The sequence below is a fragment of the Serinus canaria genome, chromosome 11, assembly GCF_022539315.1.
Source record: "Serinus canaria isolate serCan28SL12 chromosome 11, serCan2020, whole genome shotgun sequence".
Lineage (NCBI taxonomy): Eukaryota > Metazoa > Chordata > Aves > Passeriformes > Fringillidae > Serinus > Serinus canaria.
This window is the reverse complement of record NC_066325.1, coordinates 18839574-19117166: the sequence shown is the minus strand read 5'-3', so window position 1 is coordinate 19117166 and position 277593 is coordinate 18839574. Positions and strand designations below refer to the sequence as shown.

The window sequence follows — 277593 nt, the reverse complement described above, 5'->3', positions numbered from 1 at the left end:
TCTAATCCTGATTTTCCCTCTATTTCCTGCCACGGAAGCCCAAAGACACCAAAGCTGTCCCCAAAGCTGCCTGGGGATGTCAAATCCCATTTTAACGCTCCAGAAATGGGGAAAAGTCCTGGAATCCATAATTTACCCTTTGGCAGCAGCCAAAATGAACCATAAGTGAGATGTAAACCAAATCTGCCCCCAAATCAATGAAATTACGGGTCTGAACTCTCTTATCAATGAAAACACCTACAGGTAGATGTTGTCCTGCTTTCCTGCTTTTTCCTGGAGCTGGGACGGAACGGTGGGACAGGAATTGCTGCTGGAGCACCAGGTGGATCCAGAAGCTTGGAGCCACCCCCGTGTCCCTGCCCAGAGGTGACACCGTGGGAGGAGAGGCAGAAACTTCCCTCAAAAGATGTGGAGAGGCAGGAGAAGGGCAGGAAAGCTCCAGAGGGAACTCCCTGGTTGCCAGGAATGCCGAGGTGTGGAAAAGCTCCCTGATTGAGACAGATGGGAAGCGTGGAACCAGAGGTCTCTGGCTGCTGCTTCCCCAATAAACAAGCCCGGAGCCTGAGGGCAAAGGCAGATATTCCCGGGAGCTCTCCACAGCCAGGGATGCTCCACGAGCTCCTTCCTTAATTAGGGATTGTCGATGGATAATCAGGGAAAACACAACAATGCTGGAAGCAGGAATGGGATGCGGTGCTTGGGAAAAGCTCGTTAGTGCAGCTGCAATTAGCGCTGCTCTGGGGTGACTGGATGCCAGGACAGCCGGGAATTCTTCCCCCCTTCCCTCCTGGCACTCACACAATTCCTTCAATCTGCAGTGTGGGAACAGCCAGAACTCCTTCAGGGCTGCCCTTTTTCCTTTCTTTGGGAATATCCAAGCACGAGCTCCAGCTCTCCTGAGACCTGGGATGTCGGGAAGATGGGATGCCAGAATCCTAAAGGACTTGAGATTTTTTTCTTTTTTGGCTTTGTTTCCCAATCTTATCCCAACAATCCATGAAAAACATTATTATCCTGCACAAAAGGAAAAACCCGGATGGTTTTGGGAGCCTGCGTCCTGCCTGTGAACTCTGCTCACCCAGGGCATTTTGTGTCTGTGCTTCAGGACTGAAAACCTCCTGGATCTGTTTTTCCCATCGCTGTTTTCCACGGATGAGCCTCTGGAAGCTGCACAGCCAGGAACACCCGGAGCACTCAGACAAAGCGTTTGTGGAAGCGCTGGAAGAAGGAAGGAGCAGAGCTGGGGGCACGCCTGGATCCATGCTGGGCCCGAGCAAGGATCCTCTGGAAAAGGAGGGAAGTTATGAGAGGGAGGATTTCCCAACCCCTGTTTTGGGAACGAAGCCAAGGCGGCTCCTGGAGGGGAGCTCAGGTGCATCGGAGCGGGAGGATGGGGGATCTGGGATTGTTCAGAGGCCTTGGAATTGTGTTCAAAGGCCTTTCACCATGCATTAAAGGCAAAGAAGCAGGAGAACGGATTTGGACATTTATTATTCTGTCTAAATCTGTGTCTTAGCTGAGCTGGAATAGAGCACCGGGGTTTCTCTGGGATTGGTGGTGTTCTCCAAGGCAGAGCTGGCTCTGGGACAATCCAGGCTGGGATCATCCTGTCTGGATTCCCTGCTCGCTGCAGAGCACCTGGGTGAATCCCTGCATCCATCCCCACGCACAGAGCCGGCCTTCCCATGGATCAGAGGCTCCTGACAAAGCTCAGCTGGCTCCTACACACAGCAGAACCCAGGGACACAAGGATGTGGGACATGGGGACGGAGGGCAAGGGACACCACAGGGAATCTGGGATCATCAGCACACCTGGCACAACACAAGCAATCCAACTCTGATTTAAATCTGATTAACTCGGATTAGACTCTGGCCAATTTTAACTCTGCTTTTTCTGGCAGTCCAGCCACAACCACGAGGTTTTAACACACCGTGGAGCATTTAACTGGGGATTGCTGGAATGCTGGCACCGGGAATGACTGGGAGACAGGATGCACTGGGAGACAGATCAGAGATAAGAGATAAGGACCAGGATCCCGCCCAGCACTCGGCATCCCCGCACAATACAGAGTTTTATTCCGCTGCTCCCGGGACTGGTGAGCACTCATTTAACCCAATTAAGGTGCTATTGCAACAGATTGAATTAATGACTCCACCGAGGGCAAGGCAGATCTTATCCAGGGATTGGGAAACCTCCTTCGCTGCAGAAAAGGCACCAGGCTGGGAATAACCTGCAGAGGGAGTGGCAGAGTCAGGGAGAAGCTCTGGCTGTGTCCAGGTTTGAAGCCCTGCAGGCTCCAGGGGGATGGAGGCACAGCAGCACCAGCGTCACGCTGGGATTTCCACGGATTTTGCTCTCTTTGGGGGAAATCTCTCTTTATTCCAGCTCCAGGGGAAGATTTCCAGCTGGACAGAAGGCTGCAAGGTGTTTTCCCAATCCCCCTCTCCTGGGGAAGCTGCCCTGGTGTCTCCAGGCCCTCAGGAAATGTCACCCCACAGCTCCTGGCTCTGCCTGGGACCTTTTCCACCCACTGCAGTTCCCAGGCTGGAATGCTTCATGTTTCCCTGGGAATGTTCATCCTCAGTGACCTGCTCCAGGTGAAGGGGACCCTGCTCTTTGCAGGACCAGCTGAGCTTTACAGTTCCCATCCCAAACTTTCCATGATCCCATGACCTGATAGTGCTGAAAAGGCAGACAATTCTCTGGAATTCTTGGACACAACCATTGCCCAGCCCAACCCCGGAGAGTTTTGTCCCCTGCTGGCCACATCTGAGCCGTGCCAAGGCTGGGACTGAGGAATAAACCTTGGATTCCTCCAGGCTGCCAGCAGACGCTGGTGGGTGCAGCCCAGCAGCACCTCCTGCGTGCTCCTCAGCCATTCCAGCCCTGCAGGGTCAGGGGTGCCTCTCCTCAGCCCCATCCCAGCCTTTCCCATGGTCCTGGAGTCAGGTCCCAGAGTGGGAATCGCTGCAAAACCAACAAAGCCTTGGAGAGAGTGGAAAGATGCCAGAGAGAGAGAGAGAGATGGGGAAAACTCCCAATTCCGAGTGCCAGAGAGGACAATGAGACACAACAAGGCTTTGTTTGGGAGGGGGATTTCTTTAGGGAAGAGGGGAGAAGGCTGGACAAGCTGTGGGGGGAGCTCTGGTCCATCCCACATCCAATCCAGCACTCCAGTAATTCAGAGGAAGCCAAAAAGTTTTCATCTCCAACGACCACATTTTGGTGCAGGAAGCAGCCTGCCCAGACAAAGTCCTGGAGCAGCTCATTCCAAGTGCTGGGAGCCTCACTGGGATGGTGCTGGAGCAGCAAAACGTCCTGAGACAGGGAAACCTTCCTGCCTCATCCAGGGGGAGTTCCCTTGGGAATTTTAAGGAGGTCCCAGTGAAGTCCTGAGCCCCTGCAGGGACCCTGCTCTGAGTCCTGTCCCTCCCCTGGGGACCCAGAGGCTGCTCAGGCACATCCAGGAGAGCCTGGAATTTGCATCCTCTGGTGCCCCGTGTCCTGGGGGTCCTGGTGCTCCCCCAGGCCCCACAGCCACCTGCTTTAGGACATTCCAGGTGCCTTTCCATGGTTATTCTGGGATGATCAGCTCAGGTTTGGCATCTGCCTCAGCTGCCTGAGGTGAGGCAGGTGAATCCACGCTTCAGCTGCCAAGGAGCTTCCACTGGGAGCACAGAGAGGCTGAGCCAGAGAATTCCCCACTGTGACAGCAACAAAAAAACCCCTCTGGAGTGCACTGACCTCGCTGTGAACTTGACAGGGAGAAAAAACATTCCAGGAGATGGGAGCTGCTGCTCCCTCGGCCTCACCGGCGGGACCTGCGTGCTGGAGCTGACAGATCCCACCTGGCAGCAGCCACAGCCTGGCACAGGGACCCAGCCCTGCCCTGGCCTTGCCAGGATGGCTTTGGAGGGAGCAGCTCCCAGCCTGGAGTGCCCTGGGATGGGAGGGCACAGCCAAAGAGCAGCAGAATTCCGCAGGGAACGGCCACAGATGGTGCCTGGGGTGAGCAGAGCAGCAGGGCACGGGCACCCTGCATCCCAGCAGGATGTGCCAGCAGCAGGACACCCAACAGATTGTGCTGGCTCGTGGGATTCATGGAAAGGCCACGGGCAGGGACACCTCCCACTGTCCCAGGTGCTCCCAGCCCTGCCCAGCCTGGCCTTGGGCACTGCCAGGGATCCAGGGGCAGCCCCAGCTGCTCTGGGCACCCGTGCCAGGGCCTGCCCACCCTGCCAGGGAGCAATCCCTTCCCAAAACCCCATCACCAGTGGGAAGCCATTCCCTTTTATCCTGATCTCTCCCTGAAAAGTTTCCCTGCTCTGGAGAGCAGGATCTGAGCAGCTGCAAGAGCTGAACCCCATGGAAAAGGCAGCTCCAACATCTCCTTCCCCACCAGCACAGCCACCCTCCCTCCCTGCAGCTCCACTGCTGCCATCCCAGGACTGTTATTCCAGGATTGCCATCCCAGGATTGCCACTCCAGGATTTCTATTCCAGAATTGCCACTCCAGGGCTGCCATCCCAGGACTGTTATTCCAGGATTGCCATCCCAGGACTGCCATTCCAGGATTTCTATGCCAAGATTGCCACTCCAGGACTGCCATTCCAGATTTGTCATCCCAGGACTGTTATTCCAAGACTGCCATCCCAGGACTGTTATTCCAGGATTGCCATCCCAGGATTGCCACTCCAGGATTTCTATTCCAAGATTGCCACTCCAGGATTGCCATTCCAGATTTGCCATCCCAGGACTGTTATTCCAAGACTGTCATCCCAGGACTGTTATTCCAAGATTGCCATTCCAGATTTGCCATCCCAGGACTGTTATTCCAAGACTGCCATCCCAGGATTGTCATCCCTGTGGCTGCCAGGAGAGCAGGGATCTGTTTTCCAAGCACCTGAAGCAGCAGGAGTTTGCCCTTTCCTTCCCTCCCCTCCTCAGAGCCAGCAGGACGAGGCAGGGAGAGCCCAGGCACATTCCAGCAGGAGGAACTGGAGCCCAGCTGGAAAACACAGCTCAGAAACTCCAAAGGCTGAGCCCATCCAGAGCCAGCTCCCTGATTTTCAGCACAATCCAAAGCATTGTGTGGGAAAAGCTCTGGGCTGGGCTTTGGAGCTGCCCCTGGCACCTCCAGCCCCCCCAGCTGGAGCAGCTCTCCCTGAGCCATGGGACATCCCTGCTCCAGAACCTTGGGATGATCAGTCACCCCCAGAGGCTGCTCCATCCCCCAGGATCGAGGGCATTTCCCAAACCTCCTCCAGGCTCCCTGTTTGTCCCACTGAGCTTTGTGCTTCCCCCAGGGCAGGAGGAATTTCCTGTTCCTGAGGGACAGTGAATACTTAAATATCCCAAATATCCCACATTTGGGGAATGTGTGCCTGGATTCTGGAAGAGCAGCCCCCATCCCACCTCATCCCTGCTGGTTTTCCCTCTGTCCTCACCAAGGTGAATTTTAAATTCATTTTTGGCATCAAATTCCCAGCTTTTTTTTTTTGGCACCAGCAAATGCTGCTGTTTTGGAGAGAATTCCCAATCCAGCAGGAGAGAATTCCCAATCCAGCAGGATTTCATGGAGCTCAAGAACAAGTTCACTCTTCTTTCTTCGTATTATTTTTTATAACATAAATAGAAATCCTTCTCCCTGTTGCCTCTCTCCTTCTAATTCCTAATTGGACACGGCAGGCTCTTTCCTATTTCCAACAGGGCTGTGCAAAATGATGAGATCCATTAAATTTCCAAGGGATAAAAGAAAAGCCTCCGAGCCTTCTCTGCTGATTTCCAAACCCTCCCCAACCACACGTGCTCTGGGCAGGGTAATTTTGTTTGGGGTAATTCACTTGTGCTGATTTCCTGGGAGTCTTGCAGGATACATGGCTCCATTTTGGGGTGTTTTTCTACGTAAATCCAGGATTAATTTCCCTGAGAAATATTTAAGTGTAAAATATCTTGGTGGGATTTTTTTTGTTTTTTGTTTTGTTTTGGTTTTTTGTTTGTTTGTTTGTTTGGGTGTTTTTGGTTTTTTTTTTTATTTAATTGCAGGAGCAACGTGGCCTAGTGGAAGGTGGGATTGGAAGAAATAAATTTTAACCAAATTCCAACCCAAACCATTCCATGATGGAATCCCAGGCTCACGCATTGCTGTGTTTTGGAGCTAACAGGGAGCTGTTATCCCAAAAAAACACCTCAAGCAGCAGGCCAAACTTTCCCTGAAATCCTGAGCACCTGGAATTGTAATTCCAGTCCATCTGGGCCACTTTGTTCCAGTAAATTGCTCTGAGATGAAAATTTGGATTCCATCCATCACCCACGAGCTGTGAGAAGGCTGAAGGGTGAAAATCAGATATCCAGGATGGGTTCATTAGGGATATTTAGGATAAATGCTCCACATGGGGAATATCTGGGGGGGAGGCAGCTCTGGAGTGCCCAAGGAAGGATCAGGAAAATTCAGCCTTTCCCAGATTCCAAAGGGAATCTGTGCCCTGGGAAGGGAGAGCCCTAATTCCAATCAGGGGACATCCCAAATTCCAATCAGGAAAGATCCCAAATTCCAATCAGGAAAGATCCCTAATTCCAATCAAGGGAGATCCCAAATTCCAGCCAGAGGAGATCCCTAATTCCAATCAAGGGAGATCCCTAATTCCAGCCAGAGGAGATCCCTAATTCCAATCAAGGGAGATCCCTAATTCCAGCCAGAGGAGATCCCTAATTCCAATCAAGGGAGATCCCTAATTCCAGCCAGAGGAGATCCCTAATCCCAACCAGGGCAGATCCCTAATTCCAACCAGGGGAGATCCCTAATTCCAGCCAGAGGAGATCCCTAATCCCAACCAGGGGAGATCCCTAATTCCAATCAAGGGAGATCCCTAATTCCAGCCAGGGCAGATCCCTAATTCCAACCAGGGGAGATCCCTAATTCCAATCAAGGGAGATCCCTAATTCCAGTCCCCACAGCTGGACCCAAGGAGCTCCTGCAGAAGGAGCAGGGATTGGGATGGAGGCTGGAGAGCAGCAGAGCAGCTCCTCACACTTCCCCATCCCTCTGCTTTTCCACCACGGACTCTTTCCCTCAACACAGGGATCTCTCCCCTTTGGGATTTTTGGGATCAGCTGCTGCCCTACAAATCCCAGCTGGCCCCGAGCTCTGCTGGAATTTGCTTTCACCTCCAGGTGGAGCAGGGCTGCTGTGGCAGGGCTCGGTCCTGCTGTCCCTCCCTGAATCCAGCCTCCACCGGATCCCACACCGGGAAAATCCCACCCCTGGATCCCAAAAGTCACCTCTGGAGCCATCGTTTGTCGGGACAGACGGACAGGGGACATGAAGTCCTTGAACCTTGGCGCCCACCTCCATCCTGGGAGGGTCTGCAAGGGACTGGATTTTGGGATATCCCAATGCCATCGGGGGATGCAGCTTTGGAGCATCTTTCCCACGGGAGGAGGAAGTTTTGGGGCTTTCCAGGGGAAAGCCTCTCAGTCCAGGGTGGAATTTCACACTCGGAGAGGCAGAACTTGGAAGCTGCTCGCAAGCCAGGAAGGGAAAATTGCAATCCAGGGAGGAGGGGAGGAAAACCTGGATCCAGAGCCACCCTCCTCACTTACAGGAAGGCAACTGGGAGGACGCGGTGTGGAAATGAACTTCCCAAAATAACGGGAATTTAACGCTAAGCAAAACACCCGGCCGCAGACGGACTTAATCACTCCGAAGTGAGGGAAGGTCATTAAACAAACAGCACAATCCCAAGTGTTGATTTTGGGGATGTATCCAGCTATCAGCTCTTCAGGAGAGCAAATAAACCTCGGGAATGGCACGGCACAAAGGTCCCTGGAGCGCTGAGACAAAGGGAAAAACCCAAACCCGAGCCTCTGCTGACACACCAGCTCCCTCTTTCACAGGGATGGAGGCAGGGCTGGGGAGGGAATGGGGATTTCCAACTGCACTTTATGGGCATTTCTCTTCCCTGATTCCTCGTTTTTCTGCGCCATAGTCCCAACTCCACCATAAAAAATGTGGATTGTGTTGATGTGGATTGTGGTTGGTGGAACCGTCCCCGGCCAAGAGCAGCTCCTGGGCTGCTGCTTCCCTACAAATGTGATTCCTGGTGGCTCAGCCACTCCAGTGACCTCCTCAACCTTTTCCCTGTGGTAAAACCTGGGATATAATGTTTTATCCTCCTCCTCCTGTTTTCCTTCCTACCCAGCTCTGTTTTCAGAACAGATGATCCAGGGATCAGGGCTCACTACGGAGCTTCCCGTTCCTTTCGCCGGCACCAGGAAATCCGTGCAAGAAGGGCACAAAAAGTTCAGCTTCTCCATAAATCCAGTACCCTGGAAATCTCTAATTGGCATGGTGGGATCCTCACACTGGGCTTGATGGGAGTTCTGCCCAAGGAAATTGTCCCTGAAACTTGTGGGACCATAAAATGGGAATTCACCCAGTGCTTCCAACCTTGAATCCCTCCCCAGTCTCCTGGATGGGGAATTTCACTGGTTTTATAGGAATAAAGCTGGGTAAAACCTTTGGAATGATCTTTTCTGTCACACCTACGTTCTGCAAAGCAGGAGAGGGATTTTCCTGAACAGGCAAAGATCCTTTAGAGGGATTTAGGAGCGGGAGAGAAACAGAATGGCTGTGGAGCTTCTGGAGAGAGGATTTTCATGGAACAACCTGGAATAAATCACCCTCTTGGAATCACAGCTCCACACCACAGAGATGCCCAGATGCCAATGCACACACTCAGCAGAAGTAAAGAAATCAAAACCAGAGCTAAAAATCCCGGGAAAAATCCCCCCAAGAACCAAGAGGGATGTGAATCCGCCTCTGGAGCTGCTCTTGGAAGGAGTCCCCGGAGCTCCCCATGCCAGCAAAAGCTCTGCTGGGCCCTCCTGATTTTCCTGAGTCACCAGACGGTCAAGCAAACATCAGGCAGAGGATTCCTGCCCAGATCCCCATCAAGGCGTTTGTTCCGTGCAGGAATGGCCCGGCAGGGACAAGCGCCCCTCCCCAAACAGCCCCGATGATTAGCGCTGATTAATGAGGCTGTTCGAGGCTCATTCATCACCCCTAACTCACAACATCCTTTTCCACACCAGCTCCAACTCCCGAGGAGCTGGAAAGGGAAATGGCTCTTTCTCATGGCTGTTGCTGTTCCCAAACACATCAGCCCCGGGTTTGGGGTTTTTTAGAGTCGCCCAAAAGTCCTGCCCAGGTCCAAAACCTCTGCACAGCACAGGATTTTCCAGCAATCGCCATCTCCCTCCCATATTTCCTTAAAATCATGGAATCATTTAAACTGGATCAGCCCTCTAAGACTGAGTCCAGCCCATCATTCCCCCAGTGCTCCAAGGCCACCACTGACCGTGTCCCCAGGTGCCACATCCTGGTTCTCAAATCCCGTCAGGGATGGGGATTCTGCCACTGCCAGGGTTGGACAATCCTTTCCAGGCAGAGATTGTCCCTAAAATCCCACCTAAACCTCCCCTGGCACACCTTGAGGAGGAGCACCCCTTACTGGGAGGTCGCTCAACTTCCGAAATGATTTTGTTTCCACCCCAAGTTTAAATTTCCTGCAGGAAAGAACTGCCATAAAATCCTGGATTGGGAAACCAGGCAGTCTGGGATGCTGGGTTGGGAACGATTCAGCACAAGGGAAAATGAGATCGGGTTTTGGGCTGCAAACACATCCTTCCACCCCAAACCAGGGAGAGAGTCCCAGGCACGGGACCTGAGCTCTGCTCCCTCCAGGAGCACCCAGGAAAGCACGGAAACAGTCACACATCCACCCTCAATGGCCAAGATTCCACCTGAAATATTCCCTGCTTCCCAAATGTGGGATTTGAGTGTTGCATTCCTACAGAGGAACTGTTTGGGAAGGCGCAGGATAAATTGGGCTCACCCTATAAAAGGCACCACGTCCCAAGAGCACAGAACCCAACAGATCCACTGGGAAAGGATGGCTCAATCCCTGTGGATGCAGGAATCAGGGAGCAGCCAGGGGGGCTGGCAGCACCCCAAACCTCACAAGCAAAGCCCTCAACATGGAAAACCTTCTCCACTGTGTTATTTGATTTACCAATCCAGAAAAAGTAAGGAGGTGATTCCTTACCTTCCTCAGCTGGATCCACGCTCCAGTGGGGATCAGAGCTGTCCAGTGTTAATCCAGGCTCCTGCTCCAGTCCCAGCCCCTCATCTGCCCCTGGACACCTTTGGGATAAATAAAAAAAGAACATTAAGCCTTTTTTTTTTTTTAGCAAGCAGGAAGATGTGTGCTGCTGCTCCTCTGTTTTCCCACTTTTCTCTTTATCCAGGGATATCAGAAATGGGACAGCAAAAGGCAGAGGGAGTAAAAACTGCAAGGCAGAGCAAAAATCCCTTGTGACGGTGGGACTGATCCCTGTCCTCCAGGAATGGGGCTGGGAAGGCATTCCCAGGAAGTTACACGTCTGGGATGATGCTGTGGATGGAATCAGGGCTCCTCAGAGCCCCCAACATTCCAGCTCTTTCCCCAAACACTTCCCATCATTCCAGCTCCCAGCCAGGCCCATGGGAGGAGAGGCTCCTCCAGACTTGTGGGGGTGACCTAAGGGTGGAAACCCAAAAGGTCCCACTCCAAACCATCCTCCCTGTGCCACACGTGGGCATTTCCCAGAGATCAGGCAGCACTGACCCTCAGGAAAGGCAGGAATTCCCACCCATTCCTCCTCTCCCTCCGTCCCTCCCCAAACCCAAGTGGTGGAGGCCAAGTTTGAGGCAGGGGCTGGGTGTCCCCTGTCCCCAGGCTCCCCTGGAAGGTCTGTCCCTGTTCCCAGTGCAGCCAGCCATGGATCAGCTTTCCTGGGAGCCACAGGGAGCTGCCATCATTCCTCTGACAGCTCCGGGGCCGCTTCCAGCCCGCTGGACTCGCCCCCTCCTGTCACTGCAGATCGGGAAAAATCTCCAGTCATCCAAAAGTGGATTCCAGCAGCCCCTCCAGGTAATTCCTCAACCTCGAGACAGGCTTGGAGAGCCATCATTCCCTCCTTAATCCCCTCAGAAACATCCATGGGAATGGCAAGTTGGCTGTCTGGCCCTTGCCCTGGAGCTGGAAGGGCTGGAATCCCGGCTTCTCCAGGAGCTTAGTTCCAGGTCACCGAGCCCATGAAGAGTGACTGGATGGAAGGAATGGCACATGCCATTCCCATGATGGGATGTGGCCAGAAGGGCTCTCCCCAGCTGATGCTGTCCCTGGGCCACGTTATTCCCACAGCACCTGGATGCTGCCCCATCCCGGGAATGCAGCAGCTCATCCCAGCCCTGGGAGCCTCTGGATGAACCCAGCTGGGGGCTCTCCCCTCCTTTTCCCACCAATCCACATTTCTGTGCTAACAGAAACCTGGGATGGTGGAAACTGTCCCTTCCCATGGCAGGGGGTGGGATGGGATGAGATTGAAGGCCCCTTCCATCCCAAACCATTCCAGGATTCTCCAATAATTTATTTATAAATTTTATAAATACATTCTGTGGGTTTATATCTTTATAAATACATTCTGTGGGTTTATATCTGTATTTTACATGAGGCATCAGCCAGGGAGGGAGACGTGACCAAACCACCTAATGGATCAGGGAATTCTAATTCCTAGAGTTAGGAACGTCACAATGGAGAAATTTCTGCATACAGAGGCTGGAAACAGAACTGGGGGGGGGGGGTTTAAATTCCAGTTCACATAAATCATGGGAAGCAAGCACCTCCTAAAAAATGGATACAGCAGGGGGTTCGGGGATTATAGTGTTGAAAACAAGGATCACAGGGCACAAGGAAAGGGAAACTGGGCACCATTCCCCTCAGGAATCTCCTGAGCCCTGCAGAAGGGTCTCTGGAACAAGTGCAATTGCCCCTGGAATTGTCCCTTTTCCCATGAAAATTCACAGAGGAGGATCAAGGGTCAATGGATTCAGGTTTCTCCTCTCAAAGCTTTTTTGTTGGTCACCACCCGCTGGGTCCCCAACTCCAACTGTGCAGGATATTTCTCCTGCTTTTCCTCCATCCCTTCGGGATTTTCCTCCTTGTTCCCATTAACACCATGCCCGCTCCTCCAGGACTGGATCCTCCAGGCCTGGATCCACCCTTTGGCAGGACTAAACCAACACAAAGCCTCCTGCCCACTTTGCACCCAATCCCAAGGGAAAAAAGTAGGTCCCACAAAAAAGAAGGAGGAGAGCAAGCATGGCTCCAGCAGTTTCCATGGCATTGAGCCAGGCTGGAAACACTGATGGCAATAACTGCCTGGAGCCTCCCAAAAAGCACTGGCCATAGATTTTCCAAATCCTGAAAGAGCTGTATTTGTGAGCAACCACCAGAGCCCATCAGCTCCTCCTGACCAAACACTCCACAGTGACATCATTCCACACTGGCATCATCCTGAGAGAAAAACCACAGCATTCCTGGAGCCCCAGCAGAGACTCCACACATGGAATGCCTAATCCTACAGGGGACTTTATCCCTGCTTCCCTATGAGTCATTTTCCATCCCACTGTCTGCCCAAAAATGCTTTTTTGTTGTTTATTTATTAAAGGTTCTCTCAATGGCTTCATTGATGACCGAAGAAAGGCGGGAAGGAGGCCGGGATTGGGCATCCCAGGGATCTGCCACTGAGCCTGGCCTAACTAAACCCACCTGCTTGGGCCTGTCTGACACCAGATCTGCTGCCAACATCTGGGACAGCACTGGAGCAGCAGGATCAGACCAGGCTTTGTGCTCTAAACCAAAGTCATGTCACAAATAACAACAAAGAGAGAAGGGACATTCCTTGATTTTCCAGGAGCGACATGGGATGGAGGGATGGGGCCGTTCTGGTTGACTGTCAAAGCTCCATTTTCTGGCACCAAAGGAAAGGCTCCCAGGCCTGTCTGATGGGAACTGGAACAAAACCATAGACCAACCCAAAAAGTGAAACTGGCTGGTCCAAATCCATAATCCAAAGAAAATGCTGGATCCAGGCCTTGGCTGTGCAAGAGTCTGTGCAGAGCTCAGCATCAGGGTGCCAGGCAAAAGGAGGATAAAGCACCCAATTATTTAACAAATACCATTAATTGTGCAATTTGATCAATCTCCATCACCTCAGCAACTGGAGGACCCCTGGCAGATCCCAGTGGAGACCTTGCCATGAGGAGCACGGTCCTTCAGCATCCTTCCAACGCTGTCCTGGCACGGGCTGGGACTCACAGCTCCGCTGACACCAAAAATCACAAATTTAAAACTACAACATTCTCCACTCCCCTGCTGCAAAGAGAGGCTCTGCCTTCCCCAGCCCCGGCCAGGCACGAGGCAGGGACTCCAGGCTGTGCATTTCCACCCACACCTCCATAAATCCGTGCCAGGAGCAGGACAGCCAGGCCAGCCCCCACCTCTCGTGGCGCTGACAGGAGGCTCCCAGAGCAAACGTTCCGCGTTTGTCCTCGATTTGTTCCTCAACAAGAGGAGCAAAGGCCAAACCTGGGCTGCCCCAGGAGGGCCCATTTGTTGTCCAGATGGGATGAACGTGAAGGACTTTTCTGGGAATGGACAAACAGCTGCTCTGCAGCCCCAGCACCATTCCCACCTTCCTGCTGTTGGGAATGTGTCTGTTCCCTTGGGCTTGTGCACCAGGGATGGGGTTTGGGACTGGCAGGGCAGAGTGCAGGGAGAAGTTTTATTCATACAGCCCCTGGTCTGTCCTGAATCATGAAATCATGGAATGGTTTGGGCTGGAAAAAGATGTAAAAGGTCATCCCGTTCCTGGTCTGATCCATGGGCAGGGACACCTTCCACGAGCCCAGCCTGCTCCAAGCCCCATCCAGCCTGGCCTTGGGCACTTCCAGGGGTCCAGGGACAGCCACAGCTTCTCAGGGCAACCTATGCTCACCCTCCCAGGGAAGGATTTTCCTTCCCCGGAAATTTCCCAGGAATTTAGATGGGATATTTTCCCAGTGTTCCATCTAAAACTACTCTCGTTCAGTTTACAATCCCAAGGAAGCTCATCCTGGAGCCTGAGCACCCTCACAAGCCCTTGCTCCCTGGGAGAAGGGGCAAACCCCAGCTCCTGTGAAGACAAGGAGAGGCAGAACCCTCTGAGCCTCCCTCCTGCCCCCAGCCAGGTCCCACGGAGGGGAAGATGCCTGAGGCAGCTCCACCCAGACCACACAACCCCCCTGCAGCCAGCACTGGGCAGAATCCCAAACTGGGGAAAAACCCAGCAGGGCCATGGCCCAGAGTCAAGGAGAGCCTGATCCAATGGTCCTGGAAGCTGCAACAAGTCCCAGTGGCTCTGCTGTGTCTTCTGGGCTGATTGCTTTCAGGCTGTCAGAGCTGCACGTCCTCAGAGCCAAGCCTAAGCCTGCTCCAATCCTGACTTATCCCAGAGCAAAAAATCCCTTACTGTCACTCCAGCCAGGAATGCACCTGGCTCCACTGGGCTGAGCAGCGCGATCCACCTCGGTGCCCACCTGCCACCTCCTCCTGATCCCACACAGATCAAATTCCTTAAACCTGGTTTTATTTTTTTTTTTTTTTTTTTGAGGTTGAACAAAGATCTCTCCTCAGCTGGAGATTTTTTATCCGCTGAAATTATTGGGATGTGAAAATTATTGCCCCAACACAGGGAAAGTTAACTCCCCAGGACAGTCTGAGACAGGCAAATATAGCTGTGATCTTTGCCATTTGCAGCACAGTGGAAAGTTGCTAAGAAAAGTTCCCATTGTGTCGGGGATGCCACTCCAACCTCCTGGAATTTCTCTCTCCCTCCCTCCCTCCCTCCCTCCCTTCCCCCTGGCAGCTAAAAATGGCTCCAAACTGCCCAAAATGCTGGAGGTTGAACAGGGATGCTGGAGCTCCACGGGGAAAGGGCTGAAAGGGCTGTCCCAGTGCAGGGCTCAGGGCTCCCTCCCAGGCTCAGGGAGTGCAGTGCTCCCAATCCATGCTCCAAGACTGGTGAGTGCTCCAAGGGGGGAGATCCTGAAGTGCAGAATGCTGTAGGAATCCCCCCCCAGGTAATTCCATCCCAACACCTCAGCATGGAGCCATGGATAGAGACACCCCTCATCCCTGACATCTCCAACCACCAAGGAAGGTGGGAAAAGACATTTCCCAGTTCTCATGGCTTTGGAGGCACCTCCTTTGGACACTGCTCTCCCTCCTCCTCCCTCTAATGGATAAACACAAATGTGTTGATCCCAGCCCCAGGAATGGAAGCCCAGACACAAGAATGGAAATCTGGGATAACATTCCCATAGCTGCATGGCCAGAGTGGGACTCCTGGATCATCTTCTGGCACAGGAACAAGTGACCTGATTTCTTTACAGCCCACCAGAGCTCCCAGCAGTCTGCTCCTAAATGGGGTCATGACTCCTGGAATACCAAGGGAGAGATGGAAAACCCAACTGCAGGCTCCCTGCTTTGAGGGCTGTGAGTTTTCCTGAGACTTTCCTGCCTTAATCCCCTCTTCCCTCGGCTCCAGGAATGAAGCAGCAGGACAGGGGTCAGGCAGGAGACAAGAGGGAAGTGCAGCTCTCCTTGGCTGGGCACCTGTCTCTCCCTCTTTTTCCAAGCAGGAAGTGCAGCTCTCCTTGGATGAGCACCTGTCTCTCCCTCTTTTTCCAAGCACATTCCTCCTCCTGCCAACTCCTTGTGCCTCAGACCATCCCTGTTTTGCCTCAGCCCCTCCTCCAGCCCTTCCTCAGGAGGAAAGCTCAGGATCCAAGTGTGACACACACAAGATGCCAAACCCAACCTCGGATCTTGGTAGGGAAAAGGCCCATTCCAGGGAAAACTGGGGGAAAGTGGGAGATTTCAGGTGGAACCACTGGATTCAGTGTTTCCCAGAGGCAGCCAGAGGGTTTAATTTCTGAGCATTTGTTAATTATCTCATTATTTCCAGGATCATGTGCTCCCTATTCCGATAGCAAAGGGACACTGAGGTTGGTTAAACTGTTTGTAATGGGGCCATCTCCAGCTTTTTGGAATTTCCTGGTTGGCACCTGCCCAAATCAACACATTTCCAACGTAAAACCAGAGTCCCTCCAAGGAGCTGCTCTAAACAATTCCCTCACTCAGCAATTCCGAATGCACTGGCTTTGGGGACTTTACAAATTGCAGGGAAAAAAGTCCCAAAACTGGGAAACAACAACAAAACGTGGAACCTCTTTGACCCCTGCAGTTATCTGATGAGTGCAGGCAACAGAAACAGTCTGGAGACTGGGGAGATTTCCAGTGAAGAGGAATTTCTGGGTTTTCCCTTCAACTCGAGGCTGACAGAAGCCATGGAAGAAGCCCCATGGAGCAGCAGCATCCCTGGATGCTGGTTGAGGAAGCAGCAGTCTGAAATCTCTTATCACATCTGAGTGCAGGGAATTGTTGGGGCAATTCCCAGGTGTCTACTCAGATATCAGGGCTTCTTCCAGCCCTGGCAGCAGCTAAAAGCCATGGAAAAATTATCCTGGATCAGCCTGTCTCCATCCTTCCCAGGAAGCACCTCCAGCATCACGACCTGAGTCACAGAATCCCAGGATGGGCCAGTTTGGAAAGGACCACACTGGGTCATCTGGCCCAACCTCTGCTCCAGCTGGGTCACCCCAGAGCACTGGGCTGTGTCCAGATGGTTCTGGAATGTCTCCAGACAGGGAGACCCCACCACCAGCTGGGAGCACCACAAGCTGCAGCTCTGGATCCCTCTGGAAGAGCTGGGCACGGAGGTTCCCTGGCGTTTTGGACTTCCCAGAACGTGACACAACACGGAGCTGTTAGCAAAGCTCAGGGATCTGGGCTAGGGTTCCTGGCTGGAAGGGCTGGATGTGACTCTTCTCCTCAGAGCTGAGCTGGCAGATCAGCACTGCTGGGGAAAAGCTGGAGGGGAAGGGAAGGGATGGAAATCCCAGCATTTCCCAAGTCACCTGTTTTCCTTATGCCAGCACTGCCAGTTTCCTGCAGAAAACCCAGCCTGCAGATTGAACCGGTGCTAAATGGGATTCCTCTCCACTCCTCCCTTCATTCCCACTCCTCTGCAGCCCTGGAATTGCCATTCCTGAAAATTTCACACCTAATTATTCATTATCCCCTGCTCTGCCTGGAGATGGTTTGAATGGGCAGAGTTGTGCAATCTCTGGCACCAGCCCTGCTCCACCTCTACTCGAATCCCAAAAAATGAGCCTGGAGGACTTTCTCTGGTCTGTGCACTGGGCCAGGGCAGAGGGAGAGAGGGATTTGTCTGGGATAATGTTCCAGGCTGAGGTTTGATCAGCACGGTGGCCTCATTGACAGCAGGGCCCAGAGAACGGAATTCCTCTGGGCTGAACGGGCACAGCACAAACCAAGGAGAGATTTGGGAAGGAAAAGCCCAGCTCTGCTCCTACACGCTCTGCTGGTGCAGCTTCCCACCCTAAAGGTCCCAACAATCCTGCTGGCATGGAGCAACTGGAGATAACCAACAGCTCCCTGATTCCAGTGCACTGGTCCCCACTGGGACCCATCCAGTCCCTGGCAGCCACCTGGCAATCCATTCATCCAGCACCTGACTGAGGTGCTGGAAATCTGTCCCAGATTCTCCTTCAGGACTCAGACCCATCTTCCAGTTTGTTTTCCAGCTCCTCTCTCCCTGAGGAGCAGCAGTCTCCTTCCCAACTCCAGTGTACTTATTTTTCCACTTCTCCCAGAAGCCCAGCATTCCTCCTCCAAGGGTTTGCCTTGCAGGATTCCTTGTAGGGAATTTTTGGAAATGAAAATTCCCATTCCAAATGCTGGCTGTGCTTTGCAGCTCTGCCTGAAACAGGCAGGCAGTGCCTTGGATCTTCTGGGAAGCCAGGTCCCAACTTCCAGCAAGCTTCACCTCCTCCGGGACTCGGGGACCTCTGTCATCCCAAAGCCATTTAAAATGTCATCATTCCAGCAGAAGGCAGTGGGGGCCTGAGCCAGCAGCGGTGACGAGAGCTGGGATCAAAGCTGTGAACTCGGGGCAGTCTGGGGAGCTGAGGGAAGCCAGAGCAGGAGGTGACATCAGCCGGGAGAGCACAGGATTCTCCCGGAGCCGCTGCTGCCGAGGGATCCGGGAAGCCGGGATGCTCCAGGGCTGAGTCACCACGGCTGGAGGCTCTCCTGGGAGGCAGGAGCAAGACTCCCTCCCGAGAAGGAGCTTTTTGAGCTTTTTTCCACTGTAAATCTTCGGAGCACAGCGAGGAGGCTGAAAGGTCACTGGGGCTTGGCGCTGCTTCGGCAACTGGGAGCCAAATGGCTTTGGTGGGAATGAGGATGATGCTGCCTCCTCCCCAGGGGCTCTCTCCTCACAGGCTTCACCCACAGCCTGTCTGGGTCACTGTGGAGCAGCTTTCCTCATTGCCTGGCTGCTCCAAGGTCAAACAGGCTTTGGCAGGGCTGGAAATCCTGGTCCCACCGAAGGAAAGGGGAGTTTTGTCTTTGGCTTTCACCACGAGGGAAGGGTTTTGAGCTCAGACCCTAATTTGTGTCTTGAGAGGGATCTCTGGTGGGGAGTGAAGCTGATCTGCAGGTATTCCAAGGGCTGAAGTGGATCCAGAGCTTTGGAATTTTCAGGGAACTCAAATCCCACCAGAGCTTTGCCCCCACTCAGATCTGTGGGGTCCCTGATCCGGGTCAGCTCCTTCCACACAAAATTATTCACTGAGTTCCCTTTCCTTGGATTTGGGAGAGGATCAGCGACATGAAAGGGCACACAGACAGGAGACCCTTCCTCTGGAAACGTGGGGAAGATTCCCTGTGCTCCACAACGGAGCTGAGCCTGCTCTGGAATCAGGGGGAAAGAAATTCCACCCTCAGGAGCGCAAGGTGGGAGAGCAAAGCCACAAAAGCCAGCCAAGACTGACCTCTGGAGAAAGGCTGGAGCAACCACAGCCGGAGGAAAAGCCAGGGAGCAGCCGAGGAAAGGTGGGAAGAAAAGCAGGGCGAGGATGATGACAACAAAGCCCCCTCTGTGCAGCCATCCCTCAACACTTCCTCAGCATTAATTACACACAGCATCACCAAGGGTGATAATGACTTTCCAAGGTCCACCCAGCTCAGATTTTTGTCCCTGGAAGTGGCCAAAGGCAGATTTTCAGGAAGGGTTTAAGAATACCATAAACACACCGTGATTTTTTTTTCCTCCCCCAGCCTAAAGAAGTCAGCAGCTGAGGGATTTCCTGAGCTGAAGGAGGAGTTGTCTGTGCATTAAACAGGACTCGGGAGATTTTCCTCCCACAAACCTCTCCATTGTCCCTCAGTCCACAAGGAAAGAAGAGAAAGAAACGTTACAGCTTTTCCTGATGATGAGGTGTCAGCTGAAAATGCAGGGCAAGAAATTAAATTTCTTCACCTGCACCTGAAGTCGGTTCAGAGAAAGCCCCAATTCTCCCTCTGACAACAAAGTCTGGGCTCATTAACGAAAATTGTGCCATAAAATCTTTCCCCTGACTTAATGGGACAGCTCCAAGGTCCTTGGAAGGATTATTTCAACCCCACAGGCTCAATCAGTCGGTTCATTAAGCAGCAAAGTTTGGGAAAACCCACCAGGGATTCCTTCCTTCAAGGTTATTATTCCTGCTACAAAATGTCCTTCTTGATTTTTCAAGCAGCTGTGAGCCAGTTTTGGCTTTTAAAGCAAATGAGTGGGGACCCATCAGCACCCAAACACATCTGGGTGGAAGTGTTAAAGGGTCTTTTGGGGTGAACCCCAGCACAGGGGAATAAATGGAATTTAAATGGTATTTAATGGCGCTTAAATGCTATTTAAATGCTATTTAAATGGTATTTTAAGGCATTTGCATGCCTCTCCTCCTCACACATCTGGAAGGGGTTCCAGCTGCACATTTTACCCCTCCACAATCCCCAATCCCATTTTTCAAAGGAATTTGTCGTGCTGTTCCCACTGCCACAACCTGGGCAAACACAGAGGCTCTGCCCTCTGCACATCCCTCCTGGATGGCATCCCGGGAATGCTGCTGGAGCTTTCTGCTCCCTGCAGAAATCCTGAGTGTGCTCAGCAGGACAAGCCTGGGCAGAGGGCTGGGCCTGGAGGACCTGCCCCAGCCTAATTCCTGCACCAGGAATTCCTGCCTGGCACCTCCACATCCCACAATGACACCACTGGGCACAAAACTCATTTTCCTGCTGAAAAATGTGACCTGGCTGAGTTTCCACCCAAATCCTTTAAAACCCAGGGCTGCAGCACTGAGACCCTTGAGGACAACACGGAATAAGGGGAAGAGAATGTACCCAAAAAGGGAGGAGGGAAGGGGATTTTGGAAAAAAGGAGGAAAGCAGCACAAAACCAACACGGCAGCAGGGCAGGTGATGGGAAGGGAAGGCAGCTCTTCCTCACAGAAACCTTCCAAATTCCTCATTTCCATGGCAAATACCAGTTCATCTCCAGGCCTTGGCTTTGTGATCCTGGCCCTGGACACAGCACTGGCCCGGCTAATTGCCGTGTAATTCATTAGCAGGGCACAAAGGAGAGGCAGGAATTCCTGCCCCCTTGGGCTGCGGCACAGCCCCAGGCCCTGCTCCCTGCTAATGAGGGATTCCGGCACCTCCTCGGGATCCTGAGGGGTCCCTAATGAGGGGGAGGGTGGGAATTTGTGGGAATTGGTCCCTGATGAGTTCATGGCACAAGGGCTCCCTGCTGAGCCCGAGGTTTATGAGCTGGAGTTGATCCTGGAGAGCTGCAAACCTGGGCTGGCCACGCTCAGCTCATCCCACCCGGGAGGCACCCAGACCCGGGATGGAGATGGGGACAACACCCCCAGGTCTTCATTCTCTGCCCAAATCCCAAAACCTGGGTGACCTACAAACTGCTTGTGCTCCCGTTCTGCCCCAGGACTCTGCCTGATCTCCCTTGGTGTCACTTGAGGTGGGAGCAAACTCAATCCAGCCTGAGCTCACACCACCAACAACCAGCACCACACCCATTCCCGACCCCACATCCATTCCCAGTCCCAAATCCATTCCAAATCCCACAGAGACATTGCCAATCCCACACCCATTCCCAGTCCCAAATCCATTCCCAATCTCACAGACATTGCCAATCCCACACCCATTCCCAGTCCCAAATCTATTCCCAATCTACATCCATTCCTGATCCCGCATCTACTCTCAATCCCACATCCATCTTTGATCCCACACCCATTCCCATTTTACACCCATTCCAATCCCAGTCCCATTCCCAGTCCCACACCCATTCCCAGTCCCACACCCATTCCAGTCCCACACCCATTCCAGTCCCACACCCATTCCCAGTCCCATTCCCAGTCCCACACCCATTCCCAGTCCCACACCCGTTCCAGTCCCACACCCATTCCCAGTCCCACACCCATTCCCAGTCCCACACCCATTCCCAGTCCCACACCCGTTCCAGTCCCCCAGCCATTCCCAGTCCCACACCCATTCCCAGTCCCACACCCATTCCAGTCCCACACCCATTCCCAGTCCCACACCCATTCCAGTCCCACACCCGTTCCAGTCCCACACCCATTCCCAGTCCCACACCCATTCCAGTCCCACACCCATTCCCAGTCCCACACCCGTTCCAGTCCCCCAGCCATTCCAGTCCCACACCCATTCCCAGTCCCACACCCATTCCAGTCCCATTCCCAGTCCCACACCCATTCCAGTCCCACACCCATTCCCAGTCCCATTCCCAGTCCCACACCCATTCCAGTCCCCCAGCCATTCCAGTCCCATTCCCAGTCCCACACCCATTCCAGTCCCCCAGCCATTCCAGTCCCACACCCATTCCAGTCCCACACCCGTTCCAGTCCCCCAGCCATTCCAGTCCCATTCCCAGTCCCACACCCATTCCAGTCCCCCAGCCATTCCAGTCCCATTCCCAGTCCCACATCCCCACATTTGGCTGTCTCAGGGGAGGAGCTGGGTGTCACTGCTAACGGGAGAACAGTTGTGGTGGGACTCCAGGAACGCCTCGTATTAAACACAAAACGCCCCAGAAAATGAAAGCTTGGACTGAATCACATCTCAGACTTTTGGGACTGGAAATTCCCTTTGGGAATGCAGGACCCAGGCAAGAGCTACTATTTGTTGACAACCTCTTGAAATCATCCTCTCAAAAATGTTGAGTGAATGGAAATCATCGCCCTCCAAATTTTCAGCTCGTTAAAAAATGTTACAAATTCATCTTGGATTGCTACAAATGGCTCGCTTTGCTTTCAACCATTGGATTCTTCCACATGCATTTCTGAGCGGGATTTGGGAGAATTCCCAAGGAAGAAGCAGCTCTAACCACTGTAAGAATTCTCCCCTCCCAAACCCCGAAAACGTCAAACCCTAAAAAATGAGATATAAATAAAAAAAAGGCACAAACCCAGCGTGGTGTGAGGAGCTCCCTGCACTTCCGTGGCTCCTGCACGGGATCAAAAGAACATTTAACGCAATTCCCGCCGGAGCAGCTCGGCTCTGCCACGGACTGTGATCCCTGAAAACCCCGACTGAGGCACAGCCCCGCTTCCAGCGCCCTCCTCTCTGTTCCCCTCAGCAGGGAGAGTTGTTTGTTTGGTTTTGTGAGTCCCAGCTTAATGCAAAGCAGGAGCCAGCCGGGAGCAGGGCTTGCCAGAGGCAGAGCATCCCTTTCCTGCCTTTTCCCGTGGTTCCCGTCGCACTTTTGGATCCTGCCAATGTTTGGGTTGGGTTTAAATCATTCCTGACAGGCCCAACTGGCGGCTGTGACGCCAGCCCATGGAGGGAATTGTGGAATATGGTCTCAGGCTCAGGCTTAGCTAGGTTGGGATGGCATTCCCCCACAAATGGCGCCTCGTTCCCTATGGATTTTCCCTCCTCTGTCCCCAAAGGACACATTTTACAGGGGTGTCAGCAACCCCCCAAAATCCTCATGGTACAGAAAAAACCAACCCTAACCCAGCCCCCTTTCCCCCCTTTTCCCACAAAACCAGTTCTGGTCCCCAGGAGGCTCCAAAGGCTTCTCCCAGCAGGAATTCCCAGCACATCCCTCATCCCTGCCCAGCACCGTGCCTCTGCCAGGGGGGTTGTGCAACAGCTCGAGGACATCAAGTGGAAAAATCACTTCCAAGTGGGAGGTAATGAGATGCAATCCTGTCTGTACAGGACGATAAATCACCTCTTTGGGCTTTTCCAGCCCTAAAAAATGTGGAGCAGAGGGCAGGGATGTGGCTGGCGAGGGAAAGACCAGAAGGAAAAGATCACAGCTGAGGAAAGATGCAACAGCAAACTCCAGAGGGGAGGAATAAATCTGTTCCACATCCCTGTGCATCACCACCACAGTCTAAGCAAGGAATCAGCTCCATGGCAGCATCACATTCCTGAAAAGTCTCAGTGAATGCATGTTTGGGACAGCAACAAAGAAATCCAAGGAAAATGGGCTCATTTTCCCATTGTCCAGGGCCAGCACAGCTCCCAGCCCTCCTCAGCACCTCGGGGGCTTTATAGCTATGATTGGATTTATGGAATCACGGAATGGTTTGGGTTGGAAGGGCCTCAAAGATCATCCACTCCCAACCCTGACACCTTCCACCATCCCAGGTGCTCCCAGCCCTGTCCAGCCTGGCCTTGGGCACTGCCAGGGATGCAGGGGCAGCCCCAGCTGCTCTGGGCACCTGTGCCAGGGCCTGCCCACCCTCACAGGGAACAATTCCATCCATTTTACTCCTTAGATGGAGAAAATCTGGAATTTTTCACAGCCCAAACAATCCAACAGTGCAGACGAGGAGAAAACCCAAAATCCATTTGGGTGGAAATTCAGGAGGGTTTCAAGGAGGGAGAACTGAGCGAATCCAGGGGAATCCCTGCTGGTTCCAGGGAGCTGCCAAGGGACAGGGACATTGGGAATCACCAGTGGAGGCTGTGGATCAAGGGACAGCTCCTGGTCCATCCCTAGGAAGGATCCCACCTTCCTGGAACAAGGGGACCTCAAACTCAGTGAACCCCACACCAAAATCTTCAAGCAGGAGAGAGGCCTGAGACACATTTTGGGTACCACAGAACCAGGGAATCCCAGCAGGAGCTGCCAGGAGCTGAATTGGTCCAGAGGGACAAGAAGTTGACCTGGGATTTGGAACCCCACCTCCCTTAACTTACTAAGAGAGATTATTATTTTTTTTTTTTTCCTTTCCTGGGGACATCTCTGTCCTTAAAGTGGCAGCCTGAGAAAAGTAGCAGGAAGGCAATAAATAAATAAATAAATAAATAAATAAATAAATAAATAAATAAATAAATAAATAAATAAATAAATGTGAGGCTGAAGTGCCTGGATTAAGTATCCAGGGTCTGGATACTCGAGGAGTGAAGGATTTAGGACAAGTAGCTCTCGACACACTTGATCTTTTTATCCCCCCTCATTTCCATTCCTTTCTAATGGCTCCAAAGCAACTGGCCCGGGATGTTTCCCGTCCTTCATCCCAACTCGGAAGAGCAAAAGCATAAACATTCCAGGAATATCCACAGAGCCGTTTCACTAATTGGAAAATGAGGCCGATTCCCCTCCCGTGTCCTTTCCCCAGATGCTCCTGAGCACATCCAGCCCCCTCCTGGGATCCCTGGCAATCACAATCCTGCCCTCAGACAAAACAACAACCACCGAAATTTGAGGGAATTAATAACAATGTCTCCCACTAACGAGCTCTTATGCAAATTAACAACTCCCGCAAGTAAGGGGAATTTCGGATGATCCAAGAGGATCCTGGGCAGTCCTGGAGCAGAAGGAAGGAATTTGCACAGCACTGTCACCCCCACTTCCCCTCAGCAGGGAGGAGATTCCAAGCTCTCCATCAAAGGGAATTGTCCAAAAGGAGAGACCAGTGCCAGCCCTTCGTGCCAGGAGGGAATTCTACCTGCTTCCAAAGGAGAGCTTTAATTAACAGCTGAAGTTGGATCCATGAATGATCCAAGATGATGGTGACAGTCCCCATCCCAGCACGGATACAGGCAGTGCCTACAGAAAAAGTGGGAACAAGGAACGGGAAAAGCCTTGGACCACCTTGCTGAGACCCCAGGGGTTGGAAAACCAGGAATTGGAAAGGTTTCCAACAGGAACACGCCCCAGTGTTTACAGGGAGATGGGAATGGTGCAGGATCCTCAGGAAGGTGTCCCTGCTCATCCAAGGCACCTCTGAAGGTCCCTTCCAACCCAGACCATTCCAGGATTCCTGCCTGCTCTCAGGGATCCTGCCTCCTGCCAGGAGCACCCATGAGAAGGATCAATGTTATCCCATCCAGGATAATTCCACAAGGAGGCAAATCCACCTGGATCCCCTCACACATCTCCATGCACTTCAAAAGCCCAAATTTTTTGTGGGTATTCACGACCTCCAAATCCCACTTTTCCCCCCAAAATCCCAATCCAGCAAACCCATGAGGAGCACTGGAGGAGGAGATCCCTGAGGTGGCCCAGACCCCACACCTGCAGGTATCCCAGAGAAAACCCTGCTCTTCCCAGATTCCCTCCACCATCCCAAGGGATCCAAGCCCCACTGGGAGCTGCTCTTTGCCAGCCTGGAATCTCCTCCAGGAGGTCTGGGTCCATCCCACCACTGTTCTGCCCCCAAGCCAAAGATCACAAGGACGATTCTTCAATCTTTAGAGCCTGGTGGTACCCAGAAGCTCCAGAGTGGAGCTTCCACTTGGAAAACAGTGATTGCCCTGTTCTGGAATGCTGCAGGAGCCTCAGCAGAGCCTTCCCAGAGCTCTGCAATCCCAGAGTCCCGGCTATAAAATCCCTTCTGCAGGCAAACACTGGGACATGGATAAGGAGATCCAAGGAATTTCTCCATCTATAACCATCACAGCTCCATAAAGTTGTTTAAAAGAGGGAACTGAGCTTGTTTTCCTTGTGGAAATCCTATGTTTATTTTTAGTTCTGCCTCGGAGTATAAATAACTCCGGAATGAAGTGCACGGTGCTTAATTCCCTTCATTGTGCCCTTAATTGCTTCCTTGTTTGCTTTCCACTTTCCACTCTGCTCCAGCCCCTATTCCAGCACCAGCTCCTCCCTTCCACGTTTGTTTATTGTGTCTGCATTTCCAGAAACTGAAAGGTCAGGAGAAAATATGGATTTTTAATGGAATTTCCTAATGCCACCAAGGCTTTACCCTCCCCGCCCGCCCTTGGCATGGATTCCCTCCCATCCAGACGCCACCAGCCTGAATCCCAGAGCCATTCCAGCTTCCCTGAAACAGCCTCCCTGTCTCCTCTCCTGTTGGTGTTGGAGCCCTGAGCTCACCTCCCTCAGGACATTCCCCATTCCCTTGGATGCTGTCAAAGGAACTGGTGCCGTGCTCATCCTGGTTTTGTGGGGCCACCCTTGGATGAGGAAGGATCTGCCAGCTCTTCCAGCACCATCTCCTGACACTTCCCAGCAGGAACAGTGGGATTTGCTCCATGGAGTCCCCACAGAGACTCCCGGGGCAGGAGTGATGCTGGACCTGGAGCAGGGATGTGCTCCATGAGATCTGGAATGCTGGAGGTGTCCCACTAAATCTGCTTCCCAACTCCCAGCAGGGCATAATCCACATCCTGGAACGGCCCATCCCGACTCCATCTCATCCCAGCATCCTCTGAACCCCTCCCTTGAACACACCTTGAGAACTTTGCTTCCAAAAGGAGCAGGAGGAGGCTCCAGCCCAGCCCTGAGCCCCCACAGGCAGCTCCAGCCCCATGGGAAGGGTTTTTCCATGTGTCCCATGGGCCAAGCCCTGTGCTTGCTCCACAGCCGGGACATGGGGGGAAGAGCTGGGTCAGGAGCATTTTTCCAAGGGCAGTCCATGGGGGAAGGAGCTTGGAGTTCCTGACTGGAAGTGCAGGGAAGCACCCACTTCTCCCAGTAAACACCAGAGCAGGATGAGGTTTGTGCAGGGATCAGGGATCAACCTGCTGTCCAGCCTGGAGACTCCAGAGAGACCTTGGAGCCCCTTCCAGTGCCTCTCTCCAAGAGAGCTGGGGAGGGTGACAAGAACACGGAGTGCCAGGACACAGGGAATGGCTTCCCAGTGCCAGAGGGCAGGAGGAGGGGGGACACTGGGAGGGAATTGTTCCCTGGGAGGGAAGAGGAGAAGAAGTGGCTGTCCCATCCCTGGAAGTGTCCAAGGGCAGGTTGGAGCAGCCTGGGATGGTGGAAGGAGTCCCTGCCCATGGCCAGAACTGGATGATCCTTAAGGTCCCTTCCAAGCCAAACCATTCCATGACTACTGCCCTCAGTCCTGCTGCAGGGGTGGATCAAGCCATGTTTTCCAGGTGGATCCTGTCCAAGGTTTTCCTGCCCTGCCACCACTGCCAGCCCCCAACCAGCACTGGCTTTTATTTATTTTAATTCTGTAACTTCTCCCACCCTTAAAGCTGCCCAGAGTTTCCAATAAGCCTCTGCCTGTTGGGATTCCCACCCTCAGTCTGGTTCTTCCTGTGCTCCTCAAAAAAATCAGGGCTGAGTTTTTGGGAAGCTTAAAATTCCTCCCTCAACCTCAGGAGAGGTAAGGAGAAAAATATGCAGGGATGTGAAGCAAATTCCTGCCTAATTCCTCGGGAGACCCAATCAATGGGAGACTTCTCCTCTCTGTTTATTTTTTTCCCAGCAGAAGTCCCAGTCTGTTCTCTCCCTCTTCCAAAAATCCCCACCCAGGAGCTGTGACATCAGAGGGCATTTCAGGAAGGCAGCTTTGTGCCCAGCCCAGCTCTGGGGTGGTTCCCTTTCCCTCACACAACCCCACGAGCAGAGGCACCGCTGGCTCCCGGATGCCAAACCTGGAGGTGAAACGGGAAGGTAAAAAAGCAGGAATTGTCTTCTCCAGCCCTTTCCCTCCGAAGGAATAACATGCTTGGCTTGTCCTGGTGTTGACACAAGGGTGACTCACGGGCCCAACAATGTGGGACTGTTTGGAGGTTCAGGGCAGGCATCTGGAACGGCCCCGTGTCCCTTGGCAGGGGCTGAGCTCGGCTCAGAAATGCACTTTTCTCCCTGTAATGCACCCGGAATGCAGCCCTACCTACAGCTCCCATTCCCAGACTCCTTTCCAAGGCTATTCCTGCATCCATCGGCTCCTGGCTCCGGGTTTGGCTGGGAAATCACCTCTGCAAACCCCAGCAGTGCCCACCTTTCGTGTCTTTGAGGTGGATTGCACCCCAGGTTTGGCTCAATGTGTTTTCACTTCTCCCAGGTTTGCTCCAGCCCCAAAACCCCTGGATGGTCATGGATTCACTGCAAAGCCTGGAGCAGGCAGGAGCTGACAGCCCTCTGAACCCCCCTTTGACACCATCCCTTAGAACAGGTCTGGGAGCACATTCCCAAATATCTTCCCACCTCCACCTGGGGGCTGAACAAAGCTGCTCTCCCAAAAGGTCTTCAAGGAGATCTCCAAGGAAACCAACCAACAGTGAGTGGTATTCCTGCTGTGAGTGATCCCAAAGGGCTGATCCCGTGGGGACAGGGATCCCAAAGAGCTGATCCCAAAGAACTGATCCTCTGGGGAGAGGGATCCCAAAGAGCTGATCCCAAAGAACTGATCCTCTGGGGATAGGGATCCCAAAGAGCTGATCCCAAAGAATTGATCCTGGGAGGAGAGGGATCCCAAAGGGCTGATCCCAAAGGGCCCATCCCAAAGGGCTGAGCCTGTGAGGACACGGATCCTAAAGAGCTGATCCCAAAGGGCTGAGCCTGTGGGGAGAGGGATCCCAAAGGGCTGATCTCAAAGGGCTGATCCCAAAGAGCTGATCCCAAAGGGCTGATCCCATGGAGAAAGGGAGGATGAGGAGGAGCAGCTGCTCTGCCGGGTGTCCCACAGTGCTCTGCCAGAGGAACGTGCTCCAGATCCCTCATCCTCCTGCTCCTCCATTCTGGATCCCATCCACACTGCCCAGTCCTCGGCACAGACCTCCCACATCCACATGTGGCTTTCCCAGCCTTCCTGCTCCTCACCCAGCCCCAAATCCCAAATCAATTCCCACATCCCAGCTGTCCTGGAGCCCTGGGCGTGCTCCCCGCGTGTCACCCTGACATTGGAAGTCTCAGCTCCTCCTCAGAAACCTCAGCCTTGGCTTGTGGCACCCCCAGACAGGGAACAGCTGGAAAACGCTTCAGCCCAGACAGCGAGCCCTTTCCCGGGATTTTAAAAGGTCAGGAACTAAATCCATCTCATTGCAGAGCGCGTGGAATTCTGCCGCGCTCGGGGCCAGCCCTTCCCACCGCTGGCGCTTCCACAGCTTCAGAGCAGGATGCTGCTCCTGAGGGATGCTCCAGACCTTCTGGAGGACCTGAGGATCCCATCCCCACCGCTCCCCGAGTTCAGCTCAGAGTGTGGAAGGCTTTTCCCTTTCCCAGCTTGGCTCCGTTCCCTGCTGGCTGCGTGCCGGTAGCTGGCAGCTCCCGCATCCCAGCAGATCCATAAATAATTCAACAGCTCACTAAAAAACAGGGATCCATCATGTTTATGGTTCTGAAACATGCACAGAACCGGGGCAGAGACCTGGAGCACCAGGAATGAGGCAGGAAAAGTCAGGGAATATCACCAGGGAAAGCATTGGAGACTCCAGCTACAACAGGGCCGAAGGAAAGGGAAAAACCCTCAGACTTTGAGTTAATTCTTCAACAAAAGAAAAAACCCACAAGTTTCCTAATTCCAGACAGGGCCCCGAGCAGCTCTGTGAAGAATTCCAGCTCCAGTCAGAGCCGTTTTCCACACTTCCAGTAGCATATCCTTTAAAATTCACAGAGAGAGGAGCACGCTCGTCCTTGGCTGTCCCGGCCTCTCCATCCCCAGCTCCAGGAGCAGAGAATGCCACAGAGACAGATTCCATCCTGATTCCATCCTCCCTGCAGCTACTGCTGCTCTGCAAACCCAGCCCCCCCTGAGGCTCTGTGGGAGGTTTAGGAGCCCTCTTCCCACATTTCTGTTATTTCAGTAACGCCATCCAGACCCAAAATCAGAATTCCATGTCCTGAGCTCTGCAGATATCGATGGCAGATTGAAAGACCATTTTCCTCAGCAGAGATCTCCAAATCCTTCTGGTGGGGGGAGGGCTGACAACTGCCTGGACTGCTCTGTTCCTTGCACTTTTCCTTTCCTTGGCTCTTGGGCTCAATGCAGTGAAAAAAGACTTTTTCTTTTTCTTTTTCTTTTTCTTTTTCTTTTTCTTTTTCTTTTTCTTTTTCTTTTTCTTTTTCTTTTTCTTTTTCTTTTTTTTAACAAAAAAATCCGGGTCTTGCACTAGCAGGAGCAGCACATCAGAATTCCAGACCCAGTTCCAGGGATCTGGGGCATTGCAGACCCCACTCAAGGGGTCTGGAACATTCCATTCCAGGGCAGCTCCTCCTGGCAGCAGCAGGTGTGGAGAGCCAGTGCCAGGCAGCTCATCCCAAGGGGACGAGGGGCAAAAGGGAAAGAAGGGAGAAGTCACAGCCTGGGTGACTGATTTGAGGATGGGGGTGGAAAATCCTTCTCCTCATCTCTGCACATTCCCTGGGCCAGGCACAGCCCTCCAGGGCTTCCCTGAAAACCACGAGGGGCTCTGAGTCTCATGAGGAATCACAGCGGTGACAAGGAATGGTGACATTCCAAACAAAACCTCAGAGCACTTCCAAGGACCTGCCACGCTTACAGGGAGATGGAAGGGAGGGATTTCAGGCTGGGAGGGTGGGATAAAAGAAGGAGCAGGAATTAAGTGCTACCACACAGCAATTTCCTCCTTCCCACCTCCCCTCAGCTCCAGCTCCAGCTCCCACATCAGGATATGGACACAATTCCCACTCACCTGCTCAAGGAAAACACGGAGCTGAGGGTGCTCCACTAAAATCAAACGAACTAAAATAAAATAAACTGAAATGGGAGGTGGCTGCCTGATCCTGCCTGGAATACAAACGACTTGCCAGAGACCAGCAAGAGATTTGGATTTCCTAAAAACACTCCCAGCCATCCCAGGAAGGGTAATTCCCATTCGTCAACTTGAGTTTTTCCTGGCAGCACCTTCCAATCTCTTGGCACTGCTTCCAAGCTCCAGCAAACAGCTGTGGATGTTTGGGAATGGAGCTGCTGCACGCGAGTCAGGTGTGGGAGCGGATCAAAGCCCTGACAGATGTCAGGGCTCTCTTGGATGACAAATGAAGATGTAATTAATTCCTTTAAATGACCCCTTTTCCCAGAAGATATCAGCAATCTGGGAATGGATTTCTCTGTTGCATTTCACTATCTCCAGGAGAAAATCCAAGTTTTCCCTTGGGCACACTCCCTTTTCCTGCAGTTCCAGTCCCTTCCTTGTGCCATCACCAAACTGCTCTGGGAATTACGGGATCCTGCCAAACGTCACAGGAGCAGTAGCACCAAGCTGGAATTTTGTTCAAAACACCTCTTTTGCCTGAGCATTCCCACAAATGTTTCCCATTAGCCTCAGGACGAGGTGTTACCTCCAGAGCAAAGCTCGGGCTGTCTCAGTTCCCTGGGAGAACTTCCCGCTGCTCCCACCCCGCTGAACCCACCCACATCAGATGATGGGATGAGCAGGAAAAGCCTGGAGCAGGTGTCCAGACGTGAGTCCAGCCCTGGCAGAGCCCAGCACCAGCTGCTCTCCAGGATCAGTGGCTCCCTGAGCACCTCTCAGCCCAGCTGTGCTCCCAAATCCATCAGGATTTCGGGCTCTGAGTTTCCCTCCCAGCAGCGCTTTGGGTACAAACCACAGGATCCACATCAGGTGTGGATCACGGAATAATCTGGGCTGGAAAGGGAAACTTCCAGGCCCTGAAATAAGCAGGGATATCTTCACTCAGAGCCTGGTCCAAGTGTCTGCAGGGATGAGCATTCCAGGGATGTCTGGGGGTGCTACGTGGACTGGCCGGGATGCAGCGCTCCGGCACATCCTGCCCCAACACCACCCAGGATTAGGGACACGGGGTGGGACAAACCCTGCCCCTCACGGATTTCTCTCCCCTCCTCCTCTTCCCAAGCCAGCCCTGCTGCGGGAGGAGGGAGCTGTGCTAATCCCAGGGCCCTGGGGAAGCCTCTGGATTCCCTGGCAGCAGCCACAGCCTCCGGACAAGCGGCTCCGCACGCAAAGCTGCCGGGACAGCCCCGGCCGCCTTCAGCAGGATTCCCCTGCTCATGGAATCCTTAGGAACAAGAGGCCAAGTGGTAACACCCAGGAGCTCGGGGGCTCCACGAGCTCTCAGATATTCCAGGAGTACCAAACAGCTCCTGAGCAATGGGCAAAAATCCCCAAAAGGGACAGGCAGGGAGTTTGGGAGAGCAGGGTGGGAGCTGCTGGTTTCCCATCTCCTGGGTTTTCCTCCAGGAATGGAAGGAGGATCCTCTCATCCTCCTGCTCCAAGGATGCTTTGGAATGAGTGCCAGGGCAGCTGAGGAGCCCTGGGGCAGAGCTGTCCCCACCAGCTGCGGTGCCACACGGGTGACGCTGTCACAGCTGGTGGCACAGACTCTGGCTCAGTGACAACTCCAACAGGAGGGGCCTTCAATTTTCCACAGGTTTTTTTTTCCAGTGGGGACCACGCTTGGATCTGTGCTGTGGAAATGTTGTCCTGTTGGAAGAATGAGCTCAAAAATCTAATCCTGAGTGCAGGTCTGGGGTCCTGAGCACGAGAAGGACAAGGACCTGTTGGAGCAGGTCCAGAGGAGAGCACAAAGTTGCCCAGCATGGAGAAGGGACAGCTCCAGGGAGAGCTTGGAGCCCCTTCCAGAGCTTAAAGAGGAATTGGAAAAGAGAGGGAAAGTGACCTTTAGCACAGGCAGGTAGTGACAGACAGGAGGGAATGGCTTCCAAGGGCCATAAAGCAGGATTATTGGGAATGTTGGGATGAGACTCAGAGCATGTCATCACACAGAGCTCCGGAGAGGGCGGGGGGCCACGGGGCTTTGCTCCAAGTGGCTCTGCTGCTGGGATGGGAGGCAATCAGGAATCCCCCCAGATTTGCAGGAATGCTCGGACTGCTCCTCAGATTTCTCTCACACACGCAACAGAGATGCTGCAAACCAAACATTTGCCTCCAAATAAATTAGAGGGAGAACATTAATTATTAATTAAAGAATATTAATTATTAATTAACCGGATGATGCCACATTCTGCTTTTATTCCGGTCAAACTGAAATCCAGCAATTGATTTCCTTCTCTTTCCTTTATTCTTTGGAAGCACAAATAACACACCTGGGAAAGGACAAGTCCTGCTGTTCCCCCTTACTCCTGAGGGCCAGAAGCAGCTGAATTTTGGGATGTGCACCTGGATGTGTTCCTGGCCCATCCTCAGTGCTGCTGGCTGGGGCTCTCCAGCAGCACCTCCCTCTCCCAGCCCTCACTGCCTCATCCCACGTACTTCAAATTCCTTTAAAGGTCTTTAACCACGGAGCCAGTTTTCCAAGATGCTGGGAATCTCCATCAGCACCAAGGCAGGAAGAACCACAAGTGCATCATCACCCCCCAAAATCCCACACCAGACTTGCTCCAAGAGCATTCCTGCAGCGTGAGCACGGATTATCCTCGGAATCAACGGGACAGAGGGGGGTGAGAAATGCAGGGAAAGGACAAAACCCGACTGGCAGTGACCAGGGTCACCCCCTGGAGCCACAGCAGGCTCAGGGACACACCCTGTGTCCCTCTGCTGGGTGATTCCCTGTTTTCCCCCCAAGGTGAGGAGAGGGAGATGTGGAGCTGCAGCTGCGCCTGGCTCTGAGGGAGAGCTGCTGGGATTTGACTGATTTACAGGGTGATGGACACCACTCAAAATCACAGCACTCCGAGCTCTGGGGGTGGTTGATGACAGGTGAACATAAATCAACCCTCCCCCTGTTCCTGCATGCCACCTCCCCCTGTCCTTTGTCCCAAAAGCTTCCAGAGCTGGGGCTCTCCCACTCATAAACAGCTCCTGCCTGGAGCTGCTGCTGGGGCCCAGCCCCAAATCCATTCCCACATGGACAGCCCCATATTTGTAGGGAATTCAGCCCCCAGAGCAACCACAACACCAAGGCAAAGTCACTGAGACACCCAGTCCTTGTTTCTTTTCCCTAAGGACAGAGGTGGGCAGGCCCTGGCACAGATTCCCAGAGCAGCTGTGGCTGCCCCTGGATCCCTGGATGTGTCCAAGGCCAGGCTGGACAGGGCTTGGAGCCACCTGGGACAGTGGAACTGGATGATCTCAAAGATCCCTTCCCACCCAACCCATTCCATGATTCTGGGATCTCAGCTTTTGGCTCCAGGGGGGCAGGGTTCTGCTAAGGGGAAGGAAAATTCACTGCTGATGTCTCTTTATGCTTTACATCCACAATGGCTCCGTTTTTAATACCCTTGCCATCTCACCTATGTAAAATATGCACCCAAATTAAACCCCACAGATCTGGGGCCTGGTGCTGTAGGTTAAACAAACATCCCTGTGATTCAGTCCTATGGAAAATGCCCAAATTGTTCACATTATTCAGCCAGCCCATTTTATTAAAATAGAGAGAACATGCAGAACAGCACAATTCCTGCTCAGCAGCTGTGATTATGCCATGAATTTTCCTCACTCACAAGAGATGACACCAAAAATTCCAAGCCTCTCCCAACCAATCCACGCTGCAGCAATAGGAATGACTTGGACACAAGATCTAAGCCCTGCTGCAGGTGTTTCACCTGCAGAGGGTGTCTGGACACCTGCCAGCTCGTTCCCAAGGAATATAACCAACCCCAAGCCCCAAAAGAAGTTTGTTTGAGCCAGGAGAAAATTCAATGCTACAAAAATAATCCCACAGCTGCACTGGGATCTGAAGCAGGTGGAGATTTGTTCCGAGGGTGGGAAAACACTGGCACGGGGTGCCCAGAGAAGCTGTGGCTGCCCCACCCCTGCAAGGCTTCCAGGTTGGAGCAGCCTGGGATGGCAGAAATGTCCCCATGGCAGGGCAGGAATGAGATGACCTTGAAGGCTCCTTCCAACCCAAACCATTCCAGGATCCTACAATTTTAAGGATGTGCTGGAAGGCAGAGCTCTGCAATCCCATCCCCCCTGATGTTTTTCTTGGCTGCACAGGAAGAAGCAGCACCTGAGAGCTCCCTGTCCCACTGCCACAGGCACTCACCTGGGCTCAGCTGCCTCCCCAGCCCACACCAGCACTGCAGGGATGGTGATCCAGGGAGTGTGATGATCCAGGGATTGTGATGATCCAGGGATTGTGATGATCCAGGGATTGTGATGATCCAGGGATGGCATCAGGGCAGGGTTACAAGCAGGAGGTTGGGAGGATCAAACACCTTTTAGTGCAGTACACACACACAGAGAGGAGCCTTTCCAAGGGAAAACCTCTTCCAACTCCCTGCCCACAGCAGAGGGCACAGCCCCTCTGCTCCTGCCAGGCCTGACATGGATCCAGCTGCAGAAGGGAATTCTCTGTCCCTGCAGTGATGAAATCTGGGTGATTTAAACCCACAGTGACAGCACAAAAAGGAGCCCCCTCCATCATCTCCTTCCCAGAGCAGCAAGTCAGGTCTTGCTCCCAGAAATGTTACTGGATTCCATGGAAGTGCAGCCTTGCAGGCCTGGGCTGGGGCACAGGGGAGGCTCTGGCAGAGGGAGGGATGATTGATCTCCAGAGGAGGCAGGAATGTGATGCTTAAGAGGATCAGATCCATTTAGGGACGTTCTGCCCCTCAGCAGGGACCTTGGGGACACTGAGCCACTCAGGGGGACAGCAAACCCTGACCTGCCCTGCTCCCCCACCACGTGGCACAGGAACTGTGGCAATTACACCCCAAAAAGTGGAGAGAGGAGGAAAACCTCCCAGAGGAACACCTCCCAGAGGGTGGGAGCCCAGCCCAGGCCCTGGCTTTGTGCTGGGAACCATCAGTGAGCACACAGAGCCAGGCTTTCACACCTGCCTGCACATCCTCCGAGCTGCCACACAATTCCCTGCATCCTCAGAGCTCCCTGGGCACCACAGATGGCACCAAGAGGGCAGTGCCAAGCCGTGCCCATAGTGGGATCACCATTCCCACTATTCCCAGCGCTCCCAGCCCTGCATTGCTGCCTTTGTGCTGCTCTCAGCTCGCTGCTCCTTGGCCAGCTGTCCAGGACAGCCCAGATCCCTCCCCGAGGATGGAGCTGGGGAGGTTCCAGAGCTGAACACGACACCAGGACTCCCACACGTTCCCCAGGGCTGCTCCAGCCCTGCCCTTCCTGCGCTGCTTCCACGGCTCTCAGGTTTCCAGGAACTGGAACCAGGTGCTTGGAGCTCAGCATGCAGCTCCAGCAGCTCGAGAGGCCTTTGGCCTGCCAGGGCTGAGCAGGACAGCACAACCAGAGCTGGGGCATCTCACACGAGCCCACCAGCAGATCCCTTGTGGATGACCTTGGGAATGTGCTTTGTATGGCTTAATAAATTCTTTTGGAATTGGCCAAGCATCCACTGGTACACTGACCAGATGAGTGGAAAATGGTTTTTTTGGGTTGTGTTTGACAGAATTAGGGTATCTAAACTTGATACATTAACTGAACATACTTCCCACTCAAACTTCCCACTCCAGCTGAGCCTCGGGAGCTCAGCTGTGGGAGCAGGGCTGGGATTGACCCTTCCCTGCTCTGCAGGCAGGGGATGGCACACTCTGGAACTCTGCCAGGCTGGCCCCAAAAAACATGTAACCAGCCCAGAGGCCAAAAATAAACCTGGTTTAGCTGGTGGGAGGAGACAATCCCACAGAAATAATCCCACAGGAGGACTGGGATCCAGAGCAGGTGAAGGTTTCCAAGGAGGGTGGGGAGGCCCTGGCACAGAGGAGATGGGCTGTCCCTGGATCTCTGGAAGTGTTCCAGGCTGGACAGGGCTTGGAGTAACCTTGAGGAGTGGAACGTGTCCCTGCCCATGGCAGGGGCTGGATGAGAGGAGCTTTGAGTTTCCTTCCCACCCAAGCCATTCCATGATCCCACATGATTCTTCCAGTCCAAGACAAGGGACACACATCCACTTTTTTCCCCCCCAAAATTAATACATCTAAACTTCACCCAAACGAATCCCAGGAATCCCAGCACTCCAGGAACCATCCCTCTCTGAAAGGAAACCATGATTCCTCCTTTTCCCCACTGGCCCCAGCAGCAGGTTGCTGTTAACTTGTCCTGAGCCTAAAAATAGTTCTCCTCAAAGGAAATCCAAACCCTGCACTCTGCTCCTTCCCTCACTCCCTAATTAATGGTTTCCAGGTCAGCCCAGCTCTCTGGGAACATCTGTTTGTTTTCACTGCATCCGAGGAAAGGCAAAGCTGACCTGCAAGGGGGATTGGTGTCTGCAGAGCTCCCTGCCACAGCCATCTGGATATTGGGGCACTGGGGTGGAGAGGAGCATCCACAGAGGCACATCCCGACTGCAGGGCTGCAGTGTGGGTGTCCCTGACTCCCAGGGGGATCTCGGGCTCCACAGGAACAGGGGGGGGGTCACCCACAGCTGCTTTCAGGTGCATTTTTGCAGAAATACAGAAATAAATGCAATTAAATGAGTTGGATCCACACGGATCATCCAAATCCAGCTCCTGGCCCTGCAGAGACACCCCAACAACCCCACCCTGTGCATCCCTGAGAGCACTGACCAAACTCTCCTGGAGCTGTGACCATTCCCTGGGGATCCTGTTCCACCCTCTGAAGAACCTTTCCCCAAAATCCAACCTAACCCTCCCCTGCTGCAGCTTCCTGCCCTTAGAGCCACCTACAACTCTTTGGTGGCTCCGTCACATGAGGGAGCTGCCTCAGGAATAATTGGAACATTTATTTTCTGCACGTGGGGGGAGACTTGAGCAAACCCAGGAGTGGTTTTCTCTTTCAGTTTAAGTGAGGCTTGCACGTTTCCAATCCACCTGACAGCAGGACAGGGAATATTTATCTTGCTTTGCATGGATTTGAGAAGAGGCAGGAGGCCGGGAAACTCCAAGGCTGTCACACAGGAACCCCCTCAGCCACATTCCCCAGCTTCCCTTGGCTCCACAAAACACCAGGGAAAGTTGGGAGATGCAACCGCAGCAGGAATTTGGGAGATCCACAGAAAAATCAGCCCTGAGGATAAGGGATGTGTCATTAACATGGGGAACCATGGACAAACTGCTCCTGACAGCAACGCTGGAGAAGCAAGGAAGAGGAAACAGGAGGGATGAGCAGGAGGAAGATGGAAGAGAGACATCTCCCAAAAGGCAGCCTCCAAATGAAGAGAGATGGGCAATAAAACGAAAAGCAGCAGGGAAGGAGCTGGAAGATGGAGGAGATGGGAGTGTCCTGGTTTCCCACACATCCAGGAACAGAACCTGGCCCCAGGATCTCCCCCAGAATCTGTCAGCACCTCCAACAGAGCCATCACTCGTCAGCACAGCCCTGCTGGAGCTCCCAGGCTGTGACACCACCAGCTCAGCTCCAGCTCCAGCTCCAGCCCAGCCCAGCCAGGGATGAGATTCCTGTTCCAGGAGGCAGGGCTGCCTGGATGGGGAGGTGCTGACAGCAGTGAATCAATCCTTCCATTCCTGTCTCCTCAGAGCACTGATCCCCAGGAACACTGACTCTGTGGGTGACAGCAATTGCAGGGACCCTCGGGGGCTTCCTGAAGGCCACCAGCTGGGATTGGGGATTGCTGCTGGCCACGGCAGAGCTGAGTGTCCCAGGGTCCCACTGCACCCTGCACTGCACATTCCAGGCTTTGTCAGCCCTGGGATACAGCCAGCTCTGTGCTCCAGCCTGCTCCACACCAAACCAGCCCAGGAAGTGTTCTCGTGGAGCAGCCTGCTCCGTGGAAGGTGTCCCTGCCCAGGGAACAAGATGAGGTTTGAGATTCCTCTCAATCCAGCCCACCCCGTGATTTATTCCATAACCCTTCCAATTCCAGAGCAGCACAGAGCAGCTCCAGATCAGTATCACAGAGCAGGAACTCCCAACCCCTCTGCCCTAACCTGGCTGGGATCCTCTTCAACCCCCAGAACACCTGGCTGGGAAAGAGGTGAATTTTATGGACAGGTTCCCAGAGCTCAAAGTGCTGCCCTGAAGTGCAACACCCTGACCTTTAACTCAATTTAATTAATTACCCAAGTTAATTGAGGTCTGGATCTGCCCTCCTGGCACTCACAAGAATTGAACCTGGTTGGACTCAAGGACAAAGTGACCACGGACAAGGACAGGGATTTGTCTGGGAGCAGGGACAGGGAACGAGGATCCAGCAGTGCCCGAGATCAAAGCATTAATTAAACCCTAATTCATCCTCCTGATCAGAAAGCTGCAAAAGCACCCGGGATGTGGAGATTGGCTCTGCACTCCCCACCAGGCCAATCCCACACTGAGATTCCCTGGCTCGTTCCAAGGGTGAGGGAAGGTCATGTTTGCACTCGGAGTGAAAAGCTCCGGATTTATTTTTCTGCTCAGCAAAAGAAAACCCCAAATAATCCTCTCAGTTCAGGTCAACCCCAAAGCATGACCAATCCCTTCGTTTTGGTTTGGTGATCCTGATCGTTCCTGCCCTTTGCAGGAAGGTTTGGAGGCTATAAAATATTACTGGGAAATGGAAGAACTGGAATATCGAGCTCTGAAAATGTAGGAACAAAACTGAGCTGCTCTTTACCAAGAGATGAGCTCCCAGTGCCAGCTCAGAAAAGAGCTGCAGTCAACCCCAAAATTGCATTTCTCGGCAAATGAACTCCTCATCCTGGAAAAAGTTGCCCAAATCTCTGCAGATTCTGAAAACAAAACTTTGAGCTCAGCTCAAATCTCCATCACCACATCCAGGTTTGGATCCTCTCCGAACGCTCCCAAGCCATGGCGTGGAAACATTTTAAGAAGGACTTTGATTAAAGTGATTTAATGGTGTTTAGCTTTGTTCTTAAGGGGAAAACAGAGAAATAATGTGAGCTTTTTCCTTTATTCAGGAAAAGAAAAGGTGTAGGAGATGGGAATTTTGCCCTGCCGGGTGCTTAAGCTGGTTAAATGATCCATGAAGCATCCCTAAAAATGCATGGCCCCACTACCTGGCTGTTAATCTGCCTGCACTGCCCTCCCTTTGCCAGCACATTTTGTGGGTTTTCCCAGTGGAAAGAATTGGGGGATTTTTTCCAGTGGTGGCTTGACCCAAAAAGCCCCAAGAGATGCCAAAGGCAGACCCAGAGTCCCACTTGGGTTTGGTTTTTTTCTGGGTTTTTTTTCAAAGTGCTGACAGCAAAACCCTTTCATCTGCTGGGAAAGCAGCACATGGGCTCCCATAAAACAGCAAACCCATGACCCTGGGAATCAAAGTGCTCCAAATTCTGCTCCCTGAAGCCAAGGCTTGTCCTCTGTTCCCAGAACTGCTGCTGCTCCTGGAGAGTCACAGAAGAGGTGAAGCAGCACCCAAACTTTCCCTATCAAACAGCAAAATAAACACTGACACCACACCTGGCAAAGATCTGCATCTGTGGGAAGGGGGATCTCGGAAGGTTGCACATTCCATGAGGAATAATATCCAAAATTTAAATCCAGCACAACTCCTGCCACCCCAGGATGGGCTTGACCTGCCCACATCAAGTTTTTATCATGAAAATGTTGCCCAGAAGAAACACATCAAATAAAATACTTGCCCCAAACCCCTAAGATTTGAGAAACTAGTGATTAAACAGTTATAGAAAAAGGTTGTAGCTGAGGATTGGATCTTCTGAATGTCAAGGAAATGAAATATTCCCGTTCTGGGTGGGAAAACCTGCCCAGGGAAACTTAAATCACACCCACCCAGCTCAGGGCTGAGGCAGCAAGAACCACTTTCAGCTGGAACCACCACAGAAAGATTCCACTTAACCTGGGTCAGTCTGAGCATTTTGCACATCCCTGTGAGCAGAGGACTGAGATGGCAGAAGATTCCCCTTCAGCAGGATCTGAAGGGAAAATGTTCCCAGGAGTTTTATGCCGCTGTTTCCTTTATAAAATCCCCACGCACTGCTCTGCTCCATCCTTCCTTCTCCCTCAGGACTTCCTGACTCTTCACCAGCTTTCCCAAGGAGCTGAGAGGGCTGAGGCTGGAACAAAAGCAGCCCTGAATTGGCAGCACCTTCCCAGCAGCGTCCTGGGTGAGCAGGGTTGGTCCAGCCCAGCTCCCCTGGCAGCGAGCACGAGGTGGGAGCTCACTCCCTCCTCAAACCACCCAAACCCAAACCTCTGCCAGCTCTGATCCTGCTCACGCTCCCAGCTGGGCACAGGCTGGGGAAATCCAGCAGATTTCCATCAGCTGCTCAGTTCATGGAGAGCAGGGAGAGGGGCTGGGGTGCTCTGAGCGCTGGCTCAGCAGATCCTGCCCTGCTGAGCTGAGCTCAACGCCTTCTCCTGCAGCCTGTGGGTGGTTCAGAGACAGGGCTTGATTGGGCTCAGCTGGGAGAAGTTTGCATCTGGATCTCCACTTGCAAAGAGTTCAAATCCAGGGGGTTGGGGCAGATCCATGCCGAGGATTCGTTTTCTGGATATCAAAACCCACCCACGGGACTTGGAAAAGCCAGGCCAGGCCTGGCATAAATGGAGCAACAGCACTGCCCTGCCTGGAGTCTGATTGGCTCCAGAGAGATCCAAATCCATGCCAGGGCAGCAGGGAGCTGTGCTCTGTGCTCACTGCCACGGTTCCAGTGGACACAATCACAGCTGCTCGCTCCAGAGCAGGCACCATTCCTAATGTGCTTCCCATCCGTGGATGAGCAGTGCCAGAACTCCTCTGAATGCACTTGGAGCTACTATTTTTGTTTTGGGAAAAGAGCTGCACAACTCCTCTGCTTTCATATCCAAATGGGCTTTTTCATCCTCCTCCTCCTCCTGTTTTCCCTGGCAGCTGCTCCTGCTCCATCTGTGCCAGGAGTGGGAGCTGGGAATGGCAGGTGGGGCCTGGTACCTGCTGAGCTCTGGCTGCTGCTCCAGCCAGGTTTATCCACAGCTCCTCAGGATTCCCAGCATTTCACACTCCACAAAGGATTCTCCTTCCCAGGAGGGAGTTCCAAAAGCCTCAGGGTCAGGGGTGGAGAGTGAGGAAGGAAATGCAAGCTCAGGATGAACAGAACTGAGCACATCTCACCCAGACCGAAGGGCAGAAGAGCTGGGGGCAGCTTTCCAGCAAGGCCCAGGAGTATCCAAAGGCCAGGAAAGATGGGAAGGAGCACAGGAGCTTCCACCCAGCTCCCAAAGGGACCGAGAGCCCCAGTGCTGTGAACCTTTGCATTCAAAGGACAGGGAGTTACAGCAGGAAAAAGCCTGAGGCAGGGGGATTCCCAAGGATTATATAGGAATATATAAAATAGGAATATTGGGAGTTCCTAAGTGAAATACTGAAGAAAAAAATCCCTGGAGTTTGGAAGGGCTGTGCAGCCCCTCTTGCTCCAGAGTTTTTTTGGGAAGTGAAACTACCCAGAGCCAAGGCCAAGTCCACCAGCAGGGACCCCCAGGACACACCCTGGGCAGGATTTGGGATCTGCAGGTGCCAGATCCTCCAGCCCCCAGGTCCTGGAGGAGAAATTAGAGACAGGAATAGAGGGAGAAGCATCACCCAAGGGAAAAGAGCAGGACCAAATTCCATCCTCTCACCCCTCTCAGGAACAGAGCCTGGGCTGGCCAGGCACTGCCCACTCTGATCCCAATCTCCCTGGAAATCTGCCCCTCCTGGCCACACTCCTCCCATCCCTGCAGCCCTCCCAGCACAGCCCCAGGTAGGCAGAGTTCAGAGCACACATCTGGAGCCCAGCCCACATCTGGCTTTGCTCTGGGCTTTGTTCATGCCCGGGGCCAGGGAGCATCCACCTCTCCCCTGCCTTTATCTCCTCCCAGGATCCCCTGGCTTTCAGCTGCCGGGTTTTATTTGAGTTGCACAAAGGAGTTTTTTAATTAAGCAGCTTTTTTCTGGGGCTGTTTCTGATTGTATCAGGTTGAAAGCAGACCCCCAGGCCCAGCTCTCAGTCTCTGACACAAACCAGAGAGATCTCCCCACAACAGCTCCCCAAACCTTCATTACTTTTGTGTTATTGCTCTTCTGCCTCAGAGGCCAGAACGGGGTCTTGGGGCAGAGGGATTGAACTCTTGGAATTGTCCATGGAGCAGAAACAGAGGCCATCCCAGATTCCCGCCCTTGGGAAGGTTTGGGAAAACCACAGGGATTTCATTTCGAGCTCATCCCTGATTTTTGAGCAAGGTTAATGATGGGGCAGCTCAAATTCCCTCAAAACGTGGAGAAACCCTCAGATCCCAGGAAAACCCGCAATCCCAATCCTTGTTTTTACTGTTTGGTTTCCACCTCCCTGTGAATATTCCAGCCTGTGCAGTCCTTTTCCAGGCTGGACAGCAGGTGCAGAGTGATGGGAGATTTCACAGTCTGGATTTCTTTGGAAATCCTCGCTGGAAAAGGCATCAGGCTGGAGCGTGGTGCTGCTCCTGCCCCAAGGTGCTCCCAGCAGGGAGAGCCCAGGAAAACCTCAGGAGCAGAACAATTAAAGGGATGAGCTTGCAAAGGCTCCCTAATTGGCTGCAGGCACAGGGAAGCTGGAAGGGTCAGGAAGGGCTGGGGGAGTTCAGGAGGCTGCTGAGGAGGGGATTTTGTTCCTGGGAGTTCTCAGTCCCTTCCGCAGGGACTGGAGCTGCACGGAGCAGCCACGCGCTCTTCCAGCACTGGAACCACACACCCAAACCTTGGGATAAGGCCGGGAAAGGCGGATGCAAAGCCCCATTCAGCAGCACAGAACAATAAATCCTCCTCAGAGTTTCCAGGAACCTGGAGATTGCGGCCTGGAGCTTTTCTTTCCAGCACACATTGTCAACACGATGACATCAGCACATCCCCATACGTGCGGGCCTCATCCCGCTCAGAGCTTCACTCCACTCCCCTCAAACATCCCACTCCCACTCCTCTGGACTTCCAGGGTCATCAATCTCCCTCCTTGGGACACTTTCAGCCTGAACCTCCAGCGATGAAATCATGGATCTGGGATGTGACTCAGAGGGGCCGTGACTCACCCGCCTGAGCGCTGGCACAGCTCCATCCCCTCATCCCTGGGAGCAGCTCCATCCCCTCATCCCTGGGAGCAGCTCCATCCCCTCATCCCTGGAGCTCCAACCACTCATCCCCGGGAGCGACTCCATCCCCTCATCCCTGGGAGCAGCTCCATCCCCTCATCCCTGGGAGCACTCCATCCCCTCATCCCTGGGAGCAGCTCCATCCCATCATCCCTGGAGCTCCAACCACTCATCCCCGGGAGCGACTCCATCCTCTCATCCCTGGAGCTCCAACCACTCATCCCTGGGAGCGACTCCATCCCCTCATCCCTGGGAGCAACTCCATCCTCTCATCCCTGGAGCTCCATCCTCTCATCCCCGGGAGCGACTCCATCCTCTCATCCCTGGGAGCAACTCCATCCTCTCATCCCTGGAGCGACTCCATCCTCTCATCCCCGGGAGCAGCTCCATCCTCTCATCCCTGGAGCTCCAACCACTCATCCCTGGGAGCAGCTCCATCCCCTCATTCCTGGAGCTCCATCCCTCCATCCATTCAAGCAGCTCCATCCCCTCATCCCTGCATCCTCACAGGGTTTGTCTGAGATTTTGGCCACTGAGAAGTTCCAAAATTTGGCACGGATCCATTGGGAATGCTCAGCTTTGGATATTCCCAAAAAAGATTGGGAATATTTCCAATTCCACGTTGGTCGAACATCAAGGTGAACACAATCCCACACTCCCACTTCTCCCTGCCCCGGGATGAGCTGGGAAGGTACCAGTGCAGCCATTTGGGAACACCTGGATTCTGCTCCCATTCCTTTGCTTCTGTCCCAGATGGAGGCTAGACTGGGAGGAAAATCCAGGCCTGCTCCTTGGCAGAGCTACCCAGGAGCAGACACACAGTGAGGACAGTTTGCTTTGGCAACTTCCTCTAGGAATATATAAATATATATAAATATATACATTTTAATATCTTTGGCAAATAAAGGATCATAAAAAGAAAAGCTGGTTGGCCTTCCTGGCCGAGCCAAGAATGTACTTTAGGTTAAAAAATAGACACTGAAAAGGACGGAGCCAGAACAAAAAAAACTCCAAACCAAACATTTTCCCTGCTCTGAAGCTGCTTTAGGAATTGCTGATGCCACAAATCCCGGTCAGGCTTGGAGCACATTGCTTTTGTGGAAAGTTTTGGATCCACAAAACGCGGGCCACACCTTCAGGGAGCCATCCTAGAGACAAATATCTGTTCGAGCAGGTCCAGAATCCCATATTTATTAACCTGCTCTCATGCTCTGGAATGGATTCCAGGCTGTGTAAATCACTGGGCTGATAATGCACAAGGAGGCAAAAGAGCAGCCACACGTTCAGTGTGGAGCTGTTCTCCTTTCCTCTTTCCCCCTTTCCTTGCCTGATGTTAATCCCAGAAGCTGCAGACTCTCTCTCACCCCCAGCTTCTCCCTGACCTTAACTCCTTGACAATTAGTGGGGATTTCTCATAAGGAAAAGGGAATTTTTCACTTTGAGAGGGCTCCAAAGCTTGGCCAACACAAAGCAGCCCAAGAAGCAGGGCAGGGATAGGTGGGATACTGGGAGGGAATTCTTGGCTGGGAAGGTGGGGAGGGATGGGCTCAGGTGGCCAGAGGAGCTGTGGCTGCACCTGGAAGTGTCCAAGGCCAGGCTGGAATAACCTGGGATAATGGAAGGTGGCCCATGGCAGAGAGTGGGACTGGATGAGCTTTAAGGTCCTTCCCAATCCAAATAATTCTGGGATTCTGCATCATGGGAAGTTTGATAATTAAACAAGGAGACAATAGAGGACTTCAGGGTTAAAGGAAGCCATGGAAAAGCTCTGGGAAGTTTGCTTGGCACTGCCCCAGCCCTGGCTGCAGCCATCAGAGCAAGGAGGATGAAATGACTTCAAAGGTATTCATTGTGATTCTCCCTGAACTGGAGAGGCAAGAACTAAAAACAAAAAGGTGAAAAGTGAATAAAGAAAATCTCCAAAGAGGGAAGGACCTCTGAGAAAGGAGAGGATGATGACAGAAACACTGATGGAGAAGAGGCTGAGGGAGGAAAAGCAAAGAGATCAGGGATAGGAGGGGCTGGCCAAGGGAAGAGTCCCCAAAAAGAGCCCAAGGAGAGGAAGCCCAGGCAGCACCAGGGAGCTGAGAGGGTGAGAGACCCCCTGGAAACCCTGGGGGGCTCCCAGAGCATTTCCACCAAAATCCAATAACGTGTTCTGGGGAGAGAGCCAGGGACAGCCAGGAGACGAGGGGAGTCGAGTTTGTGTTTTATGAGTTTTCCCTTGGAAAAAGCTCGTGGAGAAAGGGCAGAGGGGCCAGAGCTGCTCCTCTGGGCAGGAGTCAGACCCTGCCAGCAGCAGAGGGGGGGCCACGCTCAAAGACACCCCCAAAACCACACAAGAAACACTCCAAGTGCTCCTTTCCCGGGAGGGGGAAACCAGGACCCTCCATATTCCAGCCCCACAACATCGAGGGGGATGGGAACAATGGATTTTCCTTCCTCTCATGCACAGCCAAGATGGAAAGGCAGGTGGAAAGTGGTTTAGGATTGCGAGTCAGGAGAGCTCTCCTCGTGCCAGCTCTCCAAATGACATCACTCCAGCAAACTGGCTGGAATTCAAGCCCAGGAATGCCCAGAGCAGGCATTAGAATATTTAGGAGTGTGTTCTGCTCTGGATGGATGGGAGGATCCAGCAGCAGACCCCACTCCCCCTCCACAAGGCACAGCAGGAACCCCCAGCAAATAAATTCCAGGAATGCAACAAATCCATGGCTTGGGAGAGAGCTCCCCCAGAGCCCAAAGCCCAGGTTCCAGCAGGAACTGGCACCAGCCCCTCTCCAATGAGAAGCTTTCCTTAAAAACCTGTGGGAATCACATCCACAAACTCCCAGGATTTCTGCTCTCCCTCACTGGCAGGGTGGGAGATTCTTGAACATCTTGAACCAGACAGGAACTTCCCCAATGTCCCCAGCACTGAGTCACAACTCCCTTTAATCTAATAAACACTTCCAGGCCTGCTGACTCCACGTCCCTGTAATTCCCAAAATCCCACAGATTTCTCACTCCTGTCCAATGGTTTTCTCTTTTCCCTCCCTGGGGAAGGCCACCAAGAAGAGCTGGATCATTCCAGGCCTGCTGCAGATCCAGCTCTCAGTGTCACCCACACAAAATCCCCCACGTTCCCATCTTTCTTCCTGTTCTCCTCATTTCTGGGACAACAAATCCAAAAGCCACCAAAAAGCTGGGAGCAGCCCTGGCTGGGGTTTTGCTGGCACATAATAAACAGCCCTTGCTCCTGGGCATTTATAACTAAAATAAAATTAAATAAAAGTGGAAAAAAAAAACCCCACCCTCTGCAAGTCCCAGGAACTCCAATCAATAATTCTGCTGGTTTTATTGCAAAGAAAAACATTTTTAAACTTAGACAGCCCTTTCCTTTCTGTAGGTCCAGAGATTAAATTTATATCCCTCTTGCAACTCTTAATCCAAAGCATTAAAGCAGCAGAGGCATCCAGGATCCTCTGGAAAGCTGGGAATATTTATGAGCAGGCACTGGGCCTCTCTATATCAGCATGGAGTGGTGGAGGGAAGGACTGGAGAATGCACTTGAGATTTACTTCCCTCCCGCTGGGAATTCAGTGTCTGGTGCAGCCACAAATCCTGCCATGACATAATATTCCATAAAAGAAAAATATGGCACCGATGTTTTATTTGTACATAAAAAGCCTCGTTTTAATTAAAAGGAAAAACACAAGAGGGGTCTTATCAGGGGGTTTGGCAAGAAATAAGTGATGCCTTCAGTGTTATACAACCAAAAACTACTGGAAGGATTTTTTTAAAACTTCATTTTTATCTAGCCTGAGACACATTTCCCCAGCAGAGTTATTGGGAGGGTTTTACTCTGGTTTTGTGTGAAGAATAGGAGGATATCGTGTTCCCGAAGGATATTTTTATTGTGGCACCCCAGAGCAGCCCCTCAAGGTCACTGTCCCCTGTCCCTCATGGAAAGGAGCTCCATCCCAGCAGGAATTCAGCCCAACCCCTTCCAACCTTGGCACCTTTTCCCACTTTTGGCATCGTCCCCGTGCCTCCATCCAGTTTGGTTTGCACCGACTGCGATTCCAGCTCGTTTCTGCTGGAGCCAAACTCAATGACTCAATCCCAGCCCAGTCCAAGATATCAACTCCTGCCTGCTCTTGGGTGGAAATCTGGGATATTTTCCTTTCCTTGGCGCAGTCCTCACCCCCAAGTGTGAAATGACCTGAGTGCCTTCAAAGCCCCAGCTGGGGCCGGCTCCCGCTCCCTTTGGGGGCAGCTTGGATCTGCTTTGGGTGAAATCCTTCCTGGAGCAGAACCACAACACCTCTGGAGAACCAGCCATGGTCCTGGAGGTGCCTCTGTGTTTCCATCAGCCATTGCTGCTCATGGAGAGCATGGGGAGAGGGAAAAGTGATTCCCTGCCCTTCCCATTCCCAGTTCAAGCCCCACTGGCCAATTCCACAATTCCCTGCAAAGCCATCCCACCTTGGTCACCCCAGTTTCCCTTTGGCCATTCCAGAGGCCACCATGGAAGGGTTTGGGTTGGAAAAGACCTCAAAGTTCATCCTGTTCCATGGGCAGGGACACTTTCCCTCTCCCAGCTTGCTCCAGACCCCAGCAGCTCCTGGGAAGGTGGGAATGCCACGCCTTGCCCAGGGCTGCACGAGGAGCAATTCCAGCTGGAAAACCCCAAAACTGGGACCACAAAGAGGCTGAGCAGTCCTCTGTGCTCCAAGCCAAAATTTGGATAACACCCCAATACTCCAGCCACAGAGCAATTCCAAGCATGGCAGAGTCACCTCCCAGCTATTTTTTCAGGATTTTCCGTGCCCTCCCTGCCCCTGGCACGGAGCTCAGCAGGATCTGCTGTCTGATCCCAGGGAGCAGGGCTGGAGCTGCAGAAGCCTGAGGATGACTCACGTCACACACACCAGTCTGGGCTTCTGGATTTTATTTTTACTCCAGTGAAACATCCAGCTTGCCCTGGAGCAATCCCATTAGTCACGCTGGCTCCTGGGAACGGGCAGAGTCTGAGCGGGATCAGGAGTCAGATGTGGTTTCCTCCTTTTTGATTTGATTATTATTTATCAGGAGTGAAATTCCTGCCTCGGGATGAGCCCTGTCCTGCAGCCCTTCCATGGAATATAGGTCACCTAATTTCACCCCCAGAGACACAAACAGCTGCTGAGAAAAATCCCTTTCAGATTTCCTGAGGAATTTTTGGGACAGGAGCAGCACTTGCTCTGCAGCCTCAAAGCCTCGCTCTGACTGACTTTAAATCCAGGATTTTTGAGTTAAAGCACCCTTGCAGAGGAGAAACACCCATGGAAAACAGAAAGGCTCATTAGCATGGAGGGAGAAAAGCCCCAGGCAGTGATTAAGGGCTCTAGGAGGACCCTGGGGACTTTGTGCATCCCTGAATTATTTGTTGTGTTTATTGCTCTAGGATCCCAGCAGGATGAATCCATCTGCTGAAACTTAAAGCTGTAACTCCAAACCATAACTCAGAGCTGGGATGGAGCTCCAGGCAAGCACAGGGAGTCCTTGGGATGCTCTGGATGACTCGGGACTGCAGCATCTCCTCAGGCAAAGGGTCTCCACATTTCGTCCCAAACCCAGACAAAATCCTCCTCTCCACACACAGAAAAAGGGATTTAAACACTGCACAGAGCAAAAAGGAACTGCTTTTCCAGCCTGTCAGGGTGGAGGACAGGGCTGGGGGTTCTGATTAAAAATCAAAGTTCAAAGATGATAAATCCAGCTCTGAGCAACTTCCAGCTGTGGGTGCTTGGAGGATCCTGCCTCAAAGGGGCTCATTCCACACTCTGGGATCACCTCTGGAGCCCCTTCCCTCCCATCCAGGTGAACCAGGAGCTCACCAGCACTACCTCCCCCTTTCCCAGCAGAGTCTGGAACTGCAAGGCTGGCACATTTCATCCCAACACCGAGAACCTGTTGAGGAATTTTCTGGTGGAGGATTTTCCCTTAAAGGAAAACCCCCGAGAGCAGCATTTTGTACAAACTCCTTCCCTGGATGCAGAGGAGGTGAGGAGCTGCCACAGTTTGAGCTGCAGCACGAGTACCTTGGCATGAGGGACAAAACCAGCACCTGAACCCGAGCCAGGCTTCTCCCAAGGAGAGAGAATCCCTCTCCAACCCCATCCAGATGTTATCAGACTTGCTGCTAATCCAGCAAACAACAGCGACCCAGGAGCAGGGAGACCCGACCAAAACTCCCTGGGGGAAAACAGAGCTGGGTGGAAAACCTGCAGCCACACCCTCCCTCAGGAGGATCCCTGGCATTTCCCACTTCCAATGGCCCTTCCTGCCAGAGGGGAGGGAAATGGGGCTGTGTCTGAGGGCCTGGGCTCCATCTGCTGCCCAGCATCCCCCTGCTCCCAACAGGAGCTTCCCATGGCTCCCACTGCAGCTCCCCAGCCCTTCCAGCCTGTCTGCTTTGCTTTGCAAGCCTGAAATTCCCAACTCCCCAGCTCCAGCCTGCAGCTCTGAGCTCACACCAGTTGTCTCCAGTTCAGAGGCCTCACACAGAATGGTTCGGGTTGGAAGGATCCCAAAATTCATCTCATCCCACCCTTGCCATGTCAGGGACACTTCCCTCTATCCCAGGGTGCTCCAAGCCCCGTCCAGCCTGGCCTGGGACAATTCCAGGGGCACTTCCAGGGATCCAGGGGCAGCCACAGCTGCTCTGGGAAGTCCATTCCAGGGTCTCCCCACTCTCACAGGGAAGGATTTCTCCAACTCACCCCTGGAATTTCAGCTCCTGCCCTGCCTCACAACACCCCACACTAAAACACTGCCCCAGAGTTCCAGCTTTTATTAAATTTTTCTCCATTAATTTGTTCTAAAGCCAAGACAGGCGCAATAATAAACCAGACAAAACCCAGCTCATGTTCCTTGTGCCATAATGAACCTTCAAGCTCAATAATGACACTGCACAATAATGACACTTCACCACCAATAATGACACTGCACACGACTTTACCTCTGCAAAGGTGAAAGACAGAGAGCCAGTGACAAAAGGGAAGTGAAAAATGTGAAATTAGTTACAACAACTGAAATAAAACTCCCCAAAGAACCAAGGGTTTGAGTTTAGTGCAACAGAACAGGAATCCTGTGGTGAAATTCATGCAGAATTCCAGGGATTTCACCTCTGAGAGGCATCCCAGGGCAGGATACTTGAGTTACAGTGTGGGACTCAGGAAGAAACAAAGGAGGAAAATGCTGTAATGAGTTCTGAGAGGAAAAGCCTGCTGGAATTGATGGGTTTTAAAGCACTTCCAGAAGTCAGCCTTGTTTGCAGGTTGGATAAGAACCACAAAGTGAATCAGAGCTCACTTTGTTAGAGCAGCACAGCCACAGAATTCCAAGGAAATAAAAGGGCTTTTATAAATACAAATATATAAATTTATAAAGCCCTCAAGCCTGCCTTGCACAGCACCCTCACATTTGCATTTCACAGCATCAAGGTCCTTTGATCCCCCAAAAACACCCCTGGAGCTCGGGGCAAGGCTCCAGCTGCAACCAGAGGAAAACCATTTGGAGCAAGCAAACAAACCAACCAAGCCCAACCCAACCAAGGCAGCAAAGTGCCAATCCCATCCCAGCTCCCCCTCGCTGCCTGCTCCCTTCAGGAATGGCCTCAGAGACCCCTGGATGGGAGGATGGAGGATGAGCCCTCCTTTCAGGAGGAACGGGTGGGATGGGGGAGCCCTGGACAGGGCAAACCCCACAGTGAACCACCCCAAGAGCCCAGGGCTCACTCCAAGGTTCCTCCTGAGGAACTCCAGCTCCACACGAGTGCCAGGGCTTGGAAACAAGCAGCAAACTGGGCAAGACCCTCACCTGGAAGGTCAGTGCCTCCAGAATCCCTCACAGCAATGGGATCCCATGGGAACCTCCTGGAGATCTCTCATGGCAGCGGCAGCTCTGCTCTGAGCCGTGGCTCCCACGCTGTGCCTGCCTCCATCCCTATTTATCCCAGGATCCTGCTCCTGCCTCCTGCTGATCCCACCCAGCATCCCCGTGACGTGAGCTCTGGCCCCGGGGATGGCTCCTCCTGCCCACTCATCCTCACCCGGAGCCGTGGGGATCTCCAGCCCCAGCTGCCGGAAGCCGCGGCGTTCCTGGGTGGTCCTGGAGGGAGCCCCACGCTCCTGACCACATCTCCACTCGCCCACCTCCCACCCCAGCTCCAGTGGACATCCTGAACTTTCAGCACGTCCATAAAATTACTGTTTGTCATCCTACAAACATCCCCTGGCTCTCCCGTCCTTCCCATTCCCAAAGGAACATTTCCAACGTGGAGAGCTGGAATCTCACATCCCCCTCCACTGCAGTGCCAGGAGGGATGAGGAGAAGGAAAGCCAAGGCTGGCACAGCTGGCTGCTCCTTCCCAGCCTTCCTGAGCCTCTGGGTGCTCAGTGCTCCAGGTGCTGCAATCCCTAAATGCCAAATCCCGACATGGATCAACAACAGACTCCAAGGGGAGCTGGGAGACCACTCATGTGTCAGGAGATGGATGCTCTGGGTGCAGTCTGGAAGCCTTCTCACCACCATCCTGCTTATCCTGCTCTTTCCCATCCTAAAACTCCTCAGCAGGTGCATTATCCTTGGAGGCAGCAGGCACAGGAGCACTGCCAGCCCTGGGAGCTGCACAGGGAAGGTTCATGGAGAGCAATTCCTCCCTTGGAATCATCTCCCAGTTCCTCCCCACCTGCCCACATCCCTTCCCCACACCTGGATGCTCACAGTTGGGAATTCCCCATCCCTGGAAGAGCTCATGGGACGGGGTTTGGAGCAACCTGGAACAACCTATGGCAGGGGTTGGAGCTGGAGGAGCTCTAAGGCCCCTTCCCACCCAATCCAGTCTGGGATTCCGTCCCTGGAGCTCACCTCCCATCCCAGCCCTGGAGTTTGGTGAAACCCAAGATGAACAGACCAAGTGACTCCACCTCCTAAACCTAAAAAACATGAAAACTTGGGGATTTTTTTTTCCCTCCCTTTTTAATTTCTGCACGGATCTGTAACCACAAAGCAAACAACCTCCATCTGCAGAGCCACGTTCTCCTGCAGGAAGGAGAGGGGGTGTGGAAAAGCTCTGGGGAGAGGGCTCAGCTGAAAACAAGGCAGGTGGGCTTTCCTTTCCTTTCCCCCCCTTTTTTTTTCTGCACACCCCAATATTTGTTACAGGGTCCAGCACAGCCCACCCTGCCACGGAATTCCCACCTGGGGCTCTCCCTGCTGCTCAGGGGGAACTTGTGGGGATGCACCCAAGTTGGCACCTGCATTTTAGAGAAAGCATTTTGGGAGTGGTGAACAACATGCCCAGGGTTGAACAGACTTTGGAGATCCGGATTCCCCCTTCTGGCTGTACCCAGGGGAGGATTTTTCCTCCTGGTGCAATTCCCCCTCCCCTGCTCCCAGAGGGAGGGTGAGGAAAACCCAGCCAGCACAGAGGAGGGATCCCAAGGTTTATCCCGACTCACTGCAGCTCATGGAGCCCACTGACAGCCCAGGAGACAGCAGGAAATGCCTCATTTTCACACGTGTGAGGGAAACTCCCAGAAAAGCTGCAATCCCAGCAGCTCCATCATCACCTTAACTCTGCCTTTTCCCTACCGACTCCAATTAGGCTGAATGTTCTCCGAGCAATAAAGAGCAGGAAATTGGAATTTCAGGAGGATTTTCAGACACTCGGAATGCCCAGGTCACAAAGTGACTCGCCCCTGGTGGGAGCTAAACGTTGAGAGCTCCACTGAAGGGATTTTTCCCGTTTCCCTTGAACTCCGAGCGCTGAAATCCCGCAGGAGGCGCGGGAGGAATTTCATTTCATTTCACTTCACAGAGAGGCATTAATGACATTCCCATCCCAAGGAGCCCCATCCAAACCTATATTCCAGCAGAGCCAGCTGTTTGCCTCGACAATGAGCTCACAGCAACTTCAACATTCATTTGCAGCAGCTGGAAATTTGGCAGGACGGGAGGGGAACGTCTGAGTGGTGTGGACACCGTATGGATGCGCTGGAGGAGAGTGGGATGAGGGCAAAAGTCACCTCCAGCCTCCCAGTTTGGGCAATTTGGTGTCACAGCACCCTGGTGATCCTGAAACCCTCTGCCACAGTATTTAAGGAAGGCCAGTCCTGGCAGGTCCATCTGTGTTCCCTCCCAGGGTCACCACCAGCCTTTGCTCTGGATCGCTCTGGAAAAGTTGAACCTCCACACGATTTGCAGATTCCAGCCAAATGTGAGGAGATCAAAGTCCAGGCTCTTTTTATGACCTCACCTCCACAGAACAGTGGAATGGTTTGGTTTGGAAGGGAACAAAGCTCAGCTCATTCCAACCCCCTGCCAGCAGCAGGGACACCTTCCACCATTCAATTCCTCACTTAAAGCACTACCACTTACTCAAAAAATATTGAGTTATCCTTAAAAAAACCCTCAAAAAACTCCTCATGCACAAAGATGTCTGGCACCTGGGAAAATGCGTTTTCCAAGTGAATCCAGAGGAAAAGGTCAAATTCAAAGCCAAGCTGAAAGGATCTGTGAAAGTGACAGGACCAAGATTTACACTGAACACTGATTTATGTTACTCAGAGATTGATAAATTAAATTATTTGGTACCCAGCACATTCCCATTATCCAGGATTCCTAATAATCCTCGATCTCAGAAATTCCCATTTTCCTTGCAAAGGTTCCCTCCAGATCCCAAAAGAGACAATTGGAGGCTTCATTCACCACACAATTAAATCAAAGCAGAGCACAGAATAGCTTCTCTCCCTAATTCCCCCTGTTCCACACTGAAAACCCTTCCCAGAAAATCCTTGGTAGGGATTCTGGCCGTACAGGAGGAGAGATCCTGGGCTATTTTTAAGCAGAATTTTGGGATATTTTGGGTATCACCACCACGAAGGCAACGAGACCATCACAGCCCTCACAGCTGGGCTTGCACTGCAAACCCTTTTCCAGCACATCTGGCCAGATGTGCTCCCTCCCTGCTCCAAGCAGCAGGCACAGATGGAATTCTGCACTGGATACAGATTTAGATTAAAAAAGAACTGAAAACTCAGAGTGGGCAATTCCTGCCAGGCTTGGAGCCCCACCACACCCAGCACCAACCTGGGCACTGCCCTGGATCTTTCTCCACAGAATTTGTGGGGAAAATCCCATTCCTGTGCCCAGAAATAGGTGTTGGAGATGCCGTGAAACCAGTTTGATTAAAACCACACAGATCAAAGAGCCATTTGTTCACGTGCTGGGCTCTTCCCCCTTTTCTGGGTTGTTACCCTTCAGAAATCTTTGGGAACTCAGCTGGAAGAAGAGAGCAGCAGCTCCTCTCCCTGCTTTGGTTCCTTGCAAAATGCTTTTTTTTCCAGCTCAAAACTCCACATTTTTCTTTGGCCACAGCTCCTAGGGATGAGCAGGGAGTTCAGGAGAGGGACCCACGCCCTGAAAATCTTTTATCGCCAACATTTCAACTCCAGGCATTTTTTGGAGGTGAGAAAACCCTGCTGAACTTGGGAGCTTGGAAACTTCTCCCCCTCTCTAGGAATCCAGAAAAAAGAGGTTTCCTGGGGAGCACCATCCAGGCTGGGATCCAACGAGGCTGCACAGGCTTGGGATGGAGGTGTCTGGAGTATCAGCAGTGATCCAGCCCGTGGCATTCCCAGGTTCATGGGAGCACAGCCAAGGCCTGGGGGCTGTGCTGAGACCTCAGGGGGACCCCAGAGTTTTGTGGGTGTGCTCCAGAGCTCTGGCTGTCCTGGAGGATGGCCCAGCTCCCTCTGAACCTGTCAGGCCTGATCCACGTGCTCCCAACCACAAAGGGCTGAGCAGCACAAAGAATTCCCAGGGAAAAGATGGAGCTGTGGCCGTGCCAAGGATTTGGGAAAAGCACAGAGGGAAGTGCAGCACAATTTATCCAGGAAAACAAAAACCAGCTCATGGGTCCTGTGGGCAAACCCTACCGTGACCACAAGTGGTGGAAATTGGAATTTTTGGGGAAAAGGTCCTGTTACAAACCATGGAGGTCTGACAGGAGCAGTTCCAGGAGCAGACATTTTATGGCCTTTCTGTGGCTCAGAATTCCAGGTGGGAAGAGAGCTCAGGAAAGTCTGGAAGAAAGAGAGATTCTGCTGCAGCCCATAAAGAGCCCTGCCCCAAAGCAGGAGCTGCTGGGGCTGGCACAGCTTCAGGGAAAGAAATCAGATCCAATCCAGGATCCAACCACTCCAATTCCTGGTGGGAATTTCCTCCAAAAGACAAAAGCTGAGCCTGCTCCAAATGTAGGCAGCTCAGGCAAAAACTTGGATTATTCATTCAGTGGTGATGGGCAGAAAACACACTCAAAATTCCCCACAAACAACACCCAGCTGCAGGTGAAGGGAAGACTGAAGGAATAATGGGAAGTTTTCCCAGAATTGATAACATTTTAACGGGAAGGTTTGGGGATGCCCTCAGGAGGAGCAAACAGTTTTAAATGGAGAATATTCCATTGAAAAATTGACTTTGCTCGTCAAAATTAATTAAAAGTTGATGGGAGGAATTCCACCACTCCCACTCTTCACAGAATTATACATAAAATAATTTAATAATTTACATTTCTGGCACAGAAACAAAACTTGCCCCTTTCCCAGTAATCTTTTGGATAGACACCACTCCACACCAGTTTCCTCAAGGGCACTGTTGGTTTCCTCCAGAGAGAATCATGGAATGCTTTGGGTTGGAAGGGACCTCCAGGATCATCCCATCTCATCCTACCCCTGGGACACCTCCCACTGCCCCAGGCTGCTCCAAGCCCCATCCAGCCTGGCCCTGGACACTTCAAGGATTGGGGCAGCCACAGCTGCTCTGTCCCTGTGGAGCCATTCCAGCTTTTTTTTTTTTTTTTAAATTTTATTTTTTTTTCCAAAGACACTGACAGTTTCCAAGGAAGAGAATTCCCTTTTCCATCTTCTTGTACCCCTCATCCCAGCCAGCAGCATGGAATATCTGGCTCCCAAGAACCCAGGATTCACCTGGGATCTTCCCACAAGGATTTGTTTTGTGCTCAGAGGATGCATTCAGGGTTATTAAAACCCTAAATAGGATTTGGAAAAGGTCCTGTTTCCAATCAAAGATAGAGAATGGAGAGGATGCAATTGGAAAAGGATGGAGCTGAAGCCAGAGGGAAATAAAAGCTGGACAAGTGACAGGGAGGCTCTTTCAGGACTTTCCAAGCTGGTTTCATCCTTTGTCCATTCTGGAAAAGGACAAGGATTCTGTGTACAGAGAAAAAGAAGTAAAGGCAAAGGAAAGGTTTGCTCCTGTCAAGTGGGATTAAACCCCTGCAGGGTGGGGTGATGTCACTCCACCTCCTGCTTTCCATCAGCTGGACACATGGAGTGTGGATCTGCAGCACCAGGGAAAACCCAGAGCATCCCCAGATGGGTTAAAGAACAGAAAAAAAGCCAATTTCCAAATCCAAAGTGTCCCTTTGATCTTCCCTGTGAGGATGGGGAGGCCCTGGGATGGATTTCCCAGAGCAGCTGGGGCTGCCCTGGATCCCTGGCAGTGCCCAAGGCCAGGCTGGACAGGGTTTGGAGCAGCCTGGGGCAGTGGGAGGTGCTGGGATTGGAACTGGATGGGCTTTAAGGTCCCTTCCCACCCAAACCATTCCATGGTCTTTGTGCTTTCAGGTACCCAACCCTTGTGGGGATGAATCAGCAGATCCATCTTTTCCAGGGAAGGAACTGAGCCAAGGAAGGGCTCAGATCCACAGGTAACAGCTAAACAAATCCTCTGGGCTGCCCGAGGGCTCCTCCCACAGGGGGACTTCTGGAGCTGGATCCATGCTCTGCATCTGACACTTCCTTAAGGAAACATTTACTCCTGCCCTTCCCTTTTCCCTGCCCACAGCTGCTCTGGATGGTTTGGAGGCTGGAATCAGGTGCTGAATCCTTGTGGGAATCCACCATGTGGAATTTGTTGGTTGTTTGATCCCCTGGGTCAGGAATCTCCATCCTCCAAATGATCTGCGGAGTCTGGAGCATTCAAGTGCCCTCTCCCAAGGCAGGGATCACCTCAGGGCAGGATCCCTGTGGAAGGTGACTCAGCAGAGCAGGAATTTGGGGTTTTCCCAGGCTTTGGGAGCTGGAAATGGCATCTGGAACCAAGAGTCCTACCCCAAGCCACATCAGTAAATCCATGGATGTTTGGCAGGTGCCCAGGCCAGGAGAGGGCCACCAACATTGGCATCCCTCCCCAGCCATTCCTGAGGGATCCCAGGAGCTGCAAGATCACCTGAGGGAATTTCTCCAGGAACCAGCTTGGAGGGGACACTTCCAGAAGGCCCCTCAGGCATCTGCCCCCTCCCCTCCCTGCCACGCTCCAAGAGAGCTCCACAGAACCACAGCTGGGGCTGGATGCAGCTGCTGAGCACATCTGGGAGCCCAAGCAGCAGGAAAACAGCTGCAAACAGCTGGGTTGGGATAAAAATGCCACCCTGGAGCACTCCACAGGGCTGGGTGTGCAGAATGCAAATAAAACCCCAAATCTTTGTTTGCTGCAATTCCCAGACAAAACACGGCTGATCCTGGCAAACCCAAGGCAGAGGCTGCTCCTTCCCAAGCAAACACAACCAGAGACAGTTCAGCTCCATGTTGGCTTTTCCCAATTAAATCTGGGTGGTTTTGCCCAGAGGAGCTGACAGAAATTCCAGCAAACCTCAGAGAACAGGAGAAATCTCCTGCATCTCCAAATATGCAGCAGCAGAGGGGCTGCAGAGATTCCAACTGGCAGAAGGCAGGGAGGGAACAGAATATTCCTAAGGAACCTCCTCATTTCCCCCATCCAAAGGAGCCAGGAGGAGGGGGGAGCTCAAACCCTTGCCCTAAATCAGGGTGAGAGGGAAAGAAAACTCTGGGATTCCAGAAGGAGAATTTTTACTGCGACCACACAGTAAAAGGAAAATAAAAATAGTAACAGGGAAAGCAAACTTGTGTTCCTTCACCTTTTCCTTATTTTAACCATTTGCTTGGGAATATCTGTACAAAATGCACCAAATTTGAAGTTGATATCACTTATGCCAGTCCCTAAGGAATGTGGTCCTCAGTGAATGCTCCCACTTGGCTCAGGTGGAAAAATCTTTTTGCACGAGGATTTTGGGGATCTGCAGCTGCTGAGGCCAAAAACAAGGAAGAAAAAGAAAGGATGAGGTGGCAAGGACAGCAGAGGTACCATAAAACCTTTAAATTCCAGCAAAACCTTGAGGAGAAAAGGAAACTGCAATGGATGCTCTGCTGTTATCACAGGAAGGAGAGAACAGGCACTAAGAGATACCAGAAATCCATAACACTTCAGGAAAACCAGTTATTTTTATCCTCCATGGAAAGAAAAAGCCACCCTGAGCCTCAGGATGCTTTAGGATAAAAGCCATGGCCCTCCCAGGATTGATGGAAAACTCATTTATAATTATTCTTTGCAGGGCTAAGGAGAATCAGCTGGAGCTGCAGCACCAGAGGGGGAAACTGAACTCCCAGAAGGTCCCAGATCCTGGAGAAAGGAATGAGGGAAGAAGTTCCACACCCCCAGCTGAAATCCTTGGGAGGACTCACCTGGAGGACACCAGGGAGAAGGGACAGGCAGATTTTTCCAAATTTTTGGGACAGATTCCCTGGGCACAAAAGGTGGAGGCAGCCAAAGCCAAAGCCAAGGCTGGTCCACAGGTTTGGATCCCAAAGAGCCTCGAGGTTTGGGGTTTGTCAGCACTCCCCATCCCTGCTCCTGTGCTGGGATTCAGCACTGGAAAGAGGTCCCAGACCTGTGGAAAGCTCCAGTTTTCCCCTCAGGAGAGCTGAATCCAGGGAATGCCTTCTGCAAAGTCCTGTTTTACACACACACATTGCCCCAAGCCCACAGCACGGTCAGGCAGCTCCAAACTCCCACTGGGGCAGCAGCTGCTCTGGGAATGAGCTGGAAACAGCCTCAGCTCCAGGGAAAAGAGTTCCACCACAGCAAGAGAGCTCCAGAGCTCTCCCAGGGAGCCTGGTCCTCACCCCAAGCTCACAGCCTGGGGTTTGCTGTGGAAAGGGGGAATTCACCCAAAAGCTCCAAGAGTCCTCCCTGTAGACACCCTCACAGACAGATTTCCATGGATAAATCCCCCTTGGCTTCATGACTTCCCTCGACCTGCAATCCCCCAGTCCATTTATTCCCAGCTGCAAACCCCTGATTCCCATCCCTCTCCAGCCATCCAAGCACAGCCACGAGGCTCTGATATTCCCCAAAAATCAAACATTTGCTGTCAGGAACACTGAGATTGGAATTGACAAACATCACACAGGAGCTGAGCCTTGCCACAAGGATGGGTCCTTCCTGCAGCTGCAGGAAAAAAAAAAAAAGTCCTGGAAAATCTTGGGGTTGGATACCCTGATCCCAAATCTGGGATTCTGCCTCCTCCTCTCCTTCACCTCATTTGCTCTTTCCTCTGGTTCTTGTTCTGCCTGGGCACCACACTGGGAGTGACAGATCCCAGCTCCAGCCTCCAGGCACTTCCTTGATAGCACTAAATGACTTTTAATAACACAGAGCTCATCCAAGAGCCTCCAGAGGGAGCTTCCCTCCCCCCTCCATCTCCCAAGGCCTTTCCCCTCCAGTACCCAACTGGTGCAGCCCCAGAGTTCCCTGGAAGCCTCACACCGAGATGCAGAGCTCAAGATAAAAGTTTCTTCCTAAGCTTCCAGCGTTCATATGAAAATCCCTTTTTAGCTAAAAAACCTTTGGGCTTGCTCTTAGCTCCTGAGGGAGTGAGATACATGGAAAAGCTGGAGGAAGCTGGACAAGGCTGCACCAGGAGCAGATGAAAACCAGAGCCAGCTCCCAAAGTCCTGGGAATTAAATGGACTTTCCAATCCCCCTGCACTCCACACATTTCCATTTTGTTTTGCTCCTCTCTTTAATTCTGTGGGCTCCCTTGGGCTGGAGTTCAACTCCTCTCTGACAAAATCAGGTACAACATCAGTTCTCTTCCCACTTTTTTAAAGCTTTTCCTGCCAGATTCCAATGGTTATTGGGGTAGTTCTGACCATGGCTGAATCCTGATTTCTGCACCTGTGAGAATGGGGAAATGCACAGGGAATTTTCCCTCTTTATTCTACACCTGCTCACGTGCCTCAGCACCTTTCCATCAGGAAAGCCTGGTGTTCCTGAAGAATCTCATGGATTTCACAGTGCAGAATCAGCTCCTGGGAATTCCTGGCTGCAGGGAGCTCAGCTGGACACAGGGACCTTGCTCTGACACGAGATCCTCTGCGAGCCCAGCGCTCCTGAGCAAGTCCATCTTCCCTCTCTGCTGTTCCTTGGAATATCTGGCTGCTTGCTCCACCTTTCCTGTCCCAGCAGCAGCGTTCCCTCACGCCACAGATCCCAGCACAGGACACCAGGAACAGCCTGCAAAGGTCAGCACCACCATTTGATGTTCTCAGAATGTCTGGATTCCTTCCGGATTTCCCTTGTTCCAACAAAAAAAGAATGGATGGAATGAAGGAAGGGGGACAGCCGGCCCCAACTCCAGGTGCAGCCTACCCCAAACCCTTCCCAGCCAGCTGAGCTCCCCTTTGGGCATCTGCTGAAATCCCAAAAAAGCTCAGGAGCCATCAGGTGGTCACGAGACGTGGAGCTGCTGTCAGGAAATTTCTCCACCGTGGTTTGAGGCTCTGCCTTCCAGCCTTATTTTCCTCAAGCTCCCTTTTCTTCCCTTGAAAATAATCCCTTCACTCAGATTCTTGTGGTGCAAAGCTTCCAGTAAGTTCCAGCCTGGAATCCAGGCAGGGGGATGGATTATCTGCCTGCAGTAGGACACCTCACTCCAAGCAGTCTAATAACATAAAAATGATATATTTGAAGTGCTGCTCCCTCAATAATACCTTTAAATGGACTCCATTTATTTGAGCATTATAAATAAAAGTGCTGGCACATGTGGAAGTTTCTCTTGGAAAAGGGGAACAATGAACTCTCCAGCTCCTTCAGCCTCTCCGAGCTCTGGTTGCCAACCTCGGAACTGCAATTCTCCAAGTGACTTTAATAAGCAAAATATTCCATTTTCCATGTATTGCTGCTCTTCAGAATGGATCCAGTTCTGGGGAGCAACGAGGAAAAGCTGCAGAGAAAAACCAAAACTCATCCAAAGCTCATCAGAGCCCATTCCAGGGGCTGTGACCATCACTGGGACATTGGCTTCATCCCTGTCCAGGAAAAGAGGACCAGCTCCATGCTCATCTCCAGCAGCTTCCAGGTGCCTCCTGCTGCTGGAGCTTTGGTCCCTCTTACACTGTGCAAGAAGCCAAAAGATTATTCCAAGCTCCAAGTCCCCAGAGTCTGGAAAACCAGAAATCCAGACCCAAACCTTGGTACTTCGAGCTCATCTTTTCATGGGAGAAGTTGGAGTTGCTCTGAAAAGATCCTTATCAGTGGCATTTTCCAGAGCTCCGTGAATGCTTTCTCTGCTTTTTTGGTTTTAATAATTCCAGCATCAATTGGAAGCTCTGGGGGATTTTTCCACATGTTCTGACACATTGCCTCCATCCCCTTGGATATTCCTGGAGGGATGGATCATATGGTGCTGACAGTTCTGAGCACCTCACTCTGCAGGAAAGAAGAGCTAAAAGCCTTCCCCCAGATAAAAAAACAGACGGGGAATCTGATGAGCTGGAGCAGCTCCGAGGGGGAAATGAGGCAACACCAGCAGCACCTGTGGGCACGGAGGGCTGGGAACACAAAAACCTGTTTAAACCACGATCCCAAAACTCCTGGAAGGAGGTTGGCCCTCTGGATAAGCGGTTGTACTGCTTCCAATGACTTCATCCCAAAGAAGGGTGGCCATTGGGCTTGGGGAACTGGATTCTCTCCAGTATTCCCTGGCTCAACCCCCTCCCCGAGCCCCATTATCTCCAGTCGTGCTCGGAGCTCATCCCAGCGCTCCGGAGATTCCCCAGGCACCGCCTTCCATCCGATGGGTTTTTCCTTTGCCAGAAAAACACTGCACAGCCTTGACCTCCCCGTTCTGGCATCGCCGCTTCCCATGGAACGCGCGGCTGCTTTCGCGTCCAGCTGGGATGGCTGAGGGTGTTTGTGCTGTAACTCCGGCCCAGCTGCGGGGCCCAGCAGCCAGGCATGGAGCAGCCCTGCAGCCATCGCTCCGGTGCTCCCCAGCATGGGGATGGGATGGCCAGCAGAGCAGCTGAAGGCTGGGTGTGGAGCTCCACCAAGGGCTCCCCACCCCATCCACTTCTCCTTTCCCCGAGGATCCCGCGCTGTTCCAGAAGGGTGTGGCGGCATTACGCCATGGAACCGGGAGGCCGTGAAACGCGGGAGAGCTCGGGGGCTGAGACCAGTGAGGGCCAGGGAAAGATGCCCTGGGATGGAGCTCCTCCGACGTGTGTCCTCCAATGTCATTCCAACACCCCTGTGCAGGTGGGTCTGCCTACACCACAGCTTTCTCCGGGCTCCCAAAGGCTCCTACAGCTCCTACATCCCAAGGTCCTGGATGCCGGGACCACATAGAGCACGCCCAGCACTAAAGGAATCATGGAATGGTTTGGGAATGGACGTTAAAGTTCATCCCATTCCAACCCTGGCATGGCAGAGACACCATCCACTATCCCAGGGTGCTTCAAATCCTGTCCAACCCAGCCCTGGACACTTCCAGGGATGGGCCAGCCATACTTTCTTTGGGAACCTCTACCAGAGCCTCCCCACCCTTACAAGAGTGGATTTCTCCCAAAAATCCCAAATGTTCCATTGCACTTCATACCCCAAACTATGTGCTTGCACTCATTAAGAGTTGAGTACACCCTTTTAATTAAAGCTGGAATTAATTTAGCACACCCCCGGAACATCCCAAATCCCTTCTGCAACACTTCATTCTGAAAATACATCTCAAGAAGTTTCTCCTCATTTTTAGGCCTTTCTTCCCTCACAGCCACACAGGGAGAGTAGCAGATTCCACTTCCCACTGAGGGCAAGCTACAGCTGCTCCATCTGAGCCAGCCCTCCCTGCAAATACATCCTGATCCTATCAATCCTCGCTCAACTTCTGGAATGGCTCTTGTTTATAAAGGCAAGACCTCCAGCAGGACACTCAAAATATTTCATATCAGGCTACGCTACAGTGCCTTCCTGACTGGCACGTTCAGAACGCCTTGGAATTGGTCCGGCCGGGATCAGAGCTTCCAAACCCTCGCCTGGTGATGGGAATTCATGTGTAAAGCCAGTGGTGATAAGAGAAGGAAGTCAGCATGGTGAAAAGATGAGACCCTCATGAAAGCCACTGGCATTGTCCAGACACAAGAAAACCTCCCAGTGGGAGCCACATCCTGTTTCAGACCCAGCTGGATTTAACACTTCCCTGGAATCCCCTTGCACAAGCCCTGAGTTTTCCAGCAGAACAACCATTAATGCCAAAGCTTAACCCAAAGTGGCCTGGAAAAAAACCCAAACATCACCAAACTCTGCTCTTCATTTTTACCCAAGGGCAGAACTGGATATACTTGGATCGAGCAAACATCTTTTCAGACAAAAACACAAGGAAATGGATTCATCCTCATCTTTGCGGGGATCCTGAGGAATTTTAAGAGCCAAACTTGTGCCAACCCTGTCAAACAGACAGTGTCAAAGTGACAGAGCACGTCTCGGATTATCCAAGCTCACCTCTGAGTTTTCCAGAGGATTTTCCAGCCGTTCTCATTTCCTTGGTGCCAAGAAGAAGGGAGGAACAGCTCCCACCCCAAGTGCAAGGGACATCCCAGCCAGAGCCCTCACCTCAGTCCACTGCTGCTCCTATAATTCAAACAACTCTTCCCTCCAAATTCTCCCAGAACTACAATTCCAGGTCAGGCTCAGAGGACAAAACATTGCTCAACTTCATAAAGCACAGTGTTAATCCTTGAGGCAAAACCCAGCCTTAGTTTAACTCGGCTCTGCATGAACCAAAACTTCAGCAGAAAAATCCTCAAGTAACAGAGATGTGGGACCAACTTCCACATGTTCCCATTTTTTCTTACTGGGAATCTTAGGTGCTGTGAAAGGCTCAAAGTTAAATGTGAGGGAACTGGAGAGAGTTCACTCAGCACATCTCCTTTGGAATGGGACCAGAGGGTGTCAGGAACTGGCCAGAGCGGGGAGCAAAAAGGTTTGCAGGAGATTCCTTCTTTTCTCTTCAGAGCAGGGAAGCACCTGAGGTCAGGGTTGGAAGATTCCTGGTGGGAGCCCTGGCTCCTGACGGAATCAGGGAAGGCAGAAACAAACTGGGCTAGAACTGGTGACAAAAGTGAAGGAAAATCACAAACTGGGCTACACCTGGTAACAAAAGCAAGGGGGGAAAGCACAAACTGGGCTAAAATTGATTACAAAAGTGAGGCAAAAATATCACAGACTGGGCTAAACCTGATGACAAAAGCGAGGTAAATAAAAAACAACTGAGGAACCATAATTTGACAGTGACGTTACGGGGAAACATTAAAAAATAATCCCAGTAGTGATGTCTGAGAGCCAAATTTGATGAATTTATGAACAATGCAACAGGTTGGAAGCTCTGCCTTCAGCAGGGACCAGCCCCAGGCTTTGAGGGGAGATGAAATCCCCCCCCAGAATTTGCCCCAGGTTGAGGAGCAGCACCCCAGGGACGTGTCCCTGGCTCGGCAGAGCAGCACGATAAGGAAAGCTGTGCTCACGTGCAGAGCTCTGAGCGACCTCAGACTTGGCTAAACCTCATCCCCTAAACACACTCCAGACCTGGATGGCTCAAAGGGACCCAGCCTCGCCTGAAAGCTCCAGACCTCCAGGAAATCAATGGAAAATTTTATAGCTCACATGCAAGCAGGGTCAAGGGCAGAGCGTGCACGGAGCCTGTCGAGATGTACGTTCAGGAAAACAAATGTGTGCATTCAGCTGGGAAGGGGCTGGCTCATCCCTGAGGGAATCATCTCCTCCACCCCATCCCACGGCAGGGAGGGAGTTGGGGGGATCGTTATCATCCACGTGTGGGCCAGGAAAACCCAAGTCATCCGTTTGCCCTTTCCAACACCTTTCCAGCCGTGCTGGAGGCGAAGCCATGCGTGAATCCATCCATCCCTCCTCGCAGGGAAGGGGAGAGGAGAGGCTGAATGACTCAGGAATGTGCAGCCTGCTCTGCCATCTGCTCCTGGCACGGGCCCGCTGCATCCCAGCCATCACACGGGGCTTGTGGAAAAGGCACAGCCCCGTGCCAATCCTCCCTGGTTGGAGGTTCTCAGGACTATATTTAGGATTTTTGGGAAGGAGCGGGGTGTTATTGGTTGTTACCAGGACAAAAACATGTGATTCAATCAGCAACAGCTCGGTTCCACCGGGCCACGGCATCATGTGAGTCCTGGTAACAGCCACATCTGCCAACTTCCCAAGACTTCTGGAGTATTATTTTTCCTATTTATTGCTCACTCCCCAACATGTTGAACAAAGACAGGGACTTGCTGCACGCTGCAATCTGGACCCACCGTGTCCCATCCAGATCAGAGCAAAACAGCTCGGGATTGGGAAATACACAGCGTGATTTAACCCATAAATCCAGATTTTCACTGGCACAGCTGCTCTTCTGGAACATCACGCCAGACATCAATGAGGAAAGGCTTTGCTGGCACTGCGAGAGCCCATCATGTGGCTCAGCTAATTAAAAACTGACCTCGGCCATCATCATTAAATGTTGTAATCACAAGCCTGCAAGTGATTAGATGGAGAAACAACACCCCCCCTTCCTCGTGTTCCCAGGGATCAGCAGCTGACTAAGCCCAACTCAAGGCCCTCAATCCTTTTTATAAACAGCAGAGCTCAGCTGTTGTCAGGGATGAGGACACCCAGGAATTTTGACCAGCCAGCATTTCCCTCTTGCTCCACAACCAGATTTTTGCCAGACATGGAACAGTCAGCGCTGACTCCAAGCCCTCTGCTTCCCCATCCCACCAGGAACGGGATGGCAGCCAGGGAGCTCAGCCCAACACATCTCAGGCACTGCTAGGAAGGTGATTTAGGTGGACACGATACCATCGGCTACCAGAGGATGAATTCCAGCCTTGGCACTCAGTCCTTGACAGGTACACGAAGACACAGAAATGGATTTTCAATTCTCTGAGAACTCTGCACTCCCTCTTGGGTTGATCTGGGGACACTGTACGCTCAGAATTGGAAAAGTTAATTAAGGGCAGATGAAAGATGATGGAAGCAGAGAATGGGTAAGAGGGGGTGGATAAGAGGCAGGATGTTCCTTGGAGGATGGAGAGGGGAGGTTGCATTGAGAGCCCACAGAGCTCTGCATCCCCAAAAGCCCCAAACCCCTGGATCACAGAAGGAATTACCAAGGTAATTCTCCTGAAATGACCTGGATATACCAGAGCTACCACCAGATCTCTTGGCCAGGATCCTCACCTGTGCACCACCAGCACCTCTGCCAGCACACGGAGAGGAAGGAACTGCCCCAAATTATGACAGCAAACAAAAAACCCAAACCATTTCTGCTCAGTTATAAATCCCTGTGTTCATCTTGTGTCACTGGAATCCTCAGTGTTGGAAAAGACCTCTCAGAACATCAAATCCAACCATGAACCCAGCAGCACTATGTCCACCACTAAAACATTCCCATTCCAATTACCTTGGGATTTCTACTCCTGGATGTTGTTTAGCTGGGATTTTTGTTGGGGATTTTTTGGCTGTTGTTGGGTGTTTTATTTTTGGAGTTTTTGAAGGGTTTTGTAACCTCATTCAGCTCTTATCTCAGTGTCAAGCTGTGGAACTCACGGTCCCAGCCTGATTCTGCCACACCCCCAACATCTGACAGCCCAGTGTGATGATTTTCCTGTTCAAGCACCTCTTTTGTTGTGTGTCCTCAGAAAGAACCCTCAAATCATTGCATCTCCTTCCTTTATACTCCTTCCAACCACTCTAAAAATCCGCTGTGGGCAAAACACCTCCAAAACACTCAACTGCTCCCCCTTTTCCTTGCTCCTGCCTCTGAATTTCTGATTTTTCTGCCTCCTTGGTGGGAGGAATTTACTCGAATGAGAGGCAGCACTTGAGGCACAGGCATTGAGCCTATTTATATAATACAAGATATTTTCCATGTGTTTTGTCGGGCTCTTCACACTTCTGTTTGCTTTTTTTCCACCACTGCTGTGTGTGGTGCCAAAGGCTACATTGAGCAACCACTGAGGGCTTTAAGCACTTCTTCTCCATTAATATAATAAACTCAGAACAGAAAAAAATTGGAGAAGCAGCTCCTTGGCATCTGGCAGGGAAGAATTCAGCTCCCAGCAGCTTCTCCCAGCTCCCAGTGCCATGTCCCTGGGGACAAGAAGCCAGCACCAAAACCAGGTGGCCAAAGGGCTACTGGATCTGCTGGTGGGTGAAGCAGGAGCGCGAGGGAAGTGCCATAAAATAGCCTGGAGTGTATTTATCCAGGAGTTTCTGGATGTAGGAAGGGTTTAAACACCACGGGAAGGGTGTGCACTGGGCTGGGCTCTGCACAGGCCCCACAGGGAGGCCCCAGGCCCCACAGGGGGACCCAAGGCCCCACCCAGGCCCCACAGGGAGGCCCCAGGCCCCAGCCAGGCCCCAAAATGTGACACTTTTCCAACCCTTCCAGCACCCAGAGGCCGAAAGGAAGCTGAACACAAAGCCAGCTCCAAAGACAAGCTTTCCTGAAGAATGTTTCCCCTGAGGTGCCCAGGCTGCAGCCCCCACGCTGCCCCACAGGGTCAGGCCCGCGCCTTGGCCTCGGAATGTGCTGAGCTCTGCTGCTGAACCCGGTCCTCTCGGACCCACCTTGGGTCACAAGCAGGAATTTGGGGATTTGGGATGAGCCAGGATCAGCCTCCCAGCTGTGCTGGGCTTTCCTCACCACCTCCCACCCACAAACTCCCTCACGAGCGGGGTCACACAGGAACCGCGTGGATGCATCCAGCAGGATTCCCTCAGGAGATCCAACACGCAAAACTGATTTTATTCAGCACTTTGGAAGCTCTGGAAGTGTTTTTCATTCCCACTTTATTTCCAGGTCACTGGATACTCTGAGTGGGAAGGGACCATCAAGTCCAGCCCTGCAGTGAGGCCCCTCCAGGCACTGAACCGCGGCCGCGGTGTCACCAGCACTGACCAACAGAGCTGATCTCACCAGAGAATTCCAATCTTATCCCTTGATTATTCCAAGATTCCCCAGTGTTCAGTGCTCCACATCACTTACAGAGAACACCACAGGCAACCCTGAGACCCAGCCCATCAAGATTTATCTGTCCTTTTCACACTCCCTCAGCCTCTAACACCACCAAATATCCTGGTTCAACAACATCCCACAAAGCTTTTCCCTCCAAAGCCAGAATTATTACAAACTCCACAGCAACAACCCAGCCCTTGCTCTCAGGGAAACTTCCAGAAGATCCTGGAGTGGTTTGGGTTGGAGAGGACCTTAAACCTCCCCTCATTCCAGCCCTGCTGAGGCTGAGCTTCCACAGACCAGGCTGGGCAAAACCACGGCAATAAATGGCATTGGAGCTGCTGATCCACACAGGAATCATTTATTCGGGGAAAATCCAACCAACAAATGGCCAGCCCTCCAACAACCAGGTTGTGAACAAAAATTTATAAATTTAACACAAATCCCTGTTAAACTTTGGACAAATTTGGGCCCTGGAGGCTCTTATTTATCAGCACTAAACCTTCCTCCTATTAAAGGGGGAAAATCCTCCATTCCAGGCTGTTTCCAGTTGTTCCTGGCACAAAGCAGCATTTCTTATTTTTAAGACCCCACCCCATGTTTGTGATATTTTATAAGTAAATTATGGCCCTACACAAGGTTAAAGGAAACATCCCAGAATCCACAGGGACCAAAAAGCAGGGAAGAGGCCTCCAGACTGGCATTTTCTCTGGATAAGCTGATCTCATGTTCTTCCAGCTCTGATACACAAAAACAGTGTGCAGAGAGACTTTTATCTCTGGAAAAAAAAAACTTTGCTTTCTGATAACATCAAAAAAACTCCCAGAATAGGAAAAAAATTGAGGAAAAAACCAAAATACTATAAAAACCTGGAAAATAATTAATAGATTTTTCTGTGCTTTCATAATAACATTCACTTGGGTAACCATAAAAAGCGATTATTATGGTAATAAAAGGATGAATAATTTATTATGAATCCCAGACAAACTGTTCCCTTCCAGAATTCTAAGAAGACTCCATGCATATGAAAATCATCTCTTCAATGTCTGTGCTCACTGTAGCCATGGGGCCAGAAAGGTCTTCTGTGGGTTTACAGGATTGATTTTCATTTCCAAAAGTGTTCTTAGGAGTTAAAATGGGAATATAAACCTGATCATGTTGGAACCTCAATGTGCAAGTTGTGACTCGTGTTGCCATTTACTCAGCTCAGGGATCAGTTTTGTCTGTTGCATTTCCAGACACAAATTTGGGAAAGGGGATCCATGTGCAATTCCCTCAAACTGGCATTTCCTCAACACACAGAACTCCATATCCAAAATTATGCTCATAACTTTTGTTTGCAGCAGCCTCCAGAACTGAAAGGGGTTTTTGTATGGCCTGACCCTCCCAGAGGCTGTGAGCTGGCAGAAACAGGGAAGACAACCAAATAAATCCAAATAATAAATCTGAAATCCAGGAGGGGAACTTTTCACCACCCAGAGCTGAATACACTGCGAACAGAGCTCAGTGTTAATGAAAAAATTCCCAACAAAGCACAAACCCACAGAACGCTGGGATTTCACCAGAGTAGGGTGAGATGGGATACTGGGAAGGAAAACTTCCCTGTGAGGGTGGGGAGAGGCTGGGATGGAATTCCCAGAGGAGCTGTGGCTGCTCCATCCCTGGCAGTGTCCCAGGCCAGGCTGGACAGGGCTTGGAGCAGCCTGGGACAGCAGAAGGGGGAACTGGATGAGCTTAAAGATCCCTCCCATCCCAAAGCATTCCACGATTCCGTGGATAACCCAGCAGTTCCCAGCTTAGGGAACCAAATCCATCCCCTCTCCACACCTGCCCCGGGCAGGAGGCTCCACAGAAGCCCTGAATTCCAACACCAAGGAGCAGAGAGCAGAACTGGAGCTCCTTCCAAAGCAAACAGCCATAATTGAGGATTTGAGACTTCCCAAAGCACCGATTGAAAAGAGCAGGAGCTCTTTCCTAATGAAGCCCAACTGCCTGGTCTGGGTTTCCCAGCTGCTCCAAGTGCACACAATCTGGAATTAAACTGAGCTAATCTAAACCATGAACATGAACCATCCCTTGGTTCGATCTGCAGCCCTCTGCTTCCAGCCCCAGCTCGGTTTTCCAGAGTTCAACAAGCGACAAATAAACCTCCAGAAAGAAAGAGGAATTGTGGCAGTGCCTCGTGCAGTCTGCTATTAAATAAGTCCTCACACAAACCATAATAAAATTCAATTTACTGGACTTTGTAAAACGTGATTCCCCACCTTGATAATTAAAAAGATACTGTAATAAAAGTCTTTAGTCCTCATGTGCTGCACATTTGTTCCCATCTGATTTTTATCCAGGCAGGGGCATTATAGGAACATGGAATTGCTGGTGCAGCCTTTGCGTGCAGGCACAATGTCAGGGAGATAATTCTGGTGTCACAAGAAATTCAGAGCTCTAAAGCCTCAGCAGCCCAGCATGGAGCACCACAGCCCCGTCCTGCACCCTGTGGCATCAGCTGGGCTTCCCTGAACAGAATATCCCAAATTTTGGCACCTCCCCTGGTTGGGACAGTGGGATTGGTGCTGCCTTTCCACTCTGGAGTCAGCACCAAGCTCAGAGCAAAGACTTTTGTGATCAATTAACAAGAGAGGCAGAGGGGCAGCACCAGCCCTTCCCAGCCAGGTTTGCCAATGGCCAGGATCCTCCTGTCTGCCTTCCAAGAGAAAAACGGGAAACGACTCAAACTGAGAAATGTGCACACCAAGTCACTCTCCCTGACTCGAGCAGGAACAGAAGGAAAACTCCCTCCCAGGTTAAATCCAACACTCTGCCTGAGCAGCCTCTTGTTCTCTTACCATCATCTTGGGGCACAGCACCAGCATTCCCAGGGATTTTTCCTGGTCTTTTTGCCCCTTCTGATCCAGATTCCCCAAGCCAGCCGGGGCTCCAGCCCCACTCACAGCCACTCTCTGGAAAAACCCAGATTCCCCAGAGCTGGTTTGGATCCAGCTCCTCTGCAAGGCCAGAACTTCCACAGGTTGGTTTGGGGGAGAGGGACCCAACCCTTGGAATGGGAATTCCCATTGTTCCACTAATCCTGGCAAAAACCCAAAAAGGTTTAGTTGTTTCCCCCACCACGCTGGGGCTGTGAGCAGAGGAGCCTCCACGAGGGTCACTCTGGAATCTCCATCCTCACAGCCAGGAGCTGACCAGGAATTGTGCTGGAAGCAAAACAGGACCAACCACAGGGAAAGGCCACCAAGGACAACCCAGATCCCACAGAAATTCGGGATAATTTGGGTTGGGAAGGACATTAAAGGTCATCTAGGCCAACCCTTCACAGCAAGATCCTAAAGATGTTGGACAGGGCCTGGCTCCAGGCTCACCCACACGGACACCATCTCTGGTTTATGCAATTCCAGCCCCCTCCTGACTTCCCCTGGCTGATCCAAACACGGGATCTCAGCCCTCGGAGTGAGCACGAGGGGAACCCGAGTGCAAAATAGAAATCCTCCATCCAAACACATCCCCTTCCCAAAAACCAGGCACACACACCCAACACGAGCAGGGCCCACACTGGCTGTTTATTTCACTTGCATTCTCCACCTCAGGACAGGCTCCATCCATCCTGCTGGAAACCCTCCCAAATCCCAGGGAGAATCAGGCAAAAATCACCCTCCTGAAGCAGGAGGAGGCATAAAGGGCTATATAAACTATATAACCCCTCTATAAAGGGCTAAGCAGCTTTATAGATCTCACTAAAAGTCTAAGTTTTACCAGAGGAATTATTTTTAAATCTGCTCAGAAAACACACTCCCAAATCAAGTTAATTCCCAGCACAGGTTCTGCTGCAATCCCAAAGAATATTAATTCGTAGGTCCATTTATTATGGGACCAGCCTAAAAGCACTGAAGCATTTTTATTTCACATATGGGCCTGGAATGAAGCTGATTTCTCCATATTTACCCAGACATAAAATAACATCTGTCCACGGAGCAGACAAAGCTCCAGGCTGGATAACTTCACCCGGATAAATCCCAAACTTAGATCATGCAAGGAGTAGCCAAGAGTAAAACATGAGAATAAAGGGAGAGAGCACCACGAGGAGCAGCACTGCCACAGGCTGCAGGGCTGGAATGGCTGATCTTGGAGCTCCTTTCCAGCCTCAGGGATTCCATGAGATCGGGAATGGGATTTATTATCCCCAGCCAGGGAGATGATGGAGCCCCTGGGCTGGACTGGGAGGCTGCGCCCACAGAGCAGCACAGGAGAGAGGGCACAGGTTTGGAATCTACAAAATCTCTGGCAAAACAAGGATTTGAACCTCACTGAGCACTTCAAGCTGTCCCATGGCAGAGACAAACAATGATGGGGAAAACCAAACCAAAACCACCCAGAAATGCAAATATTCACGTTGGGTTTTCTCTTTTGGGATCATTCTGAAATTGGGATCTACACCTTAAACCTGAGCTCAGCTGCTGCCAGACAGAGCAACCTCTGCCAGCTTCTACACCAAAATAAAACAAAATAGAGCTGTTAGAGAGGAAAAACCACAAATGACAACCTGTGCACACAGGTCAGGCTGAACTCCTCAGCAGCTCCAAAGCGCGGGGGGAGCGTGGGAGGGACGGCAGCTCGCAGCCCTGTCAGCACACCAGAGGGCACTCTTCTGTAGGCTCAGCTCAAAGCCAGCCCCTGCTCCTGCAAATCAACCCCTGGGCTCAGCCCGGGCTGCCTGAGCTGCTCTGCACCGTCCCACCTGCAGCCAGCAGCAGCATCCCCAGCTCCTTCCAGGAGATCCTCCCCTCCCTGCCCAGCAGCAGCAATATTTGGGCAGGGAATGATGATAATCAAGGCACTTTTCTTGCCCCAGTTACCAAGGAACTCATTTTTCAGGTATTATGAGACAGGAGCTGACTCAGGGCAAGGTTTTTGGTTTGTTTTGTTTTGCTGGGGGCATCAGTCAGGTGGGACAGATTCCACAGGGCCTAAATACCTTCAGGAGACTCCCAGGTCCAATCCAAGCAGGGAATATTATTCAAATTTAGCCCAATATTTAAGGTTTAAACAAATTGATCAATAAACTCAGCATTACAAGAGAGGAGCCCATTCAGGACAAGGTTTTTTTTGCTGGCCTTGGATAAATCAGGTGTGATGGAGATTTCACATGGCATAAAAACCTTCAGGAGATTCCCACATCCAACCCAGGAGGGAGAATTCATTCAGATTTAGCTCAGTATTTAATGTTTAAACAAATTAACCCAAAAACCTGGATTAAATCCACTGTGAAGTAACTGATTGGAAATTCAAGTGACACTCCAGGGCCTCCAATTGTGATTCCAAGAGGTGCCAACACCTCAGGATGCAGCAGGAGCAGATGAGACAGGAGAAGGGGTTTGGCCAAAAAAGCAAATTAACCAACAGGTGTAGGAGAGCCCCCAAGTCCCAGAGAGCTGAAGCTGCCCCAGACTAAACCCTGCTGAAATTTGTTCCTTTCAGTAATTCCACCACAGGCTCCCACACATGTCACCTGCACTTCTGCCACCTCCTCTGCCCTCTGAGCCCGCAACTCCTGGTGTTCCCCACGCCCTCCCTGCTCCTGCAGCAGCACATAAATCATACAGTTATTTCAGACACACTCAGCCCCTCCTGTCAAGGCACACTCTCAGCTCCTGTGCTTCTCCTGCAGCACGTGCTGACAGATGCCACATTCCTGCTGCTGCAGGGCTCCTGGGGAAGCACAGGCAGACAGGAACAGGAGGAAGGCAGGAAATTGCTCTGTTTGGGATCAAAAGAAACGTCTGCACGGCTCCTCTGAGGACAACAACGTTCCCACTGAGGCACAGGGAGCTGGGCCTCCAGATTCCATTTCCTGCCCCCCAGAGCAGCTGATTTCCCTCCCATTCCCATGAAAGCTTTTCAAATCTTGGAGCTAAGTGGCCAAGAAATTGATCGGTCCAGTCATCCTGGCGGCTTTTTGGAGGCTTTTTCTTCTTTCTGGACTGGATATTATTTGGAATTGGGCATCACCAGCCCACTGTGGCAGCCTGGCACTGCCATCCTGGGGGCCACCACCCTCTGCCACCCCAGTGGCCACAGCCAGCTCAGGGCAAACCCAGGAACTGCTCAGCCCCTTTTTGGTTTTCCAGAACATCCCCAAGAACCACTCAGCCACTTCTTGGCTTTTTCAGGACACCCTTAGGAATGACTTTGCCACTTTTTGTTTCTCAGAGCAGCTCCAGGAACCCTTCAGTTCTGAATTTCCAGAACTGGAACAAGGACCCTCCTGTGGCTCCAAGTCTCAGTCTCCTGTAAATCTCCAGGAACAACAGCCCCTTCCCCTGCAATACAAGAGGATTTTCAAGTGCATTTCTTCACAAAGCTGCGAGTCCTGAAGGGACCATGAACTCATCTGTGCTGACCTCCTGCACCACCCCAACAATCCCATTTCCTCACTCACCCCACTCCATAAAACCCCAAAATTACATAAAATCCTAAAATTGAGGTCCTGGCTGAGCAGCCTCCCGTGCAGGGCTGGTTTGAGGAGCAGCAGGGGACAGCAAATCCTCTGTGGCACTTCCATCACAGAGGCTGGGCTGTGGCCAAGGCAGAAAGTGCTGGGGTTTAGCTTCCAGCTCGGATTCTCACTCTATCTTATCCTTTTGTTTCCAAAGCTTTCTCTTTCAAAACGATCCCAGTGCATAAATACCAAGTCACTCCATTTATTTTAGTTTTTCCTTCGCAAATGCAGTACATTAAGAGCTTTTCAATCTCTTCCTCTCCTTTTTTTTTTAGCCCTTTTTTTTTTTTTTTTTATACTAACTTCTACTTTTTGACATCCTTTGGAAAAGAAAAGTAGGACCAATCCCCCTTTGGTTTGGTGAGGGACACGAGCTTCCCTTCACACCCATCCCAGCACCCCAGGGACCTTCTGGGAGTTCCCAAAGGCTTCACTTATTCCCTTGGCAGTGCCATGGGGAGCAGCACCCCCTGCCTCAACCCCAGCTCCAGCTGCATCCAAGCAGTTTCATTTCCACGGGCTGAGCTTTGCAAAGCTCCCAGAGCACAGCTCCTCCACCACCACCCTGCCCTCCCCAGCCAGGGCAGAGCTCCAGCAGCAGGAATTTTATCAGGACTCGGGGTCGCCGAGGAGGCGATGGAACAAGAGCGGGCCAAGCTCCCCGAGCCCAAGCACCAGCCTCCCTGATGAGGAGTATTTTTCTTTCAGATGTCTCAGCCAGTTTTGGATCCCTTTGGTGTGGCTTCAGCCCGTAAAACACTAATTGTTCTCCTCAGATACACGGCCAGCCCTCCGGAAAAACGCCCGGCTTTATTCCAGCTACCTTTGTCAAGCAAATCCTTCAAGGATGAGGCAACTTTTGCTTGACCTCCATTTAACAAGTGTCCACCAGAGCCCACATTTGTCTCCAGAACCACAACTGGAACAGTTTATTGGGGCTTTCTCCTCCCCTGCAGGAAAGCAGAGCCATCAAGGGATGCTTTGCTCGGCTGTGAAGTCCAATCCAAGCATTGAAGCCACAGCTGCTTTTCCCAGAGTTCTCCAAGGAAAACACAAAATTATCCATTAGTGCAGGGCATTGGGAGCAGAGAATTTGGGACCAGCCATCACTCAGGAGCAGCTCTCCAGGAGCACAGGCACTAAGTGGGAATGCTAAATAAAGTCCTCACGTTTCATTAACAAAGAGCCCTCAGCTCCTTCATCGGCAAGTCCGGCTCTTAGGCCGAGTCATAACAATCCATAAAACTGACTCAGGGCCTTCCAGCACCTCCTGCAGCTCTGAGGAACGGGCTGAGCAGGCAAACCCCAGTCACCACAGACAGAAACGTGTTACTCCAGCGAGAAATGAGCTACCACGAGTCAGGGCTACCAGTGCCACCCCATTACTCAAGCCAGGCCAGCTGCTTTCATTCCCACCCAGCCTCAGCCATCAAAGGCTCCGACAAATCCCGACTCTTCCCAACTTTCTTGCCCACCCAACAGCTATAAACATCCAGCGAGCCTCTCTGGTGAGTAATGGGAACAGAATCTGCCCCGTGGCCGCGCGAGCGCTCGCCGGGGGCTCTCTGGTGGATTTGGCCTGGCGCAAACGTGCAACGTGATGCAATTTCCCACAAATGTTCCTGCCAGCGGGGTTCTGCGCTCATCCCCAGCGGCTGGGGAATAAACAAAGGAGCAAAAAACACCAGCGAGGCTCAGCACCGGGTTTGGGATTGGAAAATATCCGCGGAGGATGAGCACGTGATGGGAGCGGGGCCGATGCACGGGATCGGCTTCCCCGTGTTGGGAAAGAGGGAGAATTGGCCTTGATTCCCTCTCTACTTCTGCAGCCTCGTTTAGAAGAGGAAACAGAGGTAACAATTCATAAACCAATAAAATCCCATCTGAAAACCATCCCAGAAATTGGTCAAGAGCTTCCCAGCTCGCCTCGGGCGCTGCGGTGCCGGCACAGGCCAGAACTGCGAGGTGATGAAACGGGCGGGGGGCTCGGGCTGACAGGAGCATGAAAGGATTTCAGACACTCGAGCCACGGGGATGGCTCGGGTCACACATGGGGCTGCTCCTCCTGACAGGCTCCATCTGGGATCAGGAACAGCTGGGAAGAGGATTCAGTTACACAGGCACGGGGAGAGCACACCCGGAGCGGCGGAGACGCCCAGGTGCTCATCCGGCCCCACCACGGGCTCCAGGATAAAGATCCCAGGTTTTCCAAGGCCTCCATGAACCTCCAGTCCCTCTGCACAACAAAACCTTCATTTCCAAGGGCCCTCACCATGAGCTCTGGGAACAACTGGAATAAAGATCCTGGATTTTCCAAGGCCTCCATGAACCCCTCAATTCACTCCATACAAGGATGTCCCTGTTTCCAAGGATCACCACTTTCAAGCTTCACCACGAGCCCTGGAAAGAACTGGAATAAAATTCCCAGGTTTTCCAAGGCCTCCATGAACTTGATTCTCCCTGCACAACAATATCTGTGTTTTCCAGGGCCCTCACCACACCACCCAGGAGCAACAGGGAGCAAAGATCTTGGGTTTTCCAAGGCCTTCAAGAATCTCAATTCACTCTGCACAATATCCCTGTTCCCAAGGTTCCATCACCTCTCCCTGCAATCAAAATCTGAGATGCCAGGGAGCAAAACACAGAGCCCAGACCTCCAGAAGTAAAATTCAAATGCAAGCACAGCACAAACATTCCAGCATTAAAACCTCTGGACGTGGCATTCAACAGGAAAACAGCAGAGAAATGCAATGAAAGAAATGCAGTACCTGGTGCAGGTGATCAGGAGGGAAATTCCCACAGCGTGGAGTCAATAATCCTGCCTGGAAAAAGAGAGAAGGAAAATTAGTGTTCTGTTAAAATGTAAAATAAAGACATTTTCTAATTGAACAAAATAAAGATAATTAATTCATTAAAGCTGCCCACACTTAGATTTACTGATTAAGTAGCAGAGACTTTGGGATTGTATTTCTCTTTACACCAGGATCTTCTGATAATAAGAATTGTAATTACTATTAATAGTTAATTATTATTAATTATTATTAATAATTATTAATAATTCTGCTCCCTTTTATTCTCCAAAAATAGTTCATTCTAACAAATATAAAGCTTGAAAGAAAAATGTGGAACAGTCTCAAAGGAATCTTTTCATATGGAAGTTACACAGGTTCCTCCAGCAGCTGATTCCTTCAGGCACCAAATCAGGGAATTTTTGGGGAGTATAAATATTAGGAGTAGCCACACACCCCATTTACTCCACAGAACTCTGGAAAAACCTTCAGGAAAGACCGTTTTGTTTTCATTTTCTCAGTTAAAAAAATAAAATTAACAGTTGAACACCTAAAACTTCAGAACATGCTTAGCCTCAATGATCTTAAATGTCTTTTCCAATCTAAATGATTCTGTAATTCCAGTGTTGTCATTCCCAGTGATCTCCATTGGCACTGCTGGCTTAACAGCCAACCAGGTCCATTAGAGCAGCAAGAACAAGGTCCAAAATCCAAATGCCACTAAAATCCCAATAAATCCTCATCCATTAGAGCCAGCGTTGGTGTTTCCTGCCTCTCAAGTGAGGAGACACATCCCTGGAAGTGTTCCAGGCAGGATGGAGAGGGCTTGGAGCACCCTGGGATGGTGGAGGTGTCCCTGCCATGGCAGGGCTGGGACTGGAGGAGATTTCAGGTCCCTTCCCACCCAGCCCATTCCATGATCTCACCCAGAACCACAGCTCTTGGGAAACGAGCCAGAATCCCCCTCCATTCCCTCATTTATTACAAATCCATGATTTTCTGGAACCAGCTCCTGATTTCTGAGTGTTCAGGGCTGGCAGAGCTGCAAATCCTTTGGACTCAGAGCATCCGTGGGGGAATCCCCAGCCGACCTTTGCTCCACACCCACTCAGGGAACACTGAGGGAAGGGCAGCTCCTACCAGGCTCACAAACACATCCAGAGGGGAGCGTGCCTCCCTGGCCCTGCTGACCCCCAGGGAATTCCCTGTCAGAGCATCCCCTGAAATCAGGGCCAGGGCTTGGAATGCTCCAAGGAATGCTCAGGATATAAATATTTATGGGGCTTGATGAACTGCAGCCCTGCACTAATGAAAGCAAGGCTGGAGGAATGGGCCTGGACTGTCCTCTGCCCAAAAGGAGGAGGTTGGGGTGTAAAGATTCCTGCTCCGTGGAATGGCACATCAACAGCAGGGAATCTTCCCCTGGAGCTGCAGAGGGAACTCAGCCAAGGCTGGGCCAGCAGTGCCCAGGTGTGCAGATGTCACCACAACACCTGGACTGGGCTGATCCCAAGCACAGCTGGGACTCCAACCCCATTTCCATCGGTTTGAACGTTGTCCAAGGCACAGACAGGGAGGAAAACCCTTCTGGGAAGGGGGGTGGCACCCAGGAGGAGAGCCCAGGGAATCCTCCTGCACTGGGTCAGCAGGGAAGGAGGGGATTCTTCCCTTCTGTCCTGCTCAGGTGAGACCCCACAGGAGCTCCAGCTCTGGGAACTCCAGCATCAGGACATGGAGCTGCTGGAGTGAGCCCAGAGGAGGCCAAGGAGATGCTCTGAGGGTTGGAGCCCCTCTGGAGCCAGGCTGGGAGAGCTCAGAGCCCTTGCAGGGCCTGGAGGGGCTCCCAGAGAGCTGGAGAGGGACTGGGGACAAGGGATGGAGGAACAGGACACAGGGAATGGCTCTCACTGACAGAGGGCAGGGCTGGGTGGGATACTGGGAGTTAGGAATTGTTCCCTGTGAGGGTGGGGACGTGCCCAGAGCAGCTGTGGCTGCCCCTGGATCCCTGGAAGTGTCCAAGGCCAGGTTGGACACTGGGGCTTGGAGCAGCCTGGGACAGTGGAAAGTTGGGAATCCTCATGGCAGGAGCTGGACTTGAGGACCTTCAGAGATCCCCTCCCACCCAACCCATTCCATGATTCAGCCGTTGGGGATCCCCTGATCAAGCCCATAATAATTCCCATGCCTGGTTTGCCATCCCAGTTCCAGGATGAGGAGGTGGCACCTTCTGGAAGCCAAGCTCCCCAAGGCTCTGGAAGCCCTGGGAGAGTCCTGAGTCCAAAATTCCAGCTGTGAGCAGCACCAGCCCTCAGCTCCTTCCCAGAGAGCCCCTGCTGCACTCTCCCACAGGCAACTCTTGCAGACACCCTGCCCTTCCCAGTGTTTTCCCAGGAATTCCATAAAAACATGGAATTTTTCTTTCCTTGGCATTCCATCCCCCCTCCAAAACAACCCCGATAAGAAATGTCTGCCTTGAACACACAGGAACAGGAAAAGCTGCACATGCCAGCAGATATTTGCTCCAGCTCTGCCTCCAGAGTCTCCCAGGTGTCTGATAAATCCATGGATTCTCCCAGCCATTCCCAGCTGGATGATAAACTCCTGAACTCCTCCAAATGGATCAGGGAGTGAGATCACAACAAACTCTAACCCAGCCATGTGGCAGCAGCTCTGGCCACGAGGGCTTTCCAAGGAAATCAAAGCTCCCCGCACGTTCCACTCGCTCTGGGAACAATCAAAGCCACATTTGGTGGCATTCAGTGGTGGCTCCACCTCAGCCACTCCAGCAGAATTTAGGTCAGTGGGATCATCCCAGGATGAGCCTCCCAAGGGATTCTGGCTCAAGGCAGCTGGCAGCCACCCCCTCCCACAGCTCCATCCTCTCCCACAGCCTCCACGAGCCAAGAGTTGCACTTGGAAAGGCTCTGAGCCCCTTGGAGGAACAGGGCTGTGCCCTCATGCAGAACCACAGCACCGTCCTTAGCACCTTCCCCATGGCACCCCGGGTCCTCTCCTGCCAGGTGGGGACATTCCAGCCCCTCCAGGTGCCACAGGTGGCTGCAGAGCCAGGAGCCACCAGCTGTGTTTCCTCCATCCCCATTTCAAGCAGGGAATCAGGCACAGGGAGTTTTCTGTGGCACTCGATTTAAGCAGGACCATCTTTGCTGGCTGGGAGTGAAGCTTTTCATCCCAGGGTTTTTTTGGGATTAGGGCTCGGGACATGGTTCCTCTTGGCTGCATGGAAGGAACTTGATGCTTTCTGTCCAAACAGTCCAGGGGGACTGGGATTAATTCTGACAATATTTGGTGGAACAGACTCCCGGGTCCAGCATGATCCCTCAGCTGCCTCCAGAGGGATGGAGGGAGGCAGAGTGCTGGGAGGGGGAGCATTTCCTATCCAAAAACCTCATGTTTTGACTCCATTCCATTCCAAAAAGGGAAAAAACTCCAAGACCAAAGGAACAAACCCTCAGCCTCCAAGGTCTTGTTTTCATTCCTGTGTGGAACTCAACCTCTCCAGCTCTGTACAAAGCCCAGTTTGTTTTTGGGCATTTTTAACTTTCCCCCCAGCAGCATTCCCATTGCAAGGCTCAGGTGGAGCTGCCAGCAGGAGGGATTGCAGAGGCAGGGAGGCTCTGGAGCCCTCCAGCCCCAGGGATGAGTTACCTGCTTTCCACAGGGACATCAAACCCTCTGCTTCTAAAGACAATTCCAGAATTTTAGCCTCCATAAAGACAAAAGAACTCCAGGAGAACCCTGTCCTCTCTTCCTGCAGCTTCAACCTGGCAAAACTGGGATCCAGCTCATCCCAGCAGAGCTTCCCACTCTCCTCCCTCTCCCAAGGCCAGAGGTTTTGGGGTGGATTTGGGAAGATGCAGGTTTGGACCCTGGGGAGGTCCTGCCCATGCCACAGCAGCCCTGGGACCTGGGGCAGGCAGAGGAAAATGGGGATGGGAAGGGAAGAGAAGGACAATATTCCCTGATTTCAGACATTTTATGGCAGCTGGGAGTGTTAAATGGTAAATTCTGCTGTTTCAAGAGTGGCTTTTCAATCCCTGCAGGACTGGGAGCTGCAGCACTGCCCTGGGCAGCTGGGCCAGCCTGGCTGAGCCTCGTGGGCAAGGATTTATCCCAGAATCCAACCTAAACCTCCCCTGGCCCAACCTGGGGCAGGCTCCCCTGGTCCTGGAGCAGAGCCTGACTGAGGGGAAGTTTCACCTCAGGTGAGGAAGAAAACAAATCCTGAAGGGGAACCCCCCCAGCCCCCCAAAGGCAAGCACTGAGTGGCTCCATCCACATTCCCACCCTGGATTTAGCAAACTTTCCCCATTTGCATCATCCCATGCCCACTTTGCTGGGTTTATTCCACATCTCTCTGATGCAGGATCTCCTCCAGAGCCTGCAGTCTCCCTGGATGTGGATGAGCCATTTATCTCCAAACCCAAATAAAGAACATTTTTAGGCCTGGCCATTGCATGGGAAAGATGCCCTTTGAGTGAACAGCCTGAATTAACGAGCCAGTAAAACTTAAATTGACCTTTTTTGCAGTTCTTGGCATTAAAGGGAGCATCAAACTTCCCTCTTCTTTTTTTGTTGGAATGGCAGAAATGGGTGAATAGAGCTCAGTTATGGTATCAAGTGATGCATTTCAGGTTTGCTGTCAAACAAATGGAGATAAAACCCCCCTTTTCCCTGGGAGAGCCTTTTACTGACTGATAACCAGGATAATTAAGATTTTAACTGGGCTGCCCACAAAGAAGCAGCATTCCAGCCATCCCCTGCCTCCTTCCCAGCTCAAAAGGGGAGAAGCAGGAAGAAAGCAGGAACCATTAAAGCCCCATTTCAACAGAATCCTTGTGTTTCCCAGAGCAAGGCCATTAAAAGATGCACTGATACCTCCAGGATTGGGTTCCTCCATTTGGGGAAAATGGGATGTTCGTTTATCAGGGCTGTGCTGCAACCTGATCCTAAATAAAATCCATTTATTTCCACATTTGCTCCAGCTGAGGCCGGGATGCTGAGCCAGCTGTGCTGCAGATGTGCTGCTCCTGCACCCCTGGCAGTGCCCACACCTCCCCCACTGCCACCCTGGGCTTTTGGGGACTCTTCCTGCACATCCCGGGGGAAATCTGGCCTCAGCAGGGAGAAATGGAGCTCAGCAGGCGTTGGGAAAAGCTGCCAGGACCTGGATGTACCCAGGATGAGCCAGGTCCTGCCCCAGCCTGGCCCCGGCTCCTCCCCAGCTCTTCATTCTCCCCCTGAGAGCCCCGAGCACTCCAGGTCTCCATAAATTCATTTTTCAGCTTCCAGGGATGGCACTGCACCCTCCCAGCCAAGGAGGGGTTAAATCCTGGGCTCATTTCACCCATGCCAGCAGTGCCACCTGAGCAGGGACACTGCCCCTCCCTCGGGGACAGCATTCCCAAATCTCTGCCTCCAGCAGCAGAGCCCTTCACCAAATGTGGGATTTTTACTGTTCTCCCCCTCAATTTTTTTTTTTTAATTTTTATTTAGGAAGGAAATGGATGCCTTGGGATAAAGGGGCAGAATTTTCCAGTTAGGGAAACAATCAAGCCCAGCCATTCCCTCTTGCTAAAGCAGATGACAACCATGGAGGCACCAGCTCCTGCTTCCCCTTTCCACGGCTCCCATCCCAGTTTCCTCCAGTGCCAATTCCCAAATCAGTGCCCTCTTCCCAGCAGCAGCCCCTGGAGGAACAGGAAAGGAGCTCCTGAGAAAACAGACTTTTTTTTTCCTTAGGAAACCCCTTCCTTTTTCCTTAGGAAAAGGACAGATACCAGCATTTGCTGCAGAGGCTCGAGAGTGCAGCCAAAAATTCCAGGACCTCTAAATCAGGTTTATGAAGCTCTTCAAACACCTGACAGGTGAAGGCAAGCCCACAACTGAATCAGAGGCTCTCAAAAAAACCCAAAAAAATTAAAAAACTTTAAAAGAAATTTTAAAAGCCAAGCCAGATGCCCTTTAATCCTAGAAATATTCAGACCCTGTGGACACGTAAAGGAGCTTTAAAGCTCTCCAGGTATCCAGTATTCCACTTCCAGTCAGGCAGGATGGGTTTGTTTGGGAGAAATCTGCAGCTCAACCCCCGTTTGCAGATTTCATCAGCTCACAGATCCTGCCGTGCCCTCCTGCCAGGACAGAACCCCGACAGGAGCAGAGCCCTTTCCCCATCCCAGCCATGGCCATGCCCAGGAGCAGACACAGCCCGGGAAGGATCCCCGGCAAGGCACGGGGCCGTTTGTCCCTAATCAGCCGAGAGTGGCGGCACCTGCGCACCCCGGGGGGTTAATTACGGAATTAATTACTGAATTAATTACTGAATTACTGAAGGAGGGGGCGGAGCTCGAGTGGCTCCAGCTGGGAGCGGAGGACGCTCAGCTGGGGAAGGAAAGCAAAAGCGACTTGGAAACAAAAGGGAGGAAAAGCATCGCAGCATCATCTCGCAGGCAGCTTCCCAAGGCTCTGGCTCAGCCCCAGCTTTTCCTGCACAATTCACAAGGACTCCGCTCCAGAGGGAGCACAAAGCGCTTTTGTTCCCCTTGTCCAGATGTGAGGAGCGGGGGAGCTGCAGCAGGGCAGGTCAGGGTGGCACAGCCTGGGCTGGAGCCGCTCCCGCTGCCCCCAAAAACTGCAGCGTGCAGGGGAAGCGTCCGACCAAAGCCAGCCGTGTGCCGAGAGCGGGACGGGCTGGAATTCGGGGTTTTATTGCAACTACAGTAATAAAAAAGGAGGATTTTTAGCGGCAGATTGTTGTGTCGTTCTAAAGGGGAGCAGAGGGAGAGCAGAGACAGTCCCCCCCCCTCCCTAAATTCGGATTTCAGGGGCGCTGCTCAGGCGGAGCTCACGGGACACAAGGAGAGGGATAAAAGAGGAATAAACAGCAAAACCCAGCCCAACAAAACAACTCATTACAGCTAAAATTAATAAAAATGGGGGATTAGGAGAATAACAGCCGTACCTTGGGGTGCCAGCCGAGCACAGGAGCGACAGGGATGAGGTTTGGGACAAACGGAGAAGAAAAGAGAGCGGAGCAGGGAGCATCCCGCCAGGCAGGAATGGTTTCCATATCCTGAGCCTTCCCAGCCCCGGGGCTGAGGGGCTGGCACCAAACCCTGCTCCGAGCACAGGGGAAGGAGCAGGACGGGCTTTGCATCCCACACAGCTCCAGGCCCGCCTAACTCCGAGCAGGAGCCCGAGCGCAGCTCAGCCTCCCTCCCGCGCATCCCGGGAAATCCCAAATTCAACTCAACAGGGGCGGTTTGGGGACACAGAGCTCACTGACCGGCTGGGGACACACAGGGGACACACAGCTCACTGACCGGCTGGGGACACACAGGGGACACAGAGCTCACTGACCGGCTGGGGACAGAGGACACACACCTCAGTGCTGAGCTCCGGCGCTGGAAGATGCCCAGAGTTCCAAAAGAGGCGACAAAATTTCCATAGCGCCTCATTCCCAAAATCCAGGCGGTGGCCAAGACCTCTACAGCCCCTCAGGAAGGGGGAAAATCCTCCTCTAATTCACTTACTGTCCCTAAAAACTAAAAAATGAGGAATAAACGCTGCTCCTCGTAGCACCTCCAACAAAAGCTCTCCCCGGCGCGGAACCAGAATTTCTGAGCGGCTCCAAACCCGCAGGCAGGTGGGAAAGGGGCTGGGCGGGGCTCAATCACCCCAATCATCACCCCGTTATCACCTCCAGCTGCTCCTGGGCTGTGATGGCCCCACCTGGGCAGTCTGAGCACCTGGAGGGCACCAGGGAAGGGCCCTGGCAGCTCCCATCCCACCCTGCCATGGCAGGGACACCTCCCACTGTCCCAGGCGCTCCCAGCCCTGTCCAGCCTGGCCTCGGGCACTGCCAGGGATCCAGGGACAGCCACAGCTGCTCTGGGCACCTGTGCCAGGGCCTGCCCACCCTCCCAGGGAATGATTCCTTCCCAAAATCCCACCCATCCCTGCCCTCTTATTTTTCCACTTGGAGTTTATTTCTAGCCCTGACATTCCTTTCATCCAAGCAGGCAGCAAACATTTAAAGATATTTATCTTCCTTTAGCAGCCTGGCTGTGCCTCACACGGTGTGGAATTGGAGAATTCCAGGTCTGGGCTGGAAAAGACCTTAAACCTCATCCCATTCCATGGGCAGGGCCACCTCCCACCATCACAGGTTGCTCCAAGCCCTGTCCTGGAAATAAATTTGGAGTAAACTCACTGAAATGCAGGAAATTCATGGGGATAAAAGTAACACCACTGATTCCAGCAGAGAATATTCCTGTGGGTTGTCCCAGCTGAAATCCTCCCCTTACAGAGAACCTGAGCTCCTCATTTCTGAGCTGGGAGTGATTGGACTCTGTAAAATCTGCCCAAACTGAGGGAAGTGGCATTTCCAGCATCCACAGGTTTGTCTGGAATATTGTTGGATAAAGTTACAAAACACAGCCTGCTCTGCAACTGAAAGTTTGGAGAAAAAGTTCCAAACAGAAAAAACACATTTTCTTTTTCATTGTGTGAACAGCTTCAGCTCCCAGGGACAGTGCCACAGACTGTGCTGATGGTGTGACAAGAATTCCAAGGGAATTCCATGGAAAAATGGAGGTTTTCAGCATCCAAACCATCCCACTCCCAACTTCTCAGCAGTGTCCTCAGCCTTCCAGCCCTGCTGCCTCCTTGGAGAATTCCCAGCCTGTCCCTGTCTGGAGGGTTTTCCTTGGAGCAGCTGTGGCAAAATTGAAAGGAAGAGAGGAGGAAGCTGAGCTGGAGGAGGAGGAGGAAGAGGAAGAGGAGGAGAAAAGGCTTTCCCAGGCACCAGGGATTTTCCAAGCTGCAAAGGCCCCAGAGCTCTGCCCATCCAAATCCCAGTGTCTTCTCCCAGTCCATCCCAGTTTAACACCCTGGGAGCTCTGCCTGATCCCCCTCTCCTTTCCAGGTGGAAATCTCTCTGTGGAATGACAAAGCTCTGCTGTGCATCCACCTGTCCCTCCTCCCTTGGGGACAGCCAGGGATCCATCAGCAGTGGCAGCCAGGAGAGAGAACGCCCTGCTGGAAGTTTGGGAAGGAGGAGAAGTGGGACAGCAGGAACTGATGTGGGTTTCTCCCAGCCCTGGAGCCTGCAGAGGTGAGAAAACAGAACAAACACAAAGGGAGGAGCTCTGGTGTGAGAGCACAACGGGGCTGGGGGAGATTTCCAATTCCATCTGCCCTTGGATAAAGGCAGATAATGAAATACCTCTGGAATGAGGAAAAGTATTTCCAGTGTGATGGAAAAGCTGTTAGCAGGGGGCAGCAGCTGCAGGGGTTTTATCTCCCTCGCCAGGACAAAGGTTCATTAATCATCTGGCTCTGCTTTATGCACCCAGCTTATCTTCCCAAAGCTCCCCTGCTCTCTCCCAGGACACCCTGGAGCAGCACTGGAATATTGATTCCTCTTCTTGTGTCCATGTTCTCCTCTGGGACTGCTGAGTGCTTCAGGGAGATGGGAACACGGGCATGGCTCTGCCCCAAAGTGCAGCAGAGCATTTGGGATAAAACTGGAAAATCCTTTTGATAATGAGGAAAGATCACACAGTCATGGGATGGGGGCAGGGACCTCAAAGCTCATCCAGTCCCACCCCTGCCATGGGACACCTTCCACTACCCCAGGGTGCTCCAGGCCCCTCCAGCCTGGCCTGGAACATTCCAGGGATGAGGAATCCACAGCTTTCCTGGGCAACCTGTGAAAATCCAGGGCCTGCAGGAAGGTGGGATATAAAGCCACAAGCAGGAATGAAGGCACAACTGCCCAAAATCCCTTCTCTCTTGGGAAGGTGCTGCCAGACCTTTGGGGAACACAGCTGGTGGAGACCCTGATCCTTCCTTAGCTCTGGAAAAATGGGAATATTCATCTGCCTCTCCTGGCTCAGCAGATGAGGTTCCCCAGCCATCAGCTGTTGTTTTTTACAATTTTTCCTGAATCTCTTGGCAAGAGATTCCCTTCCCTGACATCCTCAACAGGGGCTGTGCTCGTGCCTGGGTTGGGAACAGGCAGAGGAAGCCGATTTTGAGGAATCTCAGCTGGGGAAAGCCCAAATCCCAATTTCCCATCAACCAACCAAGCACTTAAGCCTGGCTGACACCACAGAGGAGCTGCTGAGCTCTGAGCTCAGCTTAACCTCTGTAAAACCACCCTGAGAGCACTCCCAGCAGCTTCCCACTGGGAATTGCTGCTTAGCTCCAGCCTGGAGCAGCACCACCCTGGGGAAGGGCTCCGGGCTGGGGGAGCAGCCAGCGGGATCCAGGGATGGAATCCCAGCAGGAGCAGTGGGATCAGGGCTGGGAGCAGTGGGCACAGGCTGTGGGGAAAGGCTGGAGAAGAGCCAGAGGGTGAAACAGAAACCCTGTTTGCCTGAGAAACGATTCCTGTGGAAACAGCAAAGGGGATGAGCTGAACGTGGAATGGCAGGGCTGGGAGGTGACCACCAGTGAGATGACCACCACACTGATCACCACCACACTGATGACCACCAGACCTTCAGAGAGATCCCAGCAGGAGTTTGAAGCTGGTTTTGGAGCCCTGGGGATCCCTGGGTGGAATTGGGATCACTGTTCCATGGGACAGCAGTGGCACCACGTCCACGCCGACGTCACCACTCTGCTGGGAACAGCCAGAGCTGTCCATGAGTGACAGGAACCCCTGGAATGGAGCAGAGTGGGGAGGAGAAAGGCTGTGCTCCTGCAGGAATGACCTTCCAGGAGGTGGGGCCTGAGGAGCTGCGGAGCCACGGCCGCACTCCTCGCTCGGGCCGAACTTACGCAATGATTTATTTGCATCCTGCCCGAAAACAAATGGATGTTTTACATATTTATATCATAAGATAAAGTGATCCTGCAGCTGATCAAAGCCAGGGCAGATCTGGAGGCGATTACAGCAAGTGTTTGCTTAACTGAGGTCATGATGCTCTCGGAGCGGGCGAGGCTCCGGCTCTGCTCCGCACATGTGAGCGCTCAGGAAGGTCGGGAGAGGCCCTGGCTCCAAGTGCTGCCTGTCCAAGAGCTCCAGCAAAGCTGAACCTGGTCCTCAATCCGGCCTCGGGACAAAGGATTGGTCAAGGGGAGCAGCGTTGTGCTGTTTGTGAAATGAAGTTGAGTTTGAAGAGGTTTGGACCGAAGGAAGCTCAGTTTGGCTTCATTTGGAATTCTGAAGAGGCTGAGGGAGCTGAGGGGGCTCAGCCTGGAGCAAAGGAGGCTCAGGGGGGCCCTCCTGGCTCTGCACAGCTCCTGGGACAGGAACAGGGACAGGAGGAGAGGGAACGGCCTCAGGCTGGGCCAGGGCAGGCTCAGGTCGGACAGCAGCAGGAATTTCCCCATGGAAAGGGGGGTCAGGGATGGGAACTGCCCAGGGAGGGTTGGAGTGCCCATCCCTGGAGGTGTCCCGGGAATTCCTGAGGTGGCACTCAGTGCTCTGGGCTGGGGACAAGGTGGGGATGGGGCACAGCTGGGTGATCCCAGAGCTCCTTCCCAGCCTCAGAGATCCCGATCCCATCATTCTGTGAAATGGGGATGAGCCTGTCCAGCAGTGTCTGTGTCCTGGCAGGCTGGGCTGGGAAAGCTGGAGCAGGGACAGAGATGCTCCACTCTGCACACCCTGGGCTGGCCTTGGAGGGATTTTCCTGGTTGGAATCTTAGGTTACCAATGTACCACACAGTTGGGAATGGGCAAATGATAAAGTGGATGCAGTTTCTTCCTGGAAAGCCTTGCAGTGGCTGGGCAGAGGCTACAAGACCCAGGGATGACCGTCCAGCCTGGCACTATACTGGGATATACTGGGAATACTGATCCCACCCCTCAAGCTGTGTGTCCAGGAGACTTTCCCAACATCCACTCCCATGGGAAATCCAGGCTGATGCCAGGGATGTCCCTGGTGCATTCCCTGCCACTTCAGTAAATGTCATCACAGAGAGTTTCATTTCTGCCTGCTCCCACTGAAACAGCAAATTCCTGCTCTTACACCAGAGCCTGGATTCCACCACGGGAAGAGCCAAATTCTCACTGAAAACCAATCAGGAATTTGCCTTCTCCAGATTTTCCAGCCACGTTGGGACCTTCCCCTCCTTCCACGCAGCACAAACTCCCGTGCAAGGCTCAGGAGACGAATCCAGCCGGGATTTGCAATCCCTGGGATCTCATTCCCAGCCACATCTGGGGCCCTGCCGGCTCAGGAACATTCACCTCCCGTTCCATGGGATGCTGAAATGAAAACCACATCCTTATCTCCCGGCCGCTGTCATCCCACCTCCCGCAGCTCATCCCTGCTTCCCTGGCTCCTTGTCCGTCACATTCCCGAGCATCCCCGCAGCCGGCAGGTCCCTAATCCATGCCGTGTGTCCCGGGAGGCTCCCGGTGCCTCCGGCAGCCCGAGCCTTCATCGCCGTGCCGGGGATGTCAGCGGGATGCTGATAAGAGCCTCGCCCAGCTCGTTATCAGCGTGTGCGGGGCGGGATGGAGCAGCCGCAGCTGCTGCAGAGGGGCTTCCTGAAGGCTCGGCTGCCTTTGGGAATGCTGCGAAGCCCCGGCAGCCCAGGAGCTGGGAAACCACAGGAATTCTTGGCGAGGCTTTCCCGGCAGTGCCAGCGGAGGTGACGCCAGGTCAGCGGCTCCGTGCTCCGAGCGCTGAACTCAGGGATGCTCCAGCTCTGCTGAGCATCTCCTCCCCTCCTTCTCCTCTCCTCTCTCTCCTCTCCTCTTTCTCCTCTCCTGTTCCTCTTCCCTGATCTTACAGAATTTTTTTCCCCCTGTATTTAGCTCCTTACACACCACTGGAAGAGAAGCCAAAGCTCCAGCAGCCCCCACCAGCCCAGCTCATTCGTGTTCAGTTCATTCCCAGCTTCTCATGAACCCCAACTTCCCCGGCAGTTCCAGCTCTTGAAGTTCCTGGGGATTTTCCCATGAAAATATCCCGTGAAAATGTCCCTGGAAAACAGCAAAAGCCTGGAAATGTAACAAAATAATAATTTTTAAAAGGCTACAGGTTTGTCTTTTAGACAGAAATCATCTCAGCAGCATGAGCAGGTTGGAGCAATCTGGGCTCTGCCATGGAAAAGGGATTATTTGGTCTATAAAGGGATTTTGATACAAAATACGTGAAAGAACCGAGACTTCCTGCAGCCAAATTCCTGCATAAAACATGAAACCAGCCCAGACTTCAAACAGCATCTCAAAAACTTTCCAGCAGATCCATTAAGAGCTGGGTTTCCAAGGAAGCCAAGGGAACCAGGGCTGCCACCCAGCATTTTGCTGGTTTTATTTGGGAAATTCCGTGTTTCTCACCACCTGCACGCACTAAAAAGGGCTCACCACGAGTTTGAAGGAAATTTCTTTGCTTAAATGGCAGAGGGGGCAGATCCAGGTTGGATTCTGCCAGGACTGGGGAGCAGAGGTGCTACAGCCTCCACCCCACTTGACACCCCCAGATGTGGATGTGTTTCCTCAGGTGGACACCAGCTGTGGGAGTGGGATGGAGGCCAGCACGCTCAGCTTCCCCATATCCAGGGAAAACCAAACCTTTGGGATCTGCCCTTCTGCTTCCAAGACCTTCCTCAGCAGAACATCCCTGAGTTTAGGTGATGCCCCACAAACGCTGCTCCACCAGGATGGAAACGGGATGAAAACGGGGAAATGACCTCCAAACAAAGGCTCCACATCCACTTCCCTCCCAAAAATCCACCCCCCTGGATCAGCCTCCGTGCTCTTGGCAAGCCTAATCCTGATTTTCCAACTGCACCCCCCAAACCTCTGCAGAGCCCTCGGCAAAGGGCAGATTCCATCCTTCTCATCACAGCTTGGAGACAACATTTATCTTCCTGACAGCAGCCAGCTCTGCCCAACACAGAGACAAAGGGAAAGGCCACGAGCCCCAGGAGGGCCTGGATTGTTCCAGCAGCTGAGGGGTGAAATCCTGGCCAGGAGGGTTTGTCCCCACTTTGTCTGCACGTGGAGCTCCGGGACGGTTCCAGCACACCGGGGCTGGCAGGAGCCAGAGCAGATCCCAGCTGTGCACACAGAGCCCGGATCTCGATGGATTTTTGGGATGTTTGGGATCCTGGGGGCCCTCCCCAGCTCCTGAAGCCATGCTCCTGTTGGCTCCAGGGCTGGCTGGGCCACAGGACAGGGATGAAATACTCTTTGGGTTTGCTCAGTGGGGAGGGTCTGCCAAGGCTTGGCAAGGAGATGAAAGAGCCTCTGCCCCATTCCAAGATCCAAAAATGGTTCCCAGCCCTTTCCCACCTGGTAAACCTGGACAGAACCTCTGCCCAAAGCTTTGGGATGGAAGGGACCTCAAAGCTCATCTTGGCCCAACCCTGATGCCTTCCACTATGCCAGGGTGCTCCAAGCCCTGCCCAGCCTGGCCTTGGCCACTGCCAGGAATGGGGTTTGTGCCCTGGCCAAGGTGGGGAAGTGCCACAGGAATGCTGGAGCAGCTCCCTAAAGGCCCAGGCCTGCTGTGCCCTGCGAGGGAAGGCTTTGGGAATTGTTTCCACCACGTTCCTGGAAGCTCCTTGGCTGCCAGCACCAGTCCCAGACTGTTTGCAGGAAGGAAACCAATCCCATGCTGGGCACCACAGGCTCCAGACACATCCACAAATCAGGATTTGGGCAGAGCTGGAATCTCCCCCTGTGTGGGGTGAGAGTGGCAGCTGCTCCAGGGACAGAAGGGAATCAAAGCAAATTCCCTGCCTGGGATGGGGATCCTGGGTTTGCAGGATCCTGGAATTTCCTAAGGAGCCCTCCATCCTGCTGAGGATGGATTCTGGACAGGGAGGGAGGAGACACATGAAACATTCCCTGAGCCTTGATTTACACCTGGTTTTGCTTCAAAAGCATCTTCCTGGTTAATCCCAAGTTTGAGCTGCTTCCTGCAGCTCCACAGAGTCCATCTGGGATGTGCCAGAGATCTGCAGCCAGGCAGAGCAGCCCAGCCCCAAAAACACAGTGTCCTGCCATGGACAGGGTGTCTGCATGACCTTCCCCTCTCCAGGCTTCCAGGTTTTGTTTGCTTGAACTCTCAGTTCCTTTTTTATGGTTCCCCCGAGCTGACAGGCTCAGCACAGGCTCCGCTCCATCATTCTGAGATCAGGATTCCAGACAGAACCTGCCAGCCCCATGGAAAGCAGGTCCTGGGAGCTGGTGGAACCAAATCCCACAGAAACACCCAACAAGGCTTTTGAAGAAGTTCCTGAGCCCATTTTTTCCCCTTGAGCAGAGCCAGTGGAGCTTCCCAAGGCTGGCATTATCCCAAGGGCAGGTGCACACATGGATCACCCTCCCCACCAGCCAGATCCGAGCCTGGAGAGGCCCCTGGAGATCTGGCAGGTGGAATTCAGCAGAACTGAAACGTTTCTGCTGTCATCCAGCTCTGCTTGGAGCTGGCTGGGCTTTGTTTTGCCAGGGATTAACAGGCCAAAAGTAGAACTCAGGGCAGTGCAGCAAAGCAAAGCTTTGCCCCAAGAGTGGGGAGGCAACCATGGCCTGGAGCCTGAGGGAACTTGCCAGGGAATGTCTGCTTGGAGCCCCCAAAGGCTGGATCCCAAAAGGATCCAAGATCCATCCATCCCCAACTCCTGCAAAGCCTGCTCAGCAGCCCTGGATTTCTCTTCCAGGAGGTTCCTGGCAAACACTCCCAGGCAGGAACGGTGGGTGGAAGCCAGGGTGGGCTCTGGAGGAGCTGGAGATTGTTTTTCATGGTTTTCCTGGGGTGTTGAAAGAAATCCTTGGTTCTGCACGACCTGGGAGCTCTGGGAGTGCAGCGGGGTCGTGCTGAGCTCTGGAGCTGATTAAATCCCAGCTCTGAGGCTCAGGAGTTGGAGAGAGCAGCCTGAGCTTTATTGGTGATGTCAGCACCACCCTGGGGCTGCTCACAGCCCTTCCCTGCCTGCAGCATTCCCAGAGGCTCTCTGGGAAGCCCAGGCTGGAAATGGGATGGGTTTTCCACACCAGCAATCCCTCAGTGTTGTGCCCAGGCTCCCTGTGCTGGCACATCCCAGGAATGATCCCCAGGGGCAGGGGATGGCTGCTGGGAGAGGGCAGAGGGGGAAGGAATGAAGGAATTGGCCTCAACGATTCACCAAAAAATGAGGTTTTACAAGAAAGCCTGGGATCCAGCCCTGGTATCCAAAAGAAGTGTGTGGCACACACGAGGCTGTTCCCAGGATCCATCTGCCCCCTTTCATCCCATACATTTATCCCATAAATCCTTCCCTGCATTTCCACTGCCTGGAAGCAAATGTTTTTCCAGCTGGCCCCAAGCAGAGAAACAGAAATCCAACAGATTATTTGGAGGCAGTGGTGGAGCTGCTCCTTCTCTCAGCTTCCTTGTGTCCCCTCCTGCAATGTCCAGGCCTCTCCTGCTGGACAGAGACAACCACTGAGCCACTCCAACCAAGGCAACAGGGAAAAGCCAAATGGATGCCCCAGTTTTGTCCTGCTGGGGCCCAGCTGGGGCAGGCTGATGTACAGAGCACTCAGAGGGAGCAGCTCATCCCCTGGGGGCTCTTCAGATCCAGCTCCCTCTCCCAAACCATCCCTGTGTGGAGCTCTGCTCTTCCAAAAGATCCCAAAGTGACACTGGAGGCATTCCCAGCATCCTGGCCATCAGGAAGAGCTTGTGCCCATCCCAGTCCAGCTCCACAGAGGTCTCTGGAGCCTCCCCCTAATTGTAATTAATGATTTTTAATCTGCTGCTGCTGAAGGGAGCTGGCAGCGCTCCCATGAACTCCATCCTGCTCCTTTGGAAGGCCACAGCTGCAAACTCCCTCTGGAAGGCCCTGGTGCCATTGTGTGAAAGGGAAAAAGGGGAAAAAAGGAAGGAAAAGTAGAGACTCTCAGGAGGGGATGGATTTATCATCTGCTCTTGCTCAGGGGATGAACCCGTCACGAGACGGGGCAGGGACCGGCCCGGGAGAAGCCAAGCTGGAGATTTCCCCAAACCCCTGAGGAAAACAACTCTGCTAATCCCAGAGCTCCAGGCCAGCCCTGAATATCCCTCAGGATGGGGAAAAGCCAAGACTCCAGCTCCAGTCTCTGCTCCTTTCTGGGGACTCTGTGACAAAGGCACACCCAAAGGCCCCGGGGCCACCAGAGCCTCGAAGGCACCAAGTTTGGAGGTGTCCAGGAGAAAGAAGCTGATGAACCCCTCCAAAACTTCTCCCTCAGCCCTCTGGGATCTCCCAGAGCAGCAATTCCCCAGCAGAGCAGACCACACAGATGGAACCAGCTGGAGAAAAGGGCCTGGATTTTTTATATCTATTTTTTTATTTTTTTATCTCTCCTTTTTTTCTGCTGCTGCTTTAACCTGCAGACAGTAACTCGAGGAGGTGCTGCTCATCTCCTAAAGTTCCCTCCTGCCCAACCTCAAATGGCACCCAGGGAGACACAGGAAACCCTCTGAGCTCCCCCTGGCACCATCACAAAGCACAGCAGCCAAGGTGTGAAACCCCCAAAGGTGCCAGCACACCTCCAGACCAGTCTGACACCCTCAGTGTCCCAAAACTCTCCTTTTTTAACTGAAATCTGAGTTCATTTTGAAGGCAGCAGTTGCATAAGCACTTCTGCATGTGGTTGAGTTGTAAAACTTGGCCCAAGGTTTCCCTCACCATGGCTGGAGTGTTATTTTAGGGGGGAGGGAAGTTGTAGACACTGAAAATCCAGACCTACCCAAGCTTCAAATAAGTCTCTTTTTTTTTTTTTTTTGTCCTGCAGACTGAAATTCCTGGAGTTTAAATCCCTGCTCTTTTTTTGGAATAGCACCTGGGAGAATGTTTAACCCCTGAACAGGCACTACCTTAGAAAAAAGGAAGTTTATTAGTTCTGTTCTTTAGAGGAACAGAAATGGATTATTAACAGCATCAGGGATTATTAAAACTTGGAGAAAGCAAATTAAAAACTGATTCTGTCCTCACCATTTCTGACTTTTTGTGCTTTTCCTGCCCTGGAGTGGGAGGTGCTGCACAAGAGGGGAGGGATGGGTGGGAAGGGCCTTCCCTGCCTTGGATTTTCCTTTCCTCCTTCTCTTCACTTCCCTGTCTCCACAGGGAAACCCTGGGAGCTCCCAGAGCCAAAGTTTGGATTTTCTCCTCCTCAGCCCTGCATTTGCATGAAATCCTCCTTTTTCTGCACTGCACCTTCTAAAATAATGTGGATAAAATGGGAAAAAAGAGAAAATCCAAACTCTGGTGATCTGAGCAAGGAACACCCAGCACTGGGAAGAGACTCAGGGAATTCCCTCATTCCTGGCAGGGCTGAAACCTGTCCTTAAAGCTGTGATTAAACACAATTCACATGAGCTCAACAGCAAACCTGAACAGGAGAATAATGAACAGCCAGCTCTGGAGTTGCTCTTTCTCACCCTGTCCTTTGTGAAATTGTCAATTAACACAACTTCCAATTAGGAAAAAAAAAATCATTTTTATAATAATTATGCAAGGTGCAAACAAACCTAGGCTCCTCTTCCATCCAGGATGGTGGAGAAAGAATAAAGGAGGGAAGATGTAGATTCCTCTGCTTACCTTGCTTTGGAACAACTTTCCCACATCCTTGTGAGGATCCTTGCAGGGGATATTTATCCTCCACAGTAATTCCCCACCCTGCTGCACTTCCAGTGGTTTTTAAAAGGAGGCAACAGAAAATCCACTAACCTTGAGGCCCTGGGGGCTGAGAGCTCTGCAGATCTCTCACTCCTGAAGGGCTTTCCTGGAGGGAATCCTGATTTTCCAGGTGGAACAGCACAAATTCCTGGGGAGAAGGAGCAGAATTGGGTTTGTGTTAATGTGGCTTGTCTGGGACAGAGCTGCACCTCAGACATCAAACCAACAAAGGAGGGATGGGAAAAAGTGGGAATTCTGTTAAATTCTCCAGGATTTCCCCTGGATGTTGTTTTTAAGACGTGGATTTCATGAGGCCAGACAGGTGAGCACCAAACCCCCTCGGGTCAGCCACAGGTGCCACCTCCTCGGGACTGCTCCTCATCTCCAAGGCTCTCCAGGGCAGATGCCATTCCCTGGGCAATGTCCCACCTGGGCGATGTCACCTGGGGAATGTCACCTGGGGAATGTCCCACCTGGGAATGTCACCTGGGCAATGTCACCTGGGCAATGTCACCTGGGGAATGTCCCACCTGGGAATGTCACCTGGAGAATGTCACCTGGCAATGTCACCTGGGGAATGTCCCACCTGGGAATGTCACCTGGGGAATGTCACCTGGGGACTGTCCCACCTGGGGGTGCTGCTCAGCACCAGGAGCTGCTGTTCCCAGGGTCAGTCACCCACCCCAGGGTGTCCCTGCTGGCAGAGGAGCCACAGTTCCATCCAGGAACCTGAGCTGTCCTGGAGCAGCCCCTGCAGCACCCAGGGGAGGGACAGGACTCAGGGCAGGTCCTGCAGGCATTCAGTTCAAATTCTCCAGGAAAATCCCTCTGTTTGAGTCAGGAGTTCAGGCCTTGCTGGGTTTCCTGCTTCTCCTGGGATATTTTAGGTTTAAGGTGGTGATTTGGGGTCTCTGAGGAAAGAGCCATCATAAATTCCTATCAGGAGGGCAGGGAGGCCCTGGGATGGATTTCCCAGAGAGGCTGGGCTGCCCCTGGACCTCTGGAAGTGCCCAAGGCCAGGTGAAGCTCTCCCCACAGCCTTGGGGGGGTGAGCAGCAGTGTCACCACATCCCCTGTGGAGGGGACAGCAAGGACTGGACCTGTCACATCCAGAGTCAGGACACCAAGGTCAGTCTGGAGGTAAAAACGAGCTGGTTTCCATCTTTCCAAGGGTCCCAAAGAGCAGAGAGCTGGAGGAAAGCCACACATGACTCCTCCCTGCTGGCAATTACGAGCTCCTCGTTAAGAGCTGTGCTGAAAGAAATGTAATTTAGCCACTGATGTGGCTCTACCAGGGACAAGCACAGCAAGAGCAGCCTGGAGCCTTCATCTCCCCACTGTCCCATCCCTCTTCCTGCTCTCTCAGCACCCACATCCCTGGCTGGGATCTGCTTTGATGCTTTGTTGGTTCAGGGTGTAATCAGCTCTAATAATTCCTCCACCCCAGGACTATCAGGCACGTTTGGGAAGTGATTTCCCACCCCTCAGACCCTGCAACTGGATACCCTGTGTGCTAACCAGGGATTTCCTCCACTCCAGCACATCCCCAGGCCTCGAGGAAATCAGCAATCCAAACAAATTCTGCTGGGTTTCAGAGATGAATTCTTGTAGTAACACTGCCCTGAGACTGGAGCTCTCTGCAAAAGCAGGAAAATGTCCCAGACAGAGAGAGATTTGCCCAAACTTCAGCTCAGTGGTCACTTTGTGTCCCCCTGCCCTGCACTGATTACCCAGATTATTTCTGTCTCACCACAACTTCAGTCCCTTATCCAGAAACTCCTTTCCACGAGCTCCAGAGAGAAATGAAACTGAGCAGATTAAAAATAGAAGAGGGAAAAAAAAAAACCCAACAACTTGCTATCTGCACTGACTTTTGTTTCTGGCACTTGCAGAGCTGTTCCTTGTTTTGTTTGCTTTATTTCTTGCCTTTTTGTCTCCCCTTTCCCAAGAGAGAACTGCAAAGGTCAGACACTGCCACTCTCCATGTGTCCCAGGCAGAAGCTGCCTCTTGGCAGGCTCAGGACCAGACAGCTCCTTAGGAGAGGTTCTAATCCAGGCTCAGGACCAGACAGCTCCTTAGGAGAGGTTCTAATCCAGGCTCAGCACCAGACAGCTCCTTAGGAGAGGTCCTAATCCAGGCTCAGGACCAGACAGGTCCTTAGGAGAGGTCCTAATCCAGGCTCAGCACCAGACAGGTCCTTAGGAGAGGTCCTAATCCAGGCTCAGGACCAGACAGCTCCTTAGGAGAGGTTCTAATCCAGGCTCAGGACCAGACAGCTCCTTAGGAGAGGTTCTAATCCAGACTCAGGACCAGACAGCTCCTTAGGAGAGGTCCTAATCCAGGCTCAGGACCCAGACAGCTCCTTAGGAGAGGTCCTAATCCAGGCTCAGCACCCAGACAGGTCCTTAGGAGAGGTTCTAATCCAGGCTCAGGACCAGACAGCTCCTTAGGAGAGGTTCTAATCCAGACTCAGGACCAGACAGGTCCTTAGGAGAGGTCCTAATCCAGGCTCAGCACCAGACAGCTCCTTAGGAGAGGTTCTAATCCAGGCTCAGCACCCAGACAGGTCCTTAGGAGAGGTTCTAATCCAGGCTTGGGAAAATCAGCAGGAGCAGGACACAGGAATGCTGAGCCAGCAGCCAAATCCTCACCCTGGGCTGAGCACTGAGGGAAGGGGAACATCCACAGGCAGTAAAAAAAAGGGATTTTATATCTGGGTTAAAAGAGGTGGATGAGGGATTGGAGAAGAGTGGATTTTAGACCTGGTTTAAGAGAGAGAGGTGCTGAGGAAAAAGTGAATTTTATGTCCAGGTCCAAGAGAGATGGCTGAGGGAAAAGAGTGGATTTTAGACCTTGGTTCTGTGTGGAAGCAAATAATTTTTCTTCTTACTTTTACTGTTGTTGTTGTTATTATTATTATTATTATTATTATTATTATTATTATTATTATTTAGAAACCAGATTTATTTATGGCATCTATTAAGACCTAAAATAATGGACTAAAAGAATGTGCCCCAGGATTCTTTGTTCTTACAAACAAAGGGTGTTGGTTACTGAGGGTGTCCCTGTGGTGATGAGGACTCAGCAGGTTGAAGATGTAAAAAAGGGTTTATTTCAACAGCTGAGCTGCTCTTTGAGGCACAGGGGAGTTTTTAAAGCAGAGCAAAAACCAGAACAAGGTTTCTCATCTGTAACTTGAGCCTTGGGTTTATTCAGTGTCATCATTCCGAGGTAATTCTGTTTATTCTTAGCATAATTATAATGAAAAGAGAAATATCAGTGATGCAGAGCCCTGAGCTGGTGAGAGCTGCATTCATGGAGGAAACACTCTTAGTGTCCCACCAAAAGGTGGTGGGTGCTGCAGAAGGAAGGATGATCCAAACCCAAAGGGACAGAAGGTCCAGGGAAGCAGGGAATGGTTCTAGAGGAAGCACTGGAATTGCTTTGGAATTTTGCACTTTCACTGTTTGCATTGAGATTTTGGTCCTGCCAGGGCAAGGGGCAGCAGGGGGGAAGGAGCAGCCTGAACTGAGAGCAGGATATGGGGTGAGGACAGCAGAAGTCCTGCTGAGTGTTTGATGTGCCAGGGAGGAAGAAGCCAAGGAGAGGAAGTTTGTGAATGGATGTGATCTGGGCAAAAGGCAGGTCCAGCCAGGCCAAGAGCAAAGGATGTTGCATTCATGGAGATGAGATGAGACAACAACTTGGCCACGAGTTTCAGCTCAAAAGGTTGAGCTCTTAGGGCTGAAAACATTTAGGGCAGGAGCAGGAAAACAGGAAGATGTTGACTGGCCAGAAAAAGCAGGAAAATCTCTCCCCACCACCTGAAGTGCATCAGCTGAGACAAGTCCTCTCAGGAGATTTTCCTTCCCCTCCCACAATGTCCAGCTTCCTCCTCTCCTCTGCTTCCCATCCCAGCTTTCTGGTGTCATGTGGATGATTTGGATCATCTGTGTCTCTCCTGCACAGGACCTGACCCAGGCAAGCAGGCCTTGTAAACCCAGGCCCTTTTGATGTCTGGAGCAGGCAGCCAGGCTGCTGGGATTTATGGTTTCCAAGGAGCACAGGGAAAGGGAGAAATTTATGTTAGGAAAATGTGACTGTCATCTTCGTTTATCTCCCAGTTTTGTAATGGAAAACAGGCATTGCACAAACACAGCCCCACAAACCCAGCGTGGAACAGTTCAGGGGCTGAGCCTGCTGCCCATGAACTGCTCCATCAATACCAGTATTAATAATAACAGCAATGAAAACACTGCAGTAAATCACACAGCAGCTGGAACATCCCATCCCCATGCACCTGGCAGGCTTGGGAAGCAAAGCTGCAGCATCTCTTCCTTCTTCCCATCCTTGATGGTGTCTGGATCAATCAGAAAATCCTTGGATGCTCTGGAGCACAAACCCCCCACTCAGTGCAGCAGCTGTGGAGCATCCCAGAGGCAGCAAACAAAGTGGGGAGCTCCACCAGGATGCTCCAAGGTTCAGGAAAACCCATCCTGAAGGCAGGGATTACCTGGAACCCTCAGCTGCAGCAGGCAGATAAGGAGAGCGGCTCAAGCTGAAGGAGTTAAGGCACACCAATCAAAATGCTCCCACAAATTTGCATTCCCACTCCATCAGTTTGTTTGCAGTCCTTGGCAGCTCATGGGGAATTCTGGATTTACAGCAGGAAAGAGCAGAGATTCTGCTCCAGACCCCCCCAGCTCAGGAAACCCTGAATGAAGAGATCACCCATTGCATCTGGTACCAACAACCCGAATTCACCCCTGCTCTGACCTTCCCACGCAGCCATTCCCAACATTTCACCCCTTTTCCAAGAGCTCAGGTGGGAAGTGTTTCCCTACTCACCCTGGAGGAGGTGGTGGCACTGCTGCTCCTGTCCTGCCCTGCTCCCAGTGCCCTGGGCAGTTTTTAATGTGCTTTTCCTTTGACAGGGAGCTGCTTGCAGAGCTCTGGGATTACGTCTGCATCTCCAAATCTTTCTTTCTCAGCTGGAAAGGCTCAAGTTCCAAGCTGGGATTCCCTCTCCACCCCCTTTCTCCTGGAGTTAACTCTCCTTTTGCTGGAAGGGTCTGTCTGCTCAGCACCCACCAAAATCTCAGGGACAAATGGAAGAGGGAAGGGGGAATTTTAAGAGAAAAATCAGAGTTTTCTTGGGTGTTCTCTCCTTATTAACTCTGTGCTGTAGGAAAGCTCTTTTTAATGATGATATTTTTAATTCTGGACTTTCAGAAACCAGCCCCAAAGAATTCAAGGTTTCAAGGCTTTTTAAAATTGCTTTTATCTCAATTTGTTTTATTACATTGTTGATCAGTCTGTGGATTTCCACCAGAAATTTGCTGTCCCCCACAAACAAGGGGGACAAGAACCCATTGTTCCTCTGGTCAGACCCCAGTCAAAAGCACTTTTAGCCCAGCTCAACCCTCCTGCTTTGAGAACTTCACGTGAGCCAGGCATTTATTCCCTCAGTATCAGGAACAATTTCTTCCCCAGAAGCATTGGCCAGCCCTGGCCTTGGCAGTGCTGGGGATGGCTGGATTGATGGCCCTAAAGGTCTTTTCCAACCTGAATGATCCCTGATTCTCTAAATTCAGGATACTTCCCACATGACTGGGTAGTGCTTTTTGGGACAGGGAGGGATCAGAGGGACAGAGCCTGGGAATGGACCCAGTGACTCTGAACTGTGTGGATCCAGGGGCATCCTTTGGGATCAGCCCTGCACACCCATCCCAAGCTGCCACACACCATTCCCATTGCCATTCCCATTCCCATTGCCATTCCCATTCCCATTCCCACTCCCATTCCCACTCCCATTCCCATCCCCATCCCCATCCCCATCCCCATATTCCCATCCCATTCCGATTCCCATTCCCATTCCCATTCCCATTCCCATTCCCATTCCCATCCCCATCCCCATCCCCATATTCCCATCCCATTCCCATCCCCATTCCCATTCCCATCCCATTCCCATCCCAAGGCACCTGGTGGCACCATGGGGCTGCATTTGGTGACATTTGGCAGTGGCAGAAGGGACCTGAAGATGAGGAATCCTCCACTCCAGAGCTGCTTGGGCATTGCTCCTCCTCCTCCTCCTCCTCCTCCTCCTCCTCCAGACACTGCCAATCCCTCTGCCTCAATTCCCACCTGGATTTCCCCTGCAGTTCCCTCCCTGCCCAAACTGAAGAGTTTTCCCCAATTTTTCTTGCCAACAGCAAGACTCCAATAATGAGATTTTTAATTTACCCTCGACTCGATGGATTTGCACATGGATTAAAACTGCCAAAATCTGGACATGGAGCCCAGAGCCTGAGGGACCTCAAATCCCAGGACACCTGTGCAGCACAGAGCTGGGATTGGAGCAGGAATGACACGGGTGAACCCCAAAATAAAACCACAACCAGACACAAAAACCCCACCTCAAAATCTCCAACCACTTCCTCTCAAGGGATTTTATCAGTGCCAAGAGTGTTGTGTCTGCTCAGAGGAAGGATCAGCATGGAAAACTGTCAATCCATGCAAAGACATTCCAAAGTTTTTAAGAGAATATTCATTCCTACAAAGTCGATTTTCTGGCAGGAAAATGAAGACATTCCACTTTTTACAATATGGAAAATAAAAGGGGATCATTCTTGTCACTGAACTCCAGGTTCACTGAGCCCTTTGCCACACAAGAAAACTCCCAAGAAAACTCAGGGAAGTGTCAGAGGGGGACGTGTGGGGATGCAGAGTTTATTTTTGGAAAATCCTGAGGCAGAACCTGCCCGAGGAGCTGCTGGTTTCGTTCTAGTGCTCAATTGAACGAAACTCCCAGGAATTTCAGGCAGAACCCAAACCAGATGTAATCCCCCCAGATGTTTACAGACTCCTTCAAACCCCAGCAAGGGATAAACAAAAATGGGAAAGGAAAAAAAGTTGGAAAATCCCCCCCAAGCCTCCCCCCCTCCACCTCCCCCTGCCTACCTCCTCCTGCTGCTCCTGGGGTGAAGGAGGAAATGTGGGGAACTGGTTCATGCCAGGAAAGGAGGAATTTCCCAGGAGCCCCCTCCCTGGGCTGCAGAGAGGAGGAAAAGGCAACCTGGGCATGGAAAAGGAGGGAGGGATCCAACCAAACCAACAAACTGCTCCTCGGGTTTTTTTTGCCTGGCTTTTCCCTGGATTCCTCCCTCCTCCTCTCTTCTGAACATTTGGATTTTTTTTTTTTTCTTTAATTTCTCAGCTGGTTTTGCTGAGGAGAGCAGGGAGCCCATTAGAGCAGGGGGATTAAGAGAGTTGAGGGAGGATTGAGTCATGCAATGGCTGTGAAAGCCCAGGAATTGTGCAAGGCAGATGGCCCCAGGGCAAATCCCCTGGGATGGGGCTGAGTGGAGCCCCCGGGGGAGCTGGGAGCAGGAATTTGGGGAGAAAAGGCACCAAACTGGGAGTTTGCTGCTCCACCCGAACTGGAACCAGCAGAATTCCCAGGGCCATCACCCCAGGGCTCCCAAAGGGACCTTTGGCTTCACTGCCACGTGGGAACTGCAGGGAGAAATCTGGATATGGACTGAAAATGGTCCTAATTAGCATCAAAGGCTGGAATTTCCAACTGGGGAATTTTGGGAGCTGTTAAATCAGCCCAGTGAAAATCATCTTCCCTGTGCTTGACATTAAGGGCTAAAATTGCTTTCGTTTTTCCTGATTCATGGAATTCAGAATGCAGCAGAGCATAAAATATATTTTTATATATTTCTATAAATATAGAAATATATAAAAATAAATATTTTATGATAATATATATTAGTAATAATATTATCAGAAGATATTTCTTATTAAATATAAATAGAATAAATAGAAATGATACAGAATATAAAAATAAAATAGAACAACAAATATAAATATAAATATAAGAAATATAAATATAAATATAAAATAAACATAAATATAACATATAAATATAAATCTAAATATAAATATAAAATAAATATAAATATAAATATAAATATAAATATATCAAATATAAATAAATATAAATATAAATATAAATATAATATAAATATACAATATAAATATAAATATAAATATAAATATACTATAAAGTGTGTATAGCAAAAAAGTCTTCTCGTGATAAATAATAAAATTTCACTTTTGGGCAGAAAATATATCTTCTATATATTTTACCTATTTTATTCATATATGGATTTTTTAATTAACCAATAGGAAGGGAAAAGTTCTGCAGATCTGGTCCCCGTGTTTAATCTGTGTTTTGGGTGTTTAATTAAACCTCCCAGTTCCAGCTCTCCATCAGGTTTATGATCAATTTTATTTTATATAATTGTTATCATTTATTTAATTTATACAAATTTCCAGTAAATGGATTATTCCAGATTTTCCCCGTGAGTTCAAGAGGTGCTGAAACACAACAACAAAAACCTGGATGGAAAACTGAGTTTGGGCTGAGCTTGTGCTCGTTGTCCCTCAGTGTTCCACAACCTGGACTTTGATGGCATTTCAAGAAATTGCCATGAAAATGAGAAATTTCCCTGCTTTTCCTAGGGAACCTCTGGGATTTCTTCAAGGATGGAACCACATCCATGGTGAACCAACACCAACCCTCCCAGACTCAGAGCCCCCAGGAGCTTCTGCTCCCTTATCTTCCAAAACTCCCAGGATTTCTCCCTGGTTTGTGCATGGGTCTGGCACAACTCGAGGTGAAGGCGCCTTCACCCTGCTCAGAACCTCCCAGACATGGCCAGGAGGGAATCCATCCCAGAATGATTCATTTGGGGAACCATTTATTTGTGATGGCACAGCCTGGAGAACACATCCAGCATTCCTGGAGACATTTCCTGCCTGGAGAGGGAGATCCAACCCCCAGAGAGGGAGCAGGGACAGGGAATACTCACCAGAATTCCTGGCTCTGTGCTGAAGTCTCCTGAGCTCAACCTCCTCCTGAACTTCAGCTGGAAAATGCAAAGAGGACAAAATTCTGAGTTCACAAACCAGAGGAATGGAGGGGAATTCCCAACTCCACCTGACAGGACACAGGGAATGGATTCCCACTGAGGGCAGGGATGGATGGATGGATGGATATTGGGAAGGAACCGTTCCCTGGGAGGGTGGGGAGGCCCTGGAATGGATTTCCCAGAGCAGTTGTGGCTGCCCCATCCCTGGAAGTGTCCAAGGCCAGGTTGGGATAGTGGAAGGTGTCCCTGCCCATGGCAAGGGCTGGGTTTGGATGATCCTTAAGGTCCCTTCCCACCCAAAGCATTCCATGATTATGAAAATGTCCAGGCCTGACTTTATTTTTAGGCCTTTCTTTGGGTGCCAAGCCCTTCAAAGCTCCCCCAGGCTGGGGAACAGCACTGGAAAAGGAGCTGAAGAGCAGCCAAATTCCTGGCCTGCTGCAGATCCCGAGCTGCACGAGCTGTGGTTGTCTGCATTGTGCTTCTGTAAAGAAACATCCCAAAGAGAAGGAGGAATTTATAGAAAGTGGAACACTTACCAGGGACAACATTCCCAGAAGCTGGGGGTGCTTAACCCTTCCTTTGGTAACAAAAAAATAACAATTCAAATTATCCTGGATTCCAACACGTGGGATTTGTGGCCATACCTCATTTATCAATTCATTAAATGCATTATGAGCCATAGATTGGGAATGACCCTGTGGGAAATCAGCTGGAAATCAAATAGAAAGCAACACCTCCCTCTCTTCTTTTCCAAATCCTATTATCCAACTCTTATTTTCCAAACTCTGTTTTCCAAACCTTCCTTTCCAAAACATGCATCATTAAAATCACCAGGTGACAGCAAACAGGTTTCCTCTGCATCAAGGATTAGCAAACAGGACAATGGTGCTTTGTCAGAATCTGTATCAAATTAAAGGTGATTCCACCTGGAGCTTGGATGTTGGTTCAGATGGATGAATCCCACTCTGGGGAATTGCTGGACAAAGGAGGCAGAAGGAACTGAAAGGGAAAGAGCTCAGAATTGTTCACATTACATAAAATTATTTCAGAAATTCATTACATTTTGCACACTCAAAAACTCAATTATCCCATTTGTCTTGCACTGGGAATTTAGATAACAAAATGGTTATCCCAAATGGGATTGGGACATTAGAAAATAAAATGGTCTGGGATTGGGACATTAGAAAATAAAATGGTCTGGGATTGGGTTCTTCCTCAGAGGCTGAATGTGGATCCATCCCCAGCTCCTCCAGGACAACATTCCTGCCCAGCCAACCCGGACTCATTCCCAAGGCAGAGCAACTTAGAGCTGCACTATTCATAAATACACATTTATTTTTCATTAGAAATGCGTAATTACAGCATTTTTAAAGCATTTTCCCCTAGAAAAGTAGTTAAGCAACAGTACAAACAAAAGTGTTAGTCTTCTGCAAATACAGTTTTCATGACACTGAACAGAAAACATCAGCAAAAGGCCAAGACTTGCTGTCAAGAGATTTTTCCTTTTTTTAAATATTTTCCTTTTTTTTTTTTTTTTTGTTTGTTATAAACACCATAGCAAATTAAAAAAAAAAAAAAAAAAAAAAAAAAGACTGTTCCAACAGTGAAAAATATCTGAGCTCTGGAACTTTCCCTAGGTGGCAAAGCAGGTACTGCAGGGCAGCAATACCCCAAACATCTGCAGACATTCCATTTGCACAGGAGGGACCAACGGGGTGGCCAGGGATGGAGTCTCACAGGTTGGAGGCAGGAGAGCTCTTCCTCTCCCCCCAGAGGTTTGCTCTGTCCTCTCTGAGTGGATTGAAGTGCAGCCCACGGGGTTGTTTGGAGGCCAGGACTTGCACTGGTGTCGTGGTGCAGCTCTGCCTGAAGTTGGAATTACCCTGGGGTGGGTGAGCAGGGCATGGCTGGAGGTTCTGAGGTCTGGGAGGTTTTTCCAGCCCTTCCCACTCCATTTCTGGCTGGAGTTCACTGCCAGCTCCCCAACATTCCTCAGTGCTCTCACTGGATTTGGATGGCTCCGTGTTCTATCTGCATTTCTGGCTGGATTGCTGATTGAAGGGAATCGGTGCCCTGCAAAGGGGAAGGGGACAGCAGGAAATCAATCCCAAAGTGCCTTTTCTTGGTGTAACCAAGAGAATGAGGGCTTATTATACAAATAGAAAGTTCCTGTCAATTCCAGTGGAAAAAATTCCAAAGCAAAATCCGCATGGATGTGGGCTCTGTGACAGTGGGAATGGGAACCCACTCACAAAGGCACCAAAAATAACATCAAGAGTCTCCATGAAGCTGAAATAATGCAATTATGATAAACATCTACACAATCATGAGTGGCACCAAGGCAATTATTCCCTCTCTCTTCCCAGGAAAAGAACCAGCTCCAAATAAAGGAAATAAATTCAGAGTCTGGCACCAAACTGAAGCTGTGGAAGGCTCATCCCAACAGAGAGACTTTGGGAACAGGGAGCTGGGAAGGGCACCCAGGATGAGCATGGAGAAGGCAGGAGGGAGCTCTGCAGTGCCAGAGCTGCTGGGGGTGAGGACAGTGAAATCACCTGGTGGCTTTGTCCTTGGAATCTCCCAGCTGGAGCAGGATAGGGTCTAAAAATGCTGATTTTCCCCACTGCAGCCTTTCCCTGGTTAGGGTGAAGTGAGACCAGCACAACTACAGCCAGTTTTTCTTCAGAGGAAATTCCTCCTGCAGGCCTGACTCTCCTCACTTCCCAGGGAAATCCAGGAAGAATTACAAGTGAGCAAACTGACTGGAACCTCCAGAGGAAAAAAATCTCTCTACAAACCAACTCACTGCCTACCTGGGGAGGGAAAATCCAAATTCCTGGGAGCCAGGACAGCACCTGCAGAGCTGGGAGAGGAGCAGCACCCAGAACTGCTGCACTGGCCTGCACAGAGCCCCTGACACCCAAAAAAGCTTCCCCTGGCAGCAGCCACCACAGCACAGCCAGAATTCCAAGGCCAGGGCAAGGATTTCAGGATTATTTCCCTTTGAACTTCCCCTCCTTCCAGAGATCTGCCCTTGCTGGATTTTCCCTCATAAACCCCTCTCAAGGATGCTCTGTGCAACACCCTGGCCACAGAATTCTCTCTCTGACAGGATTTTGGTGATAAAAATCCTCATTTGAGGTCCTGCTTTGTGCTTCAGCCTTGAACCTGCCAGAAGATCCACAAGGGGAGAAAATCCACCAGAATTCCCAGATTTTAGGTTTTGTTACACAGTCCCAGCTTTTTTATTATTCAAATTAAAACACCAGAAGTTCAAAATCCTCAAGTGCTGCTCCTAAATTCATTTATTTCCCTCTGCCTTGTTGCCAGTGATTGCATTTGGCTACAGGAATTTTTCCCCTGTTTAATTTGAAGGGTATTTTGTGTTTGCTTAAAAGTTCAATAAATTCATGCTAAGGTGCTGAATAAATCTATGAGATTGCTCAATTGGATAGCACCAAAAATTTAAATAATCCTCAAAGGTTTTGTTCCCATTTAGAGGAAAAGTGTATTGAGTAAATAGAATTATCAAATACCAGCACAAGAGCAACACCAAACATTGATCCAACCTCAGACCTGAAGGGATTACAAGAATTTGGATTTGGAATGATGGTGGGGTTTTTTTCCAAATCTAACAAAATTTACCACCAGCATTGCATCTGAGCACAGAATTTTAATCCAAATATTCTGTATTTCTAGACTTTGCAAACTGCTGTCAAAACATGAAAATAAGCCAAGCAAAAATCATTCATGAATAGACTGAAAATACAAAATTGAAGTGGATTTTGATCTGTTCCAGCTGAACTCAGAGCAGGGAATCATTTCAGAAAACAAAAAAAAAGGGCAGAAAACTGGTACCTTGTAGTGAGACATGAAATAAATCCACATTTGTGCTGTTTCTAAGAGGGAACTGGCACAGAATCCAGCCCAGGTGGAAAATAAATTCCACTTTAATGAGCTTTGATTGATAAAGAGCTACAAAAGCCTTGGGACCTCTCAGCACCTTGACAGAACCAGGTGGAAGTGTCAGGGGAGGGGGAAGGGTCACTGGATTTGCCCTTCCCTCAGATAAGAGATCCTTCTCCACAGGAAAATTCCATATTTTGATCCACAAAAACGACCCTGAAGGATGGATAAACTCAGAGCAGTGCAAACACCAAGGTGGCTTCTCCAGCTCCTCTCCAGAGCCTCAGTTTTCACTCGCTGCAAAGTGAGGGAATATTTATGGCTGACTTGTTCTGGGGCTTGTCTGCTTTTCCTTCCCTGCCCTTTTCCTGTCCCTCTCCTGCCCTGCTTTCCCTGGAAAGCTCTGGGCTCCCCCTCAGGGTGAAACCAGCACAGTCAAAGGGTCCCTGCAGAGGGAGGAGCTCCTGGGGGCTGCTCCTGGGAACTCTGCTCCAGGATTCCTTCCTGAGGAGGGAGGGAAATGTGGGAATTCCTCAGGTTTGGAGTGGGGACAGCAGCAGGAGGAGCACCTCTCAGTGCCTGCTGCTCCTCTCTGGTCCTTGTGGGTCCTCCCCAGCCCAGGGCACCCCGAGCTTTGGGCCATTCACATTCTCTGAACAATCCCCTCGCCCAGGATTTCTCTGAAGCTGAGAAGCCTTGAGAAAAAGGAAAACAATTCTTATCTCATTTGATTCTCCTGTGTTTTGCTGCTTTGGAATGTGTTTGGAGATTGTTCACCCCCAGGTGATTGTTCCATTGGGTTCTGCTGGGAGTTGTTTTCATTCACTGGACAATCAGGGCCAGGTTGTGTCAGACTCTGGAAAGAGCCAGGAGTTTTCATTATTATTTTTTTAGCCTTCTGTCTGTATCCTTGCTGTATTCTTTAGTAGAGTTTAGTACAGTATTCTTTAGTATAATATAGAATCATAAAATAATGAATTAGCTTTCTGAGAACATGGAGTCAGATTCATCATTCCTTCCTTCATCAGGGCTTCCTGCAAATACAACAGTTGTTCTTGGATTTATTAAATCCACAGGAGCAGCAGTGATGGAGGATCCATAAAAAACAAGGCACAATCCCTGCAGAACACCCTCAGTGTCCAGAGCACTGTTACAATTAAATATTGACAAGGGCAGTCAGAAAGAATTCCACAACCACTTGGAGAAGCTCATGGAGTGGGATATTCAAAACCACGTGTGACCAAATTCAGAAAAATGTGTTCCACCTGGTTTAAATCAACTTTGTGGTGCTGTCACCAAAGCTTCAAGCTGATGACAGACTTCTTCTAGCCTCAGCTTCACGGCTGCTCAAACTGATTAAAAACAACCAAAAAAGCCCCAATAATTCCTCCTCCAGCAGAGAGGATCAAGTGTTCACTTCCAACTGGACTTGCTGTTGATCAAAACAACTGGAAAACTGCTGTCAGAGCAGGAATGACTTTTCTGAGGGAAACCTCAGTCTGAAAATACTTTTTGGCTGATTGCAGCCACGTTTCTGGTGCTGTCCTTTGTGAGGCTCTCAGCCTTCAGGGACACACCAGTGACCAAAATAACTTCTCCAGAGGCACTGAGCAAGGACAGCAAAGCAGTCAAGGATCATTTCTACCTTCAAAAAAATGAAGGTAATGAAAAAAATGATAAAATAATCATTCTTATTATGAATGATGGGTTTTATGGTTTGGAAAGAGGATAATGAGCTGCTTGTATTTGTGGGTAGATATAAAATGTGGAGAGGAGAGGAGAGGAGAGGAGAGGAGAGGAGAGGAGAGGACGAGGAGTGAGCGAAGGAGAGGACGCTGAGGAGAGGAGGAGAGAGCGAGGAGACGAGGAGAGGAGATATAGGAGGGACGCGAGGAGAGGAGAGGAAGGAAGGAGAGGAGCAGGACGAGGAGAGGAGAGGAAGAGGAGAGAGCAGGATGAGGAGAGGAGAGGAGAGGAGAGGAGAGGAGCGAGAGGCGGAAGAGAGGAGAGGAAAGAGGAGAGGGAGAAGAGGAGAGGAGAGGAGAGGGAGGTGGGCGGGAGGGGGAGGGGGCGGAGGGAGGGGGGAGGGGGAGGGCGGGTGGAGGGAGGGATGGGAGAGGGAGGAGAGGAGAGGAGAGGAGAGGAGAGGAGAGGAGAGGAGAGGAGAGGAGAGGAGAGGAGGAGGAGGGGCTGGCTCATACTTGGCTGGAGGCAGCGTGGTCTGTCACGGGGGTCAGCTGCACGTACTGCACCTGGATGTCGCTGCCCTGCAGAGGGGAGCCGTCCACGCCGCCGGCCGCGGGCTCGGCCGAGGCCACAGCGATCAGCTGAGCCCCCTGCAGCACCTGTGGGAGGGCAGGAGAGACAGGTGAGAGCTGGGAATGCCACCAAGGCAGGCTGGCAGTCATGGTTAAGTTTTAGCTTTTGTATTTTCAGATTCTGCATTGGTACATAGCTCTGAACTCCAGATAAAGTGTAGTGAAATGTCTTCACATTTGGGTCAGACCATCTCCCAGACCAGGAACACCCCATGAACCATCCAGAGAAATCCAACCAGGAACACCCCGTGAGCCATCCAAACAAATCCAACCAGGAACACCCCAAGAACCATCCAAACAAATCCAACCAGGAACACCCCGTGAACCATCCAAACAAACCCAACCAGGAAACACCCCAAGAACACCATCCAAACAAATCCAACCAGGAACACCCCAAGAACCATCCAAACAAATCCAGCCAGGAACACCCCGTGAGCCATCCAAACAAATCCAACCAGGAACACCCCATGAACCATCCAGAGAAATCCAACCAGGAACACCCCGTGAGCCATCCAAACAAATCCAACCAGGAACACCCCAAGAACCATCCAAACAAATCCAACCAGGAACACCCCGTGAACCATCCAAACAAATCCAACCAGGAACACCCCATGAACCATCCAAACAAATCCAACCAGGAACGCCCCAAGAACCATCCAAACAAACCCAACCAGGAACACCCTGTGAACCATCCAAACAAACCCAACCAGGAACACCCCGTGAGCCATCCAAACAAATCCAGCCAGGAACACCCCGTGAGCCATCCAAACAAATCCAACCAGGAACACCCCATGAACCTCCAAACAAATCCAGATCCAACACCAAAACCCACTAAAGGAACCATAGGAGCAGCTGTCCCTCAATCCCAGCTGCTCCCAGCAGGGTTTCCCACAAAACAGGGAGCACATGGATTCCCACTGGATGCTCACTGCATTTGGTCTTGTGGGACTGATAATTATGTTAATTATGACAAGTTAATTGGGACAGAGTGACAGATCCTGCTGTGAGTGTGATACCATCAGAAGTCACTGAGCAAGGTTTTCCTGCATGAACACCCACATCCAAAATATTCCTTCCCACAGCCAAGGCATTCATTCCAGCAGTGTTTACATTCCTATCAATAGGAAGGTGGAGATTTAGGAATTCCTAATTAATGCTGATGTTTATCCCATCTGCATTTGGCTGGAGAAGACAAGAAGTCCCTCATTGGCTTCAAACCCACAGAAGAACTGATCCATCTCAAAGCGCTTCAAAATGGGCTTGGGATAAACTCATTTTCATTCCCTTCTTGAAACAAAAATCAGAATAAAATAAATGTATATAAAAAATAACAAGTCCCCCTTGCATTTCTCAAACCCAGCCCCACATCCAAGTTTAACTTTTATGAGCCACAAATGAGGGATTTCTAAACATTTGAACACAACGAACAAAAGGAATCTTTCAAACCAAACAAGAGAACAAAGAGCAAAAAATAACATTGTTCACAAAGGTTCTGCTGACCAAGGATGATTTCTCAGCTGATCTGAGGGTGGGTGGCCATGGACGAGGGGCTGGACCCGAATTTCCCCGGGGAGCGTGGGAGGAAGAGGAGGTGACCTCTAGGAATGACCTCCTGGGTGTTGGCAGGATTTTATTGGGATCTTGGGTGTTCTGAGACAGCACCAGCACCAGGCTGCTCAAGGATGTCCCAGTCTGCCCAGAAGGGATAAGCAGAATTCTCTCCTCCCACAGTATTAGTTTTGGAAGCACCCGAGGCTCTCAGGATCACCCTTTGTCCCACTCATCCCCTGCAGGTTTGAAATGACTTTTCTCTCATTTATTTCTCAGCTGGAAAATTCAGAAGGGTTGGGAGTGACTGAACTGACAGTCCTGGAATAGTTTGGGTTGGAGCAGCTGGGAGAGTGGAGGTGTCCCTGTCCCTGTCCCTGACATGGCAGGGATGGGGTGACCCCAGTTCCATTCCAGGATCCTGGGATTCTCCCCCTGTGCCATCCCACTGACCTCAATCTCTGCCTTTCTCTTCAGGTTCCTCCCTCTCCTCTCCCCCTTTTTCTCCCCTCTGTCACACTCTCTTCAAAGTCTTGGTGATTTGGGACATGACAACAATTATCTCCCAAATTTCTCCATTTTGACCCTTCTTCAGTGAGACATTTACCACACAAACCATAATAAAATGAATATTAATAATGAAAACCTGCTCTCTTTCTTTCCATGTCAAGTCCATTTTATCCCATAACAAATAATTCCCATTTAACATCCAACTGCCAAGGCATGAAAGGGAATTTTTCAAAAAAGAACAAAATATAAGAAATTTTCTTTCAACTTCTTCCAAAATTATTCAAACATGTTTAAATTCCTATCACGTCCTTTGAACCTGCTAAACCCCATTTCTGAACCTTCTAAACCACATTTTAAACCTTCTAAACCCCATTTCTGAACCATTCTTGCTACAGTTGTGAGCTCTTTTATCAATCTGAGCAAGCACATGTGTTTGCCTGCCTATAAAAATCTCAAAAATAAGAGATGTTGGGGTTTGGTGCCTTTTTCCCATGTATTTTTCCCATTTCTACAGCAGGAATGCAGTAAAAGGTGATGTTTCTTTAAACCAAAGTGAGGTTTGGAATCCCAGAAGGAGTGGATGTTCCTGGAAGCTGAAAATCCTGGGACACTGATGGCCAAACACATTCAAATGACAAACACAGCTCCTCCAAATGATAAGAAGCTCTGCTGATAAGAGTTCTCTTCAAAAAGATAACTCCCTGTCCCTGATTCTTTTCAGTCTGAAACTTCTGGAGCCTTAAACTAAAACCATCTCCTGCATTTAATGCCAGCAAAACATTCATTTAGTGGCTCACATCCTCAAATATTCCACTCTGAAGGAAATGCAGGGTTGTGGGATAAGGGCCTTGCAGAAAATCCCACTGCAAGAGCTTTCAGGTGCTTTATTCCCATTGATTTCCTAATTAATTGTTCTGGAAATAAAAGTGGGTTGGGTTAAAGTAAAACAAAAGAAAAAGCATCCACTGCTCTTAAAGTGAGGGAATTTCATGAGCTGCTTCCTTGGAGACCTTCCCTTCCCCAACAACACTCGTACCTAAATTTGTTATTTCTTTCTGCCATGAAATGTGCTGATATGAAAATAAATCCAGCATGAATCAAAGCAGTTGAGAGTGGAGGAACTGTCCCTGCTGTGCATTTCTGGGAGTGCTGAGTGGAACCTTGCAAAAAGTGACCTTAAATCTGTCAAAGCTTCATTAGGGAGCCCCCAGCAGAGCCATAGAACAGGGAGCACCTCCTGGAAATCCCCCAAAATCACAGGCATGGAAAAGGAAACTGATTGCAGCTCCGTGGAGTGGGGAAAAACCAGAGAATTCCAGAGTGAGTTTTTAGCAGGGGCATGATTTAATTGTGCCAGAAGAATAAACCATCCCAGCTCTGGGATTCCCTTCCTGTCCTGGAGAAAGGCAGGAATGCAACCTGCAGCCACCTAAACATCCCCAAAATGTCCCCAAGATGTCCCCAAGATGTTCCCAGGATGTCCCTTTCCTGCCTGCCATGGCCAGGTGGAGCAAGGGGAGTGATGGCAAAGCCTGGCTTTGATTTCTGGCAGGGACAGTTCAGGCCCTGAACAATGATGCAAATGCATCAAATCCAAACACAGATTTCCACTGAAAATCCACTTGAAACCAGCACAGGTTAATTATAATTATTATTAGAACTAATTGGCAGTGTGAGTGCAGATGGAATTTCAGTAGGAATGACTGGTTATGGAAACTGGAGTTACCTCATCTCATTCCCTGTATCAAATTCCAGGGGATATTGGGAAGAAAGGAAATCTGGATGGTTCCTCTGACTCATCTCCTGCTCAGAGATCCTCCCAGGGAATTGTGCTCCAAGGGAAACTCCTCAGGATGGCTCTGGAGTTACCTGAGGGCTCTTCCCAAAACCAGCCTGCACTTCAGAGGGATGGAGCACCTCTCCTGCAGGGACAGCCTGGGGGAAGTGGGATTGCTCAGCTTGGAAAAGCCTCAGGGTGACCAAACTGTGACCCTGCAGTGCCTGAAGGGGCCCCAAGAAAGATGGGAAGAGACTCTGGACAAGGGCTGGAGGGACAGGACACAGGGAATGGCTCCCACTGCCAGAGGGCAGGGATGGATGGGACATTGGGAAGGAATTCCTCCCTGTGAGGGGGGGGAGGTGCTGCAATGGAATTCTGAGAGAATTCCTGACTTCCCCATCCCTGGAAGTGCCCCCTGGATGGGGCTTGGAGCAACCTGGGACAGTGGAAGGTGTCCCATGGCAGGGGTGGATCTGGGTGAGCTTTAAGGTCCCTCAGGAGTCCCCAGATCTGCACAGTTGTGAAGAAATGGTTCAGTGCCAGCAGCAAGCACAGCAAAAGCCATGGAAGTGCCTCCCAAAGGAAGAGTTTTCAGGAGTGGGCAATTCCAGATCTCCAGGATAATTCACTGTTCTGAGCAATACCAAAGAAGCCTTTGGCTTAAATGTTTTTTTTTTTTTTTTTTTTTCCAGCAGAATGTTTTTGTTGGGTTTTATTCAATGTATAACTGAGTAATGGCTGGATAATCCAGAGAAAAATACTCCAGAGTCAGGGAAATCTTCCTAAACTGGAGCTGCAAGTGCAAGAGCTCAAGGAAGGAGTCAAAGATGGGAGGTGCAGACTCCTGCAAGTGACCAGCACTGGGAGAGGAGAGGTCATTCCAAGGAATAACTGAGGGTCACAGCACAGCATCTGCCTGGTGGGAAATGTGTGAGTGCCAGGACCCAGCCAGGAGGGAGAGGATCCCTCCTTCCTGAAGGAGTGGCTCCCTTTCCATCCCTGGTCTGGAAATGTGGCAAATCCCTGCTTGCCTGAAAAATCCAAACCTGGCTTGAAATGGCACCCTGGTCTCCAGTTCCTGGTGGGATTAGTTCTGCTGCAAACAAAAGGTCAGGAGAAGAGCTGGGGTATTTTCTGCACTTCCCATGACATTCTGCTGAAGGCTTCAGGCAGTTGCAGCAGGAAGAGCATCCAATCTTTTCCCAAATAAATTCAGAGGAGGATTTGGCCTCTCAGTGCTGCTGAGAAGCTCCATCCCCTCCAATGAGGCTGGCAGTAAATATGCCACTTAAAAAGAGTCTGAGCAGGTCACTGAGGATCTCCCCAAATCCCACACAGCTGGGAGATGTCTGCTCCAATCCCTCACTCTGCCCTCCAAAGGGTCATTTCACTTCAATTCCAGAAAGAAAAGAGATTTAGGGGAAGCTGCAAATGTTTACATCATAACTGGCAGTGGGGTTTTTTTAATAGAAGCAAAATAACATCTGAAAGTTTGGCTCTTGTTGCCAGAGTAACAAACACTGCTCCTACTGTCCCTGACAAGATCCCATTAACCAGGAGAAATATGGATGGGGAAAGGAGCACGGAGACACAGAGAACTTCTAGGATTGCACAGCTCAGGAAAAGGCCTAAGAAAATGAATCTTCTCCCTCCTCCACTTGAATTCTGGAATGATGTCACCAGCTGGAGTTCACCATCAGGATCAGAAGTTCGTGGTGGCTTCAAAGGAAAAGCAGGAGGAGGATGGCGGAAAAACCAGAGTGAGGAGCCTGAGCTATAAATCAGGAGCTGGAGAAAGTTCTAAGCCAGTGCTGGTCAATTAAAGAGCACTTAAAGGAGCAAACAGTGCTCTGGAGAATTACCTGAACTACAATAATGAGTTCCTAACAGAAACTTGCACCAAAAAAAAAACCCTGCTCTGGATATAATTCATGGAAAAAAATTCCCAAGGACAAGGAGAAGTGGAAACTTGACCCAAGTTAAAGAGCAGACTCAGTCCCTCAGGGTTTGTTCTCTTTAACAGCCCCACTCCTTTGGGAAGATGCTCCCTGATTTCCTGGACAGGGAAGGAATCCAGAACCTGGAGCTGTGTGCTGTCTCTGGTTTTCCTTTCCCACCCAAATCTCGTGACAGGAGTGTCAGAGCTCTACTGAACACGAGGAGTTCTCTGTGTTATAGGGGGTATTTCCACGTGGAGGGGGAATATGAATCCCAGAATTTCTGCTAAGAACAACCATATGGGGTTTGGAATGAAAACCATATGAGAGAACACCTGCACCTCTCCAAACACTCCTACAAAAGCTGCAGATACTGGGAGGAAAGGAATTAAAACACCCAAAAACTCCAGCTCCAATCCTGGCTTTTATCTGCTAGGAAAGTTCATGTCCAAGGAGTCCAGAGGAACAGAAGTTTTATCTATTTTATTTCAATTACTGGCACTGGGCAAGGTGAGAGTGGCTCTGGCAGTGACCAGAACTCAGAGCAGATGGGCTGGATATTAAAGGTGATCCATCATCTCCACCCCAGAAAATCATCTCTGATGTCCAAAGCCTTTTCCTGAAGAAAAGCAATCAGGAGAGCTGATGGATTTCCTCCATGGAGGTGGATGTTGTTCCACACAGCCGCTGCAGTTTTTAAAATATTGGGTTTTGATGGGTTTAATAAGATCAGAATCAGCACAAATCAGCACTCTCAGATTCCCAGCAGGGCTCACAGATAAGCCATGAATTCTCTCAGTTTTCTCTGCCTGAGGCCACATCATTTCTGCAGGAATTCCACAGGTGCTTCCCTTTTGCCAAGGCACTAAGTGGACAAATGTTTCCAATCCCCTGGACAAAAGCCTGGGAATTGGTGCTTCTTTCACACCAAGCATTTGCAATGATGCAAATGTTCTTTCTGTAATTTCCAGCCATAAAATAGAAATGACTCCTCAGAGAGTGTCTCTTTGACTAACTCATGTACTACAAGTTTTGGGGCTGCACATGATGCTTTCCCAATTTTGCAAATGAATTTGTGATTCCTTGGATTAATTTCCTCCTTTATGGACTTGTCTCAAGTTGAAGCCAGTAGCCTGACATGTAAGAATTGTACAAATCCTTCAAAAATGGGATTTGCCAATTACATTCCACATTGAGCCTGCAAATAAGGTCCTTTTTCTGGAAGGGATTTTTAAAATTTAATTTTTTTTTCTGCTTGCATGGAAAGCATTCCCAGAGAAATTCGGATTTTAGCAGAGAACCAAAGCTCAGTTTCAAACGGGAACAAAGAGGAATAAGAAGGGTTTTGTTTATCCACTGCACTTCCTGCATCGCTTCGAAAACTGCATCGAGTCATTCTAAAGCCATTAGGTAACACATCCACCCTGCTCTGCTATAAATCATTAAAATCTCTTTGCTTTGGGGGTGGAAAACAATTGGCACGGGCGTGGAGTGCCTGTTCTCCCCCGTGGATTAAACTCCAACCATATGTGAGTTGTCAGGGCAGTTTTACCCTTGCCGGGGCTCTCCGAGGTTCTGTGCTCTCCTCACCCCTCTGTTCACCCTTTGTGCTCATTTTCCTCTCCAGCCACATCCAGGGGATGCAATTACAGGAACCAGAACATCTCTGAACCCCTGGCTTTGCTGTAGAGCTCCAAGTTTCACCTACGTGGAGCTCCCAGCCATCCCCGGCCTGCGCTTGAACCTCGCTCTCCCATCCAGCAAGAAATTTCTATTTTGCTACCAGCTGAGCCTCCAGGCCAGCCAAAGGTCTTTAATTCCCCTCTCCAGATTACATTTGCATACATGTTAAACTTTCCCAGCGTCATTTGCATGTTTGAAAAAGGCATTTTGGAAGGCCTCTCCATTGGATTTTATTTTTTTTTCCTGCAGTGTGAGTTTGAAGCAGACATCAAGGAGAGCTCTGGACCCAGAAGTGTTGTTTGCTCTGAGTCCACATCTGCTTTTCCCCAAGCCATTGCCAGTTCTGGAGCTCACTTTAATACCCAGCTGGGATAATGTAAAACGAGGCTAGAACCTCAAATAAAGGCTGGGAGCACATATTTGTGCTCAGGAACAGTTGTGTGCAGCCAGTTCAGCTTCACTCGTGTTCTACCCACTGAAATTTGGCCTCAATGGAGGGAAAAGGGGGGAAAATCCACCCCAAAACAAGCCCTGTGTGTGTGTGTGTGTGTGGCCACACGAGTGGAAGTGGAACTAAAGCTCACCAGAGCTGTATAAAATCCATTTTTAGAAGGTTAAAGTGCCTTTTTTACAATCAACCCCTCAGTTTTGAAAGCAAAGATGTGGTTTTCTCCAAGCAGAGAACACAGAGTGTTCCCTGGGCTGCTGGGAATCTTCTCCCTCCACAGCTCCAAACTTTCCTCAATCCGTGGGAAGTCTGGTAAGAAATTTTTTAATTCTTAGGACACTCCAGCTATTGGAGTAGAGAGGGAAATGCTGGACACAGAGAGCTGAATAAATGGATTAATTCTATACAAACCATCATTTTTTGGCAGCTTTGGTGGCCCAAACATCCATCAGGAGTCAGGCAGCAATAAAAGTGATAACCTGATAAGGTTATCCCAAAAGCTGTGCAGAGGGAAGGAGCACAGGCTGTGGCTGACAGGGATTTGTGGGATGGGGAAGGAGTTTTGAGAGTGTCAGGGAAAGTTTTCCTCCTCCCAGCCCATTAAGGGATGAATTATTTTGATTTAGATGAGCAGATTTTTCTTCACACATCCTCCAGTCGGAGCCTGACTGTGTCTGGCTGTTTGTGGAGATGAGGAAGGGCTGAAAATGGGTTCAGCTCTGGAGGAAAAATCAAAACCCACCCACATTTGGCCTTGCTGGAGTCTGGGGCTGATACAAACGAGAGAATTTCCAGCCCTCACATGGATCCAGACGCTCCCTGGGAGTGCAAAATGCCAAGATCCCGTTACTGGGAGATTCCAGCGAGCTCGTGCTCATAAAAAGCAGTTTTTCATATCTAACACAGAACATGCTGGGGCTTTTTCCTTAAAAATCCTGCAAAAAGTGTGGAAGTTCTGCAAAAGCAGCTCATGGAGAGACCCAGAGTGACCCTGGTGCCACTGAGGCCCCTCAGCTGAATTCCTCCAGCTGGCAGCACAGGCAGCCCCCAATTCCCAGCTCCTAAGGGAATTCTGGGAATGTTCCCCTACGGAATTCCCAGCTCCTAAGGAAACTCTGGGAATGTTCCCCTATGGATTCCCGCCAGGAACTGTTCCCCTATGGAATCCAGCTCTAGGAATCTGGAATCCCCTAGGTTCCCGCTCCTAAGAACTCTGGGAAGTTCCCCTATGGGTTCCCCTCCTAGGAACTCTGGGAATGTTCCCCTAGGATTCCAGCTCCTAGGAACTCTGGAATGTTCCCCTACGGGATTCCCAGCTCCTAAGGAAACTCTGGGAATGTTCCCCTACGGGATTCCCAGCTCCTAAGGAAACTCTGGGAATGTTCCCCTATGGGATTCCCAGCTCCTAAGGAAACTCTGGGAATGTTCCCCTATGGGATTCCCAGCTCCTAAGGAAACTCTGGGACATTCCCCTATGGGATTCCCAGCTCCTAAGCGGAAAACTCGGGGAATGTTCCCCTATGGGATTTACCAGCTCCTAAGGAAACCTCTGGGAAATGTTCCCCGTGGCATCCCAGCTCTAAGGAAAACTCGGGAACAGTTTCCCCCAGGGAATTCCCAGCTCCTAAGGGAATTTTGGGACCATGTCCCCCATTATTTCACAATTCCTGGCTGAACACGAGGTGTTTTTGCAGCCTGTTCTCCTCCTGGTACCAACATCTTCCTCTGGGGCTGAATCCTGCCAGGATGGAACAGTCCCAACAACTCCAAACTTTATCCTTCAAAAATCACTGCCCAACCCCCCTTAGATCCAAGTTTCACACTTTTTAAGGAGAAAGGAGAAATGGGATTTAAGGAGAAGGAGGCAATAAGTGCTATTTAAGCTTTTGTCATAACAAGGAGATAAAAGCACAGGAAAGAAAGGGATAAAAGACTCTCCAAGGAGATTTGCAGCTGACCAAAAATTCCCTCTGATCCTTTTATTTACCTACTTGGAGCTTTTTCCTGAATAGATCGCTTAGGAATTGGATCACACAAAGCACAAAGAAAGTCACTGTACAGTAAATAAACCACAGAGGAGATAGGGCATGAAACAGCACTGAAAAAGATCAATTTCAATTTTTTTTCCTCCTTTTTATGTGCAGTCAGATTAAAAATCTTTAGGAATTATCCATCCTAAAACTGGAAATAAGTGTTAAAGCACTGGACATGCCAGAGTATGGTTGGGCAGTGTTACAAGGAGAGCAAGAAGAGGTGATAATTAGGTTTTAAATGAGATTTTAAAGTTCAAATGTTGGCACCCAGAACGGAGCAGACAAAGAGTGAACAGGGGAACTTTTAAAAGGTTTGGGAGTCTCTGTGAGAAATTTCATGTTCCAAATTCATGGAAATGAAAATTTCTGCCTATTTTCACACTGGATGGGAGAGATCAGGGTTAATTCCAGTGCTGGTGTCCAGAGAGATGGAGCAGGAGCTGCTGGAATCCTGTTCCCCCAAATCCACATTCCCACTGATCTGACAGGAACAAACCCTGCCGTGCCCAAGGCTGCTCCTGCCCCACCTGCAATCCCAAATCTGCATTTATGGGATCACTGAGCCTCTTCCTTCTCCACCCTGGTGAGGAGCTGATCTGATCCCAGGGAATGGAGTTTGGTTTGCTCCTCCTGAACAATCCCATTCCCAGCGTCCCCCTTGGGCTTTTCCCTGGTTTCCCTGCTGGAATTCCTGCCCAGCAGCAGCAAATCCCACTGAGCCACCCCCAGATTCTGCATTAACACATCCCAAATGTCAGGGGGCAATTCCAGGGAAAGCTCAGCTCCCTTGGGGTGAGCTCAGTGCCACTTACAATGGCAATGATTTCATCTCAACCTCTGCCAACTTCTGACATTTCCCCTCTCCATTGCTGCCCCTGGAGAAATGTGCTGCCATCCCATCCATGGGGACATTCCCAGAGTCCCCCCGGCCATTCCCACTTCATGTACAAAGAGCCCCTTTGAGAGCTGCGGGATCCAGATCCCACTCCATGAAACAGCTGCTGCTGCTGACATTCCTGAAGGGATTTCTGAAGTGTTGGCCCACAGGGAAATGGTTATTGTATTATATATATTATTATACAATACAATAGTAGAATTATTCTATTGGTATATATGATATATAATTTTAATATTTATTTTTTATTTTAAATTTTTATTTATATAGTATATATGTAATAATATAATATATAGTACCTTAATAATTCATAATATAAGTATGAATTATTAATTTAATATCATTAAAATAATAATATAATTTATTGTATAATATACCTGATAGAATAATATTTTTCCTATAGAAATAATAGATAACAGTGTTATATATAGGAGGATATTAATTTTTCTATAAGAAATTATAACATATAATTTAATATACCTGCACTACTACTATATTATTATTATTATTATTATCATCATCATCATCATCATCATCATCATCATTATTATTAGGCAGGTACAATATATAATGTACCTGCCATATTATACAATATAATGTTATTGTATGGATTTTATGGGAATTTTAATTAATAAGAAACCAGGAGAGAGAAGCAGAGGGGTCTCTGCTCCCTCTGTACCTGACCCTGTGTTGGGAAGGAGTAAATCAGGAGTAAATTCCACTTGAGGTTTGCACCAATAATTAGCAAAACTATAAATTAATGAGCTTATTAATACTAATAAACATTCGTTCTTCAGATCAATAAGTGCAAGGATTAAATTAAAACAATTCAGTTTGACCTTGGAAAAACCCATCTGGAATTTCTGGATGTTTTTTACCAACGAGGGGAGTTTGGAATTATTTGGATGCAGCAAACAAAAGCCTGAAGGGCTGAGCTCTGAAGGGGAGGAAGGTGCACGTGGAAATACTTAACGTGGCTAAATCCCTAACAATTCTACTGATGGCACAGGGAGAAAGCTGGGAATGTTTCCACACAACACGTGGGAAGAGCAGAGCCCGGTGCTTGAAACTTCCCTGAGGAATCCAAGAGTGAGGAGGAGAGCAGGGACAGACACTCCACAAAAGGGATTAAGGGAGAAAATGAAAAGTTTGAAGGCAATTTCAGGATAAAAATTCCAGCGGAGTACGGAGCGCTCCAGGAAAAAGAAACCCTTGGATTCTGCACTGCCAAGCACTTCCACACACCCGGCACAAAAACCTCCTATTCCATGGCAAGGTAAATCCAGGGTTTCTGCCCAGGGAATGGCATTTCTGTCCTGAGAAACAGCTGAGAAAGTCCCCAGATGTGATGGGCAGGAAAGATTCGTGTGGGATAACTCTGCAGGAGGAAGAATTCCAGTTTATTTTTGGTGTGCTGGAGTCATTAAGGTTAAAACAGAGGGGGGAAAAGTTCTGTAGTGAGAAACAATTAAAAGAATTAAAAGAATTAAAAATTTGAAGAATTGCACTTAGTTCTAAATGGAAATTATTAAGAAAAAGAATTAATTTAAAAATTAAAATCTTTATTCCTGCACAAACTTAAAGCACTTGAGCAGCAGCCAATAGTGCAGGGAAAGCAACGTTCTCCTTCCAAAGCTTCCACTGGAATAGCTGAGATATCCCGAGAAAATTCGAAATAAATCATATTTATCACCAGAGGGGCAAAAAAAGAAAGCAAACATCCATTTTATTGTTTTTCCTGCGGCTGGAAATGAGATTTGAGCCTGAAAAGAACAAACAATTGCGGGGTTTCTGTCTAAATCTGTTTGTTCGCTGCTTGGGAACTGGGGAAGGATTTTATCCAAGGAAAACAAAATCCTACCAAGCCAAAGGGTGAGGGAGCCTCGAGCCTGGGTGATGCTGAGGGCACAAATCATGTGAAATTCCCTGGAAATAAAGAAATTATTTCTTTTACAGCCCAACATTTCTCACGCTCATCCCACATTTTCAACGTTTCTGGCCCCGATCCCGCTCGGAGCCGGAGCTCGAGTGGATTTTGGCCACCAAGGAGTCAAAGGGAGCAGTGCCAGGCACCCTGGAGAGCCAAGGCAGGGTTAAAATCCTGATTTAGGATATTTGGGAAGGGGGGGTGATGTTGTTTTCAAGTTTAATTCGATAAAATCTCTGGTAGACCTCAAAAGCAGGAAGAGAAATGAGTAATAAGCTGTTGATTCCCTCCGTTTTTCCAAGTTTTTACTCTCTCCGTGCTAACAAAAGGAAATGGTTCCCGAATTTCTTTACTAAATTATTGTGTCTGTTGGTCACTTACCACTTTAAGTGCTAAAAGATCAGATTAACAATTTTAGGGGATTTTTTCTGTCTGTGAAAGTGCTGTTTTCAAACCCCTTCCCAGCACTATTGGCAGTTTTTATCAAAAGCCAGGAATTTCCAAGGAATATGTCAGGGACTTTATCTCCCACCGCTGCCGTTATTATTTTATTTATGGGGTGGCAAAACGACCCCCAAATTTGTTGAAAAGCGGCAGGATTTTGAGATATCTGCCTAATGAGTGACTTAATTGTTGAGTAATTCCATGGCTCCCATCCCTGCAATCCCAGGTAAATAAGAGGAACTGCCCAGCTACGGAATGTTCCCGGGAAATGTCCAAGATTTGGGAAGCTGGCTGAGGATGAGCCGCGTGTTTGTGGAGACACGAGGCCGAGCAAGGACTTGGGGAAGGATCCCTCTGGGAGAAGCTGAGCTCAAGGAATGCTCAAAGGTTATGAAAGATCCCTTATGTAACGAATCCACCTGGATTTTTTTATGGAAAACACTGAATTTTAAATTAATCTAAAAGAGGGTGGTGGGGTTTTGTTTTCCAGAGCGATCCCGTGGAAATAAAGAATTTTGTGGAAAGCTGGGGAAACATCACAATGACAAATGCAAAGCAAATAAAATGAGAGAGGATTTCAAAGCCTTGAGCAGATATTCCAAAGGAAAAACACTGAATCCCACTCCCAGAATTCCTTACAGGCAAAAATGAAGAGAAAACTTTGAGAGGGAAATGTCCACCATTAAAATTCCGTGTTAAACACTTGTTTCACACCCCCCCAGCAGCACCAGGAGCAGGTTTGGCCAGTACTTGTCAGATAATTCTGACCCCGTGCTTTCCTTGCACTTCCCTGTCAGGAGGGATCTGGCTTCGTTTAACCCAGACCTAACAAAGCCGAGTTTGCTTAACCCCAAAAGAGTTTAACCCCGACCTTTGGCCACCTGCTCCTTAAACTCCAAGGGTTTCCCTGCCCTTACTCCCTGGTTTTTTTTAACCTCACCTCACACCTCACTAAACACTGCCAAGGTTTTACAGACTCTGTAATTCCCTAATTCCCTGCTCCGTGGGGCTTTATTGGGATTGTAACCTTTTCATGAGCCTGTAAATCCCGGCTGTGACAGAGCGAGTCAAACCCGAGGATGAAGATATTCCATAGCTGTCGTGGAGAATTTTTTTTAAATAAAAACATTTTGAAGCATTTCTTTTTTAGCTGGAAACAAATTCCCCTTTTTTGTTTTTTCTTTTCCACGCAGCTGTCAGCAACTGCTCAGTGTATGAAATGTTCTGCTTTCAAGAAGCAAATGGTTCGAGTTGAGATATTGAGATTAAACCCAACTCATTAAAAGACACCCAGAGCTGACCTGGGGCTATCCCTGCTCTCATTTGCTTCCCACTTCAGAAGAGCTGCCAAGAATCCATGAAATATTTTTCAAAATCTTTGGACTTGGGTTGATCACGAACGAGTTTTTCTCGGGGAGGATCGAGCTCGCTGCAGCTTTAAGGAATTTGCACATCAAAAATCAATATAAAACCTCATCCATTAAAAGGGTACAAGGGGCATAAAAAGCTGATTATTCAGTGTGGAAATTAAACACAGAAATCGTAAAATGCCAAATTTTCCACCACAAAAACCAAATCTGTTTGTTGTGTCAATTAAATTAAAAAGTTCAAATGGAGAAGTTAAAATTCAATTAGAAGTTTCCTGTTCATTTTCTCCAGAACAAAGGAGAATTTGTTCAGCTGAAATGGAACAGTGAAATCAAACCCATCCCAAAGATTTCGAGGGAAAAACTGTCACAAATACATCAAGATCCTTTTGAATCCCAAGGATTTGAACAGAGCCTGGAAAAGAGGAGCTGCCCTGGGAGCAGTGAGCTCCAAACTGAGGAAAGCTGAAAATCCCAAATTTTCCTGTAACTGACAGCTCAGGGATTTTGGAATTCTTTTTTCTGATCATTCCCTGCAAAGCAAAGCAAAGCAAAGTTTTTCCTGCTCATTCCCTGCTAATTGAGAGAGGGGGGAAAACGGGCAGAGGGTTCAGAGCTCACTCTGTTCCTCAGGGAATGTGGGATCAGCTGGGGTCCCCAAAAGCAGAAACCTCCAGTGGCTCCTTCCTTGGGAGGAGCAGGAGAAAATCCATTCAAAATCAGAGAAAACACCCAAAAACGTGGACAAAAAATCCAGAATTTCTGATTTCTTATCTTAGTTCTCCACTGCAGGGATTTTTATCCAGGATGAGTTTTTATGTCCTGGAACGTTTCCTGTCCCCTCTGTTTTTGCAGGATCCTGTGAACCTGAGTGCATCCAAACTTGGCCATTTTGGGGGAAAATAATCATTATTCCCCCTCCAAATCCAGATTCACAGTGACAGAACTGCATCGGGAAGGAACTTTAATTAAACATGTTAATTCCTCGTTAATTGATTCACCCCTGGAATTACAATATTAGAATCTCACATTAATGAGGAATATCTGTGATAATTCCTCAAGATTTTTTTCCTTACGGTTTCTTAAACTGCAAAAGGCAGAGTTAAAATCAGTAATGGAGTAAAAATAATTTAGGGAGCAAAAAATATTCAGAGAGTAAAAATCAATAATGGAATAAAACTGTAATTAATGGGATACACTTCAATTACAGTCTAGCTGCAAATTTATGAATTTTAAATCCTGCAGCACTGAGCAAAAATAGTTCTGCTTTAAAACTGGCAATTTTATACTCCTTACACTGCACCTCAAATGTTCTTTGCTCTTATGAAAAAGTTCCATAAAATGTAAATTCTCCATTCAGCTGAATGCAAATCAATTTTGATCTGCTAATTATGATTATTTAATTGTAATGAATAAAAAAAAATCAAACCAAAATCCGGGGTTGACACCAAAAATTTGACCTACAAGGAAATAACCACAAGCCACGAATTGTTCTCCTCTTTCAGATGCTCTTAAATTCTGTATATTTGGGAATATTATGTGACAAATCAGCAACTGCACACAGCAATAGTTATTTAAATTAATCCAAAAATGTTCCTGAAAAAGCACAAAATTTTTACCTTGGAATTAATGGAATTAATTCCACAGGAAAAAAAAAATCCACATTTTTAAAGCCAAAAGATCAGTTTTGCTTGTGGAATCCTGACTTAATTTAAATTATTGTTGTTAAAAATTCATTTTTCATCCTCCTCTCTCTGCTCCCAGCACCTGCTCTGTAAGAATTGCCATTATCTGTATTTATCTAATTTTTTCTATAATTTTTCCACAGTTTTTCCCACTTTTTTTCCATAGAATCTCTCTGGGAACCAACACAGGACAGTTTATCCAGCATTTTTCCATGTATTCCACAGCCTGATGAACAAAACCCTTTGTAAGCATAAAAAGGGTTTCACTTTTGATTTATTTCGTGGATTTTTCCCCCTGTTTTATAGGAGATTGGTAGGAACAGCAAAAAAGGGGGGAAAACTCCAGGCAGAGCCGATCTTTCCGTGCCAAGAGATCCCCTCCTCTCCCTCCCAGGGCTCTCCCAGCCTCGGGAGCTCTGTTTAGATAGGGAAAAATGAGCAACAAATGGTTCCATTTGTCAGAAAGGGGAAATATTTGCAATCCTCCCCTTCTTCTATGGATAATGTGCATCCATATGGATTTCACTGGCTCGGCCAATTAGGACAAGTGGTTCAAGATGCTCCTTAATTTCTCTTTTGAAGGAAAACAATAATAAATTTGGGAGCCCTGGTGTTGTCAGATGAGCACATTTTGCCAATTTGAAGGATTTTCTCTCTCCTCCCAAATCCTGGGGAAATTCCCAGGGGTTTCATTCCTCTGGCTCCTGAGAAGGACAGAAGGGTTTTCAGGGAATATCTGGGGATGCTTGAAGGTTGAACTGATAAGGCAGCACGAGCTTGGCCTGGAGTGGGATTAAGGGATCCTGGCAGCTCTGGAGGGAAGCACAGGGAGGGGATCCCATCAAAACCCCAAGGAAATCCCATGGAAACAAGGCTTGTGTTGCTCCAAATGCGGGACAAAAGCTCCAGTGAAACACAATCCAGGGATTTGGACCTTGGAAAATGCAACCCTGGTCTGACATGGAAGCATGGAACTTCCAAGGCTGGAAAAGCCCTCCAAGATCATCAAATCCAACTGTTCCCAGAGCTGCCAGGGGAATGGATCCATGACCCCAAATGCCACATCCACGTGGCTTTAGATCCCTGCAGCTGTGGGGATTCCACCCTGGGCAGCTGTGCCAGGCTGGGCAGCCCTGTCCAGGAAGGAATTTCCCCAGTGTCCAACCTAAACATCCCCTCCAAGTTCCTCTCACCCTGTCCCTGTTCCCTGGGAGCAGAGCCTGATTCCCACCTGGCTCCAGGAAATTCAGGTCTCTCCTGAGCCTCCTTTTCCCCAGGCTGAGCCCCCTCAGCTGCTCCTGGTGCTCCAAACCCTTCCCAGCTCTGTTCCCTCCACATCACACAACAAATGCTGGATCTATGGATGACTCTGGAGCCCATAAAGCAGAAAATACCAAGGAACTCAAATAATCTCCAAATCCAAAATTGGTTTAGGTTGGAAAAGCCCCTCCAAAGCCACGGAGTCCAACATTCCTAGCACTGCCAAGTCCCCAAGCTCTGCATCCACTTTTAAATCCCTGCAGGGATGAGTTTTGGAGCTGGAGCTGAAAACTTCAAGGTCTGATCCAGGTCCTGTCAAACCAATGGCAAAATTCCCGATTGTTTGAAAGGGAACAACACGGAACGAAAGCGTGGAGAGGGTCAGGAGCTGGAGTTCACCCCCAAAAATAACTCAGCTGAGAAAATGAGGAACAGGCACAGGAGATAAGGCAGGGAAACACAAGGTGCCCTTCCCAAAAGTTCTGTGGAAGCTCTGGAATTAAGGTAAAATCAGAAAGTTGTGTCCTGCCCAAGCCCTGAGCAGCTCTTCCAGCTTTTCTTGCAAATGTGTAACTCCATATTCCTGAATTCCTCAGAATTCCTCCTGAATTCCTTCATTCCTAAATCCCCCCTCTGCCTCTCGGATCCCCAACTCCAGAGAACATTACTGGGAAAAGCGCAGCCACAGATGAGCAAAGATAAATCACAGATACAAAATATCCACACAAAATCCTGGATATTTCCTTTTCCAGCTGCACTCCTGCAAAGAGTGGATCTAAAAACAACCAAATCTATGGAATATTTGGTTGATTTTACATAGACTGAGCAAACTGAAGAATTGTGTGATGCTTCTGATCTACTGGAATTACAGTCAGAGATCCAAAATTCCTGTTCTTGCCAGGGATTGTCCTGTCAATATTTCAGGGTGGATACCCATAGCAGGAACATGGAAAAATATTGGGATACATATATATAGGGATAAAATATAGAGATACATATATATTTTTTCCCCTATAAAATATATGGCTATATACATAAAAATATAGGGATAAAATATAGAGATACATATATATTTTTCCCCTACAAAATACAGGGACATTTGTAAAAATATAGGGATAAACTCCATTAAAACCTTCAGCACTCTCACTCATAATTCAAGTGATTTTATTAAATTCAATCTAATTAGGCTCAAAAGTGAATTAGAATCTATAAATTAAATCCTCTGGGATTCTGTCAAATATTGCCCAAATGGGGGTTTATTTGGTTTAAAATGATCCACAGAACTCTGTTAATTTAGAGAGGTTTTTGGAAATATCCTTGGAGAGAGCAGCCCAAAAGAATCTCTGCAGGATGGGTTTAGAAGAATTATGGATGTTATTCCTGTTATTATTTACAATTTTTGGATGATGCTTTTAAAGCATCACACAAATTTAATGTATTCACATTTTCATGCATTTTAAACTTGCTCCAGTTTGTGCTGAGTGCTGGCAGTGATAATTCAGTTTTTAGGGTGTAACACCCACCCAAATGCTCTTCACACAATTTCACTCTTTCCCCGTTATCCTTCACTCTCCCACGTCACCAAAGGAGTCCCAACATCCTGGAAATTATACAAAACCCCCTTTTTTTGTAATAAATCTGCCCTTCAGAACATAACCCTAAAGGTTATTACAATCAATATCCTCTGCAGATGTTTTCCTCTCTAACTCAATTACATTGCCCTTTTAATGAGGAGCTTTATTGCCTGGGTACAGCAATGCCCTCGAATCCTCACTTTGGCTCTGTCCTTCTCTGGAATTTCCATGGAAAAGGACTCCCCAGCTTTGGGAACACCCAAATATCACTCTCAGCCTCAGCTCCAACTCTGCTCATGCTGCACATTCCCAGGATCCAAAGAGAACTCCTTGCATATTCCCCTGGCTCTGGGGGAATGTTCCTGGAATGTGGGGACTGATGCCAAAAGCAGGTCCAGGTCTGGACCCTCTGCCTGGGAGAAATAATGGGAAATGTTCCCCAGACCCCACTGGGACACCCTGATTCCCTCCCTCATCTCTCACACCTCTGCCATGCCAGGTTTAATAAAGGAGAAGGGAGAGGCAGGAGGGATTCTGGACAGATTTCAATTATAACTTAAATTTGTGATGTTCCCCCTTAATAACCAGAGAATTTGGCCACGTCCATTGTTATAAACCACAAATATCATCCCTCTGCTCCATAAATCATCATTAACAGAAAAGCACAATAAATTAGCCCATGAATCCCAAATCCACGTTTTCTTTAGCACAAAGCAGCTTTTCAGGTGTTCAAGACCAAGGCAGCCAGGAGCCCCTGCAGCTCCTGTAGGAGCACAACCTCTGCCTGGAGTTTGTGTTGGATTTTCCATTAATCCCCCTAAAATCCCTTCTCAAAGGCAGCCAAAGCCAAATGGGAGCCACCTCTCCCTCACCTGGAAGCTTCCTGGAGTGAGTACCCCCAAAAATCCATCATGTGCACCTCCACACTTTCAACAGGCTGGGAAATCACTGAAAATTTAATTAACAGAGGCATTAAGAGGTTCAGGTTTCCTTTTCTCTTTGGAAGCTGCTGCCTGTCCCCGATGAAGAATTGTTTTCAAGGAGATTCCTGAGCTCTGTTTTTGTTTTAAATACTTGTAGCTAAAGGCAGCAAGAAATAACTCAGGGAAATAAAATATTTACAGGAAAAGCTGCAGTGAAATGGAGGTTTTATGGTTTTCATAAAGAAACATTTGGGTTTTGTTTCAATAGAAACTGGAATAAAACCTGCTGAAGTTTTTAGTGCTTTAATCTACAGAAATAAACACCAATTAAAGTCACATGGCTAAAAAACCAGGAGCAAGTTATGTATTTCATGGGGGGTTTAATTTAATGTTTTTATCTAAATTCAAAATAAAAAAGCTGAACATTCCCATTTCTCCCCGTCTTTGTTATCCGAGTTTTCCAAAGAATCACTCAGTGGAAAAGATGAACGTTCTTCCAATTTCTCTCTTTTTTTTTTTTGTTAAACAAATTTTAAAGAACACAAGGTTAAAGTTGAAAGATGCCCCTGCTATTGCTGGCTGGGTGTTTGTGAGTTGTCTGAAAATACAGATCTGAAGTCTCGCTGTAAAAATGACCTTTCCTTTGGATAACTGCAACAAAGATTTCCTTGGCAAGTGTCCTCACAGGGAAAAAAGCTTCACATATATGATTTTTTTCCATAAAAAGACCCAAATGAAATCAGAGATAACAGTATAAAGTCTGTGTGTAGAAAAAATACAACAATTCTGAAAATTAGAGACTGAAGGAAGAAAAATCACCACAAAAAAATTCAAGTTCCTTTAGGTCCCTTGTATGCCTTTGTAGCAAGGTCTTCTTCAAAGGCTGAACCCAGGGCCTTGGAAAAAAGGAAAAAAACAAAAAGCAAAAAAAAACTACATAGAAAAAAACCTCTTTAACAACTTTGAAAGAAGATTTAAGGAAAAAGAGAAATCAGCACAGATAAACTGAAGTTCCTTCAGGTAGCACATGGGCCCTTCTAGCAAGGCCTTTTCAAAGGCCTTGAAATAAAAGGGAAAAATCTGAGGAATTTTGAGGAAAAAAAAGCAAAAATTTTGAGGAAAAAAAAAAGTAAAAAAAACTACAGAGAAAAAAACTTGCTTAACAACTTTTAAAACAAAAGATTAAGGAAGAAAGATCACCACAGATAAATTGAAGATCCTTCAGGTTCCAAGTAGGCCCTTTAAGCAAGGCAATGTTCAAAGGGTGAAATAAAAGGGAAAAGAATATTTGGGGAAAAAAAGCAAAAAACTACATAGAAAAAAAATCTACTCAACAATTGTGGGGAAAAAAGGGTTAAGAAAAAAAAAAAACATCAGCACAGATATACTGAAGTTCCTTTATGTCCCACATAGACCCTTTAGCAAGGCCTTGTTTAAAAGGTGAACCCAGCACCTTTTAAAAAAAAGGAAAAAAACTATTCTGAAAAAAAAAACCTCTCAACAATTTTGAAAACAAAAGATTTAATAGAAAAAAATCCCCCCAGATAAATTGGAGTTCCTTTAGGTCCCTTTTAGCAAAGCCTTGTTCAAAGGCTGAACACGAGGCCTTGGTGACTCTGGATGAACTCCAAAGTTCATCTTTTCATTTGGTGCCAAGTTTGGAACTGTCAGTTCAGCAGAGCAGCCACACAAAGCCACAAAAATAAATCTTTAGCAGTTCTTTAGCACCCTGCTACTGTTATTCTGCCCTTGGAAATCCAGCTGCAAGCAAAGGATCTGAAACCCCCTGCGGCCATTTCTTAATTAGGCCTCGAAATCTGGACACGAATCCAGGGTGGGTTTGGAGTATTTTGGATTTTGTCTCTGCACTGATGGTTCAGGGGAACGGGGATTTCATTGGCAACTTCTGTGGAGCTGGAAATGCAGGATTTTAAAAGGGAAAACTCACTGGCAAAACTTTGAACTCCCCAAATCCTTCCCTCTCCCCAGAGTTCAAGCACAGGTTGAAAATCAGCCTGAAAGCGCTGGGACAAAGCTGGAGTCTGATTTATATAATATACATCATTTCTTTAGCAGGTCCCTTGTTTTTAATCATTGATGCAAGACATTGTGAAGGGATTCAGTCCTAATTCTGTCTCAAAAATCCCTCTGAGTTCAGCTGGGGCCCAAAAATCAGACTTTAGTTCAACTCTATGTTTTATATTAACTGACTGAGGCAAAAAGTATCTATATCTTTTAAAATTCCTGGTTTAGTAAGTGCATGGGAATAATTACAGACATGAGCAGAACTTAGGTCTCTTTCCTTGGAGTTCTGTGTCTCCTCACTTGGAATTCCATCTCCAGCTCTGACCTTGCACATCATCTGTCCACAGCTGCACTCATTACTTTACACACATCATTAAAATGTATTAATTACCCATTTTTATCTGCAAGGAAATAAAAGACACTTCCAAAAACAATCCTCTTCCTCCAAAAGCTCACAGCCAGTGCTACAAAAACACACCCCAGCTCACAGCACGAGCATCTCTCCAGTCAAACAATGACTCCTTTTTCTTTTCTTGTGGATTTCGAAAGGCTGAACTCTCTGAGCAGATGGACCCAATTCCCCTCGAGTGATTTCATAAAATTAATTTCTATGGGGTGTTTTGAGTGATTTTTCCCTCCCCCCCAAATAAGAAATGCCAGAAATCTGAATTTACACACAATTTAGCAGGCACAGAGTGTATCTGTTTAACAACTTAAAGTGGGGAAACAGTCATTGTTTCAGCTGTATCATATTTACTGGTGAAAAAGAGAATATGGTGAAGTAATTCCCAATATTTTCACTTAAAATATTGTTTGCAGAGTGTTTTTCTTCTCGAATATAACTTAATACCAGTATAACTACAAGTTCTGCTGAGAATGGGAGTTAGCTTTTCTGTGAGACGGTAAATATTTAGTCAAAAACTCTGAATCAAAAACATGAGGAGAAACACTTCAAGATTTTTAAATTTTCAGGAATTTTTTTAACCTTAACTCTGAGAAAAGCAGATCCCAGTGCGAGGAGCACACCCTGGAGATGCTGAACCCAAACCAATTCAGGAGCACTAAAGAGCATCCCAAAGCCTGGTGAAAATCATCCCCAAGGAGCACAAGTTAATGCCACAAAGATTTCCAAACTAATTCTGTAGATTTGTGGAAAAGAAACCAAGAGCAGGTTTGCAATGTCAGCCTAACCCGGCGGGAAAGGCTTGGGAAAGGAGGAAATGCCATTTTGGAAAACAGAATTTAGTGTTATGCATATAAATAAACACGTGTCCAACTTTCAGCTTCTCAACCTTAGAAACAAACCAAAGAAAATAGAGAAAGTGGCCCAGAGAAAAGCAGTGAAACAGATGAGACCTGCTCAGATGAGCTCTGTGCTCTGGAGGGGAGGGTGGGAGTCTGAAGGATCCCGGGACAGGAGGCACAGCGGGGCTGCAGTTGCTGCACGGCGGCGCCGAACAAAAACATCTCCTCACACCTCCCTGGGTTAATGCAGCATCACAAGACACTTTTCAGCTTTGCTGCCTTTTTTGTGCAGCCTTTCCCAAATGCAGGGGGACATTTCCCAGCCCTGGCAGCACAGCTGGTTCGTGTATCCCCCGGCACCGCTCCCATCCCAGATCCCAATCGCCACCGGGGCTCTCGCGCTCCTCCCGAGCTACAGAAACCCCCTGGCTCCAAAATCCACATCAGGAACCACCTGAGCAAGGTGGGGCAGCTGAGGATGCAGGGGATGGGAGAGCCAAGGGGAAAAAACATGGATAAAGGGTGGAATATTCTTTAAATGAAGGCACTGAAACGACTGGAAAAGGCTCCCGGAACACTCAACTGTTCTGCGTTGCTGTTGCAAATTAAGAAGAATTCCAAGAGGAATTCGAGCAGCACGAAGATGAGTTTGGAAGTGAAAGGTTTCATTGTAGGATGGAAACCCACATCCAAGCACTGCCACTCAGTTTTATTTAGAAGTGACCAAACTCCTGATGCTGCTGCCACGGCGATCTTCAGCACGCGATGTCTGCTGACAGCTGAAGGGACTGACAGGAACATTAATGACAACCCATTAAAACCCAAATTAATCAACAAAAAGAACCCCCAAATTATTCATTTTTGTAAATGCTGAGTCTATTAAAAACTGCTAAAATGGATTTCACAGCCTGCCAGATGAATTTATTGCCCCTGCAGCAAAAAACAACGGGGAGAACTGAGACTAAACCACAATTATTAAATATCAAAAAATAAATTCTTACCCCTTTCATGCTCTCCTCTATCTCAGGGTGTGATGCAGGAGCTAAACTAAGTGTAAGGAGGATTCCTCACTCTAAAATGGCTCATCCTGAACATTCCCCCTGAAATGTGAGCACCCTCTTCACGGCAGTTCTCTATCTGCTGCTCAAATTTTCAGGCTGCTCCTTCCAAATCCATATTTCTCCCTGCATTACTGAGCAGAGCTGAACATTGTCACTGAAATAAAGCAGACCCAGCTGGAAACGCAGCTCCCACACCACTGAGACGTTAAAGATTTAAACTTTCAGTGTTCAAAGCTGTTGCACCAAGAGGACTCTCCTTGCAAAGTGGCTACAGGGGAAAATCTAATTTTCTAATCACTCTCTAAAAGAGAAAAAGATTAGAAAAACTACATCAAGTTGAATAAAAATATTTCATTCCTCTTCTGTATTATGATTTTTTGCAGAAATACCTAAATAACACTTTTTTCAAAGCCCATAACCCCCACGTTTGACAAGTATCGATATCAGATAAAATCACAAAGTTCAATCCACGGGGAAAACAATCCCCTCTATCAGTAAAATCCACATAAAAATAATAATAAAAAACATTTTTAACACATCTGTTTGACATCAAGACAAGAAAATTTCTCTTTCAAAATCCTTCAGCTTAGACAGAGCAGTAAAACCCTGGTAGTAAATTAGAGAGTATTTTTACGTAAGTCCATGGATTTTACCAATACACTAAAATCCTATTTCCACCCACGTGGGTTTAAAAACTTTTAGGCATGATATTAATAAACAGGCAAATCCTAACAGAGACCATGTATTCAGTAGGGTATTTCTGCAAATTTCCTTTCATCTATTAACTTCTGGCTTGGCTTTGGGATCATTCTTCAAAATAAAAAATGTAGTTATCAATGAAGAATGTTACCCAGAGAATGAATTACTTCAGGGATCAGGGAAACATTTGTTATTTTCCCATTTCTTAACAATAAAAAGCATCCAACCTGCTCTCTTCTTTGGCAGGAATTCATTGAAGCTTTGCAAAAATCAGCTTTAATAAGGGTATGGCCAAGGGTTCCTTTTGTTCCACGTAGGCTGTGGGATATTACTTTCCCCAAATAAAGTTTAAGATGAGAAATTACCTGTTTGGTAGATTTGGGGTTTAATGGTGGACTGAACTTCAGCAATCTCTTTTTCCAGGAGAATTCTGGAACATGAGAATTCTCAGTTTTTCCATTCATGGGACAGGATCATCTTTGCCCAGTTGGAGGTGGGAGCTCTGCTGGGATCCATCACCCCCACATCTCATGGAACCGTGGAATGCTTTGGCCTTGGGACCTCAAAGCTCAGCTCCTTCCAGCCAGCACCTGCCTCCTGTCTCACCAAGGGCTTGGCCACTCCTGGCCTTAAACCTCTGGTCCCAAACCCTCTGCTTATTATTAATTAACAGTGAATGGAATCATCTTCTTCAAGAGTCCTTCTGCAAGGACCAGGTGCTTCGATTCAGCCAAAATGAAGATTGTCTTTCTTGATGTTTTAGCACCAGTCCCCACAATTTTTTCCATCTAAATCAAGCCCAAATTAAAATGAAAAACACAGAAAATATTGGTTAAAGCACATTGTGTGGAATTATTCATGATTAAAATGCGAGCACGGAAAAATAATTTTATAAAAACAGCTTTTCTAGAAACCTTACAATTATTTTTGCCTTTTTCTCCCTGATATTTTTCAGAGAACCTTTTCTGACACACCTGGTGTGTCCCAGTGCGTGGGAGCGAGTGCTGGGAGTCAGGGGCACGAGGCTGGGAGCTGGAGTGTGCTGGGGGGAGCTGAACTCCGTGCCCTGCTCTGGGTGCCAGCTTTGCTGCCTGGGTTTGCTCTGTCCCACTGGATGCTTTCCTTGGCATCCCCACAGGTGAAGCTTTGGCAGCCAAGCTCCATCCGGCTGCAAAACCCTGAGCAGGCACTTGGATGGGGAAGAGAAGAGCTCTGAGTGCAGCTTTGGCTGGGATATTAAATTCAAAATCCTAAGAACCTCATAAAAGCCGAAAATAGCCTTATAAATATTTATAATTTATTCTTATTACATTTTATTTATTACTTCAGCAAGTCTGAACCATGGAAAATTACACCGAAGCCATCGAGCTTAGCATTGACTGAAAGACTGTTTTGTACAGATAAACAAAAAGGCTCCCAAATAAATCCTGCAAAGTTCCCCATCCAAGACAAACAGGATCATTCTGATTTTAGGATGCTCCTGCAGAGCATTGTTGGGTGCTTTCATTGTTTTATGGGGTAGGAATAAATCTCTGCTGATGGGTCGTGGTTAAAAGCTGGGGCACTTCTGGGGAATCCACACATCCTAAAAACATCCTTGTCCAGACATGTGAAAACCTGGGAAACCAACGGATTTTCCTGCTTTTGAAACTCCTGGGCTGTGCCATTGGATTTTCCAGGGGCAGCAATGGTTTGCCTTGGCCCAAGGTGTGGCCACAACCTGGAGGAGGCCGGGATTTGCTGGGTCTCCTTCTCTGCTGGCAGCTCCAGGGAGAACCTGCAGCTGCCCTTGGAATACCTGAGCTGGAAGGGAACCACAGGGATCACCGAGTCCAGCTCCTGGATAATCCCAAAATTCCAAACACTCCTTGAGCTCTGCTACCCCTGGGCAGCAGTTCCAGTTTCCTTGAGGGAAGAACATTTCCCTAAAATCCAGCCAATGCCCCCCTGACACAGGTTAACCCTGACAACTGAGAGGCCAGAACTGCAATATCAGGATGTTCTTTCCAGTCCTGTTATTTATAATGTGGAACCTCAATGTAAATCCAGGGAAGGAAGTTCTCTGCCACTTGTTCTTGAGTCTCATTAACACAGAAATTTCCCCTAAATTTACACTGGAATTTGAATTGTGGCCAGATTTCTGACACATTTTGCACCAGTAACTGGTTCAGGCTCTTCTTTTTGAGCTCTGGGAGAAATGTGGATGGTGATGGTGTGCCCTGAAACTCCCTTTGGATTTCCTGTGAGGGTGGAGAGGCCCCCAGAGCAGCTGGGGATCCCTGGCAGTGTCCAAGGCCACCTGGGACAGTGGAAGGTGGAATGGGATGAGCTTTATTATCCCTCCCACCCCAAACTGATCAGTGATTCCATGATTTAAAATGAGACTTCTGTTTGTTCTCCTACCTGGAATTCTCTGCCCACAGGCAGTGTTGTTATCCACTAAAAATGAAGCTGCTGCAATGAAACAGGAATTGGCCAACAAATGAATACATGGGACTGGAGAAAACATCAAGCTCAGACTTTTCCTCCCAGTTCCATGGATTTAACCTACATTCTTCAGGAAGGAAGTGGCCAGATACCAAACTGATTGTCTTTTTCTGTGCATCACCTCCACTCTGAACTCTTTTTCTCTTACCCTCCTCCTAACCCTGCAATCCAATAATGATAAAATTCCAGAGATATTCTGGAGATGATCAGATTTAGCTGAAGTGCAGTGTTACAGATATTGGGCCTGGAGCTGGCTGGACAGTCTCTAATACAATAAAAATAGCCTTTTCTTTCCCACATTTTACTATCTGCCTTTGTTTATGCAAACATTCAGCAAACCCAGCTGGATCACAGGCATTGTCATCAAAGAAACATTCTAGGTCAGCCAGAAGTGGATGCCAATTGTCTAAAAATAAATAGAGGCTTTGTCACTGGAGTATAATTTTAAGGCCCCTGTAATGAATAATGGAAGAGAAAATCTTTCCAAACAAGTGGGACACACAGATTTCCAGCAGAAAGATTTCACAGTTATTGTAAGCTCCAGATAACCTCATTTTTAGTTTACTTCAATAAAAGTGATACACAAAAAGGGTTGGGATCGGTTTGAAATCCTGGAGGAGCTGCAGAATTCCCTGGAAAATGAGCCCAGCAGCACCTATCTCACAGGCAGGGCTGAAATGCTGTGGGGAACCAATTTCCTTTGGGTCACCAAGTGGCAGGAGTGGGATCAGATTTCACAATTCCCACTCCTTATCCTTGATAAAATGCACAAATTATTTCCTCTGAGCTAAAAGAAGAGACAAGATAAGCCCCCCTGGCTTTATCAGTGCAGCCTAATTGCTGAAGATCTTCAAGGAGCTGGAAGGAGCAGCTCCAGAAGCCTGAGATGTTGTAACAACGTGGCTCTGGAAATATATTCATTTAAAGAAAACACTTAGCTGAATTCCTTCAGGAAAGTTTGTAAAAGCTGCTTCCTCAATGGATAAACAGCAGAGTTTTCCAGCTGACTTTGGGCCAAGTCTCATCAGCAAAGACAGGATTTTGTCTCAAGTGCCTGACACGGAGGAGTAAAAGATTGTGTGGGGAAAATCATTGGAAAGCTGGAAATCAAAGGGGAGTTTTGCTCCGTTTTCCTTGGTCTTTATGAATTCCTACATAGGATATTTCCTCATTTTTTCTACACAGCTCCAGGTGCCCTAAAAATGGGATGGTGCAAGGAAGGCACTTCCAAGGTTTGTCTGCAGTGGGGTTTGCACTGGGCAACCTGAGAGACCAAAAAAACTGGGAATAAATGGGGAAGCCACGGGAAATCATCACTAAAAATGCCTGAGGGGCCAAAATCCCATTTGTGCTTCCCTGGAACTCAGCTGGCACAGGACAAGCTCCAGCTCTCTTCTCACTGCTGCATAAAACCCAGGGATGATCCTGTGGAGTTAAAAACTGGTTCTGGACACTCAGAGAGAAAAAACCCACTCAAAAGTGGAATTCAGATGAAAAATCTCCTGATTATTAACAGGGTCACATCACCAAACTCGAAGCACCAGGGAAGGCCAGAGATTTGAGGTAGAGCAGCATCAAGGTCCTTTCCAGAGTCAGGAATGTTAGCATTGCAATTTTTCTATAAAACACCAGCTTTGCCCCCAAATTCCTTCAAATTGCCAGAATGAATCCCAGCTGGCCACATGAATGCAAGGACAATGATCAGAGAATCATGGAAAAGACCAACCATCACCCAGCAGCACCAACCCTGTCCCAAGTGCCACAGCCATGCTTTTCCCACACTTCCAGGGATGGGGAATCCTCCACTGCCCAGGGTTGCCCACAGAAATTGTTTTACAACCTTCTCCAGATGGAAATTTCCCTAAAACCCAAACTAAACCCTCACTCCCTGCACATTGTGTGGGTTCATGTTTTATGGACATTTTGGACTGACTCAGCTTTCAAACTGATAAAATATCACATATTAACAAGCTCCACAATGCAGTAACAACCTCTGGGTTTGTTTTTTTTTTTGTGACCATTTTTGGTGGCTGCTCTCCCTCAGACCATCAGTGAAGGGACTTTTCTCCAGTCACACTCTGCAGTGGCAGCAGAAGCAATTTCTGGCTTTGTGACCAACGCTCCATGGATTATATGGCATTAAGGAATGGATTCCATCCCCAAGAACCATAAATCCAAGTCCTAAAACAACAAAGTGTGTCAGTATTTCTCTTACAAATGGGAGTCACTAAATTGATCTTCACTGAACTGGTGAAAAACTCGTGGTTTTCACTTGCTCAGAGTTTTGAAATCATCAAGAGCAAACATCCAAGGAATGACAGAGTAAGTGAGGAAGATGTGAGGGAATATAATCCAGTGCTTCATGCAAAACCAGGGAGTGCTGAGTGCTCTGCTGACCTAGAAACCCTCTTACATTTTTAACACCTGATGTTGCTGTGAAATATATTAAAAAGGATGTTCTATCTCTTCAGAAGGAAATCCAACCACTTCCCAACTCTCCATAAGCTGCAGAAATTGTTTAAAATCTAAAGCAAACTATCCCAGACACAAATGATTTTCTTTTCTCATTGGCTGGAACTTTACTGCTCCTTAAAAAAAAAACCAACACCCTCCTCCAAGGGCTCTAATTCCACAAATGTTACAACTCTGAGGTTTCAAAGCTTTCTCAAAGTGCTCACGGCTAAAAATAATCTGGAAAAAAAAACCATTTCAAGGAGGCAAAAAAGAGAAGGCAGAAAAGGTTTTTTGGCACGTTTTTCTCATCAGGTTGGATGCTGCTTTTCCATTCAAGTGATCCCAAGGAAGGAATGATTCCCTCTGAAATGCTGAGAGCTTTGTGGTGGCTCCCATCCTCAGCCTGCCCGCTCCAAGGAGCTGCAGCAGCAGGAATGAACCACAGGACTGACAGGAACGTGGGGCCAGTGCCCCCGCACAAACCCAGCTTTGTTTACTCTCTTGTGAAATCCTGCATCTTCCAGCACTGCTGGGCCTAATGAAGAAAATCTGCTGCACAGATCATTGTGGGGAAGACAATTCCTGACAAATCTCGATGCACAAACACGGCCCTGGAGATGCAGGAGATAAAGGCTGTCCCAGGCTGCTCAGAGAGCAACCCCCTGGTGTTCATTGACACAAAAGGGGAAATATTCAGCAGCAGCCTGATCTCGTTAGAGGGGACAAATGAAGGCTGAAGGCCTCCAGAAGTGTCACCTTCTCCCCCTGAGGAGAGGCAAGCAGCACAAAAAGTGGCAGCACCATCCAGGTGGTGTGCAGAGCTGGCAGGGCTGGTTCTCCTCAATGGAAGGATCAGCTCAAGGGGAGAATGGAAGGAGCTGTGCCTCGAGTGGTGTTTGTGCTCCCTCAGTGCTGACACCCCTGCTGGAGCGAGGGCTGTCCTGTCCAGCTGGCTCAGAGATGGAGGAAGCCTTGCCCAGCACCTTGCCCAGGCTCCAACCCAGCTGTTCCAAGGCCTCAACATCACATCCCCCATCCAAGGCCCAGCTGGGCAGCCCTTCCAGCACCTTCCAGCTGGGCAGCCCTTCCAGCACCTTCCAGCACCTTCCAGCTGGGCAGCCCTTCCAGCACCTTCCAGCACCTTCCAGCTGGGCAGCCCTTCCAGCACCTTCCAGCCCCAGCACCAACACAACGTGGAATATTCACTGCAGCCTTTGTGGTTCTGTTATTCCTGTCTGAGAAGGAAAATGCTCTGTGCCACTGCTGGAGCCACGAGGGGAAAAGGGGGCTCTGGAGGGGCTTTCTGCTCCCTAAAAACTCCTGACAGGAAGGGACAGCTGGGGGATCAGGCTCTGCTCCCAGGGACCAGGGACAGGAGGAGGGGGAATGGCCTCAGGCTGGGCCAGGGCAGGCTCAGGGTGGACATCAGCAGGAATTTCTGCATGGATAGGGTGGTTTTAAAGTGCCAGAGGGCAGGGTTAGGTGGGGTTTTGGGCAGGAATTGTTCCCTGTGAGGGTGGGCAGGCCCTGGCACAGGTGCCCAGAGCAGCTGGGGCTGCCCCTGGACCCCTGTGAGTGCCCAAGGCCAGGCTGGATGGGGCTTGGAGCCACCTGGGATGGTGGAAGATGTCCCTGCCATAGCAGGGGTGGAATGAGATGAATTTTAAGGTCTCTTCCAACCCAACCATTCCACAAAACCCCTGGGTTTCTACCTTAAATAAAATCTTTAGGCATTCTCAGCCTGCTGAGCTGACACTGACACAGGGGAGCAGCAGAGCAGCTGCCTCGAGCCTCCTGCTGCAAGAGCTGGAAGGATTTTCCACAAGATCCCAACTCTGTGGTAGCTCTGGCAGCTCCAGAGGCCACGCTGGGCCTGGAGCTGGACAGGCTTTGCCTTTGTGGGCTTGGTTTTGATCAGGTTGTCATGGACTAAATTTAACTCTGCTCTTTGTTCCACTGAGCTCTTGGCAAAAGCTCCAGCAGCAACGGCTGCAAACATCCAGTGTCTCCCAGTTCTGCCTTCCCTGGGAATCCTGGAGCAGCAGTCCAAACAGCAATCCCTATATTCCACTGGGGCAGCACCCATCTGCTCTCCTTGGCAGCACCAGCTCATGGCCAGGCCTCAGCTGGACTCTCCCAGTGCAGCATGGAAACCTTTCCAGAGCTGCAGCACAGCCAAACCCTCCTCCTCCTTTCCACTGCTCTGGTGAACAATTATTTTATACCAACTCCACACCCCAGCTCCTGATTTTACACCAACTCCACACCCCAATTCCTGATTCTATACCAACTCCACACCCCAGTTCCTGAGCTCTGGCTCCTGATTACACTGAGGTAAAATACAAAAAGGCAGAAATTTTAGACCATTCTGGTCCAGTCTCAGTCCTGGTGCTTCCTGTGTTTCATTGCTTTGAGGGGAGCAGGGTGAAGAATTCATGGATTTATAATTATCCCACAAGTTATCTTTATCCCTCACATTCCTTGGCTGCTGATCCAGACATAGGAATCTCTTCTGCATCTCTCCCCTGTCTGGGCCAGCCCAGGAGTGGCAGCTACACCTCCGGGGTGACCTTTCTGCACCCCTCTCCAAAGGGCTTCCACATCCAACCCATGGATTTGCTGCCTCCCATGGAGATTTCTTCCTGGTCCCTTTTTGAAACTTTAAACTCAGGTTCTTTCCAAAGAGATTTCACACCTCTTTTGAAGCCATGGAAAATCAGTGCTCCTTCCTTCCTCCTCCCTGCTTTCACTTTCCTCTGCCCCAGGCTCACCCCACTCCAGGATCCCCCTTTCCTTCTGCCTCCAGACCTCTCCCTGTGTCCCAGCCTGGACATCCTGCCTTGAAGCCCCCCAGCACCTCCTGCCTCATCCGTGGGGCCCTTCCCAGAGCACTGACCACCATTCCAAGCATTATTTATCACCCCTCCCATCTGAGAGCACTTCCAAAATAGTGACAGCGCTGCTCAGGCTCAACTGAGATTTTTCTAACCCAACACTACAGATCCCAACAAACATGAACCCAGGCCAGAAATCCTTCTGGCAGCCCCAGCTGTCCCCCTGGGCTGTCCCTTGGCCATGGCTGCTCTGTGTGAGCAAAACCAGGCTGCAAAACTCAACAGGGCTTGAGCTGAGCTCCAGGGAGAATCTGACTAAACTGTCTGGTTTAAAACGATTAAAACCCAAATAAAAATATCATTGTGCCTCTCAGGGGATGTTGTTGTGACCCTCCTGTCCTCGTGAGGAGGAAGAGCTGCTGGATTATTCAAAATGAAATATTTCACAGATCTATTTCTGCTCAGCTCCAGCTCTCTGACCCACGTGGTTTGGGGCTCCAGGTCTTTTTTCCTGGAGTATTTGGAATTCCTCCTCGAGCCCAGCAGCCTTCCCTTCTCCTAAAGGGAGCTGGAGAGGGACTTGGACAAGGCCATGGAATGACAGGATGAGGGAAAATGGGTTTAAACTGAAAGAATGTAGGGATAGATGGGATATTGGGAAGGAATTCCTCCCTGTGAGGGTGGGGAGGGGTTGGGATGGAATTCCCAGAGCAGCTGTGGCTGCCCCTGGATGCTGGCAGTGCCCAAGGCCAGGCTGGAGCACCCTGGCACAGTGGAAGGTGTCCCTGCCATGGCAGGGCTGGGATGGGATGAATTTGAAGGTCCCTTCCAGCCCAAAGCATCCCATGATTCTGGAGCTGCAGGCACAGTTTGATCCCTAACCCAGTGCCTTGCTTTGAAGGAAAATCCCAGTGGGTTAAGGAGCTTTTTGCTCCTGAGGCTCCTCCTTGAGCTCGTTATCACAACCTCACCTCTCACCACAGAAACAACAAAACCCCTTCAGAACTGCAAAAACACTTGTGGAACTTTGCTCACTCCCAGGGCTTTCTGTGACTTCAGCCACTTTGAGCACCTCCTGCCTCAGAGGGTAGAACTGCATCTCCTGCTGTTTCAGATGCTCTGGAATGCAGAGCTGCTCCCCTCTCTCTGACCCAATTTCTCAGTTACCTTCTCCCTTCCTGTTCTTTCTTTTAAAAGAAAATTCAGTGGCTCAAGTGTGTCCAAGGCATCAAGTCCTGCCCAGCCCCATTCCCTGGAGCTGGGCTCAGTCCATTCTTGTTTCAGCTTTCTCCTGTACCAAATTTTCACTCCAGTGCATGTTTCACATGCTCTGCTCTCCCACTGAGGATATCCCTCAATTTTCCTTGTATGCCTTGGACCACATGGAATTCAGCCATCAATCAAATCCTTGAAAAATCACATGTGCACATTTGGGCTGGGCTTTTTTAAAATTGCATTTCCTGTTCCAAGTTGGCTTGACAAGAAAAACTCAAAATAACCTTCACCCTGTGTATTTTGTCCCCAAAAATTCAGCTTTTAAAAGTGCTGTCCCCCAGATATTGCACCTTGCTGGTGGAGAGGGGGAGCTGGCATAATGCAGATTTTTCCTGAAATAAAGATTTTGGAGCTCTCACATCGCTCCCAAGTGAAGCTGTGGGAGAAGGACTGATTATAGCCCATGACAGGGCTGATTTATGATGAAAAATCTGATCTTGATGAGGAAAACAACCTCAGCTAATTGAGAGGAAACACCACCAGCATGGGGATATCAAACCAGCACAGGGATATCAAACCAGCAGTGGAAAATGAGCAGGAAGAATCCCAGTGGCATCCTGGTGTTTGCTGATCTCCTTCCAACGTGGTGATTTTTACATGAGACCATCATGTGAACCCACATTGGGCTGCTGTGCCAGAACCTTTCTGGGATCAAAGGTTTTCCCTGGAATCACCACACACAGGAGGTGTCCAAATCCCAAATTTGTCAATTTACAAAAAGCTGGGAGGTCTTTGGGAGCTGTCCCCTACAAGTGGCACCAGCAGATCCCAAAGCCAGCGTGGCCAGGAATTTCCAGCTGAAAGCAGCAGGAATTCCAGCAGGAATGGCAGGGGAACCAAACCAACACAGGAAGATCCTTCAGGAGCCAAATTTTTCCTGGAGCAACTCAAGAAAAAAGATGCCAAAGACCCTCCTGAGGGAGAAACCAAGCCCTGATTAAACATATGGATGAATATTGTAAATAAAATGTAGGAGTGGAGAAAGTCTGAGGTTTGACCTGAAAAGAGCAGCTCAGAAAGGTCAAAGAGCAGGATAAAAATGAAGGGTTTATTCAAGCTCATTCTCAAGGCAGCTCTAGATAATCCTAAGGGCAGAAAATCAATTTTTTACCTGGTTTTCCACAGGTAAAACAATTCCAGCATCAAAATAATTCTAAATCAACTTGGAAATTTGAATGCAGAACAAGGTACTCACGCAGAATAAAACACTGGAGTCCCAAAAAATCTGGGTAAAACCAAGGAACTGGCTTCAGCCAACCCAAAAACCTCTGTCAGCTCCCAAACCCAAAGGCTCCTGCTGCCTGCCAGCACTGAATCCAACCCCAAAAACAAACCCTGAGCTTTTGCTTTGGAATTCACCCCCCAAATTCTCTTATATCCACACATATCTATGGAAGTGTTTCATATTTCCAGGATTTCCTAATGGAGGGAGCATCATTTGTATTGATCACTGTCAAGGGCTGGGCTGAACTCTGCTGTGATGGTTTGAGTGCTTAGAAAATGTTTGTATTCCAAAAGATCCCAGCCAGAATCACCTCCCTTGCTGAGGAATGTGAACTCCCTGGGATGCTCCAGGATCCCTCTGTGTGCTGACCTCCAGCTCATTGAATTCATGGTCAAACTTTGCTCAGCAAGACAAAGAATTTCTGTTTAATTGGAGCAGCACACACAGTCCTGCCACCAAACATTCCCTCAAATTCTCCTCTGGGTTCCATGCAGCACCTGTTGATTGGTCAGAAAAACAATGGGAATTGTTGCTCCCAGTTTTTCCTTTCAAAGGAGCAATTCTCCCAATAATTCTCCTCCTTGTTACACTCAAACTGCAGAGATGAGGGGGAAAGTTGAATTTTAAAGCAATTTTCTCTAGGAAGAGGTCACAAAATGCCAGGAGTGGTGCTGCTTTCCTGGGATTTTCACTCCAGCTGCACAGAGCTGAGCAGGGCACACACCTGAGCCCACCTGAGCCCAGCTCCCAGGAGGAAACTGAACAGCCTGGGATGGCTGATTCCTGCCAGGACACTCTGCAGCAGATAATGTCAGATCAGCCATAAAAATTAATGGAGCATGGAGCCAAACACATCCCAGGCAGCTGCTCCCAAATCACTCCTCCCTTTTTAGGATGATTCTGAAGCCAACTGGATTTTTGATTATTTTTTAATGCTGAAAATAATTTTTACTTTCATTTTTCCCCTCACAGAATATTTAATTCTGATCTCTTTGAGGCTGGATATTGAAAAAATAAATTATTTTTGTGGTTTTGCTACCATATTTCCCTACTTTTACTGCTTCCCAGAGAAGTTTTGGATGTCCCATCCTTGGAAGTGCCCAAGAGCAGGTTGGAAAAATCTGGGATAATGGAAAGTGTCCCTGCCCATGGCAGGGGTGGGACTCAATCCCCTGAAATCCCCTCATCCCAAAGCATTCCATGATTCCATGATATTGCAGTTTTTCCTCCCTGAAACAAATAACTTTCCAGATTAGGGGAAAAAAAGGAAGTCTGGGAATTTTTGTAGCTTTTGCTTTTTGCACTCTGCTGGGCCAAAAAGAACCCAGTGATTTTTAGTTCATTCAAACATTTTGCACCAATTTCTGCTTTAATCATAATTACAGGCAAAATGCAAACAGATGACAAAGCCATTTATCATCTCAATAAAATGTTTGCCTTGACACAGAAAACACCATCCCTGACAAAACCAACATTTGGAATTCATCTGGCATTTGAATGAATTCAGAGAAAATTCCCAAGGAATGGCACTGACAGCAAGGTCTGGCTAATAAAGCCCAGCCCCAAAACCCAAGAATGTGACTTTTAAAGTCCTTTTCTTCATCATCAGTGCTTGGAAATGTTTGGATTAAGGCTGAAGGGTGCCACGGATGCAGAATCATTGGGAAAATCAACTTCTGATTCGTGTTTTCCCATCTAAGCAAAACAGATTTAAAGAGATTTCATTCCCTTCCAGGGAATCATTTACATATCGTTGATTTTCTTTAGGAATTTACTTCCCCTTTTTACACTTAGGCACTAATCCACACTTAAAAAGGATTTGAGTTTTCCTTAGAGAGAATTCTGAAGAGATTAACCCACAGAATTCCCTGGAAATGTCAATAATTTAAGAGTGGAAACGAGGAATGTCAAAACCTCAGCAGTGACAGAGTCTGGGAAGTTGGATCCCACTGTTGTTATTTGATAATTTATATTTCTCTGAGATATGAGGCTGAAAGGAAAACCCTTCCTATTTGATATTCCAGGCAAGGGAAAAAACAAGCTAACAATAAATACTTACAAAACAATCTGGCTCAGCCTGATTAATGGAACAGGAAATAAGATTAAAACTGTTAAAACCATGGAATGTTCACTCTGGAAAGCTCTGGCTCTGGAGGGCTGTCATTCCTTTTTCATTATCCAACTGTCATCAGTGAGACCAAATTCTGCTCTTTTAAAGATCAGGGACAGAGCTTGAAAGAAATCAACTTTGACAGCAGACTCCAAATGGATTCCACTGGCTTCCCATGAAAATGAACGAGGCATTACTCAACCCATGGAAAATGAAAGGATTTGATTTGTTCCATAAAACAACCCCACCTTGACTAAAATCATCTTAACCTTTGAAAGGACTTCAAAGAAAAGCAAAGCCTCTAAATGAAATCTTCACAATGGAGCATCTCTAATGAAGATTTTACAACTGAAGTACCTCACAAATGATCTGCAGAATGATATTTTCCAAAAGAACAGGAGAAAGTCAGGCCTGGACCTGAATCAAAGACCAAAAATCTCCCAACACACTGCTAATAATTTAGGGAATTCCTGATCATTTTCAGGCCTTTTCCCTACAATCTCAGTGTTTTCCCCTCCCAGCTCTCACACCTGCTGCTGTTTGCCTCTGGCTGAATTTGGGGCATCACAAACCCCACCCAAACCCAATGCAGGACGGGCTGGGCTGGATTTCAGACAACCCCAGGATGGGCTGGGTTGGAAGGGACCTTAAAATCCACCTTGTTCCCAGCCCTGCCATGGCAGGGACACCTTCCACCATCCCAGGCTGCTCCAAAGCCCAGAGTCCAGCCTGGCCTTGGGCACTCACAGGGATCCAGGGGCAGCCCCAGCTCCTCTGGGCACCTGTGCCAGGGCCTGCCCACCCTGCCAGGAAGGCTTTATCCCAAATATCCCATCTAAGCTGTCTCTCCTTTAGTTTGAAGCCATTCCCTGTGTCCTGTCCCCTGTCCAGATTCCCCTGGCACCTCTCCTGTGCCACTGCTGTGGGACGAGTCCCTCGTGGGCTGTGCCACCTCTCCCACAAGAGTTAACTGGGAATTCAATCATCCCAACTCTTCCTCCTGCTGAACTCCCTCCTGCTGCTAAACACAAACATTCAGCAACATTCCAGAGGGACAGATTTCAGGAATAGAAATAGTTGCTATTTAAAAAAAATAAAAAAAAAAATTAACAATAAAATCAGAAGGCAAGTTTTCCAAGAGATTCATTCAGCCAGGCCTGGTGGGAGCCCAGAGCTTGTACCAAAGGCAGAGGGGCTGAAGCAGCTCTGCTTTTGCTCCCAGCCTGGGCAGGAACTGAGAGCTCTGAGTGGATACCTGGTGGAGCAGGAGCCAGAGAATCCCAAAGACAGCAAGGTCAGCACTCAAATCCTCGCTCCACAAGAGGAATTCTGGTCACACAACACCAAAGAATGGCTGCAGAGGATGGTGTTCCAATATTTTCCAAATGTTCCTCCCTGAATGAAGGAAATCTATCCCAGCTAATTAAAACAGCAGCTGAGAGCAGGGATTAAAACTGGGCTGCTGAGGGGGGATTTTAATGTCTAAATCAAGGAGCATTTCCCCACATTCCCTCCTCACTCCTTCCCAAAACAACTGAGGATCATCTTTAAGCATCTCCAAGTGCCCACCTGGTAGGGTTTTGTTTTAATAGATGTGCAAACCTAATCCCAAATTCAAGATCTTGGATCATCCTTCTTCAGTTTATCAGAATTCTGTAGATAACATTAATTTATTGCTCAGCTAGTTTGAAATATCTGAAGGATTCTGGAAAGTTGGCCTGGCAATGGAGTTGAACTACGTGAAGGATTAAATATCTGAACACAAACAAAAGTCAATCAACTGTCAAATTTCCCTGGATTTAACACTGCCTTGTTCAGGACCTCTGTAAATCACACAGGTCTGCTGTGAAAAAGAGAAACTGATCCTTCAGGTGAGGTTTAGTTTTTAAAAGGGATTTTTAGTGCCCGAAATTGGCAAAAATCCCCTTTTTTAACAGAGAGGAGGTGAAAAAGAGGAGCCATTTCCCATTTTCAGTCATCACAGATTCCCAAGGCTGGGACCAGCCCAAAATGCCATTTAACCCTGCCACACCAAAGGTGGGAACTCCCCTGATTCCCTGGGGGCTTCCAAGGGAGAGGGGATTTCCCCTGAGCTCCTTTTCTCCAGGTTAAAATCCCCAAATCCCACCTGGCCTGGGATTGGGGTGTGGGCAGTGATTCCCAAGCAGAGCTCGCTGCAGACACCCCCAAAATTCCCAATAAAGCAGAGTGGAGCACAGGGGTGGGGTAAGGGAAATGTGGAGCATCAGCACAGGGCTGGCACCACGTGATGAGAAAAATCATAAGAGAAGAGCAGGAAAAAAAAAATAAACAAAACAAAAAAGAAATGATTTCTCCAGATGAGCCCTGATAGCTTTGTGAGCACGGGCAGCCTACAAGCAGAGATTTTTATTAGCAACAGCTCTAATAAGAGGCAGCTTAGACCTCTGCCTCCTATCAAGGTGGAGAAAATGATTTTTCCTTATATTTAAAAGATTATCACTTCCTATCTCATCTCTTCTTATTAAGTTTACAGCAATATTAAAACAAGATTTGGGTGAATAAAGAACATAATATACTCCAAAATAGAGAAGGTATTCTTTGGAGCATTATAAATGCTCCTGTCTGCTTGAATGGAATTTTAATGGAACAAACCCACTTTCTCTGAGGAGAAAAATCAAAAAACAGGCAGAAAATATTCTCCTTTTCCAAAGGCTTCATTAAAAAATCTTGTTTTACAAGCAGAGATCACTGGGAACTGAGGGACTATCAAAGAACTGCCTGTAACAGATTAGCAAAGCACCTCTGGTCATTCTTCCAGCAGCCAGAACCTTCCACACATGGAAAACAGTCATAAAATAAATTCCTGGTTGATATCAAATGGAAATGAAAATGGATTTTGCCACCTCTCTGTGTGTTTTGGTGAGGAAGGCAGAGAAAAAGGAGAGGGTGAGGTGAGAGAGGGACCAGGAGAGGGGAGGAGCTGCTGCCATGGAGGAGAAATGCAGGGACCCAGGGCAGAGCTCTGCTCCAGCCCAGCCCCGACCTCCCTCATCCCCCCGATGGATCCACTCTGCCATGGGGCAAAAATGGCATTTCCAACTCAACACCTGAACCCTGGAACCACAGGAAATGCATTTCCCATCCAGATCCCTCAAGGATTTTCCTGATTTTCTGTTTGGTCCAATGTCACTGCAGGCCTGTCCTTTGTGCTGGGGTAGAGGAATTAATTCTATCATTTCTAATTAAATTATTACTAATAATTATGATATAATTAAATAATTTAAAATCAAGAATAATGACATAATAAAAATAGAATTACTGAAAGAAAATAATGATTATCACGATGATGATTATTATGATGGTGGTCATAATATTGGTATTGGTGGTAACAACAACAACAACAACAACAATAACAATAATAATAGTTTCAAATCATTATTATTTTAAATTATTATTATTTACATTATTTTAAATTATTATTATTATTATTTTTATTTTGTTTCAGTTTTTATCCTCCTGGCCACTGTTTGATCCTGTTTTAAGCTTCCAAATTAAGTGCAAACTTTCTCCAAACCCACCCTAAATTCTGCAGTGAAACTACAAGTTAGTCATGCATAAATCTGTGTTACGTGCTCATGTGTATATAGAAATATTTTATTCCACTTCATTTTTAAGTCAGATTTAAGAGAAATATTCCTGTTTTCCTTACAACATTCATTTTCCTGGAGATATTTTGGATGGTACTGATCACCAAATCAGAGAACTTTCCCTCAAGCCTTTTTTAGGACTGCTTTAAAAGAAAATTTCTCCATTTTCCTTTGCTAAAATACTACTTTAGCTAAAAATTACCTTTTCAGAACCAGAGGGGGAAATAGAGTGAGTTTTGTGTCTTGGATGAATTACTCTGAGGGACAAAGTGGGAGCAGCTCCATGGACACCAAGTCAAAAATTTGTGCACAAAAATCCTCAAGAAATCCCAAAAACTCTCGCCTGTAAAATGCTTCTATTTAAGTGTAATTAAATATTTAAACACTTTTCTTTATCCATAAATAGAGTTTCCATAAATACTCTGGGATTTCACAGGGAGTTTGCCCAAAGCACAATTGTTTCCAAACTCTTCTTCTCCTTTTTTGCTCCTAAAACCAGGAGCAAATTTAGGACAAATTACAACAATTCCTGAAGAAACATCAGTTAAAAATAATAATTAATTTCTTTCCAAACCAATCAAGGAGTTTTTAAGCTCCAGCTGAGCTGCACTGAGTTTATAATTGAATTTTTTTCTAGTACCAAGCATTTCTCCATGTGTGTTATTCCAGGAGCTGTGCTGGAACTGGGAAAACCTTTTGGAATTCCACAGCAGCAGCAGCAGGAGCACAGAATTTCCACATTTCCCCCCCTCCAAATTCCCTCTCATTCCTTCAGAAAACAACTCAGCATCATCTTAATGCTACTGCCCTCTGCTGCTCCTGGACTGGGGAGAGGGAAAAAATTCCTCCTTTGGATGAATTTGTGACTGAGCAACTCAAATAAAGCAGTGCAGTGTGTTTAAATCTAGAATATTCCAATTAAATGAATTACATAGAAATTAAATTTGTGTATAATTTGTGCAAATTCAATTTGTGCAAGTTAAAAATTGCATTAGAAAATTCTTGTCTTATTTTTGGATCATTTAAATAGCCATATTTTAATAATATTTTAATATCTGGAAAAGAAGTCTCTGAGAATGTTTATCCATCCTGGTAAATGAAATAAAGGTCAATTTTGAGAGGTTTAAATTACCCTGCTCCAGACTGGAGTAAAAACCTGGGAATAAACAGGTCTGGGAGTGGAAAACTGAATTCCCAAATTACCATTACCAGCACTTAACATTGTTAAAAATGAACACTGATTTTTGGGATGCTAGATTCAGTTTGGGGTGATCTATTGAGTTTTAGGATAAGAGGTTCTGTTTTGGATAACACTTGAAGTATTACTGAAGTTATCAGAGGCAAAGCTCAGGGCAAGCAATGCAATTCCTGCTCCAGGCAAGAGCAGAAGGGTGGGATGGGATCCCCTCCCTCCCTGATTCCAGCCTCACCTGGGACACTCTTCTGTCCACAATTCACAAAATCCCAACTTTTTCTTTCTGGAAAAACAAGCTGGCAGAAGCAATCCTGCAGATTTATCTCCTCCAAAAGCTCTCTGCCCTGGCTGCTTTTTCCCTGCCACTCCCACCCTGGGTTTTCCTGCTTTTTCCCACTCCCCCACAGGGAATTAAATGCTGCAATTGTCCCCAGTTTTTCATTCCTGCAGCAGAACAAATCGTTGGCTCTCCTTGAACACACACAATCCTATTTTAGATTTTAAAGGACATCAACTTTTCCATTTAAGAAGCAGGCAATAATTAAAGACCATTTCCCTGGTGCCATTTAATTAATCCCTAAATTGGAGAAACGCTGGCAGTGAGGGTGTGGAATGTGGAATGGCTAAAAAACAGAATTAAAGAGTGGGGAACTGCTGGAACTGTCCTGGATTTCCTATCCCAGGTGGATCCCTGAGGCACAGGACACACTGAGCATTTCCTGGGATGACCAAAACTCCAAGGAAAAAAAGGATGGAGGTGGGGAAGGAGCAGGGCAGGTAATCAGAGGAGACAAAAGTGAAAACTTCTGGTAATTCCTAAGGATAAAATGCAAAGAGAAAAAAAAGACATTCCCACTTCTCTGAGGTTTCAAGGCTCAGCTAATGTGAAGCTTTAATTATTTTTGCAGTTTGGGGTTTTTATTAAACGTGCACTGAAATCTGAGACTTCCAGCTAATAGAACACATGTGGAGGTAGACAGAGCTCCTCTGGAATGATTTCATTCATTCCATGCACAGGGATGCCAGAAAAACAAAATCTGAGCTCAGAGCAGCCACCAGGACACAGGAGGCAAGAGGGGGGGAAATTACAGTCAGAATTCTGCAGAAAAGCCAAGATTTGGTACCTGAGCACCTGAGGCACCTGGGAGATTTCCCTGCTAACATCTCACCTAGGTCAGGGCTGTTTTCTGCCTCAGCTCCAGGAACTTCCCAAGTTCCTGCTTTGGGAACCTTTCCCTTGGAACTGGGATGGAGAAGCTGCAGCACCAAACCTCACCTGCACAGGGGAACCCCCAGGCCCTGCTCTGTGCCCAGAAAATCATGGAAAACAGGAATTTCCACTGGGAAACATTCCCAGGGAGCAGGCAGGCTCAGGTTCAGTCTTTAAGAGGATATATTTATTATTCAGCTGAAAACACTCAGCCCCACGTTATTCCTGATTTTCCATATTCCTGATTTTCCAGATTAGGCTTCAAAAGATCCAGGAGAAAAGCTTGGAAAATAATGGACAGGTGGGGAAATTCCAGGAGTTTCTTGGAGCAGCTGAGTGGAAGCTGCTGCTTTGTGCTGTGCTTGTCTCTCCTCATCCCAGGCCACGTTCCCTGCTCCCATCCCACTCCTGCTGCCAAGGAAAAGGGATCAGCTCCAGCTCCCAGCCTTAAACCCCCAGCAGGGTTTAGCTGAGCTGGTTTAAATCCTTCTCCTGGGCAGTTTTGGGGGCTCACAGGTCCCACACAGCAGCCCCAGGGCTCCCCTCTGCTCACCCCCCTCCAGTGCTTCAGTTTTCAGTGTTTAATGCCAAAAATCCCCCAAATCTCTGCTTGCTCCTGGTTTTTAATCCACTGAAAACACCAATTTCCCAGCAAACACTTCTGGAGGAGCTGAGGGTTCCTGGGAATGCTCCTGGTGATGGCTCAAGGCACTGAAGTTCCTTCACACCAAAATGCAGCTGAGTGAGGAAAAAGCAAAAACCCAGCACTTCATCCTTGGTCCTAAAGTTTAAGAGCAGAGCTCAGAGCACAGATAGTAAAAAATATTCCCTAAAACCTGGATGTCAAACTGATTTCCCATCATGTCAACAACCACTGAGGCAGGAGAGAGATTATTCCAAATCTGAGTGAGAGTGCAGATGGACAGATAACATCACCAGAAAAGATCATTAATCATGGTTTTCCTCCCTGTCTCCCACCCATGACACAGCCCTGGGCATGCACAGACACATGGACACACCAAGTTCCACAGGAATAGAAAATGCAAGGGGAAAATAATGCTGGGAGCTTTTAATTACAAATAAATTCAATTTGATCTACGTGCCACACTCAGAGAGATGAACCCACCCAGAATCAGGTGCAATTGGGACAGCAGTACTTCACAGAGAAGGAAAAAAATCCAATAAACACCAAAGTAACATCTCCAAAACAATCACCTTCCCAAGATTCATCCTGCAGGAGCCCCTCTGATGCAGCCCTGAGCAAAGAACATTTCTAGGGGTTTATTTTCGTGTTGAAATCCAAACACTGCCAAGTTCAGAGTGCTGGGGGCTCCTCTGAGCCCCAAACCCTGCTGATGGCAGAGCCTCAGCCCAGCAGGACCCCAGATGTCTCCCAGTTCCTTCAGATTCACCAGGAACCAAACAATTCCTCACATTCTGATTCAGTAATTACTGCAGACCAGAGCTAAAAATCCCTTAAATATTTGCTTGATCCCGGTTTTTATCCACTAAAAAATAACCATAACTAAAAAAATTTCAAGCAATGGAAACCCTGCTGATGGCAGAGCCTCCATCCCAGGCAGGACCCCAGATGTCTCCCAGTTCCTTCAGATTCACCAGGAACCAAACAATTCCTGGTGAATCTGACTTGCTGTGCTGACTGAAACTTTAATTCCATTTAAATATCTGGAAAGCTCAGTTTTAAAAGAGATGTACCATCACTAAACATAATAATAATCACATTGATTCATGTGGCCTGGGAGCTTCCTGCAGGATGATTTTCTTGCTCTGCTTTAGCAGAATTTAACATTTCAAGTGTGTCTGAGATCAAATGTGAGCAGTTCTGGGAAGCCTGAGCTCAGCTCCATGGTCAGTGACTCCTCAGCCAAGGAAAAGCTGCTTTTCCTCACCTGCTGTTTGCAGGAGCACCACATAAAACCTCTCACCAACAAGAACAAGAGGAGATCTGCTTCCCTCAGGACTGCCATAGAAAAGGATAAAATGCAAATCAAAAGAGTAATTGCTTCAATAAATGTTGGCTCCTGGGGACTGAGGAGAGCAGGCAGGAACACCCTGGGCACTCTGTCCTCCTTGGCCAGGGGACAGGCCAAAGGAGGCAGAAAACATCCTGCAGGAATGCTGAACCAAGCTGGGCCAAATATCAAATATCCATCAGGTTTTATCCTTTTGCAAGTTATTTCTTTCACCAGAGCAGGTCTGGCTCTGTAAAACAGGCACTAGAAGTGGGATGACCCCACTGTGCATCACAGACCAAGGCAGGGCTGCTCCTACCTGCCCGTCCTGCCCCACGTGCACCTGGTGGATCTGCAGGTTCCCCTGCAAAAGGAGAGAAGGGACAATCAGCACAAGTTTGGGAATGCAAAAACTGCAGAAAAATCTGTTTCAATGTGAAGGAAATTGTGACTTTAAAAAGTTCTGCTGAAGGTTCTTTAGGCAATCCAGCTCCAGTCAGCCTCAACAGCAAGGACCTTTCCCACCCAGCGTGTTTTGATTTTCTTTGGTTTTATGCAAAATTTTTCTGAGCTAAAACTTTTGGTTTTCCTTCTTTATATCAACCTGCAAATTGAAATCCAGCCCTTCCTATCCCAGATTTAGCAATCTAACACTTTTACAGGTTGCAGAGCTATTTACTATTTGCTTTTTATTTATCCTCATTCCATACTGAAAATCAACCCAGTCCTATTACAGGGACTACATCAAGAATAATCATAATAAAAAACCTCAACAAATCAAAGTATTTAAGCTCCAAAGTCCAATCAGGAAATCTTTATGACATGAAGTTTTTATTCACATGCTCACTGATGTCTTTCCAAAAGTACACTTGGATTAAGGAAAGGCAGCTTCCCAAAGGAGCCTTGCAGTGAAGCAGCACATTTTGGAGGACAAAATCCCCTTTTTTGTGCAGTTTCTCCTGCTGGCAGCTCCTCTCTCACTTGTGTACGTTGTCATCAATTTAAAACCAGATGTTTTCATCTGTCAGGGACAAATGCAGCCTTTGAAAGTCCCACAGACAAGAAGAGCCAAAGGATCCAGGCTGTGCTGGAACCTCAGGATCCAGTCCAGCAAGCTCTGCTGAATCATCAGTTTTTTAGTGGTTCTTTACCCAAAAACTCCTTCAGTTTTATGGCAGCACCACACTTTAGAGCCAGGATATTTTAATTCTTTCTTCTCCCTCTCAAGGCCTGACAGGCCCTTCAAAGGACAAGCCTTTAACTATAATATTTATAGAATTTTTATGATAATATTTATTCTCCAGTAGCTGCCTGTGTTAACAATATTCCTTCCCAAAGTGGTTTTATGAGCTGTGATTTGGGTTCTTTGGACAGGGATTAAACCAAGCCAGGCAGATCCACTTCCCAGGGAGGGAAAAACCCTGACAGGGAAATAGGACAGATTCAAATGGTTGCCTGTGTTAATGTTTAACCTGATTTCTCTATTCCTGCTGCATTTAAACAAAGTGCACCAGAAATCCAAGAGCTGCTTTAGCAGTCAGGAGATTTTAAAATAACCAATAACTGCAGCAAATACACAGGGAAATCCAGTGGATTTGGGAGCTGAGCCTAAATTGGAGGGTTTAGGATTGAATTTCTCCATTTCCAGTGATCCATATCCATTTATCCATCCCATTCCACTGAAGTATTTTTCGGGAAAAAAATTAAGAAGTGCAAATACTGCAGTGCCAGATAAGCTGGTCAGGAATGGAGGGTAAATTCATTCTGGAATATTTCTTTATTAATTGGTGGCTGAAGGTTTCTCCAACTTCTCTTCAACCACTGAAGGCCCTGAGTGTTCTGACCACTTTTAGTTCATCAGCCTAAACAAGAATAATTTCATTTTTAAGCACTGCAAGCACCTGGTTTCCTATGAAACTCTGTCAGAATGAAATTTGCAAAGATCATCAGCCTTATGCAGCAATTAACACACACTGAGCTGTTTTGGCTGGTGAGGGAGGGGAAAATAAATCAAAATAATATAAATAATATAAATAATAATAACAAAAAAAGAAACAACACACACTGAGCTGTTTTGCTGGTGAAGGAGCGAAAAATAAATAAAATTAATAAAAATGAAATAAATATAAATAATAGGAATTTAAAAAGAAGCCCCCAAGACCCCAGAGACAGAAGCAGCAGGTTCTAAAGCACATTTTCTGCTGGTTCCAGCCCATTTCTGATTCCCCCTCAGCTCTCAGGGTTCCACAGGAGCCCCCAGGCTCTGCTCACCTCGCTGTCCTGCGTGATCTGGACCTGCTCTCCCTGGGGCACCTGGGCTATGTGGAGATGGCCCTGTGGGATCCACAACAAAAGAAAACACCAAGGAGCATCAGAGGAAAATCACAGCTCCAGGAAGCAGCTCCTGCCTTGCAGGCAGCAGAGTTTCATGGAGAGAAACAAAACGTGCAATGAAAGCATTGAGGAGCTTTAAAAATGCCAAGTGCACCTGTACTGGCCCAGCTGTGGGTGGAAACAAAAGCAGAGGGACTTGGAGCAAAGACTGGGTCATTTCCATGTTGGGAAAGGAAAACAGGCATCATCATCATCATCACCATCATCACCATCATCATCATCACCATCATCACCACCATCATCATCACCATCATCATCACCATCATCATCACATCACCATCATCACCACATCACCACCAGCACCATCATCATCATCACCACACATCATCATCACCATCATCATCACCATCACCATCATCACCATCATCATCACCATCATCATCACCATCACCATCATCACCATCATCACCATCACCATCATCACCATCATCACCATCACCATCATCATCATCATCACCATCACCATCATCACCATCACCACCATTATCTAACAAGTGTCTTTTCCTATTGCCTTTTTGACTGGTACACAAGGCCTGGGGTTGACTTGCTTTGTTGACTGAAGCTTTAATTCAATTGTAATATCTGGAAAACTCAGATTTAGAACAGATACACCAACAGTAAATATCTCCAAAGTGAGGTTTCCAATCTCATTTTCCACCTATTTTTGCTCACACAGACCACGCCAAGGACTCTCAGCTGCTGGGATCTGGCAGGAAATCATTAATTTGAGCAATTCCCCTGATTTATATTGGTGAGAATCTGCCCTGATGGTTTTAATCCTGTGATATTTGGAACTGCTGCCCATTCCCACCACTCTCCTGGTCCCATTTGCTGTGGCTGGAATTCCTTGTGCATCCTGCCCAGCCCAGGCACTGTGATTTACCTGAGGGGAGATTGGATTCTAAATAACCTCCTGGAGGTTTTATAAAGCTTTCTGTTCATTTTAATATGCCAGCATGAGATGAAAGATAATCATTTGGAATTCTGTCAAAGGCCCCTCTGATTTTATAACACAAGAACAATTGCCTGTGATTTTCAAAGACACACAGATCCCTCTATTTCCAACAGTTTCATTTCCTTTGGAAGGAAACTGCCTATTTATAGGGAGAAAAACCACACTGAAAGTGTCCCTCTGACAATAGGGGCTGCAGAGAAAATTATAGCACTGCCCAGCCCTGGGGGAGATTAAAATCACTTTCCCTCCTTCACATCAAACTCTCAGTGCTCCCAGGAAAAAGATGGAATGTTTAGAAGATCCATTTATAGCAGGTTTTTCCCTGGATTCCACAATTTGAAGGATAATTAGCATGTCCAGGTCTTTTAATGAGGCAAGTTTTTATCACTTCCATCTATAAACAACCATCTGTTCTATTAAAGTCACATATTTAATGTAATTTTCCTCTCTATCTTGTCTTTCAAGACTTGAAAAGTACTTTTCAGTCACCAGTTAAATCTCACCCGCAGACCATAGGAAAATCCACTTTAAAAATCTACACTGAATTCAAAAGACAAAGAAATTCCCAGGAAAATATTGAAAACTTATGGCAAAAGTGAAGTGGAAAAGGAAGATTTTCACCCAGTTCCTGCACAAAGAGAATTATTTCACTGAGGACACTTCTTCAAAAGAATTTGAATTTCAAACAATCCTTGGAGTGCCCCGTGGGACACAAGAATTAAAGTGAAGGTGTTTTTTTCCAGAGTACTAAAACCACAGATAAAAAGCATCAGGCCTGAGTGGTGGTGGGAGTGTCATTGAAAAATGTCAATATTTGGAACTTTCACTGACAGACACAGAGCTCAACAAACACACATGGGAAGGACTCATCTCCCAGATGTCCAAAAGTGCCTGTGAGTGCAGTTTTACAGAAAACCAAATAAATAAAAGTGATTTTGTTGTGGAATCACACCAAACTACCTCTGAAGCACAAATCACAAAGCAAGCACAGCCAGGAACAGGCTGATAATTCTCTGTATAACAACCAGAGTGCACTGAGTGTGTGAGGAAGCCCTGCATGGATTTTTTTGTCAAATAACTCTATTTTTTTTTTTTTTTTCCCCATAAGCATTAGTTTCCTGGGCACTTGCAGTGCTGGCAGGCTGTGGTTCCCCCAGCAGCTGGAGCAGGGATGGAGGGAAGGGGAGCACATACTACTTGCACTTGGCCATCCTCGCCGATCTGGTGGATCTGGACCTGCTGGGCGTTGGCCAGGGCGTAGTGCAGGGCCTGGGGCTGGCTCTGCTGCAGCTCACTGGAGGCTGACACCGAGCTCTGCGATCCCTCTGCACGAAAAGAGACCAAATTCCAATTTACTGCATGGGCACCATCCCCCAGAACCCCACAGCAATCAAAGGCACTCCCTGGAATTCACTGCTCACATTCCTGCTTGCTACAAACCCACAGAATTCCAAAGGCTGCCACAGCTCCTGCTCAAAAAAAAAAAAAAAAATCACTTTTGGGATGTAAATCCCACATTCTGCAGCTGGAGAAGTCCCATCAGAACAAAACCACAGAGGTTTCCTGAGGAATTCAGGTTTTCTGGTCATCTGAGAACAATTTCTGCCACCACCACCCCAAGGACACCTTTAAAAACCCAGCCTGCCTGTTGTGAGAAATGAAATTATTGTCACAAATTAAATTAATGTTATAATTATTTATAATTAGAATAGAAATAATTTCTATTTCATTATGATTATTTGATTATTATAATAGTTATAATCCATTGATTAATAATTTCTTTTTTATTATTACACACATTTATTATTATTGGTAATAATGCTAATAATAATAACAATTATTATAATAATAATAAAAAATTAGTCATAATTGATCATTATAAATCAAGGGAATTTCCCCATGGTTTTCCAAGATCCATCCCCTGCAGTTCACACTGACACACATGAGGTCTGGAATTGTATTTCTGAACCTCCAAATGACAGGTGGATTTCTTGATTTATTAAATTTGAACACAGCTCACACTGCAGAGTGGAAATGCCCCTGAAAAGGGAATGTTAAACATAAAAAATGGGAGTTATCTTCATGTAACAGGGACAAAAACCAGCAGGAAAACCTCAGTGGGATTTCCAGAGGGTAAAACTTGGAATGGACACATCCTAGATCCATTCTGAGGTTTTCCAGCTGCAGGGAAAGGATTCCTCTAAACAGAAGAGGCAAAAGGCAAGTAAAAATGACAGAAACCATTAATTTTTAGTATCTCTACTAAATACTCTAAGATTTATTCTGCAAACACACTGTTAGTTCTGCAGGAATGAGCTTTATTCACTCAAATATTTTAATGGGGATGTTCTTTAATAAAATCAGCCATTCAAGGGGTTTTATTTTCCCTCCTGTCTGCAAATGTTTGGGCAGGAAGATAATTTTGAGGTTTTGCTCTGAGCATGGGAACTGGGAACTCCAAACCACCGAGTTAATATTTATTTATTTGTTGAAAAGTTGGGTTGGTTGACAATTCAGGCAGCTCTGATTCTGTGAAGGAGCTGGAACAGAGAATTCCAGCCACAAATTTCCACAGGAACCGAGGGAAACACAACAAATCCAATTTTTTCTGCCTGTTGGGCACACCTTTAATCCCTCCCATCTCAGCAGGTAACTGCAGAGCCCTTGGAATTCCTTCAGTGCAGCCTTGCTGCTCCCTGTGCAATTCCAGCTCCTCCTGCTCTGCTGCAGAGTGGAATTTGCTGCACGGAATTCCAGGTGGGATTGAGGAACCCCAACTGCCTGAAAAGTGCTGAACTTTGTAGAAAAATTGCCCCACCAACCAAATAAAAATGGCATTTTTTAACCAACTAAATGATAAATGGCATTTATTAACCAAATAAAAATGGGATTTTTCCAACTGGGATACTATTGGCTTTGTCATGGCCACTGGAAGGAATTGATGTCCTGGAAAAATCCTTTCCTGAGCCTCTGTCTTTCACTTTTTCACCCATTTCCAGTAATTTATTCCTAATATTTGATGCAATTCACTTCTCTATTGTTTTTTTAATTTACAAATAGCATTTTGTTGGGATGACTGAGCAAATCCACTGCTATCACCTGCTCCTTCAGGGCTCCCAGCTCAGGATTTTGTGGAACAAATTCCCTCAGGATTTTGAGGAACAAATCCCCCCAGGATTCTGAGGGATAATTTCTTGGTCTTTCCTTTGTGTTTTTCAGTTTTTCCCTGTGGAATTCAACTGAGCTAAATTACAACTCAACCTCAGCCAAACCACAGGGTGCAAATACAGAATCCTTCATTTATAATATTTATTTTCTGATTAAGTTATGTGATAAAAGATTATCAAAGAAGTAAAACCTGCAGCAGAGAAATCTATATTTTATATATATTGATGATATTCACATATGGAAATGCATTTTTAACTGTAAGGCCCCAAAGTCTTGATTTTTAAGTCATTTTTGGTTTCAGAGGACAGAAATTATTGTGCTTTTTGAAGGTGCAAGAGGAGCCACAGCCTGGATGGAATCACCCTGCACCTCTCCTGTGGTCACCTATAAATGGATTTAAATTTGGCTTCACTGCAACAACTGAAGTTGGGGTTTTTTGCTCTATTTTGTTGGAGTTTTTGGTGTTTTTCTCTCTTAGGAAGAAAGAAGAGAGAGGACTCAGCCACATCTGAAAACAAAACATCCTTTCTGAGTCCTGTTTGCCCTCTCTTCATCTCAGAGCAGACAAAGGGAATATTTATCCCCTTCTATAAACATTCCCCACTACAAACAAAGGCAGCCATGAGGAGCAGAGCCAGCCTGGGAGAGGAGCTGTCAGCAGGGAGAAACCCCTGGAAACCATCGAGCCTCACTTTCCCAGCTGGGATCTTGGAGAATCCCTGGCAGGAGGAGCCACAGCTGAATTCCAGAATTTTCCCTGTGTTCCCAAGGGACAGCTGGGACACGAACGCTGCAGAGCATTCCCAAAGAACCTTCAAGGACGTGTGGGGTTAATTCTCAGCTAAAATCACTTTTTAAGGCAGAACCTTTGGTGTTTTCTAATCTGTTCCCATTTAGCTGTTGAGGATTTTCATTCTCATGGAATCATGGAGTTGTTAAGGGTGGAAAAGACCTTTAAGATCCTCAGGTCCAACACCACCACCATGGTCACCACCCACCTTGTCCCCAGGTGCCACATCCATGGGATTTCTGGAGACCCCACACTGCCCTGAACAAACTATTCCAATGCTGGACAACCCTTCCCATGAAGGAATTTTTCCTGATTCCAGCCTGAACTTCTCCTGGTGCAACTTTAAGGACATCTGCTCTCATCCTGCCCCTTGTTCCCTGGGAGAAGGGACAGATTCCACAGCAGGAGGGATTCCCACTCAGGAATTCTGGAATTCAAAATGGTTTTCCAGCTCCACCCTCAGACCTCTCCTCACAAACAGAGAGGAATCTCCTCGCTGTAGCCCCAGCAAGGGAAGGGTGGCTGGATTAACCATCCCCAAACCCAAAAGAAGCAGGAAAAGCCACTGCAGAACAATGGAACTAAAGCTGTAAACCATCACCTCCCCCTGCCTCAGCCCCAGTTGTGTGCAACAGCTTTGAAGATTTGGCTGCACATCCAGTTTTTAATGTGACACCTCAGCACAAACCTAAATCTACACAGAAATCCCAAAGTCAGGGAACTAATTAAAAATTCCAACATGGAAAATTGTGATAACAGCCTGAACAATCTGAAGAGAAATGAAAAGAAAGGAAGAAGGCACTTTTCAATTAATCCTCCACCCAAACCCCTCATTCCCTGCACAGACTCCAACCCTTTCCACAGGAATATCCAGTGAAATTCTCATGGCAGCCACATGGATGTCTCTGCTTGGGAAAAAACATGGGGAGAACACAGCTAGGTACTGAAATGTTGGCTCCAAGAACAGAGCAAAGCACAGCAATCAACACCTCCTTTCCTAAAAAAAGGCAATGGATTCAAGCAAACAGCCAGGGAAAATCAGGAAAAGCAACTTCTGGCTGAATTAACAGTTAAGTGTAGAAAAATCTTAATTAACATCTCTGGGGGTGAAGGACAGAGAAAATCCATTTGTGTTTTCCCAGCAGGCTCCCCAGACGTGATTCTCCCTGCAGGCTGATCCCTCTTGAACAGCAAATTCCAAGCCCAAAGCCTTGGAGGGTCTGTGGGCTCAGCCTCCTGCTTTGCTGTCACTTCCAGAGTTCATTTTGCCACGTGATGAGCAGAGCAGAGAGGAAATCTGCTGTCACTTTTCAGCAGCTCCAATCAAAGCCACGTGCCCCAGGAACTGCTCATCCCAAGCAGGAAAAGCCTCAAAGCTTTGGCATTTCCAACAAGTGCAAGAGGAGTCAGTTGGAACAGCAAGCCCCTTGTGATGCAAATCATTCAGAACTGTTAATTGTGGGTGCAATAATTCTTCAGGAAAATTTAAAATCCCAAATGAATGAGGTAGGAAGTGGCCTCTGGAGATGATCTAACCCAATGTCCTTCCTCAAACCATGGGCAACCAGAACTGGTGGCTTCGGGCTGCACCCAGGTGGGTTTTGATGCCTCCAGGGATGGTGACAACCTCTTCCTGTGCTCAGAATCCCTCAGAGCAGGGAAACCAAAGTCAGGGCACAGCTGAGTGAACTTCAGGATGCCACACTTATTTAATTTTTTTAATTAGGCAAATTAATTGCTGCTAAAAACAACTCTGAAAATCCCAGTCCTCCCATTCATAGGGAAGGGTTTCCAGCACTGCAGGGCCAGGATTTGGGAGTAGCTCAGGAGGTGATCCAGGCTGGATGGGGCTTGGAGCACCCTGGGATGGTGGAGGGGTCCCTGGAATGGGATGAGCTTTCATTAAGGCCCTTCCCACCCAAAGCAGGCTGGGATCCCATGGGATAATCACACCAAGGAACCAACCCAAACTGATGATCCTACAGGAGACAGGAATCCACTGACTCTGAGTTTTCCATCTCTACAGGTGTCTCCAAAGCTCCAGACCAGGCTGGAGATGAATCATTTGAATAATAAATCTCAGCACCACTCAAGGAGTACAGGCTAATGAGCACAGGCTGTAATATCCACCTACTGCTGCCTTTTTACCCTGAAACACTGATTGCTGAAAGACTGAAAGCAAAGATCCCATCAACATAGAGGGCTTATGGTTATCATTACATTGATTAGTTGTTTTAATTTGAGATTTTTGGATGGGATTCCCTGTTCCAGCACATAAAATTTTCCATTGAAAGCAGATTTTGTCATTCTTTGCATGAGATACAGTGGTTAGTGTTAACATGCAACCAAAAATTTTATGCAGGCAAATAAACTGACTTCCTTTTCTTTGGGCTGCCTTCCAAAGCCCTGGTTTTAATATCTAATGTACAAAAGTCCCAGAACACTGCTTTATATTAAAAGCATGAGCCAGAAATGTCCTCAGAGAACACTCCTGAGGTCAGGATTTTTCATTTGTTATCCAAATAGGCCTCCATACCTAGATGGAAATATGGAATCACCTACAGCACATTTCATGTCTGCAGAGGAAAACACTTCAGGAACAGCATTTAGCACGTCCCACTGAATGGTGTGAACACACTGGGAAGGATTTAGTCACTTGATTCCTCTCAGGAACAACAGCTGCAAGGATATTTGGACTTGCTCCTCAAAGAACTGAGTGTGGTAAAAATACAAAATTACAGCACAAAGCTGCAGGAGCTGAAGCCATGGGGGTGGACAAAAAGCAGGGTGGGGTGGGATTTTGGGGAGGAATTGTTCCCTGGGAGGGTGGGGAGGTTCTCAAAGCAGCTGTGGCTGCTCCTGGATCCCTGGGAGTGCCCAAGGCCAGGCTGGAATAACCTGGGGCAGTGAAGGTGTCCCTGCCAGGGCAGGGGTGGAATTAGATGATTTTTAAGGTCCCTTCCACCCAAACCATTGCAGGATTCCACACTCTCAGCACCCCAGCAGAGCCAGGCAGCCAAACTAAAACTCACCTTGGAAATCAAGAGGGATTTATGATTGGGGGAAGGTTTGGTTTGTACCTGAGCCACTGTAGGAGGAGGATGAGGGGGTTCTCCTGGAGAAGCTTTTCACAGCCAGGCTCTGGCCTCTCTGCTTCCTCCTCCAGGCTGTCCTGCACTTGGAGTCGATGCTCTGCTTGATGCGGTACCAGTCCGACTCTGTGATGCCAAACTTGTAGAACAGGTGGCCTGGAATGGTGGGAAGAGAGAGAATTGTACAAATTCAGCAGAAATACAGCACAGAAACACCTCAGAAAGGCCATGGAATAGGACAGACACTGTGGAGAGAGAGATGGAAACACAAACAAGTTCCAAAGGAGGGCCTTACCAAAAAGACTGGATACTTTGGAGAAATGAAATTCTGAAAGATGCATTGTAGCAGGACCCATGGGGGCAGTTTGGCTTTAAGGCTCCTACAGCACGGTGTGGCAAAAGCTGATGGACCAAGAAACACTTAGAGTGTGTTGTGATTAGGAAATAGGTGGTTTCTGATTGTGATGGTGTGAATTATAACATCTGTACTGTCTCAGCCTTCTCATCAGACTGAAACGGAATAAAGGTTAAACATCTCTCAGTTGCCCCATGTCTAGGTCAGAAAGGGCTTAATCTGACAATAATAATCACCACAAACCTGCATTTTCCAGAAAACACAAAGGACACACCCAGTCCCACACACCAGGCTCTGCACCTGTGCAAGGAGCCCCAAAGCTGAGCAGTGACAGGACTCCAGCCAAACCCATTCCCAAAAGTCAGTAACTGTTCACCTGCACAGCTCTGGGTGTAAAAATGCATGGAATTTTAAAAATGTCAAATCTGCAAGGAATTTTATCACCTGCACTGGGGTCTGTGGAAGCTGCACTGTTCCAAACCAAGGGGAGGATCCAGCACCCCAGAGCCAAAGCTGGAGCAGGGATTATTCCTCACTGACAGTACCCCCCAAGTCTGACTGTACAGAACTGCCTCCTGCTGAAGAAGGAAAACAAATAAAACTCCATATAAAGAAAAAAAAATCAACTCTTTTAAAGCTCAGATCAAAATGGATCCAAATCCAGTAAAAAACACAGCCCAAAATGAGGATGCTCTGCAGAGCTGCTCCCAGAATTCAGGCACTTCAGGAGCCTCAGGATGAACTCTGCAGCCCCTGGTGCTGAGTTACCCAAGTGTTCATAAACACGGTGAGGAGTGGCTTTAAAGCTGGGAATTTAACTGGGAATGTTGTGCACTGTCAGCTTGAATTACTGCACACTTTCACCATGTCACTGGAGCTTCTGAGGGGTTTGGAATTTCCTAAAGCACCAACACTGGAGAGCAAAAGACTCCAAACCCCCCTGGCTGCAGAATGAAAAAAAAAAAAATCACCTGGAAAAAATCCATTATTTGCCCATCTGAAAAAGAGGGAGATGGATTTTTATAGGGACAGGACAAGGGGAATGGCTTAAAACTGACAAAGAAATGGGTAGGTGGGATTTTGGGAAAGAATTGTTCCCTGGGAGGGTGGAGAGGGGCTGGGATGGAATTCCCAGAGCTGCTGTGGCTGCCCCTGGATCCCTGGCAGTGCCAAGGCCAGGCTGGAGCCCCCTGGGACAGGGCAGGTGTCTCTGCCCATGGCAGGGCTGGAATTAAATGAACTTTAAGGCCCTTCCCACCCAACCCATCTCAGGATTCTCTGATTCAAACCCCCTAAATTCAACCAGAGCTCTCTGAACATTTAATATGTTAATACTCTAAATCTTCTGGACTTCAAAATTCAGAGGTGCAACAGTGAACAAGCCAAGGCTGCCAGAGATGCTTTCACTCCACAGGGCAAAGCTTCAAGAATCTCTAAAATTCTCATTTTCCTTTCCCTACCCTGCAAAGTAAAATAATCTTTTCCACTTTTCCACTTACTGGGCTTTCCATCTTCCTCTCAGATGGGCTCCTAATCCTGTGAAGGACTTGCTTAAGCTGTTGTATATAGAACCTAAAGAACAGGATATGGGCTGCTCCTGCAAGACAAATGATTTGAAGCCTGGAGCCACAAAATTCCAGGTTTGCACAAACTAAAAGCTCCACAGTTTCCTCTGCATTACAAATGAGCCCAGAGTCCTCAAAGCCTGAAATCTGCAGGCTCTAACAGAGCCAAGTGGAGAACTGGATCTCTTGTGGCATCATTTTTAAAAATAAAATTGATTTTCTCAATGCTTTATTTCTTTTTTTTTTTTTTTTTTTGTGGGAGCAATTTGAAATGAAGGAGAGAACACACAGGAGGAAAACACTGGACCCCAAATTCTGCTTCCAAAGTGCTTTGAAGTCCCCCAAGATTTCTCACTTCTAATTGACAGCAAGGACCCAGAGAAGTTTCCAGCCCTGTGTGGTGTCTCCAAACTGGGAAAGGAGGAAAATGGGCTGAAATTCCAGTTTGCTGCTGTGCAGGGCTCCTTTGCATGGGTGTCAGCAAAAGCAGAGAACAGAATGAATTTCAGCTGTAAAATCTGTGCAGTCACTGTCACAATCTGAAATGGTGGTTTACAACCAGGTCCTGAGCAAGACTTTTCCTACCAGGAAAAATCTCAGCCTGGAGGCACTGGAGGAGTTTTTAGGGAGATAAAAAGTTCCCAGTGGCATTAAGAACATGATTTACCTGCAGGAGAGAGAGAAACCCCCCAGAAGTGCCCAGAAGAGCAGAGATGGGAGCGTGCTGCCTGTCCCCAGCCAGAAGGGACTGCAGGCAGGAGAGCTCCCAGCACAGCCCACTCCCAGCCCAGGCAGAAACCAGAATATTGGAAATGAGACCTCTCCCTTGGGGAAAACCTCAGGAGAGAAAAGGCAGGAGTGCTCCAGGGAGAAGGGATTTGAGGGTTTTTTGGATCATTTACTCTCCAAAGCTGCATCAAACACTGATATTTTACACAGCACAGCATCCACGAGCCACAGAACAGCACTGAAAAAATCCAGGCAGGAATATAAATCAGCACTTGGACCAAAAGACAATGATTTGGAAGATGGATGCCCATAAAAGAAGAGAAAAGTGCAGGATTTAGATGATTTAAGACTGGCTGAGTGTGTTTTTAGTGATCTTTTCATGAATGGTGCCTCAAAAAAAAAAATCCTTATTTAAAACAATAAAAACCCAAAGTTTGCTTTTTTCGGGGGAGGAATCTCATTTCCTGAAGGAAGCTTTCCATAAAAAACACTCCAGAGACTTAAAAATAATTCAGTGATTTCATAAATTGCTGGAGTTGGGGTGATTTATACAGACAGAGAGATCCTGGCTGCAGCTTGGGAGACAAAAAGGGCTGCAAAGAGAATTCAAGGAGCCACAGGGGAGAAAAGAGGAAATCAAGGATCAACATTCCAATCTGAGCAAGGAAAAGCTCAGGAAGAATGCAAAAATCAGGAAAATTCAAGTCAGCTTTAAAAGGCAACAGGTGCAGCAGGGATCAGAGACACAGGGAGAGAGCTGGGGGACTTCAATTACAATTAAAAAGAGCAAGACAAGCAGCTCTGAAATAAATCTTGCTGTGGTTTTTAAAGGAAATAAAAACTAGGAAATGCAAAGGAGAAAAAAAAAAAGCTTGGGAATATAAAGGAAAAAAGATTTCATTTGGGACAAACACAGAGGTGGTGTCTGAAATGATTCAACACTCCCAAATTTTCAGAGGATCTGCTGTACAAAATAAGGAGAGAAAGGGTTGGAACTTCCTAAAAACCGGGATTAATTATAAACTAAGAAAATCCCAGGAAAACCACGTTCCTGGGGAATTAATCCTCTCTTCTGAAAGGTCAGAAGTCAAGGAGCAAAAGACAAAACAATCCCCACAGAACATGGAACTGTAAAGAAATCAAATTAAGAACAAATTGGGAGGAGGAGATCAAAACCAGAGATGAAATATTCCATCCTCATCCCACATGCAGAACCAGCTGCTACAAACCAAACTCCATGGCAGGAGTTCCATCTGTACACCCCCAGTTCCTGCTGCTCCCCATTCTCCAGCAAGCACAGATTTCCCTGGAAAAAGGTAAATCATTCTTTTCATGCACTTGGCAGAGCTGGGCTGAGGTGGCCCAGAAATTCCTGCTGCTTTTGGTGCCTTTGGGAAGATCTGGGGAAGTGCAGCACAGAATCCAACAGCCACATGTGTAAAATACAAATGCATTTCTATTAACACAGAATCCAAGCAGATTTGGGTCACTGCTCCTTCACTTTCCAATTCCCTCTAATGTTTAAAACCTCAAGAAAAGCACAAGGATGGGGAATTCATCTCAAACTGATGGACAGAATCCTTTTAAATTGACAGGAACATGATGGATCCTACAAGAAACAAAGGCTCCTGCCTGCTCAGAGAGGAGAAGGGGCTGATTTTTTGGGGCTTTGGCTCCCAAAATTCATTTATTCCCAGCAGGGTGATTCATTTGCAGATTTTTTGATTAAACCAAAAGCACATGACAGCAAAATCTGCTGCTCCAAACACAGAGGGAGCAGAGGAAGAGCTGAAGCACCTCTGGAATTCCTCCTTGAGCCTTCAGGCTTTGATTCTGCAAAGCTGATGCAGGGCTTGCCCTGCCCATATTGAAACCATTGGAAAGCAGGGATTGTTTACTCCTGGACAGCTGGGGGATGATCTCCACAGCTGAGGCACTTCCCCCTGCTCAGTTTGGGATGTTTAGGTTTGGGATGCAGGAGGGGAGGGATGCCTGGAAAATCCATCCTGGAAAATCCATCCTGGCACCAAAAATTCCCTTTCCAGGCCATTGCTCTGCTCCACAACGTCCAAAAAGAGACAGGAGGAGCTGCTGGGAACCTGGGGAGAGGGAGGAGGGAAGGCAAGTTCAGCTACCAAGTGATTACTCTGTTCATTAATACTTATTTAGGATATCTATCTGAATAGTTCATCTTTAACAAGTCACAGATTCAGAGGAGATGTGAAAATTTAAGTCATTTTAAATGCCTTTGCTCTTCAAATTAAAAGAACCTTACCAGAACTTTTAAAAATGAAAAATTAATGTTAATTGGGATCTAGAGTCTCCAAATTCCACCAAGGGATCCTGTTCCAGAGCAGGAGAGCTCCTCCACTCAGTCACACCTCAGCACCTCTCTGGAAGAGCAGCCAGGCTATTTGTACCTATTTTACAGCAAGCAGAACCGGGTTTATTCTGATTTCTGGAAGGAGCCATCAGCATTCAAATATTGCCATCTAGTGGGGTGTCAAATTCCCAGCGTGGCAGGAAAAGATGGATTTTTATCTGCTCCTGGCTTTGCTCCATCCCAACTCCCCACAGGACACAGCAAGTGCTCTGAAAGATTCTGGAGCTGCAGGAGCAGGGAGAGGCTGGGCTGAATGAATTAATTAATCCCTGCAGAATTAATTAATCCCTGCAGAATTAATTAATCCCTGCAGGAACAGAATGTTTGTGATGTTCCTGGAATTCCATGTGTTACAGAATTCCCACAGGGATCCTTCAGTCCCTTTCCTGATGGTAACAGAACATCCACTGCTGTTTAATAACCTGAGTACAATTATTATAAATTAATCAATCAACCCCTACAAGAAAATAATTCTGGACCAAGCAGAGGGTCTATAATCTGAAAAGAGAAAACTCTTCCTGTTCTCTGCCCCAGTCCCAAGTTACACCAGAGTGATGACACTGGACAAATGGCATTTGCTTCTAGGTTTTCCTTCATTAAAAAAAAAAAAAATCTATATTTATTCCTATTTTGTCTCCCATTTTTAAAAGAGAAGACAGCAGCTGCAGCAGAAACCTTCCCAAAGAGCCCATCTTCAAACTCATCCTTTTCCTCTCTGCACACCCCTGAAAGAGCCCTGGAAAAGCCTGGAAAAGCCTGGAAAAGCTGCTTTTGTGTGCCCATGCTGAGCACTGTGCTCCTGCCTCTGCAGCCCTGCTCACTCCAGCACGTCCTCAAACCACGTCTGGCCAAAAGGGAGAAGCACTGAGGGGTGGGAGGAGGTGCAAACAGATGGTCCAAGTGACCTCATCCATTCATTTTCTGGTTTCTGGAGAGGCCAGCACTCCCCAGTGCCTGAGAGCACATCACACACGGGGCACTTACACACAGCAGTGGGGACTGACAGCCCCACCACGGCTTTGCCAAGAATGGAAAATTGAATTTCTCACTTGTCTAACACAAGGACAACAAGAGGAGTGTGAAGAGGAGAGAGAAAACACACCATTTATTTTCTTTCCCCAAAATTGCTGCCTTTTTTTTTTTTTTTCAGTTTATTAACAGGGCCTGGCCAGGAAAATAATTGAAATCAAGAGAAGTGCCCAGGAAAGAAGCAAACTGCAGGCAGCAGCGAGTTCCAGCTGAAAGCAAAGCCAGCAGTGATGCCATGGATGAGAACTGTGGTGCTGAGATAAACTCAATGGGTTCTCCCATTATCTTCTTGCCTGGCCTCAAACGAGGTTATCAGTGCCCTGCATGTGGCAGCATTTAATTGATTCACAAAGCAGCAGCTCTGGAGCTGGAGCCAGGCTCTGAGGGACAAGGCCTGGGAGAGCAGCAGCAGCACGAGGCCAGCAGAAATTAAAGCTCTTCAGACAGGAGAAAAGCCCAACAGAAAGGATTTCTTTCACTGCTGGCTTTTTAAAGATGTGCTGAACTCTCAGACTTTGCTCCTGAGGAGGAGGAGAGAGCCCCACAGCTCTGCAGCCTCTCTGGTTTTGTCCCCAGCAGGTGACACCACTGGTGGCCTTCCCAACAAAGGCAGCCCAGCTCCCAGGGGGAGCAGAGCCCCTGGCAAGGCTGAGAGCCCAGGCTGGGACAGCACAGAGCTCAGCAGGACCTGCCCAGCTCCCCCAGGCTGCCAGGGGCACGCTGCTGCACAGCTGGGCAAAGTCAACCCTTGCCCCTCCAAGGAGACCAGGCTGAGGAGCAGGAGTGTCCCCCAGGGTGAGCTGAGCAAGCTGGAGCAGTGCAGGGTGTCCTGGCCAGGCAGGGGCTGGAAGGACAGATTCCAGCCCCTTCCAAAGCAAACAGGGCCAGGGTGCTGTGATAAGACCACAGAACAGCCTGCAGTCACTCTCTGCTTCCCAAGAACTGCAGCCCGTGGTATTTAACACTGGGAGAAGAAAATGTTGGCAAAAAGGATTTCCAGGGACCACAGGATTAGCTCATCCAGCAGACACAAACCACAGGACTCCTGTTCAGGCTACCAGGCCTGGGAAGAGGAGTTCTTATCCTATAGCCTGAGGAAGCCTGAGCTGGGGCCAGCAGCTCAGGGATGCTCAGGAAATTGCTGGGATGAGCTCTGCTACTGCCCCAGAGCTCCAGAGCATCCATGGCTGATTCCTGAGGGAGCTGGGGAGGGACTGAACCAACAATTACCAATATTCCAATCACAGAAATCACCACTTGCTGCTGCTGCTGAAATGTTAAAGACACAGGCCAAAATGCCAATTTGGATCATTTTTCCTCGGGCTCTCCAGCAGTCTCCAGATGGAATCCAAGGTTTGGATGCACCTCTCCAAGTGCTGATGTTCAGGACTGTGGCATGCTGGTGTGACACTTTCAAACCATGGATGTTATTCAATACTCTGACAGCCAGCCATACTCTGAATATTGTGAGATATTCAGAAATGAGACACGAGAAGCTCCAAATTATAAACAGGAAATGAAAGGAAGAAAAAATATGCCAAAAAAGCATAGAAATATTAGGAAGGGAAGAAGAAAAAAAGGAAAAATTGGTAGAGTTAATAAAAATGCAGTAATAAAAAAGGCTTTTGGAAGTGGGAAAGTGAAAGAATAGAAAATATTGATGACATTCTGTATTTACAGTGCATGCCCTCAGCAACTGCAATGTTTGTTTAGAGCACCTGAAGGAGACAGAAGCTGGAGAGAAATTATTTCCAGGGGTCTGCAGGGGCAGGACACAAAGGATGGCCTCCCACTGCCAGGGACAGGGTTAGGTGGGATTTGGGGATGGAATCATCCCCTGGGAGGGTGAAGAGGCCCTGGAATGGATTCCCAGAGCTGCTGTGGCTGCCTCTGCCTCCCTGGCACTGCCCAAGGCCACAGGATCTTTACAATATAACTCTAACTATAAATATACAAATGTAAATATAAAAATATAAATTATAACTATAAAGAATTGGTGCACACAGCCCAAACCACTCCAGAATTCCATGATAAACATCTTAAAAAACAGCACCAGCCTGGAGTGTCCCATAAAACATCCTCTGGTGAGAAACATCTGAGCCCAGCTCATCCATGAGAACTTCCTGCCCTTCCTCCAGTATTTCCAAGCAGGATAATCCCCAAGAAGGACAGAAATGTGATCTATTTGCTGTTTATCCTGCTGGTATTAAGCTCAGACTCCCCATGAAAAGCTGGAGCAGCAGTGCTGAGCTCCCCACATGTTTTCCACACCACCAGAGGCAGCTCCAAGCAGCCCAACCTGAGCTGTGGGCAGCAATATTTCTATTTCTACTTCTATTTCTATTTCTCTTTCTCTCTCCATACATAAACTCATCCCACTGACATCAATTCCACAGCCAAATGTGGTTCCTATTAAGCAGCAGTGTGTGGGCTGCAGCTCCAGAGCTGGTGTGTGGATTTTTGGGAAGCAGAGCCAGTGTTTAATTCCATTTGGCCTCTGCTGAGGACACAAGTCCTTTCAGAGTGCATTAACATCTCTTTCAACTCCTGTAGTAGGAGAAGTGCTCCCATCCCTGCTGCAAGAAATGTTTTCTAGAACAGGAGCACAAGCTTTGATGAGGGATTTCTTTCTGTGCTGTGTTTTTGTGGCTTAAAAAGTGAAGTTATTTGGCACTTGAAGCAGAAAACGCATCAGAGTTAAAAATCAGATTTTATCATTAAGTATTCTCAGCTAACACTTTGTTTTATGGTATTTAAAAGACAGGGATGCATTCTGGATGAAATTTAAGGGAAATGGAATTCAGTCTATGAGGGTGGAAGCAGATGGGAAAATTCACCCAAATTTTTCAGCACAGTTTCCTCCCCTCTGTGAGCACTGGAGGGTTTAGGTGAGGGATTTGGGTTTTTGAGTTGTTTTTTTTCCCAGCAACAATCCTGTCCCTAACAAGAGAGTTATTTCCATGTGCATAAATCATTCCCTGAGCAACAGATGCTGTCTGGAGGCAAAATAAGAATTTTGGGGTACAATAACACAAGGACACAGGTTCCCCTTAATGCAATTCACGAGTTTGGATCTCCTTCCTCCCCCCAACCAGAAATTCTGCATTAAATGTGCAGGTTCTGTTGTTCCATCCTCTTAGAATAATGAACCAGAACTGACAAATCAGTGGGAAAATGATTGGTGAGAGTCTGAAAAAACTCATGTGCAGAGCAAGGGGCTTGCACAGAAATAATACACAAAGTTACACACAATAATATATAAAATATCTGTATATATAAATATCTATTATAAGTAACTAATCAGATTTTGTTTTCATTTAGTTACTTTGATTATTTTGAAGAATAAGAACTACAGATGAGTTTTCTTTTCTGAGCTTCAGAAATCCCCCCTCCATTTTTTCCAGCATGCCATGGAAAATCATCTTTTCTATGACACCACTTCTTATAACTGCAAAATTCTGAATTTGGGAATCTGTTTTTTCCAACTTGCTCGTGGAAATTGCTGTGAAATCTCCAAAGAACTAAACCTGTATTTTCTGTTAGGCAAAGAAAATTACAACTGGGGATGTTCTTGGATTGTATTTCACCAGCAGAAGTCTCCATTTTTAGCAGGGCTGAGGTAATGAGCTATTCAATGACATAGATTGTGTTTAAATCATTCTGGTTTCTTGCCCAAAAGCTCTCCTCAGTACCACTGCCACCCCACAAGCAAATTCCTACCACAAGTGAAAATTTAGACTTCCAAAGATAAACTTTCCTCTCCTCTTGTGGTAAACCCTGTGCAGAGCATCAAGAATTTTTAATAAACACACAGCTCTTCATTTTCTATACTTTCTGCATATTACACAAAATACTTTCTCTATTAAATACAGATTTGCTTGGTGTTTTTCTTATAGAAAAAAAAAAAAAAGATGGAATATCTTTGCACTGACAAACTGCAAGAAACCTGAAACGAAAGGAAAAACAAAATCCTTTCTGTTTCCTTGGGCTCCTCTGGCTGTGATTGGCACAGGCCAGGCTGATGACATTGGATTTCTCATTTCTGGTTGAATTAAGTCATCAAAGCATCATTTGCTCAGAGCAGAAGCAAATCCCACTGTGGGGACCAGCACTGAGGGGGTTCCTGTGCCAGGGACACTCGGGTTTGGGGTGATTTTCTGGGAGAACACCTCAGGGATGAAAAGCAGATGTGTGTGGCCAGGGAAGGGGGGTTTGGGCTGGCAGGGCTCTGCCCAGGCAGGGCTGGAATCATGGCACACACAAACTCTGAGCGTGGCACAATCCCATCCTCGAGAGCTGAGTGCTCCACATTCCTCACCAGGCTGCTGAATCCAACTCCACTCCCACCTAATTACTGCCAGTGATGACACATGAGCTTATTAAGTGAAATCATCATTCCTGGACCACTGGTCTCACTGTTACATTTGCTGCTCCATCAAGCTCTCCTGTGTTTTCTTTGCTGGTTGCCACAGGATTCTTTGTCCTTGCTGGTAGCAGATCAACATTTCACTGCCCAAACCAGACTTCTCTGGCCAGATCCACACAGGGTCAATTTTTTCCAGAAATCCCTAGTTTTTTATGGCCTGGCTCCCAAAAGAAAACAACACAGCAGCCAACAGCAGGAAGGAGAGAAGTTGTTTCAGATACCTGGATCCCAAACCATGCTCATATCACCAAAGCCAGACACTGATTGCTGCTCATGATCCCCTGCTTCACATCTGTGCCACTCCAGACCTTCTCCAGCTGCAGGGATCACTTCCATAATCCAGTATTTTCAGGGTCAGGATGCCTCACAGAAATGACATAATCCCCAGCCTGAGCTCTTGGTCACATGGACACATTCCTTCCCCATGCTCACATTGGCAAACATCTCATCTTCCTCCACAACCAGTTACAAACTGACCCATGTGATTTGTGCTCTCAGGTTTGAGGGATGGGAAAAGAACTGCCTGGGAATTGCTTTAACACTGGTGCAAGATCCATTTCTTAGTGTTTCTAAAAGCTTTTAACAAAAATCTGTGTTTTAATAGCAACATCATTGACACTGATGAGATCAGCAGACAAGAAGGCTTTGGAGATCAGCATTAATTTAAATTACCATCTCTCTTGAAAATATGTATTTAATGTGTTTGTAAAAGAAGCCCAAAGTCTTCTGCTTCAGGTAAATAATGAAGCAAAAATTGCCCTAATGGAGCCACCTGAGTGGGGTAGATTTGGTTTTCAATTTCCCCAAAAATAGCCTGAAAACCACTGGAAACAGCAGCAGATAAGAGGAACATGTTTCCTGCCATCACCAAACACCATTCACATTCCCTTCCCTGTCACTATCCCACAGCCACTTCTCCAAACAGCCCCCCAAACCATCCCTTGCTGACCTGCTCCTAAGCCTTACCTGGAGTTTCAAATTGCCAATTTCATATAAAACTCACCAGGAGGACAAATTATTCCCACTCCAGACCCACTGGTGACTACACAGAACGTGACTATAAAGAGTCTGGTACCAAGAGGACCTCCAGGTTTATTAGAATCCAGTTCAAGGATCACTCCTGGGCCTGCCCAGACACCCCAACAACCCCAGCCCGTCCCTGGGAGCAGTGTCCAAACACTCCTGGAGCTCTGGCAGCCTCAGGGCCGTGCCCATTCCCTGACTGCAGTGCTCAACCACCACCTGGCAGAAGAAACTTCTCCCAGCATCCTGGTTATGCTAGTTTCTTGGAAATAAAGCACAGGGAACAGACTTGGCTGTCCTCAGTGTATTCACTAGAAGCCACCACAGCAGAACACGATGCTCACGTCCAGATTCCTCTTTTCATTTCTAACCAGTGGCTGTGCCTTTGTTCTACATGAAACCACATTTGATTCCTTTTAAATTAACCAATATCGTGCCTTTAACAGAAATAATGTCAGTTCACAGCTCCGTAATAGCTTAAAGAATCCAAAGGCTGGTGCACATGGAGCAGACAGAAATCCAACAGCGTCCTGCCATTCCTGCTGTGAACCCAGATTTTATGATCCTGAGACTGCCAACTTTTCCCATCACAATCTCAGCAAGTCTTTTGAAAAAACAGACATAAATGGGAAGTCAAAAACTATGGTTCAAGACCATGCTGGTTTGAGCACTTGAACAGTATTGGAATTTGTGTTACTAATTCTTTCTGCAGTATTTACTACACTCACAGCTGATGATTGCACAGATGTCAGAATTCAGAATAAAAGACTGAGGAATTTCTGGTGAATACCCACCAACTGAAGCAAACCAGCCCATCAGGATTTGTTCCTAAAACCCCTAAACCTTCTTCATAAACAAAACCCACCAGAACACCTCAGCACACATCAAACACACTCTTAAAATCTCATTTAACCCATCCGTTAGTGCCTTAGCCGCACGTCAAACTCCCCAGTCTCACTCACAGCGAATCCCGTAGATCATGAGAGGATCCAGCTGCTTCTTGCCGTGCTTGCCCTGGCCCGAGAGGTTGGAGATGGCCTGGATCTCCCTGTGGAAGAGGTAATCCAGCAGGGTCAGGGCCATCTTCTCGGCCGTGCGGCAGTTGGTGCTGATGTGCAGCATGTCTGCAGGCGTGATGGGGCAGCGCACGCGCATCTCGGGGTTGTTCTCGTCACCCAGCCACGTCCCGTTGGGGTAATCCTCTGAAACACACATGGGCAAAGGCTGAGCAAGGGACAGACTGGGGTAATCCATCCTCTGAAACACACATGGGCAAAGGCTGAGCAGGGAGGCAGGCTGGGGTAATCCATCCTCTGAAACACACATGGGGAAAGGCTGAGCAAGGGCAGGCTGGGGTAATCCATCCTCTGAAACACACATGGGCAAAGGCTGAGCAGGGAGACAGACTGGGGTAATCCATCCTCTGAAACACACATGGGCAAAGGCTGAGCAAGGGGGCAGGCTGGGGTAATCCATCCTCTGAAACACACATGGGGAAAGGCTGAGAAGGGAGACAGACTGGGATAATCCATCTCTGAACACAATGGGCAAAGGCTGAGCAGGGGACAGGCTGGGATAATCCATCCTCTGAAACACATGGGCAAAGGCTGAGCAAGGGACAGGCTGGGTAATCATCCTGAAACACATGGGCAAAGGCTGAGCAGGGACAGGCTGGGGTAATCCATCCTCTGAAACACACATGGGCAAAGGCTGAGCAAGGGACAGGCTGGGGTAATCCATCCTCTGAAACACACATGGGCAAAGGCTGAGCAGGGAGGCAGGCTCAGGACACAGCCAAGACTGCTCAAGTTTGCTCCCTCTCCCCCACTTTCCCTCCTGGTGTCCGTGGGCTTTCCCAGCTGAGCACAGCGGGATCGCAGTGGTGGCCATTGAGAGAAAGAAACCCAAATTCACCCAGCAGTGACCAAAAGTTATTGTTGTTCATTTTCTGACCTACAGAGCAACTGGTGCAGCCAGTCCAGGTGTCCAGCTTGCTCTCAGAGATCTCTTTTATTGAGAAACCACTCCAGGCCCAGTGCTCTCATCCCCTAAAAATGAAGGTTACTGCAACTCTGGGATATTCACAAAGCACAGCAAATTTCAAGCAGTCAACAGCTTTGAACCTTGTTTTCTCCCAACCCCAAACCCATGAGATTAAAGCAAGGTTAGGCAAAATTATAGATTTAGGAAATTATAACCAATAGTGAACACTAACTTGTTTAATCATTTAAAAGGAGTACATCAAGCAATTACAATAATTTAGGATGTAACCAGAGATCCCAAGCATAATTTGGGTTTTTCCTCATATTCACTGGCTATATTATTTTCTAAATAATAGTTTCCCAAGGAACAGGCCCAGCAGAAAGATAATTATTCACTCACTAATCATTTTCCCTCTTATTCAAATATAAGCCCATCGGTACCACAGCTATACCTACCTACACACACACTCAATATAACAAGAAGCTTTTTTATTTTTTTCCCAGTTTGCCAGGGGGGGAAAAAAGGAAAACTAAGGATTTAATTAAATAAATAAATTGAACTCAAATGAATATTAGGCCCTCACTTCAATTAACCCATGCAGACAATGCCAAAAGTTGATGGATTCAAGACTAACCAGCAACTGGAACAGAGCTCAGGACCAACCCCACCTCAAGTGGAGGATGGAACACACAGCCAAGGATGAGACTCCCATTCCAGACATAAACCAAACCTCCAGAATTCCTCACACTGCTAATAGGAGCTGGGTAGGAAACAGTCCAGCAATATTTCAGTGTCCACTGACATGGACCATTTGGATTTGATTGCCATGTTTGCTCAGCCGTGGAGTAAAACAAGGTTTGCTGACTGAGGGGTCACTCAGCCCTTCCACAGAGAGCTTTACAGCAATTTATTGTGAACAACATTCAGTTACAATTACATTTATGACTTTTTATTTCATTAAGTGATCTTAGAGCAGAGTTTGTCTATAGACAAAGTCCCCAATTCCTGGTTTCCAAAACCCTTCCAGTCCCCAAAGGAGGTGACAGAGCTCAGGTCAAACAGCGTTTCCTTTTCACACCGAGCAGCACCCACAGCAAGCAGCATCTGGATATCCAAATCCTGCCCTGGGGTTTATCAGACTACAAGCCAGAAGAACTCAATAAAATAGAACATAAAAGCAACTCCAAACACTCCAAACTGCTTTTCCAGCACGACCTTTGGGTTGAGTCTCCCCACATGTCAGGGCCGAGTTCGCAGCGCTGAGTAACGACAGGATGAGGCAAACGTTGGGTTGTGCAACCCTGATTTATCACTGTGAGCAGCAGATTATCAGCACCAGCACAGCCCCACAACCAGGGAATGGCTTGGGCTGCAAGGGACCTTAAAATTCATCTCCTCCACCCCTGCCATAGGCAGGGACTCTTTCCACTGTCCCAGGCTGCTCCAAGCCCTGTCCAGCCTGGCCTTGGGCCCTGCCAGGGATGCAGGGACAGCCAGAGCTGCTCTGGGCACCCTGTGCCTCCTCACAGGGAATGATTCCTTCCTTATATTCACTAACTTGCAAGGAAAACTATTTATTGTTGACGTATGTAGCAACTCATCCCTCAGATTTTTTTCTGCTGAAATCAGAACTTCATGCCCTGTCCTGAATATATTTTTATACACTTGCAAATTGTTTGTAATTTTTTTTTGCCTTAATTTGATCCTTTCTTTTTTATCCTGAGCCAGGATAGGTCACACTGGCTGCTTTCTGCTCCCAGCACCAGGTGCCATCTGAAAAATAAAGTGGTTTGGATGAGTTGTGCCTTGTTTTGCATGCCACTGTGTCTGGCCTCACCACAAGTCTGGTTACCATTATCAGGGAAAACAACAGGCTGTTCCTCAAGATAAATGGACTGGCTTAGAAAAATTTGGGCAGATCTGGCAAAGCAAAAACATCTCTGGATCAATGTGTACGTTTTTCAAAGAAATTCTAGGAAGGCTGAATAAATTATGCTCCAGCCTATCACAGCCTTACTGCCTTACAGCTCACAGGATTGCTGCTGGATATAGGAATTTTTATTCCTTATGGAACACCTTTTGCCTGCAGACTTTTCTAACAAACGTTGTTAACCTACATGAACCAAAGATTTTGTTCAATTTGCAAAATCCTCTCTTTTTTCTGCTGGCACAGAGTCCAGAACATACTGTTTTTACCACATGCAACTGTTCTTTTATTGCTCCCAGCCTGGAAAAAAAGACATTATCTTGTTATTCTGACCTATGACCACAATCCCCCCACTAAATTATCTCTTGCATTTTCCTCCTCCTTTCAAACAGAAAGGGAATTTATTTTATAACCATTTTGCACTAAGCATGACTGAAGTTAACCATGAATCCACTGCAGCTCCGTGAGGGCACAAAAGCTGAATTATTCCTTATTTTAGATCAAAATCATTCCTGCCAGGCTGCCAACACATCTGGCACTTTGCAGGGAGCAAACACAGGAGTGGCACCCAAAAATCTGGTGGAAAGAGGAAACCCAGGGCCAGTTCTGAGTGAGGCACAAACACCCTGAGCTCTGGTGTGGGGTGGAGGAGAATGGATAAGGAAGGAGAAAACAGATTGGGAATTGGATGGAAATTCCCTCTGAGCAATTAAATACATAAACAGTATTGAGTAAGTCTGGGTCATTGGAGGCTGCCAGCACTGAAAGCCCCTTCAATGCATGTGGAATGGTTCTTCAGGGGCATTCTCAGGCTTCAGAGGTGACATCTGGGTGGAATCTGGGGGGGATAGGTTATTTAGTGCATGCACTGAGACTCCATCCCCCAGCACTCACAGCCATACCCTGCTGCTGCTGCTCCTTAAAGACTTCCAAAAACTCAGCCAGTGTCAGCTGGGGAGGAAGGGAACGCTCAAAGAACACCCTTCCCTTCAGCTCAGTGAAGTACAACTGCACACACTCACCTGGAGCCCAGCTCTTCACACACCTTCTCATTTTGCCCTATTTTTCTTTAATTAACTGAGGAAGAACTTCATTCCCTGGAGGGTGGCAGAGCCCTGGCACAGCTGCCCAGGGACAATGTGGGGTGTCCCTCTCTGGAGACAACCCAAACCCACCTGGATGTGTCCCTGCCTGGGACTGGGTGATCTCCAGAGCTCCCTTCCAACCATTCCCTGATTCTGTGAATTTTCCTGAGGACCCTGCTGCCCTTTCAGGGGAAAGGAGCTTCCTTGCCCTGTTTTACACCAATATCAGATCACCACTGAGCATTTCTCCTCCCAGTGCAGAAAGCCCTGCCAGCTGTATCAGAGTCCCTCTCTGCACTCCCAGCCCCATTTCACCCCACACCCATTTATTTCTAGTTCCTCTTCATTGTTCTCTTTTCAACATCACAAAATTTGCCTTGATCTCCATTCTGCTGAACCCAGTTTGCTTTCAGGGCTGGTTTTGACTCTTTTTTGCTGCATTTTTTTTTATCTCCCAGCACAGCTGACCATCCATCCCTGTTTGGGACGTGCTGCCACGCAAACAAGGAATTCTCTGGGAACAGGAGGAGCCAGTGTGGGGTCAGCAGCATAAGAAGCCCTGTCAAGAGAACAAAAACCAGACAGGGGCTGCTCTGGACGTGCTCTCCCACCCAGGGAAGTGACAGACACTGAGCTGTTCCCTTTTTCCATTGGGATAGGCGCCCCTGGTCTGACATGAGCCTAAAAGCAAAGCCAGGCTCTGCTCTAGCCCCAGGAGCTGTCAGTCATTCCTTTAAAACTAGGGAAAACAAAAGGGAACACCTGCCCACAGAAATACTGGAATTAACATGTTCCATCACTCCAAGAAGTTGTGTTTATTTTACTCTCAAGGCTGGGTGCGAAGTTGGCAGTGGCAGCAAAAGACTGGTAGGTGCAGAGAGGCAGAAAGATGAATTAATCTTTAAAAAATTAAAATAAACCCTGAAAAAACAAATCCTAACTTAGAAAAATAAACCTCCATTTCTAGAGAAGTGAAATAATGTTTTGGCTGATGTATAGAAGATTCAACATCAGCATCATGTGGAGGGTTGGAACGAGATGAGCTTCAAGGTCCCTTCCAAGCAAAACCATTCCGTGATTCTGTGATCTTTTAATGAGCTCCTGTCAATTAGCAGAAGTTCACAGGGGCAGTGATTAATTGGCAGAGACTCCAGAACACTGACTTTATTAATTAAAAATCATTAAGTCTGTGGAAGGGAGGGACAACCAGGCTGCAACTTCACCTCCAGATCCAGGAGTGGGACTGAAAGCTGTGCTAAAAGAAAGGTTAAAGAGCTTTAAAGTCACATTCAGCAAAACCTCCTCCAGCACAAAATGCAGCTCAGACATTGGGAATCCTGCCTGAGGAACAGCACACACAGCCTGGGCACAGAGCTGGAGCTCTTCACTGGACTGTTCTTGTGGGGGGGAAAGAAAGGTTTCATTTCCTTGTGAATATCAAAGAAAAATCCCAGAATCATGGAATGGTTTGGGTGGGAAGGGACATTGGAGATTATCCAATTCCAGCCTTGACACCTTCCACCATCCCAGGGTGCTCCAAGCCCTGTCCAGCCTGGCCTGGGACACTTCAGGGATGGGGCAGCCACAGTAAATCACATTTACTGATTTTTTGGAAGTCTTCTCTGGGAAAGCCATTCCAGGGCCTCCCCAGTCTGACAGGGAGGAATTCCTTCCCAGTACCCCACCTAACCCTGCCCTATTTCAGTTCAAACCCAGAAGAATCTCTGCTCCAGGTAAATATTCCACAGTACACAGAGGCTGGGGCTGAAGGAGACCCAGTCCCAGCTCACTCCTGTGGATCCAGGACCAGGAGGAATTTTGGGAACAGCCCCTGCACTCACAGGTTCTTCAGCCTCAGCCCAACATCAGTGAGGCATCACTTGTTTGTTAAGAATAAGCCTCAGTTTTGGTGAAATCCAAGAGAGATTCCCTTACTTTATGACTCATGGAAGGATGTGATCAGATAAAAAGTTCAGATAAAAAAAGATCCAAAAAAACCTCAGAGAATTAAAAGCCATGGACTCAAAGGGCTTTTTAAAACCTTGGAAAATGTGTTTCACATCAGAAAATCAGATTTCTAATGTGGATTTTGCCCTTTTTTCCTTGTTTAATATATCTTTGTTATATTTGGGTGGAGGTGGGCCAGTGTTAACTCCAAACATCCCTGTGGCAGACACCTGCAGGAAACTTGTTCATCTGCTGGCTCCCAAAAAAAACCCAAAGCAATTCAATTTCTGTAATTGTCTTTGGCTTTCACCAGTCCTCATCAGTGTCTCCACATCAGCAGCACATCACTGTGTTTTAGGGTACAAAAGGTTCACTCCTGCTCTGCTCCTCTCACTGTCTGTGCCTGTCCTGAGGAGCTTGGCAGGAAACAGCTCCAAGTGCTCATCCCACAGCTGAGATCTCAGCCTGAGCTGGAAAATCCTGTGCACAGATAAGTCTGGGACACAGAGCTGCTTGGATTCCCACTTGGAAAGCAAATCCTCAGTGCTGCTTAATGCTGCCATTATCAAATGACTGCTTCAGATGCCAAGTTGAGGAGACAAGACGTGACTGAGGAGTTTTCTCTGGAAAAAATATCAGTCATCCCTTAATTAACACCCAGTCTCCCCTTATCTGCTCCAAAAATACATGGCCACATTTCCAGCTTGGGGTTCTCTGCATGAGAAACTGGAGGGACAGGACACAGGGATGGTTTCACCCCAGGGTTACGTGGGATTTTGGGAAGGAATTGCTCCCTGGGAGGCTGGGGAGGCCCTGGAATGGATTTCCCAGAGCAGCTGGGGCTGCCCCATCCCTGGCAGAGCCCAAGGCCAGGCTGGACAGGGCTTGGAGCAGCCTGGGACAGTGGGAGGTGCCAGGGCTGGAAGTGGATGGGCTTTAAGGTCCTTTCCCACCCAGATCATTCCCTGATCCCATGTCTTCAGAGCTATGAAGCCCAAAGAATTGATTCACAGATGAAGTTCTGTGCAAGGAGGGCATTAAGGACCAGCTGAAGCATTCAGAATCTTCAGAATGTTAAAATGCACAAGAACTCTGGAAAGCACAGGAAAAGAGTCTCAAAAGAACTAATTTTTAAATTATCACAATTACATGAAAGCCAGCAGAGAGCAAAGAATGCCTTTATAGAAATCCACTTCCTAAATCCTGGAAATATTCACAGCTCAATGTCAGACAAACCCAACTCTAAGCACAGCTCAATTGTTCTTTCCAGAGCCAGGATGGCAGAGTGGAGCTGTCCTGAACACCTGGTGTTTGGTCTCAGTCCTGGGCTGGGATCTCCATCCAGGTTTTACCTCTACACACCCCAGAGTCACCTGGAATTCTGTCCCAGCTGATGAAAGCCAAGGGCTGCTGTGACTTTGCCTCTCCCTGCACACCAGCCCTGTTATTCTCCATCTCTTCCTTTATTAATAATTGAATTTGTGCCACCCTGCAGGTGAAGTCACTTAGCAATTCCCTCCCGTGCAAGGGCAAGGGCAGGTGGAGGGGGGTCACTGATCTGATCCTCAAAGCATTCATCAATCTCAGAGATTTTGAATGGATGAGTGTTCCAGAGGTCTGAGGGAAATCAGATCTGCAGACATTAATGGATTAGGTGTTTCTTCAGAATTTACATGCACATCAATGGGTCAAACATCACATTTGTCTGTGCAAATCTGTGCCAGACCAAGACAGAAAAGGAATTACACAACAAACAACCTCCTGGTGCTGGCAGCTTTGCTCCTGGCATAGCTGACAGAGCAGAAAAAATTCTGGAATCACTGAGGCTGGAAAAAACCTCCAGGATCAAAGTCCAAGCTGTGCCCATTCCCACCTGGTCCCCAGCCCAGAGCACTGAGTGCCACCTCAGGAATTCCCAGGACACCTCCAGGGATGGGCACTCCAACCCTCCCTGGGCAGTTCCCATCCCTGACCCCCCTTTCCATGGGGAAATTCCTGCTGCTGTCCGACCTGAGCCTGCCCTGGCCCAGCCTGAGGCCGTTCCCTCTCCTCCTGTCCCTGGAGCACAGCCCAACCCTGTGGCCAGGCTCTTTTACTGCCCTAGGTGAATCCTTTGAAGGCCTTTAATAAATCCCTACTTTATTCCTTTAACTCTGTCCAGCCTCTGTTCTAGTCAGCCTCTCGGAGCATCACTGCTTTCTCAAGATAGATTAGGGCTCTGCGGCCTCACACCAGGCCTCGCTCTGAGGCCTTCAGGATGTCAGGCCTAACACACCACCCAGACTAAACTACCAGACCTAAGGAATTACAAGTATGCACACTAAGAGTACTGAGGATACATAAAATGTACATTAAAAAAAAGGCAAAATCTCCCCTCGGCCCCTCACGTACCTTCGGAGTTGAGGGTGATGAGGGTGACGTTGTTGCCGATGCTCTGGCTGCCCACCTGGCCGCTGTTGGACACCGAGTCGCTGGCCTCGGAGCCGCTCTCGCCGTCCTCGTTGTGGCTGTCGTCATGGCCGGGCACCTTCACCACGATGGTGTTCTGCCGGCGGCCCGGCACCGCGCTGCGGGCAAGGAACAGGGGTCACCCCCAGAGAACAGCCCTCAGCAGGAACGGGAGCGTGGAATGTCCAAATTCCAGTGTCAGTGCAGCCCGTGGGCCTGCACGTCGTTGTGAGGGCCAGCACAGGTCACATCGAGGGAACGGCCCCTCAGAACGAACGTGAGCATGGAATATCCAAATTCCAGAGTCACTCAGTTTAGGTCATGGCCCTGCATATTTTTGTGAGGGCCAACACAGGTCACCTCCAGAGAACAGCCCCTTAGAAGGAACGGAAGCATGGAATATCCAAATTCCAAAGTTACTGAGTTCAGCTCATGGCCCTGCACATTGTTGTGAGGTCACCTCCAGAGAACAGCCCCTCAGCACAAATGTCAGCATGGAATATCCAAATTCCAGAGTTACTGAGTTCAGCTTGTGGGCCTGCACCTCCTTGTGAGGGCCAGCACAGGTCACCTCCATAGAACAGGAGGAACATGAGCATGGAATATCCAAATTCCAGAGTTACTGAGTTCAGCTTGTGGCCCTGCACGTTGTTGTGAGGGAATTAAAAGCACTAACTGACAAAATAAATGTGTTGGATAAAATCAGCTCCTATAAACCACTCTGCCCCTGTGGAACTCGGAGCTATCCAGCAGAATAAAAACCACACAGAACAACCAGGTTGGAAGAGACCTTAAAGATGATCAAGTCCAACCCATGCCTTAACACGACCTCCACTAAACCCTGGCACCCAGTGCCACATCCAGGCTTTGTTAAACACACCCAGGGATGGTGACTCCACCACCTCTTCAGGCAGATGATTCCAGTACTTTATCACCCTTTCAGTAAAATACTTTTTCCTAACATCCAACCTAGGTTAAGACTGTGCCCTTTGGGTCACACGTAGCAGAAGGAATAAAAAAATCTTAGGTATCAACTTCCTACATCTGCCTCAATGGAAAAGTCTAGGCCCTGTGTGCAAAACAAAAGAAATATCCCAGTAATTTATGAAAATATATCAATTACCACCATTTTCCACCCAGAATCCCCAGGTCTGCTTGTTTAAAATTCACTTTAGATAGTCCAGGTTTTCCTTGGACTGCATATTCCTCCTTCAGCTGGTTACATACAGGATTTTGGTGTGCTATAGGAATCCTATATCCACAGCTATAGGAAACCCTTCTGTAACTCAGCAGAGATAATCCCAGCTCCTCCAGGAAGCTCTCTCCCACCAAGAGGGAAACAAGAGAACCTATCCAAGCCCAGGTTCAGTCTTTTCCCCCATTATCACCTCAAGGATTCCTCATTTTTCCCTTCAAACTGAAGGGGAAAACTGGCCTTTGGAGCTGGCCCTGCCCAGGGAGGGAAAGAGGGAGGGTTCCAGGGAATGGCACTCACTTGCTGAGGATGTTCTCCAGGGAATCTGCTGCTCTGCTCAGAGGCTCCTCCTGCCCCACCATCTTGGCCACGATGGAGTTCTGCCGGTCGTTGTTGAGGATCACCGTGGTCTGAGGGACAACACTGCAGAAAAAATAATCACAGAGAGAACAGGAATGTAAAGGAGCAAAGCTTATAAATAATCCATGAAGAGAGTTTTGGTTTAAGTAATCCAGGGAGGGTCTGGGCCTCGTCCCTCTCCCGGCACTGCTGACGCCGGCAATCCATCGAGGTGACACCGGCACCACCTCGAGCACTCTGATTTTTCCAGAGGATGGATGGCTCCCATGGAATTATATAAAAGTCCACGACCCCTGGGGAAGCAAGAAGGAATTCATCAATTCAGGGCACACAGGGGGAAGTCTGTAAATCACAGCTCCACCAAATTCTTTCTGGGAGAATCTGAGTGTTTGCAGAGGTACCAATTCACATGGTAATGCCCCGGTTTCAGTAGGATAATTCCTAGGAGAAGAGAATTTGAAAGGATTTATTGCAAAAGTGGACAATGAGCATGGTTAAAGGACATGTGCTGTCCTCCAGGGTGGGGAGATGAGCAGCACAAGAACAAAGAGGACCAGACTGTACCTGAATAAAAACAAGACTTAACTATTTCTTGTGTGCATTTCACACATTAAAAAACCTAAAACCAAACACCAAAATCACTTAATGTGTGAGAAACCAGAAAAAGCTTCTCTTATCACTCCTGATGACAATGGAGAAGGAAATCTTGAGACAGGCTAAGTTTACACTGGAGTGCAAAAAGAAATATGAAACAAACAACTCTACATGCAGATGGGCACCTGACCTGTTTGCAGGGATTGCTCACGTTACTGCCACACCACACTCAAGATTCCCAGGTGGGGATTTCAGACTTAAACTGTTCCTGCTGTGCTCAGGGAGAACTGAGGGAGAGAAATGTTGGTTTAGTTCCCCTTTGCTCTCCCCACAGTAAACAGCTTGTTCTTCTTGTCACTGCTCCAACATCCCAAACGTGACTGGGGGTCATTTATTTTCCCCTGGCTAATTACTGAAACACAAATGAAGCCAATCTGGTGATAGCAAGTGTGTTTCCTGCAGCTGCAGCAGAGCACACACTTGAACATTCTCGTGTCTGTGTAAGCCCCAAGTGCCAAATTATCCATCCTCAAGGAAAGATAAGGCCCTGTCGTGGAGCTGAGGATGAATGGATCCCAACTTTTGGCACAAACAAAGTGCTTGACCCCGGATTTTTTGGCTCCAAAAGCCCCAGGCTGCAATGCCCTGCCTCCCCCTGCCAGGGACTGCATGTGCTGCTGGCAACAGCTGGGATTCCTCAGGGAACCCAGGGAGCCCTGGGTGCAGACCTGGGCGGCTCTGGGAGATTCTGGCTCATCCCAGGCAAGGGCAGGCTCTGCCAGAGCTCCTCGTGTGCACAGGGAGCTCAGATCTCAGAAAGGAAGAAAGAAATGGGGCCTTCTGTTGCTTTCCTGTCATTCTCTGGAGAATCAGGATTTAGGGCACTTCCAGTCACCTGTTCAACCCAGACATTTTTATTTTTGGAAAAAAGACAAGTTCCATCTCTTTTCTCTGCACCAAACATTTAAAAACCCCACCAAGCACTTGATAAAAGAGGGAGATGTGGCAGTGCTGGCAGCTCCCAGGCCAGCAGCATCGTGTGTGTGCTCATTATATTTCCCAAATTATCCAAACAGCTGCCCTGCAAGTTCTCACAGCCCAGTTTAAAATGTTCGAGTGTTTTACACTTCCTTTCAGACACTGTTCTTTATCAGCATCTCCCTTGCAATCACTTCTGAAGGCCTGTTTAAAATGTCACTTACCAAAGCTTCTTTTTAATGAAGACTCTGAATAATTAATTTCAACTGGAGAGATAAATGCAATAAAATTACATTTAGAAAGTCCTTAGCATTTTGCTCTTATTAAGTTTGGATCTGAAGAAAAGAATAAAAGCTTTAGCACTAAAAACTGGCATAAAATAAAGAACTGAGGGGAGTTGCTTTGTTTGAGGAATGATCATTTTTATGGATTTCTTGAAATTCTTCCTGATGTCCAATCTGGACCTCCCTTGGAGCAGCTTGGGGCTGCTCCCTCTCATCCTGCCCCTGCTCCCTGGGAGCAGAGCCCAATTCCCACCTGGCAGCACCCTCCTGGCAGGGACCTGTGGAGGGTGATAAGGAATTTGCTTCCCTGGGAGATGTTCAGTCTCTGTTTTCAGATTTATTTAGAAATGTGATGAATAGACACAAAATAAAAAATGGAATTCTACATAAAATCAAACTATTGGGCCAAGCTGAGAAAAATCCATTAAAATTCATTAAAGCCAAGTGCATCCTTGGATTATTCCAATTCCTTTCTTCAATCTCTCCATCTCTTTCTGAGAATGAAACAGCTTTAACCATTCCCTCTGTACTAAAACACAGAGAACACAGAGGAGGAGGAGGAGGAGGAGGAGGAAAGCTTTGGATATTCCCTCAGACCCCAAGGGAAGCAATTCTGAGTGCTGCCAGTACTCAGGGGGAAGATGGAAGGAAAATATTCCAGGGGTCAGGGGGAGTTTCACAAACCCAGAGTGACTGCACAGGCCCCAGAATTTTCCATTTGTGCTCACATATTCCTTTCCCCACAAGCATTAGGACTTGGAGAGACTGGAGCAGCAATTTGCCTCTTCTTGGACACAACTCTCTAAAAAAAAATGTAAATGCATGCAACCTGCAGATATTTGGGAATTTTTTAATGCAGTTCACTGAATAATCTGTCAAATTACAGGTGAAAATATTCCTAAAAAATACACATGCCAACTAATGACTGCATATTTAGCTTCTGATTTTTATTTTGTTTAAATACAGAAGGCCAGTCTATATTTTGCATAAGGAAATTGCTGGCAAAGGTGATTTTCAGCATGGAAAATGTGTGAGTCAGATCTGATCATTCATCTTAAAGGCTGGGGCTCCATTGCCAATAACCTGCCAATCACCCAGAGTGCAGCCAGAGACAGAAAAGAACTTTTGGCAATGCCAGGACCATCCTCTCCTCCTCTTCCCAGCTGAACTTTCCATTTGGAGAGAGAGAGAAATCAGGCAGAAGGAATAAACTGACATTTCTCTCTTCCATGAGAATCAAAAGTGTTTCTCTAAAACACTGACAATGACTTGGAGTGAGATTTTCAGGCAGGTTCTTCCCATGGACCAGCTCATGGAGAAGTATTAATGGGAAGAGGAGCTGGAATTCCTGCTGGAAAACTCTGCAGCCTAAAGGAAAGCCAGGCTGGAAAAGAGCCCTTGAACTCTGGTATTTCCCAGTTTAAATTAAAATTTAAATGCACAGTTCATGTGTGGAGGACTATCACAATTATCCCTAGCAGGGAGAAAATCTAAATATAACAATTATTTTTGCACAATGTGCTGTTTTCCTTGTTTTATCCCTAGTTTATCTTTCACTAACACTCGTGTTCATCCTTTACAACAGCCCCTTTTTACATCTTTTCATCATTATTTAGGCAGATAATGTCCCCATGCTCCTTCCTCCTGATGGCCACCTGCTTCCTTTGCCTGCTGCTGACCGAGTTAAGGATCCCTATCCAAAAAGGAGAGAGAAAACCCACCCAGGATCTGCCACTGCAGCAAAGCCACAAACTGGCACAGAATCCATGAAATGGCTTTGGGTCGATGCCCCAAAATGCACCAACCTGTCCACGAGCACACTGTGCACAGACACCTCCACAATTCAAACTTAAATCCCCAAACTCATGGTCCAGGCACAGGCAACCACCAAAACAGCAGCTGTGGCATCCATCATTTTCAGAGAGCTGAGGATTAAAGATTCTCTTTGGATTCTGGACAGAGCAGAGACCCCAGGGACAGCCCCCAGGGACAGACCCCAGGGACAGCCCCCAGGGACAGACCCCAGGGACAGACCCCAGGGACAGACCCCAGGGACAGACCCCAGGGACAGACCCCAGGGACAGCCCCCAGGGACAGACCCCAGGGACAGACCCCAGGGACAGACCCCAGGGACAGACCCCAGGGACAGACCCCAGGGACAGACCCCAGGAGCAGGACAAGCCAAAGTCCACCAGGCAGGGCTGGAAAAACTCCTGGAGCTGAGAGCGGAGAGGCCTGGGAGCAATTCATAATAAAAGATAAAGCAAATGCTGCTCTATCCAAACAATTTAAACACAGTCAGTGTTGAATTCTCAGCTCAACTCAGTACAAATCAGAGATTTTCCAAGTTACAAAATCCATCTTTAGCTACAGAGGAGCCTCTGGTTGGCTGGAGGCAGGAGAACATCAATTACTAGCTTTAAGATTAATTTTTTAAATTTAATTTTAATCCAATTTTTAAAGCTGTTAAACTCTCCTGGGGATTATTGTGCTCTGAGAAAAGCTGAACCCACCTGGAGAACCAAACTCCAAAATGACAACAGCCATTTCCAAGGAGTTCATCAGCTCAAACCCTCCTGTTCCCAAGCCAGGCTGCTCCTCCAGGGATTTTCCACCACCTCCATGGGGACACAAATCATTTTAGATCTTGGTTTAAAAAAATACAACAAAATTCTAAAATCTCTCATTTTGAACACAGCTGAAACTGTAAAAATTAAGTGTGGTGACACAGGGTCCAAGGAACATTTTGCTTTTAAGAAATACACAAAACAAGGAAAAATGACAAAAAACAGAAAAAAAACCAAGAAAAAATAGAAAAAATAGGAAAAAAAGGAAAAAAGAGAAAATATATATATGTTTTTTAAATAAAAATTGGGAAAAAGTTTAAAAATATTTTTAAAAGGAAAAATAGAAAAAAGTTGGGGAAATAATAAATTGGGGAAATAATAAATTAGGGAAATACCCATCCAGGTAATATGTGACATAACCAGGATTGAAAAGTGCTAGAAATTCCATTAATTATCATCTTCTACTTTTGATTCTGGCCAAGAAAAGGCCAGGTCATGCCAGAACCAGCAGGTCAATACCACCCTTTTGGAAGATAAATGTACTCATAAAAATACAACAGCAGAGATATCTTGTTTTCAGCCAGTCTGGGAAGAAATTTACAGTTATTACCCTTCTTTGAGCCTTAACTTCCTGAGGCAGATAAGGAGCAGCACTGCAGCACGTGGAGATCGTGCTCAGTGGGAAATGAGGCTGCTGCCCTGACCCTCAGCAGGTGCCAGGAGTGAAATTATTGATTAAAACAGAAATTTTGGGTGTTTAGAAAACACAGTTTGAATCAGGAGAAAGATTTGGAATCCTTCATTGTACAATTAGTTACTTGGAGATGGTTTTCCTGATTTTCTGACAAATTCTGGTATCAGCAGAAGTCTGATTTAAGCACTCAATTAAATTCTGATTTAAGCACTAAATTAAATTTAGATTTAAGTAGTAAAATCTTGGGGGTGGAGGAGGTAGTGTTATAAACTTGGTTTCAAAATATTAACTACAGGAAATGAAGCCTCACTGATCACCAGGTAACAAAAGTACAGAATATCAGATTCCTGCAAACACCCCTGAGCTCTTTCTGGGGGTTTGTAAATAATTCCCACCAGGTAATTCTGCTTTTCCTGCCTTTCCTAACTCCCAGCCAGCTCTGTGCCCTTGCCACCACCACAGACATTTTCCAGCCATTCCAAGGATGCTTGGAATGAAATTAGGGATTAAATCTCAAATTTCCAGATCCCCTGAGGGCACCCTAAAGAAATCCTGCTCTTCCCTTGCTATGAAAAACACAATTTCAGGAGTTATTGGGAGCAGATTTCCTGCTCATGGAACAAAGAGATGGAGCTCAAGATATGTAAAAATGTACAGTTCCTAAAAAAAAGGGGGGAATACTGTTTGGAAAGACATTCCAAGGGGTTTTAGGGGTTTTTAGGGGTGGAAATGCAGCAGTTGAGTGGCAGCTGCTGCCAAGGAAAGCAGAGGGAACAGGGGCTCCAACCTCAGCGGGACTGGGAGAGGTTCTGGAGCCACACAGGGTGGAAAAGACCTCCAGGATCAGCAATTCCAACCTTTTAGGGTGGCTCACCCTTGGGAATCCCTCTTTTCCATCCTGCTTCAAGTAAAACTGGGGCCCTCCAAACCCACTGAAAGAAATATTTCTTTTTCAAACTTAAGTGTTTTAAATTACTCTAAATTTCAGTTATTATATGATTTTCCAAAAGCAAGACTGGCAGGTTTTGAATTTTTAAAAACAGAATTATAGGTGTTTTAAGCTGCTCTAAAGTGGTACACAAATAATCCTGGGACACCCCTAAATCCCTGTCACTTCCCAACCTTGTCCCTTTAATCACTAACTGATCACCTGCTCTCCTCTTCATTCATTTTCTGGCACTGGCAGAATTAACTCCACAACCTACAGGAAAAGTTTCCAGGGTCTGCTTTCACTGCTGGATTTTCAAATTCCCACTGATTGTATCACTCAAAATATTTCAATTCTGCCAGGCTGGAACCCAAAAGGATAAATAAATAAGGCTTTTCTGCCCCCTTCTGTTTCTTGCCTGCTCAATAAATGAAATCTATTGGGTGTAACACAGGCTTTCACAACCCAGTGCTCTGCTTCACACTGATAAAGATTTGTAGAGTTTCACTAAACATCATCACAATTTGCAACATCCATGAGGTAAAAACCTGCCCACTTTTATTAAATATAATCATTTTTAATTGCTTCTTTAGGCAGAAAGCGAAGATGAGTCCTACAAAGGCCTGAACCAAATTCCACTTCCTGCACCTTTCAATTTGCTCCTGGAAGAAGAAGAATAATTTATAATATATCTATTGTAATATATTGTATATTATTATATAGAAATAATATTGATATTATTAATATATTTAGTGTTATATATTCAATAATAATAATAATAATAATATTCCTGGCTGTGCTCATGGAGCCATGGAATTCAATGTTCTGCTTTCCCTGGAATTCATCTCATCAAAGGGATTTGGCAAGCTTAACCCACATTGTAATATGTTGTAATTGATTTTAAATGTTCTTAGACAGTAATTAGAGTGGTAAATGTCCCCTTAATCTGTGTCTAAACCCAAATCCTGTTGGATTCCCACGTATTTCTCTTTTTTCCCTTCCCAGAACCCTTACAATGAAAGGAGGCTGATTCCAAATGGAACTAAAAGCATTCCCTGAGGTCTCTGACCCAAAGCAAGTGTTCCAGCTGAGTGGCAATAAATAAACTGTTTATCCACACGTGGCCAAGAGTGAAGAGCAATCCTGCAAACCTCCCAGATTAAAGGGTTTCACATTTATCCTGAGCTAAGTTAACAGGAAAATGCCCAATTTCCTAGCAAAAAAAGTAAAATATCCAACCTGGTAACACATCTGAAACCTGAAGGAGCTTTATCACTTACAATCTGATTTTCAGTGTAAATTCTCTTTAAGAATTCAAATCCACCTCTTTGTAAAAGTTCATTTTGGTGGTTTAAGCCTGACAGGCACTTTTGGAACAGCACCAGTGCAATTAAAAAGATCCAAACCACACTTTTTCCATCCTTTTCTCAGCCCTAAATCATCAGCTGCTACTTGCTCAGCTCTCAGTTGAATTATTGGAGTCTCAGAAATGATATTTCATCAGAAACCATTAACTTGAGAAAAGCTGCAGTGGGGAGAAGGAATCCACAGTTCAAACCTTGGTCAGTCTGAGAAGTTGTAGAAATGAATTCCACCCCAGCCATGCAGGAATTCCTGAACTCTGCAAACCCAGCTGAAAGGAGGATGGTAAATTGTTGGTGTCATTCCATGACTGACCTTTCCCTCTCCCCTGAAACGCTGCAAGTCAGACACTGCCTCCAATTTATCCACACACTCCTGGGCCCTTGGCTCCCCAATATCTGAGTGCAACACTCCTGGAATGTGAAATTCCCCAAGAACTCTGCTGTGGGAGCTGATTAATGCAAGATGCCACTTCCTCCTAATCCTGGGGGAATTTGGCATTCAGAAAAACCCCAGCCCTTATTTTCAATAATCAACTCATTTTCAATAATCAACTGGTGTTGCTGATAAATCAAACAGATCACAGAAATCTTCTCCATGAAATCCACGTGGCCAGGAAAGCAAAATAAAATTGAACCTCAAGAGGTTGAGGCTGACAAGTTTTGTGACAAATTAGGAGATTTTGGAAAGCACTGTTGTGTTTTCCAAGCAGTTAAAGATGTCAAGTTTTGGGAGGATTTTTTTTCCCCCACAGCCAAAGAAAGAACAGAACTCTGGATAAAGCAAGAGGAGCTGACAGATAATCTAATAATGCCTTTATTTCATTTGTTCTGTTTATAAACTCCATTTTTGAATGCAGGACAGAACTGTAATTTTCAGAGAAACTTCTCTACTACACCTCAAGAAGGAATTTGGGGTTTTCACCACACGTCCCAAGGCACAGCAATTCCTGCAGGCTGAAACACTGCTCAGTGCTGGCAGGAAGGTGACAAACACTGACTTCCCTCACGTCCAAAACCACACAAAACACAACTCACAAACTCAAAAACAGAGTGCTCATACACAAATGATGTGTGGAAACCCCTTGATCTCTTTATCAGAACTGAAAACAGGGCACTCAAAAGGCTGGAAAAGCAACAATTCTGTGGCCCAATCCATGAAATGATGAAAAACCATTCAAATTCTCACCCCCTAAACTGAAATTTCACTTTACCAAATTATTTTACTCAAAAATATCCAAACTTTGCTTCCAGTTCTTCTGTACTCTTTAAAAACCTTGTGATTCTAAGCAGGATTTTTTAACTGATGATTTTCTCATTGTCAGGGTTGACTCTGTTTCCCCACTGGGAGCGTAACCAAAATGAATGTGGTGAGAACAGACCCCAAACAATTGTGCCATTCTCCTGCAGCCCCTTCCTCCTCCACCCTGCAGGAAAACAGCCCCAGAATTCCACCTGGGAGAATCCCAGCTGTGACCCCAGAACTCACATATTCTAAAGAATTGTTTGCAGTTATTTATGGAATTCCAAACAAACATTTGCTCTCAGAGCCTGCTGACAGACAGGGAAAGGTTGGGAATTCCTCCATCCCACCAAGGACAAAAGTCCAGCTGTGCTCGTGTCCAGGCCTCCCAAAATTCACTTTTTTGCACATTTGCTGCTGGGTGGGGCCCCAGGAAAGGCCAGAGATAAATAAAAGAGAAATAAACCTGGATTGCTGCAGAACTTCCTGCAAACCTGAGCAACTCCAAAGCTTCTCCAAATCAAACCCTGACAGCTCACCCCAAAATTCTGACTGTCTCTGAGTCCCTCTCAGCCCCAGCACTGCTGAGCTGTCTCCAGGGCTGACTCTGCTGCCAGGGAAATGTTTTTCCAGGCTGATTCATGGATCTGCACCTTGAAAAGAAACCCTTCACCCGACCTGATCCTCTGCTCCTCAATCCATGCTTTGTTCCCAAATAAATCAATTAAAATCTTCCTGCAAATTCAGGGTCTTCAGAAGCAATCCCGAGAAGGAACAATTAGCTCTTAAATTGAGTTAAAACCAGCAAAAATCCTGAAGGTTCCCAACGTTAATTTATTTATCACTGAGTGAAATAAAAGGATATAAAGTGGTTTACATCCCCTAATGAGTTATAATATCAACTGCAGTGAACACAGGGAAGAGACTCAGCAGCCACTGCTCACTGATAAGGGCTGAGGAATTATTATTTCTTCTAAAAGTCTGGATTAGCATAGTGGGATAGTTTATTATAATCAGTAAAAATCCTCCTGATAAAAATGCAATTAGGTTGGCCAAGGGGTTTGTAACTCACAGAAAGAATAAATATATAGATATATATAAATTTAAAAAATAGAATTCTGGCTATTTTAGGGTTTATACACCAATACCTTGATTATATTTCTTTGGGTTTGTTTGTTTTCCTAAAGGTTTTATGGCAAAGCAAAAGTATTTTTGCTAAATCTAGAACAGTCCCCCTACAATTCACTCCACACCACATTCTCTGCTTTACAACCTCATTTAAGATCATCTCAAACTCTCAATTTTGCATTATTTGACCCCAAAGCCACTTGTGAACAAGGAAACAATGAGCAGAAGCCCAGCTCTGGAATCTGGGGGATGTGGAGCCAGCAGGTTTTGCCAAATGGCAAAGTGGGTGGACAGGTCTGGTTCTCCAAATTCAATTAAATTGTTCTGCTGATTAAATTCAGTGGTAAAACAAACATTTCAATGATCCACACCTACAAAAACACAGCAAATCCAAACATCCCATCTGGTACAAAACTGCATCTGAGGATTAATTAGCCACATTAATTAGCCATTGTTCAACCCCCAATGAGTTTTGTTCAAGGACACCAGGATGGATTTTGGCTCATTAAATGAGTGCAATTAATCTACAGTTCCATTTGCTACTGTCCCACTCTCATTAAAGACAAAAATATAAATGTTTTTATCTCTGTACTTTTTGTCAATTACCCACAAATATATATGGAACAGAACCAGATGCTTGTGGTCTGTTTTTCACCTGTAGTGAAAAAAAATAGGTCCAGGAAAACACCTGAGCTCCATTTACCTTTGAATTTTCTCCATTTACAGCTGAACACCTCCAGCCTGGCCTTGGGCACTTCCAGGGGTGTCCCAGCACATACCATGATGCATGTGGAAAAGCAACAATTCTGTGGCCCAGTCCATGAAATGATGAAAAGCCATTCAAATTCTCACCCCCTAAACTGAAATTTCACTTGACCAAAGTAAAGTGAAATTTCAGTTTAGGGGGTGAGAATTTGAATGGTGGCAGGCATCAGGTGCCTGCCCACACAGAGTAACATCCTGTCACTTCAGAAGGCTGCAGCATCTGCTCCTCTTGTCCTTCAGCCCACCCTTCTATCCCCTGATGTTCCTGCCCTGCCCCTGGGTGCCCTTTTATCCCCTGATGTTCCTGCCCTGCCCCTGTGTGCCCTTCTATCCCCTGATGTTCCTGCCCTGCCCCTGTGTGCCCTTCTATCCCCTGATGTTCCTGCCCTGCCCCTGTGTGCCCTTCTATCCCCTGATGTTCCTGCCCTGCCCCTGTGTGCCCTCTGCTCCCTGGGTGGTTGCCCAGCACCCCTGGCACTCCCTGGCTGTCAGTGCTGCTCACCTGCTCCTGCCAGCTGTGCCCAGTTAGGGCTGGGCTGGGAGGAGCAGCCCAGGGCACACAGGGGCTGGGCCAGCCCCACTGCCAATCACCACAAACTCAGTGCCCACACAGCTTCTCTGGGAATCTGTGCCAGGGCCTCCAACCCTCCCAGGGACCAATTCCTTCCCACTGTCCCAGCAAGCCCTGCCCTCTGGCAGTGGGAGCCATTCCCTGTGCCCTGTCCCTCCAATTTGTGTCCAAAGTCCTTCTCCATCTTTCCTGCAGCTCTTTCAGGTCCTGCAAGGCCACACTGAGGTCCTCCCAAAGCTTCTCCTCTGCAGGTGAACAATCCCAGCTCTGCCAGCCGTTCTGCTCCATCCTCTGCTCATCCTGGTGCCTCCTCTGGGCTCTCTCCAGCAGCTCCAGGTCCCTCCTGTGCTGGGGCAGCTCTGCAGGTGGGGTCTCACCTGAGGGGTGGAATCAAGGCCAGCCCCCCAGCCACCAGCACCCCCAGCTCATGGACTCCCACTGGCCCAATTCTCAGCCAGGATCCTGAGGTATTTACTGGATTTATTCCCATTTTTTCCCAAGAGCTGCTGTCCTGGCAGTGCAGCACCATCTTCCCTGACAGCCTCTAATAACCACAACTTTTTGTTACAGCAGCAAACCCAGCACGAGTTTGGTGGCAGGAGGAGGAGAAGGAGGCTGGAGAATCCCATTCCTGTGGAGGATCTGAAAATCCCTATCCCAGACTTGTGGGAAGCTCTGCCTTCTGTGATGGATGGGGAAGAGGGAAGGATACAGAGCTGGTACAATGGAACAGCCTCTAACTGGAAACAATCAACAAGTGATAAAGGGGTTTATGGATGAAAGACAGGGAATTCAGGGAAACATTCTGTCCCTGTGCAAATGGAGCGTCCCCAGTGCCAAATTCAACACATCCAGCCCTATTTTCTCTCGAGTCCCACAGGCCACAGTCTGCTCCAGAACAAAAAGCCCTCAGTGCTCTCCTGGCATCACACCTCTGATAATGTGCAACTTCAGACCAACAGCAACAAATATTTGGGGCAGAGATTCCTGCTTCCTTCAAGGCTTCTATCTAAATGATGGTCAGACTGGCTGAGGAGCTGTCAGCAAAAATCTGTAACCCGAACCAAAAGATGAAGCACCATCAACAGCCAGGACAGATTTCTGATGGTTGCAGAGATTTAAAAACAAACCAAACCAAACCAAGCAGCTCAGGTCTGACAAATCCCTCCAGAAACTCAAACCAGTACAAGTTACAGAGGAAAGCATTCACTGAGCATGAATTAATAGGGTCCCAAAGGGGCCGTGGGTTCCTGAAAAGGTTTCTGAAGCCTTTTGTGCACAAACCACAGCAAAAAGCTCAGCTCGTGCACAAGAACTTGGAGATCTCTAAATTAATGACAAAAAATTCAGCCCAGATTTCAAGAAGGCTCTTGAAGAAACAATTATTGAGAGAAGAGCATTTAGCAAAAGCCCTGGTGTAAAACTCTGGTTGCTTCCTCTGTGATCCAAGTCCTTACTGCATGTACTTTGTTTCTGGTATTACACAACTCAGCCATAATTTATCTTTTCAGTGTATGAAGCCCTCAAAAGCAGAGGTAAAAGCAGACACAGCACCTGCTTAAAAGAAAAATTAAATGCCTGCACACCTTTGTAATGGAGAGTAGAAAGTAGTTATTCAGAGCAGTGTGAAGTCTTTTCCAGCTATAAAAAAATGAAAAAGGAGGAAGAAGTGTTAAAGAAAAGAGTCTTTTGTTAAGCAGATTTCTCTGGCTGGGATCACCTCGATGATAAGATGACAGACACATCAAGATTTAGGTATTTAAAACCACATTAGGGGAGTGAGACACAAAGGGACTGCAGGTCAAGCCTGCTCTTTCAGCAAAGTGCATTAGATTATTCAACAGATTTTCCACCTCCAGCTTCTAACTCCAAAATAAGCAGAGATCTTTTTCTAGCAGGATTCTTTAGCAAACAAGCTCATAAAACACAGTCCATTGTACTTCTGGTGAAGAGGAGTAAAATGAGAAGCAATTAGAATGATGATGAACTCATTAAGTCAAAACAGCTATAAATAAAAGCAGAGCAAGTCTCAAAAACCTGTCTGAAAGAGCTGCTGAGGCTTTTCCAGGGGATGGATGAAGGAGTCTGGTTTAAGTCAGGATGAAATGTGGGAAGAGCTGCAAACCGTCCCTGGACCAGCGTCTGCTTCTGAGTAACATCACAAAACTGCTACAAAAATTACCTTCAAGAAGATAAATGAACTCTGCTTCCACCAGCAGCCTCTTGGCAGCTGCACAGGGAGCAGGAATGGCCAGCTCCTGGATTTGGGGGTGTCAGGGCAGTGGGCAGTGCTGTGTCCTTACCATCGGACTTTATTGCAGGTCTGGGTGGCGCCCAGCGGGGACCCGGCCACCATGGGCACCTGGATGGGGCTGTGCTGCTTGTTCATGACCAGGTCCAGCTTCTCCTCCAGGGATTTGCAGGTGGCCTCCAGGGCCAGCAGCTTGGCCTCGATGCTGTCCAGCCTCAGGCATATGGTCTGGTTGATGGAGTACAGGAACGACTGGGGAGGGAGGGAGAGAGAAGAACCCGCACTGAGCACTCCGAGTTTATCCCCACTCCTGAGGAAGCTCCAGACAAACGTGACTGGGAAGCAATCCTAAAGGAACTCACAGCCTGTCTAGTGACAAAATCCACCCCTGATGACATCCAGGAGCGTTTCAGCAGGCTCACATTCTTCCAGATCTTTATTTGGGAGCCAAAAGCAGCCCAGCCAAAGCCATTTTCACCTAAGCACTTTGTCAGGATGATTTCATCCACTGCAAAATCATTTCTAATGACTTGCCAAAGCCTTGCAGCCCACATGTGAAAACAAAAGGATTATAAATCTCTGGATGCACCCTCCTGGATACAGTTAGTGAGTTTTTTTCCTGCCCAAACAGATAAATTGCAGTGGAAATTGTATCACCACACAAAATCTCAGAGACAATTAATGCCACTCACTTCAGCTTCCTGCTGAACAGCAAATCAAGAAAAGCAAATAAATAAAATCTGTTTTGCTAAGCAATCTTTTTGAAAAGAAAACATATTCCACTTGGGTTCTCCTGGGAAAACAGGCCATTAGAGGGAAGAGCTGCACTCTGTGTGCTTTGCAAACAGCAGCTGTGCCATCTTGTGGCCCTGCAGTCACTGAGCACCCCAACCCCTCCTTCACACAGCTCCAGCTCCTGGGATCACCCCAAAAATACAGAATTACACAGGACAGTGTCTGTGGCACTGAAATACTCATCAGGTACTCACACTCCAGGGCAAAAACCAACCCTAAATCCCAGCAGGGTGACTCCTGAGCTCCTGAGCCAGAATTAAATGGGAATTATCTATCAGGAGAACGCAGCTGGCATCAAATAACACCTTCAAACATGCTGAAAGTATCTACAAATTGTAACACAAATACATCCCCGAGTTCATCTCTTTGGTCAACTTCATTTACTTTATCAAAAGATGTCCCAATACTGAAGTTTTGGGGCAGTGGAATTAATTCTGGTGATATTTTACATTACATCTGAAATTTTTGCTACTAATTCTACACTTGAAAATTAGAAAATTATCCAGATTTTAAAATTTGTGCCCAAAAATGCACAAGTATCTACCAGAATAATCTCAGTATTAGATATCAAGTTTATTTTGCATTCTTGTAATAACTTCCCCTAGAGTGAAACCCAGGAAAGAGCATTAAATAACCTTAATAGAGGGATCCTGGCAGTTGATTTCTATCCTCTGACGTTTCAGGGCAGGTTCCACATCATCATCTGCCACCTCATGGTTCTCCAACACAACTGCAAAGGAGAAAAAAGCATTGCTCTAAGAATTTAGAGCCCGAGAGGACAAAGCTCAAATTAAAAATACAGTAAGTGGAGAAAACAAAAGCATGTAAATTTAATTAAGATATTGAATGCGTTATTTGACACTTGCTTGGGTTTCTGTCAAATCTCTGACAGTGGTGATGGGACCAGGTTTGAGTTCTTCTACAAACCACGACTTTTGAAGAACTGGCAGGTCCCAGCTTCTCCTCCAACTCTTTGGGACCATTTCTGAGTGACTTTTCCATTTTGTATCAGAAAAGCAGTTTTGTGGCCTGTGTCTCTCACTTCCATTACTGTTCTTACTTGCAATAGCCACAGAGGACCAACATCTCAATAGATTTTCACTCAGGAAGTCAATTTCTGAGCAAGTGATATCCAAATACTTGCTTTCAGAAGTGGTTTTCAATTTGACTGTCCAAAGAATTTTAATAATGGATGAGACAAAGTGTCTTACACATAAACCAATTCCTAATGGATGGGGAACAGTTCCCATTGGAGGAAAAGCCTAAACCAAGGAGAAGAACAAGACTGCAGGAATATTTCATTGGTTTTGGGTTTAGTCTACCCCTGCATAACAAACAGGCAATAAAGCCTGTAAGAGAAAAGTGAAATAAATAAAATAATCTGATCTAAAGGGTGTGGAGATACACAAGTGGAGCTCTGGAAATCATCTGGGCTTCAAAAGCACCTTTTGGAATAAAACCCTGGCTTGTATTTTAAAGAAAAGCTCAGCAGTGATTTCCAGTTCACGAGCACTGCTGGAAATCTCTTCCTACCTGGATTATCAGGAGTCAGGTCCTCCACAGCAATCTGAACCACATCTGCCAAATCCTGCTCTGACATCATTCAGAACCTGCAGCAAAACCCCTCAGGCACCACTGCAGCTCCCCAGGGCAGAGCTGGCCCAGGCATGCACTCCTGCAGAACAGCAGCAAGGACAGGGTTAACATTTGTGAAACATCTCAGACACCTTCAGCTTTTCACTCTCCTTTTATTGGGAGGTTGAGTTCTCAGAGAAATGAGAGCTGCAGAGGGATTATCCAGGGGCACCCAGAGCTCAGCTCGGCAGCCCTGCAGGAGGAACCTCCCTGCCCCAGGACTGAGGCAGGAGCTGAAGCTTTCCTTGCACATTCCCAGGGATAAGGAGAACTCTCAGGTTCACACTCAAAGCTCACAAAGCTCCAATCCACACCAGATTTGCAAGAACTGCAAATTCTGAATCTTAACAGGCCTCTAAAATCTTCCCAAACTCAGTGAGAACCAGGAGTTTCCTCACCTCTTGCTACAACTAAAGCAAAACTTGACTTTTTTCTTCAAGATGAACTTGCCTGGTTTTTCTACAGTTCAGCTCTGATGAAATCCTTTTCAGGATATGGTTCTGATTTTAAAGTCAAAATATTTCTCAGCCTTGCTCCCCTGGAGTTCTCAGCCCAGGTTATTTATTAGTGTTTTAAGAGAAACCTTCAACCTGTAAAAATGAAATAAAATCACTGCAATCTCTCCTAGCTGTGCTTTCTCCCCGTTTACAAAGGGCTGGACAAGAAATACCAGGAGATCAGTGGATTTTTCTTTTTTTTTTTTCCTTTTTTAACCTGGAGTAAAAAACACTGGAGAGATAAATGGAGATTTACTGATGGAAATGATAATTCATCCATTAACACGGCCATGGAATCAAATCCAACTATGCACAATGATTTTCCTCTTCCACTTGAGCCCAAGAAATCCATCAGGCCAGAACTTGGAGAGGATAAATTTTTTAGGAGAGCAACACAACCTAGGGAAGGGTTCTGAGGAGGCCTCCCCACATCCCCAAACTGTTTACCCAAAATACCAGCACTGCCAGCACTGAGTCACTTGAAATTCTGCTCATGGTGAAAGACTTTTGGGCAGGCACAGAGCGTGGCAGCAAGCCCAAAATCCCTGGCAGTCCTTCCGTGCTGGTGGATGCCATTTTGGCAAGTGAAATTTGCCATTTCTGAGAAGTCCTGGTGCCCAGCCAGGCTGAGCAGAACAAAGCAGCCGTGCTGTTCCATCCTGTCACACATGGCCTGCACCAGGAGAGCCCTGCCCTCGGCTCCAGGGGACACATCCACCACTGCAGGCACTAAAAAAGGCCAAACTAGAACAAATCAGAACTGGTAAAAAGCTTCTCATTTACAGTAACTCACTTGGTTATCACAGGACTCTCTGATGCTGCACGTGTTGCATTGAAACCTCTCATAGCAACACATTTCTCCTCTGAAGGAATTGCAAGAATTGTATTGCAATTAAATTGTGATAATGTAAAAATCCACTTTAATACTTCACATATTTAGCACCAAAAATCCTGAGTTTGAAGGGACTCACATGGATCATCCAACCCCTGGCCCTGCACAACTCAAGATCCAACCATGTGCCTTCAAAATTAAATTTATAAACCACTAATTTCAATTTTTCTGTTTCCTGTTTCCAACACCCACTGTCCACCTCTCACAGGACACAGGCTGAAAGTGCTCAGCTTCACCTCAGGAATACCCAAATATTCTGTCCCAATACCCAAATGTTCAACCTCGGGAACACCCAAATATTCTGTCCCAGAGCCTTGAAACAAGGGCACAACCACCAACCTACAACTGGCAGAGCAGCTACAGTACACACAGAGTATTTGTTAGCATAACAGCAGTATTGACTCCAATTTAAATGAATTTTATTCTAATCTCACTAAGTCAGACACAACTTGGAAGAATCAGCCACAATTCTGGCTTTTCAAAGCCAGGACAAAATTCCCTTCTGCTGCCATCCTGGATCAAGGGATATGGGGGAAACAAATAAATACAAACCAAATAAGAAATGAATTTGTTATCAGCCCTGGGGATTCAGAAAGTCCAAGGAAGCTGCAGCCACTGCAGTTCTCACTCCTTGAATTAAGTGTCCCTCTCCCAAATTCACCATTTCCATTTCTAACAGTGAGTTTTACTGGTGGGCTGACCTTGTTTTAGAACCAAGGGGAAAAGCCTGATCAAATTGAAGAGGATGAGAGTTAGAGGAGTTTATCAGCTTCAAAAAGCTTCAGTCAACAAATTCAGAGTAACTTTGCCATTATGGTTTCCATGTACTTTACTAAGTGAAGTATTTACCAGTTTTCCTCACGTAAAACACTCATTTTCTTGAAATTTCCTCTATATTCCCCCTTTTTTCCACCTCCTGTCTGAAACTCTAGTCCTCATTAAATCTAAATTAAGTGTGTGTACATTGGCATCGGGCCACCAGTGCTGAACTATTCCCAGGAACAAATTTTCAGTTATAAAAAAGAAATATTAACAGAAAGCCAGGAAGCTGGGGATAAACCACAGCAGGGCCAAGGAACGTGCCCACCTCTCCTCCCCAAGCAGCACATGGAAGTTGGATCAACACAGGAATATTTTATGGTCACTTTGCCCCTGTCTGGGAGAGGGGATGGGGAGGAAGGTTCTACCAGGCAGTGGAAAATGTTCCATTAAAGGAGCTCCTGGCCAGCCAGGCTCACACCAATTCCAGCCCAGTGCTTTTGGTGGATCTGTGCTGCACTTCTGGATTCTCCCAGAGAATTCCAGGGCCTCCAACTATGACAGTGAGGAACAGGTTATGGTGTGTCCTGGAGGGATTTCCTCCCCCCACCACTCCCAATTCCCTGGGTGCCACCAAAGGGGCCAGCCTGGATCCATGAGGTTCCACAGAGCCCTTGGGTCACAACAACCCCTGGAGCTCCAGGCTGGGAAACTGGGAAGGGACTGGGGATGCTGGGGACAGGGGCTGCACAGGAGCCCAGGTGTGCCAGGTGGGCAAGAGGCCACTGTCACCTGGCTGGCACCAGCCCTGGCATGGCCACAGCCCCAGGGCAGGGACTGTCCCCTGTGCTGGGCACGGCTGAGGCCACACCTGGAGTTGTGGTCAGGTTTGGGCCCCTCCAAGACAGACCTGGAGGGGCTGGAGCGTGTCCAGGGAAGGGAATGGAGCTGGGAAGGGGCTGGAGAATCCTGAGGGAGCTGAGGGGGCTCAGCCTGGAGCAAAGGAGGCTCAGGGGGGCCCTCCTGGCTCTGCACAGCTCCTGGGACAGGAACAGGGACAGGAGGAGAGGGAACGGCCTCAGGCTGGGCCAGGGCAGGCTCAGGTCGGACAGCAGCAGGAATTTCCCCATGGAAAGGGGGGTCAGGGATGGGAACTGCCCAGGGAGGGTTGGAGTGCCCATCCCTGGAGGTGTCCCGGGAATTCCTGAGGTGGCACTCAGTGCTCTGGGCTGGGGACCAGGTGGGGATGGGGCACAGCTGGGTGATCCCAGAGCTCCTTCCCAGCCTCAATAACCAATTCTGTGAAATCCCAGGTGCTCTAACCCCTCAGAGCTCTCACAGCCCATTACCAGAGCCCCTCTTCCACTGCCCCATCTTTCCCACCCCAGGCCAGACCCCACTTTGTTCATCTGATCCAAAAATCCCAGCAGACACATGCTGGATAAATGAAACTACAACTAAAAATTATCTCATTTTCCCTTAAAAATGGGAGCAAAATGTCTTGAGCATCCCTGTAAGCACTTGCCTGGAAGTGGCTCCAGTACTGGAATACACAAAAAAACTCATCACAGACAACTAAAGATATAAATTTAAAGCTGATTAGATAAATTACATTAAATATCTCTGCCAATACTCTTAGTCAGAATTGATACACTCAACACAGAATTCAATCAGCCTTTGTTTAATTAAGTAAATTAATATTTGTAAGCAACTAGATTAAATTCACCTGAATTCCAGATTAGCTTTTCCACACACAAGTTTAATGTAATTTAATTAATCTATTTTAAAACATTAATTCTGAATAATTCTTCTGAGCAGTCCCTTGTAAACAAAGCTATTTACTGAAATATCTGATGGCTTTCCCTGGTCACGGGGCAGCATTCCAAAGTGGATAATCAAACCCATCCAAGGCCTTGTTAACACAGGAGAACATGCACAAACCAGAAACTTTCTCTCATATTAATTAGCAAGGGTAAACACCATCTTTTAAAAAAGCCAAACACATTCCAAAGCTCTGCTTGGAAGGTGGAATTGCACTGGCTGGAGCAGCTGAGCTCTCCTGGACATTTCCCAGTGCTATTGATAAATGAAAATCTTCCCTCAGATTCCAACTTGCACTGTGGCAAATGTGGGAAAAGCTGGGAAATGCCATTTCCCTCTGCCCAGCCCCAGAGCCTCAAATGTTCTTCCTCTTCTTCATTCCACTCTTCCCTCTAATCGATTCAAGGCACTGCTCAAATATGGAATTTCTGTTCCAAAAATCTTCATCCAACCACATTTGGAATCATGGAATTGTTGGGGTGGGAAGGGCCCTTGAGGATCACCCCATTCCAGCCAGGGACACCTCCCAGTGTCCCAGGCTCTCCCAGCCCTGTCCAGCCTGGCCCTGGGCACTGCCAGGGATCAGGGGCAGCCTCAGCTGCTCTGGGAAATCACTCCAGGGCCTCACCACCCTCATTCCTTCCCCACATCCCATCTCTCCCTGCCCCTGTCCATGGAAAACCATTCCCCTGGAATGAATGTAATTAATTAATTGAGCCCAGCAGCCCATTTTTCTGAACCAAAGGTGATCCTGCAAAACCTCTGATGTAGTGAGGCTTCCCAAGGTGCTCCACAGCAGGGGAACACAAAGCCCAGCCCAGTGACAGGAATAAAGGCAGCACAGGCCAGGGCTGATCTCCAGGAGCAGAGAAATGACCTCAAGCTGCACAGGGATGATGGTATAAACATCATCCACGCTCTCCGGGGGAGATGAAGAGGACAAAACACTCATTAATTCAGTTTTTATTTAAATCCCTGAGGTCTCATCCCTGCAGGAAAACAGCCCAGAGGGGAACTGAGCTGTCCCTGGCCAAGGGATCACCCCCACTTAACTCCACCTGGGAACAAACTATGGAATCCCAGCAAAGCAGCAGCCCAAGAACAGCACAGGACTGTCCCTGGAAGGTCTCCAGGAAGAAGAATCCCCCTCTGGAGGCTCCAAACCCCTGGCACAGCTGTGACCCCCCCTGGAGGGTCCTGGGGAACAACCTCTGGAGTAGCTCCAAGGACCCAGCTGGGAATGTGGGGATAATTCCACACATGAAGTTATTCCCAGGAGTTACAAAGCTCAGGACACAACAATTCCCATTTCAGTCTCTCTGTGACTCGCAGCAATTCTCTAACCCAGAGCCTGGCTTCTCCTCCATGATAAAATCACCTTGGCTGGCAGCTGGAACGGAGCCTTCCTGCACCAATTCCCAATTCCCAAAAAAGCCCCACCAGTGCAAATGGAACACAATAAAAAGCAACAATTTAAGAGCATGCAGGGCTCAAAGCACCATAAATCCAAGAGCCTCCTTTGAGCCCCAGCTCTCTGCAGCCCATCACAATGTGAATTAAAACTCATTTCAGGAGGAAGAGATCAGATTTACACTTCCTTCTCACTACCCAAAACTACAAAGGAGAATAATTTTTCTCAGCATCTGTTTGGCTGTCACCCTTATCCTCAATCCACCTTAAAAGGCAAGGAAAAACATTGTGTTCCAATTAAATTTCATAGTGAAACCACACAAACATTTCAGTTTAACAGCTTAAAAATGAGTGTAATAGTAGACAAGCAGCTTTGATTCAGCCAAAGATCAGGGAACATGTCTGTTTTCCCAAACAAAAAATGACAGAAATATTCCCTATCTGGGAAAACCAGGACACCAGCCACAACATTCTGGAGATGGATATATCAAATAAATATCACTCACAGAGGTATTATGGTGATGGACTCCAGTGCAAGTGGTAAAACTCAGCTAGCAACCAAAAAAAGGAAACAGTTGCTCCAGGAATAAAGGAGCTGGAAACCTTCTGGAGTAGAAAACCTCCCAGGGAGGCAGAAATTCCCTAGTATTACCACAAAAGCTGCCATTATTATTGTTGGTTTATTGTTTTGCTTTCAGAAATATTTGCTTTTTAGGGTGTTTTTTTTTTTGTTCTACCTGGTACAAGGCACTGTTTTGCTTGGATGTCTTTTCCCAACTCCTCTAACCCTGGCACCAATCCTAACACAACACCCCACAAATAACCCAGGAATGCCTTCCCTGCTTCCCAGTGTGCTCCCAGGCACGAGTAATGGCAGTGGGTGGTCCCACAGAGCAGGAATTCCAGCCCCAGTTCCCTGTGGATCTTGTCCAAACCCTGCTGCCATGTGCCAGCCCCCCTGGCACGGCCTGGATGGGATTATTCCCCAGGAGCTGGGCAGGAAATGTTCACAGGTGGCCCAGCTCTGCTTCCAGGTGCCTGCACACCCTGACAGAGCCTGAATTCAATGGACAGCACTTAATCCCGGGAACTCAAGGAGCTAAGTGCTTGCAGACTGCGGGCCCGAAGGCAGGGGCTGGAATTCCGGGTCCTGGTGGGATTATTCCCGACAGGGATCATTCACACCAGGCACTATTTGGAGAGTTTGCTGAAAAGCAGCAAATGTGAGAGCAGACCTGCCCAGAGAGCAAATCCCGTCCCGTTGTTTTCTTGTTTTCAGCCACTAGATGGAGGATTTTTATTGGGAACAGCTCCAAAAATCCTGCAAGGACTTCCAGGGCGGTTTAGGTTGGAGATCAGGGTCAGGTTCTTCCCCCAGAGGGTGCTGGGCATTGCCCAGGGGCTGCCAGAGCTCCAGGAGAGGTTGGAGAGCCCTGCCAGGGGTGCCCGGGGAGGGGAATTTGGGGATGTCCTGGACTGGAGGAACCCTGTGGGTCCTTCCAGCTCAGGGTATTCCATCATTCCAGGAAATTCAAACTTCCAGGATTAATTTCATCCACCTTCCACCACCCAGGCTGCTCCAAGCCCCAGTGTCCAGCCTGACCTTGGGCAGTGCCAGGGGCCCAGGGACAGCCACAATTCTTTGGGAATCAGTGCCAGGGCTCCCCACCCACAGGGAGGAATTCATTCCCAATATTCAACTTATCCCTCCTTCTCTAGGGCCATTCTCTCTTGGCCTGCCAGCTTACCTTTAGGAACAAAAGAGAATAATAATAACAATAATTTATAGTTTTTTCTCATTTTTTTCCTAATATGTGCAAGAACTGCTAGTTCTTAGTACACTGGAAAAAGTTCCTGATCCAGCAATTCCAGAGTAGACAAGGACAGCCCCCAGTGCTGGCACAGGCTGCTGCTACTACAAAAAAGCAGGAAAGCCAACATCAAATACAACCTGCTCACTCCAAAGTCTTCTAATGGATTTTCCTGCTGCAGGCATCAAGGAAAAGAAACCACTCCAGCTGCCAAACCAGACCTTAGCACTGCTTTAGGACACAGAGAGCAGGATTTTCAAATTCTTGCCAAAAAAAGATGATAAACTGAAGAGCATCATTTCAGCAGGGAAACATGAATTGAGCAGTTATTCAAAATCTGATTTTCATAGGATTATTTAGGGTGGAAAAGAGCTCTGGGATCATGGAGTTCACCCAGCTGTGCCCCATTCCCACCTGGTCCCAAGCCCAGAGCACTGAGTGCCACCTCAGGAATTCCTGGGACCCCTCCAGGGATGGGCACTCCAACCCTCCCTGGGCAGTTCCCATCCCTGACCCCCCTTTCCATGGGGAAATTCCTGCTGCTGTCCGACCTGAGCCTGCCCTGGCCCAGCCTGAGGCCGTTCCCTCTCCTCCTGTCCCTGGAGCACAGCCCAACCTCCCATCTTGCCTCCAAATTTGAAATTTTCATTCACACCACCTGATCCTGGCTTGGCAGCTCCCTTCCCTGTAGTTAAAAGAAAATTCCCAACTAAATTCAGCTTTAAACTCCCCAAAGTTCAGCTCAGAGGGCCCTCGAGAGGATCAGGCTGGTTTGTACCTGAGGAGCAGGAATGGAAGGGGAACTCCCACTGCCATCAACTCCCTCCTTTCTTCTCCATGGTAAAACTCAGATTTTCACAGCTTTGAACTGATTGTATTTTTCCCTTAAGTGCTCTAAGTCAGGGGTTACAAACAGGAAGCAACATCAAATGATTCTGTTCAACAGACACCACCAGAAATTATTTTATTTCAAGTCCCACATACCAAGGGTGTGATGAAGTTAAACCTTTTGTATGTTTTTCAGTCTAACTGCTTGCAAAATTCACTATTTTCCAGCACCTTTAAAAACCTAAACCTGCAAGGAAACAAGTGGTTTATGTGACTGTGAAGACATTTTATTCCTTTTATTTTACTTGGGAAAGGAAAAAAAAAGGTGATTAGCCTTTCAACAATATGGATAAGAAAAAAATAAGATTATTTCAACTATCAATAACTTAAATGTGGAGTTTTAAACTAAAGGAAATCAACCTGTGACCAAAATTTTATTGGCAAAGTTCTGCACACAAAGACATTTTGTGGCTCTAAATCCAACCACTGGCTTTGCTCTGTCTCCTCCTAAAAGTGGCTCAATCCCAGCAACTCCAATTCCAGGGTTCCTTCCGGGAAAGAGATGAAAACCCTGGAAATTCTAACAAAATAAAGGAAAACCCTGGAAATTCTGATAAAATAAAGGAAAACCCTGGAAATTCTAACAAAATAAAGGAAAACCCTGGAAATTCTAATAAAATAAAGGAAAACCCTGGAAATTCTGATAAAATAAAGGAAAACCCTGGAAATTCTGACAAAATAAAGGAAGACCCTGGGATTCTGGCACAATAAACATAAAAGGCTTTGCAAGATGAGGGGGAAGCTCAAGAGAAAAACCAGGGGCAAACTCAAGTCCTGGCAAAGAGGAGAACACCCTGGAATTCCCAGGGTGTGAATCCCGTGGGACACCCCAACTCCTTCCCAAGGCAAGGTAAATCCACAATCAGCAGCTCTGAGCTGTGACTAAAAGCTCATTTTTCCTCACCTGACTGCCCAAAATTCCAGAAAAGGGATGGTGAAAGCAGCACAGGCAGGAAAGGAGCCTTTTCCACACTTATTTCTTGGAGCAGGTGCCTCTGGAAGCTGCAGCTGTGAGCACTGCTAATTAGCACCACACCCTTAATGGTTTTATTAAATGACTCTGGATGTTATTAATAAATTAGTTCTTCAAAGGAACCTTAATTAACACCTGCTCTGGAACCACACAACTTTCACATGGCTGGGTGACTCAGAAAACACAGCTGTAGAAGAGATGATAAAGTGAAAAAACAAAGTTCTAAAATGTTTGTGTCCTCTGGAGAAGATGGAATGTTTCCCAAATCCAACCTCCAACTTTTTGTTCTCTCAATAAATTAATTAATCTTTTTTCTTAACATCTATTTACTGAAAATTGAACTACTTCCATTTATTGATGGGGAAATTTGCTCAGGGTTTCAGAATCAAAGTCTCGTTATTCTGGTGCATTTCTATAAACAACTACTTAAAATATAAATAATTATGTATACAAAAACTTCCTAACAGAGAAAACCCTCTGTTTCAAGAGTCACTGCTATGAAATTCAGACACATTTTGTTTGATATTTTAAAATCTTGCTTGAAATATGTAAAGTTATACCAATGTCAAGTTTGCCTCTTGAAATCTTGGTATCTATAGGGGACCAAACCTCAGGTAACCTCACACAGAAGGCAAGAAAGTACCAAAAATCACTCCAAAATACCACTTGAAAGCTGCTTCCACCAAAGCAATCTCTCAGTTGCTAATAACCCTTGTTTACTTCAAAAAGTCTTCCCTGGAGTGCTCCAAAAATAAACTGATCCATAAACTATCCGTGCCATAGCAGGATAAAATGACTATATTTGGTGAAGTACACAACTTGCCACTGTGGATGGATTTAAAAATAATACCCAAAAAAAAAAAAAAAAAAAAAAAGAAAAAAGCGCGGGGGTGTGGGGGGGGGGAGAGAAAAAGGAGGCAACACTTGAATTGCAAATAAGGGTATAGGGATACCGAGTGTGTTGACATAATCCTGGAATAGTTTGGGTGGGAAGGGACTTTAAAGCTCATCTTTCCACCCCTGCCACGGCAGGAACACCTTGCACCATCCCAGGCTGCTCCAAGCTCTGTCCAGCCTGGCCTTGGGCACTGCCAGGGATGCAGGGGCAGCTCCAGGGAAAGCTGTGCCAGAGCCTCAGCAGCCGCACAGGGAAGAATTCCGGCTCAATATCCCATGGAAAGCACTCAATGTCAAACAGCTGCCTGGTATGAAGAGGACAGAGAACGCCAACCCTGCCATGGATGTGGAAACCCTGTCAGGCACTGACTGAGCACACACGGGGCTGTTCCGGACCCTGCTGCACCAGGGCAGGGCACGGAGGAGCGCTCCCAGCCCAGCCCCAGCCTCACCCCGCTCCAAACACATCCCGGGGGGACAGCGGGACACCGAACCCAGCACTGGGGAGCCCGGCAAGGGGAGAGCCCCGGAGCGGAGCGGGGAAGAGCCAAACCTTCGGGTGGAAAGGACCTCAAAGCTCATCCCGTTCCACCCTGCCATGGCAGGGACACCTTCCACCATCCCAGGCTGCTCCGAGCCCTGTCCAGCCTGGCCTTGGGCACTGCCAGGGATCCAGGGGCAGCCCCAGCTTCTCCGGGCACCCCGTGCCGGGGCCTCAGCGCCCTCACCGGGAGGACTTTCTCCCCGATATCGAACCACGGGCGACCCCCATGAGAGCGATGGGGGGAGGCGGAGGGGGGCGCGCGGCCCCCCCGCCTCGGCCGCTCCCTCCCCGCCGGCTCGCGGCCCGGGGAGCCCGGCGGGTGCGCGGTGTGTGCGCGGTGTGTGCTCGGTGTCCCCGTGCGGGGCCGTGCGGGCGGCCGGGGGTGGCCGCGTAGCGGAGGCTCCCGCCCGCGGGGCGCCGCGTTACCGTGTGAGGCGGGCGCCGAGTTCTCGTGGTGTTTTGTGCGGCGGCTGCGATAATGGCGTCCTTCCTCGCGAGAGATCCGGCCCGGGGCCCCGCGCCGCGCACGCGCCGCGCCCGCGCGCGCGATGCCCCCGCCCTTCCCCGCCGAGGCGCCGCAGCGGGGACCGGACTACGAGTCCCAGAGGGCAGCGCGCGCGCCCCCGCAGGAGCACGCCGGGACCTGTAGTACGCGCGGGTGGCGCGGGGCGGGCCGGGAAGTGTAGTCAGGGAATCACGGAATCACCGGATCACTGAGGGTGGGAAAGAGCTCCGGGATCATCGGGTCTCAGCTGTGCCCCATCCCCACCTCGTCCCCAGCCCAGAGCACTGAGTGCCACCTCAGGAATTCCCGGGACACTTCCAGGGATGGGCACTCCAACCCTCCCTGGGCAGTTCCCATCCCTGACCCCCCTTTCCATGGGGAAATTCCTGCTGCTGTCCGACCTGAGCCTGCCCTGGCCCAGCCTGAGGCCGTTCCCTCTCCTCCTGTCCCTGTTCCTGGGCCCTGTCCCCTCCTGGCAGGGCCAGGAGGGCCCCCCTGAGCCTCCTCTGCTCCAGGCTGAGCCCCTTCCTAGCTCCTTCGGGATTCTCCAGCCCCTTCCCAGCCCCCTCAGGATTCTCCAGCCCCTTCCCAGCTCTGTTCCCTTCCCTGCACACGCTCCAGCCCCTCAATGTCCGCAGCACTCGGCCAGCAGAGCCAGCAGATGAAACAGGAATCCGCACCTCCAAAATCATTCCCACCTTTCCCATCATCTGCTCCTTCCCCAAAGCTCCTGGGCTGGGAGCTGGGATGAGCTGGATGTCACCGTGCCAGCAGGCAGCAGTGGGAATTTGCTAAATTGGCTCCTCTGTCACTCCCATGTGTGCCGTGAGAACAGGAGGGCTGGTGAAGGTGGGGAACGCCCGTGAACCTTCTGGGGGTGATAAAAATATGCAAAAAGCCCCAAAAAAAGAAGCACAGAGGAAGTGTGTGGCTCTGAAAGAGGACAAAGATTAGACAATTTTATGTCTTTATATAGCACCGTGTTGCCCAATAAAGACCAACCACACTTCACTTTTCAGCTTCACCATAGCCAGCAGCTCTCAGACTTCTGCATTAAAACATTCCTTAAATAAGACAAATAAAATTTCCTAAATAAGATGCCTAATGGGGTTTTCCAGTGCCATGTTCCACATCTCAATCCACTCTGGCTCAGCTGTAAGTGGTTCTCCAGACACCTGCAGGCCTGGTGTGTTGGGGAATTTCTCCCTGGTGCAGGTTTGGGAGTGCTCAGCTGAGCCTGTTGATTTATTTACCGTGTTCTCCCCCTTCACAAGCACATTAGGCAGTTCAAAGGTTAAACTACTTAGAATCTGACTTTTCACACTGGATTATTTCACGCTTTGCTGCACCGATTTGCCCTCCAACAGTTTTGCTAAAGAGTTTCTGCTGGACTCAAGCAATTGCAAGTCCCAGCTGGAAAAACAGGGATACAAATATCCGTGTTCCAGCTGCTGTGGGAGATGCTGGTAAAAGCTTTTGCCATCCTAAACCAGCCCAATGTAAAAGCTGCCTTGTTTTCTCATATTTTCATAACATTGCCATCCCAAAGACGATGAACTCCTGTTTGCTGGAGGTGTGAGGTGTTCCTCCTCTGGAGAGCTATGAATCGTTTCCCAACACAAACATAAATCCTTCATTCTCATAAACCAGTTATGGTACTTACCCAAAGTTAATTTAGCTCAGATTAACTGCAGGAAATACTGGCGGGATCCAACTGATGTCTGTGACTGTGATCAGAGATAACAGCAGAATAAACAAATAAAACAACTTATCCCAAGGGAGGCTGCAGCACCTCCTCCTGCCAGTCCACTCTGATCCAGCAGCTGAAAATTCACAATTACCTCACCCCTCAGAAGAATTTTTCCCTCTTTACCAGAGCAATGAGTTTGGATTTTTTTCCAAACCAGGAGGCATTTCTTTTTAAAATTATGGATGACACCAATAAATCATAGAAAGTCTCCTTTGTCATGGTTTACCCTGTGTTCACTCGAGACTGCACAGCCAGAAATGACAAACAAAATGACAAAGTCTGACTGGAAACACTGGGAAGCAGCAAAAGGAAAAGGATCTTTCTGCTCAATCTGAAGGGTCAGATTTGGCTTTTTAGTCTTTGATTCCCAGTACCAATGAGTGACTGACCAAAGGGTAATTGCTTCCTGTGCTTCACAATCTCCTGAGCTTCAGCTGCTGCCAAAACTGAGCTCCCGTGACTATTTCTGCAATAATTGAAAGAAATTCAGTATAATCCCCATTTAGTGAATGAGGGCTTCACTTTACCCTGGGACAAGTCTGCCTATGAGCAAATGCCAAGAACTTGACACACTGGAAGGTTTATTCTGATTTAAACCATGATAATTCGCTCAAGTGCCTGCATCAAATCCATTCTTAATTTCCTGTCCTCATATAAAAGCAACTGAGAACTTCAGGCTGCTAATATATAATTTAATTTTTTAATTTTACAGGAGAAAATACCCCCTGTTGCCCTGTTAGTCTGTTGTCCCAAATAAAACAAAGAATTTCTTTGTTGTTTTATTTCCTCACATTTTCATGCTCTTTTTTTTCAGTCTCTTGCATTTTATGTCTGTGCTTTGCCATGTTATGAGGAGTAATTTGCTTCCAGGAAGTATCCAGCTTATTTTACCCTGGTCTCAGCATTCATTTACTATTGTTTTCTAAGGAAGTTGCTGCTTTCACAGGTTTTGTGTGGATCAGGAGAGATTGGGATCTCATTCATTGGTTTCCTTTTTTTTTTCATTAGGGGAAAAAAACCCTTCCCAAAGCATCAAAGGTAAAAAATTAACACACTGTGCACACAATTTTGCAGTTGCAGCAGAAAGAGAAAGGTTGCCAAACAAAGCTTTTGTTTAAACAAGTGACAGACATCCATAATTATCCTCAGTGCTGAGCATGAGGACATGGAAAAAAGGGATGGGGAAGATGTGAGCAGGGCACAGAAGTCAGACCAGAGTATTTGCTGGAAGAATAAAATCCCCAATTACATCCAAGTAAAAAGAGTACTTGAAGCTCTTTTGTTTCTTCATTTCTTTCTGTTTGGGTTTATTCATTTCCTCTGTAAAATCTCTTGTAACTGGAAAGGGAAAAAACCCCAGTCTTATGAACACAGCATGTCCTATATTGTGACAGTGATGCTTAAGGAAAAGTTACATAAAATACTCTTCAACCAAGAGAATATTGATACTGTTTGTAAATGTGCTGTAGCAGCATATGAGGAGGAACTCATCATTTAATTTTCAGCTGCTACATCCATTTTCAATCCCCTCAGAATTGTTCTGTGGTTTCTAACAGAAAACAGGGCAGCATCAAGTGGGTTTTGCTCCTGGACCTACTTCAGCTACCTCTGTATCAACACTCTGACCCCATTCTGGTTTCTGCTGAGCAAACTCCCTTTTATTCAATGAAAATACTCCTGATTTTCATGAACAGGGATGGAAGAAAAGGCCCTGAATCCCCTCAGCAGAGAGAGAAACATTGAGACACATTTTGCCACCTGTCTGGTCAAACTCCATAGTCCTGTAGGGTCACTTCTGCCAGTCTGAGTAACAAGGTGAGAAGGGTCAGGCATGATCTCCATGTTCTTATTTATTTACAGACTCCTCCACCTCCCTGGGCACATCCTGGGAAAAAAACCCACATGATGAGAGGCTCCTTCCCTTCAAGAAATGTGCCCCTGGCACAACCCCTGTGTTTACACTTTGCCTGGCTGGAATCTTCCAGGATCTCTCACAGATCCTGTGAGAGAAGAGAAGAAGAAGAATCCAGGAGTAGATCTCTTTTCTCCTCTGCCCTTTTACCTCCTCCACACAGCTGAGATTTGCCCAGCTCTGCTCAGGTTTGCCCCAGACCACATTCATTTGGTCAGGTACCATTACCATCTGAGTATTTTTGGGGAATTATCAAAGCCTGAGGAGGATTCATTCCACCTACAGATTGTAGAGGATTTTATCCTTATATGATTCTAAGCAGAATTTTATCATCTCCTTGTTCTGGACACGCATCCATTTCAACATGTCCAAAATTATTTGTAACTCCAACATTTCAGGTGTGAGAGGTGAAATAAACTGAGTGGAGATGTCCAGCTGTGGCCAGGGTGGCAGAATGTCCCTGAGCACGTTTCCACACAGCTCCACGTGGCAGAGGCAGGAGGGCAGGGCTGCTCTTCAGGGCAACCCAGGTCAGCCAGAACCTCGTCCAGAGGCAAATTCCAACCCTTGGGGTGGTGAAATCCTGCACTTCCCTACAGCCTGGGCACTGCAAAGCTCTGGAGAAAGAGTTTTTCTCCCATTCCAGGTGTTCTCCAGTAGATCCTGGAGTGCTCCCTGGCAGGGATGAAGGTCCATGAGCTGTATCAGACAGAAATTCCCAGCACTTCTCAGGAATTCCCCCTGCTCAGCACTCACGGAGACAAATCTGGAATGTTCTGTCCTGACTGGGGACTCCAGTGCAAGAGAGAGAATGGAAAGCAGAGGTGGTTCCCAGGCCTCTGAGCTCAGCTGGATGAAGTGTCCCAGCAAAATGTGGACATCAAAAAAAAAGCTTCCCTCAAGTAAAATCTGCCATGGGAAGTGTGAGCCAATCCTGAGGAAAATGAGAGGCAAAGGCCCCCAGGGATGGCCATTTTCATTGTGTGCAGTCACACTCCTCACCCACATTACCCAATGATGAAGAACAGTTGATGTTTCAGTTCTTTGGGCAGAACTCTGAGCTGACAATAGAGGCAGTGCCAGCAGCTCAGGGAATAAATGACAAGGAAGGAAGACTCTGCTAAGCAAGAGGGGTTGGAATAATAAATAGCACAGCTCAGCTGGCCACTTCAGGCTACCAAAGAGGATTCCCTGAGCCCTGCCCTGGCACCCTGTGATAAGAGATGGCAGATGTTTATGAAAATATCACCAAAAAGTTTCTAGTTCAAAACACCAGTTTTTTAAAAATAGATAAAACACCCCAACAGAACACAAATCAAAACCATTGAAAAGATTTCAAAGGTAATTTATAAATTAAGAGAAGAGTAGGGTTTAATGGTAGATTGTTAATATTGTTATCATTGTCACTTCTTGCTCTGTCATTGATGGACTCTGGAGTTTTTGAAGTATACCCATTCGTGTATTTAATGGAGAAAAAGAATCACATGGGTTGTGTAAATAATTTCATTTTGTCATGAATCTGAGGGAGTTTTTAATTAAGTTTTAATGACCTCCATAATCCTCACCTGCAGCGTTCACCCACCACAATGGGCCAGGAGCCCATTTAAGCCTCAGCTCTGGGGCTAGAGCTCTAGATTTCAGGTTTGTCTTTGTTTCTGTCTCTGGGAGGGAATGGGATTTTGTTATTTTTTTGCTCCTTCCTCTGCTCCTGGGTTGAACCCTGGATTTGATTTGGCACTCACAGTGCCTGGGGACCCTTTGCTGTGTTATCCTTGCCTCCCTGTCCTTGGAAGGCAGGAATCCATCTTCAATGGCTCCTGATCTTCATTCCTATTTGGCTGGTAATAATCTGAAATATTGGGAAACTTTTCTGGGAATAATTCCTTTCCTCTGTTTCTGTGCTTGGCCTGAAAAACTGTACCTCTGACTTGGGTGTGTTTGTGCTATTGATGTGGATTTTTTTTCAGTCAGAGGAAGAGCAAACATCCTAAAGAAAATTAAAGTGTGGGATTTCCAGAGAGGATTTTCACATAAGATAACAAAGTTGCTGGAAATGCCCCTGGAAACAGTAAGACAGTAACATTCTTGTTCTTATCTCTGAGAAATATGGGTCAGGAAGCCATCTCCCTCTGTCCTCTCCCAAACAAAAATTTCAGCTGGGTCCAAGTGTGAGCAGAGGAATAATTATGGGTCCTTATGTTACTATTTTTAGTCTATACAAAACCAGGGGATGTTTTTGTAACAAAATTTGTTGTTGGCATCCCTTCTTCTGCAGCTCCTTGCCTGGAGGCTGCAGTGCTGCTGTAGCAAATGCTCAGAGCTAAAATGTTGCTTTCCTGGGCCCCACCTTGCATGGCTGCTGGATTTTGGGAATTCCTCAGTTTGGGCCCCAGCTCGGGGCATTTCAGCCCTTCCTGAAAGCTATACTGATAGCTCTTGGCTATCAGTATTCAAATATACAACTATTCAAATTCACAGCGTGTATGCACCTAGGAGTGATAAGAACTTTCTCCTTGCATATCAAAAAGGAGTTTTCTGCAACCCTTCTGTGTTCTTGGAACCAGATGAGGGGGAGAAGACACCTCTGGGAAGCACATGTGGAATAATCATCAACTAGCCGGCCTCTGGAGAGAATGCAGAGCCAATGAAGAAGACAGCAGAGGGACAAGTTGAAAATTAACTCCTGGTTGGCTCCACCTCTTAACCAGCAAAGGGTGCTCTCCGAATTATTTATTGAGAAGCCTGGGCACCCCTCAGCGGAGCTGTGTGTCCATGTGGGTTTGATTCTCTGGGATGCTGATGGGCTGTGAGAGACTCTGCTGAGGGAGCAGTGAAGGTTTGGAGCGCCCTGGCAGCGATGAGTGGGGTGAAGGTGACAGCCCTGGGGCGTCTCTCCAAGCTGCTGAAAACCCTCCGGGCTGTGCCAGCACGGCCCTGCAGCCTGGCTGCCTGCTCCCGGCAAACCAGCAGGAATGCTGCCTGTAAGTCACTGCATCTCCTCGGGATCCGTGGAAAAGGAGAGGCTGGGGTGGGAAGAGAGCTGCTGTGGTTAAGTGTTGTTCTTATTAGCGAATTAAAAAGGGGGATTTGGGAATGTGGCTGAAAGATTGAAGGGAAAAGAGCAGATAGAATGAAAAGTGAAAATATTTTGTGGAATTTCAGGATTCTACCTTGTTCTTTATTTCTGCTGTCAGTGGCACTGGGATTTCTGTCACTCCAGCCTGTGGCAAAAAGCAATCATTACTTGGGAGGCTTGGCTGCTTTCAATGAAAACTGTTCATGAGCATAATTCAAAACACATTTAGCACAAATTGATTCTGACTTGGAATTTCATAGCCACTGCAATGTTTGATTTGGAAAATGAGGCCTAGAACAAGCCACAAACCCCTCCAAATGTGCTGCACAGACCTCCAATAAATCACTTTGAAGTGCAAGATACTCCTGGAGGATGTTAAAGATTTAGTTATTTAAAATACTGATTAACTTGCTTCCAGATAATGTGGGGCCAGCCAGAGATTGTGTCTACTCACTGCTGTGCAGATAATGTCAGCTGGAGAATAGCAAAGAGTAATTTCTTATAGCTAAAAAAACCTTTTGTTTCTTCTTTTCTTTCCTCTGTAAATTTGTTCATCGTAATAACTTCTGCCAAAGAACAGAGCTGGGCTCCTCCTCGAGCATTTCATGGTTACCCAGGGTAAGAGGGGATCCCATCCAAGGAGAGATCAGACAGTTTGCTCTATCCAAGCACCACTTCTGATTGAATGAGCCACAACTGGTAGATATTTTTACTCACATTCCTCTTTTCAGTTTGAGACAGATACTGTTTACTCCTTCAGCCTTTCTCTCCTCTGTGCCATTCATGCAAAATGCCAAAACAAACTGATTTGGGAAATCCCTGTCTTTGGAATGGCTGTTTTTGGCAGGCAGGGAGTGGACAGAAGCTCTGAGTGAGGCAGCCTGGGGGTTACTCCACAGTTACTCACACCAGGTTTAAACAACTCAGAGGCTGACAGTTTCTGCAGCTTTTGGATTCCCCTTGTGACCCTGCAAGGAACAAAGGGCTTTTCCTGCATTTCACTCTAGAAACACTGGGGAGAATTGTGGCACTGATGTAAAAATTCCCAGTGGTGTGGAGGACCAGGGAGTGTCTGTGCCAAGCTCTGAGGTATCTTGTAATGACACATGGAGGTGGAGGATTCGGACATTCATTTCTCAGAATAATTGCTGGAAATGCTCTCCATGGGGATTTTTAAGCCTAATTTAGTAATTATTAGCAGAGCAGACTGGAATGAATTTTTCCTTTCTTGCCCTTTTAGAAGTAGTTATAAGAAAAGTAGAATCCTTCAAGTTTTGGGGTTTTTTTTTCCCAAAGAATTGTACAAGTCCTGCAGAGCCACACAATCCAGGTGTGCCATCTCCAGGCCTGCACATACAACTGCAGTGCCTCCCCAAATTGTCCAGGAGCTCTCTTCCAAGCCCTTTCCACGCTGAGTTCCTAAGCCTGCATGCATAATTTCAGCAAGTGTTTTTTATACAGAAGATAAAGCCTCTGTTTGCTTTACCTTGCCAGCTGGAATTACCTCCCCCTTATCTGGGCTCAGCCACTGCCTCCTCAGCCAGGCTCCTATCTCAGCCAAACACTGTGGAGGCAGAGGAACACTCAGCATTTCCCAGTCTGCTGTGCTCCCCTGTCGAGCTGGGAGCACCCTGTCAGCTACATCTGTTTGATAAAAACCTCTGGGCTGTTTATCAATAAACTGGCCCAAATCACAGCCCCCATCTGACATCAATTCAGCAGCACTTTCAGCACCTTGTCACGAAGGGCCTGAGCCAAGCAGCGCTGTTATCCTCCAAAATCTTGATTCAGACCAAAAAAGCTTCAAGTAAATCAACCTATCTTGGATTTCCTCTGCCATATTTGGTCCCAGTGGCTGAAGCACAACTGTGCTCCTTTAAAGTTGAAAATGGTTCTTTACTGAGTTTCAGCAACATGTATATTTTATTTTCTTGTTCAGAATGTGTTGCTATGGCAAACAGGGCTTTATTTCCTTCCCCTGGGAGGGCTTTCTGAGCTCTTCCCACTGTGCTGTTTGCCCTGGTTTATCTCATTTGTAAAGAAATCAAAGCACTTGATTCAAGAGGTATTTGTCTTCTCAAAGATGAAAACCTTTATTTTCATCTGGATCTTGGTTCCCCACCCTGAAGTTTTGCTGAGTTTTACTGACCTTCATGCTCAGGAACAAGTAGCATGTGCATGTAAAAAACTGCATGGAGATTCTGTGAGTGATACAGGAGGGAAATAAAAGTGTTGCAGGTCTAAGTTATTTCTCTCTAGTTTTGTACCTCACCAGCCCATCATTGCTGAGAGTGTGTCATAAACTTCCTTTTTGTTGTGCAGTTCAGCCCACGAGAAGTGACTTGCTCTGTTCGGCTTAGTGAAAAACTGTAAAAACCTTTGCATTTTTCAAAACCTTGCAGGATCAAACCACCAAAATGCTTAATGAAGTTGGGTTGTCTTAATGGCAGAATGTAAGGCAGTGGAGTTTGAGCCTTTTTATTTCATCAGCTTTAACAGAAAAGGGATGGTTGTAAGTATCTGTGATTTTCTATAGTTACACATCTAAACCAGGTGTAGATGGAATTTCTAAGCTGCCCAAGGTTATTGGTTGTATTTAGAGGATACATCCTGGAAGAATGGGCAGAGGGAGGGATGACAGTAGTTTGTTGGTAGATGAGAATAAGCCCCAGTATCTCTTGTTTATGCTGACTATAAAACCCCTGAAGCCCATCTGGTCTGTCCTGATGACCAGGAGCTGCCTAAAGAGTTGCCTAACCATGATCAATAGGCTGTTAAAGTGTGAATAAGCCTGACTGAATCATGATGTCTATGGCAGCAGGTCTTTTCAATCTCATTGAGTCTCCATCTTTTTAAGCTAAAGGAAGCATTCTGTTGAGAATGGTAAATTAGCCATCCTAAAAAACACATGCAGTCAAACAAAAAATTCATTTGCTTGCAGTATTGCTACACAAAAAAGACGGCAGGGAGGAAGTAAAATGAAATTTAAACCCAGTTTAACATCCTGACATCACAAGCTGTTTGTACATCTCCTGATGATCTGTTTGTGATCATGCAGCCACTCAAAGCAAGTCGTTGGTCAGATTTCAACCTGCTCTTACTCAACTCAGTACTTTAAACATGTTATATTGTGAATGCAATGGAAACTTCTTATGCAATGTTGGTAAAACAGGGCAAACACTTCTTGGTTGACTCTGCTTGAGTATCTGGTCCTGTCTTCATTTCAGTAAAACATTCTCAATGTTACATCAGGTTCCTTGTGAAAACTCAAAAGTGCAAGATAAAAAAATCCCCCAAAGAAATGCAGATTTTCAAAATTATTTTGTGAGTAATTAAGAAATATGATTGTACAGCAAGATGAAGGGTGGTGTTCTGCTCCTGGCTGCCCAAGGAGAGCTGGCAAAATTAGAACTCTTGCTTTATCTCTGTGCTTTCAGCTTTCTATAGGCTTTCCCTTTTTTCTTTATATTTTGCTGTGTGTTCCTTACTGGTAGCTGGAACAGAAGGAGTGATGAAGGTTTTAATCAGTTTCATTGAGATTTCTCTGTCTCAGGCAGTGTCGGGTGAATACTGAGTTCAGTTCAGTTGAGTTGACCCTTTCACCATCCAAGAGGGGACTATTTTGGCCTCTTGCCTTTCTGACAGCCAAAAAAAGTAAATGTAAATATTAACTTTTCATAACTTTTTAAAGTGTGGCTTGGAGAGGGGACCCTGCTGTGCCAGGGCCACTCACCTCTGTGCATTTTTTTGGTGTGAGGAAATAAACACTTTTTTGGCATTAGAGGATGCACTTGGTGTGAGGGAATAAATACTAATTTGATATGAGGGAATAAATACTAATTTGATGTGAGGGGGATGAGCTTTTGATATGAGGGGATGCTTTTTGGGGTGAGGTGGTGCTCCTTTGTGAGAGGGGATGTACTCAATGCAAAAGAATCACTTTTGATGTGACGGAATAAATACTCTATGTGAGGGGGAAAACATTTGATAAAGGAGAAATGCTTCGATATTAGGGAGTAAATATTATTTTGGTGTGAGGGGATGTGCTTTTGATGTGAGGCGATGCTCTTTTGGTGTGAGGGGATGTACTTGATGAGAGACTATTTATTCCCTCACATCAAAAGTGATTCTGTGCGAGGGAAACACTTGATAAGGGAGAAAGGCTTCGGTGTGAGGGAGTAAATACTATTTTGATGGTAGGGCACGCTTTTTTGGGTGAGGCATGCTCTTTTGAGGGGATGTTCTGGGTGCGAAGGAATCCCTTAGGATGTGAGGGGCCCCGCTGGCCGTGAGGGGACGCGCTTGTGGCAGGGGCGCGGGGCCCACCCTGGGCACGGGCAATGCCCATCCTCACCCTGGGCACGGGCAATGCCCATCCTCACCCTGCACGGAGCTGCTCCCGCCGCTCCGGGGCTGTCCCAGCATGAGGAGCTGCCCAGGGAGAGCGGCACTCTCTCACACACTCTCGAGCCCGCCCCCGGGCCATGGCGGGGAGGCCGTGCCGGAAAGGGCCGGGCCGGGCTGGGCGGTGGCTCCGCGATCTCCGCCGCGATGCTGCCGCTGCTCCGCCGCGCTTGGGTGGCCGCCGTCACCTCCTCCTCCTCCTCCTCGTCCTGCTCCTCACGGCCGGGCAGCCGCCGCTGCAGCCTGGGCGCCTGCTGCTCCTACCGCCTGCGAGACGCCCGTGAGTGCCGCTCTCGCTCAGCCCCCCTGCCCGCCCTGCCGCTGTCCCGCCATCGCTGCCCAGCTTTGTGTAGGAAAGGGACACCGAGCTCTGCCGGGCTTTGTCCTCGGCTGAAGCATCAGGAAGTGGCGGAGTTTTAAATAAATACAGGGAGTGTTTTGCGTAGCCTTTGCCTGAGTTGACCTTACGGAGCTCCGCGGTTTGCACCTCGCTGAGGGAAACTGGGGCGGGAGGGAAGTTTTTCCGTCACCCCTCATGTGAGTGGTTTGAAGGTTTAATTTATTTTCAATTGCTCGTTTAAAAGACCCTGAGCAGTGGTATCTAGTGAAGTAGCCTGTAAAGTGATGCTCGAAGCATCGCGATTGGGGGCTCGGCAGAGGCACTGTGTGTGGGTCACCGGGTGAACAGCTCCGCACAGGTGGCAGTTCTGGTTTTAAGCAGAATAAAGTCCTGTGGAAACCATTCATGTACCTGTCCTGCTTGTGCCAGACCCAAGATGCACCCAAAATTGCTGGGATTGGGTTTGACAGGTATGGGATCAGCAGGAGCTGTCTGCATTAAGTAGTTTGGTTAAGGTTAGCTTCTGCTGCAGGAGCTCTGAACCCCCCTTTGTGCAGTAACCCCTGGGCTTGTGTTTTCCTCTAGAGAATGTTTTGCTTCCCAGTGGAAATCATCCCATGTCTGGAGCGCTCCCAGCTCAGCTGATGGTGCTGGTGTGTAAAGAAAGTTGTAAAACAAAGCTGCCTTAAAATCTGGCAATAATAGGGAAACATTCTCTCTTTCTGGGAAGTAAGGGGACAGTTTCTTTACAGAGCATTCTGCAAAGTCAGAAAGGTATTGACATGGTTCTAAGTCAAATTACTGCGCTTCCCTGTTTGGCTTTGAGTCATGCAGCTGGAATGTTTTATTTTTCTTTTGCTTTCCTGGGCACCAGCTGACTCGAATTAGCCTTTGGTGACACAGCACCTTCCCTTGCCAGAAAGTTCTGTATCCTGCATCAGCCTGACTCTGCCCCTCATCTTGCAGTGCATCCGCTTTGGCAGAGTCCGCTGACAATTCCCGGAGGCACCCGCCAGTCTCCCATCAACATCCAGTGGAGGGACAGTGTTTATGATCCCTTCCTGAAGCCTCTGAAAATCAGCTACGACCCCACCACCTGTCTTCACATCTGGAACAATGGCTACTCCTTCCTGGTGGAGTTTGATGATTCTGCTGATAGATCAAGTAAGTAAAAATTCAGGGGAAAAGAATTCTAATGTCTCGTTAATACTAAGAGAGGAGAAATACCTGTGTGATGTAAGACCTGATGTTGAAAATGAAAGTACAGTAAAAAAATGCTGGGTTTAAAGTGGTGGGAATCATGATGAAGAAACTCCATACAGACTTCACATTTATAGTGTTTTTATTACCATGCACAAATCCCCTGCTGTTGAAACTCCTTTCACAAGCCTCAGTGCCCTGTCTTGTAGGTTTTGTAATAAACTTCACCCACACGAGTCAATCTTCAGTCATTTCTATGTGTACTTACTCAATTTGAAACCTGATTCCCTCACTGCTTTTTACTGAAGTAATCTGCCACTTATCTTTTATGGTGCTAATAAAGATATTTACTGCACTTGAAATAATCAGCAGCCAAATGAGTTGCAGTTGGAAAGCACACAGGCTTATCTCTGTGGGCTTTTAGGGAATGAAATAACACTGAGCTCTGCCCTCGGGAGCAGGTGTGTGTGTGTGTCCCTGTTTTAGGGGAAGCAGGACTGCATGGAAAATCCAACCGTGCATTCCAGCAATTTCATGTGAATAAAGCTCTGATCTGAGTGGCTCAACCTTTTTAAAGGCTCGACACAGTAAAAAAATTGACTTAAAATCAATATATTGCTCCCAAATCCTAGATTTTCTGTCCACTGTTCTTTCTAAAAGCTGCCTTTACCAAAGGAGGATATTGCAGAATATAAAGGTATTTCATAAGGGTGGGTGAGCGGTAGCAATTGGTCAGGGCTGTTGTGAAGCACATGATTGCTCAGCTTGTCCTGCAGGGAAAAATTGAAGGACCCTGAGCAAGTTTGAACCTGTTGGATTGGAGTAGTTTATGTTTTAAATGACTGCTCCCCATGAGAGCTCCTGCAGCTTCCTGAGGGATTTAGCAATGCCCTTGGGGAGGGAGCCTCCAGCACAGAAACAAACACTTTGTCTTCACAACACCAACATTTGTGGTTGATGTTTGGAAAGAGGCTGATAAAACAGTGCAGCAAAAAATGGTGGTGGTGGTGGAATGCAGGGAGCTTATGGGATGTTTGGGGCTTGTTTTGTTTTTCTTGTTTCTAGCTGTTCTCTTGGAATATCCATTTCCAAGAGGGAGTACTCCATTTCCAAGAGGGAATATCCTTGTCCTTGCTCATTTAAGCACTGATATCATGAAGAAGTGTTGGTTTTTTTCAGTGAGGTTGGGTTAGAGAACAGACATCACCTGTTACCTCATCAGTGATTTTAATTTACTAACTTTACATTGGCTTTGCTTCTCATCAAACAGCCTCTTGCTTTATAAGCCACACCCCACCATCTCTTGAGGATAAGATCCTGAAAAGTGTTTAGTGGGAGGGGGAATTGCCTGTAGGGGGTTCAGAAATACGCAATATTTAATTGCACAGGAGCAGTTTTTGTGGCATAAAGGCAAGGCTGGAATCATCAGGCCTTTGAGGCTGGTGCTCACCTCTGAAAGATCTTACCTGCTTTGTCGGTGAGACTTTCCTTGAGGGAACTCTTTCCCTGTGAGCATTTGCTGCCTTTTCATCATCCTCATCTTCCTTAAATGAATTAAAGTCCACAAAGGGGTAGGATGGCATCAAACAATCAGTGACAGGGCTCCAAAAGGACAGAGAAGCAACAGACAGTGAGGTGTTGCTGTATAAGCCCCAGTTTTCAGGTGCCTGCCTCTCTCCTCCACCTTTCTCTCTTCACTCTTGCTGTTTCTGGTTTTTCTCACTGCCAGCTTCTAACAATCATAGAAATCCAGAGGAGAAAGCTTGGAAACAAACAAAAGCACCACAGAAGATGAGAAAGACACCCAGGATAGACAAAAATGCCTGAATCCTGAGATGGGGTTTGCAAGACTTGGGCTAAAGCTGAAGGTAGAGCAGGAGGAAGAAGAGGGTGAGGGGAAGGTATGTACAGCATGTGGTCTGTCTGTGTGTGGTGCCACTGGAACAGAGCCAGGGCTGCAAGAAATGCCTGAAGATTTCTCGTTGTTCCAGCCCCTTAAACTTCAGTTTTGTTTTGAAATTGTCAAGGTTGTAATTTGAGGAGAAATGCTTTTGAAGGGACTGAAGTTCCTGTTTGTTTCCTGTCACTTTCCGGTGGCCACTACAGGAACCTGAGTCTCTCCTTACATGTGTCTGTGCCTAAAGTTATTTGTGAGACAAATATACAAGTGGATGTGGTTAATAACACAAGTTTGTAGTCACTCTTGGGTTTGCATCATCACATAGACAGGAGTGGATTGTGTTAGAGCACAGAAACTTCACTTCTGAGAGGCTTGGCTGTGTGACCCACGTGTTTATCCCACCCCTTTTCCAGCACAGAGTCCCAGCGTGGTTTGGGTGGGAAAGACCTTGAAGCTGATCCCGTTCCACCCCCTGCCTTGGGCAGGGACATCCTCCACTACCCCAGGCTGCTCCAAACCCTGTCCAGCCTGGCCTTGGACCCTTCAGGGATGGGCATTGTGATTTCCCAGTGATGGTCAGCATTGCATTCATGCCCAGAGCTCAGCAGCAGGGGATGGAATTAATTCAATGTCACTTTGCACAGCTCATTTCAATTTATTCCTTTTTCACAGACAGGCATGTCTGGTTCAGATTTCAAACCTGCTGGCTGGTTTTCAGGAAAAAAAATTAATACAAGAAAATCTTTTAATGCCTCTCATTGTTTTCTCCTTAGCATGGAAGTGATTAACTTACTTCCAAAAGCAGTGTTGGGATTAGGTGCTTTATACCAAGGTTTGCTGTAAAACTTCCCCACGTCCTACAGTTCAGTAAAAATCAGAAGCTGCTGATGGTTTAGTGCTGGCTGAACCCTTGGAAAAGCTCCTTTCCAACCTAAAAGGTTCCCTGCTTCCATAAGTGTTATTAGCCCTTTGGAAGCAATTAGGGTTTCTCATTTACCAGATGTTCTCATTTCATAATTAGCAAGATGACTTTGCAGGATGGTTTTGGTCCAGGTAGGAGGGAATGAGTGGAAGCAGAAAGCTGGGCATGCACTTCATTCATGTGCAGAAGGATGGGAGGCCTTCTGAAATCAGGAGAGCAGACTTTACTCTTTGATGAAAAGGGCATTCAATCTTTCAGGAGCTTGCCCAGTGGCAGACTGAATGTTTAAATCCTTCCTGAACTCTTGTAGGCCCACCAAAACACATTTCTGGCTGACCTTTGCTTGTGCAGTCCGGAAGCTGTGTTGAAGCAGAATAAGATGTTTGGATTTTTGTAGCTTGCAGGAGGCTTGAACATTTGACTCAATATACTGATTTGTCTGGCATTATTTGCTTTTTGAAGTCTTGTTATGAGAAATGTCAGCATTTTTCACAGATCCTTGTAGGGATGTCATTGAATGCATTTAATAGATGTGGCACTGCTGTGTCACCTGGTCAGGCAGTCCTGACACTCCTGCTCTGACAGAGGGACGAGAATGTGACACTCACCACTGTGACTGTGCCAAACTTGGTGTGAACTGGGAAAACATTCCCTCGAGGGGAGATGGGTGAGGAGACTTCACTCATCTCCAGCTTGATGCAGAGAAAACCAGAATGTGTTTGCTTGAGTAACTTGGTCATGGCAAAGTGCAGATAGGCACTGGTTGAGTTGCTCCACCTTGTACTTTTTCCTGGGTGATTTTTTTTCCCAAGGATTTACTTGTCTGGCCAATTCTAAATCATATTTATTAACATGTGTGTCTTGGTTTTTTTTCTAGTCATCGTTGGAGGCCCCTTGGAAAACCAGTACAGGCTAAAGCAGTTCCACTTCCACTGGGGAGCTGTCAATGACTGGGGCTCAGAGCACACAGTTGACTGTAAATTTTACCCAGCAGAGGTATGAGATGAAGTCCTCAACAATGCAAATACTTAGCTCAGGTGTGTCTGTGAAAACTCCCAAATTCGGGAATTGCAGTTTATTTTGAAGTGCTACAGTTCATCTGCTGTTTTATTCATCTATAAAAATTCATCTCCACTGTGTTTTCTGGAGAAGAACAGCCTGAAAACTGGACATTGGCCCCATTGCTGCAAGTGAAAAAACACTTTGTTTATTGTTACTAAATCTTTCAGAGAAACAAACATATACTGTTAAAAACCATCACTTTATTTTCTGTTTGCAACTGATGAAAAGTTACTAAAATAGCAAGACTTTGATGCTTAAGTAACTGCTAAGGAAGAAAACATCGATAAAAAGGATGAAGTCAGTGAAAATGTGAAACTGTGACAGCTTTGACCACAGTTCTTCGCAAAGGAGAAGAATTTGTCAAGTGATGATGGGTTATTTTTAAGGAGAGTTTCTCTCCTGTTGTTCTGTTCATGGTGGTGCTGCCAGCTCGGCAGGATCCTCATGAACAGGGAGAGTGTGACTAAGTTTTTGGGCTGGGGTATTTATTTATCACACAAAACCCCTCAGTGTATTGGCTGTCAGCAGTGCAGTGGAAGATTGTTGTGTGCAGGAGGATGTTCCTCAGGAGGATGGGGTGCTCTGCTCCTCCTGAGAAAAGAGGAAAGAGATGGAAGACTGAGCTTGGTCTGTGCCTTTGAACAGCATTCCTGGAGGCAGACCGCCACAGACTAAATCTCTTTTAAATGCAGTGGGTCTTAACTATTGTTTAAAGCAAAAGAGAGAAAAGGAAGGGAAGGACCATTATTTACCAAGAGCACTTTGTTCCTCATTTCTGTGGTTTCTGAGGAGCTCCCTGCAGTGCCTCACCCTGCCAAGGAGCAAATGCAGCCAGGATCAGCAGTCAGGTGTGGTGTCTGTGCTCTGTGCAGGGGCTGATTTCTCCCTCTCTCCTCTTTCAGCTGCATTTGGTGCACTGGAATGCTGTGGAGTACCCGAGTTTTGAGGAAGCTGTGATGGAAGGGAATGGCCTGGCTGTTATTGGAGTGTTCTTAAAGGTAATTTTGTTCTGTGGGATCAGCTGTGATTGGGCCTTTCTGTTTGCATTCTGTTAAAGTCAATTTAGGGCAACTAAGGGAGGGCTGAGAGGGGAGCCCATCAATCCCATCCATGTTCCCAGGGGGTGTCAGAGGCTGGTGCCAGGCTCTGTTCAATGGTGCCAGTGACAGGATGAGGAACAGTGGCCAGAAGCTAAAAAAAGTTTCACCCCAAGAACTTTCTGTTGAGGGTGGAACAGCTGCCCTGGGAGGATATGGAATCTCCCTGTCTGGAGACATTCCAAACCCACGTGGATGTGTTCCTCCAGCCTTGGGCTGGATGATCTCCAGAGCTCCCTTCCAACCCTAAATATCCTGTGATTGTTATGAAAAAATACCAAGGCTGATAGGTAGAACTGATTGATTATTGATCAGTTTATTGATTCTCCAACCCCTCCCTGTCCCTGCAGCTGGGAGCACGGCACGAGGGGCTGCAGACCCTGGTGGATGCCCTGCCAGCAGTCAGACACAAGGTCAGTGCTCTGAGGTGTCCCACCCATTGTCACCCAGCAGAAAGAACACTTGGACAACCACAAGACACCCAGAAAAGCTTTCTTCCTTAAATTTTCCCGGAGGGGCTGATTGACACCTTGGAAGTGGGAAGGGAAGCTGATTTTTCAGGAGGAATTGGATACTTGAAGCTTTCCAAACCTCTTGAAGAAATGCTGCTCTTGAGAGTGTTTCTCCTTACAAGGCCATGCTTGAAGTGGGAGTTTATTTACTGTAGGATTAAGGCTTCTTAATTTTTGTCTGATCTTTGAGGAGGTTATTTGCTTTTTTATAAACAGTGCATTTTCTGCTGGGGGAATGGGATCGTTCCTGGCAGGCTCCTGCCAGGAGAGGGAGCGCTGAGTCTCTGACAGAAGCGTCTCCTCCTTCCCTTCTGAAAGTACATTCAAAAAACCACATCTACCTCTTCAGCTTCTAATCTCATCCAGCTGAAGTCGCTGTGCCACTGCTTCTCACAGGAAGGAGTTTTTAAAATCCAAATAAAACAAGTTTTTGTATCAGAGCAGTGACAGCTCTGCCAGATAAACACCAAACATGTCAGTTCAGGCCAGAAGACCTCCCTAAATCTGAATGTACATCTATTGTGCTAATATAATCATTTACAGCACGTGAATTTATAAGAAACTGAGGCAAGATCCCCCAGTATATCCTGACACTCTCCCTGGAGCACTGTTTGGCTGGGAAATCCTGGGTTTGAGGCTCCTACATTCTGATATCCCACGTGTGGCAATGAACATTCTGCAAATGGGAATATTTGATTTAAATTAAACTTCAGTCCTTTTCCTGCTGCCTAAAATCACATGGTGAAAAGTAAAACACTTTTTGTTTGCAGTCTTTTAAGGATCTGGCACAGCTACCTGAACTTATTCCACCATTTGTTCCTGGTTGCATCCAGCTTCCACAAAGCCTTAGGCCACTGATCCTTCTCACTCCCTGATTCTCCTGCACTGAATTCCTAGTGGCTTGTGGAGACAGCAGAAATATTGAACTTCTGTCTGCTCAGCAGCTGCCCTTACACCTCAAATCCAATTTTACACAAATATGAGGGATTTAAAATAATAACATTATTGATATTCCCAATGCCCATTTCCCATGCACACACAACACAGTTTTTAACCACACTGTCAAGATTTCTGTCCAATTTTTCTCAAAACACCTTAAAAACATCCTTAAAAATGTTTTTTTTTGTGCTACTTAGGACACTGTGATCGAGTTTGATGTCTTTGATCCCTCGTGCCTGCTCCCTTCCTGCCCTGATTACTGGACCTACGCTGGCTCCTTGACCACTCCCCCCCTCACTGAGTCAGTCACGTGGATCATTAAGAAGAAGCCAATCGAGGTGGATGAGGATCAGGTAAATCTCAATTTTCCGTTCAGATCACACCTCTTGCTGCCACAGAGATGCTCAGAACCAGTTGTCTGCCAGCAATTCTCTGTGAAAACTCAAAAATTCTCTGTGTTTTCAGAGATCTGTGACTGTTTCAACCCAGGATTTGGGGAGGAATCCTGGCATTAACAGCCACTAACACTCAAAGACCTCTCCAAGATGTTTTTCCAGCTCTATTCAACTTTTCCATCTATTCTCAAGAGTTTTATCTTGATCTGTGATACAATTCTGGAAGCTGCCCCTTGAAAACTTGGGGGAGTTTTGGGAACTTATTGGAATTCTCATACCTTTGCTCTCCTTAGCGTGATGCAGCCTTTTTTGTGGAGGGAAGGGAAAAAGGGAAGGTTTTGTGAGATGGAAATTGTCAACAGAGAACTGCAGGCAGAGTGTAGCATTTCTTTGAACTGAAATTTTTCTCATTTTTTGTTAAGTTCTTGCCTCCTTACTCTCATAGATAGCGGTGAGTTACCAAGAGCATTAAAAGCTGATCTGCTGCTGCTTTATTTTAACCCCAGCTATAAACCAGTGAGACAGCAACTTGGGGATTGCTGAGGTTCCCTCTGTTGTGGGTGCCAGGGAGGCTGTAAATGGAGGCTGGATGAAGTATTTGAGTGTCAGTAGCTCTCTCAGGTGTGCCCCATTTGGGATTTGATTTCCCTAAGGATAGCAGAGGACTGATAACCCTTCCATGCCGCTGTGGATAACGGGACAATCTTCACCAGCAGATGTGGCTGCTAGAACCCCTCAGAACACAAACCTAGCGCTACCTTTGATTCTACTCCCCTCTCTGAGAATAAACTCTTGTCCTTTGCCACGAATTCCCTGAGTGGGGATTCCTGGGAAGTGACAGGAGCGGCCCTTTGTGGTTCCCAGCTGGAGGCCTTTCGGACGCTGCTGTTCTCGTCGCACGGGGAGGAGGAGAGGAGGATGGTGGACAACTTCCGCCCGCTGCAGCCGCTGATGGACCGCACCGTGCGCTCGTCCTTCCGCCCCCAGCTCAGCCCCTAGCTGCCCCAGCACCCCCAGCACTGCCCTTCTGTCCCTGCCCTTCCACTGCCACTGCTCCTGGGCTGTCCCCAGGCCAGCTGTGGGCTTTTTTAGTTTGGCTTTTTTTTAAGAAGTGAGTGATATTAACTCTTAACAGATTGACTTGTTCTTGAGGTGGGGGTGAAGAAGGAATTATTAAGACAGTTAAAGATAAGGACAGGAGAGCTCCTCCCCTGTTCCGTCTCTGAAATGCTCTTTCAGTGCCTTGCATGAATTAATAATCCTGGGCAAAAATGGTTAAGAAGGAGGAAGTGGGAAGAAAAGGAAAATATCAGTACTTTGATATCAGTACAGGACTGATCAGGTCCTTTTAGGGAATTGTTTGATGTCTGTGAAGAGAGCTGGAAGGGAACTGGTTTGTCTCAGAGACATTTTACCTTCTTTTTTCCTTGGATGACAGAAGGACAAAAATGACTTCCAGGATCTCTTTTCATTCTGTTGGCTGCACATTCCATGTTTGATGTGGGTGCCACAGAATGCCCACTGTAAGGACACCAGGAGCCAGAAGACTTTTTCTAAAACCTTTTAACAACTGTAGAAGTTTTGGCAGCTTTTGTTTTCCCATGTTAATAATCTATCAGGAGAAGGGAGGAGAAGAGAATTCACCAGTGTCTCAAGACTGGTAAGGGCAGCAAATTAGGTGAAAATGTCCAATTGATTCCAGGAAACTGATCACATCAACAGAAGGCAAGATTAGATAAGGCCCAGCTGACCCTCCCAGTGGGATTAGGAGGGCAAAAACCCAAACCATTCCTCAAACCAGTGCTAGGAGAGTGTGGACAAAACACAGCACTGGGAAAGGGCTTTTATTTCAGTAACTCAGAGAGCACCAGTGCTCTCTTCAGTTTTGCCTTGAGATGTATTTTCCTCTAAAAACACTTCCCCAGCTTCAGGACCAGTGGGGACCAGTTTGTTTTTATTGCACCTTATGGTAACAAGGTCCAGTGGGGGTTGGAACTGATTTGTGGACCAAGCAGGGCTGCTGTGTGAGCTGCCAGCTCCGAGCCCTTCCCAGGAGCTGTGATCCAGCAGCCCCAGGGATCACTGACCTCTCACATCCTACTAAACCTAATTCTCTCTCAGACACCTTTATCTCTGGCCTTCATGCTCTGCTGTATTTAGCAGATTAAATTCCTGCACCAGATTTCTGATGAGGAGCCAGCTCTGTCTGTGAACTCCCTGTGCCATCTCCATGGGTTGTGTTTGAGGAATCTTTTCAGGAATCTTTCCTCCCTCTGTTTGATTCCTGGTGAGATTCAGTGAAGCCACAACCTGGCTTGGCAATGCTAAATCCAGTTTTCCAGTTGGTACTTTGGTTTTTTCAAGTCCAAGTATTCAGTTTCAAAGCACCTTAACACTTTTCAGTGTGACCCTGATGATTTTAAGGGTTTGAGATAATGTTGAAGCAGTTGAGTGCCCAGATCCTGCCTTTCCTTCCTCAATAGCTCTACCTCAGGCTGATGTTCTGGTGCCACAGTTGTGCCTTTGTCCCCTGCATTGTGGCCACTTCAGTTGAGTGACTCTGGGTGCTGAAAGGAAGGAAATCTCCCTCTATCCCAGTGCAGGGTATTTTTCCTGTCAGGAATCCAGTGGAGCTCTTTGGTTTCACCACTTTGCCCAAGCCCTCCCTGCCTGGGGGAACATTTCCATCTTGGCTGTGCCACCTCCCTTTGGATGGGGCTGGGATTATCCTGGGACAGGGGAAGGTGTCCCTGCCATGGCAGGGCTGGCACTGGATGAGCTTTCAGGTCCTTTCCCACCCAAACCATTCCATGATTTTCTGATTCCATGATCTCAGTTGAGCTCTGCAGGTTTTGCCATCATCACTCAGATTTTTAGCTACAAAGCCACATCAGTGATGATTTTGCTGGAGAATGATACATTCCAAAACAAAGCTGGAAGGAATATCTGCAGTCCAGGGAACAGGAAAAGAATTATTTTACTTTTTGCCTGAATAGATAATAATTCTGATCCAGTCATAAAGTCTGAGATATTTATTCAGTGCTGTTCTTGCAGACACTTTCTGACAAGGACCCTGGAGAAAGATGGCAGCAGCTCAGATATTTTCTACTCATTAATAGAAAAAATTGTAATACAAAGACATCTTAATGTTGCCTTTTATTTAAAACCAGAGCTGCCACTGAGTTTTTGGATTTCTCTGACCCACTGAGAAGAATCACCAGTTGATCCAGCTTTCCCAAAAAACCCAAAAACCAGATTATTTTAGGGAACCCACCTGCTCTGGAGCTCTGCAGCAGCCTCACAGCCACTGAGTTCTCCATGCTTTGCTCCACTCAATCAGATTTTCCTCCTGGATGTGTAAATCCCTTTTGAACCACCCTACATCCATCAGAGGGAATGTGGGATATTCCCTTCCCATGATCCAGTTCAAGTTCTCAGAGAGATTTATTTAAAGTTCTCCCAGAGGTTTACTTTGTTCAAGTATTGTCATGGAAGCTTTGTTAGAGAACAGTGAATTGCCCAGTGATGCAGTTAAGCTGTGTCCATATCTCCATCAAATCGCACCTTTTTTTACTGACATAAAATAAAGAGATTCCAGTTATAGCACTGATCACTTTAAATATCTGAAAACAGGGTTAATGTAGATTAAAAATTAACTCTACTGTGCTACAAAAAGAAGTTTTACAGGGTTTTACATTTATTTTGCTGTTTCTTGAGTCCTGCATTTATGTGTAGTGTTTGAGCATCTCCTGAAGGCAGGCAGGAGCTCAGCTGCAGGGCAGGTTGCTGGAATTAATCTAGAAATGAATGCACTGAGGTTTATTTGTTGGGGGTTTTTTCAGTTTGAACTTTCCTGTTACAATGACTTGATGGACTTTGTGAATGTAAACTTTAGGAAAATAATTGTGTTTGAATCAAGAGATGGGATAGAATTCCTGTGCCTTATTCTCTCAGTCCTCTGTGGAAAAATGATTTGATTGTTGGGTTAGAGCTGATTTTGCACAATTAAGTTAAAAAGGAATTTTGGGCTCTTTTGGGCGGCACAATACAAAAGGGTCAAAGCACATATTTGTATTTCCCTTGCCTAAGAGTCACTTTATTAGTAAATACTGTCCTGGAGGCATTCCTGGGGCAGCAAGTCCCAGGAATTAAAGAGTGTCACAGGAATGATTCTGGGACAACTCCCTGCAAAGGGAGGAGGAGATTTGGAGGTCTGTGCTGGTCTGACTCCAGCTGCCTTTCAGGATTCCTCTGAGCTGCTGCTCTCACCTTGTCCTGGGTGACTTCACAGTGGGCACAACTTCCTCTGGTGCTGGAATGATTGATCCGTGTTCCTGCATTCCAGAACTTTCACTCTTCAGGTGTTCCTGCCCACTTTTGTGCTGCCTTTTCTGTCAGGGATGACAGGAGGGTCTCCCCTGGCTTTGGAAGCTCCAGAACTGGAGTTTGCTTTGATCTGCACAGGGTTTTAGAGGACTGGAATTCTGCTTTGGATGAAAGGTCCCCTCATGCCTTCATTTGGGGTGTTTTCACTTGTATTTCCTGGCACATCTTGGCTATTTTTTGTTTTGTGCATCTCGTTTTTGTGGCCTTTATGACATTGTGTATTTGATGTGTGTTACCTGCCTGAACATGACTGAAATCACTGTCTGCAGACAACACCTGGAACAGGGAATGCTTTGTTTTCCTGGGATACAGGCCCTTCCCTAAAGTTTTTCTCTGATGTATAGAACCCTTCAGCTGCTGCATTTTACACTGTTACATTAGTGTGCAACTACAATAAAGGAACAGAGAAACCCATGCCTGTATCTTGTTGTGTAATTAAGCTTTTAAAGTAAAAAAAATCAGATTTCCTGTCAAAAAAAAAAAAAAAAAAAAGATTAGAATTCCTCTTTGGGAATGGCCCAGTTCATTAGGAGCAGAGTCTGATCAGCTGTCAGATGTTCTGTGATACTTCCAAGCTCTGAAAGGCTCTGCTGAGCTGTGTTAGAATGAAAGCACAAAGAGCTCTCTGTGCTGCTGAAGGGTGTCCCATGATTGATCACACCCAGCCAGATGCCACAGGCCATCTCCAGCAGCATCCCAGCCCTCCAGGACCTTTCCTGAGCTCCTTCACTGGACACTGCCCGTTCAGCTGGACCTGTCAGCTGAGCTCCCTCCTCTGTCCTGTCATAAAACCGAGCCTTGAGCTGGGTGGTGTGACTCAGCTGGTGCTTGTGGCTACAGAAATGCTGTCAAATAACCCTAAAAAGCCTTTTATGACAGTTCAATTACTGATGCCAATTAGAAGGTGATCCTAAGAGAGTGGGTTAAAATGGGATATTGGGAAGGAATCATTCCTGTGAGGGTGGGAGGCCCTCACTCAGTATGCCCAGAGCAGCTGGGGCTGCTCCTGGATGCCTGGAGATGTCCAAGGCCAGGCTGGGCAGGGCTTGGAGCACCCTGGGACAGTGAAAGGTGTCAGGGCTGGAACTGGATGATCTTTAAAGTCCCTTCATCCCAAACCATCCCATGATTCCATGAACTTTGGGTGAAATAAGTGTTAATTTCTGTCTCACAGCTGAGCCACACCTGGAGTCCAGCTCTCACCAGACAGGTTTTGTTTAGCTGGGTTAATCCAAAGAAGCTTCTTTTGATAGGAAAAACAGGAGATTCCATTCCTGGTTAAGGAATCCCCCTAAAATAATTGTAGGTAACGTTTCTGGAAGGTTCCCCAAGTGTGCTGGTGGGTGGGCAGCCCATTTTCTTCTGGAGAAAGAGTGGCCTGGGTTAGGAGTGAGGCCAGCTCGGCTCTTGTGACCATTTAATGGTTCTAGAAGCTGCCACCCCTTCCATTTACCCAGGAAAAGCAGCTCTGAGCTCTTTATCAGCACAGCTGAGGTGTTTGCTGAAGAAATGGGGGATTGATGCCAGCAGGATCAAGGCAGCTTTTCCAAATAACTGCTTCAAAACATCCCCATCCCTCCTCACAAATGGCCCATTTGCTCCTGTCCTGCTCATTGTTTGTGCTTCTGACAAAACTGACAAATCATTCCTTCCCTCCTCCTTTTTGATGTGCCAAGCTCTGAGTGTTAGCACATGGAGAGCTGATTGGATAATCAAATAGTCTTCAAAGATCCTGCGGAAGAACTCGGGGCCCTGAGCACAGGTAATGCTCAGGGCCGGCTGATAACAACACCGCCACTGGCAGGTGCTTTGAAGATACCGGCTCTGGGAACACGCCCCAATGCCAGGCTGGTGTTTTCTCAGGAATACAAATGGAAAAACAGTTGCAGAATGAACTCCCATTCAATAATTTGTAAGAGAGTCAAGCACAAGGTGTGCTTGGAACAGGGCAGTTCAGTGGCTGCTGTCCCATGGCCTCTGGAGCCTGGCATTGCAGTCCTCAGCTGGGAGTGCAGGAACAAATTCCCCTTTGGAAGAATTAGAGCAGGATAACTCTGTCCCGTTCTTGTGGGAGTTCATGGAGATGTCTGTGTGGGTTCATGTCAGGTGTAAAATGCCCATGGTGGGATTATTGGGGCCAGCAATTGGCCTTGATCCCTGCGGGTCCCTTCCAGCTCAGGAGATCCTGGTTCTAGGTCATTATTGGCCTTGAGGAGCTTGGCCTGGAGCACTGGAGAAGTAAATGCCTCGATAAATTATTTTATTCCCCTAAATACAGAACTGAGTTTGAGTATTCATCTGCAAACACCTGAAGCAAATACTTAATTTCAATCCCTGTCCTGTCTGCTGCATCCTGATGTAACAAGGCTGACACAGGGATAATCCCATTTGTTGTAAGTACAAACAATACTGGTTCTTTTCCTGATTTCATGGTCCTGGGATAAATCATGAAATGCAGTAACAAAAAATGACCTGAAATGGTAAACTAGTAAAGTAAAAAAAAGGTTTTGAGGTTACAGAAAACCTGTGATGAATATTTTGTTGTTTATTTTTAATTAATTGTCAGAGTCTTTCAGTCTCCTCAGGATCCCATTTCTCCTTGAAAACTGGAGGAACGTGCTTAGTGCCAAGGTAATTTCTGGTTTTGCTCTTTTCCAGAATTTGGATGTTTACCTTAAGTCAGCAGCAGATTTTTGAGCCCCTGAGCAGCCACTAGATGTCAGGTTTGGATTAGTGCTCCGAGGATTGGGCTGGTTGGGGTTCTGGAATGGCTGGAAGTGGTCGTGATGGAAATGAAATGTAACTGAAATGTGTCCTTTCCCCCCAGAATGTCCATCTCACGTTTCCCTGGAGTTCTCTTGGAAAAAACCTTCCAGCCCACCTCCTGCCTGTCTGATCCATGCACAGAGGGGGCTCCAGGAGGATGAACCATCCTTGGGTTTGGAGCTCAGGCACCGCTCCTCGTGTGACAGCCCTGCCTGGGAAGCAGCTCCTCACAGGTACCACCCTCAGAGGGAATGTTTGCAATCAGAGCTTCCAGGCTGGAGCCTCTGAGCTTCTCTTCTCTCAGCAGGGCAAGAGGGAATCTGAATTTGCTCAGGGATTGGCTCCTTGGGCGTTACTGTAGTATCCAAGTGATTCCCCTTGGATGCAGAGCCTCTGCCTTCAGTGAGGCACACATTGCCTTTTCTGCACGACTGCCAGATGGGTGAATTATTTTGTATTTTCGTTTTGCAAACAAGCATTTTGGTGACTTTGCCATCTGTCAAATTTGAGATTGGTGACTCATTAATGTTTCAGAGAAGCCTTTTTGGTGATTTTGGTGTCTGCCAGGAGGGGCTGATTCCCGCAGCGCCTCTGCAGAGGTGCAGGTGATGCAGCACCGGGGCCTTGCCCTGTGCTTGTGAACCGGGATGGAAAAGAGGGCAGGATGGGGCTGGGGGAGCTGGGAGAGGCAGGATATACATACATACATGTCTATATATCATACCTACTCATCTGGATATCCTGTACATCATACATATATGTAGGTCTATCATACATGTCTGCATATCCTGTATAGCATACATACATGTCTGTATTTACTGTATATCATACATACATGTGGGTATATCACACATATCTGTATATCCTCTATGTCATACATACATGTATGTATATCATACATACACGTCTGTATATCATACATATATATGTGTATCTCCTGTATATCATACATATACGTCTATATATCCTGTATATCATACATACATGTCTGTATACATGCATACATTCACAGGGACCCGCTCTGCTTTACAGGAACTCCTTTACAGAGCGCACCGAACGCACAGCGCCCATGCCGGGCGGAGAAGCGCCGCTCACACCCCTCCCCTGCGGACACCGAGTGCCACCCGGGGCCGAGCTGCGGGCTGGCCCTTGCCTCCTTCTGTCCCCTTCTGGGGACGGTCGGAAGGGCCCAGGCTGAGAGCGACGCGGGCCCGAGCGGGCACCCCGGGGGCGCTGCAGCATCCCCCGGCGCTGCTGCCCTCCTCCTGCCGCTCTCCTCCTCCTCCTCCTCCCCCCGGAAAGCAGCCCGGCCCACCGCCGCCGGAACAAAAGGCGCGGCCGAAGGTGGCGGCGTGGCCGCGCCCGCTGCTCCCACCGCTCCGCCACCATGTCCGCCAGCGGCGGCAGCTCCCCCGGCAATGCCGTGAAGAAACGGAGCCCCGGCGGCTCGGCCGCCTCGCTGCCGCAGGAGGAGGAGAAGCAGGCGATGGAGAAGATGCTGGAAGGGGCGCAGGAAAACGGCTGCGCCCGCTCGCCATCGCCCTGCGGCTCGGCGGAGGGGGTGACCCTGAAGCGGAACATCACCCTGCTGAATGGCGTGGCCATCATCGTGGGCACCATCATCGGCTCCGGCATCTTCGTCACCCCCACGGGCGTGCTGCGGGAGGCCGGCTCGCCCGGGCTCTCGCTCGTGGTCTGGGCCGTGTGCGGCGCCTTCTCCATCGTGGGCGCGCTGTGCTACGCCGAGCTCGGCACCACCATCACCAAGTCCGGCGGGGACTACGCCTACATGCTGGAGGTGTACGGCTCCCTGCCCGCCTTCCTCAAGCTCTGGATCGAGCTGCTCATCATCCGGCCCTCCTCGCAGTACATCGTGGCTCTGGTGTTCGCCACCTACCTGCTCAAGCCCATCTTCCCCACCTGCCCCGTGCCCGACGAGGCTGCCAAGCTGGTGGCCTGTCTGTGTGTCCGTAAGTAGCAGCGAGTGGCGTTCAGCTGACAGGCAGGAGGGGTAGATGGGGTTTAAGGAAGGAATTCCTCCCTGGGAAGGTGGGGAGGCCCTGGCAGATGGTGCTCAGGGAAGCTGTGGCTGTCCCCGCATCCCTGAAGTGTCCAGGTTGGAGCATCCTGGTCTGGTGGGAGGTGTCCCTGCCCCTGGGACGGGATGACCCTTAAATTCCCTTCCCACCCGAGCTATTCCGTGATTCAGTGACCCTCTGCAGGTTCCCGCTGTCCTACTCCACGTGGTTCCTCACTCCCCATCACCTTCCCCTAAAGGTCTGCACCATCTCTCCTGTGCTATGCTGGCTGCATCCTGGGGGGTTTTTGGCTACTTCGAATAGACACAGCAGAAAATGTGGCCCCGCCAGTAATAAATTGAGCAGAAAATCCCCCAAATGGCAGCTGTGGGCTAGTGAGGCTCTGATTCCCGAGCAGCGTGTGATCAATGCAGCGTGCGTTTTTCCTGGGAGCTTCAATAGGATTTCTTGTGCTTTCCACAGGACCATGCAGGGTAAAACCCCCTTGTCCCCAGGCTCTGCAGGGCGCTGTTAACGTTGGTGCGCGGCTTTGGGTGAGGATAACAATTATCTGTCACCAGCAACTGGTGCTGAACACGCCCTGAGCTGCTTTCAGCACCAGTTGTGAGAGATGTGGAAACGTTTCCCGCCCGTGTGTGCGCTGATACCGCGCTCAAAACCTGCTTTCGTGAGGTTTCTTTTTGCCAGCAAACATTCTGTCTGTCTGTCTGTCTCTGGGGCGGTGCCTTGAAGGCATGTTCGGTCACGGTGGGGTGAATTCAGAACCAGGGATGCCAGCCTGGGCACACAGAGCCCTGCCAGGGCTCACAGATCTCTCCTGACGCACTTTTATCACCTCTCTGCTCTCTGGGGTCTGCAGTTTTGCCATTCAAGTCCTATTTTCTGTTCCTCTGCTGACTGCAAAGTCACCCCATCCCAATTCCCAATCCTTCAAATGCAGGACCATGCTCTGCCTCTTCCCTCCTCATTTCCTATTCAATCTGTTCTGCTCCACAGGATGTCTTTATAAAGATGGTTGTTGGGAAAATATGCAGTTTTTGTGAGGTCTTTATAAATCATTTACCCACTGTACAAAACCACAGCCTGGTATCTCTACATTTTTACATTTTGAGTGATGAGGAGGAAGCTGCTCGTTGGTGCTGCCCTTTCCTAGGATTGTGTGAGATTCCTTCTCCCTCCGGGGATCTCAGGCATCCCAAAGCTGCAGCACATGGTCGTTTTGGGAAGATATATTGTCTGGAAATGTCTCAGAGCCAGCCTGACCTGGGCTTTGGGAGGTAAATGATATAGCCAATTATAGGATTGCTAACAGGCACAACTGGGTTGTGCTTTCTTCACCCACAGATTGAAACTTCTCAGTCCCCAGCTGAATTTTTAGCAATGTAAAGGTACCTGGACAGGCATGTGGATTTCCATCCAAATTTTTTACAGTGTGAAGAGTGTTTATTAGGGAAATTTAATATTTTTTTTTAAACTTGAAAGCTGTAAGGTGGTCAGGGAATAGTCCTGCTGATGGGTGTACTGTCTTTTGAAAAATCTGATTTTTGAGCTTTGCTGCTGGTCTGTGCTGTGGTTTCCCTGGCATTTGTGTTGCCTGCTGAAAAACCAAGGAATTAGGATATAATTTAAGGTTTTCTTGCTGCCTTATGGCAAAGTTTTGCCGTGCATGTACAGATGGAGCTGGCAAAGCCTTTGAGGACGTATTCCTAACCAAAAGTGACTTTTCACCTTCAGGATCATTCCCAAAACTGGTCTCTGTTCCCATTTTATTGCTCAAAGCCCAGGGCAGGGTTAAACAGACCTGTCCACGTTGGGATCTGTTCACTGTTGGGGGATTTGCAGCACGAAACTCCTTGGAGCCTGCTCTCATTCCTGTTTATGCTCCTCCAAGAAAAGTCTCCAGTCTTCCTTTGGTAGCAATTAGGATTTCCCTGGGGCAGAATTTGTTCTTGAACCTTTATCCTGAACTGCCAAGGGAAAGGTTTGGAGTTCTCCAAATCTGCATCATCCCCATGTGTTTCTGCTTTAAGCTCTGCTCCCCCTTGCACCGCTGGCTCTTGGTTTGTTTATGCTTTGGGTTAAGCTTGGGTTTGTCTCCTTTGCTCCAGGAGCTTTGTTCATCCTGCAGCGCCTTCAGCAGGGCAGCTTTTGGGAACTTTGATTTCTGGAACTTTGAGTTTTGGAATCAGCTTTTCATGTCCCCAGTGCCAAAACCACACCGTGACCCAGGAACAATAAATGAAATAAACCTGCTCCAGGGGCTCGGGCAGCCACACAGCTCTTGTGGGGACTCATAAACAGCTTTGTTCAAACAGAAACTGCACAGAGACTATTTAGTCTTTTCAAAAGCTCTAGAGTAGAAAAAAAATGACCTATTTGTGCATAGGCTGTAGCACATACATGAATGAGTTACCTCAAAATGGGGGAGAGCAGCTTGGGAAGCAGCAGAGGAATTTGGGACCTGGGGCTGGAGTACAGTAGCCAAAATCCAGCCCTGCAGAACAGTTCCAGCTCTATTCCTTGCAAAGTTCCTATCTCCACATGAAATGCACTTGGCTGCACAGTTTGCAGTAAGAGGAGGAATAACTCAGGTTATTTGTTTCCACTTTGCTGCTGCTGAAGGGTTGAATAAATCATGTGTTGTTCAGAATTTGCCATCATGAACTTCAGACAGTGAATTAGTGCATTAAGAGAATCTAAATCACAGGCTTGAGAGAGAGGAAAAAATGGTTGGAAGAGGGAATTTTGTTCCCCTGGAAGATGCTGAAGAAAACAAGGTGGGTGGTAAGGAGCATTTCCCTACAAATAGCTATTTTCTGCCCTGGAGGTTGTAATCTACACACAGTTGGTATGCAGGGCTTCTTTCATGGGCACCGGGAGTGCCTGTGGTGTTTGCCACAAATAAAAGCTGGGAATCCACTCCAGGGAAGTCTTCCTGGAGCAGGAGGGGTCAGGCTGTTCATCCTTAGCCTGGCTCATTTCACAGTCCCCAAAAATTTGGCTGAAGACTTTGCAGGCTGCAGTTTACTTGGGTGATTCAGAAGCTTCAGCATCTCTTTTAGCTGTGAGATTGGATGGTTGATACTTAAAAACTGATAACACAAAATCCATCCATGTTGGATAACGCAAAAATTGGGAGTTCAGGAAACAGAGTTTGTGCATTTGTGTGAAAACACAGGAATAATTTGAATTCTCTTACTTCTGAGCTCATCTAAACCAGGTTTACCCCCTTCTGTAGTGGGTGGGGGGACAGTTACTGGGTCCTGAATTTGCATTTTTGATGATCTACATAACCATGTCAGTATTGGACATGGCAAAGAATTGAGCCTTGGGTCCTGTGCTCTGTCTCAGGTGTGAGGGGTTCAGCTTTTCTTTCCATCCTGCTGCCACTTGTGTGAACACTTCAAGGTGATAAATCCTAACAAAAATCAGTAGAAATCACCAGTACACTCTGTGTGTTCCAGAGAGGGCTCAGGGGTGGAGAGTGTTAAACTGATTTATTAAAGATGCTGTGGCTATTCCTCATTTCCCACTGTTAATTTGCAGATTTCCTGCTTGCGCAGAGGCACCTCCCCAGGTCTGGGTTGTGGTGCAGTAAATTCATTCCCTGTGCATCAGGGAGGCAGGAATGAAGCTGCTGCCAGCCCTGAGCTGGATCTTGGTGTTCCACAAGTGCCTGAGCTGTTCATCCCACACATCCTCACACCCTGAGAGCCACACACAGCTTCTAGAATTCCCTGATTTCCTGACAAGAAAATCTGCTCCACAGTGGAAAACTGGGATTGGACTTGATAATTAATCCTTGTGGATCCTTTCCAGCTCAGGATATTCTGTTGTTATAATTTTGTTCTTGCTCCTCAGTGTCAGATCAGCAGTTTGACAGTTTGCTTCTGAATTGGTGTCTCACTTTTTAATTAGATATGCAAATCTGGCACTAATAACCCCAGCACAGCAATATCAAAGCCAGGGAATTTTAATCTTCCTCAAAATTTACCTAAACTTCTCTCACTGCTTCTGAGCTCTGCTCTTGGGCATTCCTCCTGCAGGGCTGGAATTCCAGGGAATGCTGATGAACTCCTCATTTGTCTCTTCTGTTCTGAGCAGCCAGAGAGTGGAAGGATGAGCAGGAGGCAGGTCTGAGAGCCCTTGTCCTGTGGAAGTGCCTGACACTCCTGAGAGAAGGAATCCAAGCTAGGGCAGTGGCCAGGTTGTCCAGGAGGGAATATCCAGTGTCAGCATTCCACCCAGAAATCCCAGCTCCTGTGGGAAGCAGGAATGTCTTTATTTGACATCAAGGTTTTGCTGCCAGGCTCAGCTCTTTTACAGGTGTGTGGATTTTCACCTCATCAGGAATTAACTGGTGAAAACCAAAGACAAAACACACCCAGGGCCTGTGTGCCTGAGATGGGTTCCTTCTGCAGCACTGCTGCTTTTAATTAATCAGCCAGGACAAGCTGGGTGTGAAGCTTTGAAGATTTCTCTTTCCTCCTCCAGAAAGGTGGATTAAGGGACTAAAGCTCCATCAGCAAATTGCCCTGGTTGGAGTGGAGTGGAAGGAAAGGGTCTGTGGAACCCCTGCTGGATGGCAGAGGCTGCAGGGCTGAGGTTGCTTTTTTAATCTGTGTTTAATTAGAGCAGCATTAATGAAAACAGGCTCTGACACTCGCAGGACTCTCCAGAAATCAGTGAGAGCTTGGAGGGCTCTTGAAACACACAGGGAGCAGCCACTGCAATTCCAGCACCCCTCTCCTGGCTCTCACAGCAATTACCCCATGAAATGTTACTGTGTTAGAATGATTTATGTTGTCACTGAGATCATTCTGAGGCTTTCTCCTCTGGCATGAACAAATTGGGAAGGTTTTTGTGGAAAACCCCTCCAGGGTCAGCCTCATTCAAAGCAGCCTCCCTTGTTTGGAGTATTCCAAGAGTTCCATAGTCCCAGGGTCAGATGTGGCCACAGGTCCAGTCTGAGGGATGGGAAATTCAGCTTTTCCAGCCAGGATGCAGGGCTGAATTCTGTGCACATAAAACAGCAGCAGGTGCTGCTCCCTGTTGGGAAGATGTTTCTGTGAGGTGAGCATGTTGCTGGGAATGGGAGAAATAGGGAGAAAGAGCTTTCCCATATCTTTTCTCCCTGTATTTTGTTTGTTTTCCTGAGGTAAAATGTCCTGTTGGTGGAATTGCTGTGTCATGTCCTTTGGAAACCTTGGCAGTAAATCACAACCTTCTTCCTAAGGAGCCAAAATAGCAACTCCTGCCTCTAGATAGGAGCCACCTCTCCCAACACTGAGGAACTCTCTGGAGTTTTCCTGTGTCAGTGTCCTACTGTTATTATGGGATAGGGACGTTGACCTGGTCAGGGTGCCTGGGGTTGTTTGTTGGGACATCCAGAGCTCCTGGCCTCAGTGTGGATTTGGAGATGATCCCTTTTTTAAACTCCTTGGTAGGGTAAGTTTGCCTTCTCCTTTGTTGATGCACCCATTCCCTGATTGCTGTTTTGGGAAGAGGAATAAAAAGGGAACTGGGAAGCATTGCCAGGGATGTTGATTATTATAAGTAGATTTTAATATAGACACGTTTGCTCTGGGGCCAGGAGCTTTCCAACAGCCTCATGTGCCCCCAGGCCTTTCCCTTTCCAGACTGACTGCCCTGGGTGTTAAGTTTCTCCAGGGATTTGTCCTTGCAGAAATATCTGCAAAGTTTTTCCCTCTGCTTTTTCCCTTCCCCACCTTGCAGGGCACAAAAGTCTTCAGTCAATACCTGCCAAGGTGAAATGTCCCAAAGCATTTTCCTTCTGTGACCTTGCCTGTCCCATGTTGGAATGTGCAAGTGGAAACAGTCACCACAGATTTTTGGGAGAAACTGTAACATCCCAGCCACTGGAATATGAAACTGGTGGGATGTTTTTGCCTTGGTGAATTGATTTTCCATTGGGTTTAATCCACTCTGCTCAGTATAACTTAATTTTTGCTTTGTCCTGTGTGGATTAACTGTCACCTACACTTCATGTGGAGGGAAAGGAGCCTCGTGCTGTGGGGTGGGGAAAGGAAAGTTCTGGGAGTAATTGTGAGGGAAAATCAACATCACCCAGTGGCAGATGGTTAATGGGAGCATCATCTTACAGTGGCAAGGGCCAGGCACTTTGGAAATGTGAGTTACACACAGAGTCATGCATGACAGAACAGTTCACAGTCCTTGTTTTCCTGGCAGGGAAGCTGATGGAGGGGATTTCTCCTCATTTTCCCTTCAATTTCCCTTTATTTCCCACAACTTCCCACCCTGCTGTGTGCTATCACTGGGTCCTGTGATACCACAGACAGGAATCCCGTGGCAATTAAGAGCAGGTTAATGAGTTTAGTCCCTTAAAGGCAGCTCCTTCCACACATAACAGAGGTGCAGGTGGAATCTCACTGCCAGCAGGACAGGTCAGGCCCAGGAGGTGAAATGAGGGACAAAAGGGACATTGTGCAAGTGTGTGGGACCCCACAGGCAGCTGTGCCAGTACCTTGGGAATTCATTCCTGTGCTCATTCCGGAGATTTCACCTGCAAAGCTGCTGAGGAGGATCTTGGGCTGAGCAAGCTCCTGTCTCCCCCAGGCAGTTCCATGTGGGAATTGGATCTTTGTCCCTGTCCCTTATCCTGGGAGAGCTGCAGCTGTGCCTGTTGGCCAGGAGTGCTGCCAAGGCTCTTGCATCAGAAGTGGCAGCCCAGGTTCAGGGCTGTGTCCTGCTCCATTCCCACTGTTTGCTCTGGGCACAGCCTCACTCTCCCCATCCTGCCTTTCCCCAGACACAGGAGCTCTTGTTCCATGGATGTCTTCTAGGAGGGACTGATCCATTTGTCTGTCTGCAGTTTTTCCTGTTGTCCTCTAGGAGTTGTGTCTGGGAGAGAGCTCGGGAGGCAACTTCAGAGGGATACAGCCATAAAATGGGAATTGTGGGTATAGTCCTGAGTCTGGTGTCACATTAATCAGTTTGTCCTTGTTCCTATCAGGAGTGGGGAATTCCCTGGCTGTGCAGGTGAGTGCCAGTGGAGCAGGTTCTGTGAGATGCCTGAAGCCAGCAGGGACTGCAGGACAGAGGAAATACTGCAGCCAGACCTGCTGGTGAATTTAGAAACTCAGATTTCCCTCTGTGGTTTGAGTTGCCTTGGAATGAGGCTGGGCTGGAGCAGTCCCTGGAGGGTGAAGGGATGAACAGCACCTGGAGAGCAAAAACCAGGATCTCTCCTGCCAGAGTCATGAGTAATTAATAACCCAAGCTAGATTAGGTGTAGGGGAAACTTCTGTTATTGTGAGGGTGGGCAGGCCCTGGCACAGGTGCCCAGAGCAGCTGTGGCTGCCCCTGGATCCTGGAAGTGTCCAAGGCCAGGCTGGAATGGACTTGGAGCCACCTGGGATAGTGGAAATTGTCCCTGCCCGTAGGATTGGAACAACAGGACCTTTACTGTTCCTTCCAAACCAAACCAGTCTGGGATTCTCTGAAAAGTCACCCCCTGTCCATCTGCCATCCCTTCAGCTTTCTAACACTTGTTATCCCAATTATGTAAAGCTTTGGAGAGGGGCTGCTGGCTCAGCCAGGCCCTGGCCTGTCAGGTCACGCTGAAATCCTTGTTCCTCGAGTGATTCCCCAGCACAGCCCTGATGGGTCACTCCAAAGCTCTGCCTGGCTGCTGGCTGCCAGGGGCTGGAGCCTTAGGAAAACACTGCAGGAATTAGGGCAGCACAGCCTGCTCTCTGTATCAGTGCCCTGATTTGTGCTGGAGCTGTGCAGCTTTGCTGTGTTTTTCCTGGAGTGATTCAGCCGAGGTGAGGGAGCGCTGCCAGGAGGATCCCACAGCCCCTGCCTGCCAGGGCAGCACCTGGGATCAAAGCAATCAAACTTGCTGCCCTAAGAAATCCCAGCCTCCTGAGAAGCTCAGCAGCCACTGGAATTTGTTCTGGAGTTTTCTGGAAAAGCTTTCATCCTGTTTGTTGTCTGTAGGATTCTTCCTGATGGGTGAGACTGGGGGATTCAGTGGAGTAATTCCACTGTGCTCCTTTAGGAAAGACAAATATTATTGTAAAGGGGGAAGAGCAAAGCTGAGGAAATGTGACTGGCAGGGCTCTGACTGATGACCACGGCAGAAACTTCCAGCCCTGTTTACTCTCTGATCCCAAAGTGTTTTCTCATTTTTAGGGAGTCTGTTTATCTGGCACTGATGGGGCTTTGGGGCTGAACACAAACACCTGAACTGTGTAGGAAGCTTTTGCCTTTCATTTTCACCACCACCCTCCAGGGGACTCTGTACAGAGCCAGAGCAGGGAAAACAGCCCCTAAAAATCTGTGTTGAAATGGGGGTGAAGCAGTTATTGACACAGACACAGAGTGCCTAAATGGGGCAGGGAATGTCACTGTCACACCTCTCAGGGCTGTCCTCACCATGACAGCAGCAGTGTGGTCCTGGATGGGTGAGCTCATCCTCTAAATATCCCTCTGTAAACAAGGGCAGATTTATTTTTAGCATAATCGCTGGTCAAAGGGAATCCTGCTCAGAGCCTGCTGCCCTGAGGACTCGCTGGAGGTGCTTTCACTGGCTGAGTTGGGAGTTTTGCTGGAAGACACCCCCTGTGTTTCCTTGTCCCTGTAGCACTCTAAGGTCACTTGGTTAAGCTGTGTTTCCTTCTCGCTGCTGTCTGACCGTGTCCCTTTGCCCTGTCCCCAGAGGCAGACGTGTCCCAGTGTCCCTCTGTGGGGACAGAGCTGTGACACCACAGGACAGGGCTGCTCCAGGAGCTGGGAACTGTCCAGACCTGTCCCTGTCCCATATCTCCTGGAGGGGCCTGGCACAGGGACGGTGGTGTGGCATATCTGTCACCACAGTCACTCACTCTGCTCCTGGCCAGAGCCCAGCTCGTGCTGTCCTGTGTCCCCAGCATGGCTCTGCTTCCCCAGAAACAGCTCGGGGTCATTTCAGCTCAGCCACACTCCCAGAGGGGCTCCTAGGGCACGGTACAAAATCCATCTGCAGTCCCTGTTTGCTGCTGGCTGTCACCCCTGTGGGATCATGTGCTTTCCTTCCTGGCACACGCAGCTCCCACTTCTCCACACTTGGGGTGCTCCTGTGTTGGAATGGCAGTGGGTCCTGGAGATGGGAGGGTGGGGGAAGGAGCCAGTGATCCTGGAAGCCCCTGGATCCTGGGACACTGGCACAGGCTGCCCCTGGATCCCTGGCAGTGCCCAAGGCCAGCTTCAATAGAGCTTGGAGCACTCTGGGATAGTGGAAGGTGTTCCTGCCCTTGGCAGGGGTGGGACTGGATCTGTGAGATCCTTCCAAGCCCACCCACTCTGGGATCAGCTCTGGGCTCTAAAGTGGGCTCCAGCTCCAGCTGACACCTTCAGGAGAGGCACTGGGACGTTTTGGGGAGCAGCTGCTTGGCTCTGATCAAGGTTCCTGTGAAGAGGAGCTGCAGGCTCTGTGAAGGAGCTTTTGCACCGGGGCAGAGGGAGCTGGGAAAGGATCCTGCAGGGAAAAGCCTCCAGCTCCTGGAGGAGATTTGGGATCTGCTCCTCCCTGAGCTGCAGGTGAGAGCTCAGGCTGGGGCTAACCAGGGGACCGTGTCACCCTCAGTGTGACATTTGCCTGTGTCCATAACAAGCAGCAGGCTGTGGGGAGGGAGCAGGGCACCAAAATAATCAATGATTTGTGAGGGCAGCAGAGCTGTGCCATTATTTGCTCTGCAGCAGGTGAAGCTCAGCCAGGAGCAGAGGCTCTGATCAAGGCCTGGTTCAGGCTGTGCCCTGCCTGGCAGGAATGTCACACTGGCAGGAGTGGGATACAGAGGAGCTGGGGGGGAATATGGCAGAGAAATGTTGGAAGTAAACCCCAGTAGTTGCATTAACCACAGGGCAACTTGTGGGAAGCAGGAGCAAGTTGCAGTTGAGAAGTGCAAGGCTACAGAGCTCTCAGTGAGTTTCTCTTCTGGGAAGAGGCTCTGGTTGGTTGTTTTAGCAGAAGGGAATCACTGAGTGGTTTGGGTTGGAAGGACCTTGGAGAACATCTCATCCCACCCCCTGCCATGGCAGGGACACTATCCCAAGGGTGCTCCAGGTCCCATCCAAGCTGGCCTTGGGCACTGCCAGGGATCCAGGGGCAGCCACAGCTGCTTGGGGGCGCCCTGTGCCTCCCTACCCTCACAGGGAGGAATTCCTTCCATGTATCCCACCTAACGATTCCTTGTGATTTTTGGTGTGTTTGATGTGTCTCCCTGGGTGCTGACCTTGTCCCTTGTGTCCCCTCAGTGCTGCTGACAGCTGTGAACTGCTACAGTGTCAAAGCTGCCACCCGTGTGCAGGACGCCTTTGCTGCGGCCAAGCTGCTGGCGCTGGCTCTCATCATCATCCTGGGCTTCGTGCAGCTGGCCAAGGGTGAGTGCTGCTCCTTTTCTCCTTTGGGGGCTGTGCAGGGAAAGCAGCATGAGAGACAAAGCCCAGGATCCAACCCCTGCTGTTCCTGAGCTTTACAAACCTCCCTGTTCTCTCAGGAAGTCTTTCCCACTTACACAGACAGTGATTTCTGTGTTGGTGCTGCTGCACTGGGAAATCTCTTTGTAACATTTTGCTCACAGAGAATTATCTGCGTGTGCAAACCACTCCCAGTCATCTTAATCCTTCCACAAACTCCCCCTGCACATTTCCCTTCATCCTGTTCCAGGTGTGCAGTGGCTCAGGCCAGCTCTGGGTCACCCAGGGACACAGAGCCCACGAGGAGCAGAGATTGGAGCTCTCAGCTGGCACTGGCACCTGGAAAAGGAGACAAAAATAGGAAGATAAAGCAGATTTTCTGGTGGTTCTGCTGGTTTGCTTCATGCATCCATAAAATCCTCTCAGAGCAGGGAGATGGTTTGTTCCAAACCCATCTGAGTTTGTTCCAAACCTGATTAACTCACAGTTAAACCAAAGTGTGGCTTTTTTGTGCAAGTTTTGTGGGAATAAATGTGTCCTGGGGAACAGTCCTGTCCTTGTTTGCTGAAAGGGAATAAAATCTCCAGGGGCTCATGTCCCTGCACAGGGGTGTGTCTGTGTGTGCTCGTGGGTCTCTAATTCCTGTCTCAGCTCTGGGAGCCAGTGCTGTCTTTGCAGAATTTCTTGCTTTGTCAGAGGTTTTATTTTCTTCCAGCTCAGTGCAGACACTCAACAGGGACATTGTTTGAGGCTTATCAGAAAACACACCTCCTCCCTCTGCCCAGCTCCCCAGCCTGCTCTGCTGGACCTTTTGATTCTCTCCCAGGAGGAAAAGGATAAATCAGGATAAATCTCTTTTAGTTGGTTAACATTTTACCATGCAGATCTTTACAACTGGGCTTTGTTTGCAGATAGAATCTTAATTTGCATCTTAGAATGTGCTGTTCTTTTTGGGGAGGCTGAGCCACTTTCTGCCCTGCTTCCTTGGGTGGAAATCCATGAGATTTCCCTTGTTTTCTGTCTGTAACCTAGAAGGGATTTCTGCCCTGTTACAATAAACCCCCCCTTCCCCTCCTGTGTCCCAGGAGCTGTTTTCCTTCCTTTGAGCTTTCAGGTGGTTGTGGCTGTGCAGACCTTGCAGGGCAGAGAATTCCATGTGATTTATTTTCCTGCTGATCCACCTGGCAGGGAGATCAAAAGCAATTCCTGGACAGTGACACCTGTAAGCAAAGCCCTGTCTGAGCAGCCAACCCTCAAACCAGACAGGGTCAGAGTGGGATCCTCAGGATCCACAGCAGATCCTGGTTCCCACTTTGTCCCAAGTGCCCATTCCTGCTTGTCCAGAGTCCCATAGCTGGGATTCTGCCTGGGCTCCAGCTTGGATTTGGTGAATCTCCTTTGGGAAGTTCTAGGCTCTCTGCTAAGTCCTTAAGAATGTGCAAGCTCTTTTTCCTGTCCCTTCCTCAGCTCCCACCTGCAGTTTGCACCTTGCTCCATTTTCCTTTCAGTCATTCCAGGTCACTCTGTGCTTTTAGCAGGGATACAACAAGAAATTGTCTTTTTTCTTAATTTTTTTTTATTCAAAAAAAGCACAAAAATTCCCATTTTCAGTGACAATGGGAGAGCACTGCCCCATTGTCACTGGTTGTTTGTCCTCCAGCTTTGTCCCACATTTCCACACCCTGTGCCCATTCCAGAGTTGGTTTTTATGGATAAAGAGGACTCTTCCCACAGCAGCTGGGTGACCCCATCTGAGCTGGCAGCAATTTTGGGGTGAGATCTGCACCCAGCTGGTTTTCAGGGGGAGGGGGTTGTGCATTCCTGGGATATTCTGGACAATGAACTGGTTTTACTGGTTCCTGTCCCACTGCTGGTTTGTGTTCCCAGCATCCATCAACAGACCAGAGGAGCAGCACCACATTTTTTGCTCAAATGTGGAAATTTCAGTGATTTCACAGAAAATCTCTCTGCATTAACCTCCCACCTTCAACCTGTGGCTTTTTCTCTTTTTATCCTCTCCTTGGCTCTTTTCCTGGTTTGCAGAAGAGCAGGGATCCCTCAAGGACAAAGGACTCTGTGGCAATTTTGCCCCACAAAAAGAACATTTCCCTGTCAGCAGCTCTTTCCCATCACTCCTTCCCTGCCCTTTCCAAAGGAGGAGGCTGGAAGTTGGTTCATCCCCAGCTTTTCAAGTGCTTGGAGGTTGACTCAATGGAACTGAACTGCTTGGGATGAAATTATTTTATTAATCCAAGAGTGAAACTTTTAAAAGCCTTTTTGTGGCTTGAAAAGTGCTGGATTTGGGTATTGGTTTGTAAAATCTTCTGTATGGCCCCCAGATTACAGTCTGGAAATAATAGAAATAAGTAAATAAATTAAACTTAAATAAATAATAAATAACTTACTTATAAGTTACTTATAGAAATAACTTGAATAATAGAAATAGCTTTAAACATAGAGAGGATCAGAGTTTTTTCACTCCAAGATTTATTTTGGTTCTCATATTTCACCAGCTCTCTCAATTTGCTTTCTGTCCAACTGGGTAATTTTTGGCAATGTTCCTCTGCTGGGGAGTGAGTGGGATACCTGGGACTGGATCATGGGGAAGGTTTGGACAGCAGGTCTGAGGATATTTTTGTCCTGGATGTGACACAGAGGTCTGTGGTTCTGTCCTCTCCATACCCACACCTTCAAACTGACTGAGGTGTGAAATGGTCAAAAAATTTGGGATTTTTTAAGGACACCCTTGTGCTTTTTACAGGTGAGGAAGTTCAGGAAAGGTTCTGATATTAAAAAACTAGAAATGAACATATCATAGACATGTTTGACATCTATTTATTCCTGTGGATGATGCCTCAGGGTTTCTGGAATGTTTCTGTGCCCTCAGGCAGCTGGAGCAGGGATGCAGCTCCAGCCCTTGCTGGGATCTCTCACCAGCAGCTCTGCTTAAAAACCTGGAATTGGGCCTTTGGGACTTGGAGAAATAGAATTTAACACTGATTTTATTGAATTGCTTTTATTGGATTTATTGTCCCTTTATTTATTGTCCCTTTTCTTTATCCTGGCTGTGAAATTCTGGTCTGTGGTGCCTCCAGGAGCTGTTTGGTGGCAGCAGCATTTTTCTCCCTGCCTCCCTTCCTTGGGCTGTCAGGGATGCAGAGCTGCATCTGCCAGAGCAGCTCAGGGTCAGTTAAGGACAGAGCAGGCAGGTTTAACTCCAGAGCAGAGCTTAGGCTGGGCAGGAGATTTGGGTTTACTTTGAGCTTTTATTCGGTTTTGCCTTTTTTTTTTTTTTTTTTTTTTTTTTTACCTTGTTATTTTGTTTGTTTGTTTGGGGGTTTTGTTTTGGTTTTGGCTGGTTTTTTTTTTTTTTTTGGGGTGGGGGGGTTTGAATGGGTTGTTTGTTTGTTGTTTTGGTTTTTGTTTTTTTGTAGAATGATGAAATAATTTGGGTAGGAAGGTACCTCAGAGCTCCTCCTCCAGTCCCACCCGTGCCATGGGCAGGGACACCTTCCCCTGTCCCAGGGTGCTCCAAGCCTGGGAGGAAAGGAAGAGACACTCAGTTTTCCTTCCCTCTCTCTCTAAATCATGGGATTCTTCCCCCCCCCCCCCCCCACCCAAAAAAAAAAAAAAAAAAAGAGGCAGGGAAAAAAATGTGGACTAGGAGCTACCAAAATAACCCCCAGGGAGAAATACAGAGGCCAAAGGGGTGTTTTGTGGTAGAAGGGATTTGATAAGTGAAAGCAGCACCCAGATGTCTCAGCCCTGCAGTGTCAGATGTTTCCTTGCACCTGGAGTACTAAAAATGGCATTTTAAGAGCCAAGCTCTGCTCACTGAAGGTCTGAATCTTCCTTCTGGTACTTTCAGAACCCTCCCGGCAGAGTTCAGGATTTTCAGCCACAGTATTACCTTTAAAGAGTTTTTTACAAGCAGGACTGGGGAGGGGGTGGCAGAGCTGGCTGGGACTGTGCCCTGGGGCAGAGCCTGGGCAGGGCTGTCCAGGGAAGCTGTGGCTGCCCCTGCATCCCTGGCAGTGCCCAGGGCCAGGCTGGACAGGGCTGGAACACCTGGGACAGTGGAAAGTGTCCCTGCCCATGGGATGGGAGGAACTTTGAGGTCCCTTTAACCCAAAGGAGTCCAGGATTCCATGGTCAGCCAGTGCTCCTGGCACAAGGCTGGAGCTGTGACAGGAGTCTGGAGCCCAGAGCAGGGGAATGTCCCCCCCCAGCCCAGCCTGGCTCCCACCAGGGATCCTCCGAATGGATAGGGGACATCCTGAGGGCACAGGAGGATGGCAGGGACATTCCCTGCTGCTGCTGTCCCCTGGCATCCCCAGTGCCAGCGCCTGCCGAGCTTCTCCAGCACGGAGCTTCGCAGGGAGGCTCCTTCCTCATCCTCCCCTGGCTGCAGGGACGGCTGCCACACCCTGCCCTGTAAATCACAGCAGCCTCCTGCTGAACATTAATCAGATTAATCACATTAATCAGGTGTCAAACGCTTCTTTTCCTGCCTCAGTTCCCTGAATTGTCCCTGGTTTTCCTCCTCCTTTGGGGCTCTGGGCACAGACACCCCGTGCTGAGGGCCCCTCTCCCCATGGCCGGGTTCCCTCTCCTCGCTGTTGGGGCAAGTTGAACATTTTTAATTATGCTGCAATGCTTTGTGCAGGAGAAGATCGCTGTGCTATTAAAACCAGACTAGACATGACCGGGGAGCAAATGAACATTTGTGAAGGCCGGGCCCGGCACAGACACGCAGCGCCCGGCGGGCCCTCCCTCAGGCCTCCCGCGGCAGGGCCCCGGCTGACCCGGCACAATTACCGCACTCTTGGCAGCTGGAGGAGCCGCAAATGGGCTTTGTGTCACAGCTCGTTACCTTAATTTGGTTAATTGTAGAGCAGAGTGCGGCGGAACAGCCGGTTCAAACCAGGCTCGGGCTCTCCGGGGTGCCAGGCATGGGCAGGGCAGTGCCTGGAGCCCGGGATGAGCCGGGGATGCCCCAAGGCCGTGCTTGGCAGCCTCACCTGCACATTTGTAACTTTAATTTCAGCCAGATCCAAAAGCCTGGGGCTGGAATTGTTGAGGCTTGAAGGATGGAGTGCCTGGGAGATGGTGCAGCACGGCCGCTCCCCCAGCACACCCCGGCTTCACAAGGTGGGGTTGGATCAAAGGTCCAATTTAGGATCAAACCTAAATAATTCCAGGATTTTTTAGCAGGGCTTGTTGAGGGCATGAGGGGCAAATGGTTTTGAACTGGCAGGTTTAGATTAGATAAAAGGAAGAATTCTTGTATGCTGTGGAACGGGCACTCCTGTGGTTATTTAATTGTGTCCTGACATGTTGCTAAATCCATTTGACTCTGGGGCACAGAAATGGGAAATTTAACAACTCACTGGGAGGTTTGGGGGAGCTCCAGCTCTCCAGAGGTGAGGTGGGAAGGACAGTGAAGTGTTGGCTGCCTCAGGAGAAGGAACATTTGGCCTGTGACAGACAAGGAGGATTTGGAAGAGCTGTGGACAAGAACTGGAGCGGTGCTGGTGCTGCTCCCAGGTGGGAGCATCCTCCTCCGTGGTGAAGGTGATGGTCCATGATCATGGTGGGAACATGGAGAGCCTGAAACCTTTGAGAAGAGATATCCTGAGGGGTGTTTGAAATGCTGGAGAGCCTCCTGCTCTCCCAGTCCATCCATGTGCTGTTGCAGTAGCTAATTGCAGGCACTGTGAACAAAATGTGTCTCTTATTCCCATAACAAAAGGCCTGGAAAGAACCAGACTGGTAATTATTCAGGAAGGGCAGAAAATGAGGTGGGGAAAGCTGAGCCCGAGGGATGCAGAGGATCACATTCCAACCCTCCTGCTCAGCCCTTTGATTCACCTGGGCTAAATTGGGATTCTGTGCAAAACCTGCAAGGCAGGAATTGAGGTTAAACTCAGCCTTTTATCAGTCTCTGCATTTCCTGGCTCTCCTCTTGCACTGAGATTTCTTTTTAAAAAGGATTGGTGCATTTTGCTGAGGAGGATCAAATACATCCAGCACATCCCAAGGGAGATTCAGGGAAGACCTTTCTGGTGCAAGGAGCTGCTGGGAAAGAAGTGACTCCAGCAGGGAACAGTTGGGATTGGGATCTGGGCAGGAGGAGCCTTGCACACCTGAGCTTTGCTGGAGCATCCCTGAGCTTTTCCAGCAGCACCTCCTGGGTGCCCTGTGCCGAGGGATGAAGGGTTAAGCTGCTGTTAACCCTGCTGACTGCCTTGTGATGCAGTTGCTGGGGCGATTAGGAGAGCTCTGTGCCCTAAGAGGAATCACATGGGCTCCCCCTGGGTGCAGAGGTGCCCCTCTGGATCCCACCAGTTCCCTGCACTCAGTCTGGGAGAGTGGCTCTGCCATCCCTGTCCCACAGCCGGCCCCTCCATCAAAGACAGGGAACAAAACAACTGCAGAGCATTTGAAAGCAAAATAAATAAACCTGGGGCTGCTCGGGGAGAGCTGGGACCAGAGGCACAATCAAATCTTCTATTTCTGGCGTTTTCTTTCAAAAGCAGATCCACAACAGGAACTTTTGATCATCAGGCCCTAAAGAAGGTGACTTCTGATATCCCAACCCCCAGAACCTGACTTCCCTGAATCAAAGGGATTGCCACAGGCCTCTGCTTTATCAGGTGGCTGGTGGGACTGGAGGAAATCCTGGGTTTCTGGGGGTTTGGGTGGCTGGTGGAAGTGCAGGAAATCCTCGGGCTTTATCGAAGGCCAGCAGCCTGGAGTTGAGAGGACAATGTGACAATCTCTGTTTGCAAAGCATCTTCCAGCAGGAAGGTCCCCAGGATGTCCCTGGGACATCACCTTGGTGACAGCACGTCGCAGTGTGAGAAAGTTTGGAGGAGTCAGTCTTTGCTTGAGATGAGTTTTTGGGGTCACGTGTGGGGATGAGCCCAGCTGGAGTGATCCCTGGAAAACTGGAGGGAAAACGTGCCTGTGCTCAGCAGAACCCACAAAGCAGCAGGGTGATAGTGTAAAGAATTTCATCCTAAGAGCAGCTCTTGCCTCCAGGTTTCTCTGGAGGCCTTTGAGGTTCAGAGTCCATGGTACTGAGCAGGGGTTTGTGTCCTGCAGGTGATGTGGAAAACCTGACCCCTCAGAAATCCTTCGAGGGCACCAAGGTGGGCGTTGGGAACATCGTGCTGGCTCTGTACAGCGGCCTCTTTGCCTATGGAGGATGGTAAGGCACAGCCCTCTGTCCCTTCCACACTGAGCTCAATTCCAACTCCAATTACTCCAAACTGAGGCTCCTGCAGGGCCCCTTTGTCAGTCCTCTGAGCACCTGCTCTCAGTTTGCTGTGAAAAGAGGCCACTTGTAGCCATCCTCATCATGCAGTGATTTGGGTTGGGAGGGACCTTCAAGACCATCCAGTGGGCAGGGACACCTCCCACCACCCCAGGTTGCTCCAAGCCCTGTCCAGCCTGGCCTGGGACAGCAGCCATCCTAATTTTCCAACAAGATCCAGTGCCTGTGCCCCTCTTGGAATCCCTGTGCAGATGTGTTAGACTGGAGGGGTTTATTTAACCAGAATTAACCCCTGTCCTTTTGAAATTACAGGAATTACTTGAACTTTGTGACAGAAGAGATGATAAATCCCTACAGGTAGGTGTGAGTCCTGACATGACTTCCCTGGGGGAAAAGCTGCTGTTCTGGGGAAGCCCCTTCCTCGTACGTTTAACAGAGGAGGAAGGCAAGGTCTTCATCTGGAAAAAGAGAAAACAAGATGAGTTAATGACCTTCCACCTCCCTGGAATCAGGGAAAGGGAACAATAATCCCTGCAGGAGCAGGGCTGTTGTTTTCCCTCCTCTCCCGTGCCGTGTTATCAGCACTGGGAGAAATCTCTGCTTCCTTGGCCTGACACCTCTGTGAGTTATGGGCCAGGAAAGAGCACTCAGGGCTTTATTGCTGCCTTGGTTCAACTCCCACTGAGCATTTGTGCTGCTGTCCATGTGTTTGTGCTGCTGTCCATGTGTTTGTCCCGTGCTCTTCCCATCCTGTTGAGCAAGAGCTGCTTCCTGCTCTGCCCGTGCCTCTCAGGGTCATTTGGGGCCCTCAGCAGAGCAGGACAGTGCTGAGAAATCCCTTCTGCTCCTGGGAAGGTGCCTGGGAGCTGCTGGGAGCTGGAGCTCGGGGGCACTTGTGCAAGAGCCCATCCTGGCTGACCCTGAGGGTGCTTTGGTCCTGCTGGGAAGCACAGGCTGGATCCACCCCCTCCCAGAGAAACAGCAAAAGGGGGGCTGCATTTTGCAATTATTTTCATGTCTGCTGGATGCAGTCCTGGTATTTGACTCTGCTCCTGCAGCCTGGAGCTCTGCTGGAGCAATTAGAGTGGCACCAAGCAGGGTTTCCTTTTGCACTTTCCCTTCACAAATGAAATTAAACTGTTGGGAAAGGCAAATTTGTACCAACACAGGCTGTTCACAGACCCACTTAGGCTGTGCCTGATCTCCTTTTCTTTGAGTTCCCTCAGTCCAGACAGCCGAGTTTAGGTAGAGCCTAAAACTGCCCAGTGCATCCCTGAGATTCCCATCTCCCCCAGGAATCCCCCCAGCACACGGGAGCTCCTTTGCCCAGAGAGAATCCCTGTGCTGGTGCCACTGGGTATTTTTAATTAAAAGTGATCTTGGATTCCTGCTTGCCCAGGCAGCCAGAGCCTCTCCATGCAAAAAAATCCCTTCTGCCATCATCCTTCCCTCTCTACCTGCATCCTCCAGGCTGTTCAGGAGCCCATCAGTCCTTGAGTCCTTTATTTAAGGCTGTGAACCAGCACCATGTTCACCACCAACCATGGCCTCAAGTGCCACATCCACCTGTTTTTGAGGGATGGGGAGTCCCCCACTCCTTGGGCAGCCTTGTTCCCAGGTGGATGTCCCCTGTCCCTGGGAGCAGTGTGTGCCTGGGACGCTGCACAGCAGAAAAGCCAGAGAACAGAGTGGCTCGAAGCGAGCTCGGGAGGCTGGCAATCCCTGAGATCAGCAGCTCCCTCCTCAGAGCTGCTCCAGGACAAGGGATGTTTTTTTTCCTAGAAACCTGCCCCTGGCTATCATCATCTCCCTGCCTGTGGTCACGCTGGTCTATGTGCTGACCAACTTGGCTTACTTCACCACGCTGAGCACCGAGCAGATGCTGACGTCCGAGGCCGTGGCCGTGGTAAGAACCCCTCTGCTCCAGCCTGACTCATCCCAGGGCAGGTGAAATCAGCCTGCACGCATCTCCTGCTTTGTTCCAGGCTGCTCAGGGCTGCTTGCAGAAACCCTGATGTTGAGCAGGAGATGAAGAGCAGGGAAGAACAGCCTGATCCCCAGGGGATTTTCCTGGGCAGCAGTGAGGGTGGCACTCAGTGCTGCTCTTCCTTCTGAGCTAGGGAAGGTTGCTGCTGGCCTTGTGACTGCCCATCAGTTACCAGAGCTTGATATTTATGGGGAAAGGTCACTCAGTCAACACTGAACTGGATTGTTCTCTCTCCGTGTTTTCCTTGTTTTAATTAAGAGAGAAAAATAATACTTCTATTAGTTAAAATGCCAGTGTGGTCTGGAACTTTGATGGCTTCAGAGGAGAGCAGACCTTGCAGACTGAGCCTGACCAGGATTGTTCAGGGCTTCAGGGGGAGTCTCCCAGGCCAGGATGAGCTGAGCCCCTCAGGTGACACTGCTCCATCCTTTGGGTTGGGATAGAGGCTCTGCTCCAGCCACAGCCTGTGCTGCAGGGGATCCTGGAATGATTTGGGTGGGAAGGGACCTGAAGCTCATCCCATTCCACCCCCTGCCATGGGCAGGGACACCTTCCACTATCCCAGGTTCTCCACGCCTTGTGCAGCCTGGCCTGGAACAGCAGAGGCTGGAAATCAATCCCCTGTTGTTGGTGCAAACCCGCAGTGGAGCAGCACAGGCTTGGCCTGTGACAGAAAGCTGCAGGGCCAGGTCCCTGCGTGTCCCCAGGGCTGGGTCTCAGCTCCTGCCTCAGCACTTGGCAGGAGCTGCTGTCTGAGTTTCCTCACAGTTTCCGTTTGGTCTTGAACTTTCCGATAGCTGGTGGGTAAATGTCGTGTCCTGGCCCCGAGGGAAGGGCTGGCTGCTGCTGTGTTTCAGCAATTCCACAAGCTGCTTTTTCAGGAAAGGGGAGCAGCACGTGGGAATCTGGGAAACCCCGTCACAGCTTCAGCACTGAGCTGTGGCATTTGTTGGGATTTCTCCAAATACTCTTTGTAGGCAGCTCTGAGTTTTTGGGGACATTGTGAGTGTGAAATGTCTCTTGTTGTCCCCCATTTAGGATTTTGGGAACTACCACCTCGGTGTCATGTCCTGGATCATCCCTGTCTTTGTTGGGCTCTCGTGCTTTGGGTCTGTCAATGGATCTCTTTTCACTTCTTCCCGGTAGGTTCCTTGCTCAATCCTGTGGGTTTTGTTTACAAGCTGTGCTCAGTTCCTCACCCTTTGGAGTTCTCCTCCAGAGAGTGGCTGTGGGCAGACACAAAGTCTGGAGGGCCTGGAGGCCACGTGGGGAATGCAGGAAGACAAAGTCAGACTTTAACCAGATTAAAGGCAACCTTTCAGTAGTGTCAATCTTCTGTTCCTCAGGCAAAGTCCTGGCGAGGTCAGTAAACCAGAACCAGACGCAGGCTCAGGGCGTGGGGCTGCTGAGAAAGTGGCTTTCATGAGAAGCAGAAAGTTGGGAAACTTCAGGGATGAGAATCCCTGGGGAAGGGGTGAAAGGCTGGGCAGGGGCAGGACTGAGATGGTTCCGGCTCTGACACATCCCTGGGTTGCCTGAGGAGTCACTTAATTGCTGTCCCTGGAGAGCAAGATAGAAATCCATCCTTCATTCCTTGGCCATGTCCAGCCTCCCTGGGGAGCAGGGACTGCTGTTCAGTCCTGGTGTTCCACTCCTGCCTCGGGGCCTCCAGGGCTGAGTTTGGGCTGGCCCCACTAGTTCTGTGCTGAGCACAGAGCCCTGCAGGGCTGTGACTGGACTGTGTCCCCTCTCTGTGTCCCCTGCCAGGCTGTTCTTCGTGGGATCCCGGGAGGGGCACCTGCCTTCCATCCTGTCCATGATCCACCCCCGGCTGCTCACGCCCGTCCCGTCCCTCGTGTTCACGGTGAGCCCTGGGGCCGGCTGGGGGGTGGGGCAGGGCTGGGATCCCACTGGGATGGAGCCACAGCCATTCCTGCATGTGCCCACCAGAGATGGACCCTTCCCATCATGTCCTCATTGTCCACTTCTGTCTTGAACTCTTCCATCCCTGGAAGTATCCAAGGCCAGGCTGGACAAGGCCTGGAGGAACCTGGGGTAGGGGAAGGTGTCCCTGCCCACGGCAGGAGGTTGGAACTAGAGCCTTTAAGCTTTGAGGTCCTTCCAACCCAAACCATTCCATGATCCTATGAAATGGTTCCAGGCACCAATTGAAAATAGCTTAAATAAGTAAAAATTAGTCAATGGGATCCCTTTCCTGGCAGGTATCTCCCCTACATACCCCTGTTTAGTGTTGTAACATAGTGGTTTTGCCTGCTCCCTTTCCTAATGGCCTTTTCCTGGATTCAGTGTGTCATGACCCTGCTCTATGCCTTCTCCAACAACATCTTCTCAGTCATCAACTTCTTCAGCTTCTTCAACTGGCTGTGTGTGGCCCTGGCCATCATCGGCATGATGTGGCTGCGCTACAAGAAGCCAGAGCTGGAGAGGCCCATCAAGGTGAGAACGGGGTGGGCACTGCCAGGGGACCCCTCCCCAGCTCCCTTCCCAGCACCAGGGGAGGTTCAGCTGCTGGTCCTGCATGGAAGAGGGGCTGGGAGTGCAGGGCAATGTTGTGTTGTAGCTAAAGGAGATGTCCCTGCTGCTGAATCCCTGCAGGAGCACAAAGAGCTGCCTTGGGGACAGCACGGTGGGGGAGCTGTGGGTGACAGGGACAGGGTGTTGTGGTGGGATTACTCTCCATGAGTGCCAGGACAGATCCCAGGCTGTGGCTCTCAGTGTAACACTCTGTACCCCTGTGGAATTCCCCTGAAATAGTTTTCTGCTAAAGCAGCTGGCCCCGTGCTGAGCTCTGTCCCCAGTGTCCTTGGCCAGCTTGGCAGCCCCGTGTCCCATCTGGGGGGAGGCCAAGATCCTGTCAGCCCCTGGTGCCTCTCCCCCAAAAGCTGCTTCTCCCTCATCCCACAGCACACTCGGGTCCGTGCCAGGCAGCAGCACCCACAGGGAAACAAACCCAGGGGCCTGGACTGGTGCCTTCCCAAAGGGAATCTTTGCTGGCTCTTCCCTTAGCTTTTGGGGTTTTCTTCTCAAAGCTGGGCTGCTCTTGTGGGTGCTCTGCTTGGAGTCCCCTGGGAAACAACCCCAGCTTGTGCTGTGCCTCTGCTGGCTTTGCAGTTTGGTGCTGATAATTTGGATATGGAATTATGGAACTGAGATCCAAAAAGGTGCTGAGAAAGGCTCTTGGCCATGGGGAAACAATAATTTTGTCCCTCCCTGGCTGGATAAACTCCTGGAAAGCCTCCCCTGGCACATCTGCTAAGCTGTCCCTTGCTCCCTGCTCAGGTGAACATCTGCCTGCCCATCTTCTTCATCCTGGCCTGCCTGTTCCTCATCGCCGTTTCCTTCTGGATGACGCCCAAGGAGTGCGGGATCGGCTTTGCCATCATCCTCAGTGGGATCCCCATTTACTTCTTCGGGGTCTGGTGGCAAAACAAGCCCAAGTGGGTTCTCCAAGGCATCTGTGAGTATCTCCAGGGAGGAGCAGCTTTGGCTCCCAAAACGTTTCCCAGTGCTGTGCTGCAGTGCAGGCTCTCCTCCCTCTGGAGGAGCTTCCAGAATCCTGGCTCTTCTCCATTCTTCTTTCGTGGGAACAAGTTTATCCTGATGATTGCCATGTGTGCCAAGCATCCAGAATGCATCCTGATTTGCAGTAATGGCAAAGTCTGGGACCAATACCATGTTTTGGGGGGGTTTAATCCTGCCAAAGAGGTTGTTAGCAGCAGAGCAGAATTCCCTGCTCCTGGAAAAGGTCAGGGCCAAGCCTTTGCTCAGCAAAGAATCCCGTCCCAGTGGTGTAGGAAGGATTGAGCACAGCTGGCCTCAGTTTGACAGCTAAAAATCCACAATTAGTCCCAACCCATGGCTTAGGCAGTGCTGACATTTGGGATGCAGGCAAAGCTTTCCTTGGCATCCCCTTGTGGCAGCAGAGCAGAGGGAAGGGAATCTCCCCTGCATGTTTTCTCTCAGGTTTATTTTTAAGGTATCTGCTCCAAGGTTTTCCACCAGCTGCCACAAGGCCAGGGTGTGTTTGGAGGGATGGAGAGGCTGTGCTTGGCACGCAGAACCTCAACAACTGAGCCCAAAAAGTCAATCCCTGCTGCCCAAGTAACTGAGCTCAGCAGCTGCTTCCCTGCTCTCCTGCAAGGGGCTGACCTAGCAAAGCAGGCAAGGAGAAGTGCCCAGCCTTAGCTGGGTGTTCCATGAGGAAGAGAAAACCTTTCAGCAGCACTCAGCACTTGTTATTCTTCTTTCTCCCCCCGTCTCTCTCTGTCCCTCTGTCCCACACTCACTTTTTTATCCTGGGTATTAGGCTCAGTTCCTGGAAAAGCCATTTTTGCAATGCCTGGGTAGTTAAATTAGCATATTCATTGTTTTCCTCCACCAAAGGATTGTAAGGGGAATATTGAAAATATTCTGGGAACAGACAGTGATAATTCTGCAAATGTCCAGTGAGAAACACAGGAACTTTAAAAGTGATTTATTGAATGAATGGAATGGAATTCTTGGAATATTTCAAGCCTTCAGCTGTATTTGGACTCAGGGTGGGGAGGCAGAGGGCTCAGCCCTTCCCTCATGGCCCCAGGTTTGTGCTGGGGGTGATCCCTGACCTTTCCTTTGCTTTCTCTGCAGTCTCCACCACCGTGCTGTGCCAGAAGCTGATGGAGGTGGTTCCTCAGGAATCCTAGGCAGGACAAGCAGGGACTCTGAGCTCGAGGAAACGCACAAGGTTATTCTGAGATGACACAAGGATCCGACCCCTCACTCCCCAGTCCCAGGCACTGGAGCTGCCTCCTGCTGCCACCACTGCCCCGAGGCTCTGCTCACCTCCTGCAGCCCCTCCAGCCCCTCCCAGCCCTGCAGAGCTGCCAGAAGTCCTTGGTACGAGCCAGGAGGAGGAATTCCAAAGGGCACTCCCAGGGGAGTGCTGCCTGTGCCCTCTGTGTGTGTGTGAGGGCTGTGCTGGCTCTGGGGGGCTCCTTTGCTTTGGCTCTGGGATCTGCTGGAGCCTGGTTTGAGTGTTCAGAGTGCCTGGGGGGGGCTGGGGCTGCCACAGAGCCCTGGGGGGGTCCTGAGCTGCCTTACCTGGCCCAGGTGGGGGTGGGAAGCAGAGGTTGGCTGATGTTGTCTCACTCCCCCAAACTCACAGCCCCGTGTGCTGTTGGACACTGGGTGTGGGGGGGCCTCATCTGAGCATCACTGTGCTCCTCACTCGGGGCCCTGCCACCCTTTGGATTTGGATCACCACTCTCAGATCCAAGGCAGCTCCCTGCTGCTGAGCCAGTCCTCCAAGATGCTCTTCCCCACAGTGCCCATCCCTGGGAGTGAGCACTGAGAGGGGAGTTCCTGCTGAGAACCCCAGGAGCTGCAGTCAGCAGAAGGCCAAGTCCTTGGCTTGCTCATTCCATGCTTTTCTGTGCCAGGCTTTCATCCAGCATGGGATGAGCAGCTCTGCGCTCTCTCTCCTCATGGCCCTGCTCAGGGAGCCATATTTACCCCTAAATCCCCTGCAGAGAGAAATAAGGGGTGGGGATTGCCCTGGCACATTCCTTGGGGTCTCTCTGCACTGCCTGGAGCTGTTCCCTTTGTCCTGCTGTGTTTCCTCTGGAATGTGCCAGGGAGATGGGACCAACTGGCTCTGGGCTGTGGAGAAGGACACATGTCCTGGCTGGCTGGAGCCACCTCGGGCTGCTGGAGATCATGGAATGGTGGTTGGGTGGGAAGTGACCTTACAGCCCATCCAGTGCCACCCCTGCCATGGCAGGGACACCTTCCACTGTCCCAGGCTGCTCCAAGCCCTGTCCAGCCTGGCCTTGGGCACTGCCAGGGATCCAGGGGCAGCCACAGCTGCTCTGGGCACCTGTGCCAGGGCCTGCCCACCTCTGAGTAGTGAAAGTGAGCTCTGCTCTAAGGAGCAGGGCCTGGGCCTGATCCTCCTTTGTGCATCAGGTCTGGCTTGATGAGATCCCAGCACCACCCTCCAGTTCCAGGAGCAATCCCTGAGCACAATCCATGATCTGCATGTGAAGTCCTGGTTTGCTGTTGTGGGTGGTGCCATCCCATCCCTGAGCACCCCAGAATTCCTGTAGTTCCCAAGTAGTCGGCACTGTCCCCTGAGGGACACGTTGCTTTCTTTGGTCCAAAGTGTCACCCTTTGGAAAGCTGCAGTTCCTGAACCATTTGCTCATTGTGCCTCTGTGCTCTGACATCACCTGGAATTCTGATCTGTCCCCACTGGAGCTGCTTTGCTGTCTCTGTTGCAGATCTTTGTGCTCGTGCTTTGTGCAGGTGGCTTGGTGAACGATTCCCTTTTTTTTTAAATCTTGGCCGTTGGGAAACCGGGGTGCTCCAGGAGCTGTCTCTTCCCTCTGGGTTCTCCTTGCAGCAGAGTTCTTTGGGGTGAAGGGGCATTAAGGACACCATGGTACTCACTCACTTTGTGCTGGGAAGTTCTGCAGCACTGCAGGTGTGCTGGGGCAGGGGCAGCTCCTGCCCAGCTGTGTGGCCGTGTCCAGGTGCAGCTCCACACTCCCACTCTGGCAGCCCCGAGTCCTGCTCCAAGGCAGGAGCAGGGGAGACAATCAGCTCTTTATTCCATGGCAGCTGGGGTGGAGATTCCCAAATCAGCTCAGTGACAGTGAGGACATTCTCAGTGACAGTGTGGAGATTCCCAATCCAGCTCTCTGGGAGCTGAGTTAATCCATGAGGATTTGCAGCTGCTTTGGGAATATCCAGAGGGCAGAGCCCAAGGTTTTTGGCCAGTGCAATGAGTTGGAGCATCTCAGATCCAATGCCAGTGGAGAGGCTTTGGCATAAATGAGGTCATGAATCACAAAACCTGAACTCGAGTTTTGGCTTCTTCCAGCTGAAGGCTGAGATGGTTTTGAGCACTGATGGGAAATCACAGCTCCTGCTGGACCTGCTCCATGGAGAGGGGACCCCTCAAGCTGCAGGTTCTTTTGGCTGGGAGGTCTCAGGGCAGCTCTTGCAGGGCCTGGGTTCAGCATGGGGGCTCTCAGTACCAAAACCCACCAGCAGAATTCCTTGGGATGCCAAGCAAAGGCATTGGAATCTCAACCCAAAGTCAGCTGGCACCAAGGGCCCTCCACAGAGAGCTCAGGATTGGGGTCAGACCTCCCAAAGGTTGGCTTGGACACATTGTCCATCAGATGGTGACCATCACAGTGTCCTCCCTGTGATCCTTTCAAACTGCTGTGAAAGAGGAGCTGTCACACTAAAAAGTATTTTTTAAGCAATCAACAGATTTTAATTAAATCCTTAACTGGCTTGCTTTGCTTTTTGTGGATTTCCATGATTTCTCACTTGCTGCTGAAGATTTTCTCTTGTACTAATCTGAGGCTCTGATCCCACCTCTGTGGGCATCTCATCAGCATCTCCTTGGCAATAGAGGTTTAGGAAGAAACTGAACCAGGCACCAGCACAGAGCCACAGCAAGGCTGAATTTGGTCAGCCACAGCTCACATCTCAAAGCTGATCTGCCAAAAAGCTGATTTCTCTCACCCTGGAGTCACTGACCCACCATAGCTGCCCTCTACCAGAGCTTGGTGGCACAGCTGGAAGAGCTTGGGTTGGTTTTTCCTGGAGGTTTGGGAGACAATGAGGGAAGGGGTAAAACTGAATTTAATTTTAGAAGAAAAAGACCACAAGTAGTTTCTGCAATCATGGAAATGGCTGTCACAGCCTCTGCTGTCTGGTGTGGCAGCTTTTCCCTTGGATCAGCAACATCTGCCCCCAGCTTGTGCTGTTCTGATGGGTTTGGGTATGGAAAAGGGGGAATTCACCCCTGAGAACGACCTTGCTGCTTGTTTTTCTCAAATGTGGAGTGAGATGCGTCAGGGAGGGCAGGGGAGTGACAGAGTTCCCAGTTTCCCATCCTTCCCAGCACTGGGGGTGGGATTTTCCCTGTTGTTTCTCTGTTGAGCTCTTTGGAGTCAGGCAGGGAGGGAGGTGAACCCTCCCCACAAGGACCCTGCAAGCACAGTGACCTACAGGAGGTTCCACAGGAATCTGTTCCATGGGCAGCTCCCTGCAAGTCCAGCTGGGCTGTTCTGAGCATGGAATTCAGGTTGGAAAAGACCTTGCAGGTCACTGTGCTGTGATCCCGTGCTCTGAGCTGACCCCAGCTTCCAATTCCTGCTCCTCTCCAGTGTTCTGAGCTCAGGCTCCCAGGCTGGCAGATGTTGTTTGGGGTGGTCATGGAATTGCATCCCACAGGGATTGCTAAACAGAGCCAGAGCTGCTGGCCAGGCACTTCCATACCCATTGGGTTCCTCTTTCTAAATGAGCCCTTCCTCCAGCTGGGAGGGGAACCAGCCCTGCAAGAACCAGGGGGATTTATGTCATCGTGATGGACTTTTAATGATTTTTTTTTTTTTAACTTCCTGCAGAATTTGCAGTGGTTTCCATCTCAGACACCGTGTTCTGGTAAACAGGCTTTTGTTTGGAACGGTGGCCACGGAGTTCAAAGGGACTCTGGCACAGTTGAACAGACTTTAAAGTCCCTTCAGCTGGGTTGGAACTCCTGGGAAGTGGCTTTGTTGTTGTCCAAGTCCTCTCCCAGTGGGTGGCTGAGGCAAGGGAATAAATTGGGCTCCTCCAGGGGCTGCTCCGTGGTGGGTCTGGGCAGGGACAGTGGGGCTGTTCCCTGGAGCTGTGACTTCCCAACCCTCCAGGGATATTCCCAGTGGCACAGTCCTGGTCTGGCTGCAGGGAATCCCAGGGAATGTTTCCACTCAGTCTGGGAAGGTACCTGTGCCTTCAGCTCTTGGGCTTTAATGGAAAATCAAATTACAAAACAAATCCTTGAGGAAACTGCCAAACATTGTCCTTACACAACTTGGGCTGCTCCCGTGGGATGCCAGCTCTTCATCCACTCTGCAACCTCATGACATGAAATTGGGCAAGGGCTGGAACAAAGCAGCTCCTGGAGCTTGGGAAAGGGCAGCCTCAGGGCAGGGTGGCTCCAGGCTGGTGCCGAGCTCTGGCTGGGACCCCAGGGACTGAATCCCAGCCTGTGCCTCAGCCAGAGCCAGCCACGCCTGGCTGCCAAGGAGGGAGATCCTGCAGGGCTGGGAATCTGCTCATGGGATGCAGATTCTGCTCTCTCATCCCTGCCAGGACATCCTGGAGACCTCAGTGCTGAGGAAAGCTCCAGGGGCTCCTCATTCTGGGTGTCTCCTTGAGGAGTCACACTCAGGATTGTGCTGGCTTTGCCTGGGCTCGAGTTCTTCCCAGTTGGAACTGGAACTGGGTTGGGAATGTGTGGGGGATGCTGCTGAGCTCCCATTTGATGATGCAGTGGTAGGAAAGGTGGCTTGGGGTGGGTGATCCCAGAGGATCCCGTGACCAGAGGATTATTCCTTGCCTGAGAAGGGGCGTTGCTTCCTCCAGCTGTGGAAATGGTAATGAGTAAAAATAAAAAGTATTTTTTTAAACACTGAATTAATTTCTAAACTGCCTAAAAAAGACTTTATAGCTCCACCTGAGTTCTTCCCCAGGGCTGGTGTTCAGCCCAGCCCAGGGGCTCCCTCCTCCCGGGGTGTGGCTGTGCTGGGATCAGTGGCAGGCAGGGGAAAAGCTCCTGGTTTGTTCAGAGGATGGGGCAGGTCTGTGTCCCACCACAATCCTTGGAGAGGGAGATCCTGAGTGGTTCCCAGACCTCGCTCCCACCCTCAGAACAAAGGGAGGGTGACCTTCACTCCTGGTGGAGAATCTGACACTTTTCAGACACTTTGCTTTGTATTTTTGTTGTTGTTTATTTTTAAACACAGAAAAAAAAAAAAAGCTCTTAACACACACACACAGGAAAACCTGAACCTGATTTACGATTTTGTTACATTTGGTTGCTTTAAAAAGCCTGTTTTACTAATTTAAATATATCTGTAGATGACATTATATTTATTTGAAGGGGGTAAATATCTTTTAGTCTTAATTCTTCTCCAGTAAGTGCTGTGTATTCCCAACGTTTGTGTTCCTGGCAGCACAGCAATTCCACTGACTGAGGGCTGGGCAGCCAGCAGCTCCTGAATCCAATGGCCTTGGACAACAAGATGTCTCTTGCAATATATATATTTTTTGGTAGTATTTCTTGATTCTTTTATGTCTGTGGTTTAACAAATCTGTTCAATGTTTGGGTTGTTCTATGTTTTGGGTTGTTTTGTTTTGTTTTTTTAACAAAGAAAGCTGAATTACAACACTCTGGTTGCTGGTCTTTGCCTCAGAAAGTTTTGTTTTTCCATGATTACCCCACATCCATCAGCACCTGGGTTTCCCAATATTCCTCTTGCAGCTGGATTTAGGAGCAGTGAGAGCATCCATGCCTCCATCTCCATCCTCCTTTTTAAATCCTAGATAATTTTCCTGAGGTTAAAACTAAGGGAATGGGGGAGTGGGAGAGCTTTGGGCACGAGGGGGGGGAGAGGAGGAATATCCCAATTCCCAGGGTGTGTCCACAGTTCTGTGCAGCAAAAGGAATGTCCAGCAGTAGGAAGGGACCAGGTTTTTATGGGAGAAGGGCTGCAGTTCCTCTTCTCTTCCTCTTCTCCAGGCTGGAGAAGAGTTTCAGTGGGAAAGGAGCAGGGCAGGGATGCTCTGGCTCCCAGGGGTTGGTGGAGGATTGGATTTTGGGTTGCAAAGGGCAGAACTCCAAGGTTTTCCTTCCTAAAGGAGAGGGTGGTGCTGGGGCTGTTCCCTTGGGACACAAACACATCCCAGAGGAAGAAATGGGCAGGAAAAGCTGTGGAGAAATCCCAGGAAAGTGGAATTTCAGTGGTGCCACATGGGCTGAGCAAATGTCACACAAAATCCCACAGGCAGCTCAGGTGTGACTCAACTGAGCTTCCCCTGGAGTGTGGAAAAGGGAATTGTTTGGGAGAGAGGGAGCACTGGCAGGAGTTACTAACAGAGGGAGGTCTGCAGGGCTCACCCAGGGATCATCTCCTGCACATGGGGCCTGGAGAAGGAGATGGACAGGCTGGCAGAGCCTGGAGAACAAGGAAATACAAAACCAGGGAGTGAAATCCCACTGGATCTGGGCCATCCCTGTGGATCTGTGGGATGCTGCTCCAGCCCCACCAGTGACCCCTCCAGGAGAGGATCTGGACACCCAACAATGGCAGGAAGTGTCTGCAGACCCTGGGCTGGGGATGTGCTCAGACCACTTGGCTTTGTGCACTGAAGTTCCCACAGCACAAAGGGTTCTTTCTTTATCTGGGGGACACTGGGTGAGTCCAGGGCAAACCTGGGGTGGGATCACACTCCTGCTCCACACATTCCCTACAGATCATCATGGCTGGTCACCTCTGGGGCCCTCTGGCTCCCAGCTCCCCCCAGCTGACTTTCCCTGGTGCCACTGTGCCCTCACAGAGCCATGGAATGACCCTAAAGCTCATCTTGTTCCCACTAGCCCAGGCTGCCCCTTGAACACCCCCAGGGATGGAGCAGCCACAGCTGGAAATGCCTGCAGAGAATGGATGTGGATTCATCAGTGGTGCCAGTGTGGCAGAGGAAGGCTCCTGGAGGGCTTTTCCTGGGAAGGACTCTTGGAATGGGAGCCACATGTGGCCCCAGCACTGTCCAGACACGTCCCCAGCTCTGCTCCTGTGGCTGCTGGGTTTGTTCTGGGGGCTGGAGGTGCTGGGAGAGGGCAGCACATCCCTCTGGAAAACACACAGGGAGCAAGGCTGACATTTTCCCACCCTCAGACCAAAGCCAGGATATTTTTCTCCCCAAATCCAGGAGCTCCTGTGTGGGAGGGCTGTGGAGAACACAGGGAATGCCACCA

The 277593-nt window shown here is 48.5% G+C and overlaps 3 protein-coding genes across 10 annotated transcripts; 2 read left to right on the top strand and 1 right to left on the bottom strand.

The window, feature by feature from the left end:
• Nucleotides 1-107846: 107846 nt before the first annotated feature.
• BANP (BTG3 associated nuclear protein) lies at nt 107847-217391 on the bottom strand. 3 transcript variants are annotated; one of them, XM_030227716.2, is made up of 13 exons: nt 217288-217391; nt 206268-206409; nt 205370-205464; nt 203992-204191; nt 190516-190638; nt 188964-189139; nt 180593-180832; nt 168109-168276; nt 162265-162395; nt 159993-160055; nt 158041-158085; nt 112169-112312; nt 107847-108134 (listed from the first exon to the last, which is right to left on the bottom strand). In XM_030227716.2, the coding sequence occupies exons 2-13, from the start codon at nt 206335-206337 to the stop codon at nt 108063-108065; spliced, it is 1527 nt and encodes a 508-aa protein (XP_030083576.1). In that variant the 5' UTR covers nt 206338-206409; nt 217288-217391; the 3' UTR covers nt 107847-108062. The 3 variants fall into 3 exon arrangements, with proteins under 3 accessions (XP_030083576.1, XP_050834837.1, XP_050834838.1); XM_050978880.1 differs by lacking the exon at nt 107847-108134 and adding an exon at nt 108144-110823; XM_050978881.1 differs by lacking the exons at nt 107847-108134; nt 217288-217391 and adding an exon at nt 108144-110823 and having other exon boundaries at nt 205370-205489; nt 206268-206380.
• A 6351-nt stretch (nt 217392-223742) lies between these two features.
• CA5A (carbonic anhydrase 5A) lies at nt 223743-245145 on the top strand. Of its 6 annotated transcripts, XR_001990629.3 has the most exons (8): nt 228645-228788; nt 229815-230012; nt 233748-233866; nt 234835-234930; nt 235380-235442; nt 236678-236833; nt 244089-244260; nt 245060-245145. XR_001990629.3 is itself a non-coding variant. In XM_018914702.3 (7 exons), exons 1-7 carry the CDS (start codon nt 223886-223888, stop codon nt 237988-237990), a joined length of 1053 nt encoding a protein of 350 aa, XP_018770247.1. In that variant the 5' UTR covers nt 223743-223885; the 3' UTR covers nt 237991-241675. The 6 variants fall into 6 exon arrangements, 5 of the variants coding, with proteins under 5 accessions (XP_018770247.1, XP_009089152.1, XP_018770246.1 ...); XM_018914702.3 differs by lacking the exons at nt 228645-228788; nt 244089-244260; nt 245060-245145 and adding exons at nt 223743-224009; nt 237694-241675; XM_009090904.4 differs by lacking the exons at nt 228645-228788; nt 244089-244260; nt 245060-245145 and adding exons at nt 223744-224009; nt 237740-237975.
• A 144-nt stretch (nt 245146-245289) lies between these two features.
• SLC7A5 (solute carrier family 7 member 5) lies at nt 245290-276020 on the top strand. Its single transcript, XM_030227497.2, has 10 exons — nt 245290-245997; nt 256348-256473; nt 263617-263722; nt 264101-264145; nt 265571-265694; nt 266814-266917; nt 267543-267639; nt 268083-268232; nt 269076-269253; nt 270423-276020. The coding sequence occupies exons 1-10, from the start codon at nt 245415-245417 to the stop codon at nt 270476-270478; spliced, it is 1569 nt and encodes a 522-aa protein (XP_030083357.1). The 5' UTR covers nt 245290-245414; the 3' UTR covers nt 270479-276020.
• Nucleotides 276021-277593: the final 1573 nt, after the last annotated feature.

What these genes read in the sequence shown, in the direction of transcription:
- CA5A (XM_018914701.3), top strand. Translation starts at nt 228,656, where the DNA reads ATGCTGCCGCTGCTCCGCCGCGCTTGGGTGGCCGCCGTCACCTCCTCC. An exon ending in CTACCGCCTGCGAGACGCCC is followed by an intron (nt 228,789 to 229,814) that starts GTGAGTGCCGCT and finishes CTCATCTTGCAG; the next exon opens with TGCATCCGCTTTGGCAGAGT. An exon ending in GTAAATTTTACCCAGCAGAG is followed by an intron (nt 233,867 to 234,834) that starts GTATGAGATGAA and finishes CTCCTCTTTCAG; the next exon opens with CTGCATTTGGTGCACTGGAA.
- SLC7A5 (XM_030227497.2), top strand. Translation starts at nt 245,415, where the DNA reads ATGTCCGCCAGCGGCGGCAGCTCCCCCGGCAATGCCGTGAAGAAACGG. An exon ending in CTTCGTGCAGCTGGCCAAGG is followed by an intron (nt 256,474 to 263,616) that starts GTGAGTGCTGCT and finishes TGTGTCCTGCAG; the next exon opens with GTGATGTGGAAAACCTGACC. An exon ending in CTCTTTGCCTATGGAGGATG is followed by an intron (nt 263,723 to 264,100) that starts GTAAGGCACAGC and finishes TTGAAATTACAG; the next exon opens with GAATTACTTGAACTTTGTGA.
- BANP (XM_050978880.1), bottom strand. Translation starts at nt 206,337, where the DNA reads ATGATGTCAGAGCAGGATTTGGCAGATGTGGTTCAGATTGCTGTGGAG. An exon ending in CTGGAGAACATCCTCAGCAA is followed by an intron (nt 189,140 to 190,515) that starts GTGAGTGCCATT and finishes CCTTGCCCGCAG; the next exon opens with CGCGGTGCCGGGCCGCCGGC. An exon ending in ACCACGCTGCCTCCAGCCAA is followed by an intron (nt 110,824 to 112,168) that starts GTATGAGCCAGC and finishes GGCTCTTTCCAG; the next exon opens with AGTCTGACACAACCTGGCCC.